We start from the raw sequence: 288,358 nt of genomic DNA, 5'->3' as shown, positions 1-288,358 counted from the left end.
GTCGAAATATTTTGATGGAGAAGACGAAGCGCGTCATCTTATTTGGTTAATATCGTGTCGCTAAGAGTTAGCGTGTCGACGTAATTTTTTGTCATCGCGCGCTCGAGATTCTTTTCGTCTCTTTTCTCTTTCGTCTCTTTCCGTGTGGGAAGCGAACTATTAGAGATCATCATTTTACGGCTCGCATGATTTACTAAATTTGCATTGAAAAGTTAGTATTTAAATCCTAAGAAGCTAAGACTAGCATACAACCAGACCCTTATAATAGCCATCAAGTAATGGCGATGTGTTAAGAGCTTCTGATGGTAACGGAGAATAATATCTTTGCGTTTTCCAAAGCAATAATCAGTTTCAACTAATAGGTCCGACGCTTTTCAGGGAAGATTGTCACGCCTTGTATCTCCTCCTTATCTAATATGAACTACGTTTTCCTAGGTAAATAAAAGCCGAATTTAAAAAATTGTTCGCTGGTCCTGGTGGAATATGCGATATCCTTTTACGATAATGAATGCCATAAGTTTTGTATGTATAAATAGTTATCGATCCATTATGCCAGGTATTTTTTTCCCGGAAAGGTTTTTATTCTCATATGACATACGAGTGTGGCTTCGATCCGGAACCTTTGCTAGAAAACGTAAGAAAAGCATGCATATATTTTGATATCAAAATTGAGTTAACGCCAGAATCGAATTAGTTTCCGTTAGTTGCTTCTAAATTTGATAAGTTTGCCAATATTATGAGAAATGATTTTACCCTCTCAGGTCCTTCGTTAACCGAAACTTGGTTTCGCACCGAGTCTTCGGCTTTGATTTTCTGAAACTTCAGCCCAATTGACCGATATACTGGTAGATCCCCAATCTCAGTGTAGGCAGCGAGTTATTTCACAATGCTTAAATACTTTTTGATGTGGAGACAATTTGATCCATTTGTATCTACAGCACATTCCAACATTAATTTAGTGATTCGTGGTCGTCTATTGAATAGAGTGCTTGCCTTCTGACGGAAGGGTCCCGGATTTTTACTCCAGGTTATGCTTATGGACATCCCCAAACAATCCCTCATACGAGGTGGCCCAGGAAAAGGAACTGGCCCCTCTTCCCTTGATGCTTATTTTTATGTTGCGGTGTATTGCTTTATCTGTTTTGATCTCAATCACGCCTACCCAAACCAAATTCGTTCTTTTTTTAAGAATATGACCATCGACTGATTTTAAATCATGACATCTCTGTAAATTTCATTCACATTTACAATTTCAAAGCCGACCAAATTTGGCTCTTTTCTTATTTATGTTGCAAATTATTATCATTCATTCTTTTTTTCATGCCTCATTAATGAATTTTAAAAATTAGTAAAACTAAGAGGAAGTACAAGAACAGAAAGAAATGGCGAAGCTGATGGAAGAGTAACTTTTTGGGGCTGTTTAAGTTGAGATAGTGTTATTTATATGAATTATTGGTCAAAACTAGTATTAGTGAACGCGGAGTGTCGATCATCCTCACCCCTTCTTCAATCCGCTATTGCCTCCGTAGTATCCAACGTCCGCCTTATCCTTGTGCTCTGCCTGCTGACCCTCTCCGTAGCCTCCGTACGACTGGTATCCGGACTGTCCCTTTCCTCCGCCTCCGCCGCCGTAGTATCCCGCCTTACCGACGGCTCCCTTGGCATTATAGATCTCGTCCCCACCGTAGAATCCACCCTCCTTGGCGCCACCGTAGTAATTTTTATGGCCACCGCCATTGCTGATGTAACCATCGTGTCCTCCGTGGCCCACCTCATACGCGCCTCCCACCAGTGGTGCACCGTAGAAGACCTTTCCAGGGTACGCGCCCCCTACTGGCCCGTATGCGATTTTCTCGGGAACGATATAGCCGGCTCCTTCCACGAAACCAGGTTCTCCAACGTATTCCACGGCGCCCAAAGGCGCGGCTGCACCACCAAGGTAATATCCGCTAGCTGCCGGGCTCTGGTCAACCTCCTCTGTCGATCGGGCCACCCTCGGGTGGCTGGCCGGAGAAGCTAGGACCGAGCACGTGGTCGCCACGAGGAGGGCGACGGACGTCAACAATGAGACTACGGCCATGTTTGTATCGCACCGTCTCGACTTGAGTTGTCGGAAGAGTGTGATTGGAACTGCTGACGAGGGCTCCTTTTATACCATTTCATGCCCGACCGAACCATGATTTTTCCAGGGTGTGAGGTATTCTGCATAATGTGGGAAATTCCTCCGACCCTTGCGATTGACAAAAGAAACTGTAAGGGGATGAGGGTGGAGAACGGTAGGCGGTGTTGGGGTGGAGACGCAAGGAACACCTTGACAATCAGTCCGCCTGGCTGTGTCAGTCGAGCGTATCGCGACCGCACTGCCCTGCGGACGTCGGTGTTTGGCACGGTAGGGGAGGGGCGGGCGACTTTGACCCCTTCAGGATAGACTTCTGCGTGTCCGCCGGTGGCTGTCCCGCCAAGGGGAATTCCTTCCTTCGACGGAAGTCGTTGCTCAACTCTTCTTCTTCTTCGCTCCTGGATTTTATTCGGTTGCCTTTTGTGATGGAGGCGAGGCAAGTCCTTCGGAGGACCAACCGGCCGTATCATTCCGCCTCCGTCGGATCAAAATTCGGCTGTGCGGTGCAAGAGGAGGTGGTAGCGCATTGATCCCAATATTTCAGGATTACCAACCCATGGCTAGAGTAGGTAGGATGGAGAAGCAGCAATGTGCAATTATTAGCGTGCAGCTTCCCATATATTTCATTATAGACGATATGTAAGCACTATATTAGCAACCTCGTTAGTGTGGCAATGTACAAGGTCGGATACAGGATTATTTCTGAGAGGGGTGACATAAGGGTCTGATGGGCCAACGGTCTTCTCATATTTGGGGTTAAAAACTATATGCAACAATTACTATACGAAATATACAGTTCATTTTCAGATAAAAGTTATTAATATGTGAAGATTAATAACTTTTATATTAAAGTATAAAATTCATTGTTATTTGTTTTAAATATTTCGTGTATTTTTAAGCGTCTGGGGTGGCATGTGCCCCCGTGCCACCCTATCGATGGTTTTTAAAGACTTCTCACTTTCTCAAAAATTCCACATTACCCACATAGTCTATCCATTTGATTTTCGTCATTATCCTGAAAAAAACACATTTGCATTCTCCCAACCTTGATTTTTCCGTTGATGTCATCGCCCATGCCGCAGTACCAAAAAACAAGTATGCTCCGAATGCAATTAATTATTATTGCTTCCTTTCTTCAACAATTGTACTCCCAGCTGTTGAGAGATTCCTATTTTTGAGAAATTTCCTCTTCGCTAGGACTATGGTACAGACTATTTCATTCTTGCTTTGTTCATCGTCACTCTCTCAGCTACGTAAGTAGCAGATCTCATTCTCCTCCTCCAATTTTGTTTCTTAGTTTTAAGTTGGCCTTCGCTCCTTGTTGAACAGCAGACTAATACCTGTTTTTCGTTGCATTAATCTTCAGCTTATATCTTGTCATTGTCTTTTCCATAATTATAATAATTTTATTCAAGTTTCTCTCTATCTTTGTTATGGCCGCTTTATCGTCGGTAGCATGCTATTTTCTCACCATTGGTCATCAATTCTGAGATTTGTTTGACGCAGCTCCTCTGAGTTCTCTTATCAGCTAACATTTTCACATTCAATGGCTTCCGGCTTAACTTCGTGGAAGTTGAAGTTCTCGAATTTGAAATAGTTTTGCTCCGCGCACACTTTTAGCAGAGAAATAAAATCTATGGTGTTTTTTCCGCTCCTGCATTTCTTAGAACTTTTTCGGCAACACTCATTGCTTCTAATGCTGGGATACTAGTGAAAAGATTCACTACGTCAAACGACACTAATCTGTATTTACTGGCTGGAGGAGTTCTCTTTGTCAGACGGTCACAGAAGTCTTTCGTATTTTTTACTCCGAACCTTGGATGGAAATTTTTTAACTCTCTAAATTGAAAATTCAACATGGCTGCTAGTTTTCTGCGTGGGGCTGCTCCGCTAGAAACGACTGGGCGAACAGGAACGGACTCGTGAATTTTGGGGAGACCGAAGAAACGGGTTGCTCTTGGGTTCATGGCAGTAACTTTATATATCTCGTTGGGTTTGACCAGGAGGAGAATTATTTAGGGATTTCACCGCAATTCCTGGAAACGTTTTGGAAGAATCTGTGGAAAGTTTAATTATTTTATTATTATTGATGAAATAGTAGCACTTATCTAAGTAGTCGTTCCTATTCATTATCACCCCTGAGTTTTCTTTGTCAGCCTATCTAATGATAAGATTATTGTCCCTTATGCGTTTCCGAATAGAAATCACTGACGGGAGGTCTGAAGGACGGGGTAGTTGATGTTGCTCGTGACTATTAATTAAGCTAGGCATCTTTTGAGGTATGAATGTTTTAATTCCAATTTTCTGCTTGTCTAGTGCCACTTCACAATCTAAAATTAAATTCTCCACTTCCTTTTTTCCTCGTTGGAATACTCGGTTCGTATTTAAGACCTTACTGTAACAACACCACTTCATGAGTCTCAAAATCTATATCAGAAAGAGTAAAATTTTCACGTCCAAATATATATTCTCTTTCACAACCACCACTGCCTGTTCCTTATATTATACCCCTTTTCCTATGTTGATACCCACTTGATGTCCTTCGACGATTGTTTTCATAAATTCCGATCCGGTGAAATGTTTTTCCATGGCAATTTATGTGGACCGTTTGATTGAATTTATTCGTAAAGATTATTTTTAATTATATATGCTGTAAGTTGGATAACAGCATTATTTTGTATCTAGGTGATTTTTTTGGTGACGATGATTTTAAACCACATGGTGTGACACAATCTGGCCCTATCTCTATGCGTTTCAATGGAAAATCTCCTCGCTTATGGCCACTCCAGTGCTCTAATGTCTCTAAATATAGCACAAGAACGGTGGCAGCGTTTGCTTCCAGTTAGGCGTTAACTACTCTCGCACTCAAACAGCTTAAATTGCTTAATTGCGCATGGCGGCGTTCTTGACGCGGGCACGAAGCGGTCTCTTTGCGCGTTCGTTGTCGCCTCATGGTGACAGCGGGGTGTTTGTTTGCAGAGGAAGATAATCTAATGCTTTGGACACATACACGGGTACATCATGAACAGTACCCAGAGGTTGGGACCGTATCTGGATCCAATAAATAATTTCGTTTTGACTTCTCATTGGATAGGTCGAAGTAATAATTATTGTTAACTAGCGTTATTTAATAGTATTTACACGGCAAAACAATAACAAGGATATACGAGGCATATACTAAGTAAGGGCCGTTTGATCACAGGAAAAAATATACTCATATGAAACACATTTTATTTGCACTTTTAGGTAGCTATAAACCTACTTTATTTCTCTACATGATCGCCGGTCACTTCTAGGCATTTATCGTGCCGCTGCACCAGCTTCTTTAACCCTATAAGGTCCAAGGGACATATAATTCCGAAATTTTTTAAACTCTCTCAAAATGAAATGAGAAAGTCTATGATTGTAAGAATTGGTTCTATTGAAGAATAGGCCATTGACATCTAGTTTTTTCCTAATTTAATCCAGGGAAAAATTGTCGTAATAAAAAGATGAGGAAAAATATCACGTCTGTAATATCGTTAGGGTTTGGCCTCGTTTTCCGAGTATTAAAATTCCCATGAAGGAGTTGGATAAACCAGGAAATCTAAATGGTCAGGTATAAGAGGAATTTTTGGGTTTCCAATATAATGTTCAGGTGAAAGAGGATCTTTTTCAAATCACCAACCTAGTTTTCAATTTGAGAGGAAGAAATTTGAATCTCCGATTTTGCCTAAGTTTTTCACTGAGTCCACGATAAAAGTGGAAGACACTCCCGATCATTCCTAATTATTTATTCCGCATTCATAATTATTATAAATAGTTTTAAATTATCTTTGTGATATCATTTAGATGTTGTAGTTCCCAGAGAGTTAAGAGCTTTCACTTGATATGCTGTACACGAATATTGACCTTATTGACAGTTTATAACAAATCAATAAGAAGGTCAATTATAACAGGAATTTTGGTTTATCATTTGTGTGCACATAGCCAGTGAAGTGAGAACGAAAAACTCCGCATTTATGCTTTAGTTTTCGCAGAATTAGTGTTTTTATTTCGTGGGACATATTTGGACTTCAAGGGAGCGAGGATTTGTATTATTTCGCGTCTCTGAGTGTATCTCAGAAACTATTAGAGATATCGCTTTCATATAAATGTTTTTTTTGGAATATACGCATTAATATTAGCCTAAAAACGTATCTTGATATGCGATCTAATGGCTGCAATATTTCTGGTTCTTAAAGGGTTAACCCCTCTGCATAGAAGCTCGCCGCTTGAAAGTCGAACCAATTGGACTAAGCCACAGGCTCACACTGCTGTCAAAACCAATAAAAAGCTTCAATATTTTCGTTGGGAATTTTTTTTCACCACCCACCGTAAAGTCTTACTTGCACCTAGTACTACTACTTCCTCTTCTTGCACTTGAAACAGTGGCTCGGTGGGCAACATTTCGAAACCGAAAAGGAGCTCGACGGCGCTGTCAATTTCCCTTACTTAATGAATATCCTCGTAAAATATAGTCGAGCCGCATGAAAAATCAAAGCATACTAGCTGATTCTCAACCCAAATATTTTCTATTCTCTCGCACAACTTTCGCCAAAAGTAGCTTAATAGCTGAGTAGCTTACTAGCGCCGCGCGGGATGAAAACAAAAATGTTGAAATTAAAAAAAAAAACTCATGTGAGTTGCCCTTGAATTGTATTTTTGGAATTGTAAGACAGATATTTGTTCATTATAAAACAGAATTTTCGGCCGATTGTGAAGTGTAGTACGTGATAAAACTTAATATATTTACATTAAAATTTTATAATAAATTTCTTTGATATATTTGATAATTTTAAGTCTTCACTATAACATTAAAGAAAAATTAAAGCTCTGCAAAAATTTTATAGAGATATGTATGGAATTTATTGTGTTAAGTTAACTATTTGTGGTCAAAAATGTTAAATGCGCATAAAACCCCCATTTTTTCTCCAATCGGTCTTCGGATATTTAGTGTGAGATGAATATGCACGAAACTGATCGAAATGTGAGATCCTTAGGGTCAAATATTTGTTGAATTGAGGCGGTATGATCCGTGTTATATTTGCATCACGTATTTGAATCATCCAAAATTTAATACTGACTGACTTATACTAAAATTGAATGAATACTGACTGTCTTCGGTGATGAATTATTTTATCCCTGTAACGTGCATTATACGCCTAAAAATTCGTTATCATTTGAATTTTTTATAGTTTATTTAATAATAAAATACCATTTCGATTTATTCGAAGGAAAAAATTTAAACTTAAAAACTCCGTTAAACTTATCCTCACTGTATTGAACTTTTATAAAATCAGAGGGAAGTTTGCGGGAATCTACTTAAAGTGCTCTATCATCGACAAAAAATGCACTGAAAAACTTCCGTTGATATTCACCGTTGGGCATGGCTCGACGCATTACGCAAGCGATACCAATTGATTCGCAGGAATTCATATTGACTCTGAGGTAGTTACAACCCTGCTGTTTCCAGACATTCGCATGACTTTATTCCTCAACATAGCAGTTATTAATTAGCTATGGTAAGTACACATTAGCTTTTCTCATTCTCATGAGTTTTAATACACAAAAAAATCACTTGTAATGTTGTTTTTAATCCAAAACGATGATTTAAGGTTTTATTATGAGAAAATCCGTAGATATTGGAGTATTTTTTTTAATTATATGTATGCAACTTCTTTAATGGCTGTCTTAAACAACTTTTTCTGCATACAAGTTAAAAAAGTGAACATAATTTAATATTCGATGAGCGTAGATGGACTACCACGTTTTTTATTTAGTGATTAAGAATGATGAAATCATTTACTTACCAATGAATGTTTCACGGAAATCATTTCTAGATTATTGACTTGTTCACTTATACTTGGAGATATCTAATATATATACATATGAATACGAAATTGGAAAACCGCAGCACATAATTCTATTTTTCTGACTTTGCTGTCAATATCCAATCACATATGATTTTCCCCGATTGAATCCAGGGAAAAAATTGCCACGATAACAAGACGAGGAAAAATATCACGTCTGTTATATCGTTAGGGTTTGGCCACGCTTTCCAGGTCTAAGAGGAATACTTGGATAACCAATATAATGTTCAGGTGAAAGATTTTTTTTTCAAATCACCAACCTAGTTTTCAATATGAGAGGGAGAAATTTGAATCTCCGATTTGTCCTAATTTTTTCACTGATGTAGAAAGCGGGGAAAAATTCGGAAAAATTTTCCTAACTCCCATCAACGTATTTATGGAAACGAGGTACCCTATTGCCCATTCAAATTTATACATTTTTTCAAACTGCCCAAGACGTTTTATTAATTTCTAGAATGCTGGTTCGATAATTGGTGCAAAATCTCTTATTCCAACACAAAAACTCGGCAGCAAATACTAATATCTCGGCAATATTTGAAAAATTCTAACCCGTCAACCCTGAGTCTACGATAATAGTGGAAGACACTCCCGATCATTCCTAATTATTTATTCCCCCCATATATGTTTTATATATTTGTTAAATGCAGTGAATGTTTGGTAGCAGCGCACCAGAAAATGAATCACTTCTCAATAAACTCGATTGTTTCTGGCTTTACTTTGTGAAAATCCATTCTGAACAATAAAAAGTTATGGTACTCTTTCACACGATTTATTCAATACGACCGGTTTCGTTGCAGAGGCGACATCATCAGGTGCAGAACGATTAACTATAACGATTTCTGTACCTGATGATGTCGCCTCTGCAACGAAACCGTTCGTAGTGAATAAATCGTGTAAAAGTACCATAACTTTGTATTGTTCAGAATCACTTCTCGCCTAGGAAGCGTGTGCGTGTGGGATCGGTGATTTTTCCACAATTGTCTTCCTCTCGGCTCTAGCAGTAACTCGTCGCGTAGCTCTTAAAGCGGACACTATTTTCTGTGAATACCTTCATCATTGCTTCTGAATTTCAGTTGAAAATAGTAGGCTTTCTAGCCAGGCGATATTTATATTCCAACTGTACTCCACTGCTGAACTTACAAAATAGCTTACTTTTATGCGAAAATTAAAAAATAATAATATGTTCACAAATGTTGCTGTTTTAACATTAGTTTTGTACTCGATACTTTTAAATAAAATATTTTTATGCAAAAAAAGTTCAGATTTTTATTTATTAATTAAAAAATAAACTTTCACCCGAAGAGAAAAACTGTCTTTTAATCCAAATTTACTCAATTGGGTGGTAATTATTATTAAACCCCTACCAGCCCCCTACATCCTTAACCAGCTATTCATACAACATAACTAGGTACATGCAAAAGGTGGGGTTATTTTATAGCCAAAAGTGGTGTTATTTTTTTAAAAAGTGGTTTTATTTTACACTGAAGTCGGTGCTATTTTAACGGCAAAATAATTTATGCTAATTGAGTGCCATGTTTCTAGTGGGCCCATCCATTGCCCTGAATTTTGAATGCTATTGACTAGGGATAATTTAAGCTATAATAAACATTCAGTATAGATTGAATTCACACAATATATATTTTTAATCTTCATATATTCATACATTCAACTTACATTAACGGAGTGATTACTTTTAAACATTGTATTTTCAAATGAAAAAATTGCCATTGTGGCCAAATTGTCTCCTTTAACATTTGTTCTCCTATCTGTTGACACAGTGTTGTAACAGGAAAGAAATCCCTCTGAGTCCAAATTTGCACAGGGGCCCCCTGTCAGGGGTCCAAATTTGCATTGCCTTAATTGTATCCACTGAGCCCTGGGAATTTTGCTTTTTTAGTAATCGCTGTAATTCTCCAAACCCCAACATTAACTTTTCTGTCTCCATCGACTCAAAGCCATGAGCTTTTTTCAATTTTAAAATTAAGTCAGGGTTCACCTCCGTAGTCAAAACTTCTTGGGGATCAAATACTGAAATATTTTCAAATACTTTTCTGCTAGGGTCTTCTAACATAATAGAACTAAGTTTTGTAGATGCTTTTGAAGCCATCTGCATTGGTATTGACTTTACTGCAGCTGCTTTAGAAGTTGTAATGTTTTGTAAGTAATTAGAGGTTTTATCGAAAAAATGCCCTTCTGAATTTTTCCGAGACTCATTTTTAACTTCCCTAAATCTCTATGTAATATGTGTGCATTAGGATAGTTTGAACCCTCCAATAATTTTATTAAGTTAATCAGATGTTTCCCATGCTCCATAACTTACTTGCGAGGCAACCTTATTTAATTTGTATTAGGAAGAAATATGATTTTCCAATAATCTTTCTTACACCGATTTTCTTTCTCATTTAAAAAGGATGAATATTGTGAAGCATTTTTCAAATCTCTTATTTTGTTGATACTTAAAAAAAATCGTGAAAATAACTTTTTCTTGCTTCATTTGATTGGGCTACCTACGAGTACTACGTTTTTTTTTTTAGATTTTTCGATTTTGTCACTTCGAATAACGTTCTAATTCGAAATACATTTTTCAAATATTTCCCAATAAAACTAAATTTGTTGAAAAATGCTCATTCACGACACTTGCACTTCTTCCTTCATACAGATGGATATATTCACATGAGTTTCGTTCTTTTATATTGTCAATCGTCATTCTTTTCAGCACTGTCACTTAAGAACAAAGTGGTATAAAGTAGTTCCTGCATTTTAACTCGGAACATCATCTTTTTCTCCAATGGTAAATTCTCAACGTGGGGCAGGAAACTCATCAAGAAATGGTAATCATCACTTTTACCTTGATTACAACATCCTTTCAGAATCGATAACTTCTTCTCTAAGTCCACTAATTTAGATGCGTCGTCATGTCGAAACCGTTTAGCCTTTCGGCTTCTGTCCTTTGAGGTACATTGTTCGTCCGACGATGCGGGTGACGAATCACCTTCATGTTGTCCATCTCCATCCTCTGTCGTGGATGGGTTTGGAAGGTTCAGCTCAGGAATGTTTTGTACTCCAGCTGGTAGACTTAATCCAGCAACTTCGGTTTCATCTGGCTCGATTTGTTGATCTATGCTGGAAAGATGACCACTTCCATCCCTTGTCTTCATATGGCTAGATAAGAACATCAGGGAATCGTAGAAAACCCAGCGAGATGTATGCAGACCCGATTTAAATCCTATTGTTACTTGTTTCTTTAATTCCTTCCTGAACATATCTTTAAGGCCTTTCCATTTTCTCCTGAGGACATCAGCTGAAAAATAAGAATGTAAACTTGTTACTACCCATCATTAAAGCTACTTTTCATTGAGGAATTCCTCTCGGGTTCTCAACCACGGTAATCGAGCCGTATCGCCGTAATGTAGTTCAGTGTGAAACTGGACATTCAATGAGAAACACGCCTTGAAAATGGAAGACAAGTCGTGATCCGAAACGTCGGCCTACATGACTCAATTAATCTGGTTGAGAACACGAGAAGAATTCCTCAATATTATTCACCGGGAGAAATTAAAATTGTTTACTACTTTTCATTGTTTTTGCGCCTTGGTGACCAATTAGAGGAGCTTCAAGATGTAACATGCGAACATATTCCCATCATCTGATGACATGGGCCCTGTCTAACCGGATGTAAACAAATTAGTCAAAAGATTTTACTGTAACGTAATGGCAAAATAACCAGATTCACAAGTAAACGCCTTAAACCGTAAGGGAATGTACCATTCCCGTTCATCCGGTCGCATTGTCTATTTTAGACTTATTTAAGGTGTTTACTTCTTCTGAAATACCCTGCACTTTAACTGGGTGTTTCACGAGATACTTCAGGAGGTGGTAGGGGAGACAATTTTAAGTATTTTTGCCCATGTGGCCGCATCTCGTTAGTTACTGAGCTGTGGCCACGCAAACATTCTTTTCTATGCAGTTACCTAGAAAGCGGTTTTTCTTGGATATCCAGATTTTTCGGCATTTTATTTGATACTCTGGAGTCTTAAGTACATAATATAACTAAGATTGGACGAAAATGCACGATTATCGTAGTCTGAAACACTTAATCACAAAATGGGTGTGATTGCGCTATCGTGTTGTTGATATTCGCTCAAAGATCTTGTTTAACTAAGCTCACCGAGACGACAAAGCCCACCGCTTACTACCGTTGGATTATGAGAGAGGTACACGTCCTAATGTATTTCAAACCAATCCATATCTACATCAGTGGCCCTGCAACGGTGGGTTTTGGGGGATAAACCCCCCCCAGGGCTCAGATAAATTTTAAGTTTAATCCATTTTACTAAACTGGATTAATATTAATTAGAGAATAGTGAAAGGATTAAGAAAATATCCCCCAGAAAGCCGTAAAACTCACCATATTAAATATTTACCTCAATTTTTTCCTCGGGGAGGGTTCCCGCACCTCCCGCTTACCCTATCGGGTACTGCATGCCTCCCCACCAGAACCCCCGGTTTTAATTGCGCCTAAAAACAGCCTTCATTCCTAGCTGCGTCCCTGAACTTTAATAAGTAATGCACTGTAAAAGTGAGTGGCAGGGGTTAAATATTCACATAACTACTCATGATCCGTACAGGAAGATAATGGTATCATTGAATTCATAGAATTTTAGAAAACAATGTAGCAAGCATGCACACATAATTTGATGACGTCCTAAGCGTGTTTGTTTTCAATTCATTAGTTCATTGCGCGATTTCTAACCACGTCTTAACGAAGTTCACTCACCTCCACCCCTTCTACACCCTTGACACTGCTCTTTGATTTCATAAAGACAACTGATTTCACCATGAACGTAAATTAGAGACACGCTTATAGAAGGCACTTCTACTGCTTCAGAGAACGCATTCCTTCCTCTTAAGCGGGCTTATTGGTGAAGTATGAATCGAGTAAAAATGATTACGTTTTCAGGGCAAGCTGAATGGAACCCGTTTAACATTTTTCTGCATCTCAGATATTGAAAAATAATATCTGATAGAATAATAAAAAGTAAAATTTTCAAATCTGAGGTACTGGTAAATGTACGACATGGTACTAGGAAGAGGTGACCGACAGCTGCAGGGCTATTCTACTAAACGGGGCCATACGTATGGCCGGCCGTAAGTTTCTTATGGTCTGACCCGAAATTACGGCCTAAACCGATTCCACTCTCGAGGGGCCAGCGAGTATGAGAATTATAATTGGTACTATAAGTTTGGTTCACTTTTTTATATAGGTACTAGTCATTTTTTTGAGAAGGAAGTTTGTTCCAACGTGAATAAAAAATTAATTATATGTTCCTTAACCGAAATGGACTCTTATTAAAGGATAAATTTGGATTTTCTTTAAACACTAATCTAGCGGCAGACGCTGAAGATCTTTAAAACAAGTGAAGAACGCAAATCACGGGCGAGAAGAAGCAAAAGAAATTTGTACCGTGCAGTATTATAATATTCGTGAATTGTGCATGTAATGGATAGAGTTAGAACATGACATCCTATTGTAGCTCTAACCCCCTTCCTCTCCTTCCAATGGTGTAACTATTGTCTCATGGCTGCAATCATATGCCCCCAAAAGCCTTATAAATCCAGCCAATGCACGAAATCTAAAGATGAAATTGAAACTTTAAGTTTCATTAATTTTATTATCAGAGGCTTATGTTTCGGTAGCTGTATAAAGTTAAAACATCAATATGAGACTATCATTCTTTCCTTGATTTGTGGACAACATTTGTCCTTTACGCATCGATTTACTGAAAATTGCCTTACTGCCAAAAACAATGTCTTGCCCTATGTTTCTTAGATATCCTCCCTCATGAACCGTTATGCTACGAGAATCTTAAAATATAAAACATTTCATAGCGGATATTTCAAACTACCTACAGCTTTTCGAAACAAGTAAGGAATCTGCTAGCAAATGTAGCACAGAAAGCAAATAAAAGCCGGCTCCGGGAAGAGGAACGGGCCCGTTCCTCCGTTCACTTTAGCAGAGCATCCGTTAAAAGTATTCCTAACTTTTTAACTACAAGCGAACTTTTAGCTCATCCGCTATATCTACTTAAAAATTAAGTAACAACTTTTGACGCACGGAAATAGTTAATGAAAATATCGTCATCGTATGCGAACGGATTACCTACACGTATCCCGCATCCTCCTTATGAAATCGACGTCTTTTTTAAATATATCTAGCCAATGCCCGTTGAATCCGCATGTGCTCACCCACAATATTCATATATTTCTTGAAACAATCGCTATGTAATCGATGACACTTCGTAAGTTTCTTTTATAACACCTTAGGCGAGCAATGTTATTTCGTATGGCCCGTGTTATGACCGCCTCCTAGGCAGGCCATAATATTACGGCCTTTAGGCCATAGCTACCGCCCGACTTATGGCCTTTCGCTCAGAGTAGAATCGCTCGAAGCCATACGTATGTCTCGAGGCCGTAGTTATGGTCGATTTCGACTTATGGCCCGGCCATACGATTAGTGGAATAACCCTGCAGAGGTCATTTGCGCCAAGAAGGGTAGGTAAGAGAGGGGTGGAGAGAAACCTAGCGTCAACATTAGCCTGCTCTTAACGAAAGGCGCCAAGGGGACCTCTTTTTAAGATCCCTTCCGACGGACGGAGTATTGCGCTTGAAATGTCCTCCACACGACATAAAATCAGGAATCGGACAGACTCAGAAAATTCTCTGCCACCGCCGGGATTTGAACCTGAAGACAGCACTCTAGTCACCACATCAATGATCCCCACTGACAATTGTTAACAAGTGTCCACTTTATAGATATACTCTGGAAATTTGAAGATAGTATAAGTTTTGCCAAAAAAAATCGGCCGTGTAGGAGATACCAATGTCTCTTTGTAAATTTTACCAAGAAAAACTGTATGCAACTTACCATTGACACCGATTTCTTTGGATATTTCCTTCCATAATCTATTGTTTACATCCCTGTTCTTGTAGTATTTGTTATTCTTGTTCCAGAGTGGAGTCCTTTTCCGCACAGCTGCAATCAGTAATTCACTCTCCATCACAATCACAAGTGGTATCGTGGTTTCGTGCGATGTGACTCAAGGCGACCAGCAACCGCAAGCAAGCACACGCGTTCAGCAATCGCTCGGAGACGCTTCAAGTCGCGCCACGCCAAGTCGTTGGTCGCAGCCCGCACTAGAACTAGCTTTCCCGTTAACTCGACGCTCGATGCGGGGACGCTCAAGGTCGCTTCAGAGTCATCTATAAGCTGCTGGCGCAAGTTCAGTCGCTCCAGGTAGCGGGCACCGCACGCGCGGTCTTTCGAAGCTATCTGTACAAATGTTTAATTAATGCATCTACATGTGGGTGTGGCGAAGAATGGTATAGGTTAAGTGGACGGAGAGGAGGAGGAACGATAAGGTGCTGGGCATGGTGGGTGAGGAGAGGCAGCTTTTGGATGCGATAAGGAGGAGACAGAAGGTATGGATGAAGCGAGTACTTAGCGGGGAGGGGGTGTTGGAAACAGTGTTATACGGTAGAATGATAGGTAAACGAGGGAGAGGAAGGAAAAGGATAGGAATTTTAGATAGAATGAAAGAGGATAGGCCTTATTGTAAATTGAAGAGGGAAGTAGTGGATGGGGAGGGAGGATCCCAGAATTCTTTTCAAGTACTCTATGGAAACCTACCTTAATCTAATCCTAATACTTTAACAATTATAATATTACCCTGCAAACCACTCACAGAGGTGTTCGGGAGGGGGTGAACCATCTCTAACATACATCAGAGGATTAAATTTATGTCCACTAGCATACGCCACGCAAAATGTACGCTACATATGACACATGAGCTATAGCTGATTAGTCTATATCCTATTCATGAAGGGAATCTGCCTATGAAGCTAGAACATGCAAAACACGCTGTCAGATATACTAGGAAAATTCTGAAGCATGCACAAAGAAACGAATAAGTTATTAAGCTGCACTACCTACCAGTCAACTATAACCTATTTCTTAGTCCTTCCGTTATAGTCTCTTAGCTAACGCGGAAAAAAACTACATTCTAAATCAAACAGTTCTACAGTCTATTTCTCATTATATATTTTTATGACCTGATATACCGTAGTATGTTGGCGTTTGTAAGCTGTGGTTGATTTCGTCGGAAAATTAACTGCTCTTGAATTTACATATTAGGTTCAATATAATTTTCAATATTCCCATCCTAATAGTTCGAATAAATCAGTACTGCAAACTGCAAAGACTATCATTCTGATACCCCCCTTTTGTATACATATGTTGCCTTTGCTTTACATCATCGTTGTTTATGAGATTATGTTGTCCTTGTTTTTATCATATATACATAATTTATTATTTATTTGCTTTCATGTAACCCGATGTAAAGGCCTTAGTGCTGTTTTTGATGTTTAATAAATAAATAAAGCCAAAGAATTATTTTTCTTGCCATGAATTATACTTAAACGCAAGAGCAGCGATAAATCATTTGCCTTGACCTCTGATTCCCGGTCAACGGTTGGGTGTGGGATTTTTATCCCTGCAACGCCCAGCGGACCAGTTAAGTAGGGTGGCAGGCGACTCGCTTGGTCACGCATTCATAAGGCGCTACCATGGCCTTTGTATGCATGGACCGTGGGCGCTACTCTTAATGCCAGTCGCCCTGCGATAACCCAGCGAGGAAGCCGACAAAACAGATGCGCGGTCGCGAAGGAATAATTTAACACACACCGTACGTTGACCACAGTGGTATACATAGATCATCATGGAGGAGGAGTTTAACGTCTTAGGCGACACCGTGTGGAAATCGAGAATCGATGTCATTATAAAGATGAAATCTTTGTTTCATTTCCTCATATTATATTTCTTAACCGACCTAGGATTCGACAATATATACTGCCATTATCAAAGTTAATTAACCAATAACAAGGTTAATTAACCTGATTCCACCTACGAGAACGACTCAATACAAGAACGTAATAAAACAACTGTTCTATCTGTATCACGTTATCTCGGGGGGTCCCCGACCCCTTGGGAACCTCCTTATTGTTCCCCCCCGTAGCGACCACCGTTAGTATTACCAAGCATTGATTTAGCCCCAATGGAAAACCTCGGTGACGAGAAGCGATCGCGGTTGTCACGGCAATTCAGGAATATTTTTAAAATTCAGTTCTTTGGGCTTGTAACTCCATTGATTCTCGTGCGTAATTGGGCTAACAATGCTTATTTATAACTTGGGGTGATTAATCGGTAATAGAATAGGGGCAAGATCAATTTCTGGACTCATTCATTAACACATTTCCAGTGTGGATTCCGCAAGGTATTTTATTTATAAATATGTACGACAAATAATGTACGTGAGGGCCTATACCACGGCCATGCACACGGCTAATAAAAATAATAGGGTAGTTTCCTTCATCAAAGAATACGAAAGGCATTGCTTGCGATTCGTTACCTACCATTACTGTATTCACAATATACAAATTATTTCGTTTTAGAAATACCGGTTTAGACGAATGGCAATGGTCCATTTTTATCCTCATTTGAAAAGGGCCAGATTGGCGCCCATGCGATGCCACTCCACGTGACGTCACAGGGACATAGTTTCTATACGAGAAGATAGGAGTTATACATCGTCTGAGATTACCAATGCATGCATGACGCACAGAGCTAAGGGAAACATGTCTTAATAATCACCTACTAAAACTAGCTAAGGTCGGAAAGTTTTCCTCGTTTGATAAGGTATTAATAATCCTTATTTAAGCCAAGCGCTACCAGCTAGCAGTCTCTACGCTACCCCCATGCTCGGCAACAAGCAGCCTGCATCGTAGCTGCGTTCATAGCCTCGCACCCAGGTGGCCTCACACAGCAGCAGCCAGACGTCGCACGGACTTTTCCCAGCATTCATTCTTAGCCGTCATGTTTTTGCGCGCTTGAAAATTTTCACTTTTCATTTAATCGCGAAAAATAGATATCGTCATTTAAAAATCTAAAAGCGTGAAATACGTACTCCAGGAGTAATAATCTTTCGATTTAGGCAATAAAAAAATAATAGGAAACTACCCTATTCAGACTGCGGTTCTTAAATTTTTTCCATCATCATCCTTCTCACTGGCCAACAATCCTGAGACGCAGCTCTCAACTCAGTTCTCCTGTCAGCTAATTCTTTGCACAACCACGTATTTCTTCTCTTTCACATCCTTCTTAACCTGTTCCATGATTTTTATTCGAGGTCTTCCTTTTCCGTTCTTCCCATCTACTTATCCCTCGACGTTTGTCTTCATCAGGTCATCATGTTTTTTGGCTATATTTTCCTCATTTCGGGGGGTGGAGTGGGTTAGGATTCCTGGTTTCATTATGTACCACCCTTATGTACGCCTCTGGTTGACCACAAAATGACGCAGCGGACTGTCTTGTATTAGAAAATCCTCATCTTCAATCAAGATTGAAGGGAGATTTAAGGGTTCCCCTCGCCGAATGACTCTCACCTCTCGCGCTCCTCTGAGACAGCTTCCGACTCATCATCAGGGCGCAGTATGCCCCATGATGGTGCGGTGATCAGATATCCAATTCTTGAAAGAGGTAAGATGACTATAGGTTGCGACATTTCTCGGGTTCCCGAAAACTCTTGGGACGAGTAACCCCATCAAAATTTACATCAATAGTTATTCAAAAAAATTCAACCGATTCAGGCGTGATACAGTGGAAGTTCGACGTATTGAAATGAAATGTTGGTGGACTTATCCACAATAGTTTTTATTTGTACGACGCGTTTCGGTTGTAACGTCAGACGTTTGTTTTTTTTCGAAAACCTCTTTAATTCCTTCAAATAACAGTTTTGTTTTTTTTTTCTCTCTCTCCGTCGAACAACTTTTCCTTTTCTCCTCAACAATCTCTCTCACCTTCCATCATTAACTCCCTAACAACATTCAATCATCATCATTTGGTGTTCTGCCCGACGGCAGGCACCTCGCGCCAACGCCGTCTCCACTCCCTCCAGTCTCCGGCCATCTCTTTGAAGTCGCTGTACTTTCCCATCTTCAAACTGTCAATCAACTTTAGGCTTCTCCTTCCCCTTCTTCTTATCCCTTCCACCGTTCCCTCCAAGGCTACCTTCAAAATGCCATTACCTCTCATCACACGTCCCAGCCAGTTACTCTTCCTTTTATTTATTTTAGCCATCAATGTTCTTTCCTCATCTACCCTGTTTAACAATAGCTCATTCCTTACTCGATCTGTCCACCGCATTCCCTCCATCGTCCTCCAAACCCACATCTCAAACGCCCCAATCCTGTCCCTGTCTCTCTTCCCCATCGTCCAAGTCTCAGATCCATACATAAACACAGTCCACATATAACACCTCACCAATATTTTCCTCAATTTTATATCCAGTCCCTTGTTTCACAGCACTCTTTTCTTCTACTTAATAACTTCTTTCGCCATTCCTATCCTTCTTTTTATTTATCCTATACTTTTCCAGTCCTCTGTTATCAAAGTTCCCAAGTAGCTGTTGGGTTTTCACATTCTTTATTTCACCTTCTTTTATCTTCACTCTCATACCATCTACATTGCTTACTTTCATCACTTTAGTCTTGTTAACGCTTATTTTCATTCCATATGTTTCCTTTCCTTCCTCCAACCGTGTTATCAATATCTGAAGTGACTCTGTGTCCTCAGCTAAAACCACCATATCATAAGCAAATATAATGCATCTTATTTTTACTCCACCAATACTTATTCATTCTTCTCTTTCATCTAATAGATCACTTATCATGTCTTCAACATACATATTGAACAGAGGTAAAATAACAGTATTTTAAATACCACTGGTACAAGACTGGTTATCTGGTACAAGACAGATGATGGCTCTGTGAGCCGAAACGTGTCATACGTATTGAAATTATCGTGGAAAAGTACAACTACCTTTTATTTCATAACAAACATTCGACTTTATTATTTTAAGGACCCCAATAACGGCGCTAGCAACTGCAAAACGGCCGATCACCGATCGAAAGTTATTGGCGGGAATCAATATTTCCAAACCGAACAAGTTTGAGTGGAGAGTTTATGTAATGGTGAAGCCTTGAAAATATCGACCACGGGCAGAAGGTCAGTGATACCTGTTCCCAATTCAAGAGGAAATGGTAACCTAACACGATTCCCGTTTGTAGCGTTCGTAATAGACTTTTGAGTATCGCTGGGGACCACTCCACGTGCTACAATAGATTAGAAAATAACACAACATTGAGAAATTATATTCGAAACGGAGACATTCAGATATTCATTCCCCTCTAGAACGATGAAAATGCAACAGCAGAATTAAGCGAGATATGAAATGTGTATGTAGATACTTTCACTGGGCATTTTAGTCATTTAGGTTATTTTGTATTTATTATTTGCGACTAATATCCCAAATGTTATTAAATCGTCCGTACGTTCGTTGCTTTCTCACATTATCTGAATTTTGTCCATATGAGTCAATGCACTGGCCTAGTTAGCAGAATGAATTTAACATGTTTGGTGAGAGCCTCTACAAAATTGCACGAGCAATTGTGGTGGCATGTGGCCGAGTGCATGTTGCGGAGAAATACTACTTGCCATACGTCCTACAGATGGTTCGTCGGATATAATGTAGACTTTGGCTCAAGACCTCATTCAACATCGATGAAGTCGCTAATATAAATTTTTCATACAATTTTGAGGGTTGAAAATAAAAGATTTCATTTGACGCTTCGGTGCCTTTCAATCCGTGACAATTGTTTGTATTAATATTTTTCCTCTTTAAGGTATTTAGCGAGTTTGAAAAAAATTGTATTTCTATTGAGAATAACCTCAATTGTATGTGTATAAAGCAATCCATAATTAAGTAGCATGTAAAATATGCGTGACGAGACTGCCCTCTGTGAACGACCAAGCTCGAGATGAGGCTCAAGGTCATACAGCGAGATTGACCGCAAGCCTCGTTTCGACGCCATCCTTGCCGAGTAGGTGATCATGTTTTTAAAAAACGTTTTCACCTCATGAGTATCTGGTTTGTTATCGTTATTTACTTATTGTTTCCCCGTGGAAAATCATCGTATTGTTATTTTTTTAATTAAAAGTGCCAATACTTTTTTAAAATTAAAGTCTTTCGTTCACTTGACCGTTTCAATGTTCAAATGAACCTACTCCTTTCTTTTTCCAAATCGGAAAATGATGGAATTCGTGGATGGAATTTTGAATTTGAAATCGAAGAGGAAAGATCACTTTGGGGAGGGGGACTAGCAGGTCTATTCGCAAAATGCTCTATGTAAACCTATCTCAACCGGTAGAACACCTGAAAAAAGAACACAAGTCTTGTAAGTGCTGAAGTATGCATTGGAAAAGTTTTGTCCCCAACAGTTTATTTTGATTGATTGGTATTAATACGTACGAAGTAGATCGGTTGCGCGTCTAAAGTCCTTAGAAGAGTGGTAGAAAAGATAATTCGTGTCATGAATATCTTACATAGAAGACGGGGCACATGACACATATAGGCTTCACGAAACATGATGGAGTGATGAAGACTTTCGATGAAGGACAAGTTGGATAAGATCAAGAAAAGGAAGATCCGTAGAGAAAGACCTCGAGTAAGATATGCGGAGCAGGTGATAATTTGTGAGAAACAGAAATATTATATAAATATTAGTTACTGTAAAAAGATTCATAGACTTGATAATTTAGCGGAGAGCTGCGTCAAATCAGACGTAGGAATATTTTTTATTTTCATATCGCCATAACCAGCACTCTATTGGCCTTTTGCACCGGGGTTTTGTGACAAGCTAGCAATAAACGTTCACGAACATGCATGCCCTGGATATGGGCAGGGGGGGTTCGAACCCGCAACTCACATATTGGCAGGTGAGGACCTTCCCCTACCGCCTCCTGCGCCTACCCCACCTGCTGCCGCCGGCCTTAATCGGCACCCATAAATTGGGGTAGTTTCCTTCATCAAAGGAAACGAAAGGCATTGATTGCGATTCGTTACCCACCATTAGTGTATTCATAATGTACAAATTATTTGGTTTTAGAAATACCGGTTTAGACGAATGGCAATGGTCAATTTTAACCCCATTTGAAAAAGGTCAGATTGGCGCCCATGCGATGCCACTCCACGTGATGTCACAGGGACCTAGTTTCTATACGAGTAGATAGGAGTTTTACATCGTCTGAGATTACCAATGCATGCATGAGGCAAAGAGCTCAGGGAAACATGTCTTAATAATCACCTATTGAAACTGCCTAAGGTCGGAAAGTTTCCTTCGCTTGATAGGGTATTAATAATCCTTATTTTAGCCAAGCGCTACCTGCTGGCAGGGTACTCTGCTACCTGCTAGCAGCCTGCATCGTCTCAGCGCTCAAAGCCTCGCCCCAAGGTCACCCCACTTGGCGGCAGCGGAAACCAGAACGACGTCACTCGGGGTTTTCCCACCATTCACACTTAGCCTTCGCGTTTTCGCGCGCTTGAAAATTTTCACTTTTCATTTAATCGCGAAAAATATACATCGTCATTAAAAAATCTAAAAGCGTGAAATACGTACTCCAGGAGTAATAATCTTTCGATTTAGGCAATAAAAAAATAATAGGAAACCACCCTATTGCTGATGATGCGTATCTCATTATAGTTTGCATATCTGACAACGGGAACTCTGCTATGCAATTATTTATCTTTGTGGTTGCATCTATATTATACTTGCCACTCCGATATCTGATTATTTTTATAAATTAGTTATTAAATAGTTTGTCGTCCTGCATTTTTGACGTAACTTGAATAGAAAAGTCTCTCTCAGTCTGACTCAATGTACTGAAATTGCTGGAGTCGCGTCGCGTCGTCGGCCGCGCTGTTGTACTGAATGCGAATGCAAAAAACAGTCCATCTAAACAAAAAAAAGAATTAGCTCCGTGGTTCCCCGAGCGTTCCCATGGTTGCACTCCAAGGACGTTCGGCATTCTGAGTTCAGCATTCAGCCTTTTGCTTAGCGGAAGAGGCGCAAAAAAATATGATTCGATTGACATTCCATCAATAGATAATTGGCCTAGAACTCATTCCGTAATCTTTTCCGACTAGTTACATGGTATTAGTATTTATATTATTAAATGTTTGCCAAATATTGTGTGTTTAGATTGAAAAAGTCGGATTTTACACATTCGTGTACGTACGTGCAAACGTTGTGATCCTGGAATCAAGTTTGGCTTTTAACTGCACCATACATTAGTGATTCAGGGTATTAAATAGTTTGTCATGTTGCAGCTCCCGTATATGTATTTCTATAATATTTATGAATTATATATTTTTTTTGCACTTAGTAGTCTAATTTTAAATGAGAAAAAATACCTTCCTCGCCACCCAGCAGGGACAGAATCACCCTCGCATTTGTCTTTTCCGTAAGGTATTTCTGGTTTAAAATTTGAACTATCATCTTGAATGTATCATGGTGTATAGAAAAGATCAATTTTAACATCTTAAGGCCTTCAACAATAAAAACAATATTCAGCAGCCCTGAGGATGAGCCCCTAGTTGGAGCTTGAAATTTTGGCAATTATGGATAAATTAACCCGGTGGGGATCCCGAAAAGTTAACGTCTAAATGTACGAATGAGAGAATGAACGCCAAAATGCACCGTGTAACCACCCAACTTTCGCGAACGCATGCACACGTTATAGAACCTGTTTAATTTGGCTCGTGCATTCGTAAATTCTCCGTTCCGGCCCATTTAATGAGGAACTTGCATGGGTCGTAGATTGCTCTAAAAACTATTTTGAATAAGTCAAATGGATACATTAGCTCGCAAAAATACCTTCAGTTTCTCCATTCAACATCAAAAGAAATAAAAAAATTGCATTTAAAATCGAGAAAAATTTCTCTGAGCCGACAACTGCGCGAAGACACCCGAGCGTTGCCGAGGCCAGGCGTGACGTCATAGGTGCCTAAACAACCGTAGGGAGTAGGGAAATACGCTGAGCGCATGGTGTAAAATTTGTTTTGAGGGAGTATTTAGCCGCTCATCGTCACTTTATTTTGTTCTGTTATTCTTGGGCAAGTTCTCCTATTGCTATTGTGCCTAGATTATTACTTGGGATATTAATAATGCGGCATCGGGATTATGAAATACAAGCGTTTCACTTCGTGTGTTTTGGTTATCAGAAAAATGGATGATAACGTTGCCACTCGTTCGAATAGTACACCTGAAATTCATCTACGTCTACATAATACCCCGCAAGCCGCCTAAAAGGCGTGTGGCATGGAGTGTTAGGACACCAGCCTTTTTTTAGGACACCAAAAATTGATGCCACGACCCTCATGGAATTTGTTAAGACAAATTATTGCTATACGTCGGCGGCAAATCGAGTTCTAAAAGAAACTTGTAATACTGGAGGATAACGATCGTAAGCTGTGCTGTTGACATTAGAGTAAGCTGTGCTGTTGAATTTGGCAACGCCGGATTAACGGAGAAGGTAGTCCTATCCGTCCCACGGTACGAATTCACAGCAAAACAGTCTGCACACAATCCACATGTGAGATCGCGAATCGGTTCCGCTGCCAACACACACACAAGCTACAACCTATTTAAATAATATAGGTAAATCCATAAACAATATACTAGCATATACCATAAAAATATAATAGGAAATAGGCAAATACTCTTATCAAAAACTGGATGTCACTATCACATTCTTATATTCATCACGTACAACTTACAATAACAGAACTCGTTATGATGAATACAACTTTTTATTCACTGATTTAAACCCTTAAATTAGCCCACACATGTGACATTTCTCACTACTATTCGTTGAAATAATGGAATAACAAACTTCACACACAGTTTTTATTTCAATAGCGTGATCGTGAAATGTCATATCTACGGTGAACAACGGAGATTAGCGCGCCACTGACAATTTTTACACTACTGTTAGACATTTATCGATAGCGTAATAGCACTTTTTACAATTCAATCACGATTGAACACTGATAACTCTTGGCCGATATTTTTCAACCTTGTCAAACTTTGTGCATTACAACCACTGGCACTGTGATTATTAGCAGTAGCTTAACGGGAGATGTCACGTTGAAAATAACACTATTTTGGCACAAAAATGTTTCTAGATGTCTCCAATCAGCGAGCAAAAGTTGCATTGACTGGAATTCACCCCATAATACAAGCACTGACAGTCCTAAACGACGAATTCTCCGGTACCTACGAATAAACGGATGAAGTTATTGTATATAAAAGCTAACCGGACATTAGTAAACATCAAAATCGTTCTAATTACATACTTAAATGAATGATATGCCGTCGATAATATCAACTTACAATTAACGTATCCCCCTTCCAATGGCCGTGGCTCAGACTCCTACAACGATGTTATTTAGGTATTATCAAATTTTTGGTTTAACTGCTCCAGTTTTATATTTTATGCCCTTACTCAGATATTAATATTATAAATAATGCAAAATACGAGGGCTTCCAAGCCTCTATCGTCGGATATTTATCTTTAAATATAAAATAATCAACACGTCTAACAAACGAAGCTCTCACAACTGCTGGCAACTATTACAAACAATCACAACAATAGCTTCGCGTGATGTTTAGGCACCTTTGACGTCATCGAGGCTTCGTCGGCAGTGGCTTGGGGGGTGAGGGAGTTTTTCCCGCGCTTTAAAATTCGTTATATTTATCATTAAATATCTCGCGAAGGAAAACTCAGATTTACATGCGGTTTTCTTTGTTGTATTCAGAAAATAATTTTCTGTCCGCCTATGAAATAAAAAAAATTCATGCAAGTTCCCCATTGTTTCTAATATGAACAATTTAACTCTCAGCTGTAAAATTTTCAAACTTCAGATTTATCAAATAAATGAAGAGGGCCTGATACACATACCCTGAAAATTTCAAGCTTTTTTCTCGGAACATTTATAAGTCGTAAGGATTTTTGGTCGAGGTTGCGGTTTCCGGCGGCCGTTTTCGAGCGACCTCACAATGAGTCAGCTATTTAACCAGGCGATTTCCCCCGCTGATCCAATGGAATACGGCCGGCTGAGCTCGCTATTCTGCGAATCCCCTACACTGCGAAGCTTTCGCTCTTTATGATTCGCTTGATTGAATCGCACCTGCTCATTTCGCCTTCCCATACACACGCCACACGTGTGACGAATGCACGGTTAGTTGGATGCATTGTAACTGAAATATTAATTCAAGCGAGGAAAATGCTTTGCTCTCGAAATCTTTAGGTGGCAGGCCCTTCGTCGGTCCCTTCTTGCTCGAGATAACCCCGAAGGTCATGAAAGGGAATCAAATGTTTACAACAAACAACCTCAAGAGATAAATGATACTTATGGTCTTACGCATTACGTCATTCTATATAATTTTTTCCACATTATACTTTGGTTTTACTTTTAACATTAGACTTTAAGCTTCTTTCTATCCATTAGAGTCATGTAAATGAGAAGTAAAAAGTTAAAAATATATGAGGGTATTTAAAGGAAAATCAAGAAAAAAACTAGCTAATGTGCTGAAAAAATAGTTCTCTCGACGTATTGCAGCAGGACGACTTACCGAGACTCCAACACGCAGTACATATAGTATGGTCTCTCCTGAAAATACGTCAGAATAACTCCTGCGCTGCAAACTTGACATGGATGGAAATGACATCCAGCGAGAAATTCCGTTTAAATATCTGAGAATTGAGCTATTTTGTCATTGTTATCCCTGGGGATAGAGATAACTATGGCAAAAGTTAAAAGAATTAAACGCCGCCTGAGTGCAAAATCTGGCGGAACAAACGCATTGGTAAATAATAAGCTCTTATAAAAAAAAAATTTTTTTAAACCAGCCTTTATATTTAGATTACAGGGGATGAGCAACGTTTATATATGACACAAAGCAAAAAAACTCAGTGGCCCCGAAAAACCAAAAGTGACGTATTAGGTGGTTAAAGGGGGAGAAAGGTTGGAGAGAAAAAGTTATATTTTCATGTATTGTCATCGGAAATGAAGAAGTGTGCAAAATTTCAGCGTTTTTGCTTCACAGGAAGTGAGTCAAATTTCAGTTACAAGATTTGTACCAGACAAACAGACAAACAAACAGACAGGTTGGTGAGTTGATATAAAGGCTGGAAAAAAAAGGGTACACGAGGTCGTTGTGCGACCAATCCTATCATGCGTAAGGGAGACGAGACCAGGTACTCTAACACCAGAGAGACCATAGAGATTAAAATTTTACGAGGGATTGCTAACAAAACCTTATTGGACGGAGAAAGGAGTGAGGAGACAAAAGGGGTGCTTATGGTAATTAGGGTTGGATGTACATGTTGACAGAATGGACGAACTCTGCACAGTAAAAGTGGCAAGTTAAAATCTTCCTATAGGGAAAAGATGTGTGGTCGTCTAAGGAAAAGGTGTGAATGATAACCTAGACGAAGGCTGTGGGAAGAGAAACATGTGCTTAATCTTCGAAGGAAGATGGAAGAAGACGGTGTTTCAAAGATAACATGCATATTCCTTACTTATTAGCAAGTCTCTTATCAGTATCTACCAAAACATATCAACAGGAAGCTCTTATCATAACCTCAAAAATTATTTTATTGGGTTGGTCGCCAAAATGAAGGAATAAATGAGTCAATGCCAGTGTTCTTATTTTTCGTGTTCGATGAGATACTCATCCAGTGAGGTCGTCTACTCCTCTGAAACGTCCATCACCAACGACCTACTTGCTCGTTTCCTCGGTCGATAGCTCGAATGTGCAATCTCGCATTGATTGGTCGAAGATTGGTGGAGTCATTTTTCATCTCTCCCGTGACACGCGAGGTTAGTGGAATCTCTCGTAACCTATAAAAGCTTGTAGCAGACATTCATTCCGGCTTATATTTTTATTTTATACATTTTTTCCGTCGATTTTTCGCTCGAGAAATGGATAATTTGTGTTGAATTCCAGGAATAAGATTGGAAACTTTAAATTCCTGTCAATTTTTTAATGATCATCGTGTTTCCAGAGGAGTAATGTACAATAAACGAGTTAGAGTTAGTTATAGCTGTGCCTTATGTCACACATGGTACGTCATGGTCTCCGATGTTACAATTTCTTTTTTTACTATTTCTGAACAAGTTTCACAATATTAGTTTGGTTTGCATTATTAAGTAATTATTGCTCTACTAAAATTTACTTCAGACAAAAGCTAGGCTAAAAGTTGGCGTGTGTTCCTTTTCTAACAACTTTCCACTTTATGTAACTACCATCGTCCGTAAAATGATTTCACCATTTTTATAATTCCGTGTTCCAATAGATTAGGCTGTATTTGGGCCAGATAGGCTTTGATATCGGCTTTCCATATTTGTGTTTATGGATAATATCTATATTGCGCAAGAAATATAGCTGCCATGAAGTGTACGGAATTAAAAACGGTTGAATTGTATGCTATAAAGTTGTACAATTTTCTCTCCGACTCTGACAATGTCGGAATAAAGTCTTAAAAGCCTCAAGGTCTGCTAATCTATGCAAGAGAATGGTAAAAGGTGTATTTTCTGATTTATGACAGCATTTACATATTTTTTTGCAAGATCCGTAGTTTACCGAATATTTTTGTCCGTAAATGAGCAACTATGTTAAATCACAATGGTTTTATGGAATGGTTGTGGAGCAGAAGGGTATTAGTTACATTCCGCAGTCCCATTTTTCCGGAATCGATCGTCCTTTGGGGTCCTTCGTCATCCTCTTAGGTCGTCAACCCTTCCATCCTATCTTCGCTGCATCAAGTTTATCGCATACAAACTTTCACTCGAATAGAATATACAATTTCCTGCTCTATTTTATAGTTTAACTAGCTGACCCGGCGAACTTCGTACCGCCTAACAATCAATGAACTTACAGTTTACTTACACCATTTATAAATCAAGAGCGGCTGTATCGTTTTTAATCATGTTTAATTTATTATAATAAAATAAGGATACAAATTCAATAAAACTACGTAAATGAGTACCAAAATTGCTTGTCAGAAAGACATTTTCTTTATTGAATCTACATAGGGTGAATCGGAGCACGTTTACGCGGATTTTTTTCAACAAATTTTCTTACGTTTTAGCTTAAGAAATTTTGGGCATTGTGGTTTAAAGCAGTTCATGAAATAAAAATTATACGCATTCAGTTGTTGGCTATTTGCGTTATTAGCTGTAAAAAAATGTTTTTAGGTCCAAGTCTGTTGCATACACTTGGCCCATTCAGGGGGCAGGTTGACATGACCCCAGACCGACGCTTGACTGATGCTCAAAATCGTGCAAGAAAAGCCCCTATGAAGCAGCATTCGCATTAAATGACTTAAGGCGCGCCAGTTTTAGTATCTCTGTTTGGAAAAAATGCACTGCGTAAATGTACTGCATGCGTAAACGCACCACGGTGAGCCCTACACATTCGGGTTTAATGTCTTGCGTCAAGCACCTTCTGAGAAACAACAGTTTTTGTTTTGTTATCAGGCGCAAGATGAAGCGGATGAAGCTAAATAAATATAGCGAAGCAAAGCAGTGACGCAGCGAGGGGAGGTTTTGGGGGATAAACCCCCCCCCCCCCCAAGAACTTAGAGAATTTTTTTATGAAAGATTTTGTTATTAATATTTGGGGGACGGATGACTAACAAACAAAACATATTTAACTATTCACACAGCCACAAAACCCACTATTTTGAACCATTTATCTTAAAAAATGTCTGGGGGAAGTGCCCCCACACTTCCCGCTTACCTTAGCGAGTTTTCTATACCCTACAGACCCGTGGTATTAGCTGCGCCCAAAACCCCCTATCCTAGCTACGCACTTGAAGCGAAGGAAGAAATACAGAGGATGGTTTATCGACTCGTGAACATAGCACGCTAAATTGACCATGAGAAAATCATGGGTTTTCATTAGCACATGAGCACAAACAACACAAAAACTGAAAGAATGACCATGCGATTTTTTGGTAAATTTTTACAAGAGGTACAATCCGGATTTCGCCTTCAAACCTTCACTTTCCTGTAGTATTTTTGCCTCCTGATTAACGTGGTGACATTCATTCCTGGCAGAAATTAATAGTTTTCGAGATATTTTAACTTTTATGGATAGCGATTTTCGGGTTCTGCGCATGCCCGGCCATATTGGAATGGCGGTAAATGAGTTTCACGGAACATGTTTGAAATTGTAAACAAGAGAAAAATATCCCTAGTGAGGGTCCAATACATAACAAAGTGGGAGGTAGAAGTGGATAAATCACTTTCTGGGCACATGTACGGGCTGGTCAACTAGAAAAAAATATCCTTCGAGCTGGTCCAGTTGGTAAAGTGGGTAAATCACTTTCCGGGCACATGTACGAGTTGGTCAACTAGAAAAAAATATCCTTCGAGCTGGTCCAGTTGGTAAAGTGGGTAAATCACTTTCCGGGCACATGTACGAGTTGGTCAACTAGAAAAAAATATCCTTCGAGCTGGTCCAGTTGGTAGGGTGGGAGGTAGAAGTGGGTAAAATGTGCTTACCTTCCAGTGCTTATGGTTGCCCAGATGTCCCAGGCAGGTCTTCCCCAGTGGGTAAACTTTAACTTTGGCGGCATGGTAATGTTTGCGCATGCGCAGAAGGTGAAGTGCGTAAAGTAAAGGGTGAGTAAGTGAAGATCGTAAATGGCGGCGCATGCGCAGAACCCGAAAATCGCTATCCATAAAAGTTAAAATATCTCGAAAACTGTTAATTTCCGCCAGGAATGAATGTCACCACGTTAATCAGGAGGCAAAAATACTACAGGAAAGTGAAGGTTTGAAGGCGAAATCCGGATTGTACCTCTTGTAAAATAATACCGATTTTTTAATCGTTATATCACGCATGCAACACGAATTGTAAATTGAATACGTTTAAGCTCAAAAGGGCATATGAGTTGAGATCAGGGAATCTACGGAATGAGGACTTCCTAACCTTTGAATTTTCCTTTGAGTAAAGTTGCGTGAATCACATACATCACCAATTTTTTAATGATCAAACACTTTCCGTTGGATAGTTATGGTTGGTTTAGGCTTCGAAAGATCATGAGCACAGAAACTACATTTTTCTGTAAATCGTGCCTTGGTAAGCCAGGTACGTCCAAGGACTTAAAATATTCAGATAGATAGTTGGTGATTTCGTCTTCGTTTGTCACACATTTAAAAGATTCGAATCCATGCAGAGTACGAACTATTTGAATTTACCTCGTTTTAGTCATCCACATCTTCGTTCTTGCTCGCTAAATCAACCATATTTGATTCTTTTGGTGATCAATCATATTCTGGAACTCTTTGTTGATGAGCTCACCTTCCGCTGAAACTAATTTGCAATCATTCCAAGGAAATGAGTTAAAACTACTCGATTCCTCGACAGCAACACGGACACTACCGTTTGTCAACAATTGCTTGGAGATTTGTTTACAAACACGGTAGTGAAGTGTCAACTCGAGCTGGGCCACGGCTGGGCTTACAATCAGCTCGGATTAAATTTTAAAAATGTAATTTCAATTTAATTAATATTTTGAATATATTTAGTAATTAAAATGTTATATTGTTACTAAATTCAGTTATTAAAGTGGTAAAAACAAAACAAATTATTTAATTTGTAGTTTTGACCGACTTATCAATTCTTGTGTTACTATAACTCCTAAAAGCATGTCCATAGGAAAGAGATGAATTTCTTTTGTGAAATTATCCTTTTTTTAATGGCCTATATATTAACCCCGCCTGAGACGAATCCAAAGAACCAAATCTCATTGAAATCGGTGCAGCCGTTCTCGATTTATAAGTGTTCTAACTAACACGATTTTCGACTTTCTTTTATATATATAATAGATATCCATTTTAAAAATATATTGTAATTTTCTGCTCTCTTAATTGTTAAACGAACTTTTTTTAAATCGTTGACGCTTCTCAAACCACTTATCCTAATTTGATTTTGCAATGACTTCCTTTTTTTGCTTAACATTTGCATAAGAATTCTGTTAATGTGATGCTAGACATCTTCCTCTAATTTAATTTCTTATTTTTTATTTTATTAATTTCTTATGCAATTTGTCAGTGTAAAAATGTTTTGAATATCAAAATTTATGTAATTGTATGTACTGTATTTATCCTACAACGACAGCAATAACTTGTAATTAACCCAAATTCTGCCAACCTGATGACGCTATAAATCGGTGAAATGCGTAGTGCATTTAAAGCAAATTATTGTCGGAAATAAAATTCAGAAATGATATTTCACTCGAATATTTGATCACCATCTCGAAAAATGTATCTATGAATGATTTGACTTTTCAATAATGCATATAGATTAGCGAATTTCTTGCGTTTAATTATTCTTCTTAGGGAATACTAATTATTTTCCATCCATGGTAATGATTTTAGTGGTTGGTACTAAGCTAATCATTTAGGTTATGCAGAAATCGATTTTTAAATTATTGGTCTCAGTTACAGGTTTTTGACTTGTGGCTGCTTTTCAACAAAAGAGTGGAACGCATACAGCCCATTTAAGATGGAAAAATGATCAAATATGTATCAATGAAACTGTGGGAAAAGAAAAACTCCTGTGTTGACTTTGCTCCGGGTGATACCGCATCAGAAACTGTAAAGTCCTTGGAGGGCCTAATTGCATCTAGCAAGCTCATGACACTGAAAAGATGGCGCAATCGTGATAGAAATGGTAATTTTGATCGTAAATTGGGGGTTGATGTAACCTCTGCGTTGATACAACGATGATCAAAGCTGTGAAAATATTCCTTAAATTGCATCAGTGTTTAATATATCGTTTTCATGATGAGAGGTCAATTATTTTTAATGAAGATTAGTGACTTCGGTCGTTCTAGCCGAAGCAGTGTGAGTCAGCTATCTTTCAACAGGATTTCCTCCTTTACATTTTCCTTCTCTAATGGTGTGGCCTGATTTACTGGACTGCGAGCCTTCCATCATTTGTAACGTGTATGATGTCATCGAGCTTAAAATTTCCTTTGTAATGGGACGCCTTTACTATTTATTTCCCTATTAGAGGGAAATTTCCTGCAGTAAACCTCTCACGAGCAGGGATGGCAAGTGAAACGAAACGAAAATGTTTGTTTCGGCCCAGAAGGAAACGAAAATACGAGGCCTAGGTTTAGTTTCGTTCCTGCACGAAATTAAAATCACCAAGGAGTTTAGTTTCGACCCGGGAAGAAACTTTACTCCCGGGAATGAAACTAAATTAATCGAAACTCCGCTGCTCATAGTTAAGTTTCGATCCCAAAAGTTGAGTGGAGAGGGATAAGAGAGAATAGTTTCGACCCATTATGTTTGACATAAGTGTAAAGGTGTTAAAACATTGAGCTTAAAAATCGAATGACCAGTTTTCTTTCACCGTTCTCCTGTTAGTGGTAAAGATATGAGTACCCCCATGCATCTTTTAGCTGTTGGCTGTAAAGGTGAAGCACGTGGTCCCTCCGGTGCGAAACATTATTTGCGTTTCGTTTCGTCCCAGAGTTTAACTTTTGTTTCGACCCGAAGTAGTTTTGACTCCGATTTCGTTTGGACCCTGAGTTAAGCTCCACGGTTTTAAATCCATGTCGTTTTGTTTCTACATTTCGCGCCTGGGAACGCAACTATTGAAATTTTACTGGTTTTGACTTTCGTTTAGTTTTGATTGCCACCCCTGCTCATGAGTGGTCGAAGCGAGTAGCTCTTTTGTCTCTTCCCTTGTTCCAAAAATGTCATCAAGAATTATTTGACTGGACGTAATATCCTATGCAAGCTATTTAATTGGTAGTTTTTTTTTTAATTTTGCTATACAACTCCAGTGTCTAAACATTTGCTCGTATTAGTAAATTATGCTTCAACACAGGTAGAGTTCCTGAAATTATTACGGAGGCTTCCGCGGTGAGCTAATTGGTGAGGACAAAATATGAGTCAACGCGGAATGAACCCGAAAAACAATCACCATAGTTCCTGAAACTTTTGGATGCGCTCGGTGACGTATTTGAAGGGTTAAAATGTATTATTTACGTCACTCCTTTGAAATTACTTTTTGGAATTTTGTGCATAGATTTATATCCATCGAAACACATCTATACGGAAAATGGCTGTTTTTGCTAGAGGCAAGGCCGTCAAACCCTTTGGTACCTATTATTTTGTCTGCAGTGAATATCCATATTCCTTTGATGCTCTAAGACAATGAAAATAATTTCGCTAAGTATTTTTTTAATGATTGCTAATAGTCGTAATAATCCTGGCAGTACTTAAAGGCCCTCGATAAATCGATTGTAGCTCAATCGAAACTTTCTTAGGTCAGAAATCTGTAACAATCCGTGAAATGTCACCGAGGTGAATTGCTCTTAATATCATGTTGAGTTTAGGGGTACTCCCATCCCGGTACAGCTTATTTTTGACCATTTATTATTACGTCTTAGATTCAGTCTCCATTTCCTGTTTTGATACTTACGCTTTCGATTTTCTGTTGTGCATGGTGAACCCATTATTAACTTTAATTTTTACATTATAAGAAACTTTTCATGAATTCCAAATTTATCTATGAGAACATATCACTCGACTCTTTTCGGCAAGGTTTCTCCGAGTCTGTCACTAAGCTTCTCTCCTCACTAATTCGTGAGTACCTACGATGCTACATGGCTGCAAGTGTATGAGTGGTCCAAAATCTGAAGAAAGACAAGGAAGTTAACCTTTCCATTCTCTTCAATTTTATTGTAAACGGCTGAATCATCATGAGAATTAACATTAGCTATGATATCGTTCTTAGAGGGGAATATTTTCGTGAAAATTCGCTTAAAATTATTATTTCAAAACACTTTTAAGCGTTAGTACATCTGTGGAGTAATATATGCATAACTTAACCGTGCTGACATGAAATTTTCTTTTATAGTTAATTTCCCTACTACGCAATGCTTTAAAGGCCTGTTTACGCGGTGCATTAACACGTACGAGTTAATGTCTGTTTGCGTGAATGATTTTTGTGGACCGGAACGGAACATGCACGAATGCATTAACCAAATTAGAACAGGTTCTATTTTCTGTGCATGCATTCGCATAAGTTAGGTGGTTACACGGTGCATTTTGGCGTTCATTCTCGTGTTCATACATTTAGACATTAACCCGTACGTGTTAATGTACCGCGTAAACAGGCCTTAAGACAGTGAAAGTACTTCCGCTTACAATTAAGTAAATTTTAAATGGCTAATTATGACTCTTATGGCACTTAATACTTCTAATAATATGTAAAGATCCTCTATAAATTGATTATAGCTCAGTCGGAAATAACAATCCGTGATATTTTAAGAAGTTGAATCTTTCTTAATATCATGGAATTTCACTGATTGACGCGAACCCAATGTCAGGGAGATTACCTTGCTAATAGGGTGGTTTCCTATTATTTTTTTATTGCCTAAATCGAAAGATTATTACTCCTGGAGTACGTATTTCACGCTTTTAGATTTTTTAATGACTATATCTATTTTTCGTGATTAAAGGAAAAATGAAAAATTTCAAGCGCGCGAAAACGAGACGCGTAAGTAGGAATGATGGGAAAAGTCCGTGCGACGCATTTCTGGTTCCCCCTCCCGCCTTGTGAGGTGACCTTGATCGAGGCTCTGAGCGCTGATAGGAGGGTAGCTGAGTACCTTGCTGGCCGGTAGCGCTTGGCTTAAAAAAGGTTTATTAATACCTTATCAAACGAAGAAAACTTTCCGACCTTAGCCAGTTTTAATAGGTCGATTATTAAGACATGTTTCCCTGAGCTCTGTGCCTCATGCATGCATTGGTAACCTCAGACGATGTGTAACTCCTATCCTCTCGTGTAGAAACTAGGTCTCTGTGACGTCACGTGGAGTGGAATCGCATGGGCGCCAATCTGGCCTTTTTCAAATGAGGATAAAATTTGACCCTTGCCATTCGTCTAAACCGGTATTTCAAAAACCAAATAATTTGTGTATTATGAATGCACTAATGGTGGGTAACGAATCGCAATCAATGCCTTTCGTTTTCTTTGATGAAGGAAACTACCCTATTCCAACGATAATGAGGTAACTATCCACTGCGTGTTCGGATGCTATTTTATATCCGCGCCACTTTTTTAGCATGAAAGCTCAAATTTCCTTTTCTAAAATCAATGTCTTACTGAGTCGTATGCAGTTTGTCTGCTTCGCTATATTCTTTCTTGTTCCTGTGTTCGTGGTTCTGTTTACTTGACATCCCCGAGAAGGTAGCGTTACCAATTCGAAACGCTCGCTTACACGAATTCGGAGCTAACAAAGTGTGGAAGACCTCAGATTGATTTTCTAACAAAAGTCTTGCGACTAGTTAGGTTTGCATTTTGCTTTCGTTTCATTAGCAGCTTGTCGGTACCGTCGCGAGTTTAGGGGTGCTCCCATCTAGGCAGAGATTTTTTTTACCATTTATTATTACGTCTTAGATTCAGTCTCCATTTCCTGTTTAGATACTTGTGATTTCGAATTTCTGGTAAGGCCGAGTTCTCTGGTGGCCAGGTGCATCGGAACGGGCGAGGACGACCTTCACCCTCTACTGACCATTCCAACCTGTTCCAACTTTCCGTGTGATTGGCGACGGTTTTTTTGTGACTAAGCTCCTTTGAAAGCGTTGATTACAAACTAGAAAAACCTATTGAGCTCTATGAAATATTAGCAGGCAACCCGGTGTGGTTCGGGAAGGATAGTACCTATAGAAATGGGGAACCTAGAACTTTGAATTCATGGTCACTTGGCAGGATTTTTTTGTGATAGGAACAAAGGTTTGATGATAGTATACATATATAACAGCAAACAAGAGAAAAAAATGCAGAAAAGTTTCCCGGGTTTTCCACCGGTTGATGTTCTCCATGTCTCCCGACGTTTCGAGCAGAGACTTGCTAATCAACCTCAAGGGATCTTCCGAATTCTTTCCGGAAGGTTTCGGAAGATCCCCTGAGGATGATCAGCAAGTCGCTGCTCGAAACGTCGGGAGACATGGACGAAATCAACCGGTGGAAAACCCGAGAAACTTCTCTGCACCTGATACGCCGGGAAAACCTAAGATCATGCCAGAGATAAAATGATTTCCGTATATCGCGCACAGAATTATCGTATATCCCGCTCCACAACCTTGATCGTATTGTCCGTACATGCGTAGACCAAAAACGTCGCTTGAACGCATACCGCAGGTATAAGGTTTGCACTAAGATGATTAATAGTTGAGTGTGGAATCCTTTGACTTATGTTTTCCCTTTGGGCTCGTCTAGAGTTGTGCCTACCTCGCAGGATGCCCCACCACAGAAGTTGTGTGACGTAACAAACTGTTATGAGAAAATGAAGCAAAGGACGCGTCGGACACAACCAGAAGTAGCACTACAGGCTTAGTGAGCATGAGATTCTCCTACCTACTATTTTATTTACAATCTGTGAAGCCGTACGGCAATTCATAGCGGACAGACAAACAGACATCCTCTTTTAAAAATATAGATGAGAAACTTATTTCTTTGAATACTTGTCCCCATACTCAGATGGCATCATGTCATCCCGAGGTAAGTGTCGAGTATTTGTTCGTTGTCTCGAGTATGACTTCGTGGAATCGACTTAACACAATAAAATTAAAAAAAAAACTTTGTAATTCCACGTAAATTTAATACTAGATTTTGACGTGGCACGTCATCATCTGGTACATTTGGATCGAAGACAGAGAATAAATAATCACTCACAAATTAATTTATTTATCCAAAAAACGTGACGGTCTGAGGTGTGGTTGGATTCCCCTTCTCTACCCCTTAAAACGTTTTATTTTTTAAATGAATTTGTGTGTGACTATTTATTCTCGGTCTTCGATGAAAATGTACCAGATCACATGCGTACCACGTCGAAACCTAGGTCTTACAGCATTAATTTTTTGTGGAAATAAAAAGTTTTTTTTTACATTTCATTATGTTGAACATTAGTTTGGCTAGGTAAAGATTCCAGCGACGCTGGATTAAATGAAATTTTCGACGACCTTTCGCTCTCGTAATGATGCCGTTTTGATAACCTTTTACCCCAGCGTTGCCCGCAGCTCTACGTATTACACGAGAAAATATCTCCAGATGCTACGGTAAATCTAAATCTCATTACGAGTGCTGTCATTACGAATATTTTCTTCTTACAGTTACCTCTCTTCATAGGAATCAAGGCGAATATAAGGGGGGGCAGCACCTTCTATAGCGAAATGAGGAACATAAAGAAAAGCTTAAGTGTCTTAATCTGAAAAGTTTCAATGAATCATGTTCGAGGCATGGCTCAGGGATACAGCAACATTCCGTCGAAACGGTGCGATTATTATTCTCTGGATTAAGTTAGGTTTTCATGGAGAATTTTCCAAATTACCTCGGGATCTCTCCTCCCCAAAATTGGAAATCCCTCTTCAATTCAAACTAAGGCCTACTTCCGGTCAGTGCATCTATAAATCCTATTCTCTTCCTTCCCCTCCCTCGTTTACCTAACATTCTTCCATCTAACACGGATTTTGACATCCCCTCCCCGCTTAGCACTCGCTTTTCTCTCTTGGAGAAGTGTCCTCTCCTCACCCACCATGTGAGATAACGGACGCGTATGTGTTCAGTAGTGTTAATATGCTCGAATTTCTGCGTGGTTAACGCAATTAAAGATATAAGCGGCGCTCCTAGAAAATCTTACCCGCGTGTAATCCCGAGAAAAGTTTAATTTTGCGATTAGAGAGATTATCGGCTTACCCGCCGGCGTGAAGCACAATTGAATCCGGACGCCTCCACGCAAGGTGCTCAGTGGACATGTAGGTCCAGGGGGGATCGGGTTGGTGTGGTGGCTAGAAGGGTGGCTTCCCATCCCGGCGGGCTCGGCTTCAAATCCCGGCAGAGGCAGAGAATTTTCAGAAACTGGCCGATCCCTCCTTGAATGATGTGTGGAGGACATTTCAAGCGCAATACTCCGTCCGTCGGATGGGACGTTAAGCCGTGGTCCCCTTGGCGCCTTTCGTTAAGAGCAGACTAACGCCGACGCCGGGTTTCTCTCCACCCTTCCTTTCACACCCTTCCCTCATGGCGCGAATGACCTCAGCTGTCGGTCGCCTCCTCCAAATACCATACCATACCATGTAGGTCCAGGACACCAACCAAAGGCTGAAATATGAGGCTCATGGACCTGGAGGATTGGGTCTTTGAGAAGTAAATGATTACCTGTATATTTTGACCAGAACTGGAAATATTTATTTCGATATGGATTCGGAAGTAAACGGCGTTGAGGGGAAATTGTGTAGGATCATCATAGTTTGATGTAGGAGTATATTAAAGACGGCAAGGGGTCCGCTTCCCACCCCCCGAAATGATGTAAAATAAAAAAAATTAAGAACTTATCTTGGACTGTATTTGAGTAATGAATAATGGGAGAGGACACGACCCCGGCATTCAGTGTCTCTGAGTTACATATATTATTGCTCGTATATCTTCAAGTATACAATATCATGAGATGCAGTTGTTTAAAATGGGTCAACCTAACCTTACATCGACCTGCTGCCTTTCACTACTGTCCATCAATAATCCTTACTGTGCAATTTTGCTTATCATACTCGGCAATAGTAAACCAAATTTGTATTATCCAATGACTTTACCAGTAATATGGGAGTAAAGTGGTGAATTACTCCAATGATAATGCCTGTTTTCATTGAATAACTGTTTCCAAAACTGAGTTTTATACTGTTGTGCCCCTTGGACCGCTCAATAAAAATATTTATGCTGAACAAATAAGGTATAATGATTTAAACTTCCCTCAAAGTGACAAATAAATGAATTATTTTTGGTCAACGCAAAAATGTAAGCCCTAACACGTAATAAAAATGAGATTTATGAAGGTATTAGCGATTTTTTCGCAGATTACGGACTGGTGTACGGAACGACTAGTGTGACAATTCATGCGCAACCCCTTAAGTAAGAACGAATCAACAGAATTTTAAAACTAAGCCCGAATACTTGGTCAGTAATCTAGCAGTTTTTATTAAAAAATACAAAAATCTCTGCTGTCTCGTAACTTAGGTTAGGATCTGCATTGGGGTCAAACCAACTTTAATCCCCTAAGGGGCGAATATAATGCATTCCCTCCCCGCTTGATCTATATACGCCAGCTTAGCTTAGTTATTGCTAAGCAAGGTTTGCGCGATATACAGATACGGTAAACCTAATGGACCGAAATGGCATAACTGATGTGACCAACATTCCTAAAGTCTCTTAACCAGCACGATCGCCTCTCGTTACTGAGGTTACGCTCTGCATTGGGGTCAAACCAATGCTTAGCTGCCAACTTTAATCCCCTAAGGGGCGAATATAATGGAGTCCCCCCACCCCCGCTTGATTTATATACGCCACTGGCTAGCTGCATGAGGTTTGCATAATTTCCATTTGAGTCAGCTAACTTGTTCTCTAGGAAAATTTTGCAGTGGTAGGGAAGGGACCAAATGGTTAATGTATGAAGGATTATCATCATTTGGAGAGGTAGGGGACAGTTAAGCACTTTAGCATGCTCTTAAGGAGGGTAAATTCTTTAGGGGTTCAAGTTCCAGGGAAAATTTTTTGAGGGAGGCGATCAATAAGAAAGGTCCCAGCCTATTAGTATTCGTTGTTGGGCCATCGGTGACGGCTTCATATTTCACCGATTCGAAGCTTATAGACAGTTCCAAGGAGTACGTATCTCCTTGTTAGTTGTGGAAAACTCATTTGTGTCCTGAATCACCCCATGGATAATCGGTGCTAGCCGTTCCAGTTATCCGCAGCGGAAATGGCCAATCGAAGCGCGTCGGGTGCTTCTCGGGCAAGGTCGGCGTGCGATTGTCTTTTATTTTTTAGATTCCTTCCGTCGAAATTCGCGTCGTCTCTCGTGCATGCGACCTTGTGCGGCCGACCCGAGCAGCGCCAAGCGAACACATAGGCAGCGAGCGTCGTGAAGTGTGAAGAAGGCCTCGCAACCCGGAGCAGTCGCAGAGAGCTTCGCCGGATGAAATTGGATTAGATGCGCTGTCTGCGTGGGGAGTAATGGTGGTGAGGAATGGGGGAGTAGGAAGGGGTTTTTGATTACTCTCGCCGGCTTCTTAAAGCTCCGTTTCAGTGGTGAGTTGCGGGCGGAATGGCATAGTGGTATATGTTGAGCGGAACTGTTATTAAAGTATATTACAGTAAATTCCTTGCCTGTGGCTTTTAATATTTGATTTGAATTTTGCACTATTCGGTTCACGTCCTGCGGTCTTTTCTGGCCAATCTGCCAGTTGTTACAATTTTTGTCTGCCGTTTGATCCTGAAGGTCGTATTTTCGGTGATATCTAACCTACTTAAATTGAATTCTTAAAATACCAAATAGTTCTTGACTCCCACGCTCTCTGACTGTCCACGATGTTCAAATTTCTCATTACCTACCATCGATTTTGTTTACCCCCAAGCGACTACAAAAAGTAGCGGTATGGAGGCAATTGACAACACTGTAATAGATAGAAAATGTAGTGTTTTGATTTTATGACTTTTGTCGTATCTCGTCTCATTCACCCGATACATTTGTATGAATAGGTCAGTCAGTGGTCGAAAGTGGGCTTTATAGTATAGTGATATTTGTGATTCTCAAATTTATTCATGTAAGCCGTCAAGAATAGGGTCGTCGACTAAAATCGCTGACTGGCGAAATCGCAGTTTATTTTAAGTAATCGTATTGAAAAAAAGTTTTCCTCATTCAGCCATCCTCACGTAAGAAAGTGCGAAAGTTGCCACCCGCTTTTCATGAGTTGGTGACGTCGTTGGGGTTCTGGTTCATTCACTTCGCTCAGGGAGAACCTTTCCTTGGAGAAGAAATCGTTAGCAAAAGTGTAAACAGCAACGAACTACTCACGGCTAATGCGCGGTGCCGCGACCCGCTCAGCTTGAGCTCGTGACGCCATCAAATCAACTCCGAAAGTGTCATCTCTGTTAATTTTTCGCCACGAACAGCTTGATAAGACGGCGATCGATGGAAAAAGGAAAAATATTAGTCTCTTCATTTTTCTAACTCTACTGCATTCAGTCAAAAAATGGTGAATTAGCACCTTACATTTGAAAAGGGGACACCGTACCGTGATTTGTTGACAGCAGGTTCATCAGCCTTTTTTTCGAGGCTTGAAGGGAAAATAAAAATCGAAAAACTATTCATGTAAAATTATGCAAGGTTTTCATGGTTGTTGGCTATCTATCTTCAATTCATTCTACGTCCATTGACTTTTTCTCAACTTTATCTCCAATGATTTGATTATTTTTTACATATTTTCATTTTTTATGAATGAGGAGGTAATATCTTCGCTCATTAATATACCCGTGTTTTTTTTTGAAACACCAATATGAAAAATGAATTCACCAAACACCGAATCTCCTCCGATCATTCGAACAAGAGCTAAAACTTGAGGTTCAGCCTGCGATCAGTGTAATGAATCACAGAATTAGCACACATACCTTCGATTACTTTCCGCCGCTCTACTTTCTGCCCGTTACGTCGCGCTGCCGGCGCGCCACTTCGGCTCTTAATGATCTCTTGAGGCGAATAAAACAATTACATATTCTAAGAAATAAAGTCAGGATTGTTTTGAACAGCTATTGACAAAAGATGTCTCGTTCGCCATTTGTTAATCTTATAGGGTGAGAGCGATTCGTTGTCTCGAACGTGACCCATTCCGAATCAACATAATGTATTTTTTTTTTAATTATAATTCCGCTTTAATTTAATTCTGTTCGACCTAGGTTTCGACATGGTTGTACAGTATTAAATTTATGTAGAATTTCATAGTTTGTACATTTCATTATGAGTGAGAACGAATTTCATTAGATGAAGATAAATGATTAGTAAAGAACCAACCAAAGCTGATATTACTATTGGCTGACAAATATTTGTGAATTATGTATAGTATTTTAGCTAATTATAATTTAGTATTTCAACAAATTTACTCTTTTAATTCGATTCATGGCGTATTATTTTGAATTAAAAGTCATTATTTCGCCTTGGCAATCTATTGCGTAAATTAGCTGACTTTTCGAACAAAAAGTAGTCATATTTAAGCTAAATGGTATAATTTATTTTAGAAGATAATTCACCTATAATAAGTGCATTAATTTTTCGGTGATTGGGCCAATAACTAGATAATAACCACATATAAAGTGTCCATTCCATGTAATTCTTCTTCTCACTTGGCTTTCGCAAACCGCTCTCTTATTAATGACGAGATGTAAATTTAATGCAGATTTAACACAATGGGTACTTCCGGAATTAACTCTTTATCAGGGCAAATCAGCAAGGTTTGTTTCCTTCAGCAAGGGGAAAGCCAACCCTCCTCAAGTCTCCATTACGTTCTTACATCCCGTGTTATAATCAATCAGTGAGGATCTAAATTCTTAAGGAAAAAGTTTGAAATGAGAATTACTTGATGCTAGTCTGTATGAGGAAGGTTTGTGGAAGGATTGGAGGGGTGAAACCGGTTTTTGGAGCGAATGGATACATGCGAAGGAAGAGGTGGCGCATTCACTGCCCACTGGAGTCCGAACTGCGATAACCCTTGTATTTTCGGCGAATAACGGCCTGAAGAATCTGTTTATTAACCCAGGGCCGGATTTAGGATGTGGGTGGCCAGGTGCCCATTTTGGTGGGATGACAGCTGTTTCAAGGTGTTGCAATTTGTAACATAAAAACAGAAAATGCTAGTCACACAATTTTCAACAAATTTATTAGCAAGATACCAAACTGAGCTATTCGTCTTCCTAAGTACGCAAAGATCTGCGCGAGAAACTTCTTCTTCCCGACGACACCGCTTGGCATGCCACTGGTTGCGTTCAGGGCTACATTAACAACGCCAAAGGATAAGCATTTTTTTATCAGCAGCGTTTATCATTTATTAACGTCAATGTTGATGACTACATGTTTACCAAAGGTAACCCAGCTTTACTTCGAATCCTCTCATATATGATGTTTTTTCTGTTATCCGATTTTATGAGATTTAGGAACCTCTATATTGGCGGAATACCCATGCTTGTTGGGTATCCCAGGGGCCCTTTAATCTGGCCCTGAACTAACCCCAATGTGTCTCACAGCCTTTTTTTCTTGTAAATATGCCACCTGTAGTATGGATTGATTATTTATTTCCTGCTAGTTTCTATCATTTCAAAATAAATAGGACTTTTTCCTGCGGAAAACTCTGTAGCCCTACCTCACGCATATTCTGTACATCGATGTAGAATGGAATAATTTTCGGCCAGCAAGTAGTGTCTTTATCGGTTAATGGCATGAAGGCCTTAGGTCGATCGATACAATTAAACATCATCTTTGAGTACTTAGTTCAAGGAAAATTTTCTTTTCAAGAATAGGTTCTTGTTATGGTTTCGTAGAATAGCGTGGGATATTAGAGCTGAATTGTTCTTAGAGAGTTCCCCAAGTTGTTAAATTGCGGATGATATTCAACATTCATTCGGGTTAGGAAGGGAATGCGAATTTATTTTCCTCCATTTGGTTTTGGAGTTAAATTATCCAGTTTAATCATATGCATTTTATTTTTATAGGACTTTCATCATTCCAACTCAAATCATGCTATTCGAAAAATTTAGTCGAAGTTCAATACCTGACATAAGTCCCTAAGGTATTACTTAGCTGTTTAAATATCGTGTCCCAAAGTCTTCGCAAGTAGGAAGTATATGGGGTTCAACGACCCAGAAATTTTTGGAGATGCTCTCTCATGAGAACACAGCACTTCCTTATAATCTGTGGCATTTTGTCTATTTCCCTGACCCATTTACTCTTAAAAATCTACATTGTCATCGCGTTCAACCCATCGAGTTAACCCTTATCAGAATCCACTTGTATCTCTAATATAAAATTTTTATTCCTCCCTCCTCGTAAAGATACCCCCTACAAATAAAATCCTTTGAACTCTTACACCGCTCCATCTGGACCCCTCAATTTTTTGTGGCAACGACCTTGTCGGGTCCGTCGCCGACAGTCCATTTCCGCTGACCATCCATTCCGTTCCGACTGGTTCAAAGAAGTTATGGATTTTTTTTCATGACACTGAGGGGCCTATTACCTTTTTTCTCTCTGATACCATGATTTTTTATTGTATTGTACCCCATACTGTATTGAAATATTAAGTTTATAATGCTCTGAACAAAAAACCTGTAATGATGGATGAATAATTATGGAGTAAAGATATTTTTGCGGTGCTCATAGATCCCATAATCTAAACGATTAATACCCAATTGCTAGAAAAAAATTATGGTAATTCATGCACGAATATGATAGGGTATTTTCCTTCATCAAAGAAAACGAGAGGCATTGATTGCGATTCGTTACCCACCATTAATGTATTCATAATATACAAATTATTTGGTTTTAGAAATACCGGTTTAGACTAATGGCAATGGTCAATTTTATCCTCATTTGAAAAAGGTCAGATTGGCGCCCATGCGATGCCACTCCATGTGATGTCACAGGGATAGTTTCTACACGAGAAGATAGGGGTTATACATCGTCTGAGATTACCAATGCATGCATGAGGCAAAGAGCTCAGGGAAACATGTCTTAATATTCACCTATTAAAACTGCCTATGGTCAGAAAGTTTTCTTCGTTTGAAAGGTTATTAATAATCCTTATTTAAGCCAAGCGCTACCTGCTAGCAGGGTCTCTACGCTACCCCCATGCTCGGCAGCAAGCAGCCTGCATCGTAGCGGCGTTCATAGCCTCGCACCAAGGTGGCCTCACACAGCAGCAGCCAGACGTCACACGGACTATTCCCAGCATTCATTCTTAGCCGTCGCGTTTTCGCGCGCTTGAAAATTTTCACTTTCCATTTAATCGCGAAAATTAGGAATCGTCCTAAAGTCTAAAATCGTGAAATACGTACCTCAGGAGTTATAATCTGTCTATTTAGGCAATAAAAAATTATAGGAGACCACCCTATCGATTTTCAAGGTAAAAATGAGTTCAGAGGTTACTGTCGCGGGTTTAGTTTCTTGTTTCATATAGTACTTTGGAAAAAGACCGTCGCTGAATAGGTGCGGCTTGCCTCTCCGACATTGGCTTATTGTTACAGTGAGAACGACCTCCCTCTCCTATGTCATCGTGTGGACTAGAGACGCGAAGACCTTTATCGGGAAACCTAGTTTGATATTCGCCGTGGAGGAAGATAGCGTGGCGGTGTAACAGGTAGCGTGCGTGACCAGCTATTGCGAGAAACTGCTTAAAATCATGGGGAGATGAAATTATTTTTGGACGGCAAACCCTTTGTGTTAAGTTTAATGTGTAATGTTAAACATTTAAATACCGTTGATATTTAATGAACATTGATATTCAATGTTGCCAATGTGTTTTTGATGGAATGAGAGGGGATTGTTAAGGAGAGAAAGTAAGAGAGAGTTGATCGAAGTAGAGAGGCAAGAAATAAAATGTATCTTGAAGAAGATATATAGGAATTGAAAAAAAAACACTAACGTTTGACGTTACAAAAGTAATGTTAGTAAGGAGGTAGCTATAATGGAGATATGCGTGCCTGAGAAAACTCACCTTGTGCCAAAAGCCGTAGAAATGGCTTCCGAAGCACCGTTTATTTCAGCCTCTTCAGTCGTACCCCTTTCCGTAACTCGTGAACAAAATCTTCGTTTGCCTGCCCGTAACGAAAATTCCAAGATTATGCGAGTCAATTCTACTGAAACGCCGTTCTTTAACACCTCTTAAAAACAGGCAGTGCTGAATAGTAGGCTTGCCTCTCCGACATTATCTTAGTAAGTACAGCCTCCCTCCCCTGTGCCATTATGTGGATTAGAGACGCTAACACCTTTATCGGGAAACCTAGTTTGATATTCGCCTTGCAGGAAGATAGCTTGGCGGTGTAACTGGAAGCATGCATGACCAGCTATTGCGAGAAACTGCTCCAAGTCCTGCCAAATTATTTTTGCATGGCAAATTCCTCGTTTGGTGCTAAGTTCAAAGTTAGCGAGGAGATAGAATTGAGGGATGAGGGACGATTCATGTTAAGGGGGTTCCAAAGACGCGGTGTTAGAGCTCAAATGAGGGGGTATCATCAAAGGAGGGAGGAGTAAAAATTTTATATTAGATATACAGATACAGTTGACTAGGATTTACTCTAAAAACGAAGACATTGTCGAGATGATAGCATATATTTTTAATATAAAAAGCACGATGAGGATAATGTATGCTAAGGAAAACTCACCTTGTGCCAAAAAAAACCGTATAAATGGCTTGCGAAGCACCGTTTATTTCACTTTTCAGTATCAACCAGTAGTGCCTCTATTCCGTAACTCCTTATAAAAAAATCATCGCTAGCTTGGCCGTAGCGAAAATTCCGAGATGATGCAAATCAATTCCACTGACAACGCCATTCTGTAACACCCCTTAAGAACACGAAGGCGTTAAATTCTTCCGTGCCGAAATTTCTGTTCTTAAGGACGAATTCTACAGTTTCACAAGCACTTCGCGTGGATACAGTCGGTAAGGAAGATAGCGAACCGAAATATTTCGCTATGGTGTCTTGACGAGTTAGAAAAGAGGGGTACTGATCAGGTGCAATTATTTCGGAGTTCATTTCTTGCTCATTTCGGATATGACATCGCGAGGCGTTTTCTTCGACGCCTGACAGCTGTGTCCCATTTCATGGACGAAATCAATTCAGTTCGTTCAGAGCAGAGTTCCTTCCTCTCTCCCTGCCTCGAGCAACTCCAGTGATGATTGAAACCATGGCATAGCTGCCCACCCACTGTTCCTCTCTTTCGAAATTCGTTGCATCACTATAAGAAAATCATCGACTCAGCAGGATGAAAAGCTGACATCAGCGCAGACCAGTGACGTATATACGTAGATCCTCATTTCCGGGGTTAGGAGGCTTCTCAACCAGGGCCGGAACTAGGAACTATTAAAATATAATAGCTCCGTAAGCTAGTTTTTGAGATGCGGTTGATGAAATTAAACAGAGTAAGTTTTCTATCGAGTAGTTTTATTAATACTACTGTTTAATTATTTATAACTTAGTTATTATTGTTGAAATACTTAGTTTAAAAAATTAAACCACCTTTTTTTTATTCTTTTAATAAATTAAAAACTTCAAATTACGCCGCCCCCTGAAATCTACCGCCCGGGGCACGGGCCCCACCCTACTTCCGAGCCTATTGTCGGCCCCTCCCTTATATTCACCTCACCACGCTTTATACTTAAATTTATACGAATGATACTATTTATGAAGGAGTGTCACTATCTACTGTCTCCATTACTTTGCGAATGATTCATTAAACTAATTCATACAACATAACGTGATTCATTATTTTCACCATTTCTGTGATCAGGGTGACTCGTCCCCTCCTGGCGGAGACAAATTGCAATTTTCCTTGATTTATCACCGTAAGAGATTCACTATCTAATTTAAACTACAGTTGCCACAACTGATATCAACTTGAAAGGCACTGAAAGATTTCGTTCTTTATCGGAAAATCATATTTATGAATTGCTATTGATTTGCACACCGAAAATAAACTGTAAAGCATTGCTCTCATCAGAAGTTACTCGTTGTCTTAAAATCCCTCAGCTTAGGGATGTTGTTCATCTAAGCCTGTTCAATTCTTACGGGGAGTCCTGGCGCAGAATATTTCAAACTTTAACACACACTAATTCTCACTATGCTTTTTCTCTCTGACTCTGACTTCCACGTAGCAAAAAGATGGAATGTTTATGGTTACGATGATGTTTATACACATTTCAATTCGCGAACCTTTTGTGGCATATTCCCATAAATATCATTCCTGCCGTACATTCGTCCCAAGCTTTTCATTTCAGGTGTTTAGTTACTACTTTTCGAGCAAATAATAAAGTTTTTGTGATTATATTTAATATCTTCATGTTATTTTTACTGAATAGTTGTGATGGAAAAATCGGGAGAAAAAGACATCCTAAGAATAAGTGGATGACTTTTTTATGCTGATGAATCTCCTATGATACGTAATACCATTGTTTCGTCGAAGCTCCGCGTCCAACAATGGAACCGTTTCTACCGCTTTAAGATGACCTCAGCTTTGATGATTACATCATGGTCGTAGCTTGCGAAATGAATCGTCATCATTTTTGTGTGTAACAGGTGGCTATAACGGGTGCTGAAGAGTTCCTATCTGTAACTGTTTAACCATTTACTATTCCCAAAGAGAGCCAAAGGAGCCAGATCCCTCTCTCCGATATGAATAAAATGAAGAAAATATGTGCCGTTATGTAAAATTAATAAGCTTAATTTATGCCAAGGCTGCAGCATGCACAGATTCTGTCATGTGCAACATTATTCATATACATATTTTAACATAAAATATGATGGGTTTTTCTTACATTCCTCTAAAAACCTTAAGGAGAAAACGGGACTTAGTTAGCCACATTTTGAGGCGTGATGGCCTGATGAAAAGAATCGTAGAAGGACAGGTGGAAAAGAAGAATGGAAAGGAACGGCGCCGAATCAGTTACATAGGACAGGTTGTCGAAAGAGAAGAAATACGTCACTTTGAAAGCGGATTGGAGAGCTGCGTCAAACCAATCTTAGGATTTGTCCACCTATTATAATGATGATACCCTTATTTATAATGAGTTGCCCAACCTTAAGAGGATGTTTCCCCTCTTCTACTGTTGATCCATTATTTTAGTTATTGCTAAGCTGTACCAGCCTGGATTCGCGCGAGAGATTGAGGGAGGCGAATCCGAAGGTCCGAAATTGGCTGATTTTACGAATATCATGTTGTGTCTTAGTAGGCGCGATCGCTTCTCGTGAGCAAAGATACGCTCTGAATTGAGGCCAAACCAATGTTTAGAGTTGCTACTATAATGGTAGTACCTTCAGGGGTGACGCAAAGGAGGGGGCTAACATGGCCAGCCTCTCCCCCCCCCCCCCCAATTGAAGATGTGTACGCCACTGACCCGTGTATGCCTCTTCATTACAATATTGCCGCACCTTTTTTTAAGTACTAGAGGTTTATATATTTTATAACTCTTCGCATAATTAAGCTGCGATGAAGTCTATTGTGCTATCGTCTTATGTCTTTCTCGCCGCTGCAGCAAGGGAAGCAGAGCTGTTGGGTGATGAGTGCTGTTTTCCGGGTACTCCAGTCGCGTTCGTCTGTTACGAGTGGCAACAATTTCGGAAGCCATCTCGCTTTCGTCTTCAGGCCAAAGGGGAGAAGCTCGTTATTTCGCCGCCTTTAAAATCCACAAGATGGAAAACTTCAATACAGACCATGGCCAGTGGCGGATTCGGGGGGGGATCGCAGGGGTCATGATCCCTCCCCAAATTTTATCAAATTTTTAAAAGTTTTATTAGTTTAATAGGTTTTGTATCCTTGTGAAGGAGTACAGGAAGTGTATATGCAAATGAATGTCCCAAAAGTCCCCTGGGGCGGAGCTAGGAATTAAGGCTGGGGGGGGGGGGGGGTTTGGTGGAAATAATACCGGGGTGTGTGGGGGTATGGCATACCTACCAAGATAATCGGTAGGTGCGAGATTAATAAATTGCGGAATTTTAGTATAAATGGTTCAAAATCGTGAATTTTACGGCTTTCTGGGGGATATTTTATTGATCCTTACACTATTCTATTAGTAATATCAATCCAATTAAGTAAAATAGATTAAACTTAAAAATTTCTTTGTGCTCTGGGAGGGGTTTTTATCCCCCAACCCCCCCCCCCCCCGTCGCTTCGCCACTGCAAGTCCCAGAAAAAGTCCCGTGAGAGAAATTTGAGATGTATCTACCATAGAGGGTGGCACTCCCTGCACAGAATTTTACGCAGGAGATCGACACTCTCTATTAGGGAGTATTTCATCTTCCCCAGACACAGGTCATGACCCCTCCAAATTTGATGCTGAATCCGCCCCTGACCATGGCTACCCCATGAGTAAAGCGTGGAAGAGAGTCCTAGCCAATCAGAGTTCAACGGAACGACGGAAAGCACTATATGAAGCGGTGAAGTTCCCACCTTCGACCTGAAGACGAAAGCTAGATGGTTTTCGAAACGGTGATCACATGTAAAAAACGAACGCGGCTGCAGTACCCGGAGAACTTCACTCATCATGAACATCGCCGCGGTAACCCTCGCAAAGAGAATGGGTGCTGGAGAAAAAGAGGGTCATAAGAAAATTCTCCTGATAAATCCCTTACCTCTTCATCCCTAAAAACTCATTATTTGGAAGCGTGACTTCGATACCCAGTTTACCTGAGGATTATGTAGTTTTATTAAAACTCAGGTTAGACTGAAGGTGTTGTTGACAACATTAGGTTCCCACTGTCTCCACTGCAATTTTTTATCATCCTGGCTACGTATTTTCTCTCAAATTCCAAGGAGGACCCCCTTTTGCCCTCTGTCGCCCTATAGGCTGCGGGACGTCCTCTTTTTAAGTCCAGTTGCTAATTTTTTTCCAGCCTGCTATCCTATAATAAATCTTCTTGACCCTATTAACCTTAAAAAAAATCCCTGCCGTATAAGTTCGAAGATATAGCCTCCCGAGTGAAGCAACAGCATACAGTTTTAAGTTCTATGGCGACGAAAGTCGAATGAATTGCGAGGGAAGACCTTGGAGAAAGGGTAAGATATTCCACATGGTTGATGGTATGAAATGCAAAAGGATGCGCATAATCTATTTTTACTGTTTAAAAAAATGCATGCCTTTAGGGTTGAGGTAACAGGCGCTATTTCTCTGCACTTCAACCTGTACATACTATATACTTGCCTTGGGCGTAGGCTCAGGGGCGGTCTGGCCAGGTTGGCTGGTCGGCGATCGCCGAGGGCCCCGAGCTTGGGGGGGGCCCACAACGCTCGCGCTCATCGCCCACACAGCACATCGTTGCCAGAGGACGTCCGCTGCGCGTCCGTCGCGTCCTCTCAGTGTCCGCGGATTTTCAGGACAGCCAGAGGACATCCGCCGGCTGTCCTGGCCATCCGTCCGCACACTGTCCTATCTTGGATGTCCAGCGGACGTCCAGCTAGTGTCCCATTATGCAGGGTTTCGGAGTTTTGGTTTCCTCTTAAAACACTCACCTCCTCAAGGAGGAACTCCGAGAGAAAGTCTCGAGATCCTCCTCCGAGTAGGGAGTATAGGAGAAGGGAGAAAGAAAAAAAACTCTCTCTCGTTTCTGAAGCCAGAATACTTCCTCCCGATCGAGGAAGAGGAAATTTTTCGTGGAGGAAGAGTTATTTTGAGGATTATTTTAGGTAACCAAGTGTAATCCTCTTGTTGGAGTGTGGACTCTGGGAGGAAATTATAAACTATTTAACGAAAAAAAAATTTGACATTTTTACCGCTTCTATAGTTTAAGAACAACAAATGTACGCTATTTTTAAGTTTTACATTGTTTATAACAATTAATTAAGTTTAAACAAAGTTAGCAACAATTTAAGTAACATTTACGAGCGTTAAAATTTCTACATGCCTTACGGGTTAAACAACAACAATTGAACGAACTTATGACTCTCTACATTATTTATAACAATTTTTAAAGTTTTAACAAATTTAGCAACAATTTTAGCAATTTTCAAAAAATTAAAAATTTCCGCATGTTGTACGGTTGAGAAGCGTTGGATGAACAATAAACCCGTACTCTTTCATGATTATAAAAATTACTTAAATTTAGCAACTTTTACAAAAATTAACAACAGGAATAATGGAATTTATCGATTTTTACTGAAATTTTATATTATGTACCAATGTCCTGCCGACGTCGCGTAGCCGTCTCGGGGACATTCCATTCCTGCAGGTTAAATGAACTCTTTCAACTTATTGATTAATTAATATTTACTCTCTAGGGATTAAAAAATCTCAGAGGCGATTGATTGGAAAGTATTTTAATGAAACATAACGCTTTAAATTCATTTTAATTTTTAATGGTAAGAATTCTCCTAAAATTATCACGGCATCGATGGCCTCATTCCCAGATTAGACATTGTAATTGTCCAATTTAAGGATAGGCAATAGAAGGTAAGTACTGCCGTACCTTTACTTTATATTGAAATTCTAGATTTTTTGGTGGCGAACGAATTTTGAATCTACCGCTACTCCGCGATACAGATTCTCCACATTCCTCCGTTCCTCCTTTCCAACAGAGGAACCGGAATGGAACACCGGAGACAGCATGGTGGTTTGGCGGTTACAAAGATGCAGCTACATGTATTCCAAGTAAGTTTGATGTGACATCCAAATAATTTTTTCTTGGCGTTCACTGTCGGCAGTATAGTGTTTCCGCATGATCCTTATATTTCTTATAACTCAGCCTGTAACATCTCGAGGAAAAATATGGCTCTGCTTGGAACAACATGACCGTCTCGGTAAAACCGTTACTTGGCAACTAAAGGTAGCGTCTTTTTCCGTTGTTCATGGTGAAATTTTCGCTTTTGTTCCTTGTTTACATGATATAATTTAAAGTGGAAGTTCTTGTACTATAGTCTCTGTACGCGAGAACGTATAGGAAATAATGTAAGTGCTAGCGTATAAAATAGAACCTGTTGTTTTGATAACGTAGGCTACGGCTGAATTTGTTGTCCGAACGGTCCGTTTGGTTCCGTTCCTAAATCAAATCAAGTAGGGTTCTTGGCAATAAATATAACTAGGAATTGACCCACATCTCGTGATATTATAAAATATATATATATAACTAGGAATTGTACTTACGTGTAACCGGGGGATTTTGCAACACGCATATATGATTAATAGGTTTCACGTAAATTATTAATTCTTTGAAATCGGAGTACACCGTGTGATTTCTTTTGATATGTATATTCACGCACGCATCGAAAAAGAACATTAATGTTATGATAGGATGTTAGAGCGTAGGTTTCCGCGGCGATGGTTTGATCTCTGCATTTCTCCAGGGTTTTCTTCCGCGTCAGATTGTTGGTTGACAACAGTTTCGCTGGCTATCCTGCCAGCGTCTTCAGGTCGAAGGGTTATGATAGGATATGGCGATTAAGGTTATGATAGGATAACCACCAATGTTTAGCCTTTTTACAAAAAGTTTTTATACTCTTTATCTGTTTGATGGAACTAGGTTAATAATTAAAATTTTTAGGTCCTAAATAATTAAATGATCTATTATGTCAGTAAAGATAAGGCTTAGGGATTAAAAAATTACAATGCCGACGTAACTTTTATAGCGTTTAATATATTTTTTCTGCCCAACTTTGCTAACCTACTAAATTATAAACTAATTTAACTACAAACTAAGTAACTGTGGTATTAGTCATCCATGCATTTAATTTAGTGGAAACTATAGGACGACTGTAAGAAACTTGGGATGAATCTAAACAAGGTCTAATTATAAGTGATATATTGTGTAAACAAACCTTACGGCTATGTTACATGGTTCATTTATTTGCTCAAACTGCTGCATGAAATCTTATACCCAGAAAATAGAACTTGTGCATCTTTTCGTACAGCCATCGGTACACATTTTGGTGTAGAGTATCGTGAACCTGATATATTTACCTGGAGGCATTTACTGACTATAGCTTTCATGTAGTGGAGTTGAATAAAAATACCTTATCTGTATTTTATTTAGTTCCTATTTCTATTTATAAGTTTGTATGTCTCTCTTCTTATAATTGTCTGTATACTTATTTGTCTTCATTCTTTACAGATGTTGCTCTGAACCAGGACGATACAGCCACCAATTCTAGTGTGGAAGTTACAGTGAAGAGTTGGCTGGAACATGCTAAAGCAAGGCATGAGAGAGAGGTGTAAGTATTCGTTTGATTATTATATAGGTTTGGGCAAGGAGGAATAATTTTGGTCTGGATACTTTTTTCGCAAGTTGCTCCTGTTAAGGGAGCTCATATAAAGTAAATTTAAATAATTATTGAACATCTTGTAATACAAGGTTCACCCTTCCATGCTAAAGGTAGAGAAAATAGTATTGTTATGTATTATTTTCAGATGCAGATTCCACTACCAAGTAATTCAAACATTTGAAAACAATTTTTGTTCTGCATATGGGAGGTATAATTACCAAAAACATGGTTGAAAAGGATCTCATGCTCTATAAAAGTTCGATGTATAACACCTGTAGAACTTAAGAATGGGATAACTTATTCAACAGGGATGGTAGTTGCACAGTACTACAGAAGCTACTATTTTCTAGTAGCTCTAGCTAACTAAGATGTTTTGAAGTAGGTGTTGTTGTAGGAGCTATAGAAATTTCAGTAGCTCACAGCAGGCTTTAGCTGCTATTCACCTGTTATGTCTCTGTCGAAATGTGAATATTGCCAGTGAGCTAGGTTTTCACTTTTGCCTCGATACCAGACTACATTAGAAGATCTATTTTAATTATTAAGATTGGAAGAATTCGGAGATCTAAATCATGGAATGGCCTTAACTACAGCAAGTTTTTCAAAGTTTCTATTTTTTTAAGTTGCATCTCGGCCAATGCAGCTAAGTGGTTTGTGTGCCAAATCAGTGTGGCTGTTTTCACACTAATCCCAAGAGATCTAGTCCACTTAAACTTCCTCCTTTAAATTTTCTAGTTTCCTTTACTCCTATATCATATTCAGCTCCTCTGCATTAGTCTTCCTTAGCTCCAGCTTATGCAACACAATTCACTCTAGTGTAGTCATAATCTTCAAGCAGAGACCAATTGTTCAGAAATATTATCCTCCATTTGAATGCTTTTTCCAATATCTTTTTCGAGACCTCTACTTAGCTGTCTGGCAAGGATGGATCAAAGAATTTTTTTCTAGATGGTGCACCAGGGTCTAACAGGCAAACAGTCTTCTCATATTTGGGATTAAAATCTAGTTCAACAATTGTTCTATGAAAAATGTTCTTAATCATAATGTATACATTACTAACATATTAATATTTTTACTCAAAATCTTTTCTTATTTAAGAACAAGAAAAAGTTAAAGAAAAGTTTGTAAAATGTATTCAGCCTCTAATGGACAGGTTTCCTAATTTTGAAACCTTAAGAATGTTAAACACGTGACTAATAAGACTGTAGCGTCCTGTCTTATGTAATCTGCTTGTTACGTACAAGATACAATTTCTTGCTACAATGAAATGTTTATATACTTCATTATTACAGGAGCAGTGCAGGAGAGCATGACCGCTGAAAAAGATGTGGAGGTTGCCATCCAAAACTGGCTAAGGCACGCCAAGGAGCGGTTGCAGGGGAAGAAGAAAATTTAATAATATGTATGTAGTTTCTTGCATTGTATTATTTTAAGAAGCCAAATAAATATTGTGCATGGAATTGATGCCTTATTTATTTAAATTCTTGTCTGGACCTATTATTTATTTGTATCGAACAAAATGCAATCCTAACCTAAACGTGTCCTCAAGGTGTCCAGAGCGGACAATTTCAGGTCGTCCATAGGCCACCTTTTTTACTGACATGCGGACTTGCAGTGGACATCATTTTGTATGAATTCGGCTGTCCGTAGGATGTCCATAGGCCACTTGGCGGACAATCACCGGATGTCCGAAAGGTGTCCGTGTGCTGTGTGGGCGTGAAGCGTATATGAGAGGTGTAATAAAAAACTCTACTTGAACAAAAGTTTTGTTGCTATTGTAAAATTCTAGGGTTTCCCAAGTTGCTTTATTTACAAAATACTCAGTGTAAAATGATTATCAAAAAATAAATAAAATAAAGTTGTGAGAATATAAGAGAGAACCTGATGCATTTTGAAAGGGTTATTCGAAAAGGTTATTTTAGAGGCTTTTTAGATTTCAGTGCAGTTTCAAGGAACAAATTCACTAAATAGAAAACAGACCCATGATACGTACGATATTAAACGGTAAAAGCTGTGAAATTCTTACTTTTCTTAGTATTATTTTTCTTAGTAAATTGCTATTTTTATTAAATTTTATCTAGTTTTTAGGCGCAAAATAGCGTCAAAATCCATTTCCGGACATGCAATTTCCCTATATTTTATGGGGAACGACCCCCGATTCCCCCGGTAAGGGGGGTATTATGAGCCCCATCCGAGGGGCTCCAATCACCCCAGACCGCCCCTGCGTAGGCTGGATTTATGTCGGCCCTCCACTTCCACTCTAGTATCAGGGCCCGTTTTTCAGATTCTGGAGTACCGCTTTAACAATATCCCACCCCCTGCTCCCTAAAATGGCTCGATTTAAGCGGATTTTACGACCAGGCCGAAAGTAAAATGACAAAGAAGCCCAAAATAGCCTTTTTTGAATCGTTTACTGTAAATCTAGTGATTTCCCCTATGCATTGATATCTGAGAAACCATTTCTTGGAGATCAATAGTTACACGATATTCTATGGTATTCATGTTTTTCTCAGCGATTCGTGCTTCTTTCTTCTATTGGAGGAACTGTTTTCGTGGACTTCGTTTTCGATAGTTAATTTTCGTTGTTAATATTTTACTTAGGCGCTGATTTCAAAGTATTTTTTCGTTTACTGTGTTTCCAGTATTCTGAAACAGAAAGCCTTGTGTCATTCTGAGCTGCTCATTGACTCTTTAACAGTGATCTATATGTTTTGCTTGAATGGTTGATATGAACCAAGGTAAAATCACATTTCCATTTGCTTTACCTGGATCGCTAAAGTAAAAAGGAGAAAATAGGCAGCAAAGAGCTTGGCGAATTTGGTAAACACGGATGAATGAACCCAAGGAGTTAATTTAAATTGTATTTTTAACTTTAATTAAAATATATTTTAGGAAGATGATGTTTATTTCCCGTCAGTGGCGCATATAGAATGTATAATTTTCTGCGGAGGGGCAAGAAAAAACGAAAGGTCGGGTTAAGTGATGCCAAATAAGCAAACCCCAGGATATAATTAATACATTTAAGAGGCGGGCGCTGAAAACGTTTAACTAAATGTTTCCTCATTTCGGGGGGGGGGGGGTTAGCAATCTGCCCCCCCCCCCCCCCCCCCCCCCGAATATCACGCTCCTGCCTCCGGTGCTAAGTATATAAAGTCTCATCTGTTTAGACATGCGCCTTTGCAGTTATTTCGGCTCTATCCGATGATATCCTCATATAGCCTCGATTTGGTGAACCCCCTTCTCCATACCCTCGCAATCATTTTCATAAATCTTATTTCCTAACCGCTTCAATAATAATAGCTCTTTTTTGTTGGTCCTACCCCCTCGGTAATGGTTCTTCATAAATCACGCTTTTAGTTCACACCCACGTCTATTTCGTAAATATCATCGCAGCGATGGCTGCTTGGATTGAGAGGCATGCCGCGTACGCAGTACGAGTATAGAAATGATGGTAAATGGCAATTTTTCGAAAAAAAAAACGGATCAAATTATCAGTCCGCAGTCGTGCCGCCTTGTTCCACGTGTTCGGTTCGGTGAAAGCTCCAAGTGACCTCCAACTGTTCCCCCAACCTCAAGGTCACATAAACTCGACTTCGCTGCGGACTGATAATATTTCTTACCATCATCGGCATGGCCGTACCATGTACTCGGTAGTGTTAGTGGAGGTGTAGTATAAATGGTGTATGCAGTCCCTTTTTATATGATTTTTCTGCGTTCCACATTCTAGACTATTATTTTGCACGCATCAGAGACATTTTAGGTCCCCAAGTTATGTGCTTGGTAAAATACGTGGAGGACATTCAGCTTCCAACTATGCTTTATAGCAATCTGAAAATGATTAATTTCCGTTTCATGGCTTTCTTAGCTGATATTATCTTTTGCATTTCCCAGCAGAAGTCAAAATTTATGCATTGCGAATCCTAAGCTCAGTGGTACTATAAGGCTGTACATGAAAGCTCAATAAGCCAAATCTTCGTATTTTTCGTGATAAAATTATAATGGTGAATAGCCATGTCGATGCGGTATTTCAGAATTGTCAGAAGCTCAATAAGCCAAATCTTCGTATTTTTCGTGATAAAATTATAATGGTGAATAGCCATGTCGATGCGGTATTTCAGAATTGTATTGATTGGAAACTTCTCATATTCCGATATTGGACTCTTTCCATAGTCGACAGTTAGTTTTTGATTAAATTACTCCAGTATATCTTCTAATTTAAGAGGACTAAAATTTGATCAGTAGCATTCCCCAGTGGCGTAACTAGGAATGTGCTTTGTGGGGCAGGGGCGCAGCTAGGAATTAAGGCTGGGGGGTGTTCAAGGTGCTACTAATACCGGGGTGTGTGGGGGTATAGTACACCCACCAGGATATGCGGTAGGTACGAGATTAATAAATTGCGTAATTTTAAAGATAAATGGTTCAAAATGGTGAGTTTTACGGCTTTTTGAGGGATATTTTAATCGTCCTTATATTATTCTAATAATAATATCAATCCAATTAAGTAAAATAGATTAATTTTAAAATTTCTCTGAGCTCTGGGGGGGTTTTATCCCACAAAATCCGCGCCACTGTTTGTGGGGGATGGGGTGGCATCAAGGGGCGACCCCCCCGGGCAAGGGGAGGTCCGGGAAAGTTTTTGAAAAAAGTCATGCTTGGAAATACATTTTACTTAATTTTGGCGCTTAAAATGTAACTTTAAGCAGATGTAGTTATTACATATCAAAACTCCACGATAGTTTAAAAAAATTATTTCTCTAAGGCTTTGGGGGGGGGGGGGGGGGATTTATCCCCTCATCCCCCCAAAAGTTACGCCACAGGCATTCCCAGTTTTTTACTCTTGCTTTGCTGTAATGATTCGATTTTTGTAAATAATAATTTTTTTAATACGTACTCAATTAAATTTTTCTTCGTAGTAGAGTACAGTACCTATTTTAATTTAAAACACTTCCTTTGATTGAATGTAATCTATCTTCCAAATGATTATTCATGTATTGTTTTTTCGTATGGTATGTTGGACACCTGGGTTCTCTTGAACTCGGCACGTAATTGTTTCCGTCAATCAAATCTTCCGGAAAGGCCAGGAAAGGCTTTCGGTATTGAACAACAGAGGGCAGTGAAGAAAAAAGAACTTCAATTCTGCACACGCCGAATTTTACATGGGCACTTAGTCCGTGGCGTTAATTTCCACGAAGCTAGAAAACCAAGATAGTTTATTTTTTATTAAATCACTTGAAATTAAATAAAAACCGGCCAAAATTTCAACAATGTCTAGGTACAATTACGCTCATGCACAAAATTAAAAAAATATATTTATCCAGTGACATCTGCATTTTCGGAAAGTAAACACAAGTTCGCTCAAATACAGTTTGGATTGGAATAAGCTTTTCACGCATATTACGAGTACGAATTCGACTGAAAAATGCGGTATTTGTGGTGCTCGTCACTGCTTGTGTGCCTGACGGACAAAATGTGAACTTAGTTCCATATTCTGGAAAGAACGTCAGATCAACTTCCTCGTCTACCCTTGCGACCCATTGATAAATTTTTATTAGATGATCTCTGGAGGTCATTTTTTGTAATTAGTTCAGCCAGCGGTGCGGCGTCTGCATTCTTCGGCAATTTCTCTCGTTGTGGAATCGATGTAATGTTTTATGTGTTTACGAGACATACCCTCAGCTTGTGCTTCAGTTTTTTTTCCCGTCGGACAAGTTTTAAAATCAGTGGTTCGCGTCTAGGCGTCCCGGGATTTCGGCATTCTTGTGTTCAAAATAGTTCTCTTTTGGTGGCTCTCCTGTAACGAAACCAGCCAAACAAACTGGTTGTGCCCCGCCCCCAAATAGGTTGAGCGTTTGTTGGTTTGTTCTCGTCGTGGTCTTATGGCATGTATGGTGGACGTGCCCGTTACATGCATGAACTGTGACACTCGCCGACTCCTCCCTTCTCGAGCTAGATTGACGTAATGATCAGAAGAATTCGTCAGCTAATAGCATGGGTCAATCTCTGAAGTGTTGACACTTAGCTTCTCAATGCTATAAATATTTATCTGTGGTCTGTGCTCCGTGGTATGTATGTCGGTCAAATGAACTCATATTTCATGGATCTTTTTTCGCATAAGGTTAATGAGATGTTATTTTTGCTATTTTAGGTGTTTTCTGTTCAGGGAGCTGTGTGTTTGACCCGTGTTCGAGATGTCAGATAACGCAATTGGCAATGGTGGTGTCTCTGAGGTGAAGGAGCCGACTACTCCTGACTCCGACTATGATGAGTCCTTAGCGTTTCCATATTTAGATGGTGTGAACGATGAAATTGTCCACTTGGATGATAAATTGGATTCAGATGAGCCAGGTAATTCATGTCACGATCTCAGTACTGGTATGCGGAAGCGTTGACCTGCAGCCAGTCAGTATTTTTGAGTCTCATATTCATTGCGATATTCTGCTTAAGCATGCAAGTTCATTCTTAGTCTTTTATAAATCGTATTTTTTTATGTTTTGCCGCCTTTCGAGGCAACTGATTTTTGACCTGGTGCATGCGACATGCATATGGTGCATTGCTCAGTACTGAGCACCAGTGAATCGCCGTCAATCATTTTATAAACTTTAATTCATTAAAATGTTGTACATGTACGGAATCGAAACCTCATGGCTATGTTTCCAGTTATTCTAATACAGCCTCCGCAAAGTAATTTTGATTTGTCATAGAAAGCTGGGCGATAATTTTACCTAACGTCCAGTTCACGATGATACATAGGCTAAATACATACCTTCATTAGTAATCATATGGATTGCTACTGTTATAATATACTTTTCAGTTACCACAAGGATGGAATGCATCTCTTGTACTGCTTTCATTCCACTTATGTGAAACGTGGTTATTCTTGTGTCAGATGCAATGACTTCCTCCATTTAAGCCTCTTCTCTTCAAGTCTGCTGTGGGTTACCGACAAATAGGAAATTTGTCTCTGAAGTGTTTTACAAAACAAGAATATACTCGAGAATTATTATATCTCCCACTATGAGATATCTGGAAATGGGATGTCTAATTGAGACATTAAGCGAGGAACATCAATGTCTAGTTGTAGTAGCATCCAATTACAGGACTTCACAGTCCTGTAATTGGATGAAAACTTAGACCCCTGCCATATGAATACTTAATTACATCCTTGAATTTCCCTCTCAAAATTGCAACTCTCGACAAACTAGCTCCACCATCTTGAGAATGGCTCAAAATTGGCCATGGTCTTCCACAAGTAATCAAAGAAGGATAGTGGTGAAAACAGTGTGTGATGACCTCATGAAATCCTTTGAAATCGCCCTGACAGAAATTCCTCAATTTACTTTGATATCAATGTGAACAAGCATGCAGGTGACTGCTTCAATTCAAATCTCAGGAGTAGGGACGAAAAAAATGCTGACAAAAGAACCAATTACTTTAATGATTTATGAAATTATGCCTGTAGGAGACTACTTGTTTGCCTACCATATATTTGAAATAGTGATTACAAGTGCCTAGATTACTACACAAGTACAAGATTACTACACCTAACAAGTGCACTGCCATTAACAGTACTGCAATTACTGTCATGCATTAATTTACGAGCAGTGATAACCCCCATGATATTTTGTTTGATGTACTGACAACAGTCCATTTTCTTCATGAAGAAAGGAATGTTTTACACTCAGGGAAACAGTCCAAGGTAATGTCTCATTCATCTCAAAAGAGAGTTGGTATAAATTTCCCTGCAAAATGTCTGCATCCAGGACTTAGTGGGTTTAGGAGGTTTATGACACCTTTCTTTGTTTGCTGTCTTGGTTTCAGGTTGGTGGTAGGTGACCTGTTTTATGTCCAATTGAGATCCTGGCAAGTCATTGTATTGTCAGTGGAAATGCAGCAGTGTCAATTTTTGCTCTGTGCTTCATCATCATGTAGCTATTTCAGTCCTAGAGAGTGATGAATGACACCTAAGAGCGTGTCATGTCAGGTGATTTGCTGATGTACATAAACATGCCTTATCTGAATCATATACAGATGTAATTCTTTTGATTTTTTACTTGACTACTCAGAAAAGTCATTAGGGAGGAGATAGTTCACTGTAGGTGCACTTCCACTTGGGACATTCATAGTAAGGTGGTAATGGTGCAGCACTATGAATTCCTCAATTGTGCTACCACCTCCTAAAATTCTTAGAAGAACTTGCATATGTTATGCATAGTGCATTCTTGGCTTTTTCAAGTTTTTTTTTCTGCCTTTTTTTACTCCCCCTTTAGGTCAATAAACCAATGAGAACTCCTGCTAGAAAAACATTGTCGTAATTCATGCACGAATATAATAGGGTAGTTTGCCTCATCAAAGAAAACTAAAGGCATTGATTGCAATGCGTTACCCACCATCAGTGTATTCATAATATACAAATTATTTGGTTTTAGAAATACCGGTTTAGACGAATGGCAATGGTCAATTTTATCCTCATTTGAAAAAAGGCCAGATTGGCGCTGATGCGATGCCACTCCACGTGACGTCACAGGGACCTAGTTTGTATACGAGTTGATAGGAGTTTTACATCGTCTGAGATTACCAATGCATGCATAAGGCACAGAGCTCAGGGTAATATGTCTTAATAATCACCTATTAAAACTGGCTAAGGTCGGAAAGTTTTCTTCGTTTGATAAGGTATTAATAATCCTTATTTAAGCCAAGCGCTACCAGCTAGCAGGGTACTCTGCTACCTGCTAGCATCCTGCGTCGTATCAGCACTCAAAGCCTCACCCCAAGGTCACCTCAGTTGCGGCAGCGGGAGCCAGAACGACGTCACACGGAGTTTTCCCGGTATTCATACTTAGCCGTCGCATTTTCACGCGCTTGAAAATTTTCACTTTTCATTTAATTGCAAAAAATAGATATCGTCATTTAAAAATATAAAAGCGTGAAATACGTACTCCAGGAGTTATTATCTTTCGATTTACGCAATAAAATAATAAAAGGAAACCACCCTATTCAATTATTAGTTTCTATTTTTGCAGAAAGGAACAGATATTTAGTTTGCATAATGCCTGAATATACAATCGTATGAACAATGATGCCTAATACCTAGGTTCCAAGTACCTGTTTCCGGATTTCGAGGGTAAGGCCTGACTCATGCTTTGTTGGGTCCCAAAAAAAAGACCACCATAAAATGGGGAGAGCAAGGTGCCCTATATATACCGCAATAGGGTAGCTTTCTTCATCGAAGTAAACCAAAGGCATTGATTGCGATTTGTTATCCACCGTTAGTGTATTCATAGTATACAAATTGTTTGGCTTTAGAAAACCCAGTTTAGACGAATGTTAATGGTCAATTTTATCCTCATTTGAAAAAAGGCCAGATTGGTGCCCATGCGATGCCACTCCACGTGACGTCACAGGGACCTAGTTTGTATACGAGTAGATAGTAGTTTTACATCGTCTGAGATTACCAATTCATGCATAAGGCACAGAGCTCAGGGAAATATGTCTTAATAATCACCTATTAAAACTGGCTAAGGTCGGAAAGTTTTCTTCGTTTGATAAGGTATTAATAATCCTTATTTAAGCCAAGTTCTACCAGCCAGCAGGGTACTCTGCAACCTGCTAGCATCCTGCGTCGTATCAGCACTCAAAGCCTCGCCCCAAGGTCACCTCACTTGCTGCAGTGGAAACCAGAATGACGCCACATTCCCATCATTCATACATAGCCGTCGCGTTTTCGCGTGATTGAAAATTTTCACTTTTCATTTAATCGGGAAAAATAGATATTGTCATTTAAAAATCTAAAAGCGTGAAATATACACTCCAGGAGTAATAATCTTTTGATTTAGGCAATAAAATAAAAATAGGAAACCACCCTATTCGTTCGTTTGCATAGGAAAATCTCTGGCTGATATTTCTGGCATTTATCTCACTGGTCAAGAAACATACAGCAGTATATTTTTACAGTGTTAGTTGCAAAATGGTTAAATTCGATTATGTTACATTTCATTCTCTGTCACAACATGCCTTAACCCTTTTAGTGCTGCGGGCCAATGTATATCGGCTCTTAAGTAGTACATTATTTAATTTGCTATAACTTATTACATTGATATACGTATTTTATTTCATTAAATGTATAAGTATTCTATCAATATGAACCAGTTAAACCTCAATAATAAAAAAATGCATATGAATATGCAATAAAATAGCTTTGTATTGTTTTTTTTCCTAGTTGCTACATTTTATGAAAAATCATTTCTTGCCAGTACCCCAGGAAGAAGGATAGCACTAAGAGGGTTAGCCCTGTGGTGAAGGTGTTAGAACACTAGCTTCTTTAAAAAAGTTGAAAATTTTAAGGCGCATGTTGGAGCAATCAGACTACTTGGTCACCTAACATTTATTTAACACATTCAATGTGGGCCCGATTTTCATGACAGTCGTCAGAATCGGCCGATAAAATAAGAAAGAAAAATAGGGAGAGGTTTTCACGTCATAACTTCCGTTCAAATACTGCTATTTACAAACAGCGCACACGGGTCGAAAGAAGGAAGCTTGCTGAACGCCATGCACAGGATAGGAAGACTCAAAAGTGGATATATTAGTCATGTACAGAGGTGGAGAAAGGGCTCCCGACCTGCAGAGCACATCAATTGACATGCTCCGTATCTTGGCTTGGACGAGACCAAGTCAATTGACGTGCTCCGTGCTGAATGTGTTAAGTTCTTCATTGCCAGAGGGAAAAAACAAAGTTCCATATTTGTCCATTTTGCATAATACAAGGGTTGTACCAAAAGTAAGGTTCCCATATTTTTTACAAATACAAAACTATGTTTATTTATATTAATTTTCACATTGTTGAAAAGCTTATACTTTTGCCTATTTTTCAATGTAGTCTCCATTTTTTTCGACACACTTTTAAAGACAGTGGTCCAGCTTTTTTATCCCTAAGTTGAAGAAGTCTCCCACCAACCTGTTTAGGAAGTGTGCGACCTCTGCTTGGACTTCATTGTTGCTCTTGAAGCGTTTGCCGCCTAAGAGTTTTGTTTCGTGGATATAATGAAACACCCATGCTTCATCTCCGGTGACGATAGAGACCAACAACTCCTCCACCCCTAAAATTGTTGAAGAAATTTGCGAGCACAGTCAAGGCATTGCTGCATGTGTCCGTCAGTCAGCATACCCAGCAAGCACACATCTTGCAATAACCCAACGTTTCTGTTAAAATTCTTTCACTCGTGCCGTTGGAAGCTTCAGGAATGCGTTCAACAAGTTCACGGACAGTGACCCTCCAATCTTTGAGCAGCTCACTATTGATCTTCTGGACAATCCAAAACCGGCGGTCTTCCACTCCGTTCTTTATTGTGAACTTATTGTGAACCGTGCGACCCTCGGCAAAAGCCCTGCAACATTTGCGGACGAGCTGAAAGGACGTGTACTCTTCACCATAAAGTTCAGTCAGGTGCTGATGAATCTCCAATGGCGGTAACTTCCTTGCAAGGAAAAATCGGAGTACTGCTCGATCCTCACACTTGGCAGGAACGGGGATCATCACTTTCATTGTTGACGGTTGCTAAGCCAATAATGAGCGACACAGTGAATCACCGGCTGGCGGACTCGAGAGTTGGGGAACCACTGCACACGGCAATGTTGTGGGATGTAGCGTAGCACCTTTGCTCAGCATTGTAGCTCATTGGGAACCTTACTTTTGGTACAACTCTCGTATAACTCTCTTGTTTTACCGCTTCTTTTGGCCGTAGGAATGCATTGAAGTTCTATTTACTTGACATTCTCTCTGTCATTCTGAAAGCTATCTGTTCTTAATTGCTCAACCAATCTAGCAAGGAAAGTCCCTCAGGTGGAACCTCCAGATCTCCTTCAAATTTTGCTAGTTGATAGGGATAGGATACCCATGAGATGTTGTTTTTGTTTCAGCCACCAACACACAATACTTTTCGAGATATTAGCAACAGATCGTAAAAGGAAATGCCTAAATTTATGCAACCGGCAGCACAATAAATAGACCGTTATTCTAAATTGCTTGGAGAAAGAGCACTCATAGCGTATTGTTTTGCTATTGGTTGCATAAATTTAGGTGTTTTCCTGTTACATTCCATCGCTAATATCTTAAGGCCTGTTTGCACGGTACATTAACCAGTATGAGTTAATGTTTAAATGTTTGAACGTGAGAATGAACACGAAAATGTACCACGTAACCACTCAACTTGTGCGAATACATGAACTGAAAATAGAACCTGTTCTAATTTGGTTCATGCATTAGTACATGTTCCAGTCCACAAAAATCATTCATGCAAACAGACATTAACTTGCACGTGTTAATGTATCGTGTAAACAGGCGTTTAGATAAGATAGTGTGATTTATATCGGGTATGGCGAAAGAGAATGGACCTTGTTGGAGGATTAAGGGACATGCTCTGTGACAACCCTGAGTGACTTAGCCTGGTAATAAATTTTTTGAAGGTAACTGGCCTTCTACACAAAGTTTAGATAAAAATTTTCTTTGCAAAAATTTTATATTTTATGTTTACATTTTGAGAACACCTTGAATATGCAATTTTCTCAAATTTATGGGGTGATTAAAAATATTTAAAAAAATTTTTTGCATAAGATATGGTGTGGTGCAAAATGACCTCAGATGTCGACGCACTCTTTAAACAAGATTACTACTACTACTAATATCTTGAAATGTATTGTGCGTTGGCAGCTGAAACAACAGCAACACTTTGTAGGTATCCTATTCCTATCACCTAGCAAAATTAGATTAGATAAAAATTGAATTAGATCTGTAGGTGACACTTGAGGGACCTTCCTTGTAAGCCCAGCTCATAGTATCCTAGTCTGTTACAGCTCCCAACCTAATTCCTGTATTCGTACCTCCTGTTATACGTATTTGTTTAATCATTCAAACCTGCCAGAAATGTTTCTATTATAGTAATTTGTTTTGTTGCAGATACTGTTGTCATCCCTTTTCAGTCAATCCACAAGCCACCCGTGAAATTTAAGTCACCACAGAGAAAGCTATTCATCCCAAACAAGGAAATAGAAGTGAAAATAATCAACTTTGAGAGAAACGTCACTATCCACCTCCTCAATCCTAATCTGTGAGTAACAGTGATACACACTATGCTTATTTTGTCCACAGGACTTATATTGAATGATTATTATGTATGGGACATCAAGGACCTATTTACATAAACTGTTTTAAACTAGTTTTCTTTGATATTACACTATTACTTATACCACAGCTTTTTTACATTACGCGACCCGGGTTTCGATGAATTATCATCATCTGCAGGCATAAATTATGATCTATTTAGCTTATTATTGTCACCTAATTACCTAACGGTAGAATAGATGTATTTTAAAACGGACGCCAGAATAGGGGAAAAGGATGGGTAAAAACATTCATTTTTTTGAGTGCTGTCCTGACTTTCAATAATTTTTAAAATTTCCAACAGCTCTTTAGATTCCAATTCACCGTGGCCTTTGCATAATTTTAAAATATTCATTTTAAAATCGCTCCTATGGCAGTTGCATATTAAGTGTTCAGTAAAATTACTTTTATCATCATTGTTATTTTTGTAAGCACTTAAATGTTCTTTCTTCCTGACTTTGAAGCTTCTTCCATGAAATGTTTTAAACAAGTTTTCTTGGATATTAAACTTTGCTCTTCAAGTGTAAGTTTTTAGAATTTTTTGTACTTCCAGAATCAAAATTGTTGTTAAAATCATTAATGCTTCCATTTTTGATTGAAATGCTTCATTGTTGAATGGCCATTATAATTAGGCCTTTTCTGTAAGCTCGCTAGCTTGAAAACATCATCTGAGTAAGCTTCAAGGAATGTAGGGACTTGGGAAAATCAAATAAATATGTACATTAAATCAAAGTAAAATTATGAGAAAAATAAATTTTTGACGACTCATTGGTTATTTTCTACATATTTATACTTGAAATTATTTTTCAGGTACACAATTGAATTTCAACATGGAGGTTTTAAATGGACTGTCAGTCGCCGCTACAAGCACTTTGAGAGCCTTCATCGCCAGCTGCGACTTTTTCGTGCCAGCCTTACTGTTCCATTCCCCACAAAAAACCACCGAGAGCGACGCACTAGCTTCCGTATGGAGATGAATGATGTGGGAGGTGAGGGGAAAAAAGGTGCAAGCCGTGGTGCCCTACCACGGTTTCCCAGTAAGCCAGATGCCCTCCTTCCATATGACCAAATTGAGCACCGTATCGAGCAGCTTGAGGAGTACCTGCGCAATCTGTTGAGGATTAACTTCTATCGAAACCATTATGAAACTGTGAGTTTATGGCAACATGAATCATCATAATTTCTTTATTTGCATGCATGCATGGCAGATTCTTGTTGTTGGGGCCTCTGAATATTAAGAGCAGCTTCTTAATTAGCGTTATTATTCAAGACAGAATCAAATTGAATATCTTCATGCATTTTCTCTGGAAAAATTGGGAAGAAACAAATTTAAAATTGTTATGGATTAAGGCTGCTACCTGCATGCATCACCCATGTAACACCCATCTCTAAGACTTTTTTTTAATTCTAGAAACTTATTTTACATACCTTTAATATTTCATTGATATCCTTAACATGGTTTATATTCTTTCATTGGATTCTCACTTTGGTATATTCTCTCTCCAAAGTTGCCCAATACAAACTTTGTCACCCTCTTTTGAATTCCAGTGTACATTTTTGCTCACTGCAGCATAGTATGCCCAGGAGGTTTTGCTCCAAAGAGCTTGGATCTTGATAGTAAATTTTTATTTTTGTTTAAAGAATTTTTTCCAGTGGATGAAGATTTTTTCAAGAAACAGAACACAAAATTAAATGAAAGAATATTGTGAATAGTGGATATTGTACAAAAGATTTTTTGCCATGATTTGAAATAAATTTCAATCTAGATTTTCTCTAAAGGCCTGGTAACATGATACATTAACACGTGCGGCTTATTGTCTGAATGTATGAACATGAAAATGAACGCCATAATGCACTGTGTAACCATGCAATTTGTGTGAATGCATGCACAGAAAATAGAACCTGTTCTTATTTGGTTCATGCATTCGTACATGTTCTGTTCCAGTCCACCAAAATCATCCACGCAAACGTACATTGGTCACGTTCAGCAGACTCAACAGTTGCGGAACCGGTGAGACAATTTCTGCTGAACGCCCTCTGGTAGGTCACCGGTGTTACTGATCAGACGCCATTTTTTCCACCGGAGAAAATCACCGATCACTGGTTGGAACATGTTAAGAATCAATATGGCTGCGCCCAGTACTAGCACGTCTTCTGGTGCTATAGTTGCAAAAAGATATGCGTACGGAGGAATGACATATGAAATTCAGGATACTGAAGAAAAACAAGTAAAACTGGCTTCAGGTTTGTCATCGACTAAGTAAGCTATCGTCCTGAAAACGAGGGACTATCCTTTTGTAATAGTTTTCATTCCGCGGCCTATTTCTTCTGAGGCTTACGGCTAGGGATTTCTTTTAAAGAATCTCGTCTCGCGTTGAATTAAACCGAACAAATAGTTCACAGTATCATCGTCTCCTGCAATTAAAATTGCCAGCGCTTATTCGCATTTTGAATGTTTCTGCTATTTGGTCACGTGACTAATCACTGCTCAGCAACCGTTCAGCAGATCGCAACAACCGGTCGCTCACTGGTGAGGGATCTCTTGATCCCGGTGAGTATCTGCTGAACGCGACCATTAGCTTGTACGTGTTAATGTACTGTGATACCAGGTCTTAATATGATTAGTTAGTGACTATTCTTGTCAATTTATTTTGTTTTAATGTGTAGTTATTTGTTAATGTCATCCTATTTATCATTCAATTATCCATGTTTACGAAGTTACCTTAATTTACTCTCATCATCATAAATTATGTATCATAATTTTTATTTGACTCAGCTCGCCTCTAAACTTTGAAGTTTCACCATTTTATTCTTAGGATGAACAGCAGACTTCTCTACTCTCCCTCCATTCTTTACACTTCCTCATCGCTTACTGAATTATCTTTTATATTTTAGTGAATTTGAGTGGTGTGAATGTGAGTAGGGTGACCAGATGCTAAGAGATGAGAAAGAGTAGAGCAGCTTATGAAAAAAAAGAGGACAAGGGGGAAAAAGTGGGACACTTGAAACATAACGACAATTTCATAATTAAGAATAATAAAAATTTATTAGCACTATCCTTTAACATATTTTTCTGCAGATCTAATTTTTTCGAGCATTATTCGAATTTTTAACTGAAAACTATAAAATTCCCTAAAATAATGTTTGAAATAATAACCGGCTATAATGAGTCCCTTTACTGAGGCAGTATAATTTTTTCTCTCATCAGTCCACTGAGATGAAATAAGAGAAAGTGCCCTTTCTGCATTTGCATTGTGACTTGAAGAAATATTTGGAAATTTTGAGAAGTTCTGAATGGCTATCAACAGATTTACTATGCATGTATATATTGGGACCTGTTGGTATGAGTGCCCCCGAAACGCATGTGCTGTGTGTATCTTAATGTTTGTGTGAGTATGGCAATCTTTAATTCCATTTCTTCTTCTGTGTGCGTTCAATTCTTCCTTGGTGGCTGGACCTATGCCCAGAGCCATCTTTTGGCTAACACATTGGGCTACATCTGGGGGGAATTGGTTACTTAAACCCCCCTGCCGAAAACACCAGAGGTAATAGTAGCCTGGATAGCTTGGTGGTCTGAGCATCTGCCCGGAAAGCAGAAGGTCCGTGGATCGATTTCCGGCCTGCAGCCTCTTGTACTTCCAGGAATGTAATATATCTGATTTAATGTAAATACTGCCCCTCTTTCTATTTTGGTAAATCCTCAACTCCCCTCAACCTAAGAATCAACAACCGCAGGGCATCATGCACTTATCGCCACTTTGCATCCCTCCATGTGGCAAAACATGCAGCCACTCATCAGCGTCCTTTTAATGATTGTTGCAATGTTTCATTTTCGGCCTCCCTTGCTTCTTGCAATCCTACTTCCCAATCTGCTTCGCTTCCTGTCACTACCCACACCTTTTCCCACAATTTAGATTTTGATGATTGTTTCCACATAGGAATACTTGCCTCCCTCCCACCCTCCGCCTCACCACTAGAATTAAAAACTTTGGCACAATCATGCATATGGCTACACCAAGCTTTCAACCCGCCTGGTCTTAACAGGGCCCACTAATCTTTATGGCCCTCTCCTCTTTCCTATGCCCCATTCCCCACCCACTCCCTACCACCTTCTTATCCTAATCTCCTCATCCTCTGTCCTCCTCCTCAGTCCCTACTTGTCTCCTTCCAGATGAAGACGGAAACGGTCGAAAATTCGAATCCTTACGTGTGAGTGTCCTTTTATTTGTGTTTAAGTTTTTTTGTGGCCTCTCTTGGCATTTTTTATATTTATATAATCTGTGGTGTCCTTTAAATTTAAATCGAAAAAACTTCATTTGTTGAAGAAATATTTTGTCAATTCATGATTTTTCAATATTTTGTTTTCCTTTGATGAAGGAAAATAATTTTGTTTTTATATTTCTGAGGGGGGTTTTGGCCTGGTTACGCCACTGCCAGAAAGGAGGACATGTTGCGATTATTAAAAAATCTGCCTGGACTCTGGACGAACATCTAAAAGGGAAGACATGTCCAGATTAATCCGGATGTCTGGTCATCATAAATGTTACTGGTAATTTTGATGGTGACCACCTGGGAAAACCTTCATGTTCTTCTCCCTTTACTCTCAGTTGAGCTTCATGGAAGTGAGCCACCTATCATTCGTGCATGGACTAGGCTCGAAAGGGCGAGAAGGGATGGTGCAGAAGAGAACTGGCAGCACACAACCCGGCAGGGCTGGATGTAACTTCTGTGGCCTCCTGAACCAGGATATATGCGTAAAGTGAGGATATATTTATTTATTTATTTATTATGTTTAATGTTCGCCCAACATGTACATAATTATAGGGCGAACAATACATGATTATAACTACAAAAAATAGAAAATAAATTGGTATATATATGCAGTGTGTAAATATTGGAAAATATATGCACATCTCTTGGTAGATTTCCTCTTCTCTGTGTAGCCATCCTCATAGCTTTCCTCTCTGCCACTCGAACACACATGCTCGTCAAAAAAACATTCCCCGCTGGAAAAATTCCAGTGGAAGAAAATTTTGTGAAGAGCATGAGCAATTAACTGCCTTTCATAACATTAGCAATGAACTACCATATGGAAAGAAACACTTGCAATTTTCCATGATTATAAACTTTAATTCCGACTTAGGATTCAATGTTGATAAATCATCAAGTTACAAGGTGATGTAGTTACATCAAAACCTAGGTCGGAATAAAAGTTAATAATCGTGTAAAATTAAGTGTGTTTCTTTCGAAATGGATAAATTCCACTCCATCACGCTTAGTTTCTTCTGATTTTATATAATTTACTACCAGTCCATTTCCTCCTCTAGGATTTTTAAAATCTCATTAGAAGTGTGCATAATGAAAGATACATCGTATGAAGATTTTTGCCTGTGAAATTAGATCATTCAATGATTATCCTCAGGTAGATGATCTAACATTCACTTGTCATTTTTAATTAGAAAGCATATGGCAATCATTCATCCTCCCGCCTACTCCTTCTATTTGGACTGCAAATGTTGCTGATAAGGTAAAGCATATAGCTCTACTGTTAGCCAGTGGGCATCGAAAACTCAGATTTGTCAAGCATATATTTAAAATTTGCATAATTTAAAAGCGTTGTGCTATTAAAATGCGTTATATATGTATATATTTCTTTACTTGTAAAATTATGTGTCAAATATTTAGCCTTTAGCCATAGTTAGTGTGAAAGCGGAAATGATAGCATGGATGATGTTAGGAATACACAACTTCAACCTCAGCTTTCAACCCGGTGTTCAACATCTAGATGTGAACTGGTGTTGTTAAAAATATGACAAGGCTTACTCGGAAATATTAGAAATGCTTTTGAAGAGGGATTGCATAAAAAATATTCTTTATTAACAGACACAATATTTTAATTTTTTGAGACTTGTTAGTAACGATTGAGCTATTTTTGGCATATTCTTCCAGAAAATTTAATGATTGTAATGCTTTGGAACTAATATGTATTTTCATTATGTATTTTTTCAAGTCCCCAATCCCTTCAATAATTAATCACTTAACATAAAAATTATCTCTTTCTAACATTCCTATTTTCAGCATGCCCACCAATCCTACATCAATAGTTTTTGCTGAGAACAAGATTTTTGTACAGCTTATTCTTTGCATGAGTACAGAGGTAAATGATTTCTTAAAAAAATTCATGATTTTCTTATCTTTGATTTAATAGTTACTAGAAATTATTAGTGAATACTTTCTATTTGTACCTCAAAAAGTTTATTTTTCATCCTCTAAGCACCGCATTTTTACTTATATGGTAAAAATTAATTTCATTGGCCTTCAATATGAATTAGATATGCAGATAAATAGTTATCTTAAGTTGCTTGTTTCAACTGTTTTTTATATGACTAACCAACATTTGCATTAACACAAAGTATTCTTATTTTGGAATACATTTGGAGCTTTTAGATTTTAAGAATTAATTATGAGTTGAATCTTTAAAGATTAAGAATTAATTAATTCTCTTGTTTCTTTGGGAATGTATCCCAGCTCTACTAGATTTTACAAGGCATATTAGTGTGTATGTATATCCTCTTGTATAAATGCTTGAATGAGGGAAATTGCTCCATGTGAAATGGCTAATAGCAATGGGCATAGTTGAGCAAATTAATGAATGCCAAAATATGGACTGGGTAAACAGGCAATTGAGTGTGCTCTAATTCCATTATGAAAAGTGTTAATGTTTAGGTTAAATCATTTTTACTCACATGTGTACTGTGTAAATTGGACTTGGAAAGAGTGCATTAAGCTACTGTTAACTTCGATTTCTACCTCTCTTTCATTGTATGAATATTTTTTAAGTTTTACAGTTTATGTTAGGACTAAAACTAATGAAAAATATGATACTCATTTTTATAGAAAATCCTTTCTGACTGGGAAATGTTGCACGAAGGTTCCACTCCAATGCAATTTTCATTCCAAAATTTAGATGGTGTTATAGTAGTTTCTCTTTTTTGTTAATAATTTCAAGAGGAGATGGTTACTCCTTTGTGGAATTTATATTTTCATTAGTTTTTATTTACGTGCTTTAAAAAGCCTGCAACTATCATTTATTTAATTTATACCTATGTTAATGTTCACTTTATCAATGATCAAATTTATATTTTATTAGTGAGTACATTAGGGTGGTCCTTATTTTTCGAATTTCTTTTGGGACGCACCCTCATTTTATGCCAATTGGTGCAAAAACATATCCTGTAAAATATTATTGCAATTGGATAATGGGAAAACGTGCCGCATTGCATTCAAAGTTGAGAAATTTTGGTATTTTCGGCTGTTTTTCGGATATGAATGGCGATAAGAAGGCGCTGGTATTTTCAACTGATTTTCTATTGTAACTCAACATACGATGGACATTTGGCATGCTGCTCCTAAAACATTTTCCAACTGTGAGCAGTGGTTCCCGTGATACGGCCCCAAGTATTCTACTACAATACTACTGCGACCAACATTGGGAGACTGAGTTGCGCATGCGCTTTATTAGAGCAGCTTCTAAAAAAGGATAATTTGCTGGATAAAGGATAACGCGTCTTTGACACGAAGATCGGGAAGTCGTCGGACACTAATGTTCCTTTGTTTTAAATATTTCAAAGCCTATGGAGAATAAATCCTTAAGTCCAAATAAAAGCCCGTTTTGGCCATAAGCAGCGATAAATATAGCATTAAAGGTTATATTGGCGAATATTAAAGTTTATCTAAAGAATTTATGGTTTTACGATGTGTGAGAATGATCAACAAATGTTGAGCATATGCTACCCACGTGCCACCAAAAATGTCTGCCTAGGGTGGGGCACGCTCACTCTTGGGGCCGTATCTCGGGAACCACAGCTCACAGTTGGGAAATATTTTAGGAGCAGCATGCCAAATTTCCATCGTATGTTTAGTTGCAATAGAAAATCAGTTTAAAAATACCAGCACCTTCTTATTGCCATTCATATCCGAAAAACAGCCGAAAATACCAAAATTTCTCAACTTTGAGTGTGATGCGGCACATATTCCCGTTATACAACTGTAATAATATTTTACATGATATGTTTTTACACCAATTGGCATAAAATGAGGGGGTGTCCCAAAAGAAATTCGAAAAATAAAAAAATAAGGACCACCCTAGTGTACATATTTATTTTTCATGAACTCCCAATGAATCCTGTAGCAAAATTAATTGTGTTGTGAGGTTATATGTAATATTGTTTTGTGTTTAAGGTGTCATCACTTCACAAACCATACCTGTGGGGGATGGAGGCAGCGGTGGATGTTTGTTAAGGATACATGTGTGGGATATATTCGACCAACAGATGGTGTTGTTAAGTGCGTAATGCTCCTTGACTCAGGATTTGAAGTCTCTACTGGCATATATGCTGCTGGAATGCCTACTGCTCTGCAGATAACTAATCTTTCAAGGTAAATGAGTTTTTTTCTCTATTAACATAATGCCCAGGAAAGACTAACTATTTTCTATTTCTCCATTCTGCCCTAATGTGTTGAGCTTTTGGGCACGATTTCTCATCTGCCATGCATGCTCTTCACACACAGATTCATGGATCCATTTTTATATTGAAATCCTATGATAATTTATACTAGACAGGGAGATATCCAGGATCAAAACTATTAGAAATTTGGAAATTACCAAAAATGTATGCTCCTTGAGGCGTATACTGTTATGTACTGTGTGTTTACGTTGTGTTCTACCTTATTTATATCCAATCAAAGTCCTATCATGGTACTTGGTTGAAAGGGTTCATAGTATGAGGGACCTTATTCAAAACAAGACCATGGTTAATCAATAAACCTTATTGTATGTTGTATGTATTAGACATTAAAATATTGGGCTGTGGTCTTTTTTTTGTTCTCAAATTTAAATTTTTGACTGCTCGTGGTATTTTTCTCATTTTCCCAGCCAGAAATATTAGTGTGAACTGACCTTTTTTGCTCATGCTTTTGAAATGCAATAAATTATTATGCATGTTACTCCTCATTCAGAGCTTGGAAGTGAGATTTTTATACTTGTAAGTCTCGTACATGATTGCAGTTCTTCTTTTAATATGTTGCCCTTAAATATTTTCTCATATTCACTCAATTATACTGTGTGTTAAATGTTCGTTTTTTTCCCAGGAACTTGATAATAAGGGACTGGACCAAACGAAAGATAAAAGAGTGGGCATCATACCTTAAGGAAGTGGCAAGCAGTCCAAGTAAGTGATATTAATCCACAAGTTACCAATATCATTACAATGTAGCTTGCTCCAGGGTATGGCAGTCATTAGATTGGAGTTGATCTATCACTAGAGGTCCGTGAAAGTGGTTTTACTTTTTGCTAAAATTCGTTTTAAAATCATGTGATTTCGGTGTTATAGAAAATCTTGGCGGTGTTATTATGTATAATGCTACAATTTCCCACATTTATAGGCATTTTATTATTTTATGGTTCACATTTCATGAATACTTATACTTATATTAAGCATTTTACATAACAGTTAACACAATTTCGATTGTTCAAAATTTCTGATAAAACTAAATGAAAGAAATGGTTCTACTTATATTCGTTCAAGGTATGTGGATGGTTCAAGTATTTAGTCTTGGTGAATACGATCGGCAAACGGCATATTCCCACTACCTCGTATGTGTTTACTTATGTGTGTGTATAAGAGCCATTCCAGAATTTTTGGATTGTCAAGTTTCTCAACACTAAATAAAGCCTTTTAAAATTTCTATAGTAGCAGCAACAAGCTCCTCCTTTGTTTTCTTTGACTAAGTGACTGTGTGTTCAAATGATAGCTGTCATTTAGCGGGTCCTCTTTCTTTCGCCGGTTTATGTGTATTCCTACTGATGTGCTTTAACAAAACATCTAGAATGAGAAGCTTTCTCACTTGAAAAAATAGATATCAGATTTGGCCAATGTTAAAATGATTTTTTTTTTTGCATTGTAGCTCATTGGAGAGCCGAATATCTGATGATCCGTCTGCTAATAAGGAGAACCCCCTCTCCTCCTATCCTTTCTGTTCCTTCCTTCCCTTCCTCTCCTGCTAGCGCTTCGTGCTTTCAAATAACCACACGTGTCTATGGATGTCTTTAAACGAATCAAATCGCGCAGTTGACGGCATGGTGGCGTTGACGGCCGCCGTGATCACCACGGCGCCCATTTCAATCCGGCCCGGCGGTGCGCCGTCTACGGCGTGATATACAAGCAGTGCTACATTGAGGCCGCTTTCAGACGAAACGACTTTTCGCCGGTCGCCGTTCACGTCATGACGCCGTGAAATTCAGGCTGCTTTCAGACGAGACGGCTCTCTGCTACGCTGTGGGCCATGCAGTGAACAGCGGCCCGGTCCCAGCCAGCGGCCGTGTTTAAGTCAACGAAATTGTTACATTAGACCCACACTCAAGGTTTTCCTGCAACAAGTTATCCAATAACGCTGTCTAATGCGTTGCGGTGAGTCACCGGAATTACTGCTCGGCATTGACGCGTCCCGGGTGCGTGAGCTTGTATTTCCGCTCTTCCGCGGCCGCGTTAAATTTCTTCCGCTCATTTTTAATTCATAATATCTAATTCTTCAGGTGAGAAAGCGCCTCATTCTAAATATTTCAGGATTGATACATGGGAATCGAAGAGAGAGGCTGTGATAAATTTAACGGTAAATACTGGCGCAGAAGTCACTACAGTGAGCGATATTACGCGGGTGCGTTATGCGCGAGACTAAACGAGCCAATTGACCTTGGAATCGTAATGAGATAAAGCAAATGAACGTTGGCAGCGTTAAACAATGAAGGCTTAGGCTTTAATAGGTTGTGACTCATTAGATGTGATTTTTTTCGCTAATCCACCTAAAATCGCACAAAACGCGAAATTTCGTTTTTATTCACCGATTTCGCGTTATTTTGCGATATCGTGTCTCGCAAAATTCACGGATCTCTATCTATCACTTATCGTTCATTTGAACGAGTCCATGAGGTAACCTGACTTTAGGTTTAGAAGAAATAACTCCTGATTGAATGTTTGGGTTGCGTACAGAAATCAACACCTCTGGTATTTATGAGCCAAAATTTAATAGAACTGCTGTTGTTACTTATGTACCACTGCTTATACATTATATTATTGTCATATATCTTCAGAGTACAACACAACAAGCTAAATTGATAGTAATGGGGGTCACCCATTTTACCGGTTAAGGTTGAAATTACAACTCCGAATACCTGTGTATAGTGTTTATTTAGCAAGTCACTTCATATCGAACCACCTGATGTAAAAATTTTCATCATCGTTTATCTTTCTGATTGAGTTTTGAGACTGAAGAACTTAACTAATTTGCAATGTGGCTTGTGGGTGCCGAGTCTTAAAAGGGATCTGTATAATTTAACCCAGAACAGCTTCAAGCATGGAGAATACTATAAAGTTTTACTCTGGACTATGTGGCACTGTCTGGGGTCAGTGTTGCTGAACCAAGCAGCAGGCAGTCTACCATTGTGCCTAGTGAGAGCTTGTTGAACTTGGGGGCCAGGCTGTCCTGCATAAATTGGAATTGGGGCTAGAGCTCTTTACGCACTCATAGTTTTTGTTGAGGTATTGTTTGTCCGGAGTATAGTTAGTTCAACGGAGAATTCTGTAGTAGAGGACACAGAGCGTAGTCCTTTAAGAGGTGTAATTGACTCGTTATTCTGGAATAAAGGTATCCTATGCAATTGGCCAGGTGTGTGAAGACCATTGCCAGTAAACATGTCATCCCAAAATATGTATTCCCAAAAATAGGAGCATTAACCTGAACCATCCTTCAATATTTTTGGTATAAAGGTTTTTTTAAAAGGGAAAGATAAAAGATGATCATGTTGACTCTCAATTACATTGTTTAATGTATCTTATTTGTGTGTGTAATCTGTTACAGTTGGAAGAGAATTTGTCCAGAAGAATCGTTATGATTCGTATGCTCCTGTTCGAAGTAGTAGCTTGGGTGCATGGTATGTGGATGGGTCATCATACATGGAGGCAGTAGCTAATGCACTGGATGCAGCTCGAGAGGAGATATTTATTGCAGATTGGTGGCTATCACCCGAAATCTTTTTGAAACGTCGTGCTAGAGATCGCCACTGGCAACTTCATAACATCCTCAAGAGGAAAGCGGTAGGTTCCTGACTTCTTTGAAATTGCCTCGTGTGGGGAGTTTATCAATTTTATTGAAACAGTCAAGTGTCCATATCGTCATTACACATATATTGATTGCAACTGTTTCCTTAACACTTACGTAACAATTAAATGTAATACATATGTATGTATTTTGATTAAAAGCTATCACTTTTGTCTCTCCCCTGGTTTTAGGATGGAGGCATTCACTCTTTTATTTTTGCTTTAAAATATTCTCGCTATGACTGGGGAGGCAGGGATGATGACTGTAATTTAGTGGCGTATAGCATGTATTTGCTTTGAATTTTCCCATTATAGGAAGAAGGCGTTAAGATATTTGTTATGCTGTACAAAGAGGTGGAGCTTGCTCTTGGAATTAACAGTTACTACAGTAAACAGAGGCTAGTGAGCCTACATCCTGAAAATATTAAAGTGCTCCGACATCCAGATCATGCTAAAGCTGGTGTCTTCTTGTGGGCTCACCATGAAAAGATTGTGGTAGTTGATCAAAGCATCGCCTTTCTTGGAGGAATTGATCTCTGTTATGGCCGTTGGGATGACCCAGTACACAGGTAAGAACCTGAATTAAAGTTCCATGAGAAGAATCTCCATTTATGTATGTACTTACGTAATGCATCCTGCCAGTGGTACCTGCATATGCTAACACTGATAGCATGTGGTATTTAGATTTCATGCATCACTTTGGAGAAGCTTATGGTATTTCTTATATATCCACAAATATAAATAGGATATTTCTTATTTTAGTCCCTCCATTTTTGCCCACCATCTCTGTGAGGAACATTATGGGGGAGACTATATTCACTATAGAAACTAAAAAAATGCAAATTAACTCTAAACTTGGTACCTGATGATACCTTTAGGTGATAATTGCATCTGTGTGTATTACAATTTACTAATGTTTAAGAAAGAATATGAAGTGCCATTCAGTATGGATACCAAGTTTCTGTTTCTTTTTAACTCATTGCATGTGAAAGAGAGGACAGTAAATGTTGGGTATTATGTACTGTGCTCTGTATCTGTGTCACTCAGAGATAGGGTGGAGGCGATACAAGTGCTTTGCCACTTTCAGAAGGTGCCAGATGGTCCTTAGCCAGTGGCGGCTGGTGGTAATTTATTTAGGGTGTGCATTAGAGCAGATATAGGATGATTTAATTATATTATGTTAATACTAATCCATGAGCATCATATTTCGTCGTAATAGAATACATTGCAAGCAAAACATATCACTGGAATATTCTACTCTTAAAATTGCATGAACAGAAATAATATTAGCATGCATGAAAATAATTATTTTAAACACACCTTTACCAGTGGCGCCGACTCCATGGGGCTTGAGGGGGCCCGAGCTCCCTCAATAATTCGTAATGGGTGTGAGGAAAAAAGTGTCAGGCTTGTCGATTTTCCCCGGAGTGTCCAGATATTGAGATTAGAGTTCTCAGTGTTCTAATGTTGATCATATGACTCTTCTAAATTGCTTAAAAAACTTAAAACTCACTACTTATAAAATTTCCCTGGGAAAGATCCCCGGTTTGGGCCTCCCCAATATTTTTTGTAAGTCGGCGTCCCTGACCTTTGCAAGTGACGGTAGGTGAAATTCATTCTCCTTTCCTTACACCCTATGAGGAAGTAATGTAGAAAACGGCCATACAGATGACTCTGTAGGCGGACTAGGATCCTGGGCGCAGGTAGTGTAGGTGGCGGCTACACCACTACACTACCTGCGAGTCACTCATCAAAAATATGCGCGTGCGCACTCGCATCGTTTTCAATCTGCTCCCATCACCCATTTGAACTGTACATAACCCCCCGCTCACTTCGTCCCGCCAGAGCACCCATAAGCGATCGCATAGACCGAAAATGCGCCCAGCGCGATGCCATGGAATCGACACTTGTAGAGCGGTGAATTCCAAGAGGAGACAGCTGTAGCGTTCAGAGCTTCATGTTTCTTGCATATGCAGACAGGATTATTATCCTTCTCGTTGCAAAGGAATAGTTTTCTTTTATAATTCATTCATCTTTGGGTGTGCACTTGCTAATATGCGTATACGCACGCGCCGCCACTGTCCTTAGCAAATGTTCTAATCATTTATAGAGGGTATGGCCAGATCCTAACTTTGCTGCGACTGACTTTACTTGAATGCGTAATCTTGAATTACGCATTCAAGATTGGAATGAACTGTCATTGAAATTCATGGAGGAAAAGAGTATCAACATTTAAAAAAAAATGGTCATAAAGCATGACTGAAAGTCCATGGTCAAGTGGTAACACTCATTAGAATTAATTCATGCTATGTACTTAAATTATAAACTATTGACTGTAGGAATTACCTTGAGAGGCAACTGCTGATTAATGGATTATTATTGTAAACCGGAATGATTGTTTGAAATTGTGTGGTTTTTAAACCCTTACGATATGATATAGCATTCAGAGATGTTTTACTGAGCTGGAATTATAAATCAGTTTATGGCTCTATAAAAACTTAATTTCTCAAATTTCAAACTACTGGTAAATGATTGATCGTCAATGTTGGATAATTCAGCACTTGTATTGGAATCATGTTCTTATGTATTTGTATACTTATGAGTTACCTCCAATTCTTGTACACTTATTGATTATTTCATTTCTGATGTTTCTCCTTCATCTGTTTCCTGCAAAACTGTATGTGCAGGGTTTTCCGACCACTTCAGCCTTCAAGTGAGTTTATTATATGAATCTGTCCTGTGTGTTAAACCCATGCCAATGTATGTTTCCAGGCAATATCTATATTGACGATATCAATGAGTTCGCCCACTGCCTCTCTCTTGAAGCTTGGTATGACGTTTATCGTAGTGAAGACATTGATACGAAATTTAAAGCATTTATGAACACCTTCATGACGTATTTGAAGCTTGTTTTCCCCTCAAAAGGGTCAAGACTAGAAATATACATGATAGTTTTAAACTTGACTCTCCAAAACTTCGGATGATGTCTGAGAACCTCCGTTGTCTTCACTACCTGAGCAAATTCTTTTATGCATCCCTTTGTAGTTATTATAATAATGCCATCAAGGATTTTAAGAGCTGTGTTGCCTTGGAGAAAAAGGCAGCAATCGACAAATACTTAGGGAACTCATGCAACATTGTTAGGGATACATGGAAAGTTACTCATCAATTACCTAAATATTCTATTGGTACCTCAAATTCCAACATTAACTTCAGTGATAACACTGTGGAAAATCCTCAAAACAATGCTGATTTCTTCAATTCACATTTTTTCTATACTATATCTTCCACAAACATGTCCCCTATCCATCCTCAATGTAGGACCTCTCCCAATTCTTTCTTTTTAACACCCACTGTCCCCTCTGAAGTAGTGAATATTATTAAATCCGAGTTCAGCATTCTTTCGGGCTGCATCCGCGTCCGTTGTCGAAGAACCACAACAGTTTCGCCAGCTCTCCTGCCAGCGTCCTCAGGTGAAGGAGAGCTGGCGAAACTGTTGTGGTTCTTCGACAATGGACGCGGATGCAGCCCGAAAGAATGCTGAACTCAAGTAATCACCACGGAAGCCTGCGTACGAACATTATTAAATCCCTTCGCAACTCCTCTTCAAGAGGTCCAGATGGTATTCCCTTATCTGTCATTAATGCCTCCTTACAAGTGATAGCATTGCCCTAGCTAATATTATAAATCCACCCTTCACTTCTGGAGTCTTTCCTTCTGCACTACAGCAAGCCAAAGTTACACCTATCCCAAAAAAGGGTCCCTCCCAAGAAGCATGTAACTATAGGCCCATCGCTGTTCTGTCAGTATTTTCTAAAGTTTTAGAGAAATTATTTCATCGGCGCCTAAGTTGCTACCTAGACTCCTTCAACCTAATTACTGACTCCCAACATGGATTCCGAGTTAGTAGATCAACTAATACTGCAATGTTCCAGTATTTGAACTTGTTAATACAGGCCTTGAACCTAAAATAGCATGTCCTAGGATTCTCTTATGATCTCAGAAATGCTTTTTATAATGTTGATCATAAAATTTAAAAATGCAAGCTTGAAAGTCTGGGCATTACTGGTGTCTCTCTGCACTAGGTTACCTCCTATCCTGAAAATAGAACTCAAGGAGTGTGTTATGCACATCACTCCACAGCTGGGATAGTGCAAACCATCTCATGCTCACTGAAAGTAATAGCAGGTGTTCCCCCAGGGGCCAATACTTGGCCCACTTTTGTTTCTTATTTTTATTAATGATCTTCCTCAGTAGTTCACCTGCAGTCACACAGTTATGTATGCAGATGATACAACTAATCTGTTGACTGCTAGCTATACTTCAGATCTAACAGAATATGCCAAAACTACAACTCAGGAGATGTTGGAATGGTGTCACCTGAACAATATCGCTTTAAATGAAGCCAAAACTTGTTGTATCCGCTTCCATATTAAGAACCCTCACCTAGCTGAAGATTTACCCTATGATCATCTGTTTACCTTTTCGGCATCAATTAAATGCCTTGGCATTCACCTCTCAGATACACTTGACTGGTCGTCTCATGTTTCTGAAGTGAACAAAAAACTTTCTGTGGGTCTTTTTATGATAAGGAAGCTTGCCCTCCCCTGTTGTATCCACAAATACACTCAAAGCTCTGTACTATGCCAAAGCGCACTCTCATTTATCTTACGGCATTTTGTTTTGGGGAAATACCTCTCTTTTATTGAGAACGTTGTCTCTCCAGAAGAAAGCTGTTAAAGCCATCTATAGAGTCCCCATCCGCACCCCAGGCAGACTACTTTTTTAGGTTCCTTCATCTTAACTCTCCCCTCAATCTATATCCTTACCTGTGCAATGTTTGTTTGGAACAATCCTCATCTTTTCTCTGTCAACGCCAACCTACACAATCACAACACACGCTCCAGAAACAACATACACAACCTCCAATACTCCTACAGTCTTTGTTTAAAAGGTCCATACCACTCCATTGCTACTGTGTACAACAAGGTTCCTATCACTATCCGTTCCATTTCCTCACCAATTAAATTCAAAGCCAAACTGAAACATGTTAATTGAAAATAGCTACTACAATCTAAATGAGTTTTTAACTGGTGTTGTATATTAACCTATGACCTCAATCCCACTGAGTGTAGCTGTGTGTTTGTATAGCTCGTGGGTATTATATTTTATTATCTGTTTGTAAATTATCCTGCATTAGCTTGACGAAACTCATTGTTATATTATCCAAATGAAGCTAATAAATATTATTTCTACGTATTTAGTTTAATGCAACCTTGTAGGACTTTGCAATAGTGACTTTGAAAAATAACTGATAAAGAACTCTGATCACACCACTTTCAAAAACAAATTGAATGACCATTCTAAAGTTATTGAAAATAGCATGTCACACTAGATGGTCATTGTGGTGTCACTTTAGATGCTAACTCAAGTTAAATTAAAGTTTTCATATGGAAAAAATGCATTTTGTAGACTGAGAAACATGTTAAAATGAATTTGGCAAATTCTAGGATATTTATTGTTAGTGCAGTCCAGTGTGGTTGCTAAAATAGGCTTTATCTATTTGCATTTAAAAGTTGTTCTTGTCAATTGTAGGCTAACAGATGTTGGTGGCGTCCAGTTGCAGCCAGAAGGTCTTAATTTGCCGAAAGTGAACTCAAGCCGTCAAGTGCCTCCAACAGTTCAACCCCGAGCAATGCTTAGTCTTGCTGAAGCAAGCAATGCAATTGGTGTTGGAGTTTTCGGGCCCACCCTGGATTTGGATCCTGGTGCAGCCACGCCAAATGGTGATGTCCCAGAAGGGGAGGAAGTAGAGGGTGATGCGGTCGTTGCTGACAGAGCTGACTTCATTGTGTTCACACCAATGAGGTTGGAATGCTCCTTCTATTCTTTGGCCAGTGAAGGATTTTTGGATTAATTTGAAAGTTTGTACTTTCTGAAATGATTAGATGGTTACAAGTGGCACTAGTGTGACATTTTTGGTAGAATAATTGGAGGAATGATATGGGGTAGTGAAAACTGTCCTTCAATGAGTTGAATGATGAAAGTTTTTCATTGCAGTTATGTTTTATGCTAATTTCTCTCTTTACGTCACTCTAGTGATGGAACCTACCCGTTATTTGAAGCTCTCTGTCGTATTTGCTATTTCATGTTAAGTATGAATTTGTAATGAGAGTGTTCAATCCAGAAAAAGCTCTCCTTTTTGCATACCTTTCTCATGCTATCAACTGGTGAACAGTGTTTAGTGGAAATAATTCATTCTCTTCCATTTGCTTCCAACTTTTCTAAACCTCATAAGTAGGGACATGCAAGAGGTGGGGTTATTTTATAGCCAAAAGTGGTGTTATACTTCTACAAAAGCGCTGTTATTTTGCCCTGAAATCGGTGTTATTTTAAGGTCATAGTAATTGATGTTGAATGAGAGCCATGCTTTCAGTGGCCCACCCATTGCTCTAAATTTAGGATATTATTGACCGGGGATAATTTAAGTATTAATATACATGGAGTATTGACTGAATTCATCTATTTTACATATTTTATCCTTCGCATATCCATATATCCAGCTTACATAGAAGAGAAATTACTTTTGAATGTCTGTAATTTCAAATGAAAAATTGCTATTGTGATCAGGTTGTGTTCTTTAAGATTTGTTCTCTTATCTGTTAACACAGTGCTATAGCAGGAAAAAAACTTTCTGAGTCCACATTTCAGTGGGGATCCAAATTGCTTAATGGCACTTAGATGCAAACGATGTCTCAGACTATTTGAGCTCCTGGATTGCTTTAATTATATCCACTGAATCCCGGGAATTTTGCTTTTGTAGCAATTTCTGTAGTTCTCTCAACCCCAACATCAACTTCTCTTTCTCCATTGATTCGGGGGCCATGATTTTTTTTGTCTTTAAGCCAGGATTCAAGTTTGTAGTCGAAACTTCTTGGGGATCAAAAACTGAGATCTTTTCAAATACCTATTTTTCTGCTTAGGTCTTCTACCATAAGAGAACGAAGTTTGGTTGATGCCTTTTAAGCCATCTGCATAGGTATTGACTTTACAGCAGCTGCTTTAGAGGTTGTCATGTTTTGCAAATGTAATAATTGGTTTTATGGAAAAAAGTACTCTTATAAATATTTTGGAGACTCATTTATAACTTCCTTAACTCTTTTGAGGTGGTGGAGTTCTCTCCTTAGTATGAATTGAGTACTGAACTCCATGAGACTCTTTGCTTCCCTCTGTATGGAGCATTTATGTTGGGCATTTGTTAAGAAAGTTCTTGCAGATAATCACACACTCTCAACACCAACCTTTTTCCATCCTTCCTAGTGGGGACTTGGCATTATCTTGGACTCTGAGGGTAGTTGGTCTCACTCCTTTCGTGGTTTAATCCTACCAGTGGCATTGGTTCACTGTCAACTCATGCTTTGTGTATATTAGTTAGCTATATGTATGATTGTTGCTTGCACGTAAATTGCAGACTTCCAATTGAATTCCATGTTTTATTCTGAGAATTTTCAAATTTTGAACGAAGCTCTATTGTCAGTATTAACGAATTTAAAGCATTAACAATTTCAATGTTGATTCTTATACTGCAATTGAGATATTAGTTAGTATTTATGGTAGAATTTTGTTTAAATATTTTAATGCTGCTCTAAAGATGAAGAGTTCAATTCTTAATTTATAATTTTTGAGAAAGAAGCATATATTTATTTCGCAAACTAACTGAATGAACAATTGTATGACTGCGGTCCCTTACCACAAAGAGGGGTAATATGAGATGAGGGGTCCGGGTACCTGCTCCCGGATTTTGAGAGTACAGCCTAAGTCCCGCTAGTTATACCATTTTTCCGAACTGATGGTGGCTGGGTGGAAAATAGCAAGTAGCTAATCAGAAGCGCTGCCCCTTCCACCTCTCCGTTCCCCTCCATCCCCTTCCCTTTTCTCCTCCGCTCCCCTCCATCCACCCGACCGGCGTTGCCAGCCTTGGGAATAACGGTACTTTCGGGGGCGGCGGAAGATTCTCGGACGAACGCTGAACGATTCGATTTGGCAACACTGCCATCTGGAGAGCGATCTGCACTGCACGGAGTTTGGAGAGAGACTGCGGGCTTCTACACACTTTCTCCTGTCGCTCTTCTGTGATTGGATAGAAGAGTGGGTGGGTTGTGAGCATGCTCAAGGTCAGCCACCGTCAGTTCAGAAAAAGGGTATAGCCCCTGAAACTAAGACTTCGAGAACCCGCGACCGTCATAAAAGGAGAGTGTAAGGAAATGTATATTTTGGGCATTCGTTCTCCAGCATAGAAAAATCTCCATAAAAAATTTGCTGCTTTCGTCTCCCGGGTCAAGAAACATCCTGCCGCATATTTTCGTCGTTAGTAGCAAAAGGGTTAATTCTCTATAGAATATGCGTGCATTAGGATAGTTTGAACCCTCCAGTAATTTGAGTGAGTCAACCAGTGGATTCCCATGGCATTTTGGCTACTTTTTAGACATCCTCCTGACAAACAAGTCGCCTTCCTCGAATGTGTTTCTTTGTGGAAATCATGAAGTTTTTTCTCTACACTGGCCGCTCACCGACGCGATGAATTTCCGCGGGCCGCTGTTCACGGCATAGCACCATGAAATCCAGAGAGTCGTCTTGTTGGAAAGCGGCCTGAATTTCATGGTGCTTTGCCGGGAACGGCAGCCGCTGTGAAATTCAGGCCACTTTCAAACGAGACATCTCTCTTGATTTCACGGCGCTGTGTATGAATGGCGGCCCGAGGAAATTCGTTATGTCGGAAAGCGGCCAATGCAGTGAAAAAATTACAGCTTTAATATTCGCCTCGAAAAACAATTTCGTGGGAGAAGCATGGGAAGAAGAAAAAAATGATGAAAATCGTGTCAGAGTAGGTGAAAATCGCCCACGAATTGGAGAAAATCGCTATTAACACAAAATTTGCATATTCGTGCTAAAATTCACATTATCGTCGTGCTAAAATTCACTTTATTGCATTTGCGACTGTTGTATGTCCCTACTCATAAGTAACTCTAATCCACTTGAAACTTTCAGAAGCATTCATTAATTCTTCTCCCAGAAAAGCATCAAGTCATTCATATCTTTTTTCGCTTTCTTGTGTCTTTGTGATGATGCCATCAGACTCTACGCAATTACGTGATGGCATTTCTTTTATGATGCAATGTACATTAAATGAATGTCATTAGTAAAGACAATTTATGTTGTATTATTTAAGTGAAAATTTTTCAACTTACAAGGGGAGACCACGTACCTTGCTCCACCTTTTTCAATGCCGTATTTTTTATGGCATTCGGAATGGCGAACACATCTCTGAACTGATAATAGTTCCATTACGTGGTCTCCCCTTGTTAGTTATTCTTTTCTTTATTTTATTCATTTCCTGAGTTATTTTTTGAGTATGTATTTATTAGTATATAGAGGCACTCATCAATATCTTAGGAGATAATCTCCTCATTAAATCTCTCTAATTAAAATTTGAAAATCTGATGATATAAGAAAGTATTTTTTTCTGATAGTTTTTAGTGCTGATGATTCTCAATGACTACACAAAATAATCAGTGATGGCTCAAAATTATCACAGAATGAAAATGAGACAGTAGAGATATTGGTATATCACATTATTATTGATGATTAGTTTCCGGGTTTATTCCGCGTCGACTCATTTTTAGTGGACGACAGTTTCGGGCGCATTCAAGCTCCTGTCTTTTTTGGACCTGAAGACAGGAGCTGGAACGCGCCCGAACCTTGCGTCTGCTAAAAATGAGTCGATGCGGAATAAACCTGGAAACTAATCATCAATTTAATCACTGCAGAAGCCTCCGTAATAATCACATCATTATTGTTGAAATTCCCTCACTCCCGCTAAGTTTTTTGTGTTGTTCCCTCAGAACGTTTCCTTAACCCTTTCAGTGCGGTTCAATCTCCGAAAACCTACTCCTCACATGCGGCAAAAAGGTTAAAATGTGTTTCATGGGCCCATGGAGCAGGTACTTTTAGGATTGGTGTGGTACACCCTCCGAGGGGTCGCTAATGCGCGACCCTATCCTCAACGAGCTCACCCACGCAGGACCGTCTCCTCGACCCTACCAGCGGGGGGCCTACCTCCCGAAAAGTGGGCGCTCTGACTTCATTTTGAAAACCTATCAATCAATCCGATCTTCGAAAAATGATTGTTTTCATCGCACTCCTGCCAATCAAACAATCAAGTATGTCTTTGAACCGTGTTTCTGCGATGAAAAATAACGATTTGGTTAAGTTTGCTAATAGAAGTGGCTACGGACAACCGCAAAATGGCCAATTTAGCAAAGTTAACAAAATCGTTATTTTTCATCACAGAAACACGGTTCAAAGACATACTTGATTCCCTATTTGGCTGGAGTGCAATGCAAGTAATTATTTTTTGATGATCGGATTGATTGATTGATTTTCAAATTGCAGTCAGAGCGGTTACTTTTTGGGAGGTAGGCCCCCCCACTGGTAGGGTCGATGAGACGGTCCTGCGTGGGTGAGTTGGTCGAGGATTCCGGGTCCCGGATTAGCAACCTTTCGGAGTGCTTCGGCAAAAGTGCTGACCGCATGGCAGGGACGACGAAAAAGTACGTCCACAGCAGTCTGCCGTGCGGACGTACTAGGTACGTCCACAGCAGTGAAAGGGTTAACTGTTGGTGAAAGGTAAAAGACCTTGTACTTAGAGGATTATCAAAATGTGTCAGCAGATCAGTCACTATATCACAGTCTTACGATGTGAGACTTTCAGCTATCTTCAGAGATTTTTAGCTATCTTTAGCATATTGGAAAATCGTTTGCTGAAAATGGCATTATTGCATTCGATTAAACTGACATTTGAGATTTACCTTACTCAATTCTTTCTTTTTTTGACAATGGTAAATCTGCTGAATGTTTTATTTGCTGGATATTGTTGTGCATGATAATTCTCAAATTTTCATTTGTTCCTAATTTTTTTTTTCTGTAATATATTTTGCTCCTATTGCACAGGATGGTGGAGAGCGACAGTATGGACCTATTGGATGAGATGGAAGTGGGGCCAAGTCCAGAAAATATCAAGTGTGACACTCCTGAAATGCCACGGCGAAGCATAGTGAATGAGGTATGCAGAACTTTTTCCTGAAAGTAATGGATTTCATCAAGATTTTTGACTTGGAATTTCACTGTATTAATAATTTATGATTCCTTGCATTCATTTGGATTTAAAAATGTATGCATACCATGTTATAAAATTAATGGAACGTAGATCTATATTACATTTTTTAATTTTTCATTCTGTTCAATGTTTAGAATATTTAGAATTTGTGGCTTCACATCATGGGATGCAGAAAGATTTATAATCACAATGTGCACATGTGTAATGTACTGAAGAACCTCTTTGTTTCTACTGTGATATAGCTTTATTGCAAAGTAGGTTGTTATCTTTGTTATGGTGGAGCAATTGAACACCTGCATACCATCAGCATTTGGGTTTCGTTTACTCAATCTGCTATTCCGTATAAATTGATTAACCCATCATCAGGGTTAGATTCATTCAGCTTTTTTACAATGTGTAATTTAAAAAGTACAAAAGTCAATGTTTCTATCATGTTTTATATTTTCCATGGTATCTTTTTGCTGAGGTCACTCCCTTAGCTAAATGCATTGTGAAAACCTTCTCTCTTGACGGTTACATTCAGACCATTACCAGAAGTATTTGCCAGATATGGTCTTTTAAGTTTATACTCTCTTCAAATGTACACAAGAAGTAACTCTCATTGAACTCCCCCCTTTCCCACACCTCCACCTGCTGTCCCAGCAATTTTTTTTAAGGCAATGGCCTTAGAAGAGGGAGTGAAATCAGTTGCATGTCCACTAGATTTTTATTAAATGGAAAATGGAAGAATAAACTTTGTTTGGTTTATTTACTAATATATTTGAAAAAGCATGACCCAGGTTTCATAACATAGTTACATCATTAGGTGGATCTATCATGAATGCATCTCCTTTTATATGAAGTCATATATTTCATTTCAAAGTCATATATTTCTTTCATATTTTAGTGAACCTAACAAAATTAATTCTTTCATTTTCCATAATGGAAAGGTTTCACACAATTAAGCCTGAAATTATTAGTTGTATTATGGATTTTGAAAAATTTGTTTTAGTTGAGCAAATTATAAATACCCTATATGTCTGAATATAGTCCCCCCTTTTTTTTCCAAAAATGCCTGTGGTAAAAATAAAGGGGAGGGGCTATATTCAAACGCATTTTTTTTTACTTTTCCCAAAACTGAAGCCTCAAAATTAGGGGGGGGGGGACTATATTCAGAAGGGGACTATATTCGGAAAAATACGGTATGTACCCATATTTCTGTGGTTTCAGAAGGTATTTAATGGTGCATTTTCTGATGTTTAGGTTCGAAGTGTGACCAAGCGAGGCAAGGATTGGCTTTCCAAACTGTACTCTCCTGGGAGTGAGCTGGAGGAGGGTGGTGGAGGTGGTGATGAGGCGGAAGCTGGAGGGAAAGAGGACTCAAGGCTCGAAGGAGAGGAAGAGATGGCAGCTGATGACAAGGGCCACTCAAGGCGAATGAGATTCAGTCGCACTGAAGCTGCTGCATCTGGAGAGGGAACCCCCATGTAAGACCAATTGACTGTACATATTGGTTTTATAGAATTACAATTAGTAATGGAAATATCGATTTCAATAAACCCCTTGCACTCAAATGACTAATTAGCAAGATGAACAAATTTCTTGCATGTTCCCCATTTTTACATGGGATATTGAAAATGAACTATCGGTAATATGAAGTAAAAGCTTTTTATCTCATATATTTCAGTTATCAGAGAAATGGATAGTCATTCATTTGGATAATATGCCTGAAATTGATGCAGTGACCCTCATGGAATTTGTTATGATAAATGATGGCTACACATCAGTGAAATTCTTCTACAGTGGCTTGGGAGGGAGGGAGTTTTTGACGTGCTTTAAAATTTGTTCTATTTGTCATTTAATATCTCTTGAAGGAAATCTCTATACGAGGATTTACTTTTTTGCAAAATCCTTGAAAAGGATTTATCTGCAGTTTTCTTTGTTGAATTTAGAAAAAAAATTCCGTTTGCTTGTTAAATTTAAAACAATCTTGCAATGGGATACTACCCTGAAATTATGCAAAATAAAATGACAACTCCTTCACTCCCACCCCTTACACCCTCCTTCCATATAAGTAAACTCCACAGAAAAACTATCATCATTCTCTATAATAAAGTGACGACCAATCGCCATGAAAGGTTGGGATAAAACTGAACAAATATGCAGGGCAAACCCAAAAAACATCATCAACAGCTACAATGTCCCATGAGAAATTCAACCAAGAAATAATCTTGCAAGTTCCCCATTGAATTTTTTTCTGATGAGGTCCCTTTAACTTCTGAATACTTTTGACCAATAAAACATCATTATTATTATTACTACTCCTCAGTATTGACAAGGAGGATGCAGTCGCAATGGATGGTGGTGTTGCAGGGGAAAAAGAAGAGGAAGCCAAGGAGGGTGACATGAAAGCAACAGAGGTTGGAGAGGCAGCGGAAGGTGAGAAGGTGGACGAAAGTGAGGAAGGAGAGGAGGATGGCAGCTCATTGGGTGATGATGGAATAGCCCCTCGCTCTTTCTTCCATCGCCCACTCAAGGATCTAGAGGAGCCTGACTTTGTTGTCATGAATAAGCACTGGATTGGGAAGGATTACACCAATTTCATCGTGAAGGACTTCTCGAGGCTGGACCTCCCTTATCATGGTGTGTAGATGTTATTTGGTAATTTGATCAAAAATGTTACTGTCCTTCTTAATTTTGAGCACTGGAATTTACAAGAAGCTCTGCATCATGCTTTAATTCCTGCAGTGTTTTTCCATGGCCTCAGGGAGACCTCAGGGTATAATTGTTCCTTTACTCACAAAAAATATAAAAAAACCATCTTCTATAATATTAAGGCAGTGAGATAGTATTCCTTCCATTCGAGTCTCTATAAAATAATATTAGGAGGATAAAAAAATAAATTTAATCTAATGTTAGTTTTTTCTTTCACTGTCTGATTGAAAGATTTCGGACTTCAGAAGCATCCCTTTTTCTCAATAAATTAGCTCTTGTTTGAGCCAATTATTACTCTCAAAACATTCATGTGGTTCATGAAAGATGAAGATAATTGCAACTGTGACATTACTGTGGCCAAGAGAAAGGTAAGGAAATAATATGTATTCCAAGTCTTGAGTCATTAGATTTCATTCAGTGTTTGTTTGTAGATCCCAATTTGAATGATATCATAATCCTCTCATTTGACTGAATTTGACTCGCCGCTAGGGCTTCCATTGGCTTAAAATTCTCCTTTTACTCAAGCAGGTGGCTTGACTCACTGATAAAAAAATCCTCTTTTTCTCGCCATATGAAAAAATGTCCACTCTTGTGGAAAATACAAGCATATAGAGTAGCTAGTGCCAATGTTTCTACTATCCGTTCTTTAGTATTTTAATTTTCATCCCAGTTGCTGTTGCTGTAAGAACAAGTTCTAGCTTAAAATATTGCAAAATGAAAATTTGCTAGGGACATAGGCTTTGCCCGATGTCTACAGTGGGGTGAAAATCATCAATTACAACATTACTTTCTCTCTTTTTCCTCTCATATATGGCACAAAGTACATACCTCCTTCTTTATTGCTCTGCATCACCTAGTGAATGGAAGCCCTGGGCATAGTACATATATTCCTGCTTTGTTCATTCAATGGTCTAAGTTTGATAGTAATATTGCCATAAATTTTTTCCTTTTGCGAGGTATGTAAATGTTAATTTGTGCTGGCACTCAGTATAATGCATTTGTCTGGATATCATTATTAATTGATTTGTGGATTTATTTATTCCTTTTGTATAATTGAAAAAAAACTGTCCTTTTGTAATGAGGTTAGAATTAAATGTTATTGCCATTGGTTAATAATGAAATGAACCCTGAGTATAAATTGTGAATGTTTTACCAAATATGTACGGAGTATGATGATATTTATTATTTTGCTATTCGTAGTGAAAAAATAAGGATAAGGAGAGTTAGTGAAAGTTTGAGCTGCTCAATGCTGGTATGAATGTGTGTAGAAAACATTTAGTACTGAGACCCTTTGCAATTTGCAGGTGTTTAGTTTTTTTCTTTTTCCAGTAGGGAGATGCCTCTGCTTTTCTTTCTTTGTAATTTTCAAAAATGAACTTTTTAGCACCTGATATTTTGGTTTTAATTTCTCATTCTCTTTAAAAATTGGATGTGTTACTCTTTGTGCACATCTGAGAACGTCTAGGTATGACAGTGTCTTAGTCATTGCCCTATTCCTTTCCCACCTAAGGTAGTGTATGGATGGTGCTACTGAATGGCCTTTTAGTTTTTGCTTGATAATCGAAGCAGTGGTCCTCAAATTTTATTTGGTGATTTGTTTTCTTAACTATTTCCTGACCATATATTTTTAAGTGATGGAAATTTACTTTACATCTGGAATTCCTGTATTTTAAATGGAGAGCAAAATTTTATTTCTTGAAAAAAAATGTGAATCGTTTCCATCTGAAGGCCAGTGAATTACTAGAATGAAATCATTTGTTGGCATATGTTTTTGTGGCCAGTCGTTTTGAGATTCTCATTTTTTCTTACTTCTTTTAAAAATTGGGTTATCTTTACTCGATAACCCAAATGTATGAAGAATTATTACTCTGGTGACCTTATAGCTGATGGCCACTACTGTTATTATTTGCTAGTTTTTTGGCTTTAGTTGTAACTTTCCCTCTTCAAATTTTCTTTTGCTCAGATTTTATTAATCGAAATGTAACTCCGAGAATGCCATGGCACGATATTGGTGTTATGGTCCAGGGAGCACCAGCAAGAGATGTTTCTCGTCATTTTATCCAGCGATGGAATGCAGCAAAGGCAAGTATGATTTATTCTTTACACGTCTATGTAAGATAATATCTCATTCATTGTGCTGAGGAAGTTTTTAATAGGAGTCTTGAAATCACCAGTGTAAACCCAAAAATCATTAGGTCAGAGGATAATATTCACCACATGATGCAAAATAACAGCAACCATAAAATTATCAGTGATAATTTAACCGAAAGTAACTAATAGATGGTTTTAAACATCATTTTTGCTTGATAACTCTCAAAAGCTTAGTATATCATCAGATATGTGGAAACTTGAAGGCAGCCAGTAAGATTGGGATATTTGGTGTATTAATGATGAAGATGATGAATATTAATGGTGAAAGAATTGGGAAAACTTAATTATTTATATGATGCATTAGCATTCATTCAGTTTCTCTCATACATTTTGTCAATTAGACCTCGGGATGAGTAATCAGACACAATCAATCAGAATCACACTCACTCAGTGATTCTTCCCAAAGGTTGGTTCAGACTCTATACAGAGTGTTTATTAGTGAAACAGTAAGACATTATTTATACCTGATCATTTGTGATAGATGGAATGGAGAGTTCCACTGAAAATTGATGAATATGCGATAAAAAAATATTATTCATGCTGAAAATTACAGTGAAAGCAATTCTTCTCTAACCTGCGTATTATTCGTAAAATTCCACTTTGAAAATTGTGTAGCAATCTTGCACTTCAAAAGATCCATCACCATATTGGCTGAGCGTGTTGTCACAGTCCAGTAAATAATACATTTACGTGGTGCCAGTAGACTATTTGTCCCAGTTTTAGAAAAACCTGTGTATCTCTAAGTACAATTTATTTTTTCATAGCATTTTATGTTAATTTCATCATCAGTCATGTGAAATATTTATCCTGAATAATTGACAGGTTTAAAGAATTTATGCATACTGGAAGATGCAGCACAGTCTTGACAAATAACGTAGCACTTATTACTTTTTCAATGTCCTCATCTATGGCAATTTCCACAGTATGAAATTATTGTTCTCACTTTATGTTTTGGTGTCACCTTAGCCCCAGCAGTGCAAACACTAAAAATTTATGAACAGTTCAACCTATCCAACTGCTGAATCACCGTACGTCTCTCTTCCTGACCTTAGGAATGATTAGTAAATCGGCATCAAACATCTTCCGTTGTATTTCCCCAAAAACATTAACTTCACATATTTCAATATTGCACCAAGTACACAAATGAAAAGCAATGAGTAAATGGCAGTAGTTAAATAGATACAAACCAAGCTTTAGATACTAGCGAACAAGATTGTTGATTTAATTTGTGATGCATTCCAATTTTATGGCTTCTCAACTCCGCGCCGAGAATTTTTTTTTTTTTTTAATTTTTTATTTTAAAGAAATATAACCACATGCAGCATATAGGTACTTGCCATTTTATAGTGGCCAGGTAACAATACATAAATTAGAGGATGAAGACGCAATATAAAATGTATAAAACAATAATTACATTTACAAAAACAAAAGGACAACAAGAAACTGCAGTGACAGACTACTTCGGTGACAGATAGGATAGGGAAAGGCTTATGAAGGATTTCAATGGAAGTGCAAAGAGGTCGATGTGTGGAGGGAGTGAGTTCAACACAGAAGTAATGCGGTAGAAAAATGAACGTTTAGTGAGTGAAAGTCTCGGATTGGGCATGTGGATTAGGGAATGAGAACGGGTTGGGCGGGGTGGAACTTTAAAATTGATAAAAGATAGCAATGCTGGGCAGTCGATGGTGGAATTGAGAATCTTATAAATAAGTTTTAAATCAGCTGTGAGCCTATGGGTAGTGAGATTAGGGATGAAGAGGGAGGAGAGAATAGCATTAGTGGACATGTTGCGTAAATGCGGTATTCTATTTTTTACTATATTGGCAAAGAAATTGCTGACACAGTCCAGGGATGAGAGGTTGGTTTGTGAAGAGATAGACCAGATGGGACAAGAGTAGGTAAGAATTGGAAGAATGATAGACGAAAAAAAAGTTCGAAGAGCTTGGGGGTCTTTAATTTCAGTGAAACGGAACAGGAGTCCTAAGAGGGACATAGCTTTAGACTTGATGGAATGTATGTGCGGAGAAAAATTTAATTTATCGTCAGTGATAATGCCTAAGTCCTTAGATGTTGATACACGTTTCAGCGAGTGATTAAAAATACTGTAGTCAAATTGATGAGTTATCTTCTTTAGGGAAATGGACATCACACTACATTTATCTGGGTTTAATGCAAGATTCCTGACATTACACCAATTCGATGTCTGACGTAAGGCATCTTGTAGGTCTTGGCAATCAGATGGTTTTTGAATTTCCTTGAACAATTTACAATCGTCAGCTTAAAGGAGAGTTTGAGCTTGGGAAGAAGGTAGCAAAGAGGCAAGATCATCAATATACAAGTTAAACAGATAAGGACCAACGACACTCCCCTGAGGAACCCCAGATGTCAGAGGAGACCAAGGAGAAGATGAGCCAGAAAGAATAACCCTTTGAGTTCGGTTGTTGAGGAAGCTAGTTAGGAGACTTATGAAATTACCAGAAATATTAAATCGTTCACCTAATTTGTGGAGGAATTGTCATTACTGGAGAAGAAATAAGCAACCATGAATTAATCTACCTTCACAATGTTCCTACAATGCATCTTTATGAAGTGGGTGTCAGCCAATGCGCAAGACACGCACCATAAAAACTTTTGAACTATTCACAACTGTTTTTGACAGACCCTTCAAGTTATTAATTAGTATCATTGTAAATTTTGTTATCGTCATTGCTGTTTTGTTATTGCTATGGAGGGAATCTGCTTACTCGCATTCTGACGTCACGGGGTGTTGTTCTTGTAGCGTGAAAGAATTTAGTAATTTTCGCAAACTTCAATGCTCTGTAGCAACAAGAATATTGAGAATTATGAAGTCGTATTTTGCATATGTCAATAACTTTAACTTAGTTGTATATACATGTAAAAAAAATACCTTTTCAATTTTATGAGAGGACCCAATTGCAAGAGACTGAATAAACTTGTCTCTGCCATGAACCATCTGTCTGTTAACTGTCTGTAATAAAAAAGCAATACTCCAGAGTTTGAAGTCCCCTATTGTCTAAATGAAGTTATCAATCTCAATGCTACTAAAAGTATGAGAGAGACTTTTCATTTTTCGATTGGATCATACACTATAACTAATCCTCTGCCCCACAGTATTTCTTTCGCTCGATTTCTTCTCTGTAAAGTACTTTTTTGTGCTTTTTTTACGCATGACTCCAAAGAACTTCTCTGTCCGATGCATATCATAGTAATTTCTTTTGTGTTTGAATTCTCTTTGCCAGGGTTCAAGAAATAAATTGTATTTATACTAATTTTATGTGTTAAAAATAATTTTAATTGATAATTCTTCTTTTTAGGCAAATATTTAATATTTTAACTTACTTGGCCTTATTCTAGTTGCATTAAATTCAGGAAATGCATAGTTATCAATAAAAATGAAAGTTACTCTGCATTAATGCGGGTTAAAGCACTGCCATGTATTTCAGTATTCTTCTTGGGTTAATTTAAGAATACCGGGACTAGCCATGGTGATGGGCAATTCTATTTGTGGCGGAATTACCTTTAGAGAAAACTATGCATTAGGATATTTCTGTAAAATTGTGAAATTCCAAAAAATTGTAAACCTTTGCGCATGATCAAAAAATATTTACAATGGTGATGTTCATATACAGAAACAAAATTAATTATTGAACTATCTTATAAGTATGCCCAAAATTAACATGTGACGGAATAACTGCCAGGTCAACCTCCTAAGTGTAATGATTTAAAACATCTCCAAAACTTTGTGAATTGAAGTATAATTTGAAAACTTTAAATAAAATTCAATCATTTAGCTGTTGATTTATCAAGATGAAATATTTCCAGCCTAAATTTTATCAATAACTTTTAAGGAGTCAACCACAATGCACAAATTGTGTGAAAAATCCACAGAGAAAAAAATCATTTGCCTTGACTAGGATTCGATTTCCGGTCAAGTGCTTTAGCTGTTTAAGTTACCTAGGCATCATTCTCCCCTGTGGAAATTTGAGGACTATCTGGTGTAGTCCTCAAATGGCATTATGACACTATGGTAGCCTAACTGGCTAAAGCACTTGACTGGAAATTGGGGTATCTGGGTTCGAATCTTGGTCAAGGCAAATGATTTTTTCCTCTGTGGATTTTTCACACAATTCTTCCAGGGTATTGAATATTTTTAAATAAGGTCTTGGTATGTAAAGATGGCACTTGTCAGTTGCATGCATGTGCTATGATGTCACAAGTTGTAATGTATAATGAGAGCATTACGTGACCGTATGACATACATTGTAAAATCGCTGAAAGCAATGAAATATTAAATTCTTTCAAATGGTCTTTGGCGGGTTTCACTGCATATTGAAAATGGTTGTATTATTACTTGGTTTGTGGAAATTCATACGTTCTCATTTGTAACAACTTAATAATTAAAGAAATAGCTTGTATGTTATTTTACTAAGAAATTCCTTGAAAGAATGTGCTTGATTTCAGGAAGAGAAGGCTCGGCTCAATGCATTGTATCCGTATTTACTTCCCAAGTCTTATGATAATTTGGAAAAGGTCCCATACATACCAAAGGAGCCCTTGTGTACAGTGGATGTCCAGGTAATTCTATTTATCATTATTTTATTTATGTGAGATTTGAATAAATATTTTGGTCATGGCTGCATAGTGAATGCTCTGAATGGAATAGATTATATCAATCTATCTTCTTGAGAACAATGACGTTAACCTTTTTCTCTATGAACGACGTGTTAATGCGGCATACATTTTTCAATGCAAGCAAATGAACAATATATAATCATGTCAGTATCGCTAAGTTGGTACTAAGCAAACCTAGAAAGATTATTGTTTTATAATGGGCTTCTTGCTGGATGGCCTTACTTGGAGAGTCATAGGCTCTATGCACATGAATCTTCACTTGAAGAATCCCATATATCTTTACAATTTTGTTTCCCTCTCCATTAGTACATTATCTCATAATGCCATCACCCATAGGTGTGATCTCCCCCAGAACTAGTGGTACCAGGGAGGGGGTACAATATATGTATTTTGTTTAAAATATGACATTTCAATCCAAAAAATGTAAAACAAAGCCATCGAGGGAGAATATAATCTCAGTTCTTCCTCACTATTTTTTCTAAGTTTCCCTGGAACCGCATTAACCAGGTCGATGTTTTCCAGGAAAAGCTCATTTTATCCTCAAGAATTTGTTCCTTTTGGCGAGAATTTGTCTCGTAAAATCTTTTGGTGTCATCTTTTTCAGGTGATCCCACGTGTCTCAGAAGTTTATACATTCTCCTCAGGTGTACTCACACTTATGGGCTAATGTTCTATACAATACAGTTCCCAATGATAGGGCACTATTGATTGCACATAGTCCAATGGATTCCCTGTTTAAGAGTGTAAAATAATATTACAGCTGAATGGCTAGGATCTAAAAACAAGATTTCCATAGACAGAGCATCTCATGAATGAATGAAGTGGTAATTGTGAGCAGGGTTTCTTAGATTCCTGCTCAAACACTACTAATTGAATTAATAAATACATTAAATTTAAAATAATTTTAACCAAAGAATATATAATGCACAAAATAATATTCAAGGGTGAAGAACAAAGTTACGTTTTTTTAACCATGATTACAATTTCTTTTCTGGAGAGTTTAATGTTGATGCTAGAATTTTGTTTAAAAGCTGTTAATGAACTGCCGAACAAAAATTGTCAATTGCCGACTAAATATAAGTCTAGGCAGTGGTTACATTTTTTTAGCTAACCTATTGTATAAAATTATATTTCACGTTAAAGGTGTACCGTAATGGTTAAACCACGTGGAAATGGACCAAGATTATATCCCACTATGACTGAGAAAAAGATTCAGTGCCCCTCTGGGCCTAAGACTGGTAACAACACCTTAGAGAGGGTTATAGCGTAGTGCCAGCTCCTTACTGGGCAAATGAAGAAACTTTAATTGTATTAATGAGGGAAGTACCATTTTTGAACTTCTGGCCCTGTCGCTGTGTTCTTGCAATGCTTGCTCTGGTCAGATCATCAACTGAGTGTTGCCAACTTTGAAAAACTATAAAACCATAGCCTGTGAAGCAACACTGTTGCATGGGAGGAGGGTTTAGGATTTAAAAGCCCCTCTAAAATAATTAGTAGATATGGTCTCAGGCGTATCCCATCTAACTGTTATCTCCATTATGTCTCCCTTAAATATCCTTTCAGTTGACATGTGGTCGACAGTCACATTACTTTTACTTTTTGAACATACCTCATGTGAACTTTGATGTGAGAATCAGTAAGTTACATAAACTATAAGCAGTTTATCTATTTAATCCTTAAACCTTACCTTGATGGTGTACATATATTGTGCTGGCTGGGTATTGAATGTCAGTTGTACAAAAAATGATTTCATGTAGCAATGGCATAACAGTCAGTATCACTGCTGTAAGTGTTGTGTGTGTAATTGAGCTGAGACTGATTTATGAATGGATGGGTTTTGTTATTGTAGGTGCTGCGGAGTGTGAGCTGTTGGAGTGCTGGTTTCATTGAAGGGGACACAAATGAGGAGAGCATCCACTTAGCATACATTGATGCCATCAACAAAGCTAAATATTATATCTACATCGAGAACCAATTCTTCATCACACACTCTGGTGGGCGAGGGGTAGGGCAAGTGAAAAATCAGATTGGGGACTCACTGCTCCAACGGATTGTACGTGCTCACAGGTTAGTTCAGATATTGCTGGATATTTGTTAAAATTGACTGTCTTAGGAAGTGAAAATAACAAGTTAAAAAAGGGGTACAGGAGTTGCATCCCAAAGGGTATGAAAAATAATGCTTCTAGATTCAATTATGGTACCTAAATACAGCTATTCTCTTGTTCTACCAAATTCCTCTAGGAAAATTACTAAAGATTAGAAATTAATTATGTACTGGTTACCAATTATTAATCGCATTTTAGGCAGTCATGGTGCACGTATGCGAGCTTTTTATTTGTTTATTAATTAAATAATTAATTTTATACTGAAGTTAGCATTGATTGCCAATTGTAATTTTTGAATCAAATAGCAACTGTATATTGTTCATTTCTTAGGAAAATTTTTGAATCTTTGACCAAAAAATAGACAATTGAAAATTTTTGTGGCACAGCACTTGAAATTTGCAAAATTTAGGCTTCTGCTTCCATTAAAGTGTGCCATTAGTGGAGAAAAATGTCCAAAAATTGACTCATTCGTTTGAATTTAATTTTCTATGCACCTTATTTTTGCCATCCAGAGAGGGCTCAACTTTCCGTGTGTATGTGGTGATGCCTCTTCTGCCTGGCTTTGAGGGTGAGGTTGGCACCTCAACAGGCACATCCCTTCATGCTATTACCCACTGGAATTATTCATCAATCTGCAGGTTTGTGGTGTCCCCCGTAAAGGATATGAAAAATACTGGCATAGTAGTGAATTATGTGGTGTTGGCATGAGGTCACGTACGATTAAATGAACATTAATAGCCATCAAATGAGATGTTGGATTTTCAATACCCTCAGGATCTAGTGCTGAAAGCAAAGGGTCTGTGATGTTGTTTAAACTGCAAACGATATTCGGTGTTTGTGTTGAACCAAGCAGAATTCAATTTCCTGTAATCTGAGCAATGTGAATGAAATTACCTTGGGAGGTTTTTTGTACTCCTTTCTAATTTGCAATTTTTGTGACATAAAAACACAACTGAGCTACTAATGCATACTGTAGCATGAGACATCACAATTATTAAGAGTTGTTTTATCCACTCAGTTTAAATTTAATTTTTTAAAACTTGACCCTGGAAGTGGGCCACCCACCACACATGCAATTACTAAGCTTGAACTTCAATCTTTGCCACTGCAAAGTATAAGGAGAATACGTCTTACTGAAAAGTCATTTTTCAGTCTTTCCATTGCAAGTATGTTTTGCTGTTTATAAAATTTGAGCATATGGCTTGTTAGAGAAATATTATGTGTATTGTCAAGGTTAATTTTATACCTGCATTTAAAAATATGAGTTATATACTATGTTGAATTTTCCATGTTATCTATGTTCACATTATTTCATCATTTCAATTTGATTGTTGAAATTGAAAATACCTAATTAACTCTTCTTTATGTGTACTATTCAGGGTCCTTAAATGAGTGATATTTTTAACTGTCTCTTTTGCTTCTGATCAGGGGTAAGGATGCCCTATTGAATCGCTTAAAAGAAGCCGGAATTGATCCAAAGGAATATATTTCTTTCTATGGCTTGCGAACCCATTCAGTGCTACATAATGATCTGGTGAGTCAGTAATTCATTCTTTCCGTCATTTTAACTTAATCTGCTTATTGATACCTCATCTGTTATCATATGTAATTTTTTTCTTTCTCTTACTCACTTTCTAAGGTCACTGAGCTAATCTACGTTCATTCTAAGCTGATGATTGTTGATGATAAAATTGTTATTTGTGGATCAGCCAACATAAATGATCGGAGTCTGCTTGGAAAAAGGGATTCAGAAATAGCTGTTATTGTTGAGGTAAGTGTTGATCTATGTTATCAATGCATTCTTATGTTTAAAACTCATTACTGTTGTATGAAAAATAATTAGATGAGATGTGATGTACAGTGAGTCCTCGTTTAACATCACTTACCGTTCATGAAAAATGTGACGATAAACGAAATGACATTAATCGAAGCATAATATCCCATAAAAAACAATGTTTAAAGTGAATATCGGCTCCTAGACCTCACAATTCCTATGCAAAAAAATTTTAGCGTATCATATCTGGGGCATTTTTTACGATGGGAATGCCAAACTATGGCATAAATAAGAGTTCCTGTCTTCATCGACGACAATAGCAGCAGTCCTTCTCCATTTTTGTATCTTCCCGCATTTGCTTTTCGGCTTCGCTATGGGGTGCGGTCCAATGAATGCTACTACCGCTACCAGATGCTACAGACGGTGCTCCGGAGCACCGGTCCATAGGCGCTACCATGGCCCGTATATAAGGACCATGGGCGCTACGTTCGCTTCGAGAATTTCTTTTCGTACCGGTCTGGAGCAAAATCAAAATGGCGGAAATGAACGAGGGTGGGCAAACTGGGATTGTGAAATCGAAGATATGGTTTTAATTGCGAATTGAGGCGGACGGGCGTCGCCTGGGCATCATCATCACTAAAACATCGTTGTAGTTACAGGATCCAACATTATTGTGAACATTGTTCTCTTGGACATTTTCGTAGAAATATCTCTGATGCTAAAATTTTCTAAAACCGAAATCGCAATTAACAATATACACACGGTTTTACACTTTCTATAGACTGACTGTATTACCGCCCACGAAACGAACAACTTGCAATGCCTGCCACTTCGCCTTTTTTCTCGCGCGAAAGTTAAAAGACTTGATGTTAATGCGAAGCGAGGGTGCGATAAACAAATGACGATCTCAAAATTTTCGTGACGTTATTGCGAAATGACGTTAAACGGGGTGACGTAGAACGAGGGCTCACTGTATTTTAAATATGCTGCATAATTGGCTTTTGAATTTGAATTAATTGCCAAGGGAAAAATTCCCGTGGACCAGGCAACGAACTAACTGTCTATCTTTGGCTTCCTGGACAGCTGCACAGACTACTATGCTATTCATTGTCTTCAATAATTATTTCTTTCAATATCTTGATCTTCCATTATATCATGCCTGAATCAGTCGAACTTATTAACTTAGATTCTTCATTTAGCCTTTAAACGTATACCAAATACATTATGTAATTGCATATACATATTCCTAAGAGGAAATCATGATAATTGGTTTCATAATTTTATCAGGATAAAGAGTTTGTGGAGTCTTCAATGAATGGGAAATTGCATCTCTCTGGAAAGTACGCATCATCCTTGCGTAAAAGCTTGTTTCGGGAGCATTTGGGAATCTTGGATACTACTTCGAGGATTGTTGATGATCCTATATCCGGTCAATTCTATCATGATGTGTGGATGAGCACTGCTGCCAAGAACACAGAAATATTTGAAGAGGTAAGTGAGCACTTTTCCATTCAGTCTTTTCTTCCCTTTTTCCTGCTAGGTATTGTTAGTGGTTGGCCCAGCAAGTACACCTTGTGGTGTAAGTTTAATTATCTCTTGATCAAGATCATATTTAAGTGGGTATCCGTAAAATATAAAAATTCTTTTTGCATTTGAGAAATGGTGTGTACTCAATTAGCAGTACAAAGCGGAAAAATTAGCTTGCTTTCAACCTTCAGCTCTTTAATTTTTTATCATATCATTTGGTGAAAATTAATGCAATTATATTTTATGGGTTGAGCTTGGCTGGATGGGGACCATTTGCAGTCTTAGATGAATGAGTGATGGTCACTGCCACCTATCATTAATGAGGATGTACTTTGTCACTATCTTAGCAATGGATAGGGTGAATGCAGCGATGGTCCTTTAAAGATACAATTTCATCAAAGAGTTAAAATTGACAATGTTGGTCAAAGCCATCAACTCCCAATTCAATTTCAGAGAAAGAAGGGTCATAATTAAAGTGAAATATATGTTTTCAATCCAAGTCAAATACTGTGAATCCTGAAGCTATACATAAAATACCACCCATTCATCTTCTATCAAATCTGAAATTAGGATTCGCAAAAAGAAATTTATCATTCATTCTAGAAATTTTCCATCATTGGCTCACTTGAAAATAACATAATGTGAGATAATAAGTTAGAGCTTACAGAGATAATAATTCTGGTAACTTTAGTATGAAGAAGTAGGTATACCAGAGATTCATTTTAATTTTCATTTCGTTGCAAGTTTGTAGTCTTTTTCTAAAGCTTTTTATGATTTATGTATTGCTCCAAAATGTTGCATTATAAATCGAGATCTGGAACAATATTTGCACCATGGCTGGTGAATAGTAATTTTCCAAAAAGGGGGCTTTAGGGACCATATCAAGGTAGAGGAGCATGGTAGCCTAGTGGGTAAAGCATATTTGGCTGCTGATTGAGGGGTTTTAACCCTGAGTGAAGCCATTGGTAACCCCCTAACAAAAATTCTCATTGTGTGTGGTGGCCCAGGGAAAATAACTGCCCCCCTACTTTGAATGTGAGAAGTTCACTCCTATGACCTAGTCTGGGGTGAGCTCTATCCTCACCTAACAAAACCACCCTTTGCTTTGAATCACTGAAAGAGTGATTGAAGGAGAATGCGTGGCATTCTCGATCTGAAGAACTGCTGACCACTGATGATATTTAAATATCATACCTATAAAAATATTTAAAAACACCAATAACTCTACCCTGAATTATGCTATTTTTATAACAAGAGCATGTCTGAAAAGAAATATAAAATTAATTTTGAGATGTTTCTGGGACCAAAGATTTTCATTCATCCTGGAAGGTATGCAACACTCGTCGTTTAAAAAATGTTGAATGCTGCTGCAATTTTTTTCCAGTTCTATCAAAACATTTGCTGAAGCAAGCTTGCTAAAGTATTATAAAATTTCCTCTAGAATTACCTAAAAATGTAGTTCCTACTATAAATATGTTCATATTTTGAACAAAAAAACTCAGGTTTTATTTTGCAAAAAATTATCTTTCCTTTAAACTTAAGCCTCAACAAGGCATGGAGTAGACATTAATAGTAATGCATTGTAGCAACCCTCATAATGACTAAAAATTTGTCACAATCTGGATTGGCGTTATTAAATTTCGTGTGTACTGATATAAAGAATTCTTTTGTGATATGATTTCATGATTTGATTTGCGGAAAAAAACACCCTTTCCTTCATCCTTCGTGTCAGTAGCCCTACTTTTAATTTGTTGGGGCATTCTTGTTTTATCCTTAATTAAAAATTTTAATGTGAAATTGGAGCATTAAAATATAATCGTTGACTTGCTAATTGCTAGTTGTAATTTATGAAAAATTTGATTTCTAAGAGGCTAATTGCTAGTTGTAATTTATGAAAAATTTGATTTCTAAGAGAAATTTTCATTTTGAAAAAAGAATTCTATTGGGTCGAAGTATGGCTCTCTTATACACTGTTGAGAATAAATGATATATTGCATGCACATTTGTCTATGCAATGTTCAATTGCTATATCAATTCCATCATATGAGCTGTCAGCTAAAATGCAGAACTCAATGCTTATCCTATTTTTTATGCCAGTAAGTATTTATGATTTTAAAAATCACTCTTATATCGTCATATGTATTTATTTTTTTGAATGATGTGAATGAGACAAGCCCGCTGAAGACAGTTGTTTTGTGATTTGATTGGGAAGCTTCATCCATCCGATGAAGCCATGATCTTTTAGAAAATATTTTCAGCCATGTTGGGAAAGTTGTCTTTTAATGGGATGTATAAAATTTCAAGCCGCAAGATATTTCTGGCCTTCTCAGCTGTGGTTCATTTGGATGATCGCAAGAGCCAATGAATTTGTTTTGTATACTAGTGAGTACGTGGGATGCTTCATTCTAGATTTTTTTTAAATGTACTTGTCATGAATGTTTTAATGCCAAGTATCTCTCACATTTAAGTACATGCATGCATTTTTAAATTCCAGGTCTTCAAGTGTATTCCCTCAGATGCTGTACCGACATTTTTTAAATTGAAGAAGTACCAGGATGAGATTCCTCTGAGTGTGTCAGATCCTTCAACTGCCAAGATTAAGCTACAAGATGTCAAAGTATGGTTCAATTTTTTTCCTAAGTGTAGTTTTTTTATTGGTGAAGGAGGGTATTAGAAACAGTAATGGCTAAATATTGCATGCATGAAAAATTGTCAGCCTCCGTATGTGCCACACCAACCTATTTCTGTGTAGTTACATACTAATCCTCATTACTAATCTCGAACATAATTGTTGCAGTAAAAAATTCCTGGATACTGAGAATTGAACTACTTACCTTTGGCTTTTTAAGCTACTGAGAGGAAACCAGTACACTATTTAGAGTCCTTGATTCCCATTACAATAAGGTGGCTCTATTTTTTTTATTACCTAAATCGAAAGATTATTACTCCTGGAGCACGTATTTCACGCATTTAGACTTTTAAATGACGAAATCTATTTTTTGCGATTAAATGAAAAGTGAATATTTTCAAGCGCCCGAAAATGTGATGGCTAAGTGCGAATGTTGGGCAAAGCATGTGTGATGTCATTCTGGTTCCGGCTGTCGCTGTGTGAGGCCACTTGGATGCAAGGCTATGAGCACCACTGCAGGCTGCTAGCAGGTAGCGCTTAGCATAAAGAAAGTTAAGGAAAGTGGTTTCTGGCAATGCTACTGGTGCTTGTGGCTTTGTGAAATTCCACATTCCCTCATCATCTTGGATGGATCATAAGCACCCTAACACTTGGTACCATGAGCATAGGTAAAATTATCATGGGAATCATTGAACTTGGATGGCGCTGTGATCAGTGCTGTGACCCGGAAATCCAAATGTCTGTATTTCAATTCCCAGTCGAGAGGAAATTTCCAATGGGAAAATGTGAAAATTACTGTGGTTCACGTGGTAGAATTGAAACCTTTTACAATTGCCTTTCAAAATAATTGGCTCATTGATGGCAGATCAAGCAATTGCCCGTGCCAAGCTTTGAGGAACAATTAGCAAATACGTCATGATTCAAGTTATTCCAACCTGGTATGGTATGGTATGGTATTTGGAGGAGGCGACAGACTGCTGAGGTCATTTGCCTCATGAGGGAAGGGTATGGAAGGAAGGGTGGAGAGAAACCCGGCATCGGCATTAGCCTGCTCTTAACGAAAGGTGCCAAGGGGACCACGGCTTAACGTCCCATCCGACGGACGGAGTGTTTCGCTTGAAATGTCCTCCACACAACACTCAAGCAGGGATCGGGCAGTCTGAAAATTCTCTGCCACTTCCAGGATTTGAACCGAAGCCCACCAGGTGGGAAGCCAACACTCTAACCACCACACCAACCTGATCGCCTATTCCAACCTGCCTCCAGAGACAAAACAACTGAGGGGGAACTACAATGCATTTTGTCATAGGCACTGCTTCCTGCTTTTCCTTTCACTTTTTCGTCATAAACAAAATTTATGGGAGTGTGTGTTGATGTCGTGGGTAGAGCACTTGGTTATTGATCAGAGGGTCAATCAGCCAAGCTTTTATCTACAATCACCTACAGTGCAACCTCGATAAAACGAGACCCCACGGTGCTCCAATAAACACTCGCTATAGCAAATTGTCGGTTTACCAGGGGTGGAGCAAATAACAGCCAATATACCTGTTTGCAAACAGTTATACAGGAACAGGAGTGGTGCGGTGACAGATAAATTTATATCCGATAAACGTAAGCATAAATCTAGACGAAAGGCGATGTTTTCTTTTGCATCACTAAAATTCCTTACTCAAACAACGACTAACTATTCAAACAATTTATAAGCACCGCACTGAATAAAAATCATGCAAAGCATTGTTTTTTGGTCATGGTGTCTGCCATCAATTGCTTTCTATTCACGCAACTCACGGACATGCGGGTATGATGCCCTCTGCATTCTGCCACCCGAGGAACAAAAGAAGATCAAGCATTCGCGAATGTTAATGCCACAATATTTTCACCAAAATGAACTACTTATTTATGTCGAACGACAGTTTACTACATGAATTTGAGACTGAGCACTCCATGTTAACTTCATTTCTAACAGATCGCAAGAAATTACAGAGATAAGGGGCTCTTGATGAAGGTTTTCCGGCGATCTCTCCGGCGAAACACTCGCTATGGCGAGCGCCAACACCAAAAGGGCCTTGTAAAAACGAATTTTTTAAACATGCTTATTATATGGTCAATTGACGGTGCATCGGCTATCTCTCGTAATGGCGGGGGTCTCGCAATAGCCCGTACTCGCTTTAACGAGGTTCCACTGTATTTTAGGACAGGGTCTATAAGAAGAATTTTTCTTTTCAAATAGTAAAATTTAACCCTTTGAAATACCCTTTTTCTCTCATAACCCAAAACATGTTCGTGATGGCAAAATGTGTGTTAAAAACCAAGCATTTTATTCAGCACAGTGTACAATCACAGTACAGCATCAGAAGAGGTAGATTGGCTAAGATGCTGTCATAAAATTACTCAAGTCTTGATGACTATTGTAAGCCATTGTCTGTTTTACTCTAATAATAATAATAATAATTTTATTTCTGTTTGGTTACAATGTAACATAGAAAACGTCATATAGTGGACAAACAACACATGAGATAAAAACATAAAAGACAGATGACAGTGGTACATATTTTAGCTTCCAGAATAAGAACATATTAGATATACATGATAGATCCCAGTGATTTAATATATACATGTTATGGCTTGCTAGGTGTCGAGTTTTTTTTTTAACATATTTTTTACACTAGTCGTAGTACTCATCTAGTGAATAAATTGAATTTTGATATATAAGCATTTTTAATTTGTGCTTGAATGAACTCTAGTGTTTGGAAAAAAAAGGTTCTCGACTTTAACTTGTAACTATGATACAACCTCTCCAAAAATAAGTTATCACATGGGTATTAAAAATGCTTAATTATGAATTGACATTTTATATTCACAGGGCCACCTGGTATTTCTCCCACTGAACTTCCTTGAAGGTGAAAATTTGACTCCAAACCCAAGCTCCGTCACTGGCTTAATGCCTACGAATCTCTGGACATGATGTGCCTGCCAAAATCTCATTTACTCATATACTGCTCTCTTTACTATTGCTGCATTTGTTCAACTTTGAATCTCTGGGAATTCCATGCTATTTTTGGACCACAAGCATGAGAATATTGTGCAAAGAAATATTTTTATCCATCATAGCTCATTATATGCAGTATTTTTGTAGGAAATAATACCGTATACAATAATTTTTTAAGGTTACAGTTTATATCGTGTATATATTTTGTTGATATAGACGTTCATCATAAATGGAAAATTAATGCTCAGTATGAGAAATAGCTGATACATTATGTATCCTTATGGCATTTTCACAGCAATATAATGAAATTATGTGCTCTTTTAATGTTATACAAGTTTTATCGTTGTTGAAATATTTTGTGAGAATTTTTTATATTATATTCAAGATAAATGTTTATATATAAGTTTATACATTGTGTTCAAAAGCTGTAATAAATTACTCTTTAGAGTTTTATTGCACAACATCTAGAAACTATGATTTTTATTCAAACTGTGGCATAAAGTGGAGCAAATATGATTCCTTGTTGGCTGCAAATACACTTACATGTACCCATTATAATAGGAATTCTGTAAGATCAGGTGGCACCATGGGAGGACACTTGATATATATTTCTTGTGGTAAAATCACATGTGGTGGCTGATGCAGAAGATAAGCAATATTAATAATATGGCACTTTGTACTTTCTGCTCTGGTGTAATTGTTTGGCAACCGGCTTCGACATATTCTATGTCATTATCAAGCATGGCTGCAGTCGTTACCAGTCTACACTGATTTGTTGTATATGTATCTCGTATTTAGAATTAGCCTCCGGAAAAGGGGAATAAGCTATCCACAGTGGAGTTTGTTGGCTAGTTCACAGCCATCAGGAATTCACAGGGTTTCTCCTTATTCTGTATAAAATACCATATTGTACATGCACACACTATGTAAACTTTATGCTGCTCATATACTTCCAGAAAGGTAATTCACATAATATGTATCAACTTCATTGATAATAATCAACATGCTGCCCCCCTTTCACAACCTCTTATGCCCCTCCAATGAAATGTGAGGAAATGTAATATTTACTTATTCCTTGGGAAAAAATGGTCTCCATTTTTTCTCCTTCCAGCTAAAGAATTTATCAATCCTCCTGCCATTTCTACTCTTGCATTGTGGATATCATCATGCCATTGGAGTGTGTTACTGGTGTGCTTAGCTATTCCTGTGACATGGTATTCCATAGGGAGGTTGTGTGATCTGCTTGAGCAGTGAGAAAGACCTCAAGCACAAAGGGCAGTGCTGTCTGAAGTGCAGCAAACAGTGTACATTGTGTGTGCATGTACAATATGGTATTTTCTACAGGATGAGGAGAAACCCTGCGAATTCCTGCTGGCTGTGAACGTGCCAGTAAATGCCACAGTGGGTTGCTTATTACCCCTTTTCCAGAGGGAAATTCTGAATACTTGATACATGTACAACAAATTATTACAGAAAAATCACTGTTTCTTACATTCAACTAATGTACTGCAGCTCTTCAACTCAACCTTGGGAGAGGTTCTATAATGAAAGATGTCAAGGACATGTGGAATTATGTTTATATCCTATCTGCATTTGTATTTAAGGCCTTTTACTCCAACGTGAATGAATTAAAACATTTTAATTTCTCCACAAACAAATTGAAAAAAACATTGTTCAGCGATAGTGACAATTTATGATATTTTATTGGAGAATGTAAGAGCCTTGTTTATAAGCTCAATTTATTTTCTCAATTTTTTTCTGCTGAAAAATTTACAGAAATAACCCTTATGTTTCTTCTGAAACTCAAAAAGTTGGGGAGCAGCCACCCCTAACTCGTTACCACAATCTTTTTGAACCATTAGGTCATAGTTAGACTGCCCTGCATTTAAATTATTCTGGAGAATACAGCATCAATTTATTGCCAAATGTTGATTGTTAGACAAATTAATGAGAATTGAGAAGGCTTTGAGGTCAGGGAATCTTAGGAAAAGGTGTAGGTGAGGAATTATGTCTGATCAAGGAAGTGATAGGATTAGAGAGGTCATTTTTAGAAAGGCATTCATGGAGTTAGATGCATTTATAAGAATAGGAAAATGTTGATTGGTAATTACAATCAGAGAAAAGTGATTCATTTGTTTCCCAGTATGGACTTGAGGAAAGACAAAAAAAGGGACAAAGTGCCTCTTTGATCAGTGGATTCTTTCAAAGAATAGTACCTAACCTTTTTGCTCTGAGTGGTGAGTATTAACCGTCATGGGTTTTATATTTTCATCGCTGTAGCATGAGTATTTCTCTTTGTAGATCATTACTTTCCACTAGCTCCTGGTGGTAGGCATTACCTCTCAGGGATAATATGTTTGAGGCCTAATGGACGTAGACAGATAATCGATTATTTTTAAGTACTGTTTGTAAAGGTGGTGAAATAAAAACATTGATTTGAGAGCCACATTATATCAGTTAAGCTTTAGCTGGGCTAGTTTTTGGTCCGGGTTAGCTCAATAAGATACTAGGCAAGAGGAGTGCCATGGCAACACAAAAAGTAATAATTATTATTGTTGAGAAAGGACGTATTTACCTCCACATGGAATTTAATATTTTTCATAAAATTCTCAACATAGCTGAAAATTTTGGAATGCTGCATGCTTTCCCGGCAGAATTTTGTGTCACTAAGATCTCACCATTCCTTCTGATATACCCTGGAAGGGGTAAAATTTGATGTTGAATATAAGCTAGACTGTTACCGTATTGTAATCTGTTTCTTAGCTATTCACGAATGAAATTTCTCGAATTCATGCCTGGGATGATTTGGTAGGCATTAGCATTGAAGGACATTATTCCTTTCATAAAAGTAATATGTAATATATTACATTCCAGTTTCTCAGCTGTTTATTATTTCTGTATTATATTTTCATTCAATAGGTTCTTCTCATCAATGCCCTTAAAATTCTATTTAAGACCAATTTTCATGCTCATCCTGAATAATTCAGGCTGTAGTTATTCGATATGCACTGAGCAGATGAGTTCAAAAATTACACGGGGGGCACTGATCAGATATTTATATTGTCAAAAAGTGCTTTAAAAGTGTGTCTTTGGCCTTAATAGGTATAAAAGTAATGATAAAAATATTATTCAGGCATTTAAACTTAAATTTTTGAGTTAGGCTTTAATTTTTATATTCAGGTTTGAAATCCAATGCATACGTAGACCTAAATCGCATTTAAAGATCACCTTTCTTCCCCCCGAATCTTTCATTAACAGTTGAAGGTGGCATAATTGACGTCATATCGTTCACGCCCCTTCTCCATGACGTCACAGTAACTATGCGTTCCAAGATGGCAGACGAAGTGTTGCACGGGTTGGACAGGGAAGGTGTTGTGGATTCTAAGATGGCAGAAAAAAGTGTGGAAGTGCTCGACATTATACGCAAAGAATGTGTAAACACAAAAAGCCTATGCAGCATGAAGTCTAAATTTTATTTGAGTGGCGAAAGTGAAAATTATGGTGCAAAATTTCGTTTGAATGGCGTGGGACTCAGAGTGCACGCCTCCGAGAATTGTGATGAACATGTGAGTGAGTTTTCGACAGATTTCAAATCGCTTTGTTCCAGTGGAGACGATAACGTAAGGAAGAAGAGGTGTACTGACCGATATGACAGCTCAGAGAGCTCTGACAGGTAAGTTACTTTTGGATGCTTTTTCTTCCATTGAGCTTATGCTGCCTGTATTTACCTTTACGAACCCCGCGTAAATACTTCTTTAAGCTTACCTGAACCCGAAGAAAAAAATAATTTCAACGAAGTCTCGTAAGCGAAGCATTGTGAAATGGTGTGGGTTTTCAGGGAAATGTTATTTCTCATTGAAAAAGTGAGGTAAAACATGAATGATCAGCTGTAGGAAAGGAAATAAAGCGTAATCAAAGAAGCTTGTTTTTAATCGACGTTTGGCTCAGGGAAACTTTCCTTTTTGTCAATCAAAAGAGAATAGCTAATATGTTGCGAAAGTAACATTTATCTTAAGATATTTAATTTAATTTTCTTTGTACTATAGGATCGCATTACATGTAATAATTTCTATCGCATCATTTTCTCGAGACGACTTTTAAATGCTTGTTTGGATAGTTTTTGTGAAAATATTCTTTACTTAAGTTAATTTTTTCCAAAGATTTTACTTATGGTGGTCTTTGCATGTATGATGTGTTGGCTCAATGTTTGTTTTCGACGCATCCAATGGCTACTAGTCACAGGAATCCATTGAAAAAAAAATACACAGTCTATTTCGGCGTCTATTTTATGTATTCGAACTATAAGGGATCGGTATTTATCTCGATTCTTTGCATGTACATTTATTTTCATGTCGATTAAACAAAGTTGCTATGGTGTATTGCATAATAAACAAATTCTTGAAATTATAATACCATATACTTACCTATCACTTTACTGTCTATTTGCGAATTTTTGTTTTTCACTTCTGTTATCTAAGGAATACTTCAAATGTTTTCGGTGCTTACGATAATTGGAGATGTACGTTTATGGTATGATCATTAATAGTGTTACTGGTTATGATCATCTCATTTGGTTTTCTGGTGTACTTCTCATTCATAGTCGAAATTTGTTAGTGTACAATATGCGATTAGATACTATTATGCGGAATTTGTGCATTCTATAGCTCACTGTTCCAAGCACGATTACGGTGTTACTTAAGTCTATTTAACAATTTTACTTTCACATGTCCGTGTTCGCCTTTGTAGAGTAGCCCCACCATGAGATTAAATGAGATTCCGTCATAATAACTGTTATTCGATATCCGGCGTCCGTAATGGTATTATATATTTCACGAAGAAAATTCAATTTCTAAAATTATTTTGGGTGTGGCAAAATATTGGATGGAAGCGATTGAACCCAAGTTAGGGTTTCACCAGGTGTATAGGTATCAAGATATTTAATCTGAGAGAAATACTTAACACGTTTAAAAAGTATTGTTTTGCGCTATGTTGCTTATGAAAGGTTATGGGTGACTATCATTTATTAAGGTATCGTTTTGTCGTCAGTCATTGCGGTTTTCTTTTGGTCAACTCACATTGCACTAGAGAAATAGGCCCGATGTGCGACCCAGCTGATTTCTCGGTTGGTATCCTTCCGCGGCAGGCAGGATTCTTCCACCCCGATTACATCACGCTGTAGTCACATCTCTCGTATTTCCTAAAATGCTTTTGCGTGAGGGGAAAAGGGAAGGACTCAACGATCATTACGTCACTCTGTCTCACTAACTTATCCTTCCGCTTTTCATTGCCGGCGGCAATCACTCAATGGAAGGGATGTCCTAGTTCGATATTCTTGTCGTTGCATTTCCTTCCTGCTGTGTTTTCATTTCCATTCTAATCCAAGTAAATTACCATTCTTAAGTTGCCAGGAAGCCGTCGATGTTCCTTTTTTTTTAATATTCCGAGGTAGTTATTAGCTATGTGGTTTCTCGGGTGCATTAGAATTTCACAGCATATCGCCCATGGCGCAACGGTGCCCAGTAGCTATGCTGACTTTTTCTTTGCAGTAATCCCCTTATAGATTTAGAAGCTGGTCTGAATTTTTCACTCTGTCAAATGTATGTCTGCTTTAATTTTTACTGTTCAAGGTACGTGAAAAACGTTTCGCAATCGTTAGGATGTCTTGTTTTCTCATACTTCAGTTCTTTTTCCCGTCAGAAATGGAGCATGTGCGTACGAATATGTAAAATTATTTCTATGATGATTTTTAAAATTTTTTTACTCCCACCCTCATTATATTTGTTGGTCCCCGAAGTGTATTATCACCATTCTGGTGGTAGTACACTTAGGGGACCATATATGTCTTTATATACTTAACTTTTACACCCTTTGTGCCACCGACAGGGTGTTTGTAGATAAAAGATTTTGAAGTCGGAATTTAATTTCGTTGGTGATATTAGTACACCCCTTATATAATAAACCAGTAAGAGTTTTGTAACATAGGGCTGTCAACCTCGCAGGATCGTGTGATGTACATACTAGTGGTACATTGTACATCCGTGCCTATTCGTCGTTTTCTCCATTTCCCCTCTTTAAGATGCAGGGAGATTGGCATGAAAAAAAATTGGGGAATGTGGAATAATGTCATTGATAGGATGAAAGAGTTAAATTGTCTAATTTTGATAATGTGTTCATATTTTTAAAAATATTGGGTCCTAGATTTTCGTTTGGGCGTCATAGTTGTTGTCCCTGTTCCGGTGAAGGTGGGTGTGAGGTTACCCCGACAGACAATACGCTGCATGTGTTTTTCATGGTTACGGAAAAAAATCTATAGCACGTGCTCATGTACCTAGACCATCCACGTGTAACCCGGAGTTCCACCTCCAAGATGTGTTTCTCCCTAATATAGCACTCGGCTACTAGGTGCTAGGCAACATATACAAGTGCAATTACTTGGCAATTGCTGCGAGTACCTATGCGGGCGGTGTGTGATCCCACCAAGCATAAATTATTCCATGCAGTGGAGAATTGCACGTATTATTCACCTCTGTTGAAAGCTGAAATAATCGTGCATAATTGTCAATAATTAGTGAGAGCTAACGCCTGCCTTATATGTACACGTGTCATTGTTGCAGCTCCTATATTTCGCATAGTGCATGCTGGGGATAAATAGTGATGTCCATACCGCATGCTGGAGTACCTCGTAGGGTAGCATTTATATCGATATAATTTCTTGGTGTAATGTCGATATTTTGGGAATTAGGCGATCGTGGAATATTTTTATCCATCGCCATGTATAATCGCTTTGCATGTAAGTGTAGGTATAATTTGTTAGTATACAGTGTAACATTTTTATGTTCGTGTGGTGTGAATGTGGGAATATTCTTGCGTACTGGTGATTGATCACCCCATGCCAAACACCCTAGGGATGGCTCGCAGGGTATTATGTAGGTGTATTTTAGAACCCTGCTGAAAAGGTTGTGAGTTTGCAACGGGAAGGGGAAGATTCAGTAATAGCATATTTGTGTGTTTATCCTCATGCATTGTTGCACTGGCTAAAATATCCATGCGCAAATACAATGTCGAAGTTAGCAGTGAAATGTTGGTTTTTAAGACTGAAATAAAGTACAATTTTGGCATCGAAACGTAAATGTATTGTAAAAAAATAATCATAGATAACAAACGACTGATATCAAGGGAACATCTGTCCTTGTGAATAGTAGAGATTGCCGAGGTTGAAGTATTGCATCTTGGCTACTACCCCATCGGATCTGCTGAAGTTAACTTTAAATGAAATTAAATTCATACGAAATTCGTCCTTAAATTTTCGATTCGGCTTCGTATGAAAAAAGGTACGGTTTCTGGTTCTTGGGAAACGGTAGCTCCACTTTGAAAGCTATTTTCTCAAGAACTTCTCCACATATTGTCTTGAGGTTTCATAAAATGTCGGAACGGACTCGTAGAAATGTATGCTTAAAAATAACTTAATGATAGTTGCATTAGCGGTAAAGAAAACTCCACTCTTTTCGTCATTTAAGGACTTACTCAGTTTTCAGGAGTTACACTTATGGTGAGGGATAATGCTATTAACAACTTCCCTCACTAGGCCTCATGATGACGTACAATAGTTTCAATCCAGGAAAGGAGCTTGTGAAGGTCTTGCACGTGAATACAATAGCGATTTCACAGCATATCCGAGTAACTTCTGCGTTTCTTTCTCTAGTCGCGAATGACTTCATTGAAGACCTTGGCTTCCTGTCGCCTCTCTCGTGGGTGATAATCACGCCTTCTGCGTAGGAAAGTTCCCCTCCTAGTCTTTCCACATGATTTCCATGAATTGGAATGGATCGAACTCACTGTTATTTAACAAACTAATGAATGTCATGAAAACTCCGTTTTACAGCCCTTTTTTGCAGTTTTTAATTACCTTATGCTTTTTGTTACTGCATATGTGCTATTTTTTAATTTTATGTCCGAAAAGTTTGATTGATTTCCCCATTATCGTTGATCTTGATCTGTATGTTGATTGTTCTCCTATTATGCGGCCCATGTAGCTCTTTAACTTGGCTTATGGTAAATATAGTGTCGAAGGGATTAACATTTAAAACTATTAAGTTGGGTTCTTCTCATAGTACCTAATAAATTCTGATGTAAACATGTATGAGATTTAGGGATCCTGTTTGTCTTTCACTGGCGTCCTCCTTATTTAATTGTGAATTTTATATCATCTAATAGATTGATTTTTTTGCCGATAAGCTGTATTTAGCGGGAGAAGAATGTTGGTGTGCTACTTTGTGGGATAGAATTGAGTGCGCACTAACATGTTCTTGGATATATGTCCGTGTTTCCGGTCAAATACAATTATTTTATTTTATTTTCAAACCACCAAACCAAAGCTCTTATTGGCCATTTTATACCGGGGTATGCACAAATGTAACAAGTAAACATACCCGAACAACCATGCCTTGGACCGGGGCAACTTACCGAGGCGGGATTCGAACCCGCGACCTCTTGTTTGGCAGGCGAAGACGTTATCCCGCCGCCACCGAGGCCGGAGATTTATGAGATGGATTATTTTATTCAGTTGACCAAGGGGTCTTTCTTACATCCCTCCTTCACAAAAATCGATAGCTCTTCCATCGCCCGTAAGGAATTAGTAATATTGTCCAGCCTCCTGTCCAAAGTAGTGGTCGTCGCTCTTTGTCACCATACCTCCTTGTCGTTTAATTCTATGAGGTTCGCGGGTGATCAGGCATTGATTATGCAGTTGGAGCAAGAGTTGCTGGCACTGGTGAATGCGTTAGAAAAGCGTTGCGAGGAGTATAGCTTAAGGTTAATGATAATAAGACTAAATTTATGAGGTTTTGTAAAGATTCACATGCAAGGAATGTGAGGCTCAAGATGAAATTAGGTGGTAAAGCTCAATATGATCGGTGGTCAAAAGTTTGCGTGGAAGCTGGTAAGTAGTGCAGTTCAGCTGTTTGGCAGAACCTTAGAGGAAAACTGATACACCAGTGATGCTATCAGGATTGCATTTGCAAAGGAGGCGTTCATGAATAGGACAGAGCTAATGGGATGATCGTTATGTTAGAGTTTGAAGAAAATGGTAGTCTGGATTTTGTCGCTTTGTTGTACGAAAACGTGGACATCGTGGAAGGAAGAGGAGATGAGGCGTTCGAATGTTGTAGGAGAGGTTAATGGAGAGACTTCTTTATATGGGTGAAGGATGAGAATGGAATTTATGATCAGAATAAAAGAGGTATTAAGGCCTTTATGTGAATTGAAGAGGGATCCATGAATCCATGATGGCAGAGGAAGAAAGCCGATATAATTCCCAGATGCTCCATGCTAATCTACCTCGTCCGGTAGGACAAATTAATATTTACCCCCTTGTCGATGCCAGGAAATCCATCTCATTTTAAGTATTTATTTCCAATATTTTTTTATTATCGTTGAATGACCTTATTGCACAGGTGTTTTTGGCCACAGTAAGGGTTAGCCTTATTGAGGTTAATCAAACATTGGTATTATTGTCATGGAACAGGCGTTAATTGAGGCTGGGAACTAAGATGAATCGCTGTTTCCTTTCTTCATCGTACGGAACCAATTTTGTAGCCATTATAAAGGTATTTAATTGATTTCTTGTGAAATTATCGTGTGATGTCGAATGAATCACTCCCATTGGGTATTTTTCGCTAGCTCTGACGTGTGGGTGTCGTCAGTCAGGCTTCATTTCTACGAAAGGCCTTTTTTGTTGGAGCGGATGAAGGCTTAGCGTCAGGCTTGGCTCAAGTAGGTGTCCTTCGTGGTAAAGACATGGTATTCCCCGAGGAAAATGTTGATGCATTGATGATTTCAAGTTATTATTTCCTCGTCGTCTTGAATCAACCCATGCCTCTTGCCTCGCTTACTGCGTCGGCAACTACTAGTGGTAATATCATTGTCTTGAAGCCTTATCAAGGATATCGATAACTTCGCAAAGGGTGATTGATAGAAGCATAGATTTATATTAAAATACCTTGTGTAGACTCTACCCTAGGTTCATACCGGTCAGGGTAATTAGGAAAATGTCAGGAAAATTAGATTACGGTCAAGAAAAACTCCCAAGTGAGCTGAAAGCAGATGAAATACCTGGTTGAAAGATCTGTTCGGGCTTCTAGTTGGCATTTCCTGACCGTCCTGATGGAGCGGCGTAAGAACTTGGCGCTACTTGACTGTGTTTCTATTAAAGTTACACGAATTATTATTTCTGCTCCACTGTTACACATATTTAACTGTGTTCCTAGCTGCATTTTTGCGTAATATCCCTAAAAGTGATTTTTTCCGTTTATGCAATGTTAGAAAAATTGAAAGATGAAGAATGAATCGTTCTTTTAGGTTGTTGTTATGGAAACAGAAGTCTTTGCGCCAGCTCTTTTCCATTATGTTATAAAGAATATTGCACCGTTTGGCTCGGAAAAAGATGTCATCGCGAAGGGAAATGTTGTATGAAATCTGAAGGAGAAAAGCCGTATCCGATTGAGCTATAATTATTTCTGTAACATTCCGCGATCTAGTAACATACTTTGTCCATTTATTCCTTCAACTTTTATATTTTGAAATTTCTATTGTATATCCGTATGACTCCTTACGTACTTTCTCGAGGTTTTTTTTGTCAGGGTATGATTGTTTTTACCCAACTAGCTCTAACCTACGCGTTGCATGATTTCGGAATCTACGATAATGAAACGAGCATATATGTAGCATGAGTTGCCGGCCCTCAATTACCATGGTCACTGAAACTGATTGGTTTTTCCAGTAATCTATTTATTGTTAGATATTACCGCTTCCTGTCTCCGGCGGAGCAAGGGTTTTGTGAGATCGTAGGATTTAGAATCCGCCGCATTCGGAGTGGAGAGCACGCCAGACCTTCTTTAGGCCTCTTTGCGATGGGAGTGGAGATAGTTTTTTTTAACGCTATGCGGGCATGCATATTGTAGTTCGTCCCTTTATGCCCGTTGCGGGTTTTCAGAGGGAGTCGCTATTCTGTTGGCGTTGGTGGGACTTGTGCTCGGGCGAGCGTTGGGTGGGGGCGATCTCTCGTAGGATAGTGCTTCCCTCGGCTTCTTTTACCGGGACGTCGCGTCCCATCCATTTTGCGGTTCGTATTGCTGGAGCCAGAGGTAGTCTGATGCGAGAATTATTCTCTCACTGTCAGGGATCACGCACAATTTTATGGGAAACAATGTGGGGAGATATGATTTTGTGGGTCACTAAAGCGAACTGGGTATGGGGGTGCGGGGAACTTGAAATTCCTGTCGTGTCGAAGAAGAATAGTTGACTAGATGGATTTGTCAAAACTCGAGTCGAGTTCACTTTGGTAATGGCAGGACGGTGCTGAATATATAATTGGATGTTTTAATGTCACCTAACACGTATGGCTGGTAATAATTTGCAGTGTTGAATCTCACATGCCGTTTTTCCGAATAAAGTGCCTATGCTTTCTCAGTTATTCTGACAAGTGAGTAAAAGTGTAATCGAAAGCTAGTGGACCGATTGGTAAGGAAATAGCAGCGGCGTTGTGGGCAACATAAGGTGATGTTATCGCATTTTTCTGCGTTCTCAATGTATTTGATATTTAATCAGAAATATAAGTTAATTCATATTATGTCAAACCTGCTGTACATCCATTTTGAAAATAGAAGTCACGAACACGAAGTGCGCGCGTTACGCCTACGTCAATGATTTTATTTTTTGGTTTGGATTTCTGCCCGCTATGTATTTTGTCTGTCTGGTATACGTTACGACTTCATTTCTTTTTACTCCAGTCTGTTTAAGAGTTCCGTTATTAACGACGGCGACAAGCCCATTTTATCTCTCGTTGATGAGTAAAAGCTACTTTACGAAGTTTTCAACCACTCGCGTTCAATCGCAATTGAGAAACCTTTGGAATTGCATTGACGAGAGTTGAGTAACTATGGTTATAATATTAGTCGATATAGGCATTTTATTGGTCTTTGAAATGTACTTCGATATTTATTTCGCAGAAGGAAGGTTATCTAAAATGTGTGCCTCTTCTATTCCCACTTCAAATTTAGACCTAGATAAGTGGGAAAGTAATTAGAATTTAAGGTTTTAAAAATGTTGAAAATTTAATGACAACTTGGGAGTTGTCTGAAAAAAGAGCTTCCTTTATTTTTATATTGTTATTATGCCGAGAGTATGAGCTTAAGATATTCATTTGACTTATTGAACGGTGCAGTAAGTGTAGAAACAATTTAAAAAACACCGGTTAGGTCGTACAGTTAGATGCCATTTGTCAATCTCATAGTTGCCCAACTTTAATAGCATTCAAAGTTGAAGTGCGAGAATTAATTTTTTGCCATATCATATTATGATTCTGCACACGCTCAAATCGAATTAAACAAGGTGCGATTATTTAGAACCTTTATTTTTTTAATTTACCTGGATATATTTGGTTTATAGCCTTAGCGGGATGGAAGTTATTCATCATAAAGATGTCGTACTCAGAGAAAAGCCTCCAGAAATTGCTTATAAGGAGAATAGTAGTGGCATAGGAGAATAGGATAACCCGCCGTAAGGTTGTCTGGTGACCAAGACTTTGATCGTCGTGGGTCGATCGCAGACTCATTTCGGCCGCAGACTCTCATCCCGAGGTCATTTCCCTCGGCTGCTCCAAGGAACTGTCTCTACGTAAGGTTTTCCGCGCCCCTAATACATCTCCTGGAGGGTTAATAAACATGAGGTTTTCTGTCTCTGTCACTGCATTATAGTCTAAACGTGTTTGTAAAGTTACCCCTCGTAAAAAAAGTGTAGGTTTGAAGATTTAAAGATAGAATTATTTATTTATTATTATAATTATATTTTTGTTATAATAAACTATTTTTTACGTCGGCCTCTTAGGAAGAAATTGGATGCTTAGGCTCCAGAGACCTTGCCGGAGAAACCATGTTAGCACTATAAAGATTAAGTCATACACAACTACTTCTCGATATTTCACTTATCACATTTTAAAGGCTATTTTTGCAATCTTCGCAGCCTGATATTTTCTATGCTTAATGTTGCCTTTATCTATATAGAATATCATTTTCTCAGTTTGTGCTGGTAAAATTCCTTGATATCGGCAATGAATTTGCTTTTTCCCTCTTGTCATAGTAATGATTTTTGACTACATGTATATTTGTTGCGTTTTTTATCGTATAAGAATCTACTTGAAAGTCATTTTGTTACTTTTTAGTTTAGTTAGAGTTTTTTTTCTTTTTGCACCATCAATGAGATTCATTTGCCCAGCGTCATCAACTTTGAGCTATTATTTCCAAAGTAGTTAAACACTAGCTGTACTCCACGTTGCCTATTTTTCTTGTTTTAACATTTCGTATCTTTGGAGTTGCTTCGAACTGTTTCCAATGACCTTTATAATTAATGTGTGTAAAAATAAAATATACATTTTTGGTCTTTCTTGAATGATTTCACCTCATCGGTTTAATTCCTGCTTCTTTCAGTCTTTCACGTGTGGGCTTACACATGTTGTGGTACTGTTATCGGAATGCCGAAAATGCTGGAAATTGACCCACCTAGCATTTGCGGAAGAAATGTGGCTGTCGTGTATGTCATTGCGTGCATTGAGAATTACCTACTACATTGATTCCAAGTAGGCAGCTGTGGATCGCTCTGAGAGTGGAGACGTAGAAATAGACCGGATGTCGGAGCTGTGTCTACAATAGAACTCAGGCGGATTTTAAGGACTATGAAGCAGCTGCCTCGGCTTTTCCCGAAGGCGCTAGAAGTGGCTTCATAGCCTTCGTATCCCAGGAAGCTATTTTTTCCGTATTGGGTGCGTGTTTTTGCGATTTATTAATCTGGTTGAGGGGACAACGTGCAAAAGTTGTGGCCTAGTGCGTTAGCGTGCTTAAGCAGTGGGTGTTGAATGCTTACCTCCCAGTGAAGTCACACACACACAGGATATGGCACACCCGATGTGAGATTATTTTTATTTTTTCATTAGTAATTCCTTCTCTTTTCCAATATAAAATTATTCCATTGCGAGGTGACACATCTACATAATACTCCACAAGCCGCCTAAAAGGCGTGTGGAAGGGGGTGTTAGGACACCAGCCGTCTACGCATAAAAAATGAATTGCTCTAACGAAGTTGGGACTAGAATTTATTAAAGTCCTTTATGGTTCGGGGAAAAACGAATTCCAATATCTATCGGTTCGGCAAAACATCTCTCTAAATTCATCGCTTCTATCGGTCCTGGAAATATAGTGCGGCTCTAATATTATGTTCTCCGTGTCGATCTTAAAGATATCCATTCTCAATTGTTCAAGCAATCTAAGCCTAGCGCGCAGCCTAGCAGCACATGGGTAGGAGTCTCCTCCTCTGATTGTTTGCATTTCACTAGCTTGTGCTTAGTTCCTTGGTGGCCCTACCATGACCTTTTCACGCTAATATTTGAATTAGAGCTCTGATTGGCTGACGGACTTTCTTTTTAGAGATTCTGGATTCTGCATTCTGGATTTTTATTTATCTTCTTGGATTTTTTTGTGGTAATTTAATGAAATATTACCACTGTGAGGTTCAGTACCGGTAAATTAAGCCAACTCTGTTTTGCATTGATTTAATAAAGTTAAGTTACCTTAGTAATAGATGGGATTAATTAGATAATCGCGGTGGTGTATCTATGGAAGATGTTCCTTTTTCATCAAATTTCCTGCCACAGATAGCTCCGTAAATTAAATATTCAAATTCCATTTTATTTTCATTTGGGATCCCGAACATCACATTGCACTTATCACGTCTGGTGATCATTTTATTTAACTATGGTACTATTTGTCAGTGGCATTGAATGATGAGATACTATAACGTATCTCATTCTTGTTGCAATTGAAAGTAAGCGTGTTCGGATCGGTCGTTGAAATTACCAAGAGGCGTAGGCCTTAGGAGGACCCCGTTGGAGGTGACCCTTCGCTGTTTTCAAATACGCCGAGGAAAATATTTTTCAGTCACATTGCATCCCTCATTCAATCGAAATTGATCTTTCTTTACATTCACCTCCTCCCCCTAATATTTCTCACAACCCTCTCTTACCACGTGATAGTGACTTTACAAGTGAGTTTTGTTTCCTCTTTGTACATAACATTCTCTTTACGTTAGTACTGGGGTGGAGTCCGAATACTGGTCATATGTAGGTACTCTGATGTTCCCATTCACACATTCCCTATAGCTTACCGTGTCCTTATGATTGTAATTTTTATGGATGGTTAGGAGCTGCCTGTGTGAACACACTTCTTATTTCGCTGGGGCTCTTCGATCTGCCACCTTTGGCTTGCTCGGGTGCCGCAGTAAGTCTTCTCTGGTCTCGGACCTTCAAGGCGCTTTCGCCGCTCACCTCTGGAGGGAAAAGGTGACGTGTCCCTAGCGAATACACCTCCATCCCTGACATTACAGAAAACGAGTATGCGCCTATTGAGGCCCGTCGTTGACACGTCTTTACAGTGGTGGATCAAGGATAGGGACAAGGGAGGGTTAAGGTGCGGGGCTTGAGGGGTAACCTCCCAACAGTGGTGGGGGTCCGGACAAAATTACCATATTATCTAGTGTAAATTGGATACCCCAGGGGGACGGGAGTCTATCGCCATCCTCACCCCCTCTCTGGATCCGCCACTGCGGCTTTCATATGTTATATCTGCTCTTATAGGCATGGGAGAGTACCTACGTGTGAATGACACGATTAGAGCGCATTAACGGTCCAGGCACGATTCCATTGTCAAATAAACACCGTGGCATATCACTGCAAAGTGTTGTTACGTGTCAAATTTCCTGCTATAGGTTTTCGTCCATTGTCAAATATAAAAATAAATTGACTTGTATATGGTAAGATCTGGTGCATGATGGGCTGAAATTGAAAATAGATGGGTAAAAGTATCTGTTGTCTTAAGTATTGTCAATTAATGAAAATTTTGTGTATTATGTATAGCAAAAATTCTGCGAAACTATTTAGGATAAAATATAGTGTCAAATCGTACAGGAGGGCGATCGTCGCTAAAAGTTTTGGAAAATTGTGCGGGATGCAAATATTGTAGGAGCAAGGTGAAATAATGACACTGGGATATCTAAAAACGTATAATCGAAAATTTGATTATTTTCTATTTAATATTAGTCAAATTGTGAACTTTCTGAACTTTCGCGGTCCATGTGTGAATCATTAATAACTTTTGGTGTAACCCCTTTGAAGTACGAAGGCAATTATGATAGCTGAAGATTATGTGGCACATTAGCTCCAATGAGGTCTCCGGTAGAGAGGAAAAATTGGCTTTTAACTTCAAGCCTCGGGTTAATGAAAATTTTTTAATTATTCAGTTGTAATTTCATTTTTAAACTATGTTTATCTACCATGCCTACGTAATACAGGGTAGAGAAAAATTGTGTAGCGAAATTTTAACTCTGGATACTTGATGGCAGTGGAAACGTGATTCCAGGGCCGGCTCGCGGGGTTACACTCCCGGGGCAGGGTCTATAAGACTTCACTTTTCACCTCTGCACCACGGAAGGGGGAGGACAAGGAAGGCGAAATGAAGGAAGCGCCTCCGCGATAGGAGCCCGATGACGCTTCATGGGATAGGATTGGAAGGGTAGGGAAGAGGAATCCCGCAACGTCACAGAGGCGGGCGGGTCCTACTACTAATAGCGAAACCGTAATTTAATGTTTCTACTGAAAGGAAAAATTTCCTATAGGGAAGGAAATTTCTACAATTTTCCGTAGATAATGGAGATACTTGATGGCAATGGAAACGAAACCCTAGGGCGGGCTCGCGGGGATACACTCCTGGGGCAGGGACTGTAAGCGCTAGCTTTTCTCCTCTGCACCCAGAAGGGGAAGGACTGGAAGGAACAAGGAAAGGAGGCGCCGCCGCGATGAGAGCCCGACGACGCCTCCGGGGAGGGGATAGGGAAGGAAGGGAAGGGACGAGGAATCCCGCACCGTCACAAAGGCGGGTGGGCCCTACTAACAGCGAAACCAAGCGAAACGCAATTAATATGCTACCAATCCTAGTGGATTTTCCTATGAGGAAGAAATATCCATCGATCGAATCGGTAGATATACTTGATGGCTGTAGAAAATAAAATTAATAATGGTGTCTTGATCGAAAACTCATCAATTAAATCACTGATACCTTGAACCAAGCGCTCCGATTGGCCGCGAGTTGGCCCTGTTGCCAGATGCTCTGGAAAACTCATGACTTCGGCTGCTTTACTAGCTGGAGGTCGCGATGCATCCAGCAACCGGGTATACTCGCGGCCAATCGAAGCGCTTGGGTTCAAGTTTCTCGTGTTTATAACGTAGACCATAAAGGTTCTTAAATGGTGGGCTCTCGGCATCATCTGTATTTTTGGTTCGTACTGGTAACTTCAGCTATCCAGGATTAAAATTTCGTGAGACAATTTTTCTCCACCCTTAATATTCCCGGTCTGATTTGTGTGCGGCGCGGAGTGTGTCTTGAAGCCTCCAAGTTGGAGGAGTTTCGCATCGCGCGGTGGGAAATGGGGCCGCGTGAAACGGTGGGTGGTCGGGAGGGTGAGAGTGACTTTGTAGCACTGACCTGGGCCAACGGCGATCTCACGCCTCCCCCGCCCGCACTCGAAAGTGAGTTCTCTCAAACAGTCCCCCACCCCCTCCCTCTGGCCTTCACGAAAGAATCGCTCACCTCCAACTATTCGCGACCGTGACCGACTGCATCGAATCTTGACTGATGTGCAGCCGCCTCGCGATTTCAGCCGCCGATACTCGGGAAGGTCTAGAAAAAAAGGCGTTGGATTCCTGGAAAAGTGATATGCGGACGAATTGTACGCAAACTGGTCTTTTTGCGCATCTAATTATTGGGAGAGAGAACATGTTAATGGAAGTGAGTTTTCGCCTTAAAAGTCGTGTGAAGAGGTTTTAATGTCGTTTTGCACGGGGCGTGCACTTGCACAATCTGACGCGTGTACGAAGGCGCAGTCAGAATGGCGTCGTGTAAAGCGGTGAATTGCTACAACACATGCGAGAATGCGTGAACGTGAGATGACAATGTAGCCCCTGCTCTAATTGCATTCATGCATTCGCGCAATTCCACGCCATTTTAGAATATACGTCGAAATAGGTGGATGTCGTATGTCGGCAATCGGCGAAAGGCATTCATTAAATTTCTCTTGAATATGTTTGAAAGATGTGATATAGCTTCGGGCAGTGCGAACAAAATACAGCTATGTTCGCGTAATTCTACTATGATATCTTTTATATACTATTTCAGGGACCAAAGTTAGAAATGTGTTTCTGAAAGGTTTTTTTGTTAGACCCACGATATTATCAATAAGTCAAGATGTTTTTGTTACCTCATGCATTAAATATTCAGAGAGCCTAAAGGCCGCTATACACGGCGAATGATTTCATTCGATGATCATTCAGCATGATCATGCGGATGCTCATTCACCGTGTATGACGGAACAATTCGCGAATGAACCTTCATGCGCATATCATTCATTGACAACTAGAACATGTTCTATTTTGCTCGCATGAAGCTGTGAATGATCACGTGATCAGTCAGCATGATCATTTGCATGGTCATTCACCGTGTGAAGCGACCGTGGGCGATTCAGGCTGACTGTTAAATATTTTATCATTGCTGGGTAATTTTGTGTTTTCATGATATCATTTTATCTCTCCGGCACGGATGCAACCTCCTCCTGTTCGCTCTTTTTTTTGTCTCCGATGGAGGCTTTGACTGGCGTTGGCTTGTTACGTTTCGTCCTTCACCGCTTCATCTTTTGTTCGCCGTGTTGTCACGTCCTCGCACGCGTCTCCTTGCCAATCTCACCAATTCATTCCGTGTAGTTTTTTTTTGGTGTCATCGATGTCATCCCTTCTGGCCCTGAAGCGAGGCAGAAGAATTCTAAGTCTTTAGTCGAGGTGATACTTTCGTGCTGATTTTGATTTTATTTCCAATGTTTTTGTTCTATTATTCATCAGAACGAATCAGCAATAGCGTTTTTTCTTCATTTTGGCTTCCCAGATGGTAACTAAAATGAGATCCATGTCCGCTTATTTTTTGCCGCAAAATTGCCTACCAAACAACTATACTTATAATCAAGTCCCGAGGAATGAAGTTAAAATTTGTGAGAGTTCGAGTAACTTATGCATGATCAAAATTAGTATTGAAGCCATATATTTGGAAGCAAGTGCTTAAATAAAGAAATATCGCCTATGTATACCTATTGAAACATACGATCGTAGGCAGTCATGAAAGGGTCTTTGCTGATTTATTAAATGACAAGACCGCAAAGACGGCGTGATTGTGATTATAATGTTATATGTTACTTACATTTGAAAAAAGCTCGGTGAAATACTGATTAGGCAATCATCAAAGGGTCTTTTTTTGTTACTTATATGAAAAGACTGAAAATATGGTTTTAATGTGATTATAAAGTTATATGTTAACTATGTATGAAATCGTGCTCTAAAGGTAAAGAAGATAATGGTTATTGCATCCTAGATAGCCCCTCTAAGACGATGGTTCTCGCCTTGTATTCGAATCACTTGCTGCATGACCAGTGATTGCCCTCCGCAGAGAGGCCATCACCCTTGCATTGCCCTTTGATTGCGGCGTGGGGTGGTTGCGGCCTCGCGAGGTGCGCGGCCGTGACGCCGAGGTGCGCGCCTGCGCACTGTGCGCCTCTCAGAGGGCGCCTCCGCGGGAGGTGGGGGGAGGCGCTTTGCCGCGACGTCACGGAGGCTCGCGGAGGCCGCGACCTATCCCACCGGCGGAAGTCTTGCGCCCGCTCACCGCGCGAATTAAGTGCACAAATGGTCCGAGATGACGCGAGGCGAAAGTAGCGTGTGGGAGGTGGCCGAAGGTTTCTGTTCGCGTTGGCCCTTGTGGACTCCTTCGAAGCTGACTCAGTCATTTATTGTCGTTAAGACAATCGCATGTTACACACCTTAGATGCGGATCCTTGAGAAATTTAGAGGGTTGTGAAGAATTGCAAACATGCCGCGGCTATATCCCGTGAAGGGAAGTTCGTCTTAAGCCTGCATGGAGGCAGTTTTACTCTGGGTACGTAAATGCGCAGGTTGGAACGGCATATCTTCCTTAGCATGGCGTAGAATTGAACCGAAACCGAAATTAGAACGGGCTATTTTGCCATCTCACGTCCATGCATTCACGCATTCGTTCTAGCAGTTCACCGCTTTTCGCGACGCAGTTTTGACTACGCCTTTGCACACGCTTCAGATTGTGCAAGTACGTGCCCTGTGTAATACGGGGCCGCAATGCACACATGCACAATCTGACGCGTGACACAATTCTTGCGCAATTTGACTTCAGGTACATGTGAAGGGCTATGATGCCGCTCGTCTTCAAGCTGCAACTTTTTCTCAATCGGGCATGCAATTATTTTAAGAGTAGAGGTGGGGCCACCCTTTTTTACCATCTTGCGCTTTTGCTATTCACCTATGTATTCTATGCATTTTCAAGAGCACTTTCGTACGGGTAATAAGTTGTGCAATTTCGTGCCTCATATATATACTGATGTCTTCCTTTATGCAGTATGTATTTGACAACCGGTGGTTTTCAATGTGATTTACTTGCGGTTTATTCAAGTTACCGCTTCTAAGGTTTAATAAAGCCGACTATATGAGGGAATACCTGGTCTGCACTCATTGTGTGCTCATCTAAAGACGTAGAACGTAGTCTCCTCGAGTTCGAATTGACATTCCCGCTTCATATTTTTACCCTTGCAAAATGATGACTATTGTAATCCTGGTGCCACATGTTGTCGAAGTGGTTGATTGGCGTTTCGATGGCGGCTGATGTTCACGTATGTGAAAGTGTTTGTGTATTCGCATATCTACATCTACATAATACCCTGCGAGCCACCTCTAGGGTGTTTGGCAGGGGGTGACAAATCATCAACATGCAGCATGCCAGAGGACCGCCACAGGCACATCGCACGGTCATAGAAATGTTACGCACTACAAAAGAATATACATGCTTATTCACAAAAAGAAATTGCTAATGGTTTGTAATTCCTAGAGTAAATACATGCAAGGTTAGAACTGTGAAAAAACATGCAATGAGTGATCCTAGCGAGCGGCGCCATTAATCATATCAATTGAGACAACGTTGCTATCCTTAATAGTACGAGGGAAGAATGAAATTTTAAATCTATGCATATTAAACATTAATCATTCTAATGATTAATGTTTAACTTTTTAATAATTAACTAAGACATTTTGAACATTAATCATGTTTATGCATCTGATCTCTATCGAGTTCAATTTTCTTTCTTTAGTTGGGATCTTGTTTGAAAACATGAAACATGTTGCCTGTGCCTTTCCTTGGGCTTCGCTACTGTCGGCTTGTTTTGTGCCTGGCGACAGTGGCCTCTCGTCACAAACCCTTAGTTGTCAAGGACAAAGAGGAGCGCTAGCACAATGCTCAAGTTCCGTTATAAACTCCTCACAGCCTTGAGTTTTCAGTCAAGCGAAAGGGCATCCGTCTCAAGCAATGGAAACTCATGTGCAGAAAGTTCTCGATTCCTATCGCCGTTCGATACGTAGAGTAAGTCAGTCGGTTTTGTTAGGTTTTGAAGGAGAATTTTGTGAATCACTCTGCCCTTTACTGTCTTCTCCTAGAACTTCTTTCGTAAATGCATAAAAGGGCGTATTCCTATTCATATTATCTGTAACTCAATCTCCGCTTACCGAAAATTTATCACCGTAACGCGGTAACTCGATGCATAAATAGGAGAAACGTCCCTTCACATGATGCATTTCGTCAAAATAAACTTGCTGTGCGACTTTTATTTCTTATATACCTCTACGTATTGTACTCGCTAAACGATATCGAAAGAGTTGCCGGGCAGGAAAGTTTTCTTCATCATAGCCTGCACTGGTAAGAAAAATATTGCTAGAATGCATGTCCATACGTGGGACTGGTATCCGTTTCGTCCAGAAATGCATCGTTCTATGCGGTTAATACTGTGGGGGCGGATAATGTCCTTGATTGGGACAACGTATTTGCTCACAGCAGGCCGGTATTACATCGAAATATCATCGTGCTGCGTTTTGAACATCGTTCAATTCACTCACTTAGTGATTGTCCCCGAAGTTTGTTTAGATAGGTGAGGGTAGATTTCACCCCCAATTAAGCCACAGGCGCGTGAATTTCTCACATTCAGGGTAGGGGGCCAAATCCTTACTAAGACTTTGTTTTGAGTGTGTCCGAATGCTTAAACCAGGATTTAAACTCGGTACCCCTCGGTAGGCCGCCCTGCTCCCCATATTCAGTGTATAATTTGTATTACTTGATTCATGGCTTCAAAATTACTGGCCAGGGAAAGTATTCGTCTGTATTCTTCTCATCTTATTTAATATATATTTTTTCTGTAAATTCAAAAGGCGTGAAAGCTTACAGTTGTTATTCTACTCATTGACTTACTTCACAGTTTTACGATTCAAAGGTTTAAATTGCGAGTGGACTTCTTCAATATGGTATGTAAACGGGCTGAAAGACTGTGCTTTTGAAGGGATATGAATCGATTAATTTTTTTATCAATAGTAAATTTAGATGATGTATAAATAACAATGCGGTTCACGCAGTGCCGGATCCAGGATAGTGACAGGGGGGGGGGGGGTAACCTTCCTGCAGAAGTGGGGGTCCGAACAAAATTACCATTTTATCCAGTGTAAATCGGATACCAAAAGGGGGGAGGGGTTGTAGCTCCCCTGGCCCCTCGCTGGATCCGCCACTTGGTTCAAGTATATGATTTCCTCCAAGTCCAAGTATATAACACAGGCTTTAATTCCGCAGTTCCCAGCTGATTAAAGCTGTCTCCTGGGCGTTGCGTTGGTTAGTTGTTTCAGGCAAAAATCGAATCACATTTTTTAAATTATTTCGAGTCATGGCATAAAAAAATACCTTAATTGCCTTGTAACTGAAGTATGCATTTCCCCTCCGTTAAAACAGTTTACCCAGGCAAGAAGGTGAGTCGGACGGCGAGAAAAATAATCGAGGAATATTTCTCGACACTGTGGAAGGAAAGAAAACTTGGTGGAGGAAAGGGGAAGACGCAGATGGTGTGGTTGGAGCTTGTACTTGAAGGATGTAATTGAGGGCAGCAAGGAGAGGGAGAACGAGTAAAGAGCAATGCGTCTTGCTGATTAAATTCTGTGTGTGATGCGGCCCTTACTGGCAAACAATCTAAAATACTAATTGTAAATGCTGATACGTGCCCGAGTATGACCTGTACCTCTGTGGTATATGTATTTTTCCTACCGAGGAATTGAGTTATGTGTCCGCTAACTTCTCTCGGCGCGGTGGGTCTCTTTCGGGTGCTGTGGCCAATGCATAGTCTCGTGCATGAAGATTACCGGGTTCAATTGTTCACCGGCCTCTCCCGCTTGCAGCTGCACGGCTCCGCTTTTATCCATTTTCTGGGGTATTCGGGAACTGGGGGTGATAATTATTTTCCTAAAATTTGGCTCTAAATCTTTGATTGAATTCATTTCACGTATTTGTTTGTGATTTTTTTTGGGTTAGTTGTCATTCAATTACTCCCTAGTCTAACCGCCTATGTCGTCTCAATTTTCGGTTAATAACACGTTTTTAATTTCATTTATTTTTAAGTGCCTACTCTGGAATGTTTTTGTACATTTTATACAAAAAACTGTCTAACATTTATCCTCTTTCGCCGATTATTGGGCATAGTTAGAGGAAATTTACTCCTCCGTACAAATGGAATAGGCTCGAAAGCCTTCTTCATATTGCGTGAGGGTGTTGCGAAGTGACGTGAGGATCGTCGGATAAGGAGCGGAGCCCTATTGGTCTCCGTCCTGGAGCTGTCCTCTCTTTGTCTGGCCAGAAATGGCTTTTTTCAGCTGATGCTCGTTTTTTGTGCTCCGAGCCGAGAGCACCGCCTTCTCCGCCAGGTGTCTGCCTCCCGTCGGTGGCTCCTCGCGGGGGCCCTCTGTTTGTCCACCCTTGTGGGGCCTCCTCTCACCTGCCCCCGACGGCGGATCCTCGGCGAGGGGAAGCATGTGTCTCCACACAAAGTGGGCACGCAGTGAGAGCTACTTCAGCTCTCCATTAGGGCACAGCAGCGAAATAAAATTCTCGCCGAGGAATGTGGGTCGTATTGCTAGCCCATGAAGGAAATATATCCTTCAGAAAGGATGTATGGTTTTCATGATGGGGACCCTCAGTATTATTCGTATATATTTGTAGCCTCCAAAATTATGTATTCCTCAATGCATGTTTCTGAATTTTATTAGTATTTCTAACAGCATTTTTTTGTGTTCTAGCTTTAGAGGATTCCCTTCATGAGTAGTTGGCAAGTTTTGCCTTTGAATGAATGTGGAAGTATGATTGTTAGTATGCGTAGCATTTTTACGGCCGTGTGGTGTGCATGTGAGCCTTCTTGCATTCTGTTGATTGATCTCCCCTTCCAAACACCCTAGAGGTGGCTCGCTGGGGATTATGTAGATGTATTGTTCTTTGGCCACACCGAGTATTACTGATTGACGTCTACATTCTGTTGCAATGGCATTACCAGCTCTGAGACACTTTGATTTTGGGTAACGGCTATGGAAGTAGGTATACCTAAACAGGATTTTGTTCTCTTCAGGAAAGGTGCAGTTCGCTTCGAGTTAACCAACAGTATTATGCTTTAAAATTATCATCACTTGTATGTGCGATTGTTGCGAAATGTAATAGCGTGCATCTATTTCCGTGAGGCAGCTGGTAGTGTTAGTAGTTGTTCCAGTGTTATTTATGTTGATTAAGTACTGCTTGACTTTGAGAGGCGATAAAGACGCCTCGAGGGAGATTGGTTGACTCAAAATGCGTAATTTCCATTGCTAGTTTCCCTGTTCATCTCTTGATTCTAATCCGTCATCAGAATATGAAATGGGAGAGCAATTGGAAAAGAGTACTATCTTTGAGTTGGTTCTTGATCGCGTTGACATTGAATTTATAATGACACTATCGTTTTGCGTATGCTTCTTTCTTGTAATTATGGTTTTTGTAAATATGTATCATTGTGTTTGTTGCCATTATATTGACCCCGAGAATACGGGCGTAACCATATATTTTAACCAAGTTCCTTGTTTAATTTCAAGTCGTCATGCTGTCATCTGATTCAATAAAATACATTTACACTTACCGGGATTTTACGCTCCATGTGCATTTCGTGACAATTCTATGACACTTATTCCCATGTTTTTGCTCGTTTTCATGCTATGTGGTATCAACTTTGCAGGTGTAGTGTGACAGTTAATGCAGCTGCATAACGGTTTATATGCATGGGTAAAATGGTGATGGGGTTACTAATACGATCCGCGTTGAAGTTCGGAGATGTGTGGTGCAGGGGTAGTATTTTTGCCGGGAGTGGGTAAACTAACTGGTTTTTTCGGGGAACACTGTAAAACTTGCGCCGCATTGGAGTGAGGAATGCATTATGGGTGATTTAAAATTCCCAGTCAAAGATGAATGCATAATTAATACGTCCTCAGTGCGGCAACTTCCGAAACTGTGGCATGTCTCACTACATGTGACGCTACTTCTAGTATTCCACCTGCTCTATTGAGCCGAGGAAAGAGATATGATTGAGAGATTCTCCCCCTAACATAAAAATGGTTGCCCACTTTGAGAGACATAAGAATAGGCCCGGAGAAGTATTTTGACAAGTGCAATTGCTGTATACAATTCCTGTCAGTGAGTTTTATTTCTGTGATATCCGCATTTTTCTGTATGAATTAGCCCAGGTCGTAACATTATTGGCTGTTCTTCTTCCGCATTTGTCGCTTTACCTCACTTCCGGCGGATTCATTTTGTATTGACGAGGAGGTGGATTCTATTAGTTGTGACACTTATTTTGGTTTTCATCGAATAATAGTTCCTATCGTCTCAATTAATCAGAGTATATTCTTTTATTTGAAGTATCGACTTATTATCGTATATTCTTCTATTTGAAGTATCGTCCTCATTCCTCTGCTCAGTTCTGGCATAAATGTCCTCCTTCAGGCCACGGATATTCCCCTTGCGTCGGCACATGACTCGGGAGTGGTTGAGACAACGGAAAAGGAAATGAATAATGAAAGTACGTGGGCGGAAATGAAGAAGCTTGGTTACCGTGTTCTGGTATTTGCTCAACGTTTCTCCCTATTAGTTTGAGCGGATTGCTTTAGAGAAAGAAATTGTAACGGTGGCGATTGGGCTACAAGGATACTCCTGCTAGGTTGTCGCTTTTTATCTAAGATCCAACATAGGGGACGTCTAAGGATGAGGATTTTCCCTCGGTACCTCACAATCGGTTGCGGTGTCAGTGTTAATCGTCGGAGCCCTTTTTACTCACTTCTAATAGGGTAGTTTCCTTCATCAAAGAAAACGAAAGGCATCGATTGCTTTTCTCAGTTTTCTGATAGAAATCTCAGTTTAGACGAATGTTAATGGTTAATTTTAACCTCATTCGAAAAAGGCCAGATTGGCGCCCATGCGATGCCACTCCACGTGACGTCACAGGGACCTAGTTTCTGTACGAGTAGAAAGGAGTTTTACATCGTCTGAGATTACCAACGCACGCATGAGGCACAGAGCTCAGGGATCACCCATTAAAATTGCCTAAGGTCGGAAAGTTTCCTTCGTTTGATAGGGTAATAATAATCCTTATTTAAGCCAAGCGCTACCTGCTGGCAGGGTACTTTGCTACCTGGTAGCAGCCTGCATCGTATCAGCGCTCAGAGCCTCGCTCCAAGGTCACCTCTCACGGCGACGGCTAGAACCAGAAATGCGTCGCACGGGCTTTTCCCAGCATTCCTATTTAGCCATCGCTTTTTCGCGCGCTTGAAATTTGTCACTTTTCATTTAATCGCGAAAAATAGATATCGTCATTTAAAAATCTAATATCGTGAAATGCGTACTTCAGGAGTAATAATCTTTCGATTTAGGCAATAAAAAAATAATAAGAAAAAAATAATTGAACAGTGTATTTCGTTCTGTAGTACCCCTTGGATTGGTACTTTTATTTTTATTTATTTCCCACTTCCCCATATACAGCACAATGCAGCCTTTATAACGGGTTTCCAACATTAACAAAGCACAACACAAACATCCATGCCCTGGTTAGGGATCACCTACCCAGGTGGGATTCGAACCCACGACATACGGATTGGCAGGCGAGGACTTTACCCCAACGCCACCGAAGCCGGCCTTTGCTGTAAACATGTATTTTTTTTAAGTGTCTTCGAAACAAATATGTGTGTGTAGAATGCATAATTAATTCGAGAAAATAATGCGCGGTTTTAGTGAGAAAAAGTTATCGGACTCGGGGAGGTGTGTCAAAGGGGTTCTTTTGGAAGGGATATAGTCTCTTCCCCGAACATTTCGGGGGGTTTTGAAGCATCCGCTGTCGTGTTCCGCTTTTCCAAACTTTATTCACTATAATGATCCCAATGTGTCGTGCCTTTACGGAACGGTTTTATCTCCGTACCTCTCTTGTCATACGTTTTTCAGTTTCGTACCTAGGATGGATTGCGGTCCGAAACTTGAGAATTTCGCGGGTGATTTTTCGTATCTCTAGACCCCTGGTATTTCCCCAAGCTCCTTGGATGTATGCGATACCTTGCATTCATGTTCACTCCTCTCATCCGTAAGGTTTGCCGTGTCGCCTTCCGTCTGCAAAGCGCGGTCTTCCGCACCCTATCGCGGTCTCGACATGCGTCCGTCGTTCCTCGGGGGGGCCTGTCGTCCTTGCGTGCGGCCGTTGACCCCTGCAACCCCCGTCGCCCCGCTCTGCCGGAGACTCGCTCCGCACGGCAACCAAGGTGTGGCTTCCGCTGCACTCATCTCGTGCCTTCTTCAAGTGTTTCTTAATGAAGGCAATGATTGAGATTGGGACATGACTTCCACCGCCCCCCACCCCGCTATATTGTTTTTTATCAGTCTGTTCTCTTGTTTGAAGGAGTTATAAGGCGCCAGTTCTTGTATGCTCATTCATATTCATTTTACACTTTAACTTGAGTATGAATTTCGTCTGATGTATACTGCTTTGTGAATAAAATTTGTGGGGCTTGACCTTGTTTCCTGAGGAAACAGCACGAGTTAATCTAAACTCTAGTCAGACGGATGTGACCTTTCTCGAGCGTTTAAGAGGTAAGATTCCACGGTTGATGGAAGACAGGGGAATGACTTGCGTTGTATGTTCCTTTCTTTTTCCCTCCCCTTCTGTCAAATTATTGATTTCTATTATTCAATCACTTAGTTATTCATCGGAAGGTTGATCAGGAAAGGGTAGAGGAGGACCAGCCTACCCACTGGATACCTTACCATACACCCTAGTGGTGGCTTGCACGTACCTCGTAGATGTTGATGTAGACAACCCGCTCGCGGTGAAACTAAGTGTCCTGGTAGCAACTCTTATTGCATCGAACGGGAAATAGAGGAGCCTGGTTTCGTGATCCTTTTGGGTCACATTTTTTGCATTTTATTTTCGACCCTCAGATTTCATTTCACCGTTGTCCTTATCCGTTTAAAGCTGTTTGCCCCTTTCTTTCTCTTAGAATTGCTTTTAATGCCATCGTAAAAATGACGTTGTTATAGTAGTTTATAGTACAGTAGTATATATTAGTTAGGTTATACATTGTTATATTTTGATGTTAAAAGATCATTACAATTAATATTTAAAGACCGCCGTTTGATGGAACCTAACTGCCTCATTGACAAAGATCCTTTGTAAAATATTAATTTATAAAAATGTGGATGACGATCCCTTACTATTCCAATACCGTGGCCTATGGTCATTTATAATTTGAAGATTAGGTCATCTCCGATGTATATACATACACGAGAGTTAGTATGACCATCGTCAGTGATTTTGAATTTCTGATTTCTAAGTATTTCTTTGTTCATTCAACCTATGCGTGAAAAATACGGGTTCTCTCACTATTTTAATGGTCGATGCTAGATGCTATCTCCTACCTTAAAAGATTTTTGGTGCTTTACTGTCACTTGCCCATAAGCTGAATTATTAAGCATCTTGCTAAATTAATTACCGGCTATCTAGATCGTTAATTTTTATTTTAGTGTTTTAGTTTTTGGGCATTCCTGTTTCTGTTTTTACGGCATCCGCTGGTATACGGCAATCGAAATACTTCATGGATTCATCGACTTTTATCTTTTTTTATTTTACGTGTGAACTCCAAAAGCTACCTTGAGCATAGATAATAATTTTTTGACGTTTTTATAATTTAGACCCGAATTTTTTGACCCGAGGGTATGACGTTTTACACCTGTTTGAACAAAATTTATCCAAGATAATTGTTGTGATAAGTCGATATCCAGGTCCTATGTAAGAGAACTGTTTCTTTTACAGATCGTTTATTTGATACCAGTGTTTATTATAATGCTTTTTAGGTATATTTTGGAAGTGGTAATGTTATGAGAAATTCAGGATGAAAGTATTTATTCAATGTATTTATTCTGCAGGTATGGTTTGAGTAAGCGTTCGTGACCGAGGAGATGGTGTTTTGCAAGCATAGTCAAGTGGAGGAGAATTGGTTTCATGGATGGGATAAGAGCGGTACGATTTGGGTCGACTCGAAGAATGAAATAGTGAAAGTAGACAAACGCCTTGGGTGTAAATAGCACTTAGTGGAGCCGTTATTGCTTTCAATTTCGCCTATGTCATGATCTCATGACAAAAAGCAATTTATTTCGGAAAGGTGAAGCGTTGTAAGTAATCCCATTAGTGTATAGACGTATGTAATTTCTATTTGATCACTTCTAGTTTATCGCTGAAGTAAGTTGTTGAAGAAAATTTAGAGTGGTGATATAATCTTTTCCGTCAATATATGAAGATTTTGAATTATTGTTATGTTTGAAAGTCGAGATATTCGATCCATCTTTGTTTGATTTCAACAGAAGGGAGTGAATGAGCTGATTAAATTAATTTATTCTTGATAAAAGCGCAATAGTCGACTTCTCATGTTCAAATAAGTGTGTCTAATTTAGTTATGTTACCTTCCTTGTAAGACTACTACCTAATATGTGAATGATTGTGCTACTCATAGGGTTTATTGTTAATTTTGGCGTCTCTTTAAACTTTAACTCAATTTAATGTTTTTACTCGGTAGTTGTTTGTTCCTGAAATTTTATTTATATTTTACCTTCTTCATGTCCTTATCGTTTTTTGTCTACATTAATTCCCCCATCAGATATCTGCGAGAAATTTCGAATACCCTCAAAAGTAGTTTTGATTGCCATTTAATTAATTTCGCTGTCTTTTTATTGCCAATATTAACAATCACGCATGTTACGAAATCCCGCATATACCGATGTGAGTTCCCCGTCCCGTGCACTCTCCTATAAGCGCCAATGTTAATTTCCGTAACGTTCGGATACTACAAAATGCTCGCTATTACGATCTATTCTTTGGCTCCTTGTGTAACTATTTTCTCTTTTACAAAGAAATGATGGTCATCTTCGCTTCTTAAGCGTTCTTTACCTTATAATTAGTGGTTCTCACGTGCTGCCATCACCGCATAGTTATACCGTTGATCTTAAACCTTAACAGCCGTTTGATTGAAAGGGTGGGACGATTATGAAATGTTACGGATATGTTGCTTGAAGTAAGGCGATATACGGAATATTAGCTGACAATACTGTGATTTATGGGGCAAAATCCATTATTATCAACATAACGAAATCCCGTTTATAGCGGAATAGAACTATGGTCCCCTGAAATTCGTTATAAGGGAGTTTCACTGTATACCATTTGCTAACTCTTTATCGTTCCCATGATAATAATGAAGTTTGGGTGTCAGTGTTGGCCTTATCTCTCGGTTGGTTCTCAGTCAGTGAAGTTCTATTGCGAAAAGGAGTATCGTCCCCCCACCGTCATAGTTGGCACGTGAGTTAGCAGCAGCCTCCCTGTTCGATGGGGGGTCGACCAGACGCACACCGGACAGAGGCTCGCGCATGCGCGTCGCATCGTGGGAATGGTGGAAGAGCTCCCGGGTTGCTTGGCCCCGGACTGCAGCGAGGGAGCACTAACCTTCCTCAACATCCCACCCTTCCCCTCTCACTTCCCCCCTCACTTTCCTCATCGTCAGCGGGTGAGGGGAAGTGTTCTTCTCTTCTTCGGCCGCTGTTTCTTCCTCGGCCGCCCGTGGGCTGGCCTCTCGGGCCGGGTTCATGCCGGTGAGGGGAAGTAATAGAAATGCCATCGGAATAAAAGACGGAACTGGAGGTCATGGAAACGTCAGGGAAAATAGGTTATGGTTAGCGAAACACTGCAAAGGCGCGGCGTCAAGAGAAAAATCGTGGTTGAAACGGCGGAATGTTGTTATGTTCGAGCGGCGAGGTTGGCGTTCCGGCTAGATTCAGTAGATTACTTCGTATAGTAGATACGTTACTAGGACAAAATTTTGGTCTCATTGTCATTACCTTTTCACGAGGAGTCCATAGGATTTAGGTTGGTACCAGTAGCATCACACGCCACGCCTCATGAGGTGCGCTGCGCGTGCGCAATTTGAAACGACTATGTCGTAACGGGGCTATTCAGGTGGAATTATTAAGTTTGGCGTTAATGGTCTGGGTGGATGTGTGGATCAAATACCTCAATGGTGATGTGCACAAATAACCCTTTCGTTTGACCCTTCTGTTTACTTATATGATTGACGATGATACGCGCAGAATGCCCTGATGACTCCTCAGACGACTAGCCAGCTACTCTTATAGGCCTGAACAATGGCGTTTGCAGTTTATTTTTTTATAATTACTTCAATATAATGTTCATACTGATTACATAGTTATGGAATATCTGTATTAGTTCTTGAATGTGTCGGGTGTTAGATGTTTATCATTCGCTATTTTAAATAGGAAAGTTTTTAGACCACTGGAACAGCGCATTTGACAACTTTTGACTTTCGGGTATTTCTTTGCTGTGTTGTTATCTAGGCATTTTCATTTGGTAGGAAAGTATTGGATAGGAGAAAAAACTAAATAGTTAGTATCTTACAGAAGATTTCATTTTAGATAGGTGACGTCCTTTTTGTTTTATCGGCCATTTGAATCGGTTATGGGAATTTCCAATTTTTAAACCGCATCCTTCCTCGAATATACTTCTGTTATTTTGTGAGCACCGTTCTGTCCTTGCATTATAAATAAAGATTTCGAAATCCAGTCCATCGTCGTATCAAAATAGCTGGAAATCTTAAATTTATTTCTATAATGCCTGTGAGGTAGTGCATTGCAGCCACTGCTTGTGGCCTGCTTAATAGCTTTTTGGAGTCGGCGATAGTGGTTCTATTCGAAGATCAGGGTAGTTATGAAGTCTTATAATCTATTTCTTATTGGAACATTTTTCAATTTTATTGATTCGTCGTAAGTCTGAAACTGAGAAAGACTAAAATTGTTCTGGTGTGAAAGGTTTTCGGCGTTATATGCGGATTGCAGCTGCATCGCACCTGTGGCCACCATGGAAATGAGTGCTTACCTACCATCGGACCATAGTCATGGTATTGTGCGACAGGTCCTCGCTCATCCGGCCGTGAGTCGACGGCTAAAGGGTGACAGCACTTGACTGGATTGAACTAATTCGATTTGAAAACCAACCAGTTACCTTTCAAAACGCATTCCCTCGGCAACCGGTTGCTGCAGGGCAGGCTTGGAGGCTGAGCGCCCGCCAACTTGCTATCTTTTGTGGTGCCTTATACATAATCGTAAGCGGTCGGTTGCAGAACGCCAATGAGACACGTATCGTTGGATTTCATATTCGACTACGTTTGGACATTATTATCCTTTCTCTTGTGTGTGGAAAACAATGTTTGTTTGTACTAAGCTGTTTATTGCCTGGGATTTACCATTGATGTATTTTTAATTATTTCAGAACGTTTAACCGTCTCTTACCATTTGTGAGCTACTTCAATTACGTTTAGTCTATGATAAGGTTTTTCCATCATAACATGCGCCAAAATTAATTAACTCAACGGCCGCTGCACCCTGACATGCATAAAAATATTGCTTGTGTGATCTCCCTCTCACCATTAAGTAGTTTTAATTCAGTGGAAACTTAAGCGTTGAATTTACAGTTTATTTTGCATCTAAAAGCAATGATTTCTTGCGTACCTTTCTCGTAGACGTAATGGTCGTAGGTGCAGTAATGGTTGTTTTTAGGAATTTGCTACAATCATTCAAGATGTACCTGAAGTGAGGCATTGGTAATACTCGGCAACTATAATCCGAGGATTATCGCGTGGCATTCATGTTGGTTCCTCAAATGTGTTTTTTTTTGTGTATTCCTTCAGTGAAATCATTTGTTCATGCTCACAATCCTTTATGGGATTGCCTGTTTCCCCCGTTTACCCGACAATGTTGGTTTGCCTAATTAAAGTATCTTTATCTCGGTGATTTATTTTTGTATCAACTGATGGGGTGGGTTTGATTACGACGTATGAAAAATTTATTTATCGGAACTGCTACACGTCAAAGGCACTGAATTAAAACATTAATGCGTCTTAAGTATTTATAACCTTAAGTAAACAGTTATAGTCATTAAGTGTCTCGATTTTATTTTGTTTGGTCCTATTTTTTGAACCATTTTATTTTTTGCTTCCGATTTTTAAGGCCCTTACCTCCTTTAATGAGGCCCTTTTTAAAGCCTTTATTTCTCACATTCAATTCCAAGCGGAATATGAAGTCTCCCTACTACATACGTATTGACGGTTTTATCTTATTAGTAAAATTCTGTGCTCATATCGGCCGCGCCTAGCCTCTCTAAAATCATCCATTCAGCCCTATCTTGGATTTGTAGTCCAGAAAATCGTGTGTGTAAAATTTGAGCTATATAATCGTATTAGACAATGCGTCTATAAAATCGTATGTCACAATAGCAGTCCACAATGGACGAAATTGGATTTATGGCTCAAATTTTACACGTACGGTTTTGTGGACTAGAAATTCAAGATACGCTTGAATGGAATGATTTTTGAGATACTTCTTCGCGGATGTGTGCTGTCGATGTTATACAAAGATGCTTTGGGAAAGTAACCGATCTCAGTCCCGATGTCATTCTCTTAGCTGGCGGTGGCCCTTGTTGTAATTTTTTGCGGCCGTTTCAATTTCCTTCCGGGGGCGATATGTGCGGCGCAAGGCGTCAGGGTTGTGAATTCGATGCGTGATGCCGTGCGTAACCCAAGTCGCCGATTGGGGCCACCCCATGGGCCTCACCACCTGCTCCCTCCTCTCGTCTCCGCTTACACCGGGCCACTCTCAAGCTCTCGTGCCAGCCAGCCGCTCGCTGATCCAGCATCCAATCATTCGCACGCGTCTTGAATGTTGTATGACAGGGTATTTTGTTGGTCACTTTTTTTCTCTTTGAGTTTATTTTGAAAAAATGGAGCAAGTCGGCAGCCATTTGGTTGAACTACCTCGTATGATGCCCGTGTTACATTCGGGTTCTGGCTCCCGGCGCCTCTCATAGTATTATTAATTAGAAGTAGCATTTATTTTTGTTGCGGCATCGTTTTTGCCTACTTCTGCGGCGTGATGATATAAAGAAAAGTGGTCATGATGATATTTTTTTGGGTTTTTGTTGGCAAAATCGTGAGTTATTGTGGATACTTTTTTATATGAACGTTTCTAAATGTACTATTTGCTTGTTTTTTTGCTCGTAATTTTTTCGGTTTTAAAGTGGTTAAAAAAATTAATTGTGTCGATCACAATCTTAAGTCGAGGCGGGTGTCGGTAGACTGTCCAAAAATATCGAACAGAAAATAGAACTTCTGCCTTAACACCCATTTCCAGCATTCTAGCGAAACATTCGGGAAATATAGATTTCTCTTGAATATTAACATATCCAAATGATAGTGTCACTAGCCCTATCTCGCGGAGGCTGGACGGTAGTTATTGGGATTGAAACACACATTAATATGTCGTTTTTCATACAATATCTGTTCGGAATTCCATGTCGATGCCGTTAACGTTGTGCTATTCTTTTCCTTTCAAGGATAGACTGGGGCTGCTAATTACAGTCATTCTACTATTATTTGGCTCCAGTTTCATATTTATCTTGTCACTGCAAATGGGAAAGAAAATATTCAGGGCTTCTATTATGTCAGAATAAGGCACTTTTATACCCTTTACTCCTAGTATCATATTTGGAGGCAGAAATTGCTGTATTCGAATTTTCTCTTTCTTTTTAAATTATTAACTTAATATTTATTCCTATAAATTCATTAACAGCAAAATTATATTTATATGTTTATGAGTTGAATTGTCTTTCCCTGTGCGTGAGAATTCGGAGCTCATGGTGACAATGTCAAAGTTATATCTCCTGTTAGTTGGAGGTCTAATGTCCTGGGCATTTTTTGCTCGCGGTTGGTGAACTACGGCAGTGGGGAACGATAATTATTGCGATAGTTCTGCTTATGGTTGAAGTGATGGAATTTAGGTATTGTATGCCTATTTGAATTGTTATTGGAACAAATAACAAATGTGAGGCATAATCGCTCGTGCGGCTATGGAATTAGGCATCGTTACGTTTGCTTCACCTACTCAAAAATCGTTTCTTATCGACATGGCTGATTTCGGTTCATGTGGTCCTAAAGGTAATGAAGAGTATATATTTTCTCTTTTATTATTATACAGAAGAGGATAGGTCATAAATATTACTCCAGATATTAGCTCTCCCTTGATATTAGTATAGGTCTGTGAGTTTTTGTGATGTCGAATAGTAATTAGCGATGTGGCATTGGTTACTGTCCTTCCGACGTTGTTGTTTAGTTCCAAAATGGAGCAATACTGACTTGTCCCTTTGATCATGGGTCCTTGAATTTAGATCATCTTTCATGAGGCGCCCTTCTTGCGATTCCATTCCGTACCACATGTAGCCTTGACCGACATAAGCGCGCACGAGGAAGGGAAACAGAAATATTCTCAAGGTGTTGCCATGAACATTTGAGGACGAATGTGCACTTGGAGTGACAAGGGCATATTTCTCTCGTGTTATTTTTCCGGGCTGTATAGACTTCTTTTTTATTACTTGATCGCCAAGCAATAAATGTGCATAGTATCCAGGGCCATCGCCTGATTATTAAATAACCCAAGATGATGAGCCCTAAAACTTTTCAACTTAAGAGAATTAAATTAGTAATTATTTATATGGTTACTACGTGACATAGCTTTGCAAGTCCTTGAGATATTAGGTACTAGTGATGAAATATATTATAATGTTCTGTTCTATTATTTGTGTACATACTTTGTCTTTTATATTGAGATCCATGCCCTAGAAATCGATTCCTTTTGAAATATTGAAAGTGCTAAGGTGAGGGTGGTCACTAAGGAATTTTTCCCGTAAGTATTTGTTTCAAGAAGAGAAAAGACCAACATATTTTCAGCCATATGAAATGTGAGACCTTGAACTCTTCATCTGCTTATTGTTTTTCATATTGAAGAAGGAAAAACATACATTTCAGAGTATGACATAATTTAGAGATATATTTGACGTTTTCGGGCACTTTCTAAACGATACCGTACATGTTTTAATTGATCGAAGGAACGTTGCATGTATCAGAGTACTTATGACGTGTACCTTTACTACCTCTTTCAGCGTGTTGGAAAAGAACCTCTACATGTTGGTAACATTTAATTCTTGGTAAAAAATTTTCGTTGCATGTAACTGAAAAGTAAATCTCCATTTTGAGAATGAAATCCATCGGATGTATCTATATCAAAACGGGTGATATTGTACCAAATCCTATAGATATAAGTGGCAAAAAGCCAACTTATTCAGTTTACTAATTCATGGTAATCCTAAAAGGGCGTTTTTTTTTCAACCTCCGATCGCTCATCAAAATCACCGTACAAGCGACAGGCGGGTACTGCGCAGGTAGGGCAATTGTGCGTCCTCCGTACCACTGACAAGTCCTTACTGGCCGTAAATTGTTAGGTTAAGGTTAGTAATAATATCATGAACTACACTGCCTCAGTTGATTCTCTCGCCAAGTGTGCACTGCGGAGAGACAGCCAGAAAACTGGCCCAATGGCTTCAGCATTGGCATGTCTTGACCTAAATGACGATAAAAGGGAACTTTATAAATGCACTTTTGCTAAAGTGTGAAAAATTACGTTAATTCTCATTTAAAACAAAAGAAGAGACATGCTGACTTCTGGAAGTGATCTGATCCATGGCAACGCCCGTCATCTAAGCGCTGATTCAGCCCAACTGCTCCTTGAGCAATTTCAATGGGACATTTTCAATAACCCGCCGTACAGTGTCGACATAGTGCCGCGTGACTTCCATCTTTACGCCGAAATGAAGAAGTGGCTTGGAGGGAAGCTTTTTCAAACTGGCGATGAGCTTCAGGGCAAAGGAAAAATTCGTAGGAAGTCGTTGGCGGCAACATCCAATGAAGAAGGCTTAGTAAAGCTTGTCCACAGACACGACCAATTCCTCAATCGCCGAGGCAATTATGTCGGAAGGATACCACAAGTGTGGTCAGCATTTAGCAATGAAATAGTTTTTAATCAATCACTTCGTCTTAATTCATGATCCATTTGAGGTTGAAAAAAAACGGCCCTCGTATTTATGTGATTTGACCGATATTTGTGTGGTAATATAATTTCAGCCATTCAATACTTATCCATAGCCCCTGAAGTTGAACAGTGTTTTTGAAAGTGTTTGTGATGCCGATTATGAAAATAATATTTTGGTGTTCAGGTTTAAACTCTATAATTTTATGCGCTAGTATAAAACTAGACGCGAATGAAATCATCCGCCGTTCTGATGTTTAAACATTCTTATGATGCACCAGATGTGAAAATATTTAACAAGTCTTCAGGGTTAAGTGCAATTATATTTATCCTTTTGTTTTCCCCAAATCAGTATTGATGAGTGGCGCATACCTATCAAGGAAATAGCTCTCAACGCTTTCATAGAATTAAAAATATCTTCTTCCGTGTATAATTCTTGTTGAATACATATGCCATCATGAAACAGAAATTACCTGTGATACGAGATTGAAGATGTATGTTTCAGTCAGCTGCTCATTCCATTCCAAGAGAAGATATCTTGTCGGTCAGGGGATGTAGTTTCCTCTGAGAATAAATGATGCATTCCACCATGGACGTATGTTTCCTGTCCGCCGAGCTACGCGGAATCTAATATTTTTCAAGAGCCTTTGGCCTTGGCGATGAACAACAATGAAGGCGTGAGAGTCTGCCGTGAATGAGAACAAAAGGTACTCAAACCATGGATTGCTGCGTAACATAATCCTTCTCCAGTGGGCAGCCGTCGACAGCCCGAGTTTGATGACGCATCTCCGTGAGACTCGTGGGGTGGGAAGTATAATAGCGGAAATCGAGTGGGCAGCTTCAAGGGCAATCATTTAATACGATGAAGCCACCGCAAACCTTTTTCACATGCACGATTTTACCTTCTGATGCTGAGCAAAAGTATCAGAAGAACGATCTATATGGTAACAATGTACATGTTACAATTTGAAATGACGTTTACTTCAATCTGGTGGAAAATATTGTTTGCATTATTCCCAATTCTCTTGTGAAAATAGCCTTTATATTTTATAAACGGAATTATTTCAGGCATTATCATTGCATGATGTTAGTGAAATTAGTTGGGGTGGACCTCTCAAAGGTTGATTGTCTTGACCCGAATGTCCTCTCCTATTTAGACGTTTTCAGCTTTCTGTACAGATATCTAATTTTACATAAGTTTGTATTACGCGCTTGGGTTTTATACAGATGAATTAATTAAAGCATAGCTCTCGATTTTCCGTCCTCGTGAATAGAAAAAATTGAGAAAATGTTATTGGTATATATTGGAGAATCAATTTGGATTCAAAATAAGATATTATCTTTCATTTTTTATTTTAGTAACTGGGTACGCATTGTTGCTTGTTAGCCTCGTGTCTACTCGTGTATTGAAGTTTGTATAGTATGTGTGTAACGTCGTTTTGAGAAGTAAAAAGTGAAGTTATGGCATTTCAATAAGAAGAAGATATTTATTTATCCAAATCATACCACATGACCTATAGAATATACGTGTGGATAATAGGGGTTGTTCAGGCATTATTTATTCCTTGGTTACCACGCGAAAAATTTACGTTCACTGGGTAATCGGCGGATAACTTACGAGCAAATTTTCACTGCGCTAGATTTTTGTGGCAAGTAGAATACGATTGGTTACTACAGGGTGTACCAAAGTTGGTATCTTATTCATTTTCTTTATGGGCATAAATAGTAAAAATTGGAGTATGACTGGAATTGTTATCAAATTTATTTTTATGAGAAAACAGCGGATTTTACCGTTTAATTTGAAGGCGTACGTTATTTAATGCTGATATTTTGAACTTGAGTCCTCTAACGGATGGGAGGAAGTGTACGCCATCAATAGAGTAACTTAGTAATCAAATTAGTTTCTCCATTGCAGCTGCCATTCCAACTCGCTGGTGGCGCTAATTGGCGCTTGCATCATGGAGTGCAGTGCTCAAGGTTCTGCCTAATCAGCGTAAGATGAGGGACTCGGAAATGAATTAATTGTTTATTTTCTTTCGCTTCTATCAGCCAGCCCCTTTAAGGATGACGGTCCTTTCAATTAGCCTCAGCAATGCTGAAAATCTTACGGTGCACGGTTATCCTTCAGCCCGGATTACACGCGCTCAGATAATCGAGAGTAGCGCTACTTGCTGGAATTGAGTTCATTTGTGTCACACCGAATTCGGGTCAATGATAACGGGTTAGACGATGCTTAGGGCTAAATATTTTTGTGAAAGTAAAAGCCGTGGGTTGTAATTAATTCATCGCGTTATGACGTTCTACCTGGATAGTTTCGATATATGGTCATAAGAGGTATGGGAATGCAAAGCAAGTTATATAGAAGATGTGGAACTTGGTATATCTTAGATTTCCTTCGCTTCGTGTCATTTTTCGAGTTATGCAAATGCTCTTTTAAATAAGTAATTCTCATTGTAGCTTTATTCCGTCATTCTTATAGGCTTCATCATGTTTATTTGGTGTGGAAAGGTTAAGGATTGAGGAGTTCATGCTCTAGTGAGATTAGGGTTGCGAAGGAAAGTTTAGTGTAATTGAAGATTGGGGCTCAGTCGTGACGACGTAGGGTTGACTTATGGATAATTTACGAGGTGTTGGAGTTTGAGCTTAATGCCGGCCTCGGTGGCGGTGGGTGATCCTTATCCAGGGCATAGATGTATTTGTCATGCTTCCTCCGTTGTAAAGGCCTCGATGTGCTGTTTACGGGGAAGTTAGAAATAAATAAATAAAATAAATCTCAGGATTAGCGGTAAAAGTGATCCTGAGTACATAACTATTCGATGTGAAGGATTGGGATGTAGAAATCATCTTCACTCCGTTGTGATAACATAGCTTACAGGGTCTTTATTCAGTCGCAATTAATAAGTGTTTTTATTTTTAATTTGGTAGCATTATTAAAATCGATTTTTTTTACATTAACCATTCCAGTTATGCGAAAAAGCGACGTGATCCTTCACTTTACGGGCTACCCTCAGATTAGTACGGAAATGTGCAAGTTTGTTCGTATGAGCTTTCATTTTAGACATAAGTATGTTAATTAAAATCGACTATAGATCTCTTTGTCGCAGTGCTTCCATTTGTTACACGCAGAAGAAATTTGTGATAGTCAATGGTTAAATTTATAAACTTATGGGTTTAGTACCTTTGCATGCTAAGTACTGAAGTAATCGACACTCTTCGTGGTGAGTGTCGCTATTTATCCCTGCCCTGTTTCTGCTGCGGAAAATGCCTTTGGCGTATTGGTATTTACAGAATCGATTCTGCGTGAAAACACATGCTGGTAGTTACACAACTCCGTAAATCTCGGTTTCTCGCAAGATACTTTCCTTCTCCTTTATCGTCGTATCTGGACTAGGATGTTCTCACATATTTCTCGCGGGTTGCACAATTTATTTGCTGAAGATTTTCGCTGTGGATAAATCCGTGGAAAACACGTAGGTCGTAAATATCTTTGACTAGAACAGCTTGTCCGAGGAAATTCGAGCTCCACTATTCGTCCCTTGTTGTCCTGCTCCTCGTAGTGTTCCCCTCACGCCGTTGTTAGCCGGAAGGGTGGCCCTAGTGGTGGACCCCCCCCTCTCCCTTTTCATTCCGTCCTGCAGCACACTTTCATTCTCTTTCCTGCGCTAGCCAGGCGTAAGAACGTGTGTGCCGCCCCCATATCCCTTCCCGGTATTTTTCCTCTCCTATATATGTGCGTTGCCCCGAGAAGTATGCGGTATGTGTTGTTTTAATGTGTACATACATACGAAATCGCGCATATATGTGCACATTCCCATCCTAAATATGTATGTCGCTTCCTCGAGAGTTATTTATTCTATGTTGTACATATGTGCGCGTAATCGCACGCGCGCACATATGTGTAAATATCCGCCGTGCACGTGGATTACATGGGCGGCGTTGGAGGGGGTGGCGGTGCCCTCCCCCTATTTCCTGTGTGTGTTGATGGGCTTGGTGATCTCCAGGCCGTGCGCTCATTGGTCGAGGCGGGAGGGAAGGTGGGGGGCCATCCCGAAGGTCTCCTCACAGCTGGCGCTATGGGGAATGGGAGGGAGGGCCGGCGATCATTGTGAGAAGAGAAGGGACGCGGCAGTGAGTTGTGTGGCCGCCAACGGGATGCACCTCTCATTCTGCACCGAGAGCATGCCATAATAATTCCGCGACTCTCTACTCTCGCGTGCACCTTGCCGCTCAAAGCGCTGGCAGTTCATCCGGCGAGGCGCTGCTGATAGCGCGAATAATCTTCGTGAATGAGAGTCGTGCTTGGCTGATATTGGGCTCCTCCGATTTGGCTCACGGCGGTGACGCACACGTAAACAAAGGAGAAGGGAGGCCAATATCTCTCGTAAAAGAAGTCGAGGCCAAGGCGAGGAGCGTGGCCAGCCAAAACAACAACCCCTCTTCTATTTATTTCCCTTTCCTTGCGTCCCGCGTGGCGGGTATGTTGAGGCGCTCAGCGTGCCTTCTTCAATCTCTCGTGTGTCTTGGTGAGGAGGGGCAAACGGAGTGAGATCGATCGGGTGAGCGAGGCTGCATCGCCAGCGACTCGGTCGGAGTAACGATCCCTCTTCGCCTTCTCCGCGAGGACATTATACTCTAGCCTCCTCCCTCCCTCGCCTCTCCTTCCCCCCCTCACCTTATACCGCCCCGGCGGCTGAGGGAGGGGTAGTCGGCTCGCTGTTTCGGGTCCCCGCCGATCGGAGCAGCACTGCGGACCCGGGAGGGGGGCACCTTCATTTTTACTTTAAAGGTCCATCTTTTTATTCGTATTTGTTGTTGCGGGTCGTCCTCGAAGGGGGACCGATATAGAGAGAGTTTCCCAGGGCCGGCCTATTGTCCGCCGCGTCCCGCATAACCCCCCTCTGTACTTGCCCCCCCTGGGACTGCACCCCTCGCGTCCCCCCTCCTCCATTTTGGAAGAGGGCAGGCTTCCTCCTCGGAGGCGACCACCATCTTGATTTCGCCCTCCCGACCAGAGGAGCAGAGAGCGCGTGGCCACAGTTTGTAGGCCCCGCAGTGTGCTCTTCATTGGCGGGCAGTGCATCCGCCGGAATGGGATCGTGCACCGATTGCCTCAAACCTCACGTAACCAGCGCGTGCCGTCTCGACGTTTCGCCCGTGCTTCATTGAGTGCTGTGTGTGTTTCTTTTGTGTGATCCAGTGTGTGCAGTGTTTTTTATACGTATATATATATATATTCATGTTTACATAAATGCGCTATTGCATATCGTATCCGGCGCAATCCTCTGCGTATCGGTAGATGCAGTAGATCCGACGGCACTCAGGGTTTTGATGATGAGGAGGTGATAATGGTCCTTGGGGTGTGAGAAGATAAGGGAGTCGAAGGAGCCAGCCTTCGCTGTGAGAGGAGTCGCTTGCGCTTTACGTGTGTCGATCGCTGGTCGCCATGGTGAGCCTCGTGGCCGCAGCTGCCTCTGACTTCCTCTCCTTCTACGGGGACGAGTTAACAAGGTGGGTGTACGGAAGGAGTTATTATTAGCGAGAGTGAATTACCGCGCTCGAAAGCGCGCGGTCTCACCGAAAGATTTTTGGGGTGATACTCGAACTCATTTCAGACGTTTATCTCGGATGGTTGAGCTCTCCTGGAATTCCCTCGTTATTTGCACACTTGTATATTGAGCGTGTGGCAGCGCAGGTGAGTATTAGGGGATGGTTACACGCACGCGTTAGAAGTGTCTTTTCATCTTACTGGATAGCGGTGGATAATTATGAGATGAACCTGCGGCGTTGCCTAATGCTCTTCGGAGAGTTGCATTTGCTTCATTCTGTTTCTTCAGTTCGAGAGGATCGCCTCATTTGTACTGGTCTTCAACGTAAAGGCGATGCCTATTATAAAATTTCGTGGAACGCTGAAGGTGCTTGGCTTTCATGAATCCTTATTGAGTATTGCGTATTGGTACTTGTGTGAAGATATTATTTCTTTTTTGATCATGTTATTCTTAGTAAAGTTTGGAAGTAGGCTTTTATTTGGTTTATGTATTTTTTCATAATAGTGGCTGTTGAATCATAATCTATTCTTCCGCGGTCATTGTCTGTGGATTAGCAAGAAAACTCTAATAACGATTTGTTTTCAGTTCTCTGCTGAAGCTAGCAAAACTTAGAGATTGACTCTGATTAATGCAGCAGTAGGGTCCATTTGTCAGAGTTTTAAGGTAGTCAATTCTCACTCACTTACGTAGTTCCTTTTGATGACTTCGGTCATCTGGTTACTCATCGGATATATGCCTTTATTTCAGTTGAGGAATTTCTATAATGGAATAGTATACTCTGAGCTTATGTGTTGAAGTTGGTGAGTAGATTTGTAGTTTAACTATTGACCTGTGTGAAAGCATTGCTGTTAAGGATTGGGGTGAAGCATAATTAGTAATATTATAATAGTAATCATAAAGAGGTTAACTTTATGAACGTATGTCATCTTTATGTGGCGATGAAAGGGGGTCCTCATATTTGGCTATTTTCGCCATGCTGGGAATAATATGATTTCACAAATTTATGTAAACTTTGTAATATATATATGAACTGAGTATTCGTCAAATACCGTGTAAAAATCTTCGTTTGGTGCTCCTAGCCGACCATCGCCTAAAATTCTCGCGATTTGAGTTTTCATTCTGTTATTTAGTCACATGGCTCTCAGCGCTAAGTATGTTTTTAAAGCTCTCGCTCAAAATGTGAAGCATAAAGGGAATTCTGTGGTTGATATCTGATCATGCTTAATATATTTTGTAGGTATTTTTATTTCGTATTGAATGCCCTGTTTTGGTGCTAAAATACCTCAGCGGGTAATGTTAGCCAAAAATACATTTCCATGGCAATCATCCGTCGGAAAATTCTCTTTTGCACGTGATAATGGTTGATTAAGAGGTCAGGGCCTCGGTGTCATGACCAGCCCTGCTGTTTCTGACAACAGGAGCGAAACGCGCGCGAAAACTGATTCCTCCCCTCGCGAGAATTCCATTTTCGTGAGAGGGGTTAATATACCCGATTGTATTCGTGGAACCCAATTAATGACCTCGTAAGGCCACTCGTTTGTGTCACGTGTTCCACAGCGAGGATTTGTTTACTCAAGAAGTTTACCGTATCTATATTTATGTTTGTATTTTGCTATCACTTAACGGCGCTCCCATGATAAGTTAGCTAAGGGATGCGACGTGTCCGCAACCCTTTCTTGTTATCAAGGTGTTATTCGGACTTAAAAAACTGGATTTATGTTATTTTTTAAAACTGATATTTCTGTTATTATGGGCATTAATGGCTAAAAGGTTTACTAAGGTTAATTTTTTAATTGTATTTGGTCTCTATCTATTGTTTAGACTCTGATTATAATTTAAGCAATGTGTCATAAGTTACTGAAATCCATCAGCTATCTATTTAATTAATAAACATTCACTAATTGTGTTTTCTAAATATCCACCGAAAATTACTTAACGCATATTTGATTTAATTTAAAACACATCAAATAACTAAAGCTATTAATTCCGTGTTTTTGTTATATTTTCTTAGCTTCAAACTTAACAGATCATTATGATCCAGTATATTGCGGTTGGTTGTAGAAGATGATATTTAGGTTAAGAATATCTGTTCCCTATCCCTCGTTAGTGATTGCTGTTTCCTGAGTTAGAGGCAATGGCGTGACTATCAGCGGCTTTGCGCTGAGCTCCTCCTAGTTTCATAATTATTCCGTAGTTGGATTTGTCTTTGAAATGAGTGTTTTTTTCTTCGAAATCAACCAATATTCGTTATTCGAATTCGTTTGGATGTTTTGGTTAGCTCGGCCTTGCGAAATTATCCTTGAAATGAAGATAGCCAAAGACGGCGAGATAAAAAATAAAGCGTTGTTTATTAACGCTATCTAGCTGCTATACCGTTATGAAGGGTCTAATAGGTTATCTGATTAAATTGACTGTATAAGAAGTATATCCCGTCACAAATTTTGATGGCTGTACTTATAGTAATTTTACAGAATATTTGTTGTGCGATATTGTTCGATCATATCTTAGCGTATTCAGGATTATGGGAAGAAATAAGAAGGGCATATGGCGTGGATTAGCTGAGTCAGGGGCGACTCGATGGACGGAAAGTGTGGGAATGGGAAAGGAACGTGATCTCTCGATAGAATGAGGAGGGAGAAGTGGTATGCCTCGTTTAAAAAACACCTTACTGCATAACCAGGGATGCTAATTACGAAGAAATTCCTGTTAAGATTGAGGTCAATGAAATTTTTTTTTCGAGCCTCGTGGTGGTGAAAGTCATCCATCTGAAAGAAACGTCCTTTAAACGCTCTATGGAAATGGTACGCGATCCTGTGTGTTAGTACTAATCTATGAAATTCGTATGAACATTTAGTTATCTTAAATCATTACCACGACAACGGAGAAACACGTGCATCATCTTCCAGATTGGTGAGACATTCCATCAACTGGGTTCGCAGCTCTACCATATCTCTTACCCAATACACAGATTATAAACTGTCTTAGCTTTGAAATAAGTCTAGATTTACTTCAGAATTTTCATATGTGACAATGTGTAAATGTACACGATAACAATGTAAAATAATAAACCTCCCTTTCAGACCGAGGTAGGGAATTGTCCATCAGGTTGTCAAAATATCCACGATAATGGCTCGTGATTGGACATCCAACATTTTTAAAGGTCCATAATTTCTATTTATTGAATAATTATGAATGAATTCAGCCTTGTGCTTAGAATGGTGTCCTGCCATCTACCCAAAATTATACTTCGGGCTTCAAGTTCCCCTCTATGCTTAAATCTTCCTAAATGCTTTTAGGATCTATGGAATATGTTAGTGCTTAAAATTTCACATTGATTTCAATTAGGGATTCTAATATTCCGTCATTTTCCAATATCCTCCATAACCACATCTCGAACGTTAGCAGTCGTTTAGAATTCTCCCTCCTCAGAATCCACGTTCCCGTGAAGCGCAACCCTTGAGATCAGACTCAATCCTTTTTCTAGCACTAATAAATTTCCTAACGCTGATACAGGACATGAGCTTTTTATTTCTCATGTACGCCTCCTTTGCTAATGACCATCCTTTCTTTATGTCCTTACTGCCGTTCCAGTACTTTTCAATGTTCTGCTCATATTGCTGAATTACTCCCCCTGTTCCAGTTCGTCCTACCATGTAATAATAATAATAAATTTATTTATCCGTACAATCCGATTACTTGCATTGTATAGTGCATAGGATGTCATGGGCGGCCAGGACAGCGCTGGAATGCCTCACACGTGGGCCTCCGATTCGTCCTCTCGACCGTGGACTCCTCGTCCTTGATTCCTCCGCCACCTCCCCCTTTGCACGTGCGCTTGGAGACGCAACCCAGTGGCTAGCTGATATGCCAAGCTGTTCCGAACCGCTTTGGGGACACTCGCTTTGAGCGAAAAAATGTCAAAGGCTGCCTTGACTATTAATCGGTTGTTTCTGCGGATTCGTGTATCGTGTAGAGAATTTTATAATAGCTTATGTAAGGGTTTGCAGATTTTATATTTTTCTTTATTAAAATATTTAATAAAAGCAGTTCCATTAGGCTTCGGACTGATGGCTATTATGTTTAATATGGAGTTAACTCCTTGTGCTTGCTGCAGCAAACATACACATTTTCGTAAATGTATAGATTTCTCATCAATAGGCTAAAGAAATATGTACAGCATGCGCAGAATCCAATCCAGAATGATTAGGTCTATTTCATGCATAACTGCCAATACTTTTAATTACAGTTTGAATTTTTTTCCTATTTTTTTCTCGTATTAGTTCTTATAAATTATTCTGATGTACATCATTACGTAACCATCATGCGATTCGGGCTCGAGTTTTCCAATAGTTCCCTTTTTGTTTTGTAAATTCTATTCGGAATTGGTTATTTTTTCTTGTTTTTTTGTATGTGTACTTTTTGGTTTACTTAAGTAGTCAATTTGAATCTTTAATCTTTGCTTGTCAAACTTTCTTTTTGGTATTGAAAATATTCTGTTCAGCTTTATCCCTATTGTGAAAGAGAAGTTTCATGTTTTAATGAGTTATCGTTGACATTTTTGTTGTCATTATAGCTGATAGTGTCAGTGAATATTGACTTTCTTTAACTAGCAAGCTATAGCAATTTGTAAGCTGTGTATTGTGTAAGATTTTTCATTCCACACTCGGTTGTTCCTTTGTCCGTATTTTCTCGCCGTCACCCCTCTCCCGCCTGAGCCCCTCAACTCCTCGGTTCGATTTTAGCTTCCAACCCTTGACGTTTGGTCTTCAATCGTCGATAGAATCAAAGCCTTTGTGTGGCAATGCAGCGGAAGGGTATGTACAGGTGTATTTTTGTACCTAAGTTATTGTAAAACCTTTCAACTGCCATTAAAATCATATCCGACCAATGAAAAGTAAGGGTGTTTTGCCGAATAAGTGCACAATTTCGATTTCCTCTTTGTGACGAAGTAAATTTAATTTTCATGAAATTTCCTAAGTATGCCTGTTTTATGACAATTCTTCGATTTTATATTAATAAATTATGCTTGAAAAATTTCCTTATATTTTATTTAAAAATAAGAATTTTTTATTCACCTTTTCTGGCAATATTGGATCAACTATTTGAAAGAGCTGACCACCCTGAGTACAAAACCCTTGTGGCCGAAAAATTAATTTTAACTTCGTAGTTTCATCAGAAACATAACAAAAAAATTCACTGTACTACCATTTGTGTTGATCACATGTAAATGCTAACAACTGGATTGGAGTAAAACTAACGTACGTTAGCTAGGCATGGAAAATACCTCCACCGTCGGCTATCAAATCATTATGAAGCTTTAGTTTAAAAACATGAGCTTTGAATCACCCACATTTTGCGTAATATTATATTTATTTTTAACGCCATAGGATGTCATTTATTCTAGAGAGCTTTTACAAAATATGCGAAAATTGTTTGTTTTCGCTTTTTCAGTAACGCTTGATCCCCTGAAAGTAATTTCATCAGTAGGTACATAGGTTTTTTGAGTGGTGGCTAGCGATATTATAGGATTGCATGAAGTACGAGGCGTTATGTTAGTCTGCCAGTGACTACGGTGTTTCCGCTCCGTCGCGTTTCTCTTGTCGTCACGTGCACGCGGACGGTGAAAGTCGTTCATTCGGCGACACGTAGTCCTGCGACGGAACAAGGAGGCTTTCTGGCAAGTGTTGCGACGGTCGATCTCGTAATAGGAATTACCTACTTTCACTACTTGTCGCGCGTATCTTTAGTCTATTAAAACTATATTGCTCCATGAGCCGTGTAAATTATTTTAGGGTCGACTGCAGGTATTAATCCCTAATTTCTTATCTACATGCCTATGAAATTTATTAAAATTTAATTTAAGTTGGAAATTTAAATTTAATTATTTAAAAATTAATTTAAATTAAGTTGGAAGTACCGTAAAACGGCCTGACATTACCCCAAGCGGCCTGACTTTTCCCCACCCTGTCAACAATGTTTCATTTCATAGAAATGGATACTATGTTGTCGATTGGGAGGGGTTCTTGGATTCTTTGGCAACACTGCAAGGCATTAAAAGGTTTTTCCAGTAGTCTTGCATGTTCTAATGAAGGGTGCTTTTGATTTTGTGAGGAGGGTGTTTTTGTGGTACTAAAGTTTATATGTAAAAAGTTGCTGATTGTCGGCCTCCTAGACGCTTCCAAAAGATGAGTTGTGTATTTTTTTACTTAAAATTTCCCATAGATCAGCTGCATAAATCGTATTTTTGTTCACATCAATCACGAAGAATTGTATTAGCAAGTTTCTGGGACAGCGTACCTTTTCAGAGAAATTCGGAATGACTTTACCCCAGACATATTCTTGGGGAAAAGTCACATAGTTTCTCATTTCATGGGAATGTTCGATGTTTTATCGTAAAATTACTGTTGAATTTGAGTTTTCTGTTTTCCTTTCCCCTCCCATGTCCTTGCACTTTATTTTCGTTCATTTTTGGTGTAGGTAGTAAAATGGCCTCTAAATATAAAAGAAAGCCAGGAGCCTAGTCTTAAAGTTGATACTTTGTAACATATAAACTCCTATATACTCCTATGATGTTTCATTCCTCCAAAAATCTTTTCTTGTGTGTGTTACAATAGGAATAAAATGTTGGGGAAAAGTCACCCGATTCCCGCCTGACTTTGCTCCAATGACATTGAAAAACAAAAAAAAAAAAATATTTTGAATACTTTACTGATCTAAAAAGGTGATTTTCAGTAACTGTAAAATATCAACAATCTAACCTAAAAGAAATAAAAAATTTTAAAAAATATTTCAAGTAATTTAAACAAAAAATAAAGTGAGGAGTCAAAATATTTGGGGCAAAGTCAGGCCGTTTTACGGTATTGATTCCGTTCTGCTTGTGGAATTGAGTATGATTTCCGCAACCTTCGTCGAGTGCATATGGACTGATTTCATGACAGGTTACGAACAAGTTTTTACTTTCGTTTAATAAGAACTTTTGTACAGAGTATTTACAGCCATTAAGTTTTAAGACTAGTGGTCAAGTGTCATAATTTCTCGTGGCAATAGTAAGCGCATACATTTTTTTAACATACTTTTTTGTGTTGCCTTGATTGTATAAATTAATTTTACCCTTTCAATTTTTCATTCACTTCTTAATGTTTCCGATTTTGCACGTAATGACCTAAAAGTTAACTTGTTATACTTCTCGTATTTAAATCTTAACTATATCTCAGTAATTAATGTTTAATTGCCATATGTAAACGGAATTTAAATAGCAGTTGACCATTTATATCAGGTTTTTAGAACTGTTTATCGAAATTAATTTTCTTCACCTCTCGCCATCTCGAAATATCAAGGGATACCACTCGATTGCCCCGCGACTGTGGAATAGGAATGGTTCTGTCGAATGCAGTTTAGTCTCCCGAGATAGATTTACAGCCAGGAAGCGATTTCACGTACTGCCTCTATTGTAGCACGAGCCAGCGCGAAAAATAAGCGGAGAATGATTACGAAGGCTCCCTATGACGCGGGGTCGAGTGGTGTGGACAACATATATCTAACTAGGGTGAATCTCAAGGTGGCCATGCAGGAGCCGAAACGTGAGGATAACTAACGCTGAAATCCTAAATTTCAATCTTATAATGGCTAATTGAAATTTTAAATTTAATATTTATGAATTGATTTCATTTCATCAGCGATCCCATCAGGTACCGAAAGGTCGGAAGTGAAATTTGGGTCGGCTTACTTAGTGTGGAATTTTTAATTTTCAGTCTCTCAGGTAAAGAAGCCGTAAATCGCTCTTGGTTACATTTACTCAGTATGAACAAGTAATTTCGTGTTTTCCGGAAGTATTCTCTCATTAATTCTTGTGTGGGGGGAGCTTAAATGGTTCGTGGAACAATCATAATCACTTCAGGTATTTCGTTTCAGTGGTATGCACTGCTGAAGAGCAATTGGATGCTATGGCTATTGATGCATGGTTATTTATTGCATTTATTTGAATACCTTCTCAACGTAATCATTCGGGTACCTCATTCATGTCTTCGTGTAAGTGATTGGGTAACCATATGAGTATTCAACATCCGTGCGGCTGTCGAGTGGTAACGAAAAGAGATGTTATTATGTGTTTTTAAAATCGTAAATAATAATTACATCACAAAACACTACGGCACCGTGAGGTTTCCTGTTTTCATGGAGAATTTATCATTAACTCTTTCGGAACCGCTGAAGCATCACGGGTCCGTCTGCAAAAGTCGTGCCAGACACCTTCGTTCTGCGACACAGTTTAGCAGGTCTTTGGTTTAGTGATGGGTTTTGACGTTTTTTTATCGTGAAAATTGCACATTTATAGAGAATCATCAGAGAAATGAATATAATGCACGAACAGACAAAATGTCGACCGCATATTGCATATACTCTCAATAGCAATTTTTCCGTATATGTTACTGTAAGTAGCAGACGAGAGGCAGATGAGTGGGAATAAGATATGGCTGTGTAAAGAGTCAGATATGGTGTAAAGAGTCAGTTAAGTAGTGTTTCTTTTTACGGTGCGTGGAGGCTCAGAAAGGGTGCGAGAAAAGGGTGGAGGCTTTCGAGATGTAGGTATGGAGAATGCGGGTTGAACGAATAGGAAAAGTAAATGAGAATCTCTAGAAATGGTGTAAGAGGAGAGGAAAGTACCGAAGGAGACAGAGGGTTTGGATATTGCTAATATCAAGTGGCGTTAGCTTACTAAGACCGTGTCAGAGGTTATGATGTTTGCAGCAGCGTATCCAGGTTAGGGACAAAGGGGGGGATCTCTCCTGTATACATTCGACAAATTATCAAAATTACTATGTTATATAGTGTACATTGGATACCACTCCCTCTCTGTAACCACCAATGGATGTTGCTAAAAGAGGAAGGGGAAGGAGATAATTAGGTTTTATTGATAAAGTGAAAGGGAAAGTGCAATGTGGGATGGGGACAGATCGGGATAGAGTGATCCATGTATAGCTACTTTAAAATTCTTAAATAGTTATTTTATAAATACAATTGGTGATAACTTTTAGCCCAACCCTGCAATTGATGATCCTACCGAGGGACCCTGTCCACGGGAAGGGCCGAAGGGGGTTCGCACAGGCGTTGAACTCCCTCCGCGGTCATCGGGGGGGTGAGCGGCTAGGGGGGCTGAATGAGAGGGGGGATTCTTTCCCTCCCCCCAACGGTGCTCCCCCTCCCGGGGACATTGGAGGAGAGCAATGCTCTCTTCTGTTCGCTGCAGGAGAGAGAGGTCCTTCTTATAGCGAAGCGCGCCGCGGCCGCCGCCGCTGAGAGAGAGATCCCGACCTACGACCACATTGCGAAACTGGTGGCCTTTAAAAAAAATGAAAATACGGCGAAAGAAAACGAGTGTTCTTTCCGGAGCTCTGCTCTCCTCCTCCTCCTCCTCCCTAGCAAGAGTTGCGCGATCTCTCTCTCTCTCTCTCCCGGGTGTGACTAACAGCCGCAGACGTCGCCGGGAAGCGGAATGCGATGCAGAAATTGTGAACCGAAGATTTTTCTGCCTGGTCGGTATGCCGCGGTACCGTTACCACCAGTTATTTATAGTGATGCGATGTCGAAGTGTTTTCTATAAATACCTAGAGTGTTATTGCAGTTTTTTTTAAAATTTTCATCGACAAGTACTTCATCTTTTTAGCTCCAAGTATTTAGTATGAATCTATCCACAATGCCGCGGTGCTATTACTGCAAGTTATTTGAAGTGATTTAATTTCGGAGTGTGTTTTTTAATACCTACATGCGGCGATGAAAGTGTAATTGCAATTAAAAAAAGGTCATCGAGAAGTGCTTCACCTTAGCTACAAATATTTAGTATGAACCTATGAACTTGAGTCATACCGCAATTATTTCTATAGAAATTAGAATATGGGTTCGTCATAAGAATGGTTTGACGCAGCTATTTATTGATTTCTCCTATCCGCTAGCGTTTTCATAGCAACGTGTTTCTTCTCTTTGGCATCCTTTGTAACCTGTCCTATGTAGATCATTCGTGGCCGTCCCCTGCCTTCTTCCCTTCCGCCAGGCCTTCTACGATTGTTTTCACCAGGCCATCATTCCAGATGGTAAAATAAATAGAATTTGGGATCAACTGTTAATTGCATTGGAGGCTTGCGAATGTTATGTTCCTGCTGTCGTAGTTTTGACGGGCTGATCAGTTATCCACCCCACTAATCAGCGCCATGAAGCTGAGGTGCGATGTGGTTTCGCTGTGTTTATGCGGAAATGAAACGCTCTGCAACTCATTGTCATTTGAAAGATGAGGTGGCCTTGAATGACGCGATCGTGTTTTGTTGGTGTGTTTTTTTTCGTATTTTAGGAATTGTTTCGAAATTTCTGGGAAAGAGATAGAAATAGTTTTCGAGTTACTTTGTGATTTCGCTTTATCATTCCAATCTAATGATATGTTAGGATGCTGTAGTATAAAAAAAGTGGAAGCAACTCTTTGATTTTGAATCAGTTTTTAAGATATCGAGTGCGTTGTGAAAATGTTTTAGTTTTATGTGTTATACAAAAACTGTCTCAACCAGTTGTTATTAGGTGACAGTATTGTATGATATCGCATTGTGTTTATCCATGTTACGCCTAAATATCTGAATGTAAGTTAATACTACTTTGTCTAGGATAATTTTTTCAGATGCAGTTTATAGCGCGTTTGTGTCTCAGTTTTTCACCAATAAATTTAACGGTGAAATTCAGTTAATACTAGCGAAATATTTTGCTCCTAGTCGAACTCTGATGCCTCCAGTCTCAGTGAAATTGTTTTCGCCTTATCATTTTTTGAGTTAATATTAGTTATAACTTTCCGAGTTAACTGTATCGTTTATCTTTATTTAGTCCTTCAGCAAACTAAAATGTGATCGTTACATCGAAGCTTGTAGCTACTACTTTTGACTATCTTGTTTTGCTATTTATGGAGACTTACTTATGCATGCGACCTTACCTTTCTCAGTGAACCCTGAATCTCATTATTTAAATAGGATAAAACGATGTCCTTCACCATTGACGTCTTGTACAGAGCTCGGGATTGCGTCAATCGCCTTTGTGTTTATCAAGAAATGGTGTTGAATTATGTTGGGGTGATATGGTGGAATGAAGTTAATACTCAATGAATTCAAGCGCAAAGTGATGTTACGAGAGCCAATATATATATCATTGCCAGATGATTCCTCAGAGGATTGATATTGAGATGAGACTCATTAATCATCCTTGGTGAAGGCTCATAAATTAGGATATTGCTTCTGGAAATCGTTGGTACAGTCATTTAATCTGTAAGGGAACTAATTCCTAGTTATGTAGAGCTTATAATTCGCGATTGAAAGAAAATTTCAGTCAGCCAGCGAACAGCCTCCATCCTAATTAGTAGGTGCTGTGTTAGGTTTGATGTTAGGAGTCATAAATGTTTTGGCGCCCCAACTTACTTCCTCTTAGTTTGCATTATATCCACTGAATAATGACCTAGCTATCAATTGCATAGACAAAACCTACCTGATAAATGATAAAATCGTATTTCTGTGGAATTGAATCACTTGTGAATAAATATCTGCCATGGAGTAATTCATGCGGAAGAATTAAGTTTTTTGTTTTGAATTTGAAATTGACGTCTTGGTTTTAATGAAAGAAATGTGGCAGTCCATGCTAGTGTAAATTTAATATTACGAATGATATTGTCGGCCCACTAATGGAATCTCTTGGAGGAGCTCAATAAAGTATTTTTATTTTTCCTGCTGGTATTACTGTCTGCTGTAATGACCTCATTTAGACTCATGACAGGCGGTATTGAATTTGGAGTAGAAAATACCAAAGACTAGATTGAGGGAATTGAGATGCAGATTTGAAGGGATTTCAAAATTTCCGTCCTCCCGACGTTCCTCTCTAATGTGAGACTTCAAAAAAATGGCCAGCTCATAAAAACCTGACATATCGCGCTAAAAGTCAGCTAAATGTTATTTAATGCATCGGAAATATTGCGCGCCATGAACCTGAAGAGAGATTCGTTCACAAGGAATTGTAGGAAACTCACGAATTGAAGTAATGAGTATATCGTGTCTTTAGCTCTCTCCTCTTAATGTCTGGTCTGACCGCGTGTCGTTGTCCTGTGTGCTTGGCCTGTGTCCGGCAAGCTAGAGCGTGCCTTATTCATGTCTGATGAGTTTTGCATGCCTGGTGTGGAATCACCCCATGCCACACACCCTGGCGGTGGCTTGCCCGGTGCCTCGTAGCTGGATATGTATATTTAGAAAAAAAATAACCGCATCCTCAAGGCACTGTGTGCTGACTTTTATTTACTGCTCTGTGGACCTCTTTCTGCTGACGTCTTCATTCATCCACCGGTAATTTCTAATTATTCTCGGTCAGGCATAATTGTGTTTGCGCGTCAAGGGTTCTTGTCGTCTTCTGTCCTTCCGGCCGCTCCCCCTCCCTTCGCAAAGTGGATTGAGATAATTGGAGCGGGGTTGTGGGGGTCGTGTTTTGTTTAGTGCGAATTAAGCCTTCCCCCGTTCCCACCCCTCCCCTTCGAGGGCGAATTAATTCCTCCAGCCACCTGTTGGCCGTGCGTGCGCTTGACCTGTTTCGATATCCAGCCTGACACGATCCTCCCCTCCCACCAACCCTCTAGAGGAGAAAAAAAACACGCACTGACCACCAGTCCCCGATTTCGCGGCCACCCCTTTGTCCGAAATCCAGAGAACCCGCTTCCACCGGAGCCCGCCGACCGCCTATCTTTTGGAATGCGTTCGTCGGCATCAGTGATCACGTCAGGGCTGGAACTATTAGTTCTTTTTCAGTTTTTCAGGGCAAAGATCAGTTAAGTAATAATTCAAAAAGCTGTAGTAATTTTCCACACTCTTTTAATTTGCTCAACCGGTTTCAATGTGTTTATTTTTCGGCATATTTTGTGTATCTGATTCCCGTTACTTTATGTGTATTTTGTTTTCTTTTTATATATTTTCTTGTTATTGGGCCACTATAAATTGGCAGTATTGCAGTATGTGTACTTTTGAAATAAATAAATAAAATAAATAATCAAGAGCTGTCTCCTTCATGGCGGCGGTGGGCTGAAGTCCTTGCTTGCCAAACTGTACGTCGTGGGTTAGAATCCCGCCTGGTTAGGTTGTGCCTACTCAGGGCATGGATGTTTGTGCTGTGCTTTGTTAATCCATTGTTGCAAGGGCCTTTATGTCCTGTTTACGGGGAAGTTGGAGATAAATAAAATAAAAAATAAAATTCTCAAGAGCAAAGTAAAAACGTGTGGATAATTACTTCAACTTTTTGTTTTATTACTATTCATGAATTTCCTCAAAGTGAACTCGTGGACAATGAAATCTGAAAGATCAGTTTGCCCCCCCTGAAAGTTGGAAAGCGATTACAACCCTTAGTCTATGAACGTTGTTACTAAAATTATTTCTCCCGTGATTATTTGTACCGTGTTTCAGTCAAATTTTCTCTGGAGACGCTATCTTCAAAATAGAAAAATTTTCTATTCGGGAAGATTTTAATGTTTTCAAGCTGGCTGAAAGCAATCGAGAGAGAAAAGTGGAGGCTTCGGGCAAAACGGGCCGAATAAATTACTCCGTCTTCCTACTCAGAGTAATTTATTCGAAACTAAATCATTATCATAAACCAAGGCCGGAACTAGGAGTTTGTCAGGGGGGCTAAGATCAGTTTGCCGCCCCCTACCCCTATTGCCCCCTCGTTCCCTCCCTCCCCCACCGCTAAAATATCATACATCCGTTAAATATAATTTTGAGATAGTGGAAAAAACAGTATGTTTGCTATTAACAAGTTTTTTTTCATATCATTAAATAATAATTTAAAAAAATAAACTTTTCATATTTTCCCGCTCCATGAAATCTGGCACGTGCCCCCCGCCCTGCCCGAGTTCCATGCCTGGCTCACGTCACTGAAGTTGATAGTAGGAGTGAGCGGTGAACCTCACAAGAATCATGGATAAATGCACGTCGAATGTAAAAAAATTGAGCCAACGGGGTCGTTCACCCAGGCCCTAAATCGCGTGCCAGTCACTCTCAGTATTTCAAACCGATGGTTGTTTCGGTTACATCTTAATATTTTCCCGTAGGCCGCCTCAATAGGCGTGTGGCGGGGGTTTTAGAACACCAACCGTTAACGAATGAAAAGAAAATACTGTAACGAAGTTCCGCCTAACATTAATTATAGTTTTTTCACGGTGACTTAATGGCAAAATTTGAAGTGCCGGAACGCACTCTCCTTAACTTTTTTGGAGGTGAAATATTATGATGTGTGTTTTTACCACAAGATGTTTGTTTACATTTTATTACAAAATTTTTCGTTTTGGTTACGAATGTAGGTAAATATTAGGCATTTTAAGGCAACAGAATTGTAAAAGTTTTGTTTGACTATTGTATCTATATTAAGTGTTATATTACTATTATGTCTTCCGGAACCATGCCACCATTGGTCTTTTATTGTTCGCGGGAGAAACGAAATCCTTACCAATTCGTTTGACAAAATATTTCCTTAATTCATCGCCTCGGAACAGATCACTATTAGAGATCTCGTTTCCCAATGCTCTAGCAAATGTAAGCGTAGCGCGCACCCTCCGTGTCTTTCCGTCCGCCTATAGAAGTTTTTGATGAGGTGAAGATAGATCTGACCCCGGACTAGGCTACAGGCTTGTGAATATCACACATTAAGGGTACCGGGTCAATTTATTTCCCTGGACCACCTCGCACTTAGTGGATTTTTTATTTCTGATGTTCGAAGGCTTCACCCGGGATTTGAACTGGGGACCCCTTCGATTAACACCCAAGCGCTCTACCCGCTAGGACACCCTCCCCCTCGTAAGTGTAAAAAATGAAAACGCGAAAGTTGCCCTCCTCTTTTTTTGTGCTGGCGGCGTTATCAGAATTCTAGTTCATTTGCTTCCGTCTCATGGTTCATCCCCTTCGATCAATGTATGCCTCAAGTTGTGGGAATGATAAGACGACTGGTTAGTAGGAAACGTGTCGAAGTTTTTGTAAATTAGGAAATGATACTTATCTGGATCGTGAATGTGTGAAATTCGCAATTCAACGGCTTAGTAGGGAGTGAGTTATAACCTCACCCGTCAAAACAGTGTGAGAATTGAGTGGAGGAAGGCAATTAATGCCTTAATTTTTCTGAAAATAAAATTCTTCGCCTCGTGAGTGAATCTTGTTTACCGTCTTCAGTACATCTCGAAAAATTCGGTGGCAAGGAAGTCGTTAGCCTTGACCTGGGCTCGAACTTTTTTCCTCCTGTATTTATATTTGCCATCTGCAGCGTACACGTGCGTCTCCCTCTCTTGAGGTTTTTCTCGGTCTTATTTGGGGAACCTGCTTCAGAATTCAGGTTAAGGCAAATGATTTTTTCCTCCCTTGAAATTTTATGATTTAGTGCTCTTTTGTTTGTCTTCATTAGTTTGCTGCCAAACTTTGTGACACCATTGTTTCATGATAAAGTAATTTGATTAACACTTCGTTATTATCACAAATTTTTCCATACGGTAAAACCCGACCGGTATCAACGCTCACGTGTCTTGGGGGTGGTATTTCCTTGAGAATTACTAATTAGATTGGTGGATCCAGGATAGGGACAAGGGAGGCTAAGTAGGGTTAAAAATGCCAGCAGTAGTGGGGGTCGGAAAAAATTACCATTCTGTCTAGTGTAAATTGGATACCCAAGGGGGGCTATACCTTCCGTTGCCCCCCCTTAGATCCGTCACCGATTAGTTGTTATGTATATATTTAATCATGCTCTTTTTTATCACTGTTTCTATTAACCGCTGGCCACTCCTTGAACCATTTATTGCGCATTTTTTTGCTAGTTTTTGTGGGAAAATGGGCACAATTATTTTGCAGAATCAAATGAAAGTATGCGGAATCTCAGTAAGTAAAAGTTTGGTGATGTGTTCATTCGTTTACGCTGGTATTCGTGTAAAACTTGCTTATCGTTAGATTTTTCTACAGTGTGATCTATCATGCTATTTTTAGCATCTGATTTTTTGAAACCTGCTGACAAGTCAGTATATCACAGTGGATCTCCTGCCTATTCCTCGCTGGCCTTTTAATTTTTGCACCCATCCACGGCCTAACAGTATGCAAGAACTTCAGCTCCGTCCCCCGCTATCTTTCCATCTCTCGTCGAGGCCGTATACGAGAATACTTTTCTCTCCCCCCTTTGTATGTACCCGAATCAAGTGCGCATGCGCGGTCGAAGGGTGCATCTCGGGGTGTGGGGATCGGTCGTTCCCCCCCACTCTTCCCCTCACTGCACTCTCTTCACCGCTTTTCGAGATCGGTATTGGGAGAGAAGTGAGGGTGAGGTTTTCCAAGGAGCCCTCCTCTCCCCTATCGCCGAGATATGGCAACGCTGGGCGCACACCTTTTTTTATATCTCCCCTCCTCTCTCGTAAGGTTTTAGTGGTTTTAGTACACCTTCCCCCCTTCATACAAACAATTGACACACACACGCGCGCAATCCGGTGGGGTAGGGAGCTTATTCCCGTCGCGCACTCACTTTCCCCTCTCGGTGCTCTTCCTCCTCCCCCTCCCCTCCACGTGTTTCCTCGGTACACTTGGTGTGCGCGAGTAGCAGTTGTGCTCATGAGTCGGTGGTGCGAAGGTGTTTCGGCAAGGCGTCCATCGCCCCCCCGGCCATGCTCTGCTCCCTTGCCTGCTTGGGGCTTGCGCACGCGGCAGCGTTTTTTGTACCGGGGCGCGTGGAGAAGCGCAGCTGCTGCTGGTCTGTTAGATCGCGGGTCTGCGTTCGTGGTTTCTTGACGGAAGAGTTATGGCGCCGTGCTTAGTGGGTGCGGCAAGATACTTACGGGTCTTGCATTTCGTTTCCACAATGCATTTCAACAGCCAACTGCAAAGCCTTTCATTATGTTACCCACATTTTTTTCGTATAAATTGCATTTGTTAAGTATCATCGTTTTATATAAGGTTATTTTGTATTTGTTTTAATAATATTTACGTAATCTATTATCTTTATATAACCCAGTGTAAAGCCTTGGTAATGTTTTTGGTGTATATTTTAAATAAATATATAATTCTGCTGCGCACTACGTTAACTTTAAATTTATCCTATAGTTTCATGAGTTATATCTCTTATATCTTTATTTACTAGCGTTTCGTGTTCTTCTTTTTCGGATTATGTCGGATTTGAACGTACAAAACACAGTATTGCAACAACATATGCTGTATACCTTACCAGCCACCATATATTCTTCGTCTATAGATAATATGTTGCTGAATTTACCGTCGTATATTAGTCATGGTCGCTTTCATGATCTGTAATCATATGTTATTATAATGGATCTTGAGCGCCCATACTTGAATTTAAAAGGATATCAACCATTTTCCAAAGATTTTGTTAATTTCACATTGACGTATGTGTAGGTAACATAGTCGTACTTTGCGCTATTCTATTGCGAATCTTGAACAAATTTTGTGATTGAGATTATATCGGTTAATGGAACATTGTAAATTAAAGAAAAGGTGATTAGGTAGCGCATATGATTATTCGCATTACTATGCCGTTTGCTTATTATCCCGCTAGCCTCCCGTTATCCGGGTCAATCGTTGCGGAAATACGTGAAAATTCGGGATGAATGAAAAGAAACATTGCTTCGGCATTGATTATACTCTTAACAAAAACACGAGGTATATAATCTGCCCTAATCTTAAGGGGCGGAATACAAGGTTTTATATGGTTTTAGATGTCACATAATTTCAAACTCTCGCAGTATTCTCTGCCCAAGTAAAAAATTCTTTTGGTGGCAAGGTCGATGTACTCGAGACGTGCATACATAACCTTTCACCCTACCATCTACACCGTTTAAGACTGGCTGTAATCAATTGAATCGTCAGAGCATTGTTATGATAAAAATGGTACCGTCAGTATAAAATGGCTTAATTCCAAGTGTCTTTAGTCTGAATATTTCGTTAAAAACTTTTTTTTCAGCCGAAATTTTGTCATGTACAGGTCTTTAGTGTCGTATTTCTGTAATTTGTCATGTTATTTGGTGTAATTTTCTTAGACTATCTCTGCGCGTCGAAATAGATGCTCGGAAAAGTTTTCGATTCTATTTACAGCTTGAATGCCATCTAATTGGAAAAATTGGTAATTTGATTAAAAGAGAAATGAATCGTAAAATATTTTATGCTGGATGCCCGTTATTTCATATAGATTTTCAATGCTTGTAATTTTTAGAAATATTTCATGGTTGATTTGATATTTTATGCATTTTATAGTTATTTTTTAATTGTGATATCTGATCGTGGTTTCTCTTTCCACATCGACTTAATCATGGCTTGTGATCGTAAGCATTTATGGAATTTGAAATAGCCTTTTTAACGTTTTTGTCTGTACATGGTTACGATAATAAAATAATACGATAATAATTTCCGATAGTGTCTACCGGAACTGCGGTTCATTCTCATTTACCAGTTTCCCAATTTCTACCGTTTTGCTTGGGTATCAATGCAAGGATAATGTAAAATCATATTGTCAATGTACTGTTATTTCCTAAGTTGCATTTTGTGGGATGATATTGAGAGTAAACAATTAAAAACTTCTAATGTTGCTCCATTAGTCATTGGGAAGGGTGCTTGGTTAACAAGGCAGAACAAGAAGATAGTTGCCGGTATGGCGATAAGGAAGAATTTTGTAGGCAAAAGATGACTGTGTTTACAGCATCTGATGAGTATTTAGGATTCCATTAGATATTTACCGAAAGAAGGGAACTAACGTCAGGAACCTGAAGAAGATGTCCAAGAAGATGAGTGAAGGCCGTGACTGCTTGTGAGTGACTTTCATTATCTGAGTGTATTGACTCGAATTTTTGAGTTACTGTCCCCGATGACATGTGCCGTAGTGATGCCCACTGCGTGTGCACTAGCGGAAAGGCATTTCAGCGGAAGAATGAGCTTTCGTGGGACCGAATATACTTGACAAATGGCATTTGAAGCCCTTCGCTGTCGTGCATAATTCAGTCTTGTCAATGTACAAGGATTTTGGAATGTTTTCTCTTCTGTTTTCTGTTTGATATGTTCCTTTCAGTGTTTAATCTTATTGTTGGTTGAAATGAGGCTCGGAGTTTCGCAATGCTGCATGTTCTGTGTTCGAATCGTTTGGACGACTGCTTTTCTTTATGTCTCAGCGAACGGTAAATGAAAGAGGTCGTGATGCTAGTTCGGAGGGATGGATTTCTCTATTCGCACTGGGCGTGGTGTCTTAATTGCTAGAGTTCATGCTGCAAGTATGACTCAATTCTGGGCGGGTAAAATAATTCCATGTGCCTCTTATCGTGCCTCCAGATAATCGTGAGGTGCGGTAATATGTACAAAATCATATTTTTCTCTTATCCAACCCCCAAGAAATCACGCACATGCAGTTCAGGAAAAGAATAAGAAAAGCATTTTCGAGATTTTTTAATTTCCTACTTCTCCGGTGGCACCGGAGTGATTCATGCATCGCAGAAGAATACTTTTTTTAGAGAAATGCCATGTTATTGATGGGGTATGTAATGAATGAGTCGTCAGTAATATTTAGATGCCAAATGAGAGACGTTCTGGTCATAGAAGTTATGTATAATGAGCTGACAAACGCATTTTAATAATTACATGCCCAGTATTTATGTTTAATTTAATCTTTGTCTTTTATAATCTTAGTCATCCAATTTTGATACAGTTTCGTTAAATTTTACACTACTTTGTCGAATGTTTGAGGCATGTTCTCCAATCGTAACGTATGTTTTTCTGTTACACATTGTGGTTTTAAAAATAGTGGCTTGGATACACGTGATGGCAGGTCCAGCCGCAAGTGCATGGCTTGGAATTTGTCGAAGATGAATCATGATTCGGAAATCATCCGAACAATTCGGACGAAAGTGGAGCGCAACTCTGCCCGACATTCATGACTGTGAGGGGACGTAAATTTACAATCATTCGAAAACAAGTCTCTTTCTTTACGAGTGCGTACTTCTTATTGATGGTCACTTAATCACTGAGGAAACGCGTTGATCGGTCTGAAACGAGGGACACCTGTAAACAATTTCCCCGCCCTGTTTTGGTCCGGACGTGAATTTTCGGTCTCCTGTCTCTCCTTCCCCTTCCTCCTCCTCCTCCCCCTTTTGTCTGCTGTTTCCCCCTCCCTCCGCGTGCCGGCGCGACCGTCGCCCCCTTCCCACACCCCGTGAAAAACCTGTTTCTCTCCGAGGGGGAATGCGCGCGCCCCTCCCCGTGATGATATCTTTCCCTCTTAATCCCCCTCCCCCTTCGCGTGGCTGTGGGAACGTCCACATCGTCCAAGCCGCTGTCCGCCTCTGCTTAGCTCCTGCGTGTTTTAAATAATGGTGCTAATAACTAGTTGTTGGTTGTTTTTTGTGCATGTGAGACTGGTAGCGTTTGGATTGTGGATTTCATCAGGTTCAGGACGTGCTTTTTGTGAGATAAATCCATTTATGAATATTGCGTTATCTTTTGTTGGCTCTTCGTGGTTGAATATTATTTTGGCAAAAATATTTTCCTTCCTTCGGCCATGCAGGGTGTCGTTATGTTTGTAAAGTTGACTGCCTCGTCACTGCTTTGCTCCTGCGATTTGAATAATAGTGCTAATAATAACTTGTTGTTGGTTCTCATTGGTACATTTCATTATGTGAAGCTGGTATCGTTTGCATTGTGGACTTCATCAAGTTCATGTCATGCTTTTTGTAAAAAAAATCCATTCATGAAGATTGCATTATCTTTTACTTGCTCTTCGTGGTTGAATATTATTTTGGCCAAAATAATTTCCCACTCCAGCCATGCTGGGGTGTCCTTATGTCGTCCAGTTGACTGTCGCGTTCTGCTTAGAGTTGTCTAAACGCCTTGAGCTGAAGAAATCAAGTAGAGGTAGATGGTTGCTGGAGTCTCACTTAAATATGGCAACTACCCTGACACGGCAATTCCTCGAAAGAATTCCATTCGCATTTAGCTGAAATTCTTGGAAATAATGTTGTGCTTTTAGCGTTCTATTGTAGATATTAAAAATTACAGACGATCCGTATCCCTATTCCACGGGGTTTCTTAGTGTTATTTCGCAGTAAGTAATTGATTCCACATTGAAAAGATACCTTATGTTTTGCAGTTTGCCTGTAAGAAATTTTTAGCTTTGGAAGTGATACGGTGAAGTCCTAGGAAAGTCTTTTATGGGCTAATATTCGTCTAAGATCCCTCGGTATCTAAAATTTCCTTCGCGGCAATTGGTCCACTTGTGGCGCCTTCAATGAATTACGATGCGTATGTCATTCCCCCGAGACCGCCCTTAGCCTTGAGGCGTCTGGGCCTCACTATCACTTGTCCCTTCCACTGCTGGAGTGTTGCGTAATCCTTTCGCCCTCCCAACTTGTCTGTATTCGGCTTCCTCGCTCGTTTGATTGATCGACGCCTTCCACGATTCTGTTGCCATTGATGCTTGATGGTGAATGGTTTCGTTCACGAAGTCTATGTTGTTGATGTCTATTTTTCATTTTTGATTGGTTGCCTTCTTCGATGCATACGTGGCGAAAAATCAACGGTATTTTCGCCAATAAGTTGAGGACGTCACGAAATCTTTGCGAGCTGGCTCCGGGTTCTCCTCCATTCTTCTACCTAGCCTATCGGCTTGTGCTGTGTGTTAGGTGTTCCTTACATTCCTGTGAGCGTTGTCTTACTTCAGTGAACGTCTCCGTGAACGAATCAACATCTACATAATACCCTGCGAATGGACCGGAACCCCTAGATAAATGGCAACAGTAATCCCAGGGTGTTTATCAGTATTTCTCATTCTTTATGTTTCAAAAGTACTCGTTCTGAGACTGGAGTAGTACCCAGCATTATTCCTTCCGTATTCAATGGTATTCCTCTCGATATTCCTACTGAATCCACTCAGTATTTGCCATGCAAAGAAAAAATTGCATTCAAACCGTGGAAAGAATGGTGAATCAATTTTATCAGCAAATAAAAGTTTATTAGAAAGTAATTATAAAAAATAAACTAGCGAGAGCCTCAATCCCATGTCTGCCGCTCAGGTGTCGACCCTCTTAGCAGTTGGACTGCTGCGGCTAGTAAGAAAATGTTGTTTTCAACTGAATAATTTATATCCTTAATAAAGCTTTAAGTACGGATCTTCACCATTCTCATTACCGAAAGCAATGTGCATATTGTTTCTTGCTGTTTACTTAACCGCGCGTGAGGATACCACATATACATGTACATGACGGTAGAGTAATTGAAACATTTGATTTGGGTGTCACGTTATAAATTATTTAAATCGATTACTATACGATGTGGAGCAATGGTTTTTCGTTTCGAATATACTTAAGGCCTATGTTTTCTTGGAAGAAAATGTTGAACATATGAAATATCTGAACGTGTTCATGTAATACCTATACTGTATTTTGCGTAATGTTTTCGATTGATTTGGCTTTTGGATCAATCTGTGATTTGGCCAGGATTCCAGTCCTGCGGCGAAGAGAATTCCATCTGGTTAACATCAGCACAAAATGATGCAATAAAATAGAAGTACTGTTCTTGGACTAACGCATTGCCTGAAATATTCTTCGATAACAGATAATAGGTTTGTAAGTCTATTGTACATCCGATTATTAACTTTGAATGAACTGAATGAATGTTACAATGAGAGAAACCAATTTTTAGCCGAGAATTAGCATTTTGTGTGACATTGGTTTACAGTTTTATGTAATTATTTTATTTCATCGTCCATTAGATCCGATCGACTGCCGATATTTACCGAAGTGGATGAGCGTAAATAACTAATATTATATATAACATATAAATATTAATATAAATATTAACGCAATAACCCATGAAGAGTGTGCGGCAAGTTAGGCGGTTTTTTATATTTATTTTGAACTCATAAGAGATTGTCTGACTTAGGAAGATTTTTCTAATCGTTTTAAGTCTCTACCCTACATCTACCAAATTCTTTAACAGTGTGTTTCCCTGTATTACCATGAAAAGTTCTAACCTACTTTTTTACAATCGTTAGAAGTTTTATCCTGGGGTCGCTGGTGGCGCCACGGCGCGTTGTTCATTAGAATTCAATTTAAGGTAATCTACAAACGCATTTGACTTCATGGAATGAATTCATAGTGCGAAATAATTCACTTTGTAATGTTCCAGAAAACCTTCATTATTCCGCTCTGGGTTTCAACTTCTAGAGAGTCATAATCAAGGTCTTATGACTATAAGCTTATTATCTGAAATTACTTATTACTACCACTTATGTATTGTTAGTAGTAGTTGAAACCCAGGGTCGGAATCACAAAAGTTTTGTGGAACATTACTAAGTGAGTTATTTCGCACTATAGATATGTGGTTCCATCAAGTGCAGCCTGAGCAATTGATGGATATGAAATAATTCATGTTTTAATCAAAAATGTAATTGCTTTTTACTTAAGCTCTCCAAACTTATTCTTGATTACAAATCCTACGTTATACTAATACCAACTGTGGTCGTTCCCAAGCCGAATTTTTGCGCGGAGCAACCTGAGTCAGGGTGTTGGAGCTTATCTCGAGGGATTCCTAGCATTCCAGTCGGTGTGCTGAGACGGCGGGCGGGTTTGAGGGTGGATGAAAAGCCCTCCCACTCTCTAATGCCCTCCCCTCATCAGCTCACGGCACGGTGGAGGATTTGGCTCCACCGGCTGCTTTCTGCTGTCGCTGCTGCTCTATCGCTGGTAGTCTTGCTTTTCTCTAACCGGGGAGTACATATATTGGCGCAGAAATCTGAGCCTAGGTACACAATCGTATGCAATATTAACTCAAGGACTCAATAATGCTTATATGTGGCTTCATCCTTTGTGGATACTGGAGGATTTTTTTCTTTAGGTAATTGAAGCGGAAGTCACATAAACGTCATCTGAGGAATACACCGAATGCCTATTTTTTTACTATTGTCTGTATGGTGTTGTAAGCCAATATAGGTGTTGGCCGAAATAACTGGGGAGGGCTGAAGAGTATATCTTGCACCATTGAACGAGTTGAGTATCGCCTTTTTGTAGGGTGGTGCGTAATATGGAATGACGCTGCGAACTTTTATCTCCTACGATGTTATATGTTCACTTAAACTTTTTTATGCATATAATTTTTGGGGCAGGATTAGGTGGAAAACATCTTGGTTAACTGATGTGAGCACGTATGAGGAGGGGTGCTGGACTCAATAATTAGCGTGAAATTAATAAAGCAAGGGAAACTTTAACACCCTAAGGTTGTGTTCTGGAAAAGGTGGATGCCAACGGCTTTTAATCATCGGGTAGAGAGGTTAAGGCGTTATGTATTCAGATATTCATCATGCTCATAAGAATTAAGACGAAACTCTTACCCCTCTATAGTTTCCACTTGCAGGTTATATTTGTATTCGACATGGAAGTGTGTAATCCTCACCAGAGAGATCAGAGGAGATGATCAAATTCAATAGAGAAGTTTTATTTTTCCTATTTCGTCAAAGTTAACGTGCAAGGTGGGGCACACTTGCGTTGAGTTGAGAATGAATTCAAGGCCTGGTACGCTGATTTCGTGCCTTACCGCATTTGTTGTCCCAAGGAGCGTGCTGGTGATTATCTTTCTCGGAAGCGGTAAACCCCTCGATTAATGATAACCTAGGCGTGGCTATGTATCAGTGGAGATATGGAGCGATAAGGGTGCGCCAGTATTAGCAACACTTTTATGTGGACCGATATTTTACCTTGGGGTATCACGCACCAGATGTTTCCGTTTACTTTAGAATGCCTGGTGACAAGATAATTCGGTTTCTGAAACGAAAGTCAGCCGTGAAGGTGTCTATGTGGTTTTTCGTTTAACATTGATGCGAGTGGACAGGATCTTCCAATCTACCTTTGGTCAAGAGAAGGTGGTCGAGAGAAATATATTTTAAGACAGGGCTGATGTCAACGCATGGTTTGAATTACTTTCGATAGATATTCTCCCTTTGAGATATGAAACATTCCGTATGGTTTTCGGCACGATATGTTGTGAAATATTGATATTGCTTAAATGAAACATTGCAAGGCTCACGAGAATATTGTAGAATACAACGAATCGGGTCGCCCGTAAAATAAATTATGTCGAAACATTTTCAGTCCTTCATTTAATCAACCTAAAAAATTGACATTAACGTTGTGGTGTTAATTGTGCTTATTTATTTGTTAACAAAGTATGTATGGGAGTTAATTTCAGTGGAAGTTATTCTAGATGAAAGTTATTCTAACAATTAGCTAACGGATCAATTAATGTCGCGGCTAAACCCTATGATGTACCGTTTAATGGCAAATAAATGTATTTTCCTAGTATTAAATTAACTGATAGTTGATACGTCGTCGTTTTAAATTTGGGGAATACCTAAGCATACGATACATGTCTTCCATTTACATATCTGTCTCCGGAATGGCCTCTTTTCTCTTACTAGTGGTTGACATGCTTCACACGAATTTATGCGAAATCTCGTTGCCTCGTTCAATCAGTAATGGCGTGGCGAAAAGCATTATGGAATGTCTAGCGTGGTAAGGAGTGGTTGTCGGTCTGGGATTAACCCCGTCTTCAGAAAAAATAAGCAGTAATTGCGCTTTTCACGATTCAATAGCTGTGGACTTTAGGGGGAAAATTTTTGTATTAGTGTGGGGACAAGGATAACATTTTGGTTACGGTATAATGAGCTAAGCCTATTGAACAGGGTAACCTTTTTCGAACATTAATTTTTTATTGATCATTGAACAGATGTGATAATTGTTCAAGTTGGCTGGCAGTGATAGAAGCGCTTCCGAGATGAACTACTCGTTAAAGGTCTCCCCAACGTAATTTATATTTAATTTTCTGATGCTTGTGTAGCTTTGTGAAGATTTCTTTCATAAGGAATGCTTTGGTAACGCGGTCCGGAATATTGTAGTTCCAAGTCACGGGAAACCGTGCGGAAGAGGGTTTTGTGTGAGATATTGGGCTTTCACCCTTGTTTAGATATTTCCATTTTGGGTCGTCTATTTGGAAGGAACAAGCGCTCTCGCGGCTGTGTGAGTGGATAGGTTGGTGGTTGGAGGCTAAAGGGTGTGCCAGCGGGAGTGGCGAAGCGCCGGATGATGACGTCTTCCCAATGAATTTCTCGTGGGTGGTGCTCAACCGTGGGCTGTATAGATGTGGGCTAAACGATTACTCTCTGGTATCGAATTCAACTGATTCTAGTGCATTGTAATGTCATGTATTGAGGAGCAATTACTTTGTACTCGCGATTCCTATCCGTTTCCAATGACGATTCCTTGTTTCCTCGAGTACGTCGCACTCGATACATCTGTTTTGTTCATTTAGGTACATATGAAAAAGAGAGTATTGATTTCTATGTAGCGATTACAGAAACTTGGAAACATTTCTACGGCTGTCGTTCGGCGACAGGACAATAGTACATGTTGGAATGAGTGATTACGCTTTTAATGACCATCATCCCGTTTTTCATTTTTATGCAATCATTTAATTCATTGACTTTTTTCTGTCTTGATTGGTGGAAAGCGAATATTTCTAGTTCTGTATAATTTAATTTTCTCTTTGTTCTTGCTCTAAGTTTTACTCAGGGGTATTGGAACGTGAAATATGTTGGAAAGGTATCACTGTAGTCAGGGTTATTGGAAGTATTGAAGAATACCAGAGGAGGTAACTATGTCTTGCAAACACGAATAGAATTGATTTGTTGTTTTCCGGCAGCTATTGAATAAGTTTGGCCTTGGGTACGCAAATTTACAACCCCTGAATAGAACCATATCATTATTATTTAAAGTTTGTGCATAGTTACCTGATAATTGTTGCACAGGCATCACTTGTTTTTGGGACATAGTTTTCTCAGCTCTGATTGTGGGTTTGAAAGGCGTTCATGTCCCTTGTATCGGTCTCAGGGGATGAGTGAATATAATGTCTCCTATGCTACGAGCTTTGATTAGCCCCAAGCCGCGAAAGGGAAACGTTATGTATTCAATGCACACATAATAAGTCGAAGTTTGCCAAACCAAATTGCCTTGACCGAAAATTGTTACGTTCTCATGGGCCAAGAACTTTCAAACAGCCTATACGTATGCACCCTCGGGGTGAGGATCACGTGGCCTTTCCGCGGTGAGAGCGCCCAAACGGGTGGGAGACGGACGCCTGCAGATGGCTCTGGCGTCGCCTTGGGAGATGGTCCTTCCCGTCAACCCCCAGCGTGATTGGGTGAGCGGAAGTGGCGTATATATCGAGGAGGGGGGAGATGAGTCAGCGATTGGGGGGGGTTTGTGCGTTTGTTGGGGGGTGGGTAGAGGGGGTAAAATTGCGTCCTTGGGGGGTTGCGGGGACAAAAGGGTTGTGGTGCACATTTGAATGGGGGTATGGGAGGGTTGTGAGCGTGGCACGGTGACTCCTATTCCGAATGAAAGGGGGCCACTCGATCGACCCCCGCACTACTGTTCGCCTCATGTTGATGCTGCTCCCTATCCCCCACCCTCCTAACCCCTCTGCTAATCCACACGTTCAAGGAGCCCCACATGTGCGCTATCGCCTATTCGAAATCCACTGCGTAATCAATCATTCGGTCGTGAATAGTTGTCTATGACCGTTGCAGCCACGAATATGCACAATTATCAAGGAAGTCGGCCTCTGAATGTGTTGTCACCCACCGCGCATTTAATTGCATTTACAAAATTCATCGTAGAACAAAAGAACACAGTACAGTAACACAAACATTATGTTGCTGTCGACTAGTTTAACTTGACGGATATATCGTCATTCAAAAGACAATCAGGGTTTACCGAAGTCGTCACTTGTTCGCTGACGGACAAAGTGAACCGAGTTTCATTGGGAAATAAAGTGTAATTAGGGTTGTTAACCGAAATTTATATGCATGATGATTTGGTCCATCGAATTCATTACTTTTAAATAATATTCCTCGCAATTATAAACATTAAACTGCCAAATATTGTAAAAAAAGTGGATGGCATTGCACTCATCTCCTCGGACATTTTTGAAAACCAATAAAAATGCGACCGAAGTGGCTACGAAAATCAGCCTTCTTTGGGATGGAATTGGGCCTCCTCTATGCAGTCCCCTTGCTTGCGGCTTAGTGAAAAAGTTCATCGTGCCCCCATTACTCATCACTTTATTAAATTCATTTAATTTTATGCGCTTGGAGCATTGAACAGATATGTCGTTTCGTCTTTGTGTTAAAACCGTCGAAGTTCTATCGCTAAAGTAAGATAGTGAATATTTTAGTAAAGCTTTTGTTGAGAAGAGTTTCTTCTTCATATTATCAGTTCGGTCTTAACCTTTGGAATGATCATTGTTTGACGTGCATTTTTACCTATATTACATTGGGGCTTTGTTTTACGCGTCTTTTAAATTATTTTGTCAGTTGTTGATATTTAGTTTGTCACATGTTTAAAATTTGTACATAACTTCTTTTCAACCGAACTTCTACCCACTTAGGAGGGTATCACTTAGTTCTTTTGCCAATAAAAGAACCTATATGTTCAAAGAAACCGGTCATGGAGTATCATTAAGTGAACTTTCATAATAAATATTCCTAAGGTATTCATTATTGTTTACCCTAACACCACGCCACGATGGTCAAACGTTACCCCTGCGCGGTACAAACGGAACGTGTTGATGCATTGACCTGCATACTAAAAAGATGTAACATATTTTCTCTTCCTTTTAGGGGCACTGTATAAGAATCAGGCTCATTATCGATCGCTCAAAAGCACACCGCATTCCATTTTTTTAAATCTCTGGTGAAATTATTTTGCTGAAATGAATTTCGTGTATCCCGACAAGAGGCTCATTTTTTGGCAGTCTCTTGTTGGTGAAATTATTCTATGAAAATGACGGCATAGTTTTTACTTTATCTCAATATTTAGGATAGTTTTGACTTTTGACAAATACAATTGGCACCATATTTATTTCTAAAGGTTTACTTTTATCAAATTATTTTTACGGTCAAACGATATAATTTCACATTATTAAGAAATGTGTGACAATTTTCTTACTATGCTCATATTCGCCAATTTTTCTTTACAATATTTATTGGCTGAATTCAATTTGGCTAAGTTTTAATCAATATTATGCCTGTTTCCATTTTAGCGGAAAAATAATGTAAATGATTTCTGCTCTATAAGTTGGGACTTTACTTATTGTGGTACTGTATTTTGGATTTAGAGACGCTACCGGTCTTAGTTTCCGCTCCGTCTGGTCATGGACGTCGTAAGCGGAAGGTACTTACCAAATTTATTTTGAAATTTTCTGTTGCATGGTGTGCTTTTAAGGAATCCACTTTCTGACTTGATATTGTTAAGGCTTGCCAAAGAATTTACTGTTTTGAAATGTAGTAGGAATAGTTTCAATGCTCACCAACTTGGTTCATTGATGATTGGACAAATGTCGTTAATCGTCAGTGGAAAACGTTGAAAAATCCCCTCGATATTAATGCATAGAAAAGTTTATTCTTTTCTTTCATTGACTACCAGTTACGATTTCAAAATTGATCCCAATTACTATGTCTAAAGACCCATGGGAATCTCATCATTCATTGATGACATTAGTTTCCAAAGCGTTGCTTGGGAGTGAACAGTAGTGTTGATTTGTACCAGTATATCTGTTTTCAGTATGGCCAACCCCCATTTTACTCTTTTTTATTTGTTTAATTCTGTTCCGATGCATGTCCTCAAAAGTTTCTTGATGTAAGGATGACACCGATGTGGAAAATGCGAAAGTAAATCTGTGTGAGGAAAAAAAATTACGCTAATCATATTCCACACATTTGAATCCGATGCAGCTGAATGGAATCCCGTAATGTTTTCTCTAGGATTACTCGTGTCGCTCGTATTTGTTCATTATTTAAAATCTGCCATTGTTTACTCTCGTGAGTCTAATGCGGTGGTGGGGTCTATTGATCGGGTTCTCGGCTACCATCCGAGTTTTTGGACCCGTGCGGCAGACGAGTGTTCAGGATCTAGAGTGACAGTGGCGGACGCTTGTGTGAGACTTACCGCCCCATCGCTGCGTTGTTGGTGGGTAGCACGCGGTGAGGGGTTGATTGAAGGGTGCAAGGGAGACTTGGATGGGATTATGCCAAGGGAGACGAACTGGATGTGATTTGGTGGCCCTGGGTGAGTCAGCACCCAGAAGAGGACGTCGGTCGCCCCCAGGGGTTTCTTTCCCGCTGGACCAACCTGACATCGTTTAGGGGGTTCGATTTCCTTTACGGTGTCGCCAGCGATCCTTTTGTGTGGAAATAACATTAACCAAAATCTATGGCCAAGGACCACGGAGGGTCAAAAATGTCAACGTGCGACGATGGAGTGAAACGAAGTTGGGATTGAAAAAAGATCTAATGCTTTCCCCGATATGCTGGTGGTGAAGATTGCTCGGGTGCTCCACCGTGTAATCTCCTACGTGGCCTGTGGCGTAGCCACGGGGGGGGGGGGGGTTACTAACCTCTCCCCCCGTGAGCCTTTAAAAGAGGCGCCAAAAACGAGTAGGATGGGTAAGGGGCGAGTAAGATCCATTTAATATACTTTAAATTAGTAAATACAAAATTACTGTTTTTGAGTGCAAAAAATCACATTTTCAGCATCAAAAATCCCATAATTTTCCCCGGACCCCCTGTTGCCCTAGGGCAGAGGTGGGCAAATTGTGACCCGCGGGCCACATGCGGCTCGCCACAGAGTTTGTGATGGCCCGACACAGAATTTAAAAAAAGTGAATGCGTACCCTTGTGTCATTAAATTGATTCATATAATTAAATGTGCCGGCAGCTAGAAATGTAACTAATATAAAATTAGTCTCATAGATAGAATTGCCACTATTGTTTAATTTTTATTATCCAATTTATATTTTTTTGAAAGTAAATATAATGTTAACTGATGAATACAATCATTGTAAACGGTGCGGCTCTCCGATAACCACCGCTCGTACTAAGTGGCACCCAAGCCCAAACAATTGCCCACCCCTGCCCATAGGGTGTTTTTCATGCACCGCGAAAGGGCCCCAAAATCTCCTGTAAACTTCCCCAATTTCAAAATCTACGCTACTGTCCATGGCTACCGAGGGTACCGAGGTCCAGGTTACGAGTCATACCCTGAAACGTCGGCAGCCATGGAAGGGATTACCCGGTAGAGCACCCGAGCAGGATTCACCACGAAATTAGGATTTAATCCTCCGCTGCCTGCATCGCACTGATACATTGGGTGATATTAAGAACTTTAAGTGATGGTTTCTCATTTCATCGAAGATTCCGGCCTCATGCTGATGGTGGGTTTTTCTTTTTTTCTTCAATAACTCATGTAAACCTTTCCCACATTTCTAACCGTTTACTTTGTTTTGATTATGCTATTATGAGTTTCAAATACTAATACTATTCAGGAATTCGTTAGTTATTAAAAGTCATTCATGAACAGACGATGGTAATGGATAATTAGCATGGCTTTCCATATGAGCAGCTACCGGTGTATAATGGTTAACGGGCGTCTTCAAGTAACGCTTGAATTCGTTAGGTTTAATTTATTCTTCTGAGGCTTCTTGTCTAATGTAAAGTATTTTTTTTACAAAAATCAGTGTAATTTGTGCACCCTATGTTTTCCGGTATTAATGCTATATTATTATTATCACTGCTTTAGGCACGCTCGTCAAGTCATGTGTAGCATAATTATATTTCAAGCACCTGTCGCACCTATCTTCTTTTGGATGTTGGTTCTCGGTTGGCTCATAGCAGTATATTCATGCGTTAACGTCACCTGTTGTGGCTTTATGAGGACTTTAATTCATCGTTCCGTTGGCGTACTTATGGGTCCTTATATGTTGAAATCCTTTATGTATTTGTGGTCATTTTTATCTGCTTATTTTTATGTTGAAGTTGCTATATTTGACATTGTGTTTTTCTCTTTTTACAGGTGAGTGGTTTTGAGTCACTGCGGATGTGGTGCCACGCAATGGGTATGTTTTGTCGATGAGTGATAGAGTAGACTTTCGAGCCTTCCCTTTTTTTGGTTCCTGGATCTTTAGACCTGCTTCCGGTACTCTTGATGCCTACACAGGTGTGCAATCATTTTTTTCCTTGTATGGCTGGTAATAATCCTTTTCCTGTATCGCTGAAATAACTGCCATTCTCCTTAGAGTCATAGCACGGATTACTCGGATGTAATAAAATAAATGATGCTCTTCATTCTCTCTGGAACGTATTCTTGCTACCGCTTATGTTTATATGAATGTTGTATAAGTGCTGGGAGCTATAGTTCACAGCAATTTAACCACTGTGCTTTTCGCTGCTTGATGATAAAGTCATGCTACCTTACATTTAACCATTGTAGTTACCGAGATTGTGAGGATTGCAACTAGGTTGAAATTTGAATGATGATTTTACTCCATCCTTTTGGTTTCGAGAAAGAGTGAGGATTGGGTTTTGGGATTTGTTATTGAATTTTTCTCTCTCAGTACTGTATCTCTGAGTTGATGTATTGTTCTTGTCTCGCACGCGGTTAAGGATAAAAAGTATCAACATACTGTGTGATGCTCTGAATACGTTTAATGTGTAGCTTACGCATTCATGGGTATTTTATTCTTTTTGTCTGACTTTTACTATTTTATATCGTGAATTTGTTTTCTGAACATGAAATTGTTAGGCTGAGCTGGGGCGAAATAATGCTGCTAGTCGACCTTAAACCTCCAGCTTGCCGGAGCTGTGAGCAACGTATCGCAAACCTAAACTATAATCACACCGTCACGAATTTGCTCTTAGGCATTTAAACCAACGGTTAACCGGATGCTGGCTTACACAGACTCTTCGGTTAGGGCAAACGTCACATTTTGTACTGTAATTCGAGGAGTTTTAACCACTTGTAGCTGTATCTGCAATATCTTTCAACTCTTTCAGCGTTATTCTATCTAAAATCCTTGGCCGAACTTAAAAGAAAAGTGATATAATAGTTAATTAGCGAAACTATGAATATTTAACACCTTTGAGTGACTTGAAATTAATGAGTAATATTAAATTTTCCTCTTATAGTTTCAATATTCCTTAAAAACTTTTATATTTTATTATTTTTTCAAATGTAATATAAATGCTATAATTGCAATATGCCACTGTGTAGTATATTTTCAACCTTCTGACTAAGCTTATGGGTTATAAGCTCCAAGTTGTACATTCAAATAAAGGCAATTATTATTTTGGGACATCCCCTGTAAATCTCGGATTGGGGTGGGTAGACCTCGAAGAAATTTTAATTCAACGTAAATCATATTTTTTTCTCAGTGGGCATGAAAATCTGGAACTCTTTTTCATGTATATATTCACTCATCGCTTTATATTGGAAGTATGGTCTTAGAGTTATGCTAGGGATTACTGCACTCATTTTACGTTAATTACGTATTGCATCCGCATCGGAGAGCCCTTCGTTCTCTGCCTCCGCGTTGGTCCTCATGTCTGTATGAACGCCAGTCCCAAACCCCGTGGGGCAAATAATCTTTTATATGTCGGGCCCTTCGGGGATGACTGTAGATTCGATAAGACTGGGTGATTGAGGCAAGGGCTTAGGGTGGATGACTGCCTTTTGATGTTACCCTCGCAGACGCGCACCCTATGTGTGATCTTGGGCGATAACCTACGGTTGGGTCCGATAGCTATCTTTTCCCTCCGTGCCTTCGTCTGAATTATTGCATGGACCGTATGGAATACTGTCATTCGCTTCACTCTCAGGAGCCCTCAAAGTCTTGATTTGCGGTGTCCTCTTTTGCGGTCACTCACTACGTGCCATTCTTACCGTCAGGGTAACGACAGCAGCTAAATGAACAACGTGGGAATATTTTAAATTTACCCATTTCTTGTGTTAAGTGGCGTTATTTTGGGGTAGTTCCAGTTTATTTTTCACCATCTGCTGTTGTTTATAACTATATATAACGTACTGTTGTTGTCATACATTATTTACGTGAGGCGTTTAGGGAGAGGGGGTCAAACCGATTATCACCCAATCGCACGTGGGGGAGAATGATGGTCCTGGCAAGTATCACTTAATTTTTTTCCGCACGAAGCAATGTAAAATGTGATAATAGACGACGATTTTAGTAATCTTAAATACTAGTCTTAACTTATCTTAAAGAAAGCAATTAAACAATTTTTTTATAAATCCAACGCAAAGAAGCATATTTTCACGCATTTACACAATAAGCAATTTGAACAATCTCACGTGAGATTAGAGGCAGGGGGTCGAGCCAAATCTCACGATATCTTGCCAAGGGGGAGGGGGCTTCGCAAAACTCACCAAAATCACCTCATGTAATAAATAGATGTCCCCTTATGTATTCAAATCTTTGAAATCAGGAAAGGAAATGAGTGATTTTGTCTCGCAAAGTCGCTAAGTATATGGTCGGCAAAGCGCAAATCATCATAATCTCTAAATGTGATGATGTGGGCTATGCTACTCCTGGCATGTCTCTTTTCTCCTTGGAGTGCTCCGGTATACTGCGCCTTCGCATTACATAGTTTTGCAGACTTTTCAATAATGTTGAAAAATGATAGCGCTGTCCTCCAGGGAGAAGCGACCCACAAAGTAAGTTTACAGTGCCAGGTGATTGGAGGCGGGCAATGAGCCAGCAGTTAGGAAAGGTGATGAAACCGTGAAAGCTGAAGGTGAACGAAGCTTCATGGGCCCATAACATTTCATTATCTATCCAGTCGTGTGCCAGATTTGTGTAAAGGGACCAATTATGTGGCTTTTTTGTTGCGTAATCTTTCGAAATAGGTTAGTATCCTATCTAATGACTGTTAACCGTTTCAAATTCTATTGCGAATTTTCATATGTGGTTTTATGTATTTTGGTGCTTATTAGAATTTGTAACAGGTTTGTCTCTCTCGATACTCGGCGTCGTCATATATTTGCTGGTATAGGTATTTTCTGAGTAGGTATTTTCTGAGTTTTTTCATTAGTTTCCCTAATGTGATACACTGATATCGGTTTGGATCTTTAAATGATGAAATGGGTGCTTCTTTACTTTATAATTTTAAGTACACATATAATATGTATTTCTGAAAATGTCCGCTTCTTCGTGCCCGTGGTCTCCATGAACTTCTTTTCATAATTCCAAAGACGCATTTAAGCAATGCCTTCTTAAGCTAACTTAAGCTTAACTTAACTTAAGCTTAAGAAGGCATTGATTTAAATGACAATGATTTGACTGATTATTGCTTTTAGATGATATCGAACAAAATTCTAGTGAGACAATAAGTGTATTAAAAGTGTTTACTTAATGATTAATTCATGTGCAAATACTGTAAGTGGAAAAGTCGCCATTTGAAATGTCATCCTATGCTTGGTTGCCAATCTTCTCGGCTTGTTAGTTTATTATAATCAGTATCAGTAAGGCTAATGGTTTTGGGAGTTGAGAGGCAGAGAAACATGGTGTAAATGTTTTACTATAGGAAGCGAAATGTGAGGGACATTATTAGTAATCATCTTCATGTTGAATGTTAGTTTTTTAATCATTATGAGCCTACTTAGTTCTTCTTTTGGTTAATCTTATTGTTAGTTTTTCTTCAGGCATCCTTGTTTAAAAAAATGTGAAAATCGGGAACCGTCAATGAGTTTTCCTAGAACCTATGCCGAATTTCAGTTGGGCCCAACTTAAAGCTTTATTAAATAAATGTTGATGTTATTTCGCGTCAGATTAGTATTTTCATTATTCAATAGATTCGGATTTTGTGCCCCCTTTTTAAGGTAGTTCAATTTAAGTATTTTTTTAGCGAGGACCTGATAAGTCAATGTAGTTGACACTAAAATTAAATTGGAATTTCTTGTGCGGAAGTGATGTTGGATGGCCAGAGTTGGTCATGTAGGACCTGGTAGAGGCTATTGGGTCTGCATCTCGGACATCTTGGTTTTTACCTCTTTGGTGGATTACCTCTCTTATTCGCGTCAAAGGGTGATGGGGGTAGTGATTACTTTGGTGACAAGGGTTGAGAGAGAATCAATTGCAACCGGAGGAAGTTTCATCGCAGCTGTGCTGTGAGGAGCTCAGAGCAGCGATGGGGAATCGCGTGTAGTGTTGTGAGGGGACCAACGAGGTCGCCCAGTTACTACATGAGTGGGGCTGAAGTTGTTGTGCACACTCTCTCGGCTTTAGATATATCTTGACATCTTGGTCCTTCGAGGGTCTTAATGACCCGATTTAATTCAATTATAAACTGCTTCGTGGTGCTATGTTTGTCCTCTATCATTCGGCATCGATTGAGAGTTTTCTGCGATATTTTCTCATGTTTATTCATTATCTAGTTAGTTATTTTGCGGTGCTATATCTTAGAATCAGAGCTAGTTACTTTGAGTGGAAAGTTTTAAATATAGAGCACTGAATATAGTCTTGTATTACTTTATGGCGTGCTACATGTTACACATTCATGTGGAAACAATGTTGTAATTCTACTACAAGCTCGTTGTTTTACCGTGACCCTTGAAGTAATGCTCAGTCAGTTTGGATCAGTCAGAGGGAGAATTTTTAGCTCTCCGTTGAATGATTGTCTGTTCGAATGGTGTCTGTGTCAGACATCAGGCAACAGAGGGTAGAGACGTCAGTTTTCAGTCTTTCGTGTCAGTTAGGAAAGGTAATCAGGAGTCCGAAGTGTGAGAATATTTTTTAGTAATATTTTTGCTCATCGAATTATTATTTTTGCTATTTACTATCAACTTCGTATCCCGTGTAAAATCCGGCGTGGAAAATAGCTAAACCTAATGTTAAATAGAGAAATGGGAGAGAGAAATGAAATAGGTAATCCTTATTTCCTAGTCTGTTATTTGGCTGCAGGAAATAACGAACGAACTGTTATAAGCTCTCGCGAATTTTTATGGAAGGAAACGAAGTTAACGTGCTCCGATGTCATGTAGGCAGTGGTGACCAGATATTTCTAATTTAAACTTCACCTGCTACTATTTTGTAGGAATTATTGCGGAATACTTAATGAGAAGAGTTCCAGTAACTCCATTCTAAGCATTTGCCGTCTGTCCGCCTCCGCGAATCAGCAGGCAGGTGTCGCCTCGGGTACGATTTACGAACTCATTTATTCCAGCTGTTTGGATGTTAGATTCTCAATCGCCGTTTTTCTTATTGCTTTGAATTACAAATCGAATAGAACGCTTGCCTTTTTTTCTTTTGGTGTAAATATCAAGATAGGATTCTTTGTCTGGCGTTCATATTTCGAAAGCTTACTCCCATGTCGCGCCGAAGGACTTCAGGAAGAGCAGTCTAGTCGTTGCTCAGGACATCGAAAAAAATGCGATGGGATTGCATTTCATGTTCGTTATGACTAGTAATTTTTGGTTCGAGTTCTTATTTTAATCGTCATTGATTCTTATTTTTTTATTTTATCCCATCATCATCATCATGAGTCAACAATCCCAATATTGGTTTGACGCAGCTCCCCATTCTTCTCTCCCATCATTTTAATCCCATGCCACCGACTACAGCATATATTGGCCATTTTTCATCGGGGTGTTCAACAAATATAACGATAAAATGTGTACAGAAACCGATGTCCTGGATAGGGGCAAACTACCCGGGCGGGACTCGAACCCGCGACCTCTTGTTTGGCAGGCGAGGACTTTACCCCGCTAACACCAAAGCCGGCGGTCCTCTGAAATGAAGACCATGTTAAATTTTTAGCCGTTAACAATACTACTGGAAAATTATGTGACGAAATATTATTACTGAGGCTTCTCCAATGTGCATCGAAATCAAGTGCTAGTGGAAGCGAGGGCCTAGAATCGATTAGAATTTTTTTAGATCTGTTGCTCCGCAGTAATCAGAGTGACAATTTGGAGGGTTGCATCGCCCACGAACGTGGCCCACTCTTCCCCTAATTGGGAATTACTCAAGTGTTGTTCGGGGAAACCTGGCGGCTGCCCTTCCCCCAGGGGCAAATCCCCGGCGGTAAAATGCGTTCGACCGAAGAGGGGGCTGTTTCTTCTCCTTCCTGTGAAGCCGCCCTTTCTCCCCTCATATGCGGGTCCCCCACTTGGATCTCTCCCTTCTTCCTCGGCCAATTGACGGCTATTATTCGTCGTCGGGGCCCTTTTTGCCCCCTACCCTTCCCTCGGGTCGGCGGATGCGGCGTTTTTGGGGGGGTGGGGAGGCGGTCACGGAAGAGGGTACGCAGCTGGCGCCGGAAGTGGTGCTCGCACTCCACTCACTATCGCTCACTCACGTCTCCAACTCCAGCCTTAGGGCCATATTCCAAAACTAAACTCAATCTTGAGTCATCACTCTACCTTAAGCTGGGTTTGAGCTCGTATTTTAACTTCAACTGAAGTCACTCGAGCTAGATTACCTATGGCATAATTTACAAAATAATGTATTTATTTATTTATTTTTATTTTATTCTAAAACCACCGGATACAGCTCTCTTTGGCCATTTTACACCGGGGTGTTCAACATATGTAACAGTAAACGTACACAAACAACCATGCCCTGGACCGGGGAAACCTACCCAGGCGGGACTCGAACCCGCGACCTCTTGTTTGGCAGGCGAAGACGTTACCCCGCCGCCACCGAGGCCGGCAATTTACCCATGCAATTTTCATTCCTGGTGTCCTGGTCATCCAAAAATGCCATTAATGGCGTACAACGTCACACATGGAAGGTTTATTACGAGGGATATTTCATTTTAAAATCGTGATACGATGATGTCGGATATCTTTGGACTTTTAATTAAAGTCGAGTCATGAGCGAAGTATCGTAATACCAACGTGGAAAACCAGTGTTGTTTGAGTCAGGAACAGTACTTTCTTAAATACTTTAGTACAATACAATACTTACAGTATATTTCTAGATTTAGTTTAGTTTTAGGTTTTTTGCCGTTATGTTAGTGTCTAACTCAGGAATGGGCGCACCCGTCCGCTCTCAGCGATCACCTCTCATCACTGAGCTATAAGGTTCATACTAGAGGTGAGCTCCTCTGACACTGTATACTAGAACAAAATTCACTAGGTCAACCGTAAACTAGTCCACGAAACTTATAAACCGTTTACTAGTCCACGCTGCGGTGCCGCCACAACTCAGCTGAACGAAAGTACGCATCTTTCTGAATATGCTCGGTAGTAGAAGAAATACCGTACATTATCTCGCAATAGCACCCTTCTTATACCTCGCAAAACTATTTTTTATAGTTTGTTCCTAATTCGCATTATAGAAAACATCGGCGTGGACGCTGGCGTTCCATGTGCGCCGCTGAAAATGTGCCCTATTTATACGGTCTTTCTAGGATTGTGCGTTTAGGTCCTGCTTTCTTTAAACATTTTGGCTCTTTTGTATTACTTTTCTGGAAATGAAATGTAATCTACTCATCGTTCTTGTGCTGAACAATTAGTTGAGATTGGCGAATAGGTGATAGGTTCCAGCTTTCATTCCAACTTTTTTTTTACGTGGCATCATCACGTGGGATGTCTTTCGTTTGGCTCCCAGCCTTCCCTTCATCTGGCATGACACAGTATCGAGAATAATTGGGATTTTTTACCGCCGGTGTTGCTCTATGGGTACTTGGATCGCTTTACCTTCACGAAAAGGCTGTAGTCCAAATGAAAGTTTTAATTTTGAAGAGCTTTAGATTTACCAGACAAATGAAAAGCGTGTTTGCCACTTAATGTCGTGTTATCTTAGCCAGTCAAGATAGAGCGAGTTATGATTGCCGAAGGCGTAACACTTCCGCGGTCACTGCCATCGTAATCGGCGTCCGTGCAAAGTGTCGTATGTGTCTCCGTCAAGGGGTTCGACGGAAGTTCCTGCCTCACCCTACTAAGGGCAGCGACCCTGCCGGGAGAGAAGAGCACTGGGTGTGTTCAAAGTCGGTGTTGGTTCCATTCTCAGGCATATTTGAACGAGTGATGCACATAGATATTAAGTCAGCAGGTGATAATTTGTGTACAATTGGGACTTGCATTATCACAAAATGGGGTTTGTAAATTGCCACCGTATTTTTAATGAAACTAACTTAGATTACCGCTTCGTAGTGACATTAGCTTGACCACATTCCGAGGATCGATGGAATTATTAATGATACAGATGAAAATAATATGTGAACCATTTACAGAATAGCCTAGGCAATAGTATTGACATCTACCCATGCCAATTTAGTGCCATAGGTGGGAAAACTTTCAAGGGTACTATTGTTGCGGTAATAACCTTCAATCGTGCTAAAAGTAGATTCCTTGCTAGGGCAGCATGTTGGTCCTAATATCAAAACTTATTCATGAGGCGCTTACTCTGTACAATTAGCGCCACGCGCGTCATGAGTTGTGCTGGGAATGCTCAACGCGAATTAACTAACTGAATATTATGTTATGTTTGGGCTCCTCAAGTGAACTTTAAACAATATGCCGTCGGTGGCCCGGGTTAAATTGCCTTTAACCAAGGTCTTTTATTAATTATTATTGTGGAACTATATCAACTTCTTTTTTGATAATGATTTGTAATGATAGTGTGTGGAATTAGATCGAATGATTTCTTGCCTTCGATCTCTTTTACTGCTAAATGATTTTGGGTAACGACATCATCTCATGTGATCGTTGACTGTAATTTAGAGATTTAGTTGTTCTGGATAACCATTGAATTTTATCCCGAAATCATGGCGCATCGTTGGACAAGTATTTTCATCCTCCTACCTTTCTCAGAGGAAACCCTGCAGTTAAAGCATGTGAACTCCGATTCATCATCCAAACCGATTGGTATGTTCCAAGCCTAGCCTACCTGCGGCTTTCTAATTCTTTCTTCGATTTCCTGGAAATAGTTTTCGAAGGGTGGCTGTTAAAAAAATATCTCCGCCGAATTTTAGGAAAATATTTGATCATTCCTCCAGCGAGCTCTTTTCCGAGAACTGAAGGGAAGTCTGATATTGCTCATTCTTCCTTAGGCGTGGGAAAGTTTTACTTGCGGTTAAAATATTTTTTTAAATTCTTCATTTCAGAAATTTCTAAATGAATTTCAGGTTAAACTAGTGTAGAATTCCGTCTTAACATATGGATTGGAATAGGTATTTTAGACCTTTACTTACATCTCACTTGGACTGTAACTATTTTCCCCATTCAGGAGATTTTCTCAGGCCACTTATTAGTTGATATTCACCTTGAATTTATTAGCTGTGATCAGTTCTGAATCACCAACCTGCATTTTAAATGTTTGTAATGCTGGCGCAGAAATATAATTTGTTATTGTGATTGACTTCATCGAGGTTAATCTGAAATGAAAAGTCATCTGAATTCGAAGGAGAATTTTTAACTTTAACTTTTAACATTATTCTTGAAGTGATGTTAGATATCTCCCGCAAGCATGAATATTCATTATTGTCATCATGGTTAAAAGTCAAGAGGGGTCTCGAATTAGGGGGTGGGGTCAAGGTCTCATGTGACTCTCGAACTGTCGGTGGTACCCAAGAGGAGCAGATGTCTGCATGATAGCAGCAAGTACATCTGCTCAGGGGTGCTATTTTATTTGATGCGCTTGTTGAGGATTATCGGTTCATCCCTGACTCCGAACAATCTTTCAAGGGGTGAAAAATTACTAGGCAGTCAGCGAACATTTCCTGATATTCTAAATTTAGGTTGTCGGAAGGAATACAATCGTATACTTAACTTCTGTCTGTTCCGTCGTGGCCATTACTTAAACAAATGAGTAAATCTGATCAACTGTCATAAATACTCATTTATCTCTTAAATCTCCTCTCGTACAGATCTAAGTTAGGTTGGAGTAGGATAAGTGAATATTGAGTTTTGCATCTTCAAAGTGATTGTGACAGCGCGAAGTAAAAATCTTAGATCGCCTAATAGTGGATTTGCCCCATAGAATTCTCAGTCAGAATTATTTCTTATGGCAAGGGCTCTTTCTAACGAGAAAGGCATCCTTGCCAAGGTCATTTTAGGGAATTGTAGGGACTAACCGCCATTAAGAATGTTTAATTTTGTTAAATCAACCAAACTTTCTGTAGATATGTTCTTGGTTGAATCAGCAACCTTTTGATCAGGATCAGTTGTACCTTGCGAATACTATGATGTAAAAATGTTGTGTCTTATGTTTTTGGTTGCCTCTACTGAAACTTAAGAAATTTATTTGTGCACTTAGCGTTATTCTTCTACTAATAGAGAACACATTATTTATTCAAGGCCGTGAATTCTATAAGTGGTATCGTCAGTAAGTAGTTTCATCTAGTATTGTGACTAATTTACCGTGTACAAGTACTGTAGTACGCAGATGGTACGCAAGTACCCGTACGAGTTGGTGAATATTTCCTGTTCCACGAGTGGCGGATCCAGGATAGGGATAAGGGGGTTCTTAAGTGGGGTCCTAGGGGGTAACCTCGCAGCAATAGTGGGGGTCCGAACAAAATTACCATTTTATCTAGCGTAAATTGGATACCCCAGGGGTGGGGCTATAACCCCCCCTAGCCACTCTCAGGATTCGCCACTGTTTTCCACCTGAGGTGGACTCGAGGCTACGCCCTGTGTGCACTCGATTAGCATAGCAGTTGTACCTCTGGAGCCTGGGTCCACCGTCGTTTGCCTATCTTTTTCTCCTGCTGCTCATTCATGGGCACTCGAGTACCTATATGAGTTATAGAGTATCTATACAGATCGAGTACGTTCTCTATGTTCATAATATCGTTAGCTCCAAGGAAGGTTCTTCGTGAGAGTGGAAGGTTGGGGAGTCTGATTAGGGGCATAGCGCATTTCGGTGCAGATTCGTGGACGCTTAGGGAGTAGGACGAGAATGGATAACGTAGAGTGGACGAATAGAAAAAAGGAGCGATGAAGTTCTTGATATGGTGTGTAAGGGGAGGAAATTTATGTACGAGATACGAAGGGGATAGAGGTGGATGGAGAGGAACGACATTGGATAGTTCTTTAGTGTGAATGAGGTACTTCAAATTGTGTTAGAGGGAATAATGTTCGGTAATCGGAGAAGAGGAGGTCGAGATCATGATTTATAGACAGAAAGAAAGCGGATGGGCCTTATTGTGAATTGAAAAGGAAAGTTCAATGAAAGATGGATAGCAGACCGGGGTGGTTCTCAACATGATTCATGTAAGCCTACTTTAAGCGCTGGAATAGGTACCTTTAATAACATGTAGTAATCGGTTGCCAGTTGTATCCTCCAGAATCTGATCGTCTTGCTTACGTGCCACGTGGGCGCGGCATCAGGGCACCGATTCTCCCGTCATGACCTCCCGTCGGGCCTGCACCGTGTTTCCCTCTCGCTGCCTCCCTCCACACTGCGGTTGCGAGAGCGCACGCGCCGACATTATTGACCCACCTCTCCGCATGCGGGGGCCTAAGTACGGAAGGGGCGGGGGGGCACCCTCCCCCTCTTCTTGTCGCTCTTCTTTCGCCTCATCCGTCTCCTTGGCTCACTCCACCGCCCTGTTATCTCCACGAGGAGTTCTCTCCGTGTACAAGACGGGTGAGGCAGGAGGACGCTTCATCCCTGCCTCTCAACCGCTCGTATTTTGTATTTTTGGGCAACGTAACACTCGTATGAAATCGTTTTAGGCTTGATTTGGTGGAAGTTCTATGTAATCATGATAAAAACTACATGGAAATGACATAGAATGTCGGCAAATGAGGTTTATGTTAAAGTATGGAAATTACCATTTGTAGTTTCTATCATGGTTTTTATCATGAACGTAATACTCATTTAAAATTTAGGCTATCATCCTGAAAATTTTAGGGTACGTAAAGTATATCTTTGCAAAATCAACCTATATCTCAAGTATAGTAATTTTTCCTCTAAACAATTACTTAGGTTCAAATTTTAGATTTTGACGAGGACATAGGGCCAGGGACACAACACTTTTGTTCACCACCGTGTTCGGAGGATTTACCTGATCCTGATCAAAAGGTTCAGGCACATATTACAGTAAAATCCTGATTTTTCAAAAATATACATTCTTAATCACGGTGAGTCCTTACAAGTCCCTAAACTGACCTCGGAAAGCAAACCTTTCTAGTTATAAGGAACCCTATGCATGTGACTGATAGTATTAACTCTCATGCAAAATATATTTATGGTTCATCTATTTGTGGCTCTAAGCCACGCGTGCTCGCGCCGCAGGTAATCATATGTTTCATCAGGCATATTATGGGTTTAATGAAATATGTGGTGAGATATCCGACTTGAGATTTCACTTTGAGCTTACATTTCTCACTTTTCTCGCAAGTGCCAAAAGAGGGACATCATAGGTACACCCCCAAGTCGGAATTTAGTGGATCGAGCGTTTGGCTCCAGATCCGAGCGTCGAGCAAATAAAGAAAATCTTTTAGTTGCTAAGTGGCCCTAGTAAGGTAACTGATCCCTAACCCAAAATGTCTGGAGTTCAATCTTCTGGTGTGAGCTCTTCGTATTCAGCCCCTTCAGGTTAAAGCACTTCTGTGTTGTTTTTGTCAAAACAGGCGTTCCCGTGTTCTCGATAAATCTTTATCTTCTGTGGAGTTATCTGGTTCATAGATTTAATAATCATTTTTCACGCTCTTTACGTTTCTTACGCACCTCATGTTTATCCTTTTATCTAATTCTTCCCCCTTATCGGTCTGATTAGATTCCGTTGAAGCGAGCTGATCGATTATTTATTTTCCTGGTGCATTCTTCGAAATTGCCGATCGTTTATGAGGCACGCGTAGAATAGATAGTGTAGGCTGAGTGCTCCTCAAGGTTTTTCTTTAAGCTGGAATATTTATCTCATTTCAGGCGTGTACATAAAGAGGAGAAGTATCATGGATATATTGCGAAATTAATTTTAATCCCTATGTCATATACTACATTATACATTAAATTTTCTAATCACCATTGCCATATCAGTACCAAATGAGTTTATATTAGGATATATTTTGTACTAGCACGAATTTTGCTCTTCACCTCTTATTTTGTATGAAGACTTTTTTCTTAGAGCATAGGTCTAATTTTTATTGATTAAAAATACATGGCTTTTATATTACTAAAGGTATTTCTTTTTCTTTTTTTCTAGGCTTTTATGAAAAAGTGATAAAATTTAGTGAAATAAACGTTGTACTAGGTTTTATTTCAAGCCCTGAAATTGGAAAAGTTTATTTCCGAAACTTTGACTTCTCATTTTTTTCATTAATAAAAAAAATAGAGATCTATAGTATGCCAAAATATTTCTACTCATGTTTTTGTACTCTTTCCGCATCAAAATAAATTTTTGACCCCACGGTTTCCTGCAAGAGGACCGCATTGAGGAGGCCCAATTCCATCCCTTGGAAGGTCGCATTTTGCCAATTCCATCCCATGGAAGGCCATTTCGGTCGCATTTTAATCGGCAATCAAAAATGTCCGCGGCGCTGTGATGAATGCAATGCGGTCCACCCTTTCTCAATATTTTGCAGTATAGCGATTGCCATTGCGGGGAATACCATTGAAAAGTAATGCCGTAATAAGTATATACTTACTCTATGATAGATCCCATCATCATGTGTATAACGGTGAAAATCGCTAGCTGAACCTTTCTTTCCTCGTGAAACTCTGATCAATTTGTCCGTCAGCGACGCGAGTGTCGACTTTTGTAAACCCATTCAAATGCGCGGTGGTGGGCAACGCATTTAGAGGCATACTTGAGGATTCTCTTTGTAATATCCGTGGCCTCCTGTTCAATCCATTCATGAAAATTTGCTTCCTTTCCGGCGTAGTTTCCACGAACTCTTCACGCACCCACCCACACGGCTGTCCCACGCGGTTTCTACAACTTCCTTGCCTCCCCTACGACGCGTACTAGAACTTCCGCCATGCGCTCTCCCGTCCCTTTCTCCGAAACCCTCCGCGCCTCCATTCTTCCTCTCAATGATTCTCATGCGTCCCCGCCCACGCTTCCATCGCCATCCCGGAAAAACAAATTCAGCGAAGAAATTCACCTTTTACTTTTATTATTGATTGTGGTAGAGTTTGAAAATTAAAGAGAACCTTATTTGTTTCCGTTTGTCGATCCGTTCCCCTTCTTCTCCCGCTATTCAAGGCATATCGACGGTCTGGACCCGTTCGCAGATGAGTTGGTGACGTCACAAACCACGACGCCGCTTGCACTCTTAAGGCCGTTTTACACGGGACACTGACTTGCGCAGGTTTGAACTGCATTAATTTCTAAAATGGCGTGGAACTATGCTAATGAATGAACGAAATTAGAACAGGGGCTATTTTTGCATCTCACGTACACGCATTCTCGCATGTGTTCTAGCAATTCACCGATTTACACGACGCAATTTTGACTGGGCCTTCATACACACGCCAGATTGTGCAAGTACATGCCCCGAGTAAAACGGCCTTTACACATCGCATCAGCCTTGCTAGGTCATTTGTGATTTGCATTGTTGTGGGGAATTCTATCCCTCGATGAGCTCTCATTCCTGTGCGAATCAATGAACTGGCTCTAGTGAAGTCACCTACTAATGAAAAGTGTGCTACGACTTTCATGTTTTTATTTTATTTTAAAATTGCGAATGAATGAGGGAGATTTTGTCCTTTGTAGCCGATCATTCCTTTCTGTGTACTGAATTCACGTAATGAATCGCGATATCGATAGAGCGACCCAATAATGTCCACCCGAGTTTGAACGCGAATAAGTCAAATAGGGAATAGGGGCACCGAGAAAACTATTAAACCTTTATATACCATGCTCTATTTTGTGTTTTGATGGACTCGTAGTTTATTTCACATATGTAACGAGGAAAATAAGCCGTTTTTTGTCCCTCATCTCATGTCTATTTAACGTTGCTCACACTCCTTACCTTTAAACTATAATTAGTTTTTATTTGATAATAATAATTAGGTTTTTGTGATGCCGTTCTGGTGCTGCGTGAGGTGCAGGAAAGGAAATTACGCTGAATATCGTTCAGGTCATGTGCGTTGCGTTGGTCACATGTTTAGCAGGTGAGCTTATGTGTTTTCGAATTTTTGAAATCTAAGGGTGAATTATTATTTACGGTTCCATTACGTGGGAAAGATAACTTATCGGTTGCAGCAATGCTTTTCCATTATAATAGTAGGCGTTGCTTCGTGTAATCCATCAGAAAGATGTTCTCTGCCCAGCATCGTGGCGAGCGAGAAGATGATGCCGTTGACCTCACGAAGATGAGTAATGAATGCCTCCCTCAGGTCCCGTCCTATTGGCGAAGTAGTCTGGTTCAATCTTCCAGGAATGCCTTCCATGTTCACCTCTTCTCGTTCTTCCACACTTCACTGTGAAACAAGTGCGATAAATACCTCTCGTGGCATGGAAGAGAGAGTCTGGCATTTCAGAAATAAGATTTATGTTAAAGGTGTACGATAATTGTGCCGCGTTTCATATCTACCTTCTTAATAACAAAAACAAATGATCATGTTTCGTTTCTTTTGACCATTGAAGTGGGATAACTGGAATAATGCATTAAGCGGTCGATCGTGGTACCAAATGAAAATCAATTATTTTCTTCTCCAGCGTGTTAGTCTCTGGCTGCTTGGAACTGTAGTAAGAAAGAGTTAAGGATTTGTCATGGAATTTTTAGGGATAAAAAAAATTCGGTCAAATTTTCTTAATGATCAACTGTAAACAGGTTTTCCAGGGATTAATTAGGCGTTAATTGTCATTCCTATACCTTTAAGGGAAAATAACAGTGTGAGCGGATTTACTTCTAATTGCTCTAATTAGTTGGCTCAGGAATGACTTTATGGAATCTACTTAATATAATGAAAAGTAAAGAAATTAAATTAAAAAGGAAATGGATTTACAAAGTTTTCTTTCCTGTTCCTTATTTCTTAATGTTCGTTGGTGTTTAATCTTCTAGCGGTTCTTCCACAGTATTCCATTTTTTCGCTATCATGTGCTCTTATGTTTTGAAGGAGGGTACCTGCGTAACGGAGATAATATTGATCGTCTGGGAAACTCAATTTTAATGTATTGGTTCCTTGCACGTGCTTAGCGATTTCGTTTCCTGATAGCAGGGCGTTTCCGCTGTTAAGTGGGACATTGGCTTCCCGTGCAGCTTGTGGGCTCTCTTCTTCGCCTTCGTTTACTGTACAACGAATGAAACATTCCTGATGTTGCTGCAATTAAACGCATTTTAAGTGCAAGCCGTTGAGCTCTTTCCAGTCGGTCAGACGATGATTTCCATCCTTTGAAAGTTCACTCTGTGATAACACGGCGAGTCTGTGGACAGTAGTCAGTAGTCTGGTGCCCTTGGTTCCAATATTGGATTTTTCACGTTAGAATTTAATAGCTGTTTGAATCGATTTTGTACAGAAGATGACAACCAGACGGGGGATAAAAGTCGATTTAAGGCGTAGTCATTAAAAGGCACTCATTTCGCACAATTGTTTCTATACACCAGCGTTGTATTGTGCTAGCTATTTCTTCGTACTTAATAACTCAAGACAACGGATTTCAAGTTTGAGCCTTGCCCGTGCTCTAAAGGTGTGGGGTTTACATTTACTTACACATTTTGACAATTGGTTAGCAGAACATAGGCGCCTGTTTATTTTATACACCTTATGGCGTTTGAAAAATCCCTTCCTCATAAGGGTGAAGCAGTTTTTGCCTCGCCACTTACATATCTGTTGGTTAAAGCTCAGCCGATTGCTAACTCCCGAATGCATTCAATTATTTCATTTACGTAGTAATTTTTGACAACTGAAATGCAATACGAACATCCTTTTTCCATACCTCTACGGAAATTTGCGTAAGTTCACTGTAATGAAAGTGCATACTTTCATACTTATTTGTCACCCCCTGCCAAACACCCTAGAGGTGGCTCGCAGGGTATTATGTAGATGTAGATGTAGACTCGTTTTTCATGGGTGATAGATAACTTGTCCGTAATTTTGAAGTCGTTGTAAGTTAGAGATAAGTTGGCTGCCAGAAGCCTGAATTAGAAGTATGGATAATGGTCTAGTTAGAATCTGGCTAGCTTTTTTGTGTCAATCTTTCATGCTTTTATTGTGTCGTATCGAGAATTCACTCAAGTTAGCTGTGATGGAAACGCATGCTTTTAAGCGTGACTTATTTCTGTTGTGGTGCAAACCTAGTTTTCCCGTAACTTGCGAGCCGATTTAGGTAGGTTGGAAGTTTGTAAGATTTAGGTGAGTTGTCCTCAGCTAAAAGGCGCAGCGATACACATAAGGCATCTTTTTCTTAACAGTCTTTCATTGCTTATTTCGTCGAGGACTGTGAGCGAGATGTGTTATGGCCTGGGTGTTTTCGGGGCAGTGATGGGTTCTTCGGCGCCCAGGTGCTGCCGCCGCCTCTCGGCTATTTCCGGAGAAGGCGGTTGTTGTCCCTCGCCATGGCATTTCCTGACCCCCTCCCCACCCGAAGGCCAGACAGAGGCCTCTCACCTGATGGCGGGACCGTGCGTCTGTCTGCTCTTGCCGACGGCCGCTAGCCTGCTCAAGTGCGTACCTAATATAAAGGAAGGTATTCAAGTGTTGGGACAGGCCAAGTTCCATTGTACTCCTAGTACTCCCGTGCGATACGCAGACGAATACCTCTTGACATAAGGTGGATACTTGCATGCAATTGCTCGAGACAAGAGGAACATTTATTATATAAGCATATACTCCAGGTAGTATGATTCTGTTCTTGATTACAGTTTAATACTGTCGTGGAATGGCTCTATGGAGAAAATAGCGCGGTTGCAGTAAAGTTAGCAACTTTTCAAAACCCATATCCTCTGTATTTTGTTTCAATCCATGTGTAAAATATAGTGCCTCCATCGCAGTACCTGGTGATAATCTCAAGGCAATCGAAACACGTTTTGTGAGCCGATAAATAAAATTATTTATCATTTGATGCGCTGTTCCACGATATCTCTCCAGAAAAAGTTGACTTCAATCCATGTGGCAAATATAACTTTGGATTTGCTATTATTTCCTCCTCATTTTGTCCCTCTGAAATCATGCTTGTGCCGTGCTGTATTTAGATTGTTTTAAAAACTAGATCTCCATTTGGCCAATCAATTAATGAATCATTATGAAAATGGAATAACTCCCTTAATGATGGGATAATGGAATTTACTTATTTTGCAATTGTCGACCTACACACCATCAACTTGCTTGTTTCGGTTAGATTTTCGTATTTTGTGACCGTTGGTCGCTCTTTGTCCTCTGAAATTTGAGAGATAACTTAGCATTACATATAACTTAGCATTAGATATAGAAATGCTATCAAGAAATACCTTTCATATTGTTATCTGACCATGAAAACCAACGGAATTATCAGTTTGCGCGCTAAAGGCCGAAAAAAATTTGGAAATTCCAAAGCCTGATCAATCAGTTCATTCGCTAGCCTTTTTCGGGAGGTCTGTTTTTTTAATGCTTATCTTTACACGTTTGTTCAAAAAGAACTTAATATTTTTTCTCTAGCAACCATTGAACTCTCTCTCCAGCTTAATGATCATGTGTGTCTTATCGTGAATGAATTCATGGTCCTCCACCTGCCATAATCTTATTCATTTCTTGTGATCCATATTTCTCAGTTTTGCTCAAAAGCCCTCTGCGTGAATATTTTTCAACGTTATTACAATTCAATTTATTGATATAATTACGTACGTGCTAACACAGATTTTAAAATCCAATATCCTAGTTTTATTTTGAATTCCTCTGCATTTGAATGCATTATTTCAACCGATATTTCCCCATTTAATGTATTTTGTAGCCTGGAGTTATGCTTTAGAGCTCTAATTTCGTTCAAGTATACTCATTATTCAGAAGTGTTCCGAAAACCTGTACGTTTTATCCAAAAACATCAGGACCCTTAATCGGAGGAATTTGCAATGCGTTCTTACTTTCGACTTTTCATTTGAGTGGCATCTTCTGTTGGTGAATCATTTTTTTTACCGTTGTTTCCTATTTGCAATTCGTCTTAATATTATCATATTTGTTATTATTTTCGTATCTGTATTGTGGAACTCGTCCCAAATGTATTATGATAACATTTATAGATTTGTATCTATAATATTCTTTCTTGGTTTATGATTATTTATTCAACTGACATAATTTTTATCGGAGCTGTTCCTACTTCATGGTCGTTTTGGCCTCCAGACGTAATTTAAGGTCAATCATGAAATGAATTTTTGTCGTTTTTGATGTGGAAGGTCTTGCCCCTCAACTCGAATATTATTCCCTGTTTTCATTTATCATCAGAATATTATTTCGCAGCGTTACGTTGGGAATAATGCGCTTCGCTATTTTCTCATGTACCTAACACTAATACGTAAATGGAAACTTGGCGATTCTGTATCCTCCATTAGTTTTCGGGAATGAATCGAATGGTCCTTGGAGATTTTACTGGATTGATGCATGTGAATCGTTTAAATTTCTTACTTAGCAAATGTACCTAAGTATAGGAAATGAGGGCATATTTTTTTGCAATCTGCATTTATTACTTTTGAATTTTCATTTCATTCGTCAAGTGCATGTTTGGTTTTTACCGTGTTTCTTTCTCGTATGTGTATTTTTTTGGTAGTGTTATATTAGCGTTATAAGTTAAAGTTTTGCATTAATTTTTGTCATTATAGTTGCCAATTATGTTTTTGTGTATGTAAGCCTTCATCATTTATTAAGCATTCGCTTTATTATATTGGAATACTAAGATGCTTACTTTGACTATGTGCTGTGCTGTATAGATCAGCATCTCGATTGACAAGTTTCTTTTTCAGAAATAAGATACTCAAACAAAATTCACTGACCCTTGCTCTACTTTGTGGTATTCCATTATAAGTTTCCTGGATATTAGACAATTACTTATACCACTTATTTTATAAGTGGTATAAGTAATTTTCTGATATCCAGGAAGTAATTGTCTGATATCCAGGAAACTTATAATGGAATACCACAAAGTAGAGCAAGAGTTAGTGAATTTTGTATGTATAATAAGTTTATATATACAAAATAATTTTTCTATAAAATAAATGGTATAAGTAATTGTCTGATACCTAGGAAACTAATAAGATACTCGTTTTCGTGTCATGAAACAGTTGTGCATTTCATCTCCGAATGATGTCTAAGTAAGAGTAGTTACGCAGTTGCTGGTATGCATTGGTACTAATTGATTCGTGCACAAAGAAGAAACCGAAGAAAATGTAATGGAAATCGGTTGAAGACTTGTCTTTTCCCTTTTCCTTCACTGTTGTGATCGCAGCCCCTTTATTGAGAACTTTCCACCTCCCTTGTACATTTTTTTCAACCGTCAAAGGAGTCCAGGACAGCTGTGGTCATTTTTTTCGATGCAGGTGATATTTTTGTAAGCAGCCCATTTTAGACGTCTTTTCTTCTCTTTTTCACGCATCTGCCGTGTACGGGGAAGTATTGGGAAATGAAATGTGGAATGTGCAAGACCCACTGAAAAAGCGCTTTGCTCGTTATTAACGATTCAAGGGAACCCTGAATTGGGGGCTCAACCAACGGTGTCTTTCCCTCAGAAATTGAGTAACTTAGCCTTTTGATTGATTGTTAGTTAGGAAGCAATAAAATATTACGATATGAGGAGAATTTTTAAGGAATAAATACAGTCATAGGGTAAAATTCTTTAAGATGCTTACCGACAATGGCCAATTTAACTCAAGGCAAATGAATTGTATAGAAATGTTTCTCAAGACTTTAAGAAGGACAAAATTCTTAATGAAGAGCTTGAATGCAGTCGTTGCATTCGGATATCATGAAAAATCATCGCGGCTAGTATTCCCATGGTGTATTTTAATATATGAAGAATAGAGCAGTGCTAATTTGGTATCATTTTCAGTGATAGATTTAAATATACGCGTCAATGTTTTAAATTACGTAATCTCTCACAGGCAACTTGGCGTTGTGATGGCATTGGCCTCGCCGTGGAGGCCTCTCTGCATCCGATAAGGTGTTATCTATCGAAGCATGTAGAGCATAAATCACCTGGCATTCACTCTGCGATAACTTGAAGGTTAGTTTAGATAGATGAGGGACGAGCTCATCCCGAATCAAGCCACAGGCATGTGAATTTCACACATATTTGGTAGGGTTGCCAGTTCCTTTTCGTAGGCCACCTGGCACTTTCAAGGATTTTGTTTTGGGGTGTTCGAAGGCTTCGCCCAAGAAATGAACCCGGGACCCCCGGCCAACAGCCAAACGCTCTACACACGAGTCGTGTCTTTCAGCGTCCACGCTCCCCATGCGTAATCGTTATCTGCTATTATGCCTGCCTGCCACGCCACTGCTGACTCCATCTGCCTCTGTCAAGAACGTTCTCTGCATCCCCTTGTAATTAATCATCTCCACCCTATTTACTTATTTAATTACTTCCTTTGTTTATTTCACTGAATTGAACGTTCTACTGCATTGCATTGTATGTTCCTCCATTTGATTTCATGACCTAATCAGTCACCTTTCCTGAGTATTACTTGACTTGTGAGTGAGATCATATTCAAACATCAAAGCCCTTCATTGGTAACTCTTCGCTAGTGTCTCTCTCAACTCTAGATCTAGACTTTGACTGCACACTGAAGGTTTTTGCTTTCGAAATTCTTCAATTAATAAATTGAAATTCAGCAATAAATATTTAAACAGATTTAAATTGGTTATTGCAAATTGAAGTAAGTTAAAGTTGAATAATGAAAATTGAATAATAAATTGAAATAATGTCTGTGGTGCATTGGGTATACTGTTATCCTATTGCACTCTACTGTTATTGGATAATATTTTGGATTTTTCTAAGCCTTAATGATAAGTTTGATATTTGAAGCAATTCTGTTGAGCATTTATGAAACTTTATATGTATAACGCGTTAGGAATAGCTAATGAAATCCATAAAATAATTTTGCCGTTTGAGTTTTTTTCCGGAATGGAGGCATGTCTTAGGCATTGAGGTATGAAGTGCTTTTTCCGGGGTGATGTTTTCGAAGTTCCCTGTGGTTTCCATCCTGTGGCCTTTGCCTACGTTTGCTTGGGTGCCTCTGCCACTGTCATCAGATTTTCAGGGCTCAGCCTTGAAGGGAGGGGGGTTCATTATTTTTTCTCTGCTTTTCCTCCGAAATTCGGAATTTTATATCCGCTATTACAGTGGGAAACTTAAATATGGAAGTAAAGAAACAATTTATAAGAACCTACATCTGGAGTATGCTCCTATACGGAAGTGAGGCATGGACAATGACCGCAGCGGAGAAAGCAAGGATAGAGGCCTTTGAAATGTGGTGCTACAGAAGAATGATGAAAATCAAATGGATCGACCGAGTTAGTAACGAGGAAGTCCTAAGAAGGGTAGGGGAGAAGAGAAGCCTCATGAAAACCATAATAAGAAGACGGAACAACCTTATAGGTCACATCTTGAGACATGATGGCCTGATGAAGATAATCGTCGAAGGACAAGTGGAAGGCAAGAATGGAAAAGGAAGACCCCGAGCAAAATATATGGAACAAGTAAAGAGAGATGTGAAAGAGAAGAAATACGTAGGAGTGAAAAGATTAGCTGATAGGAGAACTGAGTGGAGAGCTGCGTCAAGCCAATCCTAGGATTGTTGACCAGTGATGATGATGGAGTACCTGACATTATTTTCATAATGCTGTGTATTTTATTGCAATGGCAGAGTTGGGTCTCGGAAACTCCTTTTGGATCACGGAAAGAAATAGAGGTAGCCGTAGAAACGTCGCAAGTAGCCAAAACCCTGACCCCCATGGAACCTGTGGGACCCACTTAAACTATTTTATCATTGATTGCATCGAGATAGTGGAGTGGAAAGTGGGGTATCGTTTACGTTTCATGTTTTCTGGCCCTCCTTCACCTAAGTAACAACCCCGGCTTGAAGCCGGCCGCCTGAACGCCGTGAAATACACGCGCTGACGAAATCCTCGCCCCGCATTCGGCGGAGGTCTCCCCTGCCCGCGGCGTGCGCGTCTCAGCGGGGGACGGATCGACCCTTCGAGAATAGAATGCGAGTCCGTGGGGTGTTTCTCGCACACGCGCGTGCTTTTCTGTCGTGTCGCGTGCTTCACTCCCGCTGGGCGTCATCCGCGCTGGCCCATCCGGTGACAGGCCGCACGGGCCCGCGGTGCGTTCTCTGCAGGCAGCAACGCAATACGCCCAGTGCATTTTGGGTACAAATTCTCACCCCTTTCCGAGCATCCTTGAGGTGCCTCAATGGGAGTATCACGTAATGCTGGTAGGGTTGACGCTTTACACCCTGTGAAAGTCAGCGTTCAGCATTTTTGTTTTCTAATTGAAATATTTCATCGGACTCCATTTCAGAAGTTGGATTGTTTTCGTCTATTACCAATGCTTTCCTGATATTCTCAAAGAGTACGTATTGTCCGTATGTTAATGAAGAGTTTGGAATGTTTTGAAGCCCATGTAGGCTCTCCTCAACGTTGTGTGGGAAATTGGGTGTTTTATTGTATACAGGGAATTCCGTGAATGTTTCGAAGGTGGAAGCTACTTCTGATATGTGCAATAAAGAGATGGAAGTGTCGTGTTCCATGAAGTACTTGAACATTGGTGTGCCCAGTTTTAGTTCTCTGCCGATTTCGAGGCCAAAGGATGTCCGAGCACGTGCAATAACTTATAAGACCTGCTAACTGTATCGGGCTCGCTGCAGTGACTCGAGAAGTGACTAGGATTTGTACACATTCCATGAATGCTGGGCGCAGGATGTGCTTCGTGGGAGTATGTGCGAAATTATTTCATTATTGGAAGGCCTCTCATGTTTGTTATCTCTAGGCGAGGCTTGCGATTGGTTTTGTAAGGAGTTACTTCCGCTCTGCTTTAGTTCATGTGTCCCCGTAAGCATCGAGATGTTGTCGCAGTCTCCAGATCCCCATTTAAGTTTGTCCACTGACCACCCGCAAGGGAGCTATTGTAGTTCCGGAGTCCTTTGGAATGGGAGATGTGTGGTTTGAGTTGTCGTCGTAGTTTCCAGTTGGGTGCATGGATGGCCAGTTGAGGGGTCGCAAGCGTAAGAGGACGGATGGATCGCCACCAAAGGTCAACGGTGACTCGCAGTAAGATCCCAGTCCTATATTTTCCAGTTTCCTGATGCATTCTCATTTATCTTGAATGATGTTAGGCACGATGTGGTGGAAGTTCGTAATATTGTTGAAATGTTCGTAACATTGAAATATTTCCACTTAGATTTATTTTACACTACGCGTTTCGTCGTTACAACGACATTTTCAAGTGTGAACTACCCAGGAGGAGAAGATCATTTGGACGAGGACTCCATCCGGACAACCACAACCCGAAAGAAGACAGTGAATGAGTGCGGGGTACCCTCACCCATCCTAGAACCTTTCTTTCCTTCCCCCTCACCCTGCTTCAGTTCGAGACCCTAAAAACGAGCCTTTACCCCCCCTCCACAGCCTTCAATATCCTCACTTCTCGTCACCCAAACCCCATTCTCCATCTTACTCCCCCCTCCCCCTTCAAGCACCTAGATATATAAGGAAAATCTTTAAGACTTTTTTCACACTTGAAAATGTCGTTGTAACGACGAAATGCGTAGTGTAAAATAAATCTATAAGTGGAAATATTGCAATGTGTCATTTCAACAATATTCTCATTTAATTCGAAGTTTCGAATGGCGTGGAAGTTTGGCTATCTCTCATAATTTCATCTTGCGCTAAAGTTGTGGAATTATTATTGTTTCTAGAGAGAATCTCACAGCATGACCGCGCCGAAGGCGCGTATATTCCTGTGCTCACCCCAACCAGCCAGTTTATAATAGTACATGAAAAATAGCGTATGTGTACCGTTGTTGGTGTAAAATGATGTTTGTTAGAAATACAAACTAATATATAATTTTTTTACTTTGTACAAAAGCATTTCTTTTGTACGAATCTAATACATTGATAAATTGACATTAATTATTGATTTTTGATTTATATTAGGATACATTGTTATAGCATACTTTGGTTATTTAATGAAAAGTTTATATGATTATGCACGGTGACCTGAAGATAGCGCTCATGCATTGAAACGATTGGTGATCAAGTTGAAGGAAAATTGCCAATAAAGTACAGAAATATCTGGTGCTCATTAATTATGAGAATGTTTCTCTATGAATTTGTGATCACAGATAATCCCCTCGTTATTTTGGCGCGTATGCCAGCCTAAGCTGTTAATCGATGCTTTGAGATTCACGTTTTAATGGTATTCAATAGCATTTCAAGTCAGCACTCAATCGTCCTTTTCTTGGTGATTTGTGTTAACGCATCATGTTACGTAAGAGAGGTGTCATCAAATCTCGCCTTGCACTTTTTTACTTGTCAAGGTAGAAAAAGAATTAAGTTACTCGTTTTTACTCTATCCTAATGCATACTTCGAAGTTTTAGGAAGTAAAAAATATCTGGGACTCGGCCTGGATAATTCTTTCTTTGGAGAGGCGTTTTGATCTAATGGATATTACAAGGTTGGTCAGAGTGATTTTTAATTTTTAATTAATGGAGAAGTAACACATAACGAGACATAATAAAACGGTTGGTCATTTCACGGGTGCATTTATCGTGATCATCGGTATATTCTTTGTGGTAACGTTGTCCGTAATATTTATTTCAGTCGTACTTGGCTCTGTTGATGCTCCTGGTGTTTTCGTCAGTTCTAATGTGAAACTAAAATCTTTGTTTATTTGTCTAACTTGTACGAATGTCATGTTAGCGAAAGGTTACTAGTGTTTTTGTGTGTTGTAAGTGGAGGCATGTATACTTACGCATGAAAAAATATTAAATATCCAGACCACTCGAGATTATACCTAGGATAACTTCTCCTTTGCTTTTGAGTGAATCAGTGGCATAACTAGGAATATGCTTTGGGAGGGGGGGGGGGGGGGATGGCCTGGGGTGGCGACGAGGGGTGAAGTGGGGGATGGGTCAACGGCAAATTAAAAAAATGACATGTCTGGAAATAAAGTCTATATCATTTTGGCCCTAAATATTTAAGTTTAAGCAGATGCAGTCATTACATGTCAAAACTTTTCAATGGCTTTAAATAATTTTTCTCTGAGGCTTTGGGGGAGGGATCTATCCCCTCATCCAACCAAATATTTTTGTGAAACTAAGCTATTTAAAGATTGTCTTTCGGCTAAATTTTTAAAATTTTATCCCCGTGTTTTTATGGTCCTAATATACGCTATTGGCACGTAGTTCGGTGTTCGTTTTGTGTCGTCCCAAGGTCCTTTGACATGGCAAAAATAGCATGCAATTTGATTCAACCTTCATAGTCAACGCTCATCAATGTCTCCTAATGAGATATCCTCCATTGTTTACTCCTTAGCGATTGCCATTTGCCCTTGTCATAGTTAAGTGAAAGAATCATACCGCTGATTGGTAGTCGCGGGAAGGTATTTTTTTTAATGGGCGAGATTTTGCCGTAGTGGTCTTGAATGATTATTATTAATCGCTCTTAACTGGTCAGTATTGCTTGGGGAGATAATTGGGATACCATTATTTCTATTTCTGGCACTGAAATTGTCTCTCTGTAGTAACATTCTGCTTGCAATTTTTTTACCCGCCAAAATTACCCTACCTCTTGATTGTTGGTGACACCCATGCATATTGCCTCCTTGTTTTACGTTTTATGTATATCCCTGTTGCACCTCCCTTATCTTGTATTTAGGATATTCTGTACTTTTCTCATGGGCATCTTTGGTTGTACCACCGCCTCCTACTTTTTATCATCCCCTGTTCCCGTAGTCCAAGTGATCGTGAACAGGGTTGCGCTTTGAAACCACTGTCTCCATTGGCTAACTATTTCAACGTATTTTTGTTGGACCTCTATAAACATATTGTATACATGTCACATCCATCGCTGGCAAACATAATTTTCCAACATTTAAGGATGACTTTAAAAAATTATTTTCTCTCTTTCGTTTAGCCTTTCGATACCAAGTGGTAGGATATTTTTTCAATTTCATCGCAGTACAAAGTGGCTCAGTGAAAGTACAAAAAATAGCTGGTATTGTGCGGAAATTCCTCAGAGAAAAAAATCATTGTCCTTAACTGGGATACACATTGCGGGCGACTCCGTTATAGCTATCACCGTGGTTAGTCCCGGTAAAACTTAGAAAAATAGCGGTATTTTTCATTTCATCATCATTGAGAAATAAGCGCTCAAACAATTGATTTTCGGAGAGGATTGCACCTCCGTCATTTCTCCTGAAAGCCTGGAAAGGCGAAACCTAAGTCGAGTCATGTGGCCAGCATTAATGGCATTGCCCAGTGATCGCGTAGACGGTATATTTCTTCAATTCACTAAATGTTAGTTTTTTAGACATATGTTGTAACCCAATAAATGTTAAAACGGTGCCGTTGTTGTCTGTGGCGGCGGGGTAAAGTCCTCTTCTGCCAAGTAAAAGGTCGCGGGTTCGAGTCCCGCCTGGGTAGGTGGTCCCTACCCAGGGCATGGTTGTTCGTGCAGGTGTTAATGAAATCTTGTAGAAAACCCCGATATAAAAGGCCGATGTGAGCTGAATAAATTGATAAAACTTATTGCACTGTCCACTTGTGTATTAATAATAACAACGCGTTTTGACCTGATAGGGGTGAAACGCATTGTTATTATTAATAAAACAGTGGATGGTACAATAAATTTTATCATTTTATTCAGCATGCTGTTCCACCATATCTCGCCAAACACAGTTGAACCTATGTTAGCTGTTTTCGTCCATATGGGAATAAAAAAAATCATCTCTGTGTCGCTCAATAGTACGATAGTCAATTACCCCAAGGTATTGAGGACCCGCGAACGGTGAGCACTGCAACGCGTGGAGGTGGCGAATGCTCGGTTTGCCCTTCCATCTTGTCTTGACGGGAGCGATGGCTTCTTCGTCCCGTTTCCACAAAATTGGTGGAGCGTCGGGCTCTGGCTGGAAGGCCAAATGTCGAGGCGCCCAGCCAGTGGCTCAGGGCAGACGCCTTTTTTCAAGGACGACCTCAGGAACTTTAGAGGGCAGTTTTTTGTGTTGTCTCCCCCGATCCATCCCGCTCCAAATTTAAACACCATGTTTTATTAGATGAGAATATATTCAACCGGGCTTCCATCTGGGTTTTATGGTGGCAATATTCAGTGGGAAATCGAGATCATTATCCTGATATGCTGATGGCAACTCATGGCTCCTGTTTCCCGTCGCTGTTGAAGGTGCCGCAGCAGAAGCGGTCAAACTACGCAATTCCGAGAAGCGACGATATATTTCTTCATTAGTGAGTATGTAGCCGAAATTGCGGCCGTATTTACAACTTATGTTAATTGATTTTTTACGTATTGAGCCCTGAATGCGAATGTTCAATTCTATAAAGATAATTTGTTTAGGAAAGGTCCGTCTGCATATAAAACCCTTAAATTATTGAAGTGTCTCCCCTACCATTATCACGATTGATGGCTTACCATCTATAGTCGTAGACATATTTTGTTGTGTTGTTTCGTAAACGAATGTGGTAAAGTGATAATAAACCGCCTGCATGTCTCATACTGCATACATGTATGTATTCTCAAGTATGAGAATGATTTGATGATTCTATAATGGCAGAAGAGCAATATCTCTTGAATTTTTAATTGTATTATTGTTCATACCTTTAAATGATTTCAATAGCTTTTTGATACCTAAGAATAATGCCTTTTTCATATCACGAATATTTATGCTTCGTTGTATCAGTTTATCAACAATTATCCTCTTGGAATGCAGAAAGGATTCTCCTGTTTCCCCCCGGGTAATTGGCTATAAGTCTCCCGGCGTTTTGATGAGCGAGTCGTTTCAGCAGATCTCCTGAGGATGGAAGCTAGTCATTCTTCAAAGAGTCGGGAGGCATGCAGCCGATTACCTGGTGGAAAACCCGAGAATATTTTCTACACTTGACCCCGGGAAAATCTAAGATCTTACATCCTCATGGAGTTTTTAACGTACCCTAACGCATCTTCTGTAGATTAGTCCGTTTCTATTTATCTCCTCTTACAATATCTCTTATTTATCTCCCCTTATCAATTTCTTGTCTTGCTTTGTTATAATCTCTTGTTTGGTTTGAGATGAAGAGGGAAACCTGTCATTCGGCTGTCCGAAAGGAAGATTGAAAAGGTAAACGTGTTCTTTAGTGAAGGTGATCAATATTCGACAAAATGGGCAAGGTAAACTTATTTTATAAGAGGACTGCCGCTTAAAACTCACAGTTTGAACGTCAAAGTATGTTATCTTCACCCTTGATGCTATTTTCTGTCGCTTCATATTTCCCGAATTTTCACGGTTCCAATTTTATGCTAATCTGATCGTGACTCGATTCGTTGAGGTGTGCGAGTGTTTGGCAATCGCCAGTTTTGTAGGTTGTGAGAAAATTCCGTTCCAGTTGGAGGATGTATTTATTAACGTCTTTCTAACGAGAGGATGCGTTTGCGAAAATTCTCATTGAAAACTACGAGGTCTGAAATAATAAATAGAAATAACCCCAAGGCCATTTTGTGCGTCGGGACTTGCTTTCTTAAAAAGAGTTGTGCGGTGCAATAATGAATACATGCTCATTTCCTCATCCTGGAAGCTTCTAGATTTATTTTCAGAAAATCCTTCTCGTAATGTGCCTGTCATTGTGATGGAACATGTCCATTTTTGTGCGTTTTCGTAATCGATGTTGGTTCTGATAGTCCTCGTGAATTTCCTTTATGATTGTTGTTCGAATAAGTGTGTCACCCTTGCGGTGACGGATTTGCGATAGTATGTCCCTCATTTTTACATTGGTGAACCGGATTTAAATCCTAGCTTGAGTATTGTTTGGTATATTTTTCCGCATTCCCTAAATATCGTCCTGAAAGCCGCTACGGGCGTGTGGCGATGATCGTTACAACACCCGTCTATTTCGGGAGCGAATGAATGAGGAAGCTGGCGCTAAACCGAAGGACAAACCATGGAAGATGTTGTTGAAGGAAGTGAACTCTGCCGGTTTCAATCCGTGCATAGTGATGAAATATCTTTCCATTTTGACCAATTGAGTTAGAAGCGTTTACCGACGTATTTTGGCTTTCAAATATGAATGATTTTCTTGAGTTTTTTTTATTATTCGTCGCGGAAAACCTTCCGTATTTCAAGTTCACCCAGCGGATTGGCATTGCCCTAATTTCGCCACTCCATTGTGGCGGACAGCAAGGTCACTATTAGGCCCGCTCTGATAATCGGTTCGTGTCGCAATGGATCGAAGAACTTGGCTGTTGCTTTCGTTTCGACATTAAAGAGAGAGCGCCGTGCTGCTGTGGTAGATATCCTGTTGGGGAGGAGTAAATATTTGGGGAGGAAGGTAAGAGGTCGTTGGGAACTAATTCAGCCTCAGGGCATTGAAATGGACACGGCCTTCAATTTTTTGAAACTTTCGCCTAAGATGCTGGTTGCTATATCAAGGAAATCTAGTTCTAGGGAATCTAGATCCCCTTGAAAAATCGACCAGCATCGGTCGTGAAACGTTCTGGCCACCCAATTATTATAGGTGCTGCGAAATAGCCCGATAAGTATTTTATCACCACAAATGAGAAATAATTTTTTTTCCTAGTTCTAATAGTCAAAATATAATGGTAGCCTTCTCGTTGAAGTCACGCCATTTATTTCCCAGAGCTTTGGTGTTTACTCTTGAGGATCTATTGACTGCCCTTGCTCTTCCATCTTCCATCTAACGTAACGTCGGTATCTCAGGATAGGAATCCGGCAAACAATCGAATGAAGGTTGGGAGCATTTTTGGGTCGGTGAGAGAAGTTTTCATTTGGCGTCGGAAAAATGAAATTTCTTGCAACCTATTGGCCAGATTTGGAAATTTTTTGCAATGATTTGTTACTCGTATCAGGTTAACAATGTCGTCTGTAATTTTTTTATACTCTATGCATATGGGGACATTCGTGGGCGTAGACGAGAATGGAGAAGGTAAGATGGACAAAAAAAGAAAAGGAGCGAGGCAGATCTACGATACGGTGGGTGAGGAGGGGAAACGTTTTTAGGTGATAGCGAGAAGACGAGGGGGAGCGAGTTCTAAGCGAGGAAGGGATATTTGAAGTCGTATTAGAGTGGAGGTCATTGATAAGCGGGAGAAGATGGAGGAATTATTGTTAGAATATGGAGTGGGCCCTATTTTGATTTAATTAGGGAAGTGCAAATGTTGGATTGCGGTTCGTCGGGGTGATTCGCTAAGGGTTCAATTCGATTCTTCGTATATATTGTTGACGGCTTCACTTTGTGGATATTCTTTGCAATAAGATGTAAAAGTTGTAATAATTTTCATTAATTTTAATCGCTATAAACGCTATTCTCTTATGCACACTTTAAAAGCTGTCTGTCTGAGAGAGAATTATTGATAATGACGTGCAAACTTGGACACCGCTTGAGCGAATTAAAATAGTGTTGAAAATTACTGCAGCAGTTTGTATCTTATTCTTTATTCTTCATAAAGAAACGCAGCAGTTATACTTTAATTTTATATCGACCCACCCAGGTACATTAGTGTCATTTTATACATTTTTTATGTCACACGTTAACCCGGCTTTGCTGGCATAATCCTTTCTCAATAATCACAGCCTTCAGTGAGCATCCTTCAAATGGATCCCCCGAAATGCCCCTATCTTCATTGGTGCCCCATTGGAAAATATTCCTGGCGAACGCCTTGATTAATGTTGATTGAGATCCGACTGGGGAAAGGGCCAGGGAACTGTACGGCTTCGAGGCGGGGCTATTGATTCATTCGTACGCACTCTCCAACCTGCATTCGGCGTTGGGGGAGTGCATCTCCCGCGCACCCGACCTCCACTCCAACACCGAAGGGAATAAATGTAGGTGTTCGGTGTTTTCCTGTGGAGGGGGAGGGGAAGTACCTCCCCACTAATAAACACGGCTGGGTGGGGTGGGGGTCCGCATGTGTCCGTCCCGCCGTGGGGCGGGTGAGGCCTCCGCCGCCGCCGTCTGCCCCTCTTCAGCTGTGGGACGAGTGGAGGGGGTCCACTTCCCCGCTCCGCGACCTTGGCGCGGGTCGTTCAACCATTTTGGGAGACGGCGGCGGGAGGATAGAGAAGAAGAGACCCTCCCTCCCTCCATCCGCTACGCAACGCACACGCTTGCATCGTGGATGTGGCCAAAGTTCACCTATCCTGTATTTTCCTTACATACCTGTGTACATTTTACATAAGTGATAATTTTTAGTTCACTCTCATGTTATTGGAGAATTCTGAAAATCACATGGACGGACAGGGTGAGAAACGAGGAACTATAATAGAGAACTGTATAGCATCCATAACTTGGGAAGGACGCTTTGGATAGGCCAGGTCATGTGCACAATTATGGCGTAGGTAATATAATGTGGGAAAAATTGAATAAAGTTTCGTCGAAGGCCAATTGTACTTTGTTCATAATGAGAAGAACACGAAGAGGAACCTTAGGAAACTAGAGGAATTTACTTGGGAATGGGATAAATGGTGGACTATAATACAGTCACGCTATGGTTGCAATTGAGGTAATTGCAATCATAACATTACTGTACATTGCAACCTGCACACTATTTTACACACTTATTTTTGCATTACTGCACATTATTGACTTCGAATTGCAATTGCTATGTGGCTGTCACTGATGTTTGTCGTTTTGTTTCTCTCGTCATTCTTTAGGGCTGCATGGTTTCATTTGATATTGTTTTAAGTGCACTTCTAAGTTATAAATATTGTGGTCTTAGGAACCTTTTATTTTAAGTAAAAAAATCAATATTTCTCATTACAGTCACTATGCATTCATTCATAGTATTGTAATCATAACATTGGTGTTCTGCAGTACACCATTTCTCCCATTCCCGAGTAAATTCCTCTTAGTTTCCTCAGGTACGTCTTTGTGTTCTTCTCATTCTGAACAAAGTACCATTTCTTGGCCTTCATAGAAACTTTCTTCCATTTTTCCCACATCATATTATTCACGTAATCATTGTGCACATGGCCTGGCCTATCCACTGTGTCCTTCTTTAGTTAAGGATGACCTACAGTTCTCTGTACATTTGATCATCAGAATTCTCCTTCGCCACCGAGTCTGAAGGCTTCTTTTATTTTCTGACCATCAAATGCAGTGTCATTAACGACGACATAATAATAACAGTGCAGGGAATACTGTAATAGGTTTTCGTTTCGTGGGCGTTACCGACTCGGCGCACACGGAACGGAAATTGATCCACGCTCGTCGGCTCTGAGCTGTTTTTCTGCCTCTTATTTTTAAACAGAATATTTATTTATGAATTTAGACTGCGTTTTAGAAACAAAGGTTGTATTTCGGCAACAGTGAAAATTGACGTCAAGTTCCCACAAAAAAAAACAAACTGTACAGTGCACTCGGTAAAAATAATGAAAAACACATTAACGCAATGCAATCTTTATATTAAAAAAATATCTAAAAATACACGAACACCTCTGTGTTCAATAACTTACATACTATTGTAAATACCTTTAGATTTCCTAATCGAAAGAATATTTACTACGTTTTGCTTAAGTTACCATTTTATTAATTTAATACAAATTAATCGTTTATTTATTTTGGATTTTTTTGCAAGAACCTCTGTTACAACTCTAATGTCGGCTAATCTCTTCATCGAATGTCTTTATCGAATCGTTTTAGGCTTAATTTTTGAAAGTTTTTTTTTGCAACAGCTATTTTTTTAATTTAATAGCTTGGCTTAAAATCCGCTCTTTTGAATATTAGTGAAAAAGTTAAAATTGTGGTTGTAAAATGATCGATATTTGTTCTTTTTCCCTTTTTTTTTCTTTCTATCATCTTTAAATTTTCTGAGTATTTGTCGACTCTTGACAACATTTACTTATATCTAAAATAAAAAATATTTAACTTTTGCATCTGAGAAATTATTAAGGTAAAATGTTAAAATTTTATTTTCAAGATGCTGATAATAATCAACCCAATCTCCCTCGAAAAGTTGGTGAATGTAGTCTTCGTCTTGAAACGAGTAATGCGTCACGGAGAAAGACCATTCTGGTGGGAGTACCTAATGCCTTGTCGTCTAATTTATGAGGGTACCACGGTAGTAATATCATTTATTCCAGTTAATGCTTCTGTTTCAGTATCCACCAATAGTGTTCGTTTTTTTTAAATTTTATTGTAAAGCAATCATTTGCACCCGTTCTTAATTCCACATTCTCATGGATATAATATTCAATACCCGTTCAGTACACGTACGTTTGATTTAAATTTATGCTGAAATTATCATTTCTCTCAGCTCGTATTTCCATACTCCCATGGATATAATATTCATCACACATGATATCGGCCAATGTTTCATTAAGTGTGTGTTAATAGTGATTGAGGAAGTGTTTTGTTTTATTTAACTGCAATTCCCCCCACCTCCCTTCATCACTTGATGTCACGCCTTATGTTCGCAATCTAGGTGTGGTGTTCGGTTCATATGAATTGGTTCATGGTAATGACTAGGTGTTTCTAATTGTTCATGATGGACGGAAGTATGGGTAATCACGGTTCGGTCAGGATTAGATTAAGTGAACTGAATCAAATCGGGAACGCTGCGTGAAGTGCGTGGTTCACCGTATAAGCTAGCGCGGATTTTGATGGAAGTCAATTTTATTCGTCCTAATATCACATTTGGAACGGCTTGAAATGAAAACAGGGACACAAATTCATTCGGTGCATGCCGTCGAATTGTTCATTTGCCTGTTTTTATTGCGAATTTTCCCCAAGTTCATGAATTCTATGGGAACTTGGCCAGAATTTGGCTTCGTTTGCTTCTAAGATTAGAAGAAAGTTGCTTCATTTCCCAATCGTCTTTGCTGAGTCAGTGACTGAGCACATCCTCGTGCGTCTCTAAAGTGAGATGTTTGAGGAACCCAAACAAAAATTCCTACGAGTTGCTCCTGTCTACTTCGGTTGAAGTACTTAGTTCTCTTCCCTGCTCTAAGATGCTCGCATTTAATTTTGGGCGTATTATTATCATTAAAATAACGTGGTAAGACCAAGACAGATAAATCTCCCTGATATTTTTATTTCCATCTGTATCCAACAAAAGATCCAAAATGAGCGTTTTTTTGCGTGGTTTTCGGCAAATTTCCGGGGCATGGTAAAAATGGAGATGCTGACGCTTTCCGCCTTGGGGACATCCGCTAACGTCACCGTGGGTCTTTTTCGAGTGTCACCCGCAGGCATTGCGACACTGTCGAGTACATTTTTGATTTTCCGCGGTTATTTATTCAAAATTTATTCTTGCTGGTGCAAAAGCTATGAATGAAATTTCCTCTGCGTATTATTACCATGGAAGCATGCACCATCGACCGACAATTTCACAGCAGGAAGCTTTGACGTGACGAATCGCGGTCAGGAAATTGAGAGGGAAAACCCTCGATTTAATGCGTTAAATTTTGAAACTGTTCCATGTGATAATTCATTTTCATATTTTTTTCTTGCGTATTTGGTTTCTAGCGTTCAAATAATGGCGAATGGTGAGTGCGAAAGCGTGCGTGTTCTGTATTATGAATTAGGCCTTTCCTGTGTATTCTGTGTGACTCGATTCCTAGTTTAAGGCCCATAAATATTTAACCGACTTGCTTTGATGAATCACGTCAAAAAATTGTCATTTATGTCAAAAGAGTGTTATGCAATAGTTTAGGTACTAATATCGTTTTTTCCGTCTTTCGAAATAGCGATGCCATTTCCATTCGCGCTTGTCTTTTGGTGCTTCGGTGCGTCTTGTATTAGTAAGCGAGTTTATTTTGTCGCAAGGCGTTGGTTTTCATTTAAGTACGAGGTTTTTATTCTCGTAATTTCAAGTTCAAAATAAGTTGAAAAAAAAAACGCCCCGGAAACGTAAAGGTATGGGAATCCTGGTGTTGCCTGTCACCTGTCAGATATTTTTGGCCCAGGCCACTGAACGTAGTTCCTGGCGTCGACCTTGGGCCGAAGGAAATCCATCTAAACCGCTGCTATACTACTACCTTTTATTAGATATTACGAACTGTAGCAGCTGAGGATGGAATAATATATCCATTTATTATTATTTTCATGACTTTTTAAAAAATGCATTCTTATATATTTTCGTGGTGTCACTAGCGGAGACGCTTTCGTTTGTCTGCGATTCCCGATTGTTCATGGATGATAGTCTCACATTCACCATGAGTAAAGCAATGTAACAAGAAGAAACACTGGTATATTGTAATGTCTGTTTTTCCCCGGCGATTAATCGCAGTGAAGATTCCCCTCTCACACCTCCATATCCCCCTCCGACGTTTCGATGTGCAACTCGTCTATCGCCAATATCCCATGGTTCGTGTTGGATTCATTATTGGATTCCTGAATCCCTGAGGACGATGGGCGATTTGCTCATTGAAACGTCGGAAGGAGATATGGAGGATCTTACCCGGTGTGAGACTCGAGAAATCTTCACTGCCAAGTTTGTTATAATTTGAAATAGATACTTGCTATTTATCATGACCATTTTCGACCTAGGTTTCAATGTTACTACATCATCTTCACATTGAAAAGTAGGTCGTAATAAATTTTATTATCGTGTAAGATTGCAAGTATTTATTATTTAAAATGGAAAAATTCCACTCCTTTACGCTTCAATCTTCGGATTTTAGTGGTATAATTGAACTTCTTCCTATGAAACAATCCCTTAATCCAATGAAATGTATTATAATGAAGACATTGATAACGCTATTAGATTGATGTGAAAAAAATGCACGCGGATGTTTCGTAACAGGTTCCACTTCGAAGGTGCGCGCATAAAAATCGAATTTCACCCGCTGAGAATGCTTCCCAGATGATTTTTCATTCAGTACTTGGGCTTGCGCGTCGAGGGCGTGTTGTTTTGGTCGTCCGCCCGGGGCGGTGGTGGTGGGGGGAAACCGCAACATTGGCACCGTTCCATGTCATGGCCCTTCCACGCCGTCAGCGGAGACTTGATGCGGCGACCTTCTGGTTGGGCGGCGAGGGATCGCCTTACCACTGGTTCGGCCACAAACCGGTTCGACTCTGCGAGTGAAAACAACGCGGTCGAACAAATGTATAACCTTATAATCGCACTCGAGGAGGTGACTGCGTGCTTCAAAACAATTATGTTCTCAGTTTCAACTGGGCAAAAGTAATGTTTAAAATATTCTGATAGCAATTCAAGTTAGCCTACTTAGTGTACGTATTATTCAATCCAAGTATTTTTTATGTAAAAGCATTTCCTGCAGTCAGAGCCCCATACAACCGCTTTCATTCAGCTCGAGTATTCGGATTTTTCACGTAGTCTTGATTTTGTCGTATGACGACAGTGCGTTTTTTCTTCATAAATCTCGTGCTTTGGTGAAGGTTTATCGTTGTTGTTGCAGCCCCAACTCCAAGTCTTAGCCATTCCTTCCATTTACCTATGGGCTATTCACCCCAAAGGTATCGCAAAAAATTTAAGTTAAGGATTTCTTGGTGGTTGTCCTTTTTTTAGCAAGAATTTTTCCTTCCAAAATATTCTATAAGGACATGAATTCTATATCAGTTTCTCGCCAAAAACATTTATATTTAAGTCCTCAACGATGCAACCATGAGGAAATCTAGCGTGCTACGACCAGTTATTTCATGTCAGTCGATGAAGTGCAGTGGTAAATATATATTGTAATTTTATTGCAAAATGGCAACTACTCCGTTTCTCGATTGTACTTAATTAATGTATATCATGTTTTCAGGCTACTTAAGGCGGATCCACATTTCTCTAGTGACCAAAAAATCACTGTAATACTCCATAAAATTTTATTATTCCGACCTTGGGTTTCAACTATCATATGGCCGTTATCATTATACCTTGATAATGACTGTATAGAAGTTGAAACCTTGGGTCGGAATATTGAAGTTTTGCGGAACACTATAAAGTGATTTATTTCGCCCTATGGACTTAATTAAGTCGGAAATTTCCAGCGGCCTCCGGTTGATAGGGTCGCGGGTTCGCTCCTCGCCGCGCCCCATTGTGTTTGTTCACTTTCCTCGCATGGCGATGGTGTTGCGAAAGCTCGCTGCAGCCGGCTGCATTCCCACGGCCACTCTCGCTCACCTCACCTCCGTCCGCACTGCAATGGCTGGGGTGATCGTCGACTCTGCAGCTCGGCTACGTATCTATCGTTTGGTCCGGAGGGTGAGGTATCTTTTTCCGTTAGAAATCTCCAACATCCCTGCAGGCCTAGAGAAACAACGTTGTCTCCTCATGGTTGTGTTGCATATAATCTTTGAAGGAAGGTGACGTGAGCTCTTTTCTTCCTTTTTTAAACTCATCGGGAAACAACAAAGCGCTTTAAGCCATTTTCTAGGATTTAGAAAACTTTTAACTGATGGAGGCGGAGGTTATAATTTTATATTTTCGTCTTATATTTGCTTAGGTGTCGAAGTAATTCATTCGAACTCCTTGTTCTTGGACGCTTAAAATTCTTGAGGAATGATTTGAGGCTTTAAATTCTTGAGGCATATTTCCACATTTTGAATTTAATAATTATAAGCTTCTAAAGGTGGGGTAATGTGTTATCAAGTGTAGATGGCAGCTTCCTGGTGTCCACAGCCTAACTAATGTGTAATTTTATGAATCTCAAAAGTCACGATAAAGGGCATAAAATGACGTATTACGGCACGGTTACTTGTTTATCTTGGCATTGATATATAACGAAAAACAAATATGTTTACTTGCGACTAATTGTAAGAATCCAGAATTATTTACAGTTGTCGGGTGAAGTTTTCTAACTAGTCAATAGTGTCGTAGTGATCGGGTTACTTTTTTTCAAATATCATGTTATATCCATTATCGCTCTGAAATCAATTTATTTGAATTCGCATCCTAATTACATACCTGGTGAAATATTTTGTAGCTTGGTAATTTCGGAAAGAGCACACCAATGTGGTTGTTTCAGTATTATTTACAAGGGTTTCAGTTGAATCAGCTCCCTAGTGAACTAGAAACTGTACATCTCACCAGAGGCGTAGTTTCATATGGCGCTTTGGTGGGCGGAAGGGAGCTAATATCAATCGAATAGCCTAGTCTATACTCCTGACTGCTGGGTGTTTATTCTGGTTCTATCTTCGCCATGGGTTAGCGATAGCTAAAATCAGATAGCGACGGGTTAAAGGAACCCCTGTTTTTATCGTAGTTATTGTTAGCTTTTGCTAACGAAAGATAGTGCAGAAATTTGCTACTCTCGTCATGATTGATGTTATTTTTAGTGATAGAAAATGTTAGCTATAGCCAGACACGGAGACGGGGTTGGTGTTATCTGAGCTAAATAAGCCTTTTCGAAAAATATTTTTTACGACCGAATAAGCACAAATTTAGTTGACATATGATCTTTTGTTGAAGAACTTTTGTGTATAATGCTATATTTATAAATTTTTGCTTGAACTTTTCAATAAAAATTCTAGGCATCTGGCGATACTTTACTCATATTGGTTATGCTGATAGTTTCGTTAAAACGAATAAATTCATAGTTTTCTGAAGGCCTATGAAGGCGACATGGACTTGCAGTACATGGACGGCAGTGGTCCTCACTTTCAGAATTAAAATTGAATTGTATTACAATTAGGACCTCTTTTCCCCAAATTAATGCCTGGACATTGCTAACCCTTTGGCGACGATAGAACCAGAATAAATGCCCTGATAATGTCACTGGGATGATGATATAACCGTGGGTGGTCGAGGAGCGCATTCTTCTTTCCGGTCCGACCGACTCTTTTCTTGATCGCCCGTCTCTTTGCAGCCGTCGGATAGGCTTTCGGAATCGATTCCCTTAAATCGATCGCCCTCTCACCCTCTACATCCTCCTCTTCGACGTCGTCTTCTCGAGTCAGCTGCTGGTCGGTCCCCCCCTCCAATTCCCCCCTCCCGCTCTCAAATGCTATTCAAGGTCTCGACGGACGTTGCTTCCTGCTGGCAGTCCCGCTTTTTCACGCGGGGCGGCAGCACCTTCTGCGCCAGGGCGAGACGCATCATCCCCTCCTCATACGCAAAGGCCTTCTTCCTTTTTTAGCGGTTGTGGTCGTCTAGGTTCAAGGACCTGTCTGCCATTCGTTGTTTTTTTCTCTGTCGTCATTTCTCGCCTCCTCTTATCATTTAAAAACCCTTTTCATGGCGATCTCTGCACGTGCTTTTCGCGAAAAGCGGGAGCATATAATGACGCCGCCGAACTCTCTCTAAAGATATTTTGAGTGTCGGTGATGTTGTTTCGCCAATTCCTTTTCTGAAGGCCCACTGATCCTCGCCTATTTGAAATTTGATTTTTAAATTAATTTTCAATGCTTTTCAAATCGTTAATAATGCTCTATAAAATGTAAATGATCATTCTTATGAGCGTTCATCGCAAATGATATTTATTACGAGCATTTCAGATTTTTGCATTCGATTTTTAAAATTTTTTAAAAGTTGAATTACAACGTGATTTTACTCCTCTTCTGGGGTAAATGCCTTTTACTAAATCATTCGCGGTTTGTATTATTATTATGTTCCTATGCAGGCAAATGTATGGCGGATTTGTTGAATTCATTTTGCGATGCAGGTGCTCATATGGTGGTTGCCTAACCCTTTTGATATTCCCGCTTTGCATTGCGATCGTCATTTGTTTCGTTGAAGGCATACCGGGCAAGCCCCTGCTTGGCCTCGCATTTGCTTGCTTTATCTTTGAGGACGCTTACATTGCTCCTCTAAGTTAGTCACCATGGGTTGAACCGTGATTCCTGCATTGCAAACCATGGCCTCACAATGGAGAACTTGATATCCTGCGTGTTCAGGCCTCTTAGTGATTCCCTTTCAAGTTGGCGTCCTAAGGTGTGGTGGTGCAACGGTTAAGCTATTTTCTGTGTGCTGATGATGCTGCCGCCGGCGATCATCATTTACCCTTGCTGCGAATGCATTTATCTTCTGTGTGTTTGTGAACTTGATGGGAGTGCAGCACGAACCGTTTCTTGAAGACTCGGCGCTGGACTTTGAGGATGCTGTGCGAACCGAAGGTTTTCTTGCCAATGTAAATGCTTGATATGTTACGGCTTGCATTTAGAAGTGAGCATTTACATCTCTTTTCGTGTAACTTAGATTGCTTTTCTCAGCACTAGTACTTAGAACGATGGTTGCTTTGTCTTGGAATTTTCGCGTGGAGGAATTTTATTGCGGACTTATTAAATGTTCGTGTTTTTTTTACGCGAAGGCCGTGTGTGCAATTCCGATGGATCTGGCGGGAAGTCGTGCAACTCCCGCCGCCTCGCTCAGCGACACCCGCTCTCTAACCCAATCGATCGTGAAAACGTTTTAACTTGAACTGACTAAAAATCGCCCTGATGTCGACACAATGCTTTTGCAGAATCTGATTCACATGCCCTATGAAATCGCCTTGAATGAAATTAAGCTTGAGTTTTAACATTGGTAAATATTGTATTGTGTTCTTCCGGGAAAAAAATTGATGAAGTTTGAGAATAAATCTCCCTTTAACCATGGCTCTTGATAATGCTCCACCATGACTAACGACTGCTCGGAAAGGAATCGAAAAATACAAAATTTTATTTACATTAACGAGTGGATGCTAATTATTGGTGAATACTAATTTTTAAAAGCATTTATCCCCCTCTATTGGTCATAAAATTTTTGGGGTTGAACTTTATTTTCCTGATTCGAACCAACCGGCAGTCAGCGATTTTCGTCGTAGTATTGTTGAACCAATCTGTGCCTATTTCATTTTAAACCTATTGCATCAATGCCCTGACTGTTTTTTGCAAGCGATTAGCTTACCGTCATTTTTATTGCCCTGAGATAAGTCATTATTATCACCATGAGATGCTATTAATTCTAACATTGGTTTGTGGTGGTACATTCTGGTGTTCTTCTGAATTTTAAGCGTGAAAGCTGACTTTACCCGCTCGATGCTCTCTCATCGGCCATCAGTTCCTTTCACCTTTTTATGCTAAATTGAGGCGTTACTGTCCGTGAACATCATTAATTTTTTTAAAGAATAAAATTTTATTAATGAGGTGTTATGGTATGGCATGAAATTGTGGTATATATTTATTCAAGCCTTTGAATTTGTATTGATGAATTCAAGCCGCGAAGTAGGAAATTGATATCGATGTGAATAGCTTTGTATGGAGTGGATAAATAAAATTGACTATTCATGAGAAATTGATTGAGGACTTACCGTTGGTAGATCTCTCTTTATAATTGACATTCGGGAAATAAACGGAGAAGAGGGTATCTTCAGTTTTCCAGAATGTTGAATTACATCGATGCTTTTAGCATGGGCGTAGTCATAACGCTATGACGATGATGATGCCGCAGGATACCTACCATCTAAAGTAGACCAATAATAATTGTTGGTAAATACCAACAATCGGCTTCTGCGGATGAAGCAATATTTAATGGCAAAATCCGAGATCACGTAATAAGTCCGCTGACTACGGCGATAAGGATGGCTTTGCAGTTGGTTGCTGCGATTGGAAATTTTGTTTCCATGTAATTTAGTCCTCACTAAGAAGAAGTAACAGGGTTTAAATAAAATTTATTTCATATTTTGTACAAAAATTCTACTGTTAGGGATTCAATGTTTATGCTAATTTGGGCTCTAAATTACTGTGCTGCCACCTTGAGAGCTCTAGCATACATTTCAACAGTGCACCCTAATATGACGCACACCGTTATTGTATATCGCTGTTCAGCTAATTATAAATAGAATGAATTTTCAGCAGTTATCTTGGGTGTATTCTCCAAAGGTACAATGATAGCTGATCGGTTCCGATAAAAAGTATGCCAGCAGTATTTCGTTTGGAGTTGCTATTTGTTTTCTTATGATTTAGCATCGAAAATTGTTTTTGTGGAGAGGGATAGTAGTTTCACGCATTTTATATGGTCTCGCCTTCATGAGTACTCGACAAAATACTGGGTAGTGTCCATTGAATGTTAGCTTGTTTCAGCCCTTATTTCATGGTCCTTATGAGGGCCATGCCTTATTTCTTGCAAAAAAGCTCGAAGAGTTAATGGCGGAAGACTAAGTGAATGATAGTGGATGGAGTGGTATGAAATGTATAATGGGCAAAGAGGAAGTCCATTGTGGCAGTGTCCGCAGATGAGATTCTTCCAGAACCCGAGGCCTATTGTGTATGTTAGCGAAGCAGTCCTCTGGGGCCATTGGTTCAACGCGCTAATTGGTGGACACAATGCCCGCTGAAGCCGATGTCCGTTGGCAGGTATTAGCGCTGTGGTGTTAGAGGGAAGTTGCACCGAAGTTGTGCCGACTACTAATGCTGGCAATACAGCAGTCGCGGGTTGGAATATTTTCTTCGAGGACTCGGGAGTCAACCGATCACTCTTCTGTCCGTAAAATGAACGGAGAAACTTGGCTCTTATGAAGTGGCCTTTAATTCTTACTTTTTTATTGCACTTTTTTTCCACTTAACGTTCGACCGTATGAATTTTGCTCGCTTTTATCACTGTCTACAGATAAAGCGCTCCATATTTCAGTAAGGAAAGATTTTGGTTCTTCCTCTTATACGAAGTGAATAGACCATGTGACTATGGTGTCATTGAGCACCTTGTGCTATTAAGGAAATGCTTAAGTTCTTCCGGTATTAGTTCGTTTTAACTAATTTCCTTGAGGTTGTCTTTTCTCTCGTGGAAATTTTAATGAATTTCACATTTCCTTTCTAATCGGATGTACGATTGTAGTTTTCGATGTTTTTTTGCCAAGTTATTCCCTTGCATCTTTGGGGCACTCCGTGAAGGTTAGGATGAAGGTTAGGTTAGGATGGTATATTTTATGAGGAAATCTGTCATAGTGAAAGTTGTGATGTTATTTGTGGAGGTGTTATTTAAAATACAGGAATTCATCAATATTGAATATTGATTCTATCCCATATTTCTGTCGTGGCTGCCTTCAATGGGAGCCAAATTAATTTGCATTGATATAACACCTTTATCATCACGCCTGGTGATGTTATTTGGACTAAAGTAATTTCTCTCTGGTAAGAAACGTCATTGGAAATTATCTTGTTTGCATGTTTGATTTTTTGTCTTTGCATTATGCTTTGCAAACTGGAAGAATATTTTTTTAATCCCTCACTGCCAGTGCTTCTGCCTGTTTCTTTAATAGATGAGGGTAGAGCTCTCCCCTAGCCAAGCCACTGTTGATAGCTGACGCTCAGGGTGGGGAGCCATACCTTATCCTGGGTAACCTTGCACCTCCCGGTTTTTTTCGGGAATCTCTCTAGGCTTCTCCTGGATTTGAAACTAAGATCCTCAAATCAGAGGCAGAAAGCTCTGCATTCTATGCCTCCATATACCCTTTGAAAATTTCCTGATGACTGCAAAAGCATTGCTATTATTTCGTGAGGAATCGAATGCATCTATAATGGCCGGCCTCGGTGCGGCGGGATGTAGATCTTCGCCTGCCAAACAAGAGGTCGCGGGTTCGAGTCCCGCCTGGGTAGGTTTCCCTCTTCGTTTTTGTTGTTGTCTAAAGTCGACGGCAATGCCGCCAGGTCAGGAGTAATTTCAGCCTTTTGAATTGCCGGCAAAACGGTTCCGATTTTTGGAACGTAATGCGGAAGTTTGCGACACATACGGCGGCACATAAGTTATGAAGAAATACCCACATCTTCCTCGAAATACCAGTACAACGTTTTAGGTATTTAGGGGAGGGTCTCGGACCCCTGATATTTTCTTTAAATGTATTTGAATGAATTAATACACATATGACAGGGTATCACAGCATGCCGCACCCATGAATTAGCTCATGATTCATTATAAAATAATTCAGACTACGGTACTTAATTTCCTCTTTCTTTTCGGGAAAGGGGGTAGGGCGGGTCCCTTCCCCTTATATACACCTCTGAGTGGTTCTGTGTGTGCCATGATAAGCGGTTTATGGCTTTGAATATGTGTGTTGACTCCTTTTGTTTTGTTTTCCCTCGCAGTGGCGTCGCGGCGCTCAGCTCCACCGACTGTTCCACCTCGAGCGGCAACAGTGACATCACCGAGCCGGGGTCCCCTTACTCGAGTCCCTCGTCGTCCTCGGCACTACGATCGCCCGCTTCCTCGGCCGCCGCGTCCGACGAGAGCGATGACTCGCGCACGGGGTCCCCGCCCGTGGAGGCGACGGCCGCGGCCGACATGCCTGCCGCAGCCGCCGTCTCCGAGGCCCCTCCGCCCCCGGACGAGGCGTCGCCCCCCGACCCGTGGCTACCCGGCAACTGGGTGGACGACGCGGGGGGCGGGGGAAAGCGCCTCTTCTCTTCTGGGGCTTTCAAGAGGGCCTCAGGGTCGTACCAGGGCCACTTCCAGAGCCTCATCCAGTGCTTCCAGGGCAAGAAGGCCAAAGAGGCAGAAAGCCCTCCCGCCTCCACTCCGCGGAGCTTCCACCTGAACCACCAGCAGGGGAAGATCACCGAGTACTTCAAGGCGCAGATGAAGCCCCCAGGGGTGAGGAAGGAGCGGCTGGGTGCGGTTCTGAGTCGGGGGGCGGCCACTACTGGTGCCCCGGTGGCGGCTGGGGGTAAGGGGGGACAGTTGAAGGCAGTGCAGAGGGTGGACTCGGTGTTTGAGGTGGAGGAGGAAGAGTACTATGGTGAAGGTGGGGCAGGAGGAGATGAAGAAGGTGCCAAGGTAGAGGGACCGACGGTGGCAGCGGCAGAGTCTACGCCAGTGGGGGAGCCCACCTCACCCATCCTGTCTGTGCCCAAGACGCTTCGCTTCCCTGTGTCGTCTGGCGGGAAGGCGTTGGGGCAGCATTCGAGTGAAGGGGGTGGGGCGGGTTCGTCTACCGGAAGACCGTCTGCTGTGTGCCTCTGGTCCGAGTGTCAGCTGTCGTTTGAGTGTGGCACGAAGCTGATGGAGCATTTGCAGGTAAGCTCGTTTTTAGTATCTCATAAGTGCATCAATTGCAGGGGTCATAAATCTTTCAAATAATTGCAATATCCATTTGTTGAATGAATCTTCGGCCAAAATCAGGTAATATGCTTCTGGGAACACCATAAAAATGTAACATTTTCATTGTGGGAAGACTGGAGAAGAGTCAATGCAACATTTTTATTGTTATGTGTTACTTTCAACCTTTGATCACTTATTTAATCTCCAGTGATTGTTTCTTTTATACTTAATCTTCATTAGAGATAAACTTTTCATAAATTATTTACTTTCTTTTTATAATTACATTGATTTCATGTATTTATCTCTTGTAGTTATAGAGTTGTTAAGAAAAAATCTGCTATTCAATTTTGGAGGGATACAAAAACATAGAAAAGGTGTAATAATTTTTGGATAACTCACATATCATTTTAGGGAATGCTAAATGACTGACTTGCTGATCAAACATGGTTGTTGGGGGGAGGAGGGGGGTGGAAGTGTTGGCAGAGATGATTGCTTTTCAGTTTTGGGATCCAGAAAGCCGAGATGAAAAAATGCTTTTAATTTTCAAGACAGACTTTTTCCCCTTCATTTAAAATAGGAGAATCTCCTGTCATATCTCCTGAAGATAATTGACGGGGATAATCTTTTTACTGCCAATAAGCTAATATATTGACTTTTGTTGGATACAATAATTAAATAGATATTCATCCTAGATAAAAATAACAATCCCCATCATTCCTCCATGGTTTTAAACACCCAGCATATTTTAAGCATTGGGAAAAATCAAAATGTATTTAATGAAATAAATTTTCAAAAATAATCAACTGAAATGGCACAAAATTCCTGGAAACAGCTTTGGCAGTATTCATCACGTATACCGCTGAGGAGGGGCTGGGTGTAAAGGGGCTAAGTTGTAAAAATGAAAGGTAAAATGAATTACTGCAAAGTTACTAAGGAATGTGTTTTATTTGACGTTAAGATGCTTTCCTATTTTTGAATAGGTACTTTTCTTAGTCTCTGTCTGTGCTATTGGGACTAAAGAATATCATCTATTTTAAATTTCTAATTAGTGCTGTATTTAAGTTTTGGTGTGTAGTAAAGTGAGCGAGATCAGTATTTATTTCATTATGGTACTGCCATAGGAAATACTTAGCGGGGAGAGGATTTTGAAAAGTGTTAGAGGGTAGAATTTTGGGCAAATGTTGTAGAGGAAGGAAGAGAATACGATTTTTAGATAGAACGAAAGGGAGTAGTCCTTTGTGAATTGAAGAGGGAAGTGTGTGAAGGAAGGGAAGGCTGCCAGAATGCTTCCTAAGTACATTAATTTTAATTTAAAGTTAATCTACCTTAATCAATGAAATACTTTAATAGCAATAACTGGATGTAATTTTATTTCAAATACCAGTAAATACCTAGCTGATCGCAACTTGTGGATTTTAACCAAATGATGTTTACCTTATGTGGAATTCTGAAGTAATCTCTTGCATTTCTTCTTTTGCAGTCAAAGCATGTCAACTCTCAGGTTGAAGGCAGCGAAAACTTTGTATGCCTTTGGGTAGGTTGCAAGGTGTATGCACGGACGTCATGTTCAAGGTCATGGTTGGAGCGACATGTGCTGAGCCATGGAGGAAATAAGCCCTTTCGTTGCATCTTTGATGGGTGTGGTCAGAGGTTTAGTTCACAGGTAAGATGCTGATATTTTTTATTTTTCCTCCAAAACTATGTTTTAGCTGTTATTTCCGTAAAGGTTTTCAGTCATACAAATAGTTTCACCTATTACGGAGATGCTGATTTGTGATGAAAGTAATTGCAAGACAAATGAAATTTTTTGTTAAAAGATGTAAAATTACTCTAATATGTAATATTAGATAATTCAGCAATTTCATACTTACTTTGATAAAAAATATAGGTTTCTGATCTTCATCATTGATCTTTGAATTTGTAAAGAGACTACTTGATACTGGAAATGATTATGCATTGTAAATACTAATGTTTAGTTCATAAAAGTAAATTTATAAGATTTTGTTTGTTAAAGCTATTTTGGAAATGAAAAAATTTAGAAAATATTGTGCAAAATGAAAATTCCTTTTTTTATAGCAAGAAAATGCATGGGTATCAGTTCAGGAAGAAGTCTTTTTGACAGTTAATAACCTGCTTACCTTGGGTTTGCTCCACTTTGGTTCAATTTTGTGGGGGGTCTAGTATTTTGTGAGGCATTCTTTTTGTTACCCTTGTTGATATAATGTAAGAAAGGTACAATGCTTTATTTTCTCTATGGTTGTTGGTATAAAACGGGAGTGTTACTGTTGTGTTAAAAATTATAAGTGACATCTGTCACTTACAAAGAGTCAACTGTAATCAGATTTTTTTGCCCTTCATTTTTGGTGGATCTATCTATTGCATTCTTCTCCTTATGGTTCACTGTAAAGAATCAAACTCATTGCCTGTAACTTCAGTAAAATATGATTGGTGCTATGAATCTTTGATGGACACTCAATAATAGAAATATGATGAGTATTAGAATGCATTGGTTGAAAATTCATTGTAGATGGTGATGGAGCAAATAGAAGAACCTCTTTAATTCTCCTCTACTAGCTATTATTCATTAGAAGGGGCAAGTCTATAATTATATGTTGGTTATTGCTTTTGGAATTTCCACCTTCAATTTTCTAGTATTCAGTGGTTATACTCTGCAAAAAAAACTAGTTTTCTGGACTTAATTCTTCTTAAACATTTTATTAGGAAATTATTGTTACCCTGGAGTTACTAACGGGTTTTATATAGACTATGTCTCTTATCTATATTATTTTAAATCTGGGTTCATTTAGCTCTACTATTAATGTGGGTTCTTCCAGTTGCACTCTTTAGTTTACACAAAACCAGTGAAGCTATGTACATATGTGTATGCAATCTCCTGTATGGAGGCCTGCCTCGTTTCCTGCCTAATTTCTCTGATGTCAATTTGATTCTTTGTAGACAATGTTGGAGAGGCACGTCAATGGACACTTCAATGCAGCAAATGGCAGCCAGGGAAGCTGTACGGGTGGAATTGGGGGAAGTTCTGGTGTCAAGAGGAGCCTGGATTCAACCCCAAACAGGCCATTTAGGAGGAATGGAAAGAAGATTCGATATCGTAGGAGGCCATGGTCAGGTAGGGCAATGTTCTTAGGGAGAGATTTAGGGAGGAGGAGGGATGATGATGTTCCTCTTGCCAACAACCCTTGCAACTCGGCGGGAGAGGGCCTCACAGCCCAATTGCATCTTTGTCCCCACCAGCCTCACAATGGACCAACAGTGAGCTCTCAGCTACCATCACTAATATATTTAATAGATGATTTCATGGTGCACAAGTGGCGTGTTGTGAAGTTAGATGAAAGAAGCCATGATTGACGAGCGTTAGCAAAGTTAAGGCCATTTTACATGACACTCGGAAGAGTTCTGAATATTGAACCAAATTTAGAATACATACATGTAGTCACATCGTGCAACACTTTGTTGCAATCTGGAGGATAATGTATTGTGTAAACCTGTGCAAGAGAGACAACCTTCTTTTTGGCATTGAAGTTTTGAGAAAAACTTCTTTGGGCTTTTCTATCGATACTGTTGAAAGGCATTTGGAATTGCAGCACGTGCTATCAGCCATTATCTAAGCCTTGCACTATTGTCTCATCATTTACTCTGGCATGGAAGCATGCAGAGTACCAAATTCACCCCTCAACTTATCCCTGGAACTAGTGACGAGAGCATATTTGGTTGCTCATGTAACATAGTAACTGCCTTGCACTCTTATGTTACTGTTTATTCTTCTACAAAGGGTACTTGGGGAGTTCCCTGCTAATACTACATCATTGCCTCTACCACGTTGAAAGTCCTCCATTAAATTGTATAGATTTTAACCCCCTCTCACCATTTAATTTTAGGTTAAATATGTAGTGACCTTGTGACAACATGAAAATGAGATTATGAAAATGAGAAAGTAATTTATAATGGCAGGTTTCATTTCTGGAGACAAGGGTACTTGTTAGAGTTGGTAAGGGTTAGACCAAATGCATCAAAGATTGTAGTGCCTATATGATCCCTTACTGACCTCTGCACCTTAATCAATTAACAGTAAGGAAGGTGCGAGTGACTTTGTTGCCATAGGCAAGGAGATATCCAAGACTATTGAAGGGAAGAACAGTAATTATGTAGGCATGACAGTACTCTTTTATATTCTTAGTGCTTTCATCAGCATATGGCACCCTAAACAGATAAGAGAAGGAATTAAGTCAATGGCAAAGGTATCAAATATCTCATTTTACGGTAGATTAAAATGTGTAATTGCTGAAATCCATGTCTAAGTAACATTTATTTTATGAATTCCTTCTGGTGGGTCACAAGCATTTATTGCCGATGGAGTTGCTTATCTTTGTACTTCACTAATACGACTTCACAAATATCCCTGATGCCAAAATTAGTACTTATTTTAATTACAATTCTATATAAACACAACGTGCTACTACACACAAGAAGCAAACAACCTGCAACTAATGGTGTTGCGGATTCGTTGAAAATTGTACTTTCCTTTTTATTTCTTGCGGAAAATTTGAATGATGTTTTGTTATTTCAAGGCACAGGTGAAGATAGACTTGATAGGGTGTTATAAATTTTGTGACATTATTGGGAAATGATGATGATTGGGTGCTGTTAAATTAGGACTAGTGTATTACCATATCATCAGAGATATGTTGCCATCTTAGGTTATGGAAAGTCATTTTCAAAGAGTGGTCAACCATGTTGATTGCAAAAGTTTCCTATCACCATGAGCATTTTAACTTAAGTACTTACGCAAATCGTAAAAGGTACATTTGTATTCAATGTATTCAGATACAAATGATATTAAGAGGTAGCCCTTATCCTTGATCTTTTCACTTTTAATGTTTACTGTTTATGAAACATAACTACCTATCTGTGTGCACATTCTTTAGGCCACCTTGGGCTGACATTTGTCTAGATTAACTATAGGCTCTTAATATTTCCACTTCTACCAACTCTTAATGATATTGCATGGTGATTTAGCAATTTTGGTGTTTCGGTTTAGCAGTTTCGGTAGCAGCAATAGCTAACATAATCGCTTAGTGACACTGAAAGTGGTAAGGGAGCATGATAACTATTGACGGCCATTATTGTGGCAATAATGTTTACGTAATCAAGGCATTAGTGAATCAATTCAGATGTAATGATGAGTGAGCTAGAATGATTTGAAGGCTTTATGCAAAATTTAGGAGAATGGCTGTATGCTGATTTGAGTTTAACTTTCTGTTCTGAGAAGAGTGTTGTGTAGAAAGGTCTTGCCACTCTTAGATAATTTTAAAGACTTATGCTGCCAAGAGAAATGTGGAAATGGATGAAAGAAAAATGGATAGCTAGAAATTTCATCAATACACCTACCTAGTGACTAGTGGGGTCCAAGAGCATTCCAGAATTTGTGCCGTGCTTTTTCTTATGTTTGCTTTGTTTGGCAACGTTTAACATCTTGTGGTCAAGAAAGTTTATTTATACATTGTGAAGTATATTTTTTTGTGCTTATTTAATGTGATTGCATGCTGCTGCTAATATTTTCATTGCGTTTATAATTGGGTTGAGTTAAAGATTTTGGTTCAACAGATTTTGAATTAAATGACAGAGTAAAATTTGATGAAGTATTTTGATAAATACAGGCAATAAGAGACTGCATCAGTTTTTGATTAAGATAAAATTTTTATGGTCTATTCTTAATGTGTGGTTTATGTAGTCAGCCAATTTCCTAAATGTGGCTAGAAGGTTTGTTGTATGGTGTTATATTCAAGATTTGTGAAAGTGATAGTTTAATTTTAGTATTGATATCTTCAATTAAGAATACTTATTATACTCAATATTAGTTGTCACATTTCTATTAGGTAAATATGTATCAAGTAAATTGAGGTTTCAGGAAGTTCACTATGCTAAATTGGCTCAAATGGCCGTGATTCTTACATTTACTCTTATTATTCTCCGAGAATCATGTGGGGAGGATAATGAAAGCCTCTTAGTTTTTTATACCATTAGATTTATAAGTGTTAACAGTTATGTTGCAATTTATTTTCATTATCATCATTAATTTTATTATTGTGCATTAATAGATGTGTAGGTTTTTTTGAGAGATTTTCCCAGTAATTAAGCACACTAACTCAAAGAGATTTGCATTAGAAAAATAGCAAAAGCAGACTCTCTATCAGTATCATTCTTACTTTTGTGGGAACATAAAATTTTTGTGGAGAGCAAATTCTTAAAAACTTAAATTGTTTTCAGAGTTGAAAGGGCCTCTGCTGCAGCATTGCCTATCTTAGTTTGCAAAGTATGCAGACTGGATCTCTTAGATATTTTCGGAAGTTGAACTCATTGTCTTGGGTGCTGGCTTTGACCTTGGTTCTTACGCATTAATACTTTAACCTGGAAAGTGGCGAATTTTGTGCAATGGGATGCTGATTGAAGGCTCATTTTGCTGATTGCTTGCAAATTTGGTTAGTCTTTATCTTGAAAACGACAGAATTCTGATTGAGTTTCTCCTGTGGTAAATCTACATCACCTTCTGGCAATGCTCATCTTTTTCAATGGAAAGAGAAATTTTTCTGTCATTCATTTCCACTTATTATGATCCCTTTCTATTGCCTAATGACAATAAACTTTTTATAGTATCAGTACCAATCTTAAAATGTATTAATTGTCATGGCATCTTAGGGATTTGAGTAAAAGGAGAAATTAATGAGTCGAAAAAATTTCCTAAACACCCACTTGTGTTGCTGGTCTCATGTGGTTTATTCACAGGTACTTCGAAGGGAAGCTAATTTATTTTTCTGGAGAAATTATTTCCGTATTTTTACCTATGAGTTAGTGTACTTATATTCAAAATTTGCCATTACAGTCAAGTATTAGTTGAAACGTTGGAGTGCTAATTTTTCTGTAGGAGTGAATCTTTCTCCAGTAATTTTTCCCATGTGGGTTTTTTAACTCAAAAATAAAAAAATGATGTGGATGAGGGAAAAATCGGAACAAATTAGCTACTTTTCTACTCATTTATTGAATAGTGGTTGCTAAGGTAGTTAGATTTAATTACTTAGTGTTAACAAAGTATAATTTGTGGAGGATAATTCCATTTCATAGAATTGGCAAACTTCTTGTCTCCCAAGATTAACTACCTACTTGAAGAAATTATTTGTAAATACATACATAATAGCGCCTCACTACTTCTTGTACTTCATTAATGTGGCAAAGGTGCTGATCCATCGCTGCTAAAGCTTTCTTTTCATATCTCTGCCAGTTCAAGATGATTGTATTAAACTCTTTAATTGAGTTATGGGAAGATGGAAATTGCTTGATTTTAACAAAAATTGATTTTCCACTAGCTAGTTTTGCGGTGCAAAATTTGCTTTATTTATATGTTTCTATGAGAAATAAAATTACTTAAATCGCCTTGATTGATGTGGATAAGGCATTCAATAGTGTTATTTGGAAAGAGATATACCACATGCTGAAGGAAGACATGGGAATAAACAAATGCAATGCTAAAGTGATAGTTTGCTGTAATGAAGGACAAGGGAACCTCCAGTAACAAGAATTAGGATAGAGGATAAAAGCTAGGGGTAATAGAGGAATTTTCCTGCTTGGGAAACAATAACGAGAGTTGGTAGAAGCTAGAAAGAAATTGTGAGGAGAGTACAGCAAACTGAAATTGCATTGAAAGAACCTACTCATTAGCAAGAACACCTGTTTGGAAATGGATGATGAAAGTATTTGTTTGGTGTGACACTATATGAAAGCAAAACATGGGTTTATAATAAAACAAAAATGTAAGCCCTGGAGATGTGTCTGTACTGTCGCATGTTGAAGCTCATCTGGAAAGAGAGACACGAATGAAGAGAGGTGCTGTGAAGAGTTCAGGAAACCGAATCCTTGTGGAGGCATTAACAAAGGGGAAGGGACTAACTCATGGGTCACATTGTAAGACACAGCAACATCATTAGGACAATAGCCTGAGTTATACGGGGAAGGAATCACCACCGATGACGGAGAATGTCTTTCATGCAGTAGAATGATATGAATTGCACTACATACATAGAAATGAAGAGAAAGGCCGACCAAAGGGAGGATTGGTATATTGCTGCAAACCAACCTCGGCGTTGAACATAAAATAAGAAGATATGTTTCAAATTCACTGCGCAAAATTTGTTCTGATGTTAGGTAGTTGAAGAAAATAGCAAACTCAACTGAGACATTTTCATCCATTGGCAATCTGTATTAAATTTAGCTTAAATTTGCTGTGTTGAAAATTCTTTGAGTTGAATTTTTTCACGTTTCCCATGGATTTCAACTAAACTGATCTTATAATTTTATCAGGCCTGAATGCTCTTCAAAGCATTGAAACTCGGAAATGGTTGTTAGTTGTAATTGATATTTAATGCACATAGGCCATGAGATATTCATATTTGTTTTGTACAGGTATAATTCTTTTTAAGAGGAATACCCTAATTTTCTAGGTAGGAATTTAAATGAAAATTATCCCCCTATTTCTGCTCATTTTTAAGTACACTGAATTGGATCTCTATTTTGCAAATCTGAAATATACATTTTGGTTATTTGTGATCATATGCCTGTCTTCAGAATTGGTACTCCTTGATGTTTTGCTTTTATATCTATACATATGAATATTTTTGCATTATCCTAATCACTTCTTTGATATCATGAATGTAATAGCAAGATGATTTGATCTCGTCATGAAAATTAATTTGGAATAATGGCAGTGGTTAGTTATTTCCACTTGTCTCAGTGTCGTGATATGACGGTCTGATAAAAAGAGCCCTCTTGTAATGGAATTCAGTTATGGTACAATGCTGCCTTAAAATGTGTGCTATTTTGTGAAAAAGATTTGCTAATTTGCTCTGATTATCTGCTATAATTCCCTTTAGTGACCTATGAGGTAGAGTTTAGGCCTAAAGTCACTTTTGGGTAATTTTGCTAGAGAAAAATATCTTGACTGACGTTGTTTTCTTTCAATAATTGGTATGAATTCCATGGTTGAAGTTCCCTCTGGACTGTCGAGTCAGCTATTTAGCTTGGATTAATTCTGATCTTATTTAAAGTTAAAAATGTATTCGGTAGCTTCTGTGCTGTGCTATAGGCTCACTAGATCGCTTGTGCAGTCAGATATTTTCTTGAATTATAAACTAAAGAAATGTCTTTCATTCCGTGACCCTTACCAGAGTTAGCTTAATTTACCTAAGCATTCAAATGTATTCTTTAAAGATTTGAATTGTCGTAATGAGCTGTTGAGGGTGTGACCTTTTTCTGAACATGTTTGGTGATAGTTTCTTTGGTAATTAGTCCATACCCCTTTTTTTTCCTAATTCTGGCAATACTGAAAGTTAATGTGGGCCAATGTCTCTCCATAGCTCGCATGTTTGACTACTTCGATGCCGGTGTAATGGAAGAGCTTCAGCATCGATTGGTTGCAGTCACGGAGAAGGAGCTGACTGGGCAGGTCACCCCCCGAGGTGACGAAGTGCTGCTCACCAGCAAGGTAATAATGCCTCTCCTTTCTTTGTGTGGGAATAGTACTTTTTATTTCATTTGCTCTATAGATTTTTTGTAAAATTGCTGGGACTATCAGATATGACAGAAGTTTGATATTGAATAATAGTGTAAATATCACATCTTCGAGCAAATGATACTTCTCAAGTTACCTCTTGAAATTCATAGCTTATACTTAAAGTGAAAAATTGAGAGATTGTTCTCAGGGCTATGAGATTCACTCATTGCCCTGAGAACAATCTCTCTCAAAAAAAAATTTTGGAAACCCCCCCTGGACGAAATTACTGGCTACGCCACTGGATATACATGGTGTTCAGCAGTGGTGGATCCAGGATAGGGACTAGGGGGGCTAAGAGGGTTTAAAATTCCAGCAGTAGTGGGGGTCGGAAAAAAATTAGGATGGGGCCACTGGTGTTCAGTGACCAGGAAAACTGGGAGAATCTGGACTTATGCGTGAATTAATTTTTAGTCCCTGGAATTATGCATGAATTGTTCATGAATTTTTGCCTCAATCTGGAATTTCAAAATATTTTAATTCAAGTTCATTTCACTTAAAATTTTGCCAGTTCAACAGCCATTTTCTGGCCTGAAATCTGTTTGTCGTAATTTTAAGTGTAGTAGCTCTTTAGAATTATTACATCCGCATCGAAACGTGGAATGTCAGACAAGACAACAGAATTGAAATTTTTAGCCCTATAGTAAGGTTTAAAATCACTAAAAGTAGAATGTCAGGCGACGTCAACATCTACTTATCACATCAAAACAGCTTCTTGGCTTGCATTGAATAAATATAAATTTTAAATACAATGTGTTTTAACTAAAATAATACGTTAATGAAATACTATTTAATACTAATGAAGTAATTTTGAGTGCCTTAAGGTTCTTATCTATCACAGTAATCATGTAAGATTAACATGGAATTTCGTAAGATATCCTGGAAAACCTGGAGTTATGCATGATTTTTTCTGATTTGATTAGCTGCAAACCCTAGTATAGCAAATAATTTTCAATACATATGAAACTTGAATCTGCTCTCACTAAAGATGTACCTAATTCAAATTGTATTTTTTTGATAGATTTTCTTCTTACTCTTTAAATCCTGTGTTTCATCTTGTGGTCGTGTGAGTTCCTATTTCTGTGACTCTATTGACCTACATGTGAAGAAAAAATGTATATTTGTTAAGGCTATCTTTTTTACATCTACAGGTTTTAGCGAGGAGAACTGAGCTGGATGGAACGACCAAAGTCCTCTTGCGATGGTATCCGGCAGATATGTGAGTCTATGGCGTTCGTCTCCTTCTTTGCATTTCTAGACTGGTTGTAAAAACACGTGCCTCCAAATGATCCTTTTGTCCTGAGAGGATCAGTTATTCATAGTAGTCCTCTGCATTCACTCTCTTGCTCTGTATGGGTGGAACGTATGGGATTCAGTGTGATGATGTGTACCTAGCTTCCTGTGGATGCGTGCATGTGTTCAATTACTCCTGTGTTTTGATGAAGGTAGAATATAAAGGGAGTGGTATTAACCTGTTATTGTATCATTAGCATGATAATGGGATTCATGGATTGTTGAAAATTACAACTTTAAATGTATTCATAGTAGAGGATATATTATTCACTGTATATAAAACTATTAAACACATGTTTTTAGCATTCAAAAGCCTGTTCTTCCTTTGTGTTAAAAAAACCCAAGTACTGGTGGGTAATTATAACTGAATCAGGGAATTGAAGAGGAAGTACCATATTCATACCAAATTCCATGTATTCCAACCATCTAACAGTATAATACCATTTGATGCAAGGGAAGTAACTTTTTGACCTACTTCAATGAGGTCATTAGCTGCAAAGTTCATATCATTGAGCAGAGGGAATTCATTCATTTTACTCATTCAATCTGTAAGTCTAATCATTCAGCTTATCTTTCAAGGCAATTCAGCCTTGTTCCATTTCAAGTTAACCATGACTTCGATTTTTTGCTAGTGTTCAAAACTTCCCTTCAGTTCATAGACTTAATTACTGTTGAAATTGATGAGAAACTTGGGAAATTTGAAGTGCACGTTTTAAAAACCTTCCTTCACACACCCATCCCGATCCATGTCCTTCCTTTCACAGTCTTTCATGCCCTAACCCTATTCCTCAATGTATGGCTGCTCATATCCCTTTGGCAATCCAAGGAGGGATTGACAACCGTGCAATATCCTATGTGCCATGGATGGAAGTTTTTTCTGCCTTGTGTTTTTCCTCATTCTTTGTCTCCCTCAGAGGCGGTTAAGGGAAACGGTCCTTTGGGGCGTGTGCCGTGATTGGAAGGCCTTTTGGAACTTATGGTGGAACTGTTCCGTCGGCCATCGTTTATTGTGCATGTCGTGCACTTGTTAGAGCGTTAGGGAGTGAGGAAGGGGATAAGATGAGGTGGACAATGGCCACAGTTACGGGGAGTGTTATGCCCTGCATGTGTTTTGTCCAGCAATCTGGAGGACTGTGACAGAGGCAAGGTCAGGGAGGAGTCCAGCTTCCTGCCCGCAACGGGGGAGAATGTGGTGCCAAGGAATCACGTTGGCGAGCGATGATGACAACAGCAAATACGTTTACTGCATGTATTTGCTTATCAGAATAGAGCTTGGTGCCAGTTCGAAAAGTGTCATAGACTAGACGTTAAAACTCACTAGTGAAGAGAGGCAGAAATGTTGCCTATGGTAGCTGTGGCTGCTTAGAAATAGGCATTTATCTTGCCATCTGTTTTTTCTGTTACAACACTAGCATTACTTTCTCTAATTAGCATCCCTCTTAAGAATATTTCTAATGGGGAATCATAAATATGAAGTTTATTATCTTAATGGTCGCAGCTGCCATTGGCTTCATGAATTTCATTTGCTTCTCCTCACTTTGGTGCAGGGTTTCAGAGGTAGTCAATTTTGTGGCATTTCTTCAATTGGTCTAAATATTGCCCCTTCTTTCTGTCAGAAATATTTGTTGATAAGCGTGGGAGTTTGTCAGATAAATTTTTCTACATGTCACAGTTACACCCTTGCATTTGGAAGAAGATAATTGATCCATGGAGAGAGAATTATGAGAATTACGCTACTTTGTCAAACAAGTTGCTTCTCGAAAGATCATTTCATGGATAGGGGAGCTTCAATACTTATATAATTTTACAAATTATGATTCTTTGGATTTTTTTAGGAATTATTATTTCACCAAGTTGTAATTAGCGCCCACAAATTGCATATCTATACAGAAATAACTAGCTTCTTAAATTATTATCCTGTAATGATTATTAATGCAGGCAGTCTTACATTAAACTGTTTCGCACTCTTTGTATCAAGTTATAATGGGAAAGTTTTGATATTTGATGATAGTTATTTAATCATTTCATTATTTAAGCCAGACCCTATGGGTTGATAGGCAACTAAAGTTTCTTGTCGGATAGTTTTTTTCTCCTTGACGATTATTCTGAAATAGCTTTCAGCTAGAACTAAGACGTCCAAGTTGTGAATGTATCGTAATGTGTATTTTGACAAGATAATTCATATCCTGGTGATCGACATCCTCCTGGTCCCTTATCTAGTCTGCCATTTATCAAAAATCATCCCAAAATCTTAATCTCAAAGATAACCATCCTTTGTAGATCTTACTTGTGTCCATGTGTCCCTCTTATGAATCTAATAATTAGCAAGGCTAAAGATATTTGTAGAAATAATATTTATAGTACAGTTTGTTCATAAATATTGTCAGTTTTCTTATGGGAGTTCTTATTTTTAGAACCGAGGGAAATCATGACCCTCTGGCAAGAGATTTAAATGTGTGATGGATTCTAAATTTTATTGCAATAGCATTTTAACAGTTAATGATGCCTTAATAGTGCTAAAAGTAAAATAATTTAGGATGGAATTCATAGTAGACTCTAATAATGTTTTGTATAAATTTTAGTCTGCAATATTGTAGATTTACTATTCAGTTGAGTTAAATCAAGCCAAATTTTTACTGAACTATTGAAGTATCTTTAAATTGATAATAATGCTTCTCCTACAACCAGGAAAAACATGACATACTCTCCATTAATGGTTTGCATGTAGTTTTGTTTGGATCTGAATATAGCCCCCTTATGAGTGCATATCACCTCTCGATTTGTGTGGGCTGAATATCTGAAAAATCACCCCTCCCCCCATACTTATGCACTGGTATTTTTATTTGAGAGGAGGGGCTGTATTCAGATCAGTTCTTAGTTTATAGAGATTTCTGTCTTAAACAATTTCCTTTCTCATGAAAATATGGATTTATGCCCCCGAAGCCCTGTACTTTTAAATTATGGGCTCCTCTTGGGTGTGTTCCAATGAATGATTTTGGTATTGGCCTATGAAATGATGGTGGTGAACACATTTCTAGTCCAAGCCTAATACTTTTTAAAAATTGATCTTTATTGGGAGCCTGAATAGGATGAGATTCACTCATCCTTTTTTTCTTGAGAATATTGTGCTGTGTAATTTCATGCTGTTTTTAAAATTAAGGCTCTATTCTTGCAAAGCTTAATGTGCTATGCACAAACTCTGGTTGCGAAGATTTAAAATGTATGCCTACCAAGCAGAAATTGATTCAACCATTATGACTAAACTGTGGAAAAATTGAAGTTACCAAATAAGTGATCAAGAGGAAGTGGAAATTGTGAGAGAACTAGGAACAGAATGTATTTTTTTTTGAGAATCAATGAGCCAGCATATGGAAATGGAGGAAGTTTTCTTGCCTGTGTGACCATGTCTGCACTCATTCAGTTGGATGCATGTGTTGGGTGTGTGTGGTCGTTTCAATTTCACAATGATGAAAACTCTTTAAGGATGAGAGTAACGTATATGTAGAGAAAGCTGTTCATCCATTACCTCCTTCTTTATCTTTCTCATACCTTGTGGTGATTTGTCTTTTTCTGTAGATTAGACATTATTGTGTAAACCTTATTGTTGCCTTTTATATCAGTACTGTATGGCTGAGTTAACTATCTGTAACCATTATCAAGAAATGTTAAGCAGCATTCTATAAAAAAATCACGTTGTTGAAGAGCATTGCATATCATTCGTTATTTCATGTATATAATTATTACAATTTCTTACCTTTTTTTAGAAACACTTAACATGATGTGGCAATAAATACAGGGGAATCCAATGGTAGAATAAATGATGGGCTTTATTTTTGAAGAATTTTTTCAGTTTAGGGATCATAAAAAACTTCTTTTTTTTTCAACTTTTTGTTTTGGATATAAGATAGGTTGCTAAAGCATTAAAATATTGAATTTTGTATAAAGACTTCGTTGGATAGAGCTCTACAGTACTGATAGGTATCTCTAGGCTAAATTCACTTACATTTATTAGCTCTCGTGCATCAGTGTTCTTAGCAAAATATGATATTCAAGTGGTCATTCCCATAACATCATAGTGTGAATGTTTACTTGATATGCTTTTGTTCTTCAACATACAATTTTGCCATGCTTTCATTGCATTAATATCCTAAGATGGAGATCCATGCAAAACCTTTACTAAATTTTTATTTTTTTCTCTTAATTGTGATAATATTTGTGTGTTGTGCGTGTTGAGTGCAGACATGGATTACGCAGACAGGTGATCTCTTTCGGGTGCTATTGCTAACAGAATGTGTTTTTCTCTTCTCTTTCAGTCTTCCTGACGAATGGGTATCGGAGGGAGAAGTCTCATCCCAACGTACCTTCCCCATCCGCACCCTCCCGCCTTCGGCCCACTGTTCTCTGCGTGCCGCCCTGTTTGGATCCACAGCACCCAAGCACCGACGCAAGACGAAAGCACCACCGAAGCAGCCGTCACTCCCGGCCAGCCCCCTGTCTTGGTCGTCAGCTGCGTCATCGTTGTCGTGACAATCTCACCAGGAGAAGCGTTGGAAGAAGTGATGTGCGCATGGGACGATGCCTTCCCATGAGTCCCTAGCCCCTACTGTGTGCTGCACAACTACCTCTTTGAAACCTCGTGGGCCACGATGCCTTGAGAGAGGGCTATCCTCACACCCCAACTGGGCTTGTAAGATATCTTCTGTACATAGGGGAGGATTATCCTTAGCCTAAATTTCCTATCCCGGAGAGACATTGAAATGCCCTTTTCTAAACCTTGAAGTCTCTTGCCTTGTGCATCAAGGGGAGAGAAGACCCTTTGGAGATGCTGAAAATGGAGACTGCTCCCGTAGCAACCAGCCATCAACACTGCCAGTGTATGGACTAAGAAAAGACCTGAGATCTGTTTTATTGGATCGGGCATAAGAGGTAGACGCTTGTACATAATCAAGTTGGAATTTTGAGAGACAAACCGGATGATTTGTAGTAGTTGCCATTGTCTTTGTGTTATATTTCCTTTTTCTGCCCCTAATCACTTCATGTGCTCAGTTTTGCCTTAAATTATTTCATAGCTTTATATTTTCCTTGACACTTCTTGTTTGCCATCGGAACCTCAGTCACTCCTTCCCAAACCCTAATGTCCCTTTTTGTTCTGAGCACTTGCATTGTACATTGAGAGTTATTTAGGAGCTGAGATCCTGGCAATGGGTCAATGCCAAAATGTTTATATATGAAATTCTGGACATGTGATTGGGGGGTTTTTATGTGGTCCTTAATAACCTCTTTTAAGGTAAGAGGGATATAGAGGAAAATGTAACGTTAATAATAATTTAATCACTGCCATCCCGACCTGCCATTTGTCGTTTGTGATTTTCTCCCAGTTTTTGTTGTGTTTCGGTGCAATCAATGGCCTTTTCTTGATTGTGCTGAGTGAGAGAGACAAAGCAATATCTGACTCATATTGCTGCCTAAGAAGGCAGACTTAGCCCAAATGATATGCAAAACCACTGCCAATGAACTGTTAACATTGCCATGATTGTCTTGATTGCCAGAGCTCCTAAATTTGTAGGGAATGTTTTTGATTGTTTTTTTTTTTTCTTATTTGTATTGGCTCACCCCACTCTGGTTGTTCCCCTTGCCCTGCTGCCCTTGCGTCTACTAAGGTCTGGGCTCCACTCCTGTGAGCTCAACCTCTTGGTTGAGTCAATGATGGGAGCCTGTGACATTTGCATTGGTGAATCTTCGTGTTTGTTCGTCACTGTATTTTAAGTGGGAGTGGGCAGCAGGGTAGTTTGGATGGGAGGGGAAATTCTTGATCTCCACTTTATTTTATTTTGTTGTTTTGTAGCTTTTAGTGAATATAATGTATTAATTATTATGGATGATGTCAAGAGTAGCAGAGGTAGAATGGTTTGTTGTCTTGAGAGAAGGCTCAGAAGAAGAACCAGTGAATTGTTCTTGATGTTGTAGTAACCAAGGCTAAAAGGATGATGATGTGGATTCTCGACTGATCAAACTTAGAATTCGTCCGCACTGCCAAAGTGTTTTACTGCCAATTTTGTAGGGGAGGACTCCTTATCATATGGGCCCATACGTGGTCTTAGAAGTTGGAGTGATATAGAATGTAAGCTTATGGAGATGGCGGGGTTGTGTCTCCTTATCTTATTCCCCTCCTCTCGTTTCGGTCTGCAAATTCCCTGTAGATGCGCTCTTTTTGATGCCGGAGCTCTCGTGGAATGTTAGAGAAAATATGGCTTTAGGAAGGAAATGCCTTTAACCCCTTGATGGTGGGCCATCCACTGCCCATAATATCAAATACGAAACTGCCAAACATTATTGCTAAATTTTTTATTTGTTCTGTGTACGATGCACTCTTAGTAAAAAAAAAGAGAACGGAAATAAATGCACCTTGCTCACTGGCTAGTCAGGGAACTGTAGGGTTTTTCCCATCACAGGTTGTATGCATTCACAACATTTCAAGCGTTTGTGCATTTAGTCATGCTTGAATGCATGCAATATTCTTTGTGTTCAATCTCTCTCGCTCCATCCTCACTCTCTCTGGCTTCTTCTCTCTCGTAGAGCCCGTATAATTCCGTTTCACTGCCTTAGCAGCCATTGCTATCATCTATTTTAGTGTATATGTCGGGCAGTCACCTTTTTGTAGCCCTTCCACTGCTGCCCTTCTATCTTTCTCGTGCATCATTGAAGTTGCTTATGTCGTCATCAGTCGTCAGTGTGAGAGGGAATAAAAGATTTTATCTGTTGGTGTATTAAATAATTGTAATTTAACGTTATTTGGAAAAAAAAATTTTTTGTGCTATCACACTTCCCAAATCTTGCTTTTCTCATCTTATGGCTCACATAACAGTGGCTGTTTTTCATTTTCTGAATTTTCTCTGCTTGAATTCCACGGTGCACAACAAGGTAGGAGGAGATGAAGAGGGGGAGATTATTTGCCTTCAAATCATTTAAAGAAGGCTCAACCTATAGGGGGCCAGCTGTCATTGTGTTCTAGAATCAATGGTGATATCAAATTGTATCCTGAGGCAGAAAAGCTGTTGATGTTGATCTCATTTCTATTCCAAAAATGGCATAGAAATTTCATTTTAAGCATTTTGGTCAGTAGGGAACAGTTTTTTTTGGCAAACCAACAGTATGGATTGTTGATTGCCTAGCATTCCTTATTGTGTACTTTGCATTTCTTGTCCTGGTGAGGTTTCGTGAAGTGCCGGCCGAGACTTGGCATTAGGGCGGTGGGAGCTTTGGATGGTTTGGAAGTGCAAAGTGAGGCGTTGTGATCAAATGTGTGAATGCTTGGTTGGTGCACTTCAGTGTGTGTATGTGTGTGTTTTATCAAGTGAGCGTATCATTGCCATTGTATTGAGCAGTTTCTTCCCATCCTCAGGTTTTTTCTAGTGCCTTTCTCCGCATTGATGGTTGCCCATATTGGCAATTCACATGAGTTAACAATGTCAGGGACGAGGCTGGCTTAAAGAGAGAGTGGGGAAAAGAGAGAGAGAGATTAGGGGTGAGGTAGGGCTAACGGACGAGTGCTTTGGGTTGGACTTGTTGGGGGAGACGTTTGCTGTATATTCTGTTCGATTGAGGGGAGAGTTAATTTGTCTTTCTACAATGCCTAACATTGTGCTGAGCAGCAAAATTAATGGAGAAATTACCGACGTTATGGTCTGAATATTTGCCCCAGCGTTGTTTTTTTTATTTATGACTGTAAGCATACAATTATAGGAACTTTTTTTGTTGAAGCTTTTATGCCTGCTTAACCCTCATGTGACTGAAAAAAAATTGTGGTCGTCTTGTTGATTATTATTGCATTAGGGGAAGTGATGAAACTGTGTCGTTAAAATATGAAATTGGACAGAGCTTTTAAATGGAAATGTTGTAATTCTCCCCTTGTTCCTTCTAATTACTACTGTATATTAATTGTAAATATATATATTCAATTATAAGGTTATATTCACATATACACATATGTATGTGTGTATGTATCTATATTATTTATCCCCGATAAGGAGAAGGAAGTGGGAGGGGAACTTGATGGAAAATGACAGCAGAAATCTTGAGATGCGGAACGTTGTTTGATCGGGAGAGCGAAGTGGAGGGTTGTTGCCAAGGGAATTCATACCACATAGTGCTTGTAGAGGGCATCTTGTGCTCCTCATCCATTGCTCCTTTATTTAAACTAATTGATTCCCCCTCCCCCATAGCTGCAAAAATGTTTAATATTTTAGTGAGGTGTAACGCATGTTTGATTACGTAGAAGTTCATATTTATTGGAAAAGTGCATTCCCTCTCTCCTCGAATGTGCTGCTGAATGTGTGTGTGTGTGTGTGTGCATGAGCAGTTGAGTTGTGTTGCGCTTGCGTGGTTGCTTGTGGATGGGGCGATGCGTTTGCGGCCCACCCACCCACCCTTGTTTAGGTCTGATTTAGGTAATGAGGGAGACAGAGGCTATGCAACCATTGTTCAGAGCCTGTGTGTGTTGCCACACTACTGATTGTGTCTTGTAATTCCCTGCCGAGGGTTGTGCCATGGTGACATGGTTCAAGTTGACCAAGAGACTCGTGACTATCACAAGTTGGAACATGTAGGTGCCCTTGTTGAAGGAATATTCCACCTCTTATCTTTAAAAAGACTTAAGGATTTAGAGAAAGCATCATCATCTTGCCTTGAGTCCAAAACTGACCAATAGGTAGAAAAAGGGTGGATTGCAAGATCTCATTGGCCATCTCTAATTTAAATACCTTTCCAATGTGGGAAGGCGATTGTAATAGGTTTTTGAGCCAAGGGTAGAAGTGATTGCAAAGGGGAATAAATCTCGTTATAATTTTTTGGGTCATTGTATTTTTTATTGTAATGCTTCAATTATAAATGAAAGTGGTAGATGTAGGGTAAGGGAATAAAATTATGAATCTATGAATTTTGCCAAATTTATGAGTTAATTTGGCTTTTTTTTTGTTGTGGAGACTTGATAGCAAAATATAATTGAAGCATAGTGTACAAATAATTAACATGATGTGTGATGTTTTATATTAAAAATACTTTAGAAATGTACACTGACAATTGTGTTCAATATTGTTGAAGGATTTTAATAATTATTTTTAAATTTCAAAATTGATAGTATGGTAATGGAAAGTGAGTTTAATTTGGTAGATCCAGCAAAGAATTACGTTTATGGAAAGTATTGTGTTGTGAAAATCGTTTGCATTAAGCTTTCACATTTTCAGAAACAAAGATGCAGTGTTTGATGGTTAAAATATGCCTTGAATTTAAAAAATTTATGAAATATTGTTTCTAAGTTTGTATATTGTTTCCCCTTTGAAATCAGATTAGATTGGCTATGTAGAGTGGGATACATTTGTGATAAGGGATGACATCAATCAGTTTATGTGTTCCATGAATTTTGAATGCAGTGTTTATTGTATGTGAATGAGTAAAATGAGAGTGATAATTGCAAATATTGTATTCCTTTATTATCCTTTTATTCATAACTATGAATGGCATCATAATGTTTAGCTGATTGGCTTCATCGGGAAGTACGTGGAGACTTAAGTTTACTTCTGGATAAGGTCAAATGTAAATGCGTGCAATACCTCCAAGGATATCCTTTATTTTGATTTAGTACTTCATTGAGAATGAAGCTCTAAAAGACTACCATCAGCCTATCCAGATAGTAAAGGTTTCGAATAAAAATGTAGTCGACAGATTTTTTTTAGGATTGAAATTTTGTCGGCTCCTGAAGGGACATACCTTAAATCACTTCACTAAGTTTGATGAGATTTTTTATAGTAGTCATCCTAATTATCCAGTCCTTCCTGAAAGAACAACACCACTAATGATGATAGGCATTGCTGCAAGAAGTGTTTCTTGTCTTCATTTTGAAAATATTTACAGGCTAGTCATGCATCAAATTAAAGAGAAAATGGTAATCAGATGGTTCCCCTTCTGAACTGTGAGGTGATTGATAAATTGGTTGATGGAATTGATCCTCACTGAACTGCTGAATAAGTTTTTGACTGACTTGGTTTTGTGGACACTGTGAGCATTTAGGGAAACAATCAACCAAGCTTGCATAAATTTTTGCATTGACTTGCCTTCTGAGATCATCATTGACAATGGAAGGCCAGTCACTCATCATCGACATTTGTTTGTCCTCCATTGAACTTGCTACCCACGTTTTCACCTTTCCAGTGCTCATAGCATTTCCACCTTTAGCTTCATATGTGAAACAATGAATTCAGCCAGCTTTTATGATCCTTGTATTAAAAAAAAGTCACAGAAGGAATCTCACAGCTGGCAGATTCAGGAATTGTCTCAAACATTTTAATTTCACTCGTTGTCAGTGAAGAAAATAAAAAATGACAAAATGGCCAAAAAGGCATTTATTTGTAGCCATAGAGCCAAGGAGACTAGTACATATAGTCGTAACAACAACAGCAGCATTGCGGTGGTAATAGAACAAAATGGTACTTTCTGGATATGCCTTGTAGATTTGTGAAAATTACATATGATGGGGTGAGAAGCCAAGGGGTAAAAGTGATTTTTTTCTGAACAGAGTTAGGCACAGACATTGATAGAAGGAATGCGAAAAAAACTTGGTGGCAAAAGGATAAAAATGGTTCTCTGTTCTGTGCTGACATCGAGTGGAAAATCAAATGCACTACTAAAGATCTAGTTGATCTCGTATGTTTTCTTTGCTTAATTTCTGTACCTAGCTGTGTTTAGAAAAAAAATCACTTGTGCCTCTTGGCTTCTCAAGCACTCAAGTGATTTAAATGGAAAAAATTGTTATTGTCTGGCTGATAGTTCATGGAGCTCTGAATAGAAATACATATTTAATGAGATGATAGATAGATTGTATGGCTGATGGGGACTTTTTCAAGTGTCCTGGATCTAACGTGTTTCTTAGTTAATTTTCCCCTCACCATGTTTACCCTGGCTTTTCAGCTTACAAGAGCATCGTAATTACGGTATTAAGTTTTGCAAAATTTAAGTCACCCATCCAACCTTCCTCCGGACCCAGCATTACAAACTTGAGTGTTCATACAGGAATAGGTGTGTCAGTAAGGCTAAGGCCTTGCCGCTGATTTGATAATAAAAAAATAGAAGTATGTAATCAATTGAGCCTGGAGTCATGGCATGTTATTACATTACATATTTCCTGTGGATTGGAGGAAAAAAGTAAAATATTCTTGACCATTAACTTTTTAAAATGGCATTCCATTTTTTACTATGCATGTGATTTCCAGATATTCAAGTTTGCTAAATAGTCATAGTTAATTTTGCCATACATAATTTCAGGTGGTAAAATGTACAAGGGAACCTGAGTCCTAGACACTTAATTATTTATTAAAATCACTAAGCTCACTATTAGAATGAATTCACTTGATATAGCTCCCTTCACCCAGTAATTTAACGTGAAGGTAGTGAAACAGTTGGAATAAGTGAGGGCAGTTTACCGCTTACTGAACCTCAGCTATGCTAATTTTCACACATCCAGGGTAAACGGGCTAGTTCCTTTTCCTGGGCCACATATCACTTTGGGCGTTTTATTTTGGAGTGGACGGGTCAAAATTTTGAAGTTTCGGTTGGACCAGGTCGGACTTTTTTTTGTCCCTCGGGTCGGGTGACATCTTATAATTTGATCGAAATTTTTTTCTAGAAACTTTCGGAGAATTATCAAAAAACTCATTTGTGAAGGCCATGGCTCTGATATATGGGAATTAAAGAAAAAGAAACAATCTACACCCACATGGTGAACTAAAGTGTAATTGCATGTATAGGTTCAAAATAGATTCGATATCTGCAAGCAGTTGACTTTAATAATAACAAAAAAATATGATTATATGTTTTGAATTTTTTTCTTTGAATCTGCACTGAAATCTAAAAAAAATTCTTAAATAACCTTTTCGAATAACAGTTTGTAAAAAGCTTTAGGTTCTCTTTCATCTTCTGACAGCCAAATTTTATTTATTTTTATACATATGTAAATTAACCAACCAACGGAAGAGTAGAATTTAATAGTAAAATAAAAACTTTGGTTCAAGTAATCTGGGTTATTTTTCATTACACTATTCATATATGCTTGAGATAGACGCCAGCATCGCGGGGGCCCCTTAATCTCAGGGCCCTTGAGGATCGCTGATCAGCTGACCTGGCCAGACCGCCCCTGGTTATGATATTGAACTCTGGATAATCTTTTATTTTCCTTTCGGTCAGAGAATTATTTTAATGTTTTTACCTTATTGAGAGAGTTGTACTCCACTTCTAAGTTTTCAGGGGTGCATTTCATATCCTCCTTTTTTCAAAATACATAAAAAAGCTATTAATCAGGTTACTGTTTATAAAAAAAAGCTGCTCACATGCATTGGATGCTAATTTTAGTCCAGCAGAAATATTTTCCTGCGATTATCACACACTATCACAATGACAACATGCACAGATAGGGGTCAGCTCTCACTCAACATGCACCATTCATTCCTCTACCTACATCAGTTTTGATTCGGATGGACATGAACTTAAAAGCATGATAGAAAGCTACATGTGCATCAACCAAATTGTAGTACTTGGCATATATCTTTTTGGTTGGACATGTCGAAAGAAGATAATGATTAAATTTTTTAATTCTGATATGGCAGAATTTTTATCACAAGTGATTGGGAATACCAATTTTTAAACAACAGAGTATCTATATGTTAGGAAGGATTCAAATATGCTGGTGTATGATGTATGCGGAATACGAATTAAGTAGGTACTCCGGTGGAGAATATGAAATTCACAAATTAAGGACCACATTATTGTATCTTTCAGCTTTCCCTTTCCTCTCAATTCCACCACATCTTGATTACCCTTTATATTTCATGCAGCAACTCTCAGAGTCCTGCGGAAACTTAAATTAGGTACCTAATGTCAGGGGTGGATTCAGCATCAAAATTTTAAGGGAACAGGGGGTTCATGACTTGGGTCCAGGGAGTATGGATTACTCCCCTAGGAAAGAGGGGCGTTTTTAAACTAGAGAGTGCTACACTCGACATAAATACACTATTCAAACTTGTCTCACTTTTGGGATTTGAAGCCATCCATATGCAGTGGCGTAGCCAGGAATTTCGTTCGGGGGGGTCCAAAATCAGGGGGGAAATTTTTTGAAAAACAGGGTACAAAATACATAGGAGGTTTTGAACTAATTTTAATGCTTTTCATAATCGAAAAAACTTCATTTGTTAAAAAATATTTTGTAAATTCATGATTTTTCAATATTTTGTTATCTTTTATGGAGAAAAATAATTGTGTCATTACATTTTGGGGGGACGGACGGACCCCCCTGGCTACGCCACTGTCATACACTCTCCCTTTGCCTTGAAACTCTTCGTGTGAAAGCTGCTAGGGGTAAAATATGATCGGCAGTTTTTAAATAGAAATAAATATCCTTAATCCTAGCTATGTCAACCAAGTATAAATACACTGAAATTTAATGCATTGAAAGAAATAATTATTTTAAGCACTTGATGGTAAAAGAGTGGCTTTTGTATGGTGGTAAAATATGATCGGCAGTTTTTAAATAGAAATAAATATCCTTAATCCTATGTCAACCAAGTATAAATACACTGAAATTTAATGCATTGAAAGAAATAATTATTTTAAGCACTTGATGGTTAAAGAGTGGCTTTTATATGGTGGTAAAATATGATCGGTAGTTTTTAAATAGAAATAAATATCCTTAATCCTATGTCAACCAAGTATAAATACTCTGAAATTTAATGCATTAAAAGAAATAATTATTTTAAGCACTTGATGGTTAAAGAGTGGCTTTTGTATGGTGGTAAAATATGATCGGCAGTTTTTAAATAGAAATAAATATCCTTAATCCTATGTCAACCAAGTATAAATACACTGAAATTTAATGCATTGAAAGAAATAATTATTTTAAGCACTTGATGGTTAAAGAGTGGCTTTTATATGGTGGTTATGCTGCGCAAAAATACGAACATTTTTGAAAATAACTTGCTAACACCTCGTCGGTTAACATTGTAATCCCATAAAATTTATTCTAAGATGAGTTGTACGGTGAGATCAATTGCATGTGAATTATTGATCACTTTTCTCTCGCTCACCATCGGGTGAGAGAGAGAGAAAATAAGAGGGAGTTGCACAAACCATTCGGCTTAATGACTTCGCACAAAATTGCATGGTAACTTTTTCCCCCGTTTCTATTCTCAGCATAAAAAACGCCAAGAAGGACTCTCCGTCAGCCAGTAAAATTTTGACTCGTGGTTTCCTAGCGCGGCCAAAATTTTCGCCAAACTACGTCGAAGATTACAAAAAACAGAGAGCAACCAATCGTGTGTTGCATGAAAATTCGTCTAATCCGAAATCGTAAGACTTTTCCCTTACGAAAGCCTCTGATGACGCCAAGAATTTTTTTCTCCCTCTGCGGTTTACTAATAAAAACAGAATTGGTCGCCCAAACGCAGAAATAGTTTCGTATTTCGGCCACCGCGCCCGGAAACGCGATTACGAGCGGGTGGGGTTTGTTATGGGCGAGGGGGAATTCGGTATTTTCGAGGCACGGAGAAGACAAAGGAATAATTGCAGGCCGTCTGGAAACCGACAAAATAAAAGTTGGCCGAAAGAGAAATAATGATCAAAAAACAACAATGACAAACCTATTTCTCCGAGTGAAAACTTGGAAGTGGTATCGCGGCAACGGCTGTCACCGGGGGCGGAGGATGGGAAGGCGGCCGGTCGGTGGAAGGACTTGGCGGTGGAAGAAGGCTTGGTGCGGTGGGTGCGAATTGTTCAACTACAGAACTCAATACGATAAAATAACTATGCCCCCTCCCTCTGAGCCCCCCCTCCACGAGGTGATGGCAAGAATTGCGCATCTGGCCATCTTGGGAACGACCTCCGCTCCCATGAAATTTATTGAATATTATAAAAAGGATCCTAAAGTGTGCCTCTAAATGTGTTGTCACCCACCGCGCATTTAAATAGGTTTACAAAAGTCGCCACTCGCGTCGCTGACGGCTAAATTGGTCCGAGCTTTACGCGGAAATTAAGTATGATTAGGGGTGTAAACCGATTTTAATATACCTACATGATGGTGCAATCTATCAAATTCATAACCTTTCAATGCTATTACTCGCAATTGCAAACATTTTTCTGCAAAATATTGGAAAAGAGTGGATCGCATTGCCCTCATCACCGCGCCGCGGACATTTTTGAAAACCGATTAAAATGCGACCGAAGTGGCAACAGAAATCAGACTTTAACGGGATGGAATTGAGCCTCCTCTTTGCAGTCTCCTTGATATTATAAAAGAGGGTTCTTCATTCGGCTACGTATGTTTTCACCCAACGTGCATTTAATTATAATAATACGTAACTATAATGCGGTCTGATGTCCCTTTACAAATCATTACAATAGACATAGTGACATGAGAATAAAATAAAAAATAGATATTTTTATGCAAAAATGTTTTGAATGCATTTTGCAATAAATGAAAAATATGCGTTCATATACCAGGTTTATTGAAATCCCTCGTTATTCATCGCCGCACTGCGGACATTTTTGAAATCTGGCTAAAATGCTCCCCATGTGGAAATATTAATCAAGCTTTTGCGGGAAGGAGTCGGGCTTCCTTTATCTTTCCCCTTGTCCGCTACGTGGAAATCAGGGGCGTTCTGGCCAGATTGGATGGTCGGCGATCGCCGAGGGCCCCGAGCATAGGGAGCCGCCACAACGCTCGCGTCTGTGAAGCGTGTATGAAAAGTGTAATAAAAAAGGCTAAGATTACTTGAACGAAAGTTATTTTTCTATTATAAAATAATACGTTTTCATTAGTTGCTTTATTCAAAGCATACTAACTGTAAGTCATGTAAGATTGCTTGAAAATAAATAAGATAAAGTATTAGAAGAAAAAGAGAGCTTAAAGCTTTTTTGAAAGGGTTATTTGAAATATAAAAAAAAAAAAGATTTCAGTGCCGTTTAACAAATTCACTGAATAGAAAATAGAATCCTTATACATTATTCAACTTCATAAACTGTGAAATTCTCATTAAAAATCAGGAGAAAACTCTAAGTAGTCAGAAGAAAAAAGAGAACCTGATGCTTTTTGAAAGGGTTATTCGAAAAGGTTTTTTTAAGTTTTTTTTAGATTTCAGTGCAATGGGGAACTTGCATGAATTTTTTTTATTTCATAGGCGGACAGAAAATTATTTTCTGAATACAACAAAGAAAACCGCATGTAAATCTGAGTTTTCCTTCGCGAGATATTTAATGATAAATATTACGAATTTTAAAGCGCGGGAAAAACTCCCTCACCCCCCAAGCCACTGCCGACGAAGCCTCGATGACGTCAAAGGTGCCTAAACATCACGCGAAGCTATTGTTGTGATTGTTTGTAGTAGTTGCCAGCAGTTGTGAGAGCTTCGTTTGTTAGACGTGTTGAATATTTTATATTTAAAGATAAATATCCGACGATAGAGGCTAGGAAGCCCTCGTGTTTTGCATTATTTATAATATTAATATCTGAGTAAGGGCATAAAATATAAAACTGGAGCAGTTAAACCAAAAATTTGATAATACCTAAATAACATCGTTGTAGGAGTCTGAGCCACGGCCATTGGAAAGGGGATACGTTAATTGTAAGTTGATGTTATCGACGGCATATCATTCATTTAAGTATGTAATTAGAACGATTTTGATGTTTACTAATGTCCGCTTAGCTTTTATATACAATAACTTCATCCGTTTATTCGTAGGTACCGGAGAATTCGTCGTTTAGGACTGTCTGTGCTTGTATTATGAGGTGAATTCCAGTCAATGCAACTTTTGCTCGCTGATTGGAGACATCTAGGAACATTTTTGTGCCAAAATAGTGTTATTTCCAACGTGACATCTCCCGTTAAGCTACTGCTAATAATCACAGTGCCAGTGGTTGTAATGCACAAAGTTTGACAAGGTTGAAAAATATCGGCCATGAGTTATCAGTGTTCCATCGTGATTGAATTGTAAAAAGTGCTACTATACGCTATCGATAAATGTCTAACAGTAGTGTAAAAATTGTCAGTGGCGTGCTAATCTCCGTTGTTCACCGTAGATATGACATTTCACGATCACGCTATTGAAATAAAAACTGTGTGTGAAGTTTGTTATTCCATTATTTCAACGAATAGTAGTGAGAAATGTCACCTGTGTCACTTGTGTGGGATAATTTAAGGGTTTAAATCAGTGAATAAATAGTTGTATTCATCATAACGAGTTCTGTTATTGTATGTTGTACGTGATGAATATAAGAATGTGATAGTGGCATCCAGTTTTTGATAAGAGTATTTGCCTATTTCCCACTATATTATTATGGTATATGCTAGTATATTGTTTATGGATTTACGTATATTATTGAAATAGGTTGTAGCTTGTGTGTGTGTTGGCAGCGGAACCGATTCGCGATCTCACATGTGGATTGTGTGCAGACTGTTTTGCTGTGAATTCGTACCGTAGGGCGGATAGGACTACCTTCTCCGTTAATCCGGCGTTGCCAAATTCAACAGCACAGCTTACTCTAATGTCAACAGAACAGCTTACGATCGTTATCCTCCAGTATTACAAGTTTCTTTTACAACTCGATTTGCCGCCGACGTATAGCAATAATTTGTCTTAACAAATTCCATGAGGGTCGTGGCATCAATTTTTGGTGTCCTAAAAAAAGGCTGGTGTCCTAACACCCCATGCCACACGCCTTTTAGGCGGCTTGCGGGGTATTATGTAGACGTAGATGAATTTCAGGTGTACTATTCGAACGAGTGGCAACGTTATCATCCATTTTTCTGATCACTAAAACATACGAAGTGAAACGCTTGTACTTCATCATCCCGATGCCGCATTATTAATATCCCAAGTAATAATCTAGGCACAATAGCAATAGGAAAACTTTCCCAAGAATAACAGAACAAAATAAAGTGACGATGAGCGGCTAAATACTCCCTCAAAACAAATTTTACACCATGCGCTCAGCGTATTTCCCTACTCCCTACGGTTGTTTAGGCACCTATGACGTCACGCCTGGCCTCGGCAACGCTCGGGTGTCTTCGCGCAGTGGTCGGCTCAGAGAAATTTTTCTCGATTTTAAATGCAATTTTTTTATTTCTTTTGATGTTGAATGGAGAAACTGAAGGTATTTTTGCGAGCTAATGTATCCATTTGACTTATTCAAAATAGTTTTTAGAGCAATCTACGACCCATGCAAGTTCCTCATTGAACGAATTCACTAAATAAGAAATAGAATCATTATAAATTATCTGTATAAACTGTAAAATTCTCACTTTTCATAGTATGTTTTCTTACGGATTGCTATTTCTATTATCTTTAATCTAGGTTTTAAGAGTCAAAATGGCGTCAAAATCCATGTCCGGGCATGCAATTTCCTAAAATATTCCGGAGGACCTCCGAATACCTCGGTAAGGAGGTCATCCCCCATCATGAGGCCAAGCCGAGGACCCCCAATCACCCCCGGCTACCCCTGATGGAAATGCATGGATTATAGACCAATTGGTCGCCTTAAGACAAATTAAGTTCTTCAAAAAGCACTATTATGACATTTAAATTTAGCGCATCTTCCCTATTTGATAAACGTATTTAGGAATTCGGCCATGTTTTGAGGAACCGGATTGGGTTCAGCCTGGCTTCAAATCCTCATGTGGGTGGGTTGTAGCGATCGTCATTCCATCGTACTGAATTCAGTGGGTTCAACGTACGAACGATCTATTGAGTCCCAACCTTCCCCATAGGCATTTCCGGAAGAGAAGAGGTTATGGGGAAAGAGGAGGAATGGAGCAGACACAAAAAACAGCAGGCAATGGGATCGGAGGAGCGTGACGGCTCAAGGCGAAAGAAAAATCCCGGCGAAGACGAAAGGTGTGGGGGGGAAGCGGATTGCACCGAAAGAATTGAGCCCCGATCGCCCTCCTACCAACATGGCGCCATCCGCAAAAGCGGTGGGGAGGACCTTATATAGACCTGTCTATTTCGTTCGCGGACATCGTCTACACAGTTGTCCAGACGCGTCGACGAACATGCTGGCCTCTAAGGTACTACTGTGCGCCCTCGGCGGCGTATTCTTGTTTGCGAACCTCGGCGGCGCCAGCCCGGCTTGGAGAGACGTTTCGGGCGTGGAAGACTCTGCCATCATTGGGTCCAACCTGTGGGAGGTCTCCGTGTTCGCTCCGGATGACCTCTCTGCCGCCGGCACGGGCCACAGCTCCGGCGGTGGCGGAGGCGACCAGGGGTTCTTCAAGTCCAAATCGCACAAGGGAGACAAGGGGTACAAGGCGTTCGACAGCTTCCACAAGAAGGACGGAGACTCGTACGGATACGAGCAGCACTCGGCCTTCGGAAGCGCCAAGGGTGGGGAGGAAGCGGCCGCTCACCAGCACAAGACCACTTACCAGGAGGGCGATGACCACCACGGAGGACACCACCACAACAGGAGGAGGCGACAGCACGATTACGGCGGCTCGCACCACGAAGGAGGAGGTGGCGCTGAGCACCACGGATACGAACACCACGGCATCGGCGAACATTCCTCCGACCACCACGGCGGGCACCATTCCGAGCACCACAGCAGCAGTGGCGGTGGTGGGCACCACGGGTTCTTCTGAGCACCTTCCAATGAGGCACCATTCCTTCTGTTTTTTCATCAGGGTTCCGGCAGCTTAGACCGTCGCTACCTAAATTTCATGTTGCAACTCTATAATACAAATTTAATTTATTTATTAATCTTTCTCCTTGTTCATGACTAATCTCGTTATTTTTGTTGAGTGATAAAATAAAACGCAATTCTGATATAGTTGTGACTACATTCATTTCGACAGCTCTGTCTTTCTCTCTCTTAGTATTAGGTAACGATGATATTTCATGCTGCGATGAGTTTTCTTCAGGAATCTGGAAAGGCGAAAGCGTGAAACTAATCCATCCGTTGGAAATTAATCCATCATGAGTAAGTGGACTTGGAATGCTAACTTGTTTTTAAACATAAAGTTTTTCATTCGCAAATCAGGAAATTAAAATTTCCTGATTTGTGAATGAAAAACTTTGCTGTTTCTGCAATTTGGAACTTTATTTTCCTGACTAGTTTCGATACACTGTATCATATTCATAGGACTAGCAGGATCGAAACTAGTCAGGAAAATAAAGTTCCAAATTGTAGAAACAGCAAGGTTTTTCATTCACAAATCAGTAAGATGGATTTCTACAACGTGAAGGCCTCTACTATTCAGTGCATTTATTTAATTTCATTGAGTTCAATACGAATCAGAATTTTAAAAATCATATTCAAACAGTTAATTAGCATGGCGACTGTGTCAGATAATCCTGTTGATTAAATTTTAAAGTTAAAAGTCCAATTCCAGAAACATACGCCAATTGGAAATGTTAGCCATTTATAATTCCGTATAAGTCCGTGGAAGAAATTATTTGGCAAAGTACTTATGAGTGGTCTGATCTGTCCTTTCGTTCAGGTGAAAAAGCCGGATAAATAGTGGTATACAATCCCTCTTTAAATTTTTCGAACATTGCACAATATTTTTACTTTGATCTTTTGAATTTGTCTGAATTTATTTTTAATCTTTAATCTTAAAGGAAGTATTTCAGATTCAGTCAGGTGAAAATTCTGCGCTCTTTGAATCAGTTCATGCTTGAATTGATATATTTAGTCATTGAGAATAAATAAATGATATGTCGGATATTTTGGGTTTCTATGGTACTAAGATTATGTTCTTTATTATCCACATAGCGTGCGAAAAAATTAATTATTAATGATCGAAAAGTTGATCAACAAACCCAATAATTTCATCATTTCATATATGAGCTCCTTTGAAAATGAGAGGATTCTTAGTTCACCTCCTTTTCTTTAATTTTTAGAATTAGTCTTGTTTATAATCGATCGTATGGCGTAATTCTGTTTATGTGTGAGAGAAAACATAGAAATTCGACAGACATGAGGAACGTAGAAGGGTGAGGTCTATTGGGAATGTGGTTTTACAGACTATGTTATCTCCATCCAAACAATGTAAATAAGGACCAATTTTGTAAACTCGAAAACTTCCTACGTAATTTCGGAAGTTTTAGCAATTTTTTCTTCGCGATTGATTGATTGATGCAAGTTAGGGTTGGACACAGTTCTTCATACCCATTATTTTCTAAGTTACAGTGTTCGATTACTGGAAAGATAATTACAGTCAACTGAGACTAAGTAAGAGCTACTTCAAAGAGTGTCTTATTTTCGCCATAATTTACGATGAGGAGATTTTAAAGTGGCATAGGTAGAAGTTTAGCTGTGCGTGAAGATATCAGCCATTGGTTAAAATAAGTGCCTACCTGAATTTTCTTTTCATTGTTTTTATAGCATCGAGAATTATTGAACGATATCAATTGAAAATAATTGCTATTGTGTGCAGTCGCGCAATCCGCTCGAACTAGTGAACAGTATCGTTAGAAGGTGAGTTGAGTGACAAAACCAATCGGTAATCGGTGATGCAAATCTAGTCACTATATTACGCTGAAGCTTCTCTAAAGCCTACATGTTTTTTCCTCATAAAAAATTTAACCGTCTGATTACAGTTCATTTGGATTGTGATTAATGTATGCATTGATAATGATTAAGGAAAGCTTTCAGACAACACTTGCAGATATTATTTAGTTTCAGGTTAAAAATTCTTTAATCAGTACGGTGTACACATTTCAAAGAACTTAAGGTTTAAAATATTGAGTCCAGCATTTACTAATTAATAAAATAATTACGCTCGGAAATTTATGGGCTCCAATTCAGATAAATACTTGTGCAAACAATTTATTTAAATGCCGCTAGAAGGGAGATTTATCATCTCTCAGATATGGTTCCTGGCGTCCGGGAAATCCCTGCACTTAGGAAAATTGGTTTTCAGTCATTGAAGAGCTTAAATCTATAATGCCTTCCGCAAAAGGAATTATTTTAAAAGTTTTTCAGTAATGGATAAGTTTAAAAAAATATCTATTTGTATTTATTTTAATGTTTTAACCCTTAATTTTTCTGTCGGAATACGATAAAAAAATTCCTCTGGCTTACAGTGTAATTGGCAGGGAATAGAGGAATGTAATTAATTCCACTGAAAGAAAAATTAAGGCAATGGTTAACAGTAGATAACAATGATATTGATTAGTCTTATAATAGAAATACTGAGTTCATAATAAATATCCCGCGGCTTTACTTAGTGGAAAATCTTACTTAAAATCTAGTCTAATGAAAGGATAGTAGAATTAATCGTAAATATGCTCTATCAGTAAATTCAGTTATTGGCAATTTTTCACGATACTTTCATTTCACGACCGGTTTCAATAAATTTAGTATTATCTTTAGGTAAATGTATGTAGTGGTGGAGATTCAATTATTTAATTCATTACCTAATACATTAGTATTCTCCAAGGTTAAGACATGAAATATTATCGAGTGAACTGATGAAAACAAATATTCTGCAGTTGTTTCTATCTTGCTTCCAAGTACACCTCAACACTACTCAGCACTCGTTACGGTTTAGCTTGTATTTGCTCGGAAAACTGGAAAAAATATTTTAAAAGATGTCGAATTGCTTTTAAATCCGAAATAACTGCATTATGGGCTAAAATTTGACGCAATAATCAATTCTCTTTGAAAGTCTGTTTTTGATATTTCTGTCAGCTTACTCAATCTGCACATGTAACGTATAGCAGTATAAAGACACGAATACCATGTTAAATATTGAGATATGTAATCAAAACGCTCCCAACAAATATGCATAATATTTATCTAATGTTACTCACTAGTAACGTAACAATTGCATCATAATCCTATTTAGGCGACTTGGGGCCTTTTACGTAGGAATAAAAATTTATTTTTCACATCCGATATTTTGTAATCCAAGACCCTCATTCGAATTCTGCAGCTCGGCCATATTCGTATTCGGCTTTCGAATATGTGAATCTATAATTTGCTGTCAACGTTTGTCTTCATTCGGTCTGCGAAAATGAAGGTCATAATGTATGCAATTATTGAAAAATTCCTTTATTAATTATAAATATATTAAAACTATTAACTATGTCTTTATTTTGGTCTGCACAATCTGGCCGCGTCAACATTAATTCACTCATGTTATTCATTTCATTTAAAAATCTTTCCAACTTAATATTTGTGGAAAATTTGTGGCCACTATTTCACTGAGCTGTAAAAAAGAAACCTTAACAGCATTTTTAAGCATAATACTTTCTTGGTTCTTGCTCAGAATCGTCATTAAATATTTTTCGAGCCAACTTTTGTTCACCTTTACATTATATGGGGATGATTATTTTTTATCACCTTACGCTTCGGGTTTGTATAATTTCCATTCAATAGGAAACCCCTAATTCTACCTTCTACAATTTTTCAAAGAGTGTTGCTATGGCCGATACTTAATGGATTTTGACTGCAATGGTTGCTAGGATAATTTCTGTGGGGATGAATAAAAAATTATTAACGTCCACGCTTACTGATCGCCTATACTGCATTTTTTATGTTATTTCTAATGAACGCCAATATCGTAAACCCAATACCGCTTTTGGCTGGAAATTTAGTTTGCCGAATTGTATTTTCAAAGTGGTCAATTTGGGACTTTTTTCAGGTGACTCAGGTATGCAGCTTTGGAGATTGCTGAGACTATTGCAAGGGGCAATCTGTTTTTTGAAAACCATTGTGAAATATATTGCAATTAGACAACCCACTGTAGTTCCACGTATTTCTTCTTATTTGTGTCTGTTTATCGATATCTTTTAAAATGAAATAGCATGGGGACAATCCAACGGTTTATCACAATTGTATTTCAACGATTGAAGAACAAATGACGCATTTAAAATATACAGAGGAATCATGATATGTTTTTTTATGATTATTATGGTGTAAAGCGGCGTAACTATGTGGGGGGGATGAGGGGATAGATCCCTCTCAAAGCCTCTGAGAAATAAAAAAGTTGTTAAAAACTGTTGTCTAGTTTTGAACTTAAATAGCTTCATCTGCTTAAAGTTAACTTTTTAGCGCCAAAATAATGAAAAATGTATATCCAGGCATGTAATTTTTCAAACATTTTCCCGAAAAAGTTGCCTGGTGGGGGGGAGGTCGCTACCCCAGGCTATCCCATCCCCCCCAAAGCACATTCCTAGTTACGTCACTGATTTATTTATTTATTTATTCCTATTACCCCCGAAAGCAGCACAATTTCCTTTCCTGGACTTTCTATCGGGATTTCAAACAAGCAATTATAGACGATCACACATAGCCATGTCCTGGAAGGGGTAATATATCCAGGCGGGACTCGAACCCGCGACCCTTGGTATGGTAGGCGAGGACTTATCCCCGCCGCCACCGGTGTATGTTTATTTTCTCTTCAATCCTCATCTTCTATTATTGGATTCTCTGTGTACCATCTCTTAACTCTCCGTGCATGATTTGTTTTCCGTGGTCTAATTGCGTTTTTCGGGCCCTGCGTGTAATTTATTCATGACTCTAATCTTTTAAAGCGATATCTCACCTGGCAAGTCATGAAACATGTCTGATGTCGTGTTTTCTAAAACGAACCTCTCCTTGACTCATGTAATCCTAACATCCTACTTTTGTGATGATGAAAGAGAATGATTTGTTATGGGTAATGTCATAGAACCTACGTTAGTGATTGGATGTTAAAATAGAAATTTACCACTGCTGTCATTGAGAAAAACCTCATCATAAGGTTCTTCGATGTACCAGGTCGGGAATATTTTAGGATGTGACAGATGACCTGCTAGTCATTTTAGCGGAAAGGGGTAGTTTCATGCTCAGCCAACTGTCAACCAGATTATATGCCAGAGATGCAGTGAAAAATTAGATCCATTTTTATGGTTTTGTTGATCAAGTTTTGTCAAGTATGTCAAATATATTGGTGACCGTATATGAAAATGGTTCTTAGGCCTAATTTAATCTTCGAAGTTGACTGAAATAGCATTCCACTGTTAATAGACACGCACGTGTGGACAGTGACTGCAATGCTGTGCGAAGAAATCACGCGGACGAAATCCATCTGCATTCGATCTATCAGCGTGGCTAAAGCACTTCAAATTTGAACGCAGTAGAAATAGATGGTTATAGATGTATCGAATGAGGCAAATATTAACTAAGCAGCCAAATAAAATGGTTACAGCTTGATTTTAATTCTTTATTATTTATGCGTGATCAACGGTTAGCCGGAATTGCACGTATTTTTATCGCATATCACAAGAGAGGAGACAATTGGTCTTTGACCACCGTCATCACCTTTGTTTTTTTGAGCATCTTCCATCAGCCAACGTATTGGTACTCTAGGGAAATTTCAGTTTTGATAATAGTTTCAAGGTATAATTTTTGAGTAGCACTATAGGAGTCGACTGCGACTTGTAAACGAAGCTTTTTCTTTGGCTTGTGATAAATCCTCTTCCCCAAGACATTACTTGAATAAAAAAATCCCTTCAGTTGTATTTGCTATTCCTCCATTTTTACCCGGAAAGTCAAGCTGCGTCAACTTTAATATACTCACATACTTAATTTAATTTTTAATTCTTCGAAACTGAACTTTCGCGGAATATTTATTGCTACTGCTTCACTGAGCTGTGAAAAAAGCATACATATTATTTTTTCTAATACGTGAGTATATTAAATATCCTAAATATAATACTTTCTTTCCTAATACTAAAAAATCTTTAAAAATATTTTTCGAGCTAATTTTAGAAAAATAAAAAGAGTACTGAGGATAATTTTCAAATTTTATTATGCTAAGTTTTTTCTTCTCTTACTATCCTGTTTTGTCTGCAGAAGTAATGCATCTCGTCAAATTTGCTAATTAAGAATAAAATTTCAGCATAACTTTATATTTGTTTACTCCATAAATGCTACCATAAAAATGTTTCGTGAATATAATAATCAAATATAAATTCCTCAGAGGGAGGAAATTTTCGATGCGGAATTATAGTGTCAAAGGAAGAAAGGGACAAGTTTGAGCAACCGATATTGGACGGTCCTTTCACAGGTCAGGCTAAAAATGATAGGAACGTGGAGCACGAATATTAGAACTTTGTAAACTTGTTCAATGCGCCGTATTATTTGGGCGTTTTGGTCTTACTATTTTTTCTTAGAACTGGTATCAAAGTTATTCACATGTGCAGTTTTCCAATTAGTCAAATGAAAATTCTCGGCTATGTGACATCCAGTTCTTCCTTATAATTCTGAAGTTTTAATTTCCGTTTTTCCCTCACGCTGAGAAAAATATGTAGGCAGTAGAAGAAATACATTTTTGAGTTGATGAAAGTTATGCACGTGTGCTGTTCTCTAATTTCTCAAATGAAAATTCTCAGCTATGTGACATCTAGTTTCTCCTACCCTTTATAAAGCTGTATCATTCGTTTTACCTCAAGTAAAGAATGTTGGAGAAACAAATTTTTGAGTTGGTGTTGCAAATTTAAATGCTTTAGTGCACATGCGTCGCTAAGTGATCGAAGGGGATGTTATCCCTTACTCTTGAGGGAAGATCTTGCTTGATATATTTCTGTCCGCTGGGGGAGGAGCAGGAATATTACAAAAGAGGATCCTAGTTGGCCTTTAAATGTATTTTCACCCACCGCGCATTTGAATGTGTTTACAAAAGTCGCGACGCGCGTCCCTGACGGACAAAATGATCCGAGTTTTACGAGGAAATGAGGTATAATTAGGGGTTTAATTTATTTTAATTAATTATTTCCATACCACCGAAAACAGTTGTATACGGCCTTTTACATCGGGGTTATTAACATGTTCACAATTAAATGTACACAAACAACCATGCTCTGAATAGGGGTAACTTACCCAGGTGGGACTCGAACCCGCGACCTCATGTTTGGCAGGCGAGGACTTTACCCCGCCGCCACCGGCCTTGTAATTTTACTAAAAATTATATACACGATGATGTTATTTATCGAATTCATAACTTTTCAATGCTATTACTCGCAATTAAAAACAGTTTAATGCGAAATATTGGAATAACTTGGATTGCATTGCAATCATCATCGCGCCACGGATATTTTTGAAAACCAATTAAAATGCGACCGAAGTGGCATCAGAAGTCAGCCTTCTACGGAATGGAATCGGGCCTCCTGTATGCAGTCCCCTTGGGAAGGAGGACGAAAAGAGAGAAGAAGCGTTCTAGAAGTGGGTGAGGAGGAGAATGGAGAAGGTGAATGGACCAAGAGGTGAAGAAGTGGCTAAGTGTTACACATGATGGGCGAAGAGAAGAAAATTATAGATGTGATACGACGGTGAAATAGGGCTTGGATTGATTGCCCCGTCAGCTACAAGGGTACTTACTTTGGTTGATGCGTTAAGTAAACGGTGCGAGGAAAATAGCATGAAAATTAATCACGTGAAGTAATGCGGCTTTGTGAGGCATGGCGAGGAAAGAGCAGCCGAATGGATCGTGATGTAAGAGTTTAAAGTAATGGCTAGCGAAGAGTCTCATCCGGAATGAAGCGCTTTAAGGTGAGAAAGGAGGACGACGAAAGTTAAAAGCGTTCGAGATGTGGTTATGAAGGGGATGGGAAAAGGAGGATTTGTCAGAGAGGAAGAAAGACGACGAAGTGCTGGACATGGTGGGCGAGAAGATGAAACTTCAAGATGAGGTGTAGGGGAAACTGAGGTTTTTGATGGAAAAACTTCTGAGTAATAAGGGAACGTTAATATTCGTGTTAGATGGAAAAGTGTGTAGGATTGATGGATGGAATGAAAGTGAGTCGGCCTACTGTGAATTGAAAAGGTAAGTCCACATTGGGAGGGGAGACAGGCCATCGTAATTTTATATGTTAACCTATCTGAACTGGTAAAATATAATAATGATTCTTTTTTGACTGGACCTGTTTTTGACCGTATGAACACAAGTGGTCCTCTCTCAGAAGGCAATCCTGTAACGGTCCCTGGGATTGTGGACACGCTACTCATAGTTGTGGATGTCATCATTATTAGAGTCACACTCTGATGAGTACATGTTTCCATTATTTACAAAAGTACTTCCTCGTATTTTTGACTTCACGGTGCTTCCCTCATCGAGAAAAAGGGCTTGGCTGACATCGCCATGCATGTAAGCGCAACAAAAAATTGGACAAAACCACGTCGTTCGTAATAATGAAACATGAAATATTTGAAAATTAGATCTATCTTCCCACAATAACCTTCATCACCCAGAGGAGCGCAATTTTAATTCCATGTCCGTTGCAGTTATCGAGAACTGAACAGCTCACGTATAAAAAAAGATGTCTAAAGTAAAACGAAAATTGAGGGACAAAAAAAACAAAAGAAAATTTCAAAGCGCACCTGCGGTCGTCACAGGATCGACATGGGGGAACGATGCCGGAAAAAATTAAGTCAAGAGGGAACAGACTGCCGCGCGTATTCATCCTGTTGCACACAGGCGGGTGGGTAATGAGATCGTAAAGATTAATGAACGATCAGCGTGGGAGTGGATGGCTCGAGAGCGTTCGCACCCCCTGGCGGCTTGTAATCGAAACGCTGCTGGAGATTTCACGGACCGCTGATCGCGAGAAGGGAATTATGGGTATAGGGAGTGGCGTGTATTACGTGTGTGGTTAGTAGGGGGCACTGAACTCTAAGACGGTGCAATGGCGACCGCTGAGCGCCGGGACATCCCCGACATTTTAAAAGCAAAATACGTCAAATCTTCTGGTGTCTGGGGTCTTTGAGCTATTTTATTTAGCTGTCAAAAGAAATCGAGGTACCCAATCCTTAAAAAGGGTGGTGCATATTTAGGATCATATTTTGATTGTTTTCGCTGCGATTCCACACTCAATAAGAGCTCATTCACCAATTTTATTGTATTATAAATTTTGATAGAGTTTTGAAATAAAGTAAACTGTATTTATCCGTATATCGATCCGTCAGACTACTAGAGGTTAAAAAATCTACGTTCTTAAACCTTTTTCAGAGAAGTTGATGACGTCACCGACTCCTGCCGAGCGGGTCAGTCAGACTTAGCAACCCCTCGGCACGCGCATCGGTCTCAAGCGTTTCCTTGTTGTTTTCAGTTATATGAATGATTCCTTCCCCCAATGAGAAGTTTTCCCGGGACGAGTAAAGGAGCCGAATCTTTAAAGACATCACTAACTGATGAAAAGTAAGGGCGACTTTTGCATTTTCTTTTTTAGAGTTATAGGAGAATGGCTGGACTTGTAAGATTCCTTTTTCGTCGTAACTTATCTTTACCTTACAGCTGACGAATTATTTTACATAAATGCTTAAAGGATGCTGATAATAGATGTCATATTTGGGTATTCCTGCGTATGCGCATGAATGCGTCGAAACTAATTGTTGTAGAACAGAAGTATCGCATACCACCAAGGTGTCGCGGAAAGTAATGAACCGTTCCCACCGAAACGACGATCGTAATCCGCTTTTGGGCGTGCAATAGATTTAATTTGTACTTCGTAGTAATAGAAAAATAATAATTAACTTAAATCATACTCCAACCAATAACCAAAATGTCCAGTTTTGTCGGAGATACCCATACGCATGACGAGTGTATTCCTCATGAACCATCACGAAGCAAAAAATATAAACCGTATTTGGAGTAAGCAATTTGAATAGGTAAAACAATAGCATGTAATCGATTAGATATTACTCAAACTCAAAATTCAAAAGAAAAAACATATACTGTCTGCAAAAAAAAGCAAGATACTCGAGTTTGAGGAGCTCTAGCGTCTAAACGAAGCAATCGATTTCAATGCAATAAAAAGCATACGAAAGACAATTTAGTTCTACGTTATATATATATTTTTTTTAATATTTTTATTTATTCATTTAACTATGTACAAACAAGAAATAATGTTTATACAACAGTGTAAATTTACAAATGAAAACAAACATTCTGGTCCCGCTAAGCCGAAATTGGCTTGTCAGCAGGTGCCAACTTAAGCATTACAATTTGTGTCTTGTAAAAATTACTAAATTAACAATTTCACTAACAAACAAATTATACATTAAAAAAAACATTCTTAATAGCAATTAAGCATATCAATATATAAAATACTGCTACATTCCATTATCAACAACCAGACAATATCCATGTCTTAATTTTTCTTTTTACTTCACTCAAAGATTTCAACTCTTTAAATTCACTCTTCAAATTATTGAACAGTTTAGGTACAACAACTTTCAATTGCCTATTACCCTTATGCGTATAACATCGCGGAATCTCATACATTCCTAAAGCCCTTAAATCGATATTACTATTAATATTTCTTTTCCTTTTGTATCTATTATTAAAATAATTATCAATTATTAATATGTACTGATACAAATTATCAAGTGGTAATGTACCAAGGTCTTTAAAATACGAGTCACCTGAATATCCACCATTTTCCTCAAAGTTAGTTTGATGAATCATTTTTAAAATCCTTTTTTGGTTGGACTTCAATCTTTTCATATTAGTCACACCACATGATCCCCACACAGTAAGGCCATATCTGAGAAGGCTCTCAAAAAGACCGTGATACATCATTTTGAGTACATTTTTCGTGACGCTGTCCTTCAGATAATAAAATTTGTACATAATGAACCTGAGCTTTTGGTTCAATTTTGATACATGAGAATTAAAAGTGAAATTACAATCAACAATCAAACCCAAATATTTATATTCGTTCACTTGTTCCAAAATATTACAGTTACAAGTTATCATGTTGGAATGTAGACATTCATGGCCGTGAGATTTAATATTTATTGATTTAATATTAGAAGCAAGATAAGTGATGTGCATTGTTTTAGATTTTTTTCATTTAAAATTAAATTATTGTCATGGGACCATTTTAACATATTATTGATATCATTCTGCATATTATAGACGGCATTTTTTAAGTTGACATGACTAGATATCAAGACTGTGTCGTCAGCATACAAAAGTAAATTACAATTTTTAATACATTCATGCATATCATTAACATAAATTAAATACAAAATTGGCCCCAGAATCGATCCTTGGGGCACTCCCATTTTTATGCTGGTAATATCACTAACAACATTTTGAACTTTCACTACCATCTTTCTATTAAATAAATAATCTTTAAACCAATCAAGCAACAACCCTCTCACTCCAATATTGTATAATTTTTTAAGCAACAAAGTGTGATCAACCATATCGAAAGCCTTTTTATAATCAATGTAAGTTATTACAACATTCTTTCCTCTATCTAAATTATTTCGAATATTCTCTGAAAAGTATTCTAAGGCATCCTTTGTACCTTTCTTTTTTTGAAAACCATATTGATGCTCAAAAATTGCTCTACTTTTGTCCAAAAAATTTAACAGCATGTCTGCCACATATTTTTCTAATATTTTACTCATACAAGGTAAGATAGATATGGGCCTATAGTTCTGTGTTTGAAGGTGATTTCCACTTTTATAAACCGGACGAACAATAGCTGTTTTCAATTCAACAGGAACAATGGAATTTTCTAAACTAGTGTTAATAAATTTTTTAATATATATAATAAAAAATATATATTTTTTTTATATATATATTTTTATTTTTTTTATATATAATGTACTTTAAAAATTCTTCGGCTAAATAGTATTTCCTGTACTTAATTTTTTCTCAAAAAAGTACCCGTTTTTTGCGCGTAAAATCAAGGTGCCCAACTTTGAGCGCTTGGCATTCCCGTAGTTTTCGTTCCTATAACTTGCAATTTTGATATAAAGAAGCCACATCTATTACTAGTAGTTTGCCGAAAACAAATTGTTTATACCACAAAAATTAACGGAGTTGTTGTAAACAACGCAAACCTCTGCTAACTTCGAAACCAGTGAGTCAATTGAAAATTGATTGGTACTGTTGTCTTCCGTAGAATGTTAGTGATGTATATACGTAGATCATACACGTTAAATGTCAGCAGTATATTCAAGTATTTTTTTTAATAGTAGTAACAGTATTTGATACAGTATATTCTAATCCAATCCGCATGATATGACTTGTGAAAAAAATCAAAGATTCATGCATTTCCCATGCGTTGCAAAGGAGTGCAATCCTCGGAGACTCTTCACAAGATGGCCGAATGCTAAATTACTTGGATTCACTCGGGAATCGTCATTCAATCGTTTTGAACTCTACGAGAGAGGAGACTGGCCGATGACCTAAAGGGACACTCGACATCTTTGCGAGTGACGTCTTACGTGACTACAGGCGCCGTGCGCCAACGGATCCATCTTCTATTGAGCAGGACGATGAACCGGCTGGCTAAGTTCAGTGGCTCTCTTCGCTGAAGCCTCCCACTCGTTCTGAAGGAGCGACAGGCTGATCGAAATTGAACGAGACGGTATGTCATCATCATCGCCAAGTGCTTGACACCATCGCCAAGTGCCAAACACCCTAGAGGTGGCGTTCAATGTGCTGAACATGCCTTATGTTATGCAAGAAATAAAACCGCCGAATCATTCTCAGGAAGGGATACGGCGGTGCATAGCTGATGCAAGTTCTTTTATAAAGTTTCACTTAAGGTTTACGCCACCCGTCTCGCTTATTGTTGCAATTTAAGTCTTTTACGTAATTGTAGACTATGAAACGTTGCATGTGACATTTTTTAAATTATAAGGCTATTATAATTTTACTTGTTTCCAACTTTAATTTTCCAATTTATTTTATATATTTCATGTTTATATTCTTGTTTAGATAAAATTATTTCTGACTGATGTAATCAAGGCCTAAATTCTCGATAAATCATTTCACCTAGTATTTAGAAGTCATAATATTGTCAAGTAGATGTTTAAACAACCATGATGTGGACCATGCTAAATTAAACCATTGTAAAAGTTCACTTCATTTCGGTCAAAATACCGTTCCCCAAACGGTGAGACGAAGTCACCCAAAAATACAGTTCAAGTTGCGCCCTCGCACGTTTTTCAAAATAATTTCGTTAAAGAACACTGTTCATGAACAGGCTAGTGTCCTTAATGCTTATAATGTAATAATTCGTACTTAAATTCGTATATTTTTAATTATTCGCTGAATTTTTTGGAATCTGTTGTAGATACTTTCAACCCCGCATTTCAACACATTGAGTATGAATACTGGGAATCGGTGATGTAGGATGTTCCGTAGCAATGGAATGGGAAGCTGTAAAATAGTTTCATTTAACATTATGCTCTGAAAAAATACAATTTAAATCACCGTTGTCCTGCGAGTTCCCTCTGTGCCAGTTTCCAGAAAGTAAATTGTAAATGTGTATTTTCAAGTGTAAAGGATTTTAAACTTGACTTGCTATAAAGGCATTCGTAAACGCTGCATTTGAAAATAAAAGTAAAAATTATTTCTGGAGCTTAAAAATTCTAGATGTGAAACCATGACAAAAGAATTACTTTTCCTATATTTTGTACCACCGCAGAGAGTATTTCAAATTAACTCCGTGATTAGGTCCAATAAAAGTCATTTGACTGCGATTCTGGAATTATTAGGATGTCCTGAAATTCAGCTTTGAAGTACATGAAATATTTAGGGTTTTAACGATGAGTTTAAAATTCTCGTCCTTTACTGATCTTAAATTTTTATTGATGAGATTAGGACGGTATTGAATTACATTGAAAAGAGGTGACTGCAGCGTTGTTACTTAATATATCCAGCCTTGTTAATGATTATATAAATTTTCTTTATAAATCGCTAATGTTTGAAAGAAATAATGAGAGGACCAAATGGCTTGCTTCTTCGCCATTAATTAGTCGTTTATCCTTCTGAGCAAGACATACATTTGACTTTTGGTATTAATATTTTAATCGTTGTTGTTCCTTATAAACTTAGTTTAAATTGAAAATTGTCGTCGTGGAATTTCATTATCTAGTGGCGCATTAGTATTAATGACTCAATGGATTTATTCTATGAATTCCAATGCTCAGTTCCACCTTTCAGCATGTCCCTATCCCAAGTGCTACATCGTTTATGCTCCTCTTTCCGAGAATGTAGCACCCCAATTCCAATAGGCCGAGCTCATTTAGTTTCTTTTTGGAACAAGAGTATAAAAAATTGACGGTTTTTGAAACTTAACTAAAAAAAAATCTCTTGCTCTCAATTTAGTCTGTTATTTCCGTCTTTGCAAAAGATCCCTTAGACTCTCCATTTCTTAATTAACAGCAGCGGCTGAAAAATGAACAAAATAATATTTTAAACCTAATTAGGTCATTAATTAAGACTGAAAGAATTACCGATGGAATTAATTTTAGCATAGAATGGAACGCATGTTAAGATCCTGAATGAATGGTGTTGTTCGTAGACCGAAGGTCAATCTAATCTATCTACGTATACATAGGTATGTTTTTTGTGGATTCAAGCGGAGATGCATCGTACTCAGACTCTCTTGGAGTTTATATTAACTTCAATCTTGGTGCGTTCACGATTTCAACTGTCGACATTACCCGTGCCCTAGTTATTACAAATTAATGCACATATTTCAGGTATCAAAGAACTCAGATCCCCAATAGACGAGCCTCATTTTTATTCTGATGGAAGAAGAACTTTATTTGATACGACTGTCTTCGAAACTTCTTCCTCTCAAAATAGCCTGTTATGCCCTACTTTAGCGAATATATTTTATGCGACTTTACAAAAAAGTCAGGTGTTAGTAGAGTACTTAAAGGACTTCCTTGTTCTGCGGGCGCAAGCGTTAGCTGAGTACTTCTCGAATTCCAAGAAAGTGTTATCTTTTCTGTGCAACCCGGCACTGTCCTCTTACTGATCCTCTCTCTTACGACACTGATCCTCTCTGCCCTCTGCCGTAGTTTTTTGAGTTTAAACACGATTCTTACTGTCAAATTTATCCTTTATGCATTCTACTCTTATCGGCTTAATGTCGTATTACCCTCGGAATATAGTGTTTTGTACCCCTTCTTTTATCTTATCAGCGGGAAATTTAAAATGTAAGTTATCATCACATCTGCGCTCGAGCCTTGATAAGTAAAGGTGCGTTTAAACTTTGTGACATGTTACATAAAACAAGTTACATATAAAATGTTTTACGAAAAAGTTATGAATCCGTGTAACATGTTACATGTAACATTGTGCTATAAAACAAAATATCTAAAAAGACCTATCTCACTTATGGAGGTGTAAATAAGGAAGTAGGTGGAGGAGAGAGCAAGGAATCTAAAAGTATCGACATATTATCAAGCAATTATCTGTAAACTTAAAATTATTTACAATGTATATTCAAAGAAATCTATTAACTAGGTCAGGAAACCCGGGACTATCCACGGTGAAATCTGTACGTAGTACTCCGCAATGCACAAATTACGCGAAAAATCCACAGAGAAAAAATAATTCGCCTTGGCCAGGATTCGATTAAAGCACTCGACCGGAAATCGGGGGATCCTGGTCAAGGCGAATAATTTTTTTCTCTGTGGATTTTTCGCAATAATCTATTAACGTCTTTTGCGATTCTCCTGTGGTATTATTAATGCTTTTCGATTCCATATAAATATTCCATGATAAATAGGTTGTTAACTTTTTGAAATGACACTTCAACAGCTTATCTCGATTCACTGGATTCGAAGTTCACAATGTAAACTTCTGAAATGTTCTTCGAAATAATATCGCTGCCTATATTTCTCTCTCAACTTCCAACAAAGTGTGTGTTAGCCATTAATGGGTGAGTTGATTTCGTGAAGAACGTGTTACTTTCAAGTCAACATTAACTAAAAAATATACGAGTCTAAAGCTTGAGTGCGTCACATGTTTCCCATCATTCCCAACCGAGACGGACAGAGTGCACACATTTCCCCAGTAGAAGTTGGCCAAAAATCTCTCACTTATAGAGGCTTCTAGATTCTGTTTTTATACCAGCTTTCAAGGGTAAAAATGACAGAATCTGGCAATGAGTCTCAATTATTGAGGTTTCACACTTATTCAGCTCATCGAGGTTTTACTGTGTGCCTTCTTTTACTTCTTTATACTCCTTACTCACTGAATTTATCCAGAATTATTTTGTTAGTTTTTATTGGTGCGTAATTGTTGTTTTAAACACAAGTAGCATTTAATTATTAGAGAGCCTTGAGGAAATAAAGAAAATTTCCGTTATAATTTTAATTTTCAATATTCTATATTAGAAAGGTTTCGAATGAATTTCGAAGTATTTTCTCTCCGTCTACTGTGATAAGAAATGTGAGCTAAGTGATATTACTATCGCAGTGCCATGTCCTCGAAAGATGAATTGTTTATTATTGCTTATAATGCTTCGCTCGAGATTTTTATTACACCCTCGATATTTTGTTACTGCTCGATATTGGAGACATAATTTTTAATTTCATCTGCAAATTTCATAAAATTCTTTGCAGTTATATTGCAGTGTTAATATTCATAAATTTTACCTAAATATTTTCAGTATTATTCCTAACTCACCTAACCAATACGCATCAATCGAGGCCTGCATAATGTACATATTCAAAATATACACACGGGTGTTTTATCAGCAGTTCTTTGAGATAGCCCTTTTAATGCTCTTACGTAAATATTTGTTTTTCATCTAAATTGAAATGATTAGTTCGTCAAAAAATATGAAAAAATAAAGACCCTCTACGGAATTTACTAATTTTCCTAATAATATGATATTGTAAACGAAGTGTCCTGTTTTTATTCAAGACTTATTTCCAAATTGTCTCATATCGATTGTGGTGCAATATAAATGCATTAAAAATATGAACGGCCGTCAGCTTTAAATATTAATTATGGGAAGTTGACGGAAGAGTTACAATGGCACTGGTCATGATTGAAAGGATGCTTTATCGAAGGTTCATTATTCCGTGCATTAGAAACATATTCTTTATTGTTGTCATCGTACTCTACCATCGGTCAAAGTCCACTTATCAGTTATAGTTCTGGGGAGCGTAGTATCCTAGGACTTTGCTTCTAAGCGAAGGATCTTGGATTTAAATCTCGGCTGAAGCGCTTGGAAGCTATGGAAACCTCCAAACATGAAAGTGTGATTATCACACGCAGTCCTTCTCGCACTACATGAAACAAAAGACTCCGTATGCGCACGGGTGCAAAGTTGTGTACCTACATCAATGATTAATATCCCACTAAATACTTGACAAATACACAAAATATTTGACTTAGCCGGGTTTCGAACCCGGATATCCCTATTTCCGGTGTGATATGTTATCCAGTTACCCACCAAGCCATTTTCACAGAGCGAACTTAGGGATGGGATTTCAATTAGGAGATCCGGGTTCGAATCCCGGCTAAGTCAAAGATTTTTTTTCATGAATAACTTCATCCATGGTGCACTCCTTAAAGCTTTGTCTGGAGGTGAGGTCCACCCTCACTCCTCAAAACCTAACTTTAGGTTGAATCTCTGAGCGTGGGTGATCTTCCTCTGCAAATTTTAGCCTGATTACACAAGGAGATTATCCATGATACTCCATGGTGAGAGAAGTCAAGAGTAGAAGCATTTGAAATGTGGTGCTACCGATCAGTGGCTTAGCCAGGATTTTAAAAAGTGGGGGTTTACCGGAGATTTCGGGGTCCTTCCGACATGTATTGGGTGTATGGAAAACACGCCAGGGCTAAGGGTGTTGTTACCCGGGCTCAAGGGGGGGAGGTTGTAACCTGGAAACCTCCCTCCCCCGTGGCTACGCTACTGATACCGATGAGTGATGAAGATGAAATGGATCGACCGAGCAAGTGGTGAGGAAGTGCTGAGAAGAGTGGGATAAAAGAGAAGTAATAATATAAATAATTATAAATAATTTTATTTCTCCACACACAAATTACATGACAATAGCAAAATTGAGTAATTTTAGGTAGCCGCGAAGGATAACCTGTTTGAGGCTACCATCCAAAATAATAATACATTATGCTTTACATATAGTGTAGCTCATTTTGTGTTACCTTGATAATCTAAACTAACAAAGCTTAAGCGCGTACATGAAAAAACAACTAAAGTAGTATTTATAATTAAATTACATCAATATTTTATTGCAATATTTGTTCTACACTTTCTTTAGTGAGAAGCCAAGAATGTGCATTTTGCAAAAACTTTTTCAAATACTTTGAAATAAAGCTCCTAAAAGAAATTAGAAGAAATCTCCTAAAAACCTTAAGGAGAAGACGCGACAACTTCGTTGGCCACATTACGAGACATGGTGGCCTGATGAAAACGATCGTAGAGGGACAGGTGGAAGGGAAGAATAGTAAGGGACGGCCCCGAATGAGTTACGTAGGACAGGTTATAAAGGACGTAAAAGAGAAGAAATGCATCGCTATGAAAAGGTTATCGGATAGGAGAGAGGATTAAATCGAAACTTGAAGCATTTACGTGGTGGAAGGGCACCATATTAATAATGAAAAACACTTTGTTACTTCCACAAAATTCACAATTTCTATTTTATTTACCGGTTTCGGCTATTACACCATTTTCAAATACATACAACATATGGTGGGGCAGGTATATATATTGTGGTTGTTGATGTGGAGGTGGGGGAAAGAGTTTTAGATTCAAGCTGGGATTGGTAATGCGTGGATAAGAATAGGGGGGGGGGACACAGTTTGTCAGGTGGGTTGTTGGGGTGGAGGATTTTGGAGGGTGATGAGTAATAAAGGGGATGGGTTGGGAAAGGTTATGTCGTTAACAAGGTTTCCATTTATGACTATTTCTCGAATTTCCAAGGCGTCCATCCTTCTTCCTTTACTAGTAAAATGGAGTATTTCGGGTTCGAAATTACTTCCGTGCCCCATTTTCAGGAGGTGCCGGGCGAAAGCTGACGTATCGTCCTTGTTTTTCCAACATGCCCTGTGTTCCTTTACCCTGGTGTTGAAGTCTCGTCCCGTTTGGCCGATGTAGCTTGAATTACAATTATTACATTTTAATTTATAAATGCCAGATTTTAATTTTGGTTCAATAACATCTTTAGCATTATTTAACAGTCTACCCAAGGTGTTATTATTATAAAAAGCAACTTTGTATTTGTTTTTGGGGATAGCTTGGGATCAGGGGTGCCGACTTACAAAAAATATTGGGGGGGCCCAAACCGGGGACCTTGCCCCGGTAAATTTTATAAGTAGTGAATTTAAGTTTATTAAGCATTTTAGAAGAGTCATATGATCAACATTAGAACCCTGATCACTCGAATCTCGATATCTGGACACTTCGGGGAATATCGACAAGCCTGACACATTTTTTCCTCACACCTGTAACGATTTTTTGGGGGGGCCCGGGCCCCCTCAGTCCCCGTGGAGTCGGCGCCACTGCTTGGGATACAGCATTAGACAAAGGGCCTATAAATAGAAAATGTGAATTTTGTGGAAGTAACAAAGTGTTTTTCATTATTAATAGGAGAGAGGAGTAGAGAGTTACGTCAAACCAATCTTAGGATTGTTGACTGATGATGATGGTCCAGGGTGATGACGATATTTTTGATGTCCTATCCTGATAGAGGCAATGCTTATTACAGAGACCCCGTATGAGAAAAATTGGCATTTGCTTCGTGAATCATGTGATTAAGGGCAATACTTTTATCCACTCATCCGTCTGAAACATCCAGATCGCAAACATGCCATTTGATAAGTTAATACGGGGACGATCGTTTGTGAGTCTAAATTAATGAACTATTGGTCACCATGTGTCATCCGATAGTTGTTCCGGGAAATTTGTAATCGAATGCCGGAAAAGTTGCGAGCGGGAGCGAATTTTACCCCATTAGACGGTGCCATTAATATTTCGGGTCGTTACGATTTATCCATTAATTTAACATGCTGCCGTAATTATCTTTGAGAACGTGTCTACGATGAGGAAATAAGGTTCGACCGCATCAATGAAGCTTTGAAAAAACATGATATGCTCAATCTTTTGAGATTAATCATCACATTAATCGTTAATTATACCGATTTCATTCGCAGGCATGTTCCTGAAAAATCAATCGGATGTTTGCTGCACAACACAGTGATGAAATGAAACCGTGTTTGAAAGAGTTAATTTATGCGTGTATCTTTGTTAATATAACCTGTTATTGACACTTCTGGAGGAGAAAAAACGTGTCATATCAATTCCCAGATAATTCTGTTGTATGCCACTTTGAGCGTGCATTTAACAATTGATTCTATAATGTGCTAATGGGAGCGATTAATGCCGTGGGGCATCCTATCTAAATCAAAAGTATCGTGAGATTATACTCAACAGCAGTGGCGTAACTATATTCCCCCCCAAAACCTCAGATATGCTTTTTATAGTACGCTAATGTTTTCCATGTTGTGATGATTTCCCGCAGAATAACGAATGAAACCTAAATTTTAAGTGCCAAAATGATGTAAAATGTATTTCTAGGAATATCATTTTTCAAAATTTTCCCCCGACCCCCTGGTCGAATCTCCAGGCAACTCCTCTGTTTTCCCCCAAAGCATACGCCACTACCCAATAGTATGCTTTGGGTTGTAAATATCATTCCTACTAATTCAAGAGTAGTAAGCCGTAGCGAAAGACGGCTTATGAGTAGCCGCTGAAATTCATTTACGATTAGAAAGAATGTTAAGGGAAAATAAAATTAAAATACGCGACATATTACCCGGAGAATATGTAGTTATCATCCGTATATGAAGAAAGAGCTGAGGTTTTCCGGCGTATAATGATATTGAAGTTGTTTCGGGTTTCCCACCGGGTGAGGTTCTCCATCTCTGCCGACGCACAGTGGTCCCAAATCGAAAAAAGCTGGCCAAAAGTCATTTTTTCGACTTTTTACGAGGAAGTTTTGAATTATGTATTCGGATTCTACAGAATATGGCCTATAATATTTTGTACCTTATAGGTCTGTGTGATTATTATGCTGACCTGTGTAACCCGTCAAACATGGGCATGTTCAGCCTAAAACGCCCGAGGCGTAGAAATAGTCGATTTTAGGGTAATTCAACTTAATAAATGACTATTTTAATTTCATGGGATTAATTGGTCAATTTTAATATGGTAAGTTTGCATATTTGTTAACAATATTATAGTATGTTTTGTTCGTTTCAGAATTTATTATAACAATATTTAATTATTTATAATGTTAGCTATTTTTGGGCCTATTTTTAGTCAAATGTGTCGATATAGTTTTGTGCCCCTCCGTGCCCCTCGAAGATTCCTATGCTGAATCCTTAGGAAGAGTATGTACAATAAGATGGAGAAAAAAAATCTTGCCTATACTTGCCTATCCGACATCTAGAGGGTTTTAAGTTGAGCGGTGCACCGCTCCGCTGAGGGCGGCTGGCCGGCGGCCGGCGGGAGACAGTGGCATTATCGCTCAAATATTCCTGTATCGGTGGTCAAGCTTGCATGGTGTATACTTAGTATAATTCCACATCCTGTACGATTACATAAATCAAGTACTTCACGCCTATCGTATGCACACTTCTCGTTTGTGCACTCACCTTCAAATATTCATGAAACCAATGAGGGCCGGTTTTCATGCTCTTAATGAGAAACATTATGAGTGATCAAAAGCGACTACTTAAGTCGTTATACGAGAACCTTACAGTAACCACAAGGTGCTTTTCTCTGCAAAACTTTCCTCATATTTTTTATAGAGAAGAGATCCCGTACATGCTGTACAGCGTTGTCAGCACGTTATTCCGAAATAAGGTATTGGCGCTAAGAGAAATAAATGCTCCCTAATGCCAAGAATTGTTCACAGAATCATTTCTACAGCCCATAGACGTAGATAGGATTGAATTTGGAGGGAAACATTCGTCTAAACCCACCAATGGAGCGTGAATCTTGCAAGTGCATTTTTTAAATAATAATGGAATGAGTATGACGGCCTCCCTCACCAGAGCCATAGCATGGATGTGGTGAATATTTCCCACTCAGTAATAATTAATGATTTTCTTAGTGAAAAAGTACTGTGATCCGAACTGTGTTAACACGGCTAACTCGAGAAACTTCTCCTGTCTAGATAACTAAAGCACTTGGTTTGGCAATGTTTGGCATTCAAATTTCAGGATACGCCGGAAACTCAGAGGCAAGTCTATATAAGCTTGTATTTCTTTTATTCAATGTCAACTCATAATTTCCGGTTTATTATTGGTTAAAAAAAGACAACTTTTAGAAATCACATTCATCGTTACAGCCGTAAATACTCGTGTTAAATTTGAATTATGGGTGCCGCAAATTTTTTCGTACCTTGCGGTGCACAATAAAAATACAGAGAGAAAAGAATATTAATAAGCGAAGAAGTTGGAATATGTCGTGGAATATTTGAAAACAAGATTTCGACCGAATGAAATCAAGCATGCAAAAAATATTATGACGCGTTTTGTGATAAGAATGTTTTTTCGAAATACCTGAGAAAGTGGAATCAAAGCTCGAGGACAGATGAGCATTTCAAAGAGATGTTCAAAACCTGGTTGCAGAAGGAAATGAAATTCCCTCCAGAAGCATATCAATACCTCCCTCTCGCATATAGTGAGTGCAAATGATTACCGTGTATGCACAGTCGGCGAATATGTGCAGTGTATAAAAAAATCACTCATTAATCTCAATCATCATATTTTTAAAAGTGAAGTTTTAATTCAGGATTTCATTTCAGACAAGATAAAATTACGTGTAAATATAAAATTATAATCAACAAGTAAGAAATATTGGACCCGTTTCCATAATTTTGAAAAATCTACGAATAAATGCTTTATGTGTATGAAATGTAATTATTAATGTGATTTGTAATTTTCACGGCAGGTATCGATGAAAGACTTATTCATAGACTTTCAGTGATATTAAAATCTCTGTCCTGCGGCTATGAGATAAATAATGAAGCCTTCAGCCAGTATTGCATTGAAATAGCTGAGCTGTGCATCAATAATAGTTGGTATTATATTCTGCTCATGGTACATAAAGTGCTGATACATGGAACAGCAATTTCCAAAGAATCCTTTCTTACAATTGAAGTTTTAAAGGAGGAAGCATTGGAGATCAGGAACATAGGCATGAGGAAATTCCGAGAGCATTGTACAACAAAAAACCCAAGAATGTTAAATTATGAAGATATCTTTCGAAGACTCCTTTAAATATCTGAATCATACATTTTAATTACATCAGGAGTTACAAAAAACGATGTCAGCCTATCAGGTAAGGTAAAAATTTGCTAATTTTAAGTGATTCGCAGAGCGACAATGAGTCCGATGGGGTGACATCGGACGACGATTCTTTTAGAATTTGTTCTTTGTGATACAAGAAAGCGATTTTATTGCAATTCGAACATTATATTCCTCAATGTTCTTAATATCAGTCATTTATTTCATCTAATGTGACTTATCAAATACATGGAAGCCAAAAATGAGTGAGTGTGCGTATTTTTTTCCGATTTTGGATTTTAGTCGATTTTCACCGACTATGCTGATGGTCGCGGGTTCGAATCTCACCAATTTCATGTGTAAATTCTATAATGGGTTTTAACAACAATTTATGCATCTTTTACCTTAAAATTATACTATTTTAAGCTCTCCACGAACACCAAGTTATCGCCAATCGCAATGACATCTATATCGAGATTTTCTAAAAATTGTTTAAATAATAACAGCTCAAAAAAAGCTAAAATGAAGAGACATCGTAAAAATAATGCCAAAATCAGATTCAGACGATCAAAATCAGTAGGAGACACCCACTTTTGTTGCTGTTTTAGCTAAAATTACGACGTTATTAATTTTGGCCAGCTTTTTTCGATTTGGGACCACTGTGCGACGTTTCGATGGCCGTGTCGTCCATCGTCATCAGCCCTGAACCCTGCCCAGCCCTGAGATGGAGAACCTCACCCGGTGGGAAACCCGAATAAATTCCATATCCGCATACGGTTTTAATGCATGCCTTTCTGTTTGTCGATTATGCAATACTATACCATTTTCCCGATCGCCATGGAGTTGGCACTAACATGTATAGTTGTAAGAAGGTTTTTATTCTATCAAATTTATTATTGCTGGTATTCAGTGTTCGTGAAGTGCCCTCTCTGGTGGGAATGGAGTCAAGGGAAATGTAATGTAGTACTTTTACTCAAATTAAAGAGCTGAGATGTTTTCGTCAGATGAATTAAATAATGGATTTTATGACTTGATTGTCCTTTTCTTCCCTTAATTGCCTAAAAGTAATTATTTTAACTGAAACACCACCCCTTTTTCTCTGAAATCAATAATTTCATATTTCCTTAACAGCCAAGGATAATGATGTAAGTTGTGATTTTAATTCAGAAAAAAACTTTTCTTTCATGTGGTGAGTGCTGGACGACTGTGCGAATAGCTATCCATCCCTCTTCCGATTCCTATACGTGCTGGGTTTAAGAAATATAATCTTGTAGGACAACTTATTCCGCATTTTACCACTAATAAGTAATATATATTGGTCAAGAAAGGTCAGAGCATTAAATTTGTATAACAATGTATCCTATTTTCTTGCATTGGATTGCAGTTTGGTTTTACTTGATTACATAATCCAGTGGCGTAGCCATAGGGGTCCGGGGGGCCCTAACCCCCCGGAAATATAAAAACGCAATTATTTTCCTCCACAAAAGAAAAAAATATTGTAAAATCATGAATTTACAAAATATTTCTTTGAC

At 39.1% G+C, this 288,358-nt stretch overlaps 5 protein-coding genes across 8 annotated transcripts in view; 3 read left to right on the top strand and 2 right to left on the bottom strand.

Annotated features, from left to right (window-relative positions):
* Positions 1-2,135, bottom strand: part of LOC124162390 (keratin, type I cytoskeletal 9-like) — a 7,770-nt gene extending 5,635 nt beyond the window's left edge. Inside the window, exon 1 of the mRNA XM_046538911.1 lies at positions 1,500-2,135. Within this exon, the coding sequence (XP_046394867.1) occupies positions 1,500-2,080 (581 nt within the window). The 5' untranslated portion in view covers positions 2,081-2,135. The remainder of the gene's footprint in view (positions 1-1,499) is intronic.
* Positions 2,136-9,647: 7,512 nt separating this feature from the next.
* Positions 9,648-15,189, bottom strand: LOC124162205. The gene is made up of 2 exons (XM_046538653.1): positions 14,936-15,189; positions 9,648-11,311 (listed from the first exon to the last, which is right to left on the bottom strand). Exons 1-2 carry the CDS (start codon positions 15,066-15,068, stop codon positions 10,707-10,709), a joined length of 738 nt encoding a protein of 245 aa, XP_046394609.1. The 5' UTR covers positions 15,069-15,189; the 3' UTR covers positions 9,648-10,706.
* Positions 15,190-60,171: 44,982 nt separating this feature from the next.
* Positions 60,172-112,309, top strand: LOC124162050 (phospholipase D1). Its single transcript, XM_046538389.1, has 22 exons — positions 60,172-60,891; positions 60,975-61,174; positions 67,782-67,932; positions 68,796-69,135; positions 72,593-72,744; positions 76,227-76,424; positions 77,136-77,215; positions 79,902-80,137; positions 80,456-80,709; positions 85,736-86,008; positions 91,151-91,262; positions 92,559-92,782; positions 93,625-93,938; positions 95,974-96,092; positions 100,644-100,757; positions 102,664-102,881; positions 103,432-103,557; positions 104,348-104,453; positions 104,559-104,690; positions 105,981-106,184; positions 108,715-108,837; positions 111,713-112,309. Exons 2-22 carry the CDS (start codon positions 61,018-61,020, stop codon positions 111,812-111,814), a joined length of 3,735 nt encoding a protein of 1,244 aa, XP_046394345.1. The 5' UTR covers positions 60,172-60,891; positions 60,975-61,017; the 3' UTR covers positions 111,815-112,309.
* A 2,832-nt stretch (positions 112,310-115,141) lies between these two features.
* On the top strand, positions 115,142-253,193 carry LOC124162049 (zinc finger protein AEBP2). Of its 4 annotated transcripts, none has more exons than XM_046538385.1 (7): positions 115,142-115,511; positions 231,857-232,784; positions 234,289-234,471; positions 235,764-235,938; positions 242,234-242,361; positions 243,579-243,646; positions 248,034-253,193. In XM_046538385.1, exons 1-7 carry the CDS (start codon positions 115,159-115,161, stop codon positions 248,245-248,247), a joined length of 2,049 nt encoding a protein of 682 aa, XP_046394341.1. In that variant the 5' UTR covers positions 115,142-115,158; the 3' UTR covers positions 248,248-253,193. The 4 variants fall into 4 exon arrangements, with proteins under 4 accessions (XP_046394341.1, XP_046394343.1, XP_046394342.1 ...); XM_046538387.1 differs by lacking the exon at positions 115,142-115,511 and adding an exon at positions 153,522-154,890; XM_046538386.1 differs by lacking the exon at positions 115,142-115,511 and adding an exon at positions 209,986-210,958.
* Positions 253,194-262,290: 9,097 nt separating this feature from the next.
* Positions 262,291-263,578, top strand: LOC124162700 (transcription factor MafA-like). The gene has a single exon (XM_046539303.1). The coding sequence runs from the start codon at positions 262,707-262,709 to the stop codon at positions 263,388-263,390; it is 684 nt and encodes a 227-aa protein (XP_046395259.1). The 5' UTR covers positions 262,291-262,706; the 3' UTR covers positions 263,391-263,578.
* Positions 263,579-288,358: the final 24,780 nt, after the last annotated feature.

The sequence above is a fragment of the Ischnura elegans genome, chromosome 7 (assembly GCF_921293095.1).
Source record: "Ischnura elegans chromosome 7, ioIscEleg1.1, whole genome shotgun sequence".
NCBI lineage: Eukaryota > Metazoa > Arthropoda > Insecta > Odonata > Coenagrionidae > Ischnura > Ischnura elegans.
This window is presented reverse-complemented; position numbering and strand designations above follow the sequence as displayed.

Excerpts from the sequence above, each read along its gene's own strand:
- LOC124162205 (XM_046538653.1), bottom strand. The coding sequence starts at position 15,068 with ATGGAGAGTGAATTACTGATTGCAGCTGTGCGGAAAAGGACTCCACTC. Across the intron at positions 11,312-14,935 it reads CAAAGAAATCGGTGTCAATG|CTGATGTCCTCAGGAGAAAA; the intron begins GTAAGTTGCATA and ends CTTATTTTTCAG.
- LOC124162050 (XM_046538389.1), top strand. The coding sequence starts at position 61,018 with ATGTCAGATAACGCAATTGGCAATGGTGGTGTCTCTGAGGTGAAGGAG. Across the intron at positions 86,009-91,150 it reads ATTGTGTTCACACCAATGAG|GATGGTGGAGAGCGACAGTA; the intron begins GTTGGAATGCTC and ends CCTATTGCACAG. Across the intron at positions 103,558-104,347 it reads AATTATTCATCAATCTGCAG|GGGTAAGGATGCCCTATTGA; the intron begins GTTTGTGGTGTC and ends GCTTCTGATCAG.
- LOC124162700 (XM_046539303.1), top strand. The coding sequence starts at position 262,707 with ATGGCGCCATCCGCAAAAGCGGTGGGGAGGACCTTATATAGACCTGTC.
- LOC124162049 (XM_046538385.1), top strand. The coding sequence starts at position 115,159 with ATGCGTTCCAAGATGGCAGACGAAGTGTTGCACGGGTTGGACAGGGAA. Across the intron at positions 235,939-242,233 it reads TCGTAGGAGGCCATGGTCAG|CTCGCATGTTTGACTACTTC; the intron begins GTAGGGCAATGT and ends GTCTCTCCATAG. Across the intron at positions 242,362-243,578 it reads AAGTGCTGCTCACCAGCAAG|GTTTTAGCGAGGAGAACTGA; the intron begins GTAATAATGCCT and ends TTACATCTACAG.